This window comes from Myxocyprinus asiaticus, chromosome 14 (assembly GCF_019703515.2).
Source record: "Myxocyprinus asiaticus isolate MX2 ecotype Aquarium Trade chromosome 14, UBuf_Myxa_2, whole genome shotgun sequence".
Classification (NCBI taxonomy): Eukaryota; Metazoa; Chordata; class Actinopteri; order Cypriniformes; family Catostomidae; genus Myxocyprinus; species Myxocyprinus asiaticus.
The window spans coordinates 16337290-16548056 of record NC_059357.1 but is presented as its reverse complement, the minus strand read 5'-3'; the positions used below and the strand labels follow the sequence as shown (position 1 = coordinate 16548056).

The 210767-nt window shown below is 38.6% G+C and overlaps 5 protein-coding genes across 11 annotated transcripts; 3 read left to right on the top strand and 2 right to left on the bottom strand.

Moving 5' to 3' along the window:
* The first annotated feature begins 6865 nt into the window (after positions 1–6865).
* LOC127451245 (protein CLEC16A-like) lies at positions 6866–118196 on the top strand. Of its 4 annotated transcripts, XM_051715778.1 has the most exons (24): positions 6866–7049; positions 7468–7596; positions 7750–7883; positions 7990–8138; positions 12821–12926; positions 22010–22133; positions 22823–22997; positions 26200–26250; positions 26401–26514; positions 41180–41405; positions 55064–55178; positions 56630–56730; positions 58027–58146; positions 66216–66325; positions 71026–71070; positions 73878–73928; positions 75151–75279; positions 75742–75862; positions 90718–90869; positions 93333–93537; positions 94453–94593; positions 102729–102869; positions 113584–113681; positions 115749–115894. In XM_051715778.1, the coding sequence occupies exons 1-23, from the start codon at positions 6976–6978 to the stop codon at positions 113658–113660; spliced, it is 2790 nt and encodes a 929-aa protein (XP_051571738.1). In that variant the 5' UTR covers positions 6866–6975; the 3' UTR covers positions 113661–113681; positions 115749–115894. The 4 variants fall into 4 exon arrangements, with proteins under 4 accessions (XP_051571738.1, XP_051571736.1, XP_051571735.1 ...); XM_051715776.1 differs by lacking the exon at positions 113584–113681 and having other exon boundaries at positions 41180–41357; positions 115749–118196; XM_051715775.1 differs by lacking the exon at positions 113584–113681 and having other exon boundaries at positions 115749–118196.
* Positions 118197–127172: 8976 nt separating this feature from the next.
* Positions 127173–132038, bottom strand: LOC127452217 (suppressor of cytokine signaling 1-like). 3 transcript variants are annotated; one of them, XM_051717557.1, is made up of 3 exons: positions 131680–131745; positions 128607–131351; positions 127173–128116 (listed from the first exon to the last, which is right to left on the bottom strand). In XM_051717557.1, exon 3 carries the CDS (start codon positions 128040–128042, stop codon positions 127440–127442), a length of 603 nt encoding a protein of 200 aa, XP_051573517.1. In that variant the 5' UTR covers positions 128043–128116; positions 128607–131351; positions 131680–131745; the 3' UTR covers positions 127173–127439. The 3 variants fall into 3 exon arrangements, with proteins under 3 accessions (XP_051573517.1, XP_051573518.1, XP_051573516.1); XM_051717558.1 differs by lacking the exon at positions 128607–131351 and having other exon boundaries at positions 131680–132038; XM_051717556.1 differs by lacking the exon at positions 131680–131745 and having other exon boundaries at positions 128607–131519.
* Positions 132039–134876: 2838 nt separating this feature from the next.
* LOC127451957 (phosphatidylinositol N-acetylglucosaminyltransferase subunit Q-like) lies at positions 134877–147008 on the top strand. 2 transcript variants are annotated; one of them, XM_051717050.1, is made up of 11 exons: positions 134877–134945; positions 136167–136906; positions 137057–137188; positions 137300–137420; positions 141617–141743; positions 141874–142027; positions 142324–142435; positions 142542–142622; positions 142841–142955; positions 145657–145718; positions 146001–147008. In XM_051717050.1, the coding sequence occupies exons 2-11, from the start codon at positions 136209–136211 to the stop codon at positions 146151–146153; spliced, it is 1755 nt and encodes a 584-aa protein (XP_051573010.1). In that variant the 5' UTR covers positions 134877–134945; positions 136167–136208; the 3' UTR covers positions 146154–147008. The 2 variants fall into 2 exon arrangements, with proteins under 2 accessions (XP_051573010.1, XP_051573009.1); XM_051717049.1 differs by lacking the exon at positions 134877–134945 and adding an exon at positions 135623–135857.
* Positions 147009–150448: 3440 nt separating this feature from the next.
* Positions 150449–175136, top strand: LOC127451108 (ras-related protein Rab-40C). Its single transcript, XM_051715540.1, has 6 exons — positions 150449–151748; positions 157418–157478; positions 166205–166265; positions 166596–166673; positions 169601–169823; positions 174859–175136. Exons 1-6 carry the CDS (start codon positions 151607–151609, stop codon positions 175131–175133), a joined length of 840 nt encoding a protein of 279 aa, XP_051571500.1. The 5' UTR covers positions 150449–151606; the 3' UTR covers positions 175134–175136.
* A 3090-nt stretch (positions 175137–178226) lies between these two features.
* LOC127451102 (transmembrane channel-like protein 5) lies at positions 178227–201012 on the bottom strand. Its single transcript, XM_051715528.1, has 20 exons — positions 200987–201012; positions 198160–198197; positions 194567–194661; positions 193028–193143; positions 192769–192871; positions 192594–192663; positions 188039–188293; positions 187274–187416; positions 186715–186862; positions 186469–186630; positions 186035–186204; positions 185844–185919; positions 185630–185727; positions 184539–184634; positions 184295–184370; positions 184085–184218; positions 183472–183645; positions 183227–183305; positions 182994–183077; positions 178227–178372 (listed from the first exon to the last, which is right to left on the bottom strand). The coding sequence occupies exons 2-20, from the start codon at positions 198163–198165 to the stop codon at positions 178310–178312; spliced, it is 2148 nt and encodes a 715-aa protein (XP_051571488.1). The 5' UTR covers positions 198166–198197; positions 200987–201012; the 3' UTR covers positions 178227–178309.
* Positions 201013–210767: the final 9755 nt, after the last annotated feature.

Genomic DNA, 210767 nt, shown 5'->3' with positions numbered 1-210767 from the left:
TGCATCTAGTTAACTTAACCGAAATAGTTAAGTTAATTCTATATGAACATTAAGTTAATTGAACTTAAAAGGATAGTTTACCCAAAAATAAAAAATGATCTCATCATTTACTCACCCTTATGCCATCCCAGATGTGTATGACTTTCTTTCATCTGCAGAACACAGATTTTTAGAAGAATATCTCAGTTCTGTAGGTCCATACAATGCAAGTGAATGGGTACCAACATTTTCAAGCACCAAAATTCACACAAAAGCAGCATAAAAGTAATCCATAAGACTCCAGTGGTTAAATTCATGTCTTCAGAAGAGATATGGTGGGTGTGGGTGAGAAACAGATCAATTTTAAGTCAGTTTTTACCATAAACTATCCTCCCAACCCAATAGGTTGCAATATGCACTAAAAATACAAATCGGCAAAAACAAGTCATTTTTATTTGTATAGCGCCTTTCACAACACATATTGCTTTACAAAAAAACATGCATGAACAGAAAATGAAATCGTAATATCTATAAAGTCTTAGAGTTATCATTGTGTAGTTTGATTAAATATGACTATGAAGTGTGTATAAAAATGAGTAATTAAATAATAATTGTATTTAGAACTCCAGTGAGCAAGCCGAAGGTGCCTGTGGCAAGGAACACAAAACTCCATAAGATGTTGGTTAATGGAGAAAAATAACCTTGGGAGAAACCAGGCTCTCTGTGGGTGCCAGTTCCCCTCTGGCTAACAGCATGAATATAATGCCAATATTACTTGTGTGGTTGAAAATGAGTAAACTAAGTAAGTGTTAAGGGCCAGTGTTCAAACAAATATTTTGTAAGAACTGTAAGATTAATGACTAGTGTCTTTGAAGTTCATCCTGGATTAACTGCAGAAATTCATATAGATGCATTGACCTTTGTTAGTTGGCTGATGAAGGCATTTGTTGGCAATTTATTGATAGTCTATGAATTCAATTTTAAGAGTGTAGTCCATCATTAGACCAAGGTGATGCAGGCCAAGATCAGTGAGGTGCTTCGCAGTTCAACCGGCCGGTCTATCCTAAGTCCAAGTTCAGGCAGTGGCATATTAAGTATCCCTGTCTTATGGTTGGAGTTGGCATCAGTTCATCCTCTGAGGTCCATCGTAATAGACTGAAGTGATGTCTGGCTGGCACCGGCTGCATTTTGTCATCATCACTCAGAGACATATAGCAGTGCAGTCCGATATCAAGCAGGAATGGAGCTGGATCCAGACGGTTCTGGTGACTTCGGGATAGGAGTCCCGAGATTGAGACATGGAAACAAATAGAATAATATTAGCTTAGATGCCATTCCATTTTTTGCAGAGTTATAGATCATGATCAATGTTTCAGGTTCCGGCAGACCTAACTAAAGCAGCCTAATTGTGTGGTGAAGAATAAATTTGATGTATGTCTGGCTAAATAGATAAAAAGACTTAAACTCAGTGAGTGTCTGCGTCCCAAACAGTGTTAGGGAGACTATTCCATAGTTTAGGAGCCAAATAGGAAAAGGATCTAACTCCTTTTGTGGGTTTTGATATTCTAGGAACTATTAACAGGCCAGAATTTTACAATCGTTATGTACGTGATGGAATATAGCATGGTAGAAGATCACTTAAGTACTGTGGAGCTAGACCATTCAAACTTTGTATGTAATTAACAGAATTTTAAAAAGAATACGAAATTTAACAGGTAGCCAATGTAATAACGATAAAATTGGGCTAATATGATCACATTTCTTGGTTCTAGTCAGCACTCTGGCTGCTGCATTTTGAACCAATTGAAGTTTATTTATTGAACTTGCTGGACATCCTCCCAGTAATGCATTGCAATAATCTAGTCTTGAGGTCATGAATGCATGAATTAGTTTTTCGGCATCAGCAACAGACAGCATGTGTCATAACTTAGCAATGTTTCTTAGGTGGAAGAATGCTGTTCTACAAACATTGGAAATTTTATTTTCAAATCAAATGACATATTGGTATCAAATATAACACCTACATTCTTTGCTGTAGAAGACGATGTAACAGTACATCCATCAAAATTCAAATTATATTTTAGTGGCTTATTTTTAGAGGTTTTTGGTCCAATAACTAGTACCTCAGTTTTGTCGGAATTGAGTAGAGGGAATTTCTGGCCATTCAATCTTTGATTTCATTGATACACTCTGCTAATTTGGAGAATTGTGAAATTTCATCAGATTTCGAAGAAATATAAAGTTGGGTATAGTCGGCATAACAGTGGAAACTTATTCCATGATTGCTGATAATATCTCCCAGGGGAAGTATATATAAGGAGAAAAGCAGAGGCCCTAAAACTGATCCCTGTGGCACTCCATACTTAACTTTTGTTTGATTTGACAATTCCTCGTTTACACAGACAAAGTGGTAGCGGTCTGCTAAATAGGACCTAAACCATGCTAATGCAAGTCCACAAATGCCAAAATAAGTCTCTAGCCTATTCAAGAGAATATTGTGATCTATGGTGTCGAAGGCAGCACTAAGATCTAAAAGCATTTATTAGCAACTCTGATAAGTGAAGTTTCTGTACTGTGGTGTGGCCTAAATCCTGACTGAAATTGTTCATATATACTATTTCTCTGTAGAAATGAACATAATTGGGAGGACAACTTTTGTAGTATTTTAGACATAAAAGAGAGAATTGAAATCGGTCTATAATTAGCCAATTCTCCAGGATCAAGTTGTGGCTTCTTAATAAATGGTCTGATAACAGCCATTTTAAAGTTTCTTGGGTCATGTCCTTAGGATAGCGAGGAGTTTATAATATTAAGAAGAGGTTCTGAGATTACAGGGAATACCTCTTTTAAGAGCTTAGTTGGTATTGGATGTAACATACATGTTGTGGCTTTTCGTTTCGATAATTTTGTTAGATCTTCATGACCTATGACAGCGAAGGATTGAAGCTGCACGTGAGGAAAATTATGAGAGACTGTTTTCTGAGGTACTGTGACAGATGATTGCATAATTCCAATTTTATTTCTGATTATTTCAATTTTATCAGTAAAGAAATTCATAAAGTCATTTCTATGGTGCTGCGACGGAATATCTGGTTCAGTTGAAGCTTTATTCCTAACCAATTTAGCCACAGTACTGAATAAACATCTAGGATTGTTGTGGTTATTTCTATGAGTTTGCTAAAATTTTCTGAACTGGTAGCTTTTAGTGCCTATCTGTACCTACAGACACTATCCTTCCATGCACAGTGAAATACCTCTAATTTTGTATTACTCCACTTGCGCTCCATTTTCCGAGCTGCTCTCTTGAGAGCATGAGTGTGATCATTGTACCATGGTGCAGGGCTTTTTTGTTTAATTTTCTTTAATCGAAAGGGGGGTGACACTATCAAGAGTGCTAGCGAAGACTGTATTTATATTTTTCTGTTATTTCATCAAGTTCTTCTAGACTTTGGGGCTTACTGAGTGTATGAAATAGATCTGAAGATTTATTAGTATAGCTATCTTTAGTGGTCGAAAGAATTGTTCTACCTGAAAGATAGCATGGTGTAGATTGAGTAACATTAGCTGACTGCAGCATACAAGAGACAAGGTAATGATCTGAGATGTCATCGCCCTGTGGTAGAATTTCTATAGTATCAACATCAACCCCATATGACAAAATTAAATCTAGCGTATGATTATGGCGATGAGTTGGTCCTGTCACATTTTGTCTGACTCCAAGCGAGTTGAGAATATCAATAAATGCTAATCCCAATGTGTCATTTTCATTATCTATGTGAATGTTGAAATCACCAGCAATTAAAGCTCTCTATACAGTAACTACTAGATCTGATAGAATATTTGCAAATTCACCAAGGAAATCAGAATAAGGCCTGGGTGATCTATATACCGTAGCAAGGGCAAAAGACGACAGAGATTTTTTATTTATATCTGATGGTGTTACATTAAGCATTATTAGTTAAAAAGAATTAAACTTATATCCTGTCCTCTGAGTAACACCCTCATCACAGTAAACTGTAGCAACACCTTCTCCTCGACCCTTCAGACGAGGCTCATTTTTATAACAATAACCTGGGGGGTAGATTCATTTAAACTAATATATTCATCCAGTTTAAGACAGGTTTCAGTCAAACAGAGCATATCCAAACCATGATCTGTAATCATTTCATTTACAATTAGTGCTTTGGTTGAAAGAGAGCTAATGTTTATTAGCCCTATCTTTATGATGTTTATCTTCAAAATTGTTTTTGTTTGACAAACAAAGTTTGACCATAATCAGATTTTTTTCTAAATGATTTAGTGAGGGGTTTGTGTTTGGTAGTTCGTGGAACAGACACAGTCTCTATATGATATCTAGGTGACACAGTCTCTGTGTGTTTATGTGACCTGTGTGATGTCTCAAGGCAGCTAGCAGATGTTCAGAATAGCCAGTTTGTCTGCTTCTTGACCTGGGCCTCAGTTAGTCAAATACTATCACTATTAACACTATGAGCCAAATTACTAGAGAGGAGAGAGGCACCTTCCCAGGAGGGATGGAGTCCGTCTCTCTTTAGCAGGTCAGGTCTACTCCATAAACTCTTCCAATTGTCTATAAATCCTAAGAATGTGTAAGTGGAGATTGATAGTAAAAAGTACTTAAATATTGATCCATTTATCACGCACACCTATCACATTGCTTCTGCAGATATGGATTTAACCGCTGGAGTCATATGGATTACTTTTATGCTGCCTTTATGTGCTTTTTGGACCTTCAAAGTTCTGGTCTCCATTCACTTGCATTGTATGGACCTACAGAGCTGAGATATTCTTCTAAAAATCAATGTTTAGTGTTCTGCAGAAGAAAGAAAGTCATACACATCTGGGATGGCATGAGGGTGAGTAAATGGAAGAATTTTCATTTTTGGGTAAACTAAGTATTGGAGACGCTGCACTCAATTCAACTGAGGGAATGAGGTTACTCAATCAAATGAGTAGAGTCAACATATTAAGGTTTTCAGTGACATCAAAGATGTATTGGTCCTTCTACAATGCACAAGAATAATAATAAAAAAGCTTAGTTAGACATGCGACTACAGCTGCTTTCAGTTTCTTTTCACCTGATGCGTCGAGATTTGAAATTCATAATGTGGCACCAACAACAGCACTTCAGTACACAGTGAAAGTAATCATTTATTATATAGAGTGGATAACTGAACTACAATCAAACATGTCATTTTCAGGCTGTCACAAATATGCAGTTCCTAATAGTCTTCTATAAAAAAAAAAATAAATAAATAAATTTAAAAAAACCATACAAAACAGAATACTGATTCAGACACCCTGTTTGTCTCAAGACGTATTACTTATTTAACAAGAACAAAAACATGCTGATACAGACCATGAATTGTGCACTGTCTAAACATAGTCGATGCTAATAACAAGAATGCTGTTTGAGTGCTGAATGCCAAACTAAAAATAAATAGGTTGATGTAATATTTATATCCACAGTAGTGGGTGGAGCCTGAATCTGATCTCTGAGGTGATACTTGATGGGAACTTCATGGAGCACTCCATGTGGCACAGTGGCTTGGTTGTAGTTCAATCCCCTCGACTTGGACAGCCTGCGGAAACATAACACTTAGTGTGGATTTATTTCTGAGTATGAATCATGATCTAAAGACTGAACACTTACTGACTTATTCATGAGAGTGACTCTTTTATGAGCTGACCACTGCAACATCTTTTCTTGACTGCAGAGCACACACAAATTTCCCTTTATCAAAGGTTCTCGAGTGACCAAATTAATCAGCCAAATGACTCCTTCCCCACACAAGCTTTGGTTGGGAGTGGCAGTCATGTTTACTTTATTCCAGATACCCCTCGAAAACATCCATGTCAGTGTCCGTGTCATAGGGAATGGAGGCTGGGTCAGAAAGAACACCCAAATCCACCAGTGCCTGGTCCATATCCTCTGGTAAGAATACTATCCCCACATTAAGGACTATGTATTCCATTAAAAAGGCATAGTAGAGAATTAAGACGTTGACAAAAAACAGGCCGAGATAAAACATATATGGAAGCTCGTTGATTAACGATTCCACTGAATCGAACTGAGAGTAAATTGATTGTGTCATAGAACCCAAAACATATGATTGTGTCTCACTGAGCAGACAAACGCAGAGTGAACTGAATGCATTTGATCACACTGTTTAGTTTACAAGAGAGAGATCAGTGTGGAAGCATCGATCCATCCATTTCAATAATAACAGCAGTGATGCAGACAGCACTGGAAGTAGGTCTCCACAATAAAGCAAGTTCGCTGGTGAAAAGAAGCATGCTTAATATCAAGCACACGTCCCAAGGTCAGGAATCGCAGACATCTGCTACTGTAGCTTCTGTGGTATGTTCGTCAAGCAGACGGTGCGATCTGCGTTGAGTTTCCTTTGATGCTACGAACCAAACACGTCAACAATTGCAGACTTTGATAAATGTTCATTAAGAACGCATTGTGGCGTCAAACTCAACCTGATGTGTTGAGGACCAAATAAGAAACACACTCTTTCCGCTCCGTTGCTGTTGAAACGACATCAAATATCTGGTTGGCTAAAACATCCATCCTCCAAGACCCACCCGTTTTCTTTAACAGCTGAATATTGATGCTGTAGCATTTTACGATACAAAAATATCCTTTTAAAAAGTTGACGATTCAGAATAAACTCAGCGAAGCTTCGTAACACGTCGCTTACTGATGACTTCACCCAAACCGTTTCATTCGCACTGAATTCTGGGAAATTGAGTTCTTGATTGTCAGTGAAGTAATTCGAACTCACTTTAATCTCAACCTTACTAAACTACAAATCCCGCATCGAGTTGAAGTCTGGGCTGTCATGAACGTTAGATCGTCAGGTATGTTTTCATATGAGGATTCTCGGCCTTCACTGAGGCGGATATGGATCAATTCGCCTAGCTAATTTTGTTACAAAACATTCATATTGCGAAATAAAACCACAGGAAAACATGTTCGGACGCTCGAGGAGCTGGGTTGGAGGGCAGGGGAAGGCCAAAAACATTCACTCTTTGGACCATTTAAAGTAAGTTTTGCTGGTGTTTTTGCAGCTAGCGAGCTCGGCTCGTGCAGCTATTTATTAGCCTTATTAATTTAGTCAGTACTTGTCATTATCATCGAAAATTACTAAAAATGTCGTTGAAAACTGAAACAGTCTGGCTACTTTCGTAAGAATTTGTAATTGGCTGTTTATAGGAGCAAAACAGTAGTAGGTTGTGTCTCAAATCATAGTAAGCTGCCTACCAAAACAAACATTTTGTAACATTAGGGCATTTTTGTAAAATTTTGAGTGCTTTTGACGTCTTAAATGCAGTTATGCAATATGTCTTTTAAGGCACTTGATGTATTTTAGTATGCAGAGATGTATTTATGGTTGTTATGACATCGAATGCATCTGCTTGAAGTGATAAATTGTGGCAATAGTTTAATTGATTTCTGTTTAGATATATGTACCACGTTCTGACAAAGAACACAACAGTGACAGATCACAACAGAAACCTGCTGGTGGAAACTATTCGCACCATTACTGAGATTCTCATCTGGGGTGATCAGAATGACAGCTCTGTCTTTGAGTGAGTTTGGCCTTTCTTTCCATATTCCGCTTTAATGGTTGTTTTTAAGTATTGCAATGTTCCCACATGTTAAATAACTGCATATTTGATGTGCAAGATTATGTTTAAGTCATATTTTTTTCATGAACAACACAATCAATGCTCTCTTTGCAGCTTCTTTTTGGAGAAGAACATGTTTGCATTTTTCCTCAACATACTACGGCAGAAATCTGGCCGGTATGTGTGTGTCCAGCTTCTGCAAACGCTAAACATTCTCTTTGAGAACATAAGTCATGAAACCTCTCTCTGTGAGTATCATATAGACAAAGTTCAGTTACATGTTATGCATCGCATTTTTATTAAGTTTATAGTTTTATGATCTGAGCTTTAAATATGTTGTTACTTTTTTTCTAGATTACTTGCTCTCCAATAATCATGTTAATTCCATCATTGTGCATAAATTTGACTTCTCTGATGAGGAAATAATGGCCTACTATATATCCTTTTTGAAGACGTTGTCTCTGAAACTCAACAACCATACTGTGCACTTCTTCTACAATGAGGTAAGGTGCATTTGCTGGGGCGAGAATCAAGATATATATGGTGGTGTTGTTAGCTGCTAATGAGAGAATCAGTTTTAGTGAGTAATTTTCTGAAATGACAGTTGAGAACGGAAGAGGTCTGTTGATTGTGGGCTCCGATGCATTCTGTGTGTAACAGACTGTGTAGCACACTTCCAGGAAGAGATGGCATCTCACGGTGACTTTGTAGAACTGTGTTTCATGTGTTTTCATGCAGCTCAGTTCTTTGAGCAATTATGTTCTTTCATTTTGGATAACTGCAGGCCAACTTTAAGTTTGCAACTGTTTTTTTTAAGGGTTTGAAGGTAAAAAAGGAAAGCATAAAGATGTTTAAGGGCTCCTTTGTATAGGGGAAGTTATTGGTGTACTGTAAATGGATGTATTTATAGGCCATGTATTCTTTATTCCGTGGCACCTTTGATGGTTATTAATCATTGGTGTCAGGAATAGAGAGGGCCTGGGTGGAAGGATTTGCTTTGAGAGATCAGATGCTGCAATTTTCCATGATTCTCTTGCAGTGATTGAACATATGTTCTCTTACTGTTCAGTTGAGGTCATAGTTCATAGAGTTATGTAAACCAGTGAGTGCATGTTTTTTTTTTTATTATAAAGGGTTAGTTCACCCAAAAATGAACATTCTTTCATCATTTACTCACCCTCATGCCATCCCAGATGTGTTTGACTTTCTTTCTTCTGCAGAACACAAATGAATATTTTTAGAAGAATATCTCTGCTCTGTAGGTCTTTACAATGCAAGTGAATGGTGATCAGGCCTTTGAAGCCCCAAAATGCAGATAAAGTCAGTATAAAAGTAATCCGTACGTCTCCAGTGGTTTAATCAATGTCTTCTGAAGCGAACCAGTTGGTTTTGGGTGAGATCAAACCAAAATAAAACTCCTTTTTCACTGTACATCTTGACAGCAGTCTCCTTGGCGATCATGATTTCAAGCTCGATTACATTTCCTACAGCGCCATCTAGCACACTGCATATGCGTCAAGCGCTAAGAAGTGTAATTGAGCTTGAAATCATGATTATGCCTAGAGACTGCAATGGCAAGGTGTACAGTGAAAAAGGTGTTTAATTTTGGTTTGTTCTCACCCAAAACCAACTGGATCATTTCAGAAGACATCGATTTAACCACTGGAGTCAGATGTATTACTTTTATGCTGACTTTATCTCCTTTTTGGAGCTTCAAAGGCCTGATCACCATTCACTTACATTGTATGAACCTACAGAGCTGAGATATGCTTCTAAAAATCTTTGTTTGTTTTCAGCAGAAGAAAGTAAGTTATACACATCTTAGATGGCATGAGGGTGAGTAAATGATGAGAGAATTTTAATTTTTGGGTGAACTATCCCTTTAAGGCTAGCATTTGCATTAATATTGAACTATTATTTTAAGAAATCAGCAAAAATTGCTGAGTACAAAGGCCGTTCACACTGACAGCGATTTAATCTTCACTTTAGTCTATCAGAAGTCACAGAGTAACTGTAACGTAGGTGTTTGCCCTTACATTATTGATGGGCTGCACAACTAGCCATTGCTTTTTAAAATCACAAATGGGATGCATTGCTGTTAAAAATAAGATGACATTCTACAGTATTTGACAACAAGTATTATACATGTATGAACATTTTAGGGCTGTGAATTGATAAAAAAAATTTGTAACTAACTAATCGCACAGTTTTCTGTGATTAATCGTGGTACGTGGTACATTAAAACAAACATTAAAATTAGAGGTCAACCGATAGTGTGTTTTGCCGATAACTAAGGTGGGAAAACAGGCCGATAGCCGATTAATCAGCCAATAGTTGTTTAAATCTATAATATGAATGAACTTTCTACTCATTGTAAAATAGTGCTGAATTTTAAAGCAAAATTAACATGCCCCCATGCTGATTATTTTGTAACAGATTTGACATTGTGCTTTCCCTGGTTATTCTTCACTAAAGTAATCCCACACTGGTACTTTCTTCAAAGCCTTTGCCATTTGAAAATAAAACATTAATTAAAATATTACAGGTCAAATGTATTTGTTGTTCAGCAGTAACATAAAAAAAAACTGCCTTACAAAGCCAAATAGTGCTTCATCACTACTGATAATAATTTTATTTTATTGTCATATGAAATATATGAATGACGTACAAGCAATGGAAAGAGAAAAGGTGATAGAAATAAAATCAACTCAAGTCATAGTTTTAAATGTTATTTTAGAATGGCATGGTATATATCATGTACCCGTGTGCCCTCACATGAACACATTGTATATATTATATAACAATATGCCCTCTCATGAATATCAGACTTTTCTTTCAAATTTCAGATGTATATATTTAACCACGCTCTTACATTTCTTTTATACATAACTACGACATAATGCAGGAAGCTTGTACAGAAGTTTATTTTGTCAGAACTGAGAAAACTTTGTAGTCAAAAAAATATATAATGGAAAACGGGCTGTTTTTGTGCGCGTGCATTCACGCAATTTGTCTTCTCGCGCTTTGACTTCTGAAGTGATTGGCCAAGCAAAAGCAAAAACTCAGGCAGCATTTTCACATAAGGTTGGCATTAAATACTGATGATTTATTTAGTTATTTATTTTCTCTCCCGTTTTCTCCCCAATTTGGAATACCCAATTCCTAATGCACTCTAAGTCCTTGAGGTGGCATAGTGACTCGCCTCAATGCGGGTGGTGGAGGACGAATCTCAGTTGCCTCCGCGTCTGAGACCGTCAATCCACGCATCTTATCACGTGGCTTGTTGAGCGCATTACCGTGGAGACATAGTGCGTGTGGAGGGCCACGCTGTTCTCCACGGCATCCACGCACAACTCACCACGCGCCCCACCGAGAGCGAGAACCACAAACCACGTGATTCTACCCTCCCTAGCAAAGAGGCCAATTTGGTTGCTTAGGAGACCTGGTTGGAGTCACTCAGCACGCCTTGGATTCGAACTCGCGACTCCAGGGGTGGTAGTCGGCATCAATACTCGCTGAGCTACCCAGGACCCCTAACTACTGGTGATTAACTTATTTATCTACTTAGCAACAAAACCTCTTCATAATGCTCATGTTTATAACCTTCGAAACAGCGAAATAAGACGAAAGATAAGCAGTTTTCATGCTTTACTTTGTAACATTGTTTTAATCATTCGAAAAGCTAATGTTAGCATCCTTTCCGTCTTGTCGGCAAACCAGTTCTCCAGTGCAGCAGTTGGTTATAAACAAGTGAATTATCAAACCACCTACTATTAAATTTTGGTTGTCTTTATTTATTTGTTAGGCTGTACCATTGTTATCTGTACTAGAACCCTCCAGTGCCGGCCATGGAGGAATAAAACAATTAGGAAACCATCTGTGATGATTTTTTCCCAATAGTTCAAAAACGCATCTTTCGGTGCCAATTAATCGGTAAAACCGATATATCAGTCGACCTCTAATTAAACTAAAATCATAAATGTATTAACTATACTTTGAATTGGCAAGAAATTGGTTATTCATAATTTAATTATTGAAATATGTAGTCTACATGTTAAAATTTCCTTTTTTTTTTTTTTGCGGATAGTTAATTAGAAATATTTTTACATATATTAATCTTTGATTCAAGTATAAATGCCATAAAATCTGTCGACATGCTGTAATTAAAAGTTGGGAAAAATCTTCTGCCATTTTTACTTTTTTAAATATAGGATCAAAAGGGAAAATTCAGTTTAAATCAAGCTTTATTGGAAAGATAAACTTAATTGTTCATTGCCAATGCATTATTAGACAATATACATACAATATGAAACAAATTAAATGCTGAAGTTTAATTTGCTGAAGGTTAAAACCTCAAAACCATTATTTTCTCTGGCTGCCGTTCAGTCTCTGTCACGCACACGCTGGGTGTCCCAACCCTAGAAAATGCATATAAATGGCAATTGTGCCTGAAGTTCATGATGATGAACTATTGAATGAAATGAAGCAAATTAACTCATAATGGTGACAATTTCTGACACGTTTTTTCATGTACATGTTTTATGACATCCCTGCTTGAGGGCAGAGACAAATCACATAGCACATGTAAACATTTTATCACAATTCATATTTATTTCTCCTCTTTATTGCCTGCACTCAACTACAGCATCTCATATTAGATGGATCACGTACCCTCTAATGTCTTCACTCCCACTGCTAGTCGCCACAATGGATCCCTACTCATTTACATGAGGTGGAACTTTTCTGAACTTCGTTGTGTCGCTGAACACGCACAGATTGCATCACCAGTGGTCACTTGCATTGCATCAAATCCGCAACTCTCGTTGAAAATGAATTACTTCTGGACACTTTGTTGCTGCAAATCACTGCCAGAGTGAGAGAACGTCCCTTTACAATATAAACCAGTAATAAATTCAAACACTGCGTGATATAACTGCATGAGTTTATTGCAAATTTTGATTGCCAATTTATCAGCAAATAGCATTGCATTCAGGGACTTTTCTAAATGCTAGTTGTTGATGTTATAGTTTGCTGCTCTGGATACATCCTAGAATTAAACAGAATCCTAGAAACAGAATAATTTAAAACTATGAGCATCTTATTCAATTTCACTAGTTGCAGCTCTCCTCTCTCTGAGCTAATCCTCCTCAATGACGGTTTCGCTCTCTGTCTCCCATGCTTCCAGCACACTAATGACTTTGCCCTGTACACGGAGGCCATTAAGTTTTTCAACCACCCAGAGAGCATGGTCAGGATTGCAGTCAGGACTATCACACTCAATGTGTACAAAGGTGAGTAGATCCCTGACTCAGCTTCTGCAGCTGCCCCACATTCCTTTCTGCTGTCAATGACTCTCTCATGCCTCTGAAGCATGGGCATGCTGATGCTGCTCTCTGCCATCTGTGAGTAATGCACACTTACATTTAGTAATCACTGCGGCCTGCTGACTCTGCTCACATGCATAGGTGTACACATGGGTTTCATGGCTATGTTCATGTGTATTTTCGTTTAGGACAGAAATCAGAGGGCTTTTGCTGATCTGTTTCCAAGCTGTTCTCTGGCTTGAGCTTGTACCTAAATACTACTTGAATAAGAGTTCTTAAAATTTCCAAATATCTACTTGACGCTTGAATCGTGGTTCGTCCTATAGCTAATCAATCAGTCCTTGTAGAGATATGAGTACCGTTTGTTGATTTGTATTTTTTAGGGCAAACTACCACTGGTGCAATGTGCAAAAGTGGCCCCAAGAAGTATTTGGACACTTAAGGCCCGGGATACTTCATACAAAATCGAAGAACGAATGAGTGCAACATCATTTCGAACAAAATCTAGCCAAAACGAATGTGTTTTTGAGTTTGTTTCGGTGGTTCGTAACAGCTCGCCAGCCCAAACTTTCAGGAAAATGTCGTACCAGTTGCTTAACACCTTACTGCTATTGGTCCATTTCATCGGTAGGTATGACCTGGAGCTCCACCTACTTGAGTGGCCAACCGCTCATTGTGGTTACATACATTGTTCAGTCAGTTAATGGGATAGTTCACCCAAAAATTCAAATTCTCTCATTATTTACTCACCCTCATGCCATCCCAGATGTGTATGGACTCAAGATGGCACCGAGTATGGCTGCTGCGTTGCGAGCTCCGACACAACACAGTAGTGTTTTGTTTATTTTGTTCACAATTCTTATGTTTTTTGTCTTGGATGTTGTCTGCCTTATTGTCTACAACAGACAAACACTTTTGGACATTGGTTCAGCAATTTCACACCGTAAACCGGACTTCACATTCCTCAATGCCGACCCACTGTTTACAAACACGCAAGCGGAGCCCTTTGTCTGGGCAGCACGGCCGCGGAAACGCAAAAGGAAAAGGGGAAACAGAGCCGGTGTTCTCATCAGAGTAAGATGCCGCACAAATCGACCCCCGCTACCCACTATTCTACTGGCAAATGTTCAGTCTCTGGATAACAAGCTCTGCGTGCTGAAAGCGCGGATCTCTTTCCAACGAGATACAAGGGACTGCTGCATTATCTGCCTTACGGAAACTTGGATGTCTGCGGAGATTCCAGACTCAGCCATTGAACCCGCGGGGTTCTCCATGCACCGAGCGGATAGAGCGAAAGACCTCTCAGATAAAAGCAGAGGAGGTGGTGTATGTTTTATGATCAACAAATCCTGGTGTGATCAGAGGAACGTACATTCTATCAAGTCTTTCTGCTCTCCTGATCTGGAATTTCTTACGCTTCTGTGTCAACCATTCTGGCTACCGAGGGAATTCACAGCGGCCATTATCTCAGCTGTGTACATCCCCCCACAAGCCGACACAGACCAGGCACTCAAGGAACTGTATGGGAGTATAAGTGAGCAGGAAACCGCGCACCCTGTGGCCGCGTTCATTGTGACTGTGGACTTTAATAAAGCCAGTTTAAAATCAGTCGCACCAAAATACCACCAGCACATTAGTTTCAACACACGAGGGGACTGGGTTTTGGACCATTGCTACTCTCCCTTCCGGGATGGCTACAAATCCCTCCCCTGCCCACCATTTGGCAAATCGGACAACTCTTCCATTCTGCTTCTGCCTGCTTACAGGCAGAAATTTAAACAGGAAGCACCCACCCTCAGAACGATCCAGTGCTGGTCGGACCAATCAGATTCTACGCTACAAGACTGTTTTGATCACACGGACTGGGAGATGTTCCGGTCCGCCTCTGATGATGACATCGAGCTTTACGCTGATAGTGTAATGTGTTTCACCAGAATGTGCGTAGAGGACGTGGTTCCGACCAGAACAATACGGATCTATCCGAATCAGAAACCTTGGATTAATAGCGATGTTCGCACGGCACTTAATGTGTGGACCTCCGCTTTTAATTCCGGGAACGCGGAGGAGCATAAACAAGCCAGATATGCCCTCCGAAAACTATCAGAACCGCAAAACGCCAGTACAGGAGCAAGATTGAAGGACAGTTTAACACAACCAACTCTAGAAGCATGTGGCAGGGAATTAACATCATCACAGACTTTAAAGGGAATAAAAACTCCGCCATGAACACCGCTGCCTATCTCCCGGATGAGCTAAATACTTTTTATGCTCGTTTCGAGGGAAATAACACCGCCCTCGCGGAGAGAGCTCTCGCGGCTGAAGCTACAGAGGTTAGTTCACTCTCCGTCTCTGTAGCGGATGTAACCCGATCCTTCCGACGGGTGAATATCCGCAAAGCCGTGGGCCCAGACGGCATTCCGGGCCGCGTCATCAGAGCGTGCGCGAACCAGCTGGCTGGTGTTTTTACGGACATTTTCAACCTTTCCCTCTCTTTGTCTGTAGTCCCCACATGCTTTAAAACATCCACCATTGTGCCTGTTCCAAAACAATCAAAAATAACTTGCTTAAATGACTGGCGTCCTGTTGTTCTGACCCCCATCATCAGCAAATGCTTTGAGATACTAATCAGAGATTACATCTGCTCTGTATTGCCTCTCTCTCTTGACCCGCTGCAGTTTGCTTACCGCAACAACCGCTCCACTGATGATGCCATTGCATCTACAATACACACTGCTCTCTCCCACCTGGAAAAAAAGAACACTTACGTGAGAGTGCTGTTTGTAGACTACAGCTCAGCATTCAACACCATAGTGCCCTCCAAGTTAGATGAGAAACTCCGGGCTCTGGGCTTAAACAGCTCGCTGTGCAGCTGGATCCTGGACTTCCTGTCAAGCAGACGCCAGGTGGTTAGAATAGGCAGCAACATCTCCTCATCATTGACCCTCAACACTGGAGCCCCACAGGGCTGTGTTCTCAGCCCACTCCTGTATTCCCTGTACACACATGACTGTGTGGCAACACATAGCTCCAATGCCATCATTAAGTTTGCTGATGACACGACGGTGGTAGGTCTGATCACTGACAATGATGAAACAGCCTACAGAGAGGAGGTGCACACTCTGACACACTGGTGTCAGGAGCACAACCTCTCCCTCGACGTCAGTAAGACAAAGGAGCTTGTGGTGAACTTCAGAAGAAAAGACAGAGAACACAGTCCCATCACCATCAATGGAGCACCAGTGGAGAGAGTCAGCAGCTTCGAGTTCCTGGGTGTCCACATCACTGAGGAACTCACATGGTCCATCCACACTGAAGTCGTTGTGAAGAAGGCTCATCAGCGCCTCTTCTTCCTGAGACGGCTGAGGAAGTTTGGAATGAACCGCCACATCCTCACATGGTTCTACACCTGCACTGTAGAGAGCATCCTGACTGGCTGCATCTCCGCCTGGTACGGCAATAGCACCGCCCACAACCGCAAAGCACTGCAAAGGGTGGTGCGAACTGCCAGACACATCATCGGAGGTGAGCTTCCCTCCCTCCAGGAAATATATACAAGGCGGTGTGTGAAAAAAGCTCGGAGGATCATCAGAGACTCCAGCCACCCGAGCCATGGGCTGTTCTCACTGCTACCATCAGGTAGGCGGTATCGCAGCATCAGGACCCGCACCAGCCGACTCCATGATAGCTTCTTCCCCCAAGCAATCAGACTTCTGAACTCTTGATCTCCCACGATCAAATACATCAGCACTGCACTTTATTACCCTTACTCTTATATCTCACACTGGACTGTCATAAATTATATTATTATTATATTATATTCTCTCTTAACAACTTACTATCAACCGACAGCCTGAATGTCAATACAGTACAATACTGTACATTCTATATATACTATATATACTTTTTTATATATTTTTATTTTTATTGAATAATGTGTATCTATATAGTGCGTATTGTATACTGTACAGTGTATGTTATTATTTGTATATTGTTGAGTGTAATTATGTGTATATCAGATGTTTAAATTGTGCTGTGTTAATTTGATGTTATTGCAAATTGGTACTGTCTCATCACTGTTACGACTGCTATGTTGATCGGAACTGCACCCAAGAATTTCACACACCATTGCACTTGTGTATATGGCTGTGTGACAATAAAGTGATTTGATTTGATTTGATTTGATTTGACTCCCTTTCTTCAGCAGAACACAAACAAAGATTTTTAGAAGAATATTTCAGCTCTGTACATCCTTACAATGTAAGTGAATGGTGACCAGACTTTTGTAGCTCCAAAAATCACATAAAGGAAACAAAAGTGATCCATATGACTCCAGTGGTTAAATCTATTTCTTCAGAACTGATATGATAGCTGTGGGTGAGAAACAGATCAAAATGTAAGTGCTTTTTTTCTCTAAATCTCCACCTTCACTTTCAGATGTAAAAATGAAAGTTGAGATTTAGAGTTAAAAAAAAAAAAAAACGATTTTTTTTTGTTTCTCACCCACAACTATCATTGCATTGTATGGACCTATAGAGCTGAAATATTCTTCTAAAAGTCTTTGTTTGTGTTCAGTAGAAGAAAGAAAGTCATATACATCTGAGATGACATGAGGGTGAGTAAATGATGAGAGAATTGTAATTTTTGGGTGAATTATCCCTTAAAGATCAGCCAACATGAACACACCGGCATGCACAGTTTTAGCGAGCTGGTGCAAACGACTTACATTTGTACGATTGTTCGCATAGAGACATTTTCTAAGATCATCTCATGTTATTTTTTTTTTTGTTTGTTTATTTGGTCTACAAAAGGAATCAAATCTTCTCAAATACTCTTAAGTGCTCATTCACTCTTTTATATGCTGCTTCACTCATGTGCGTCTGCAGCCGAAAGCCATTCACACATCTGTCTAAAGTGAGATCTGTATTCTGCCCATTTACACTCTTTTATACACCTATCTTTGCAGAGTGTCATCATAAATTACAAAAACAGTGTGTAACCGGCGCATATTATGGCCACGTATAGCGTGTTACCACATTAGCGCCATGAATGCAGAATGTAAACGTGACAAATTTCACATTATTTACTGCATATATATTACTTTAAAACAGCTTCTTTTACTGATCTCATATAAATTCTGCTCATAGAATGAGGCATATAGTCATTGATAACCAGTGCTGGGTAGTAAAGGATTACAAGTAATCTGAGTTATGTAATCAGATTGCAAAAATCGAATGCTTGTAATTGGATTACATTCCATTTTATAATGTGCGTAATCAGATTATAGTTACATTTTTGTGGATTACATAATGCGTGCATTCTTGATTACATCACCAATCAGCCAAAGACAATAACCAGTGTGTAATTTACTACTTATACTCCTACATTTTTAAAAGAGCGGTCTGTATTTTAAATTTGTATGTAACATCTAGCCATGTGTGCATGTAGCTATCAAAATTGATACACTGCATTGAAAGTGCTTAATACAATCCACAAAGACCCATAGGGCATTTGGTTAATGCACAAATAAATGCGAAACGATTTGTAATTGCACCCTGCATCAAAAATAATGTATTTCAAATAAGCCTTTGTCCACCTGTTCATAATTCTAGACACGCTTTTGTAAAAACATATGTAGCAAACAAACATTTAAGAGTTATTGGTCACATGCAACTTTGTACTTTTGCACCATGCAAATGCACTTCGGCCCATGCTTTAGGAATGCAGAAAAAGTGTCTGTCTTAGGTTAAGGCCACACCTTCTCATGAATAATTATGAGGAGGTACAGTTTGTACATCTTCTACATCATATCTGGAGACATTCTCTCATTATTGATTTCAAAGCTGGATAATAAATCCAATCCCTATTCCTAATTTCCTAAATAGCAATTATTTTAAAATTAAATATGCAAGCATGTTCAAATTGTCTTTTATCTTGAGAAACATACATTTTTATGACCCTTTAAGCACTTTTTTTTTTTTTTTACTCCACAGCTGAAAAATAAAACAAGTTTCCATTTGAGTTTGTTTAAAAATGTTTAATAAAAGGAGTGTTAATTGGTACTTGATGTATTTAAAATTTAATAAATAGATTTACATCAAAATAAGTAATCCGATTAAATGACCTAATAAGTGTAATATAAAAGATTATGAAATGGATTACAATTTAAATGGTATAATTTGTAATCAGTCCCCGATTACATTTCAGAAGTAATGTACCCAGCACTCTTTTTAACGTATTTTAATGACATATTAGTTCATGTTTTGTTCATGTAGTCTTGTGCATCCTAATATTTAAATGCTCATCTAAACTCCAGCGGCATGGCCAGAGTCTGAATGTTCACAAACAATATACTATTGAAAATGCATGAATGTCATTGCATTAGATAGCCATATAAAGCAAGTGACATGTGCAAACAAGTTATGCTGGATCTTTTCTCAGAATCATCTTCACTTTTCTGAGCCATTTTTGCGATTAATTGTAATCAGCTGGTCCCAAGCTTGTGATTTTAACACAATATTTTGTTTTATAACTTCAAACTTTACAAAAAAGCTTTTTGTGAAATATTTAGCTTGAAAAGTGCTTGTGCCATCTTTCTTTACAAATAAATGCCACATGGTTTGCTATTTAGTCAGTCTATATTTTCAATAATGCAATGACATTCATAAATGAAGTGTGGCTTAAGTGTCCAAAAAGCACATTTTTGGAGCCAGTGCACTTGCATAATATTACAGCAGATTACATACATAAATGCTATATAAATGCACTGAATGTATTGCAATTAAAATCCCTGATTTGGGTTGTATCCTCCCTCTTTGCTAATTAGCATGCTTTGGCAGCTTCAACTTCAACAAACAGTCATGATGTATGGTGTTTAGTTATTGGGAGTGTCACTGTTGTTGGGCTGTTCTTGGTTCCAGATTATCTTTTGTGCAGGTTTAGTTCCAGCCACTAGGTGGTGCTATGGTTTCATCTCTAGGCCTCTAAGCCCAAAGCTCCACTAGCTCAATCCCTTCATTTGGTTAACCCTTTGTCTGTTCTTCCCCTCTCCCTCTATGGTGACTCCTGTGTGCCTTATTCCAGTGTCATGTAAGTTGGTCAAATTAAGAACTTAACTGTTATTTGTACTTCTGTTATGCCACTTGTATCGCATGTTCTCTATATTTTTGTTGTAAACACCAGTTGCTTGTTTGTGTACAAAAAAGTTGTACAGTTCACACATTGAGAATATTTTCAATTTCACTTTGTTTTAACACTCTTTTTGGCTTTGGTGGTTTTGATTTTGTGAGTCATGTGTGTATTTTTAATTTTAAATAAAAAGCTATTTTTGATTAGTGAAAAGATGCTGGAGGCTCATTATCCTTTAACCAGGCCCATATATTCCGTTTAATTTTGTATTTGCATTTTAGTGCTCATAATCATAGATAGAGATCAACCTACAGTACATAACCCTCGATTCTTCAATTCACAGATTATTCCTAACCTCGCATGACAGAAAATTGATCCAACGGTTATCATAGAAATTTGGGGTGATGGTCTTTTTTTGACTTTGGCCAATAAACAACCAGGGGCCGGTTGCATAAAACTGTTTTAGACTAGTCTTACTAGTTAGTCGTCTAAAATGTTTGTCTTAATTTTTTCAGTCAGTTGCATAAAAACTTAGATCAGTCTAATTTAAGACCAAAATGTAAGACAGCACACCCCTAGGCTAACTTTTGTTTACATTCTATGTTGCCATGGAAAATAACTGTCAGCTGAGCCAGTGGGGGTTGCAGAGGGCTGAAAGGGGCTTGAGTTGAGACTTTGTAGAAGACTTTGACTTCAACGATGGTAACAAAATGTCATGTGTTTTTTATTATTTGGGTTAAAATCACAAAATTTTTTCATTAGAATCAATTGTGAAGCACTGTAGTCCTCTAATAAGCAAATATTTTCAGTGAATGAAAACTGTATCGAGCGTGCACTGTCGGCCATTTTTATAAAACTGTTCAGTGTCAGGTAGCTCAGTGGTAAAAGACACTGGCTACCACCCCTGGAGTTTGCTAGTTCGAATCCCAGGGCGTACTGAGTGACTCCAGCCAGGTCTCCTAAGACCCGGTTGCTAGGGAGGGTAGAGTCACATGGGGTAACCTCCTCGTGGTCGCTATAATGTGGTTTGTTCTTGGTGGGGCACGTGGTGAGTTGAGCGTGGATGCCGCGGTGGATGGCGTGAAGCCTCCACACGCGCTATGTCTCCGTGGCAACGCGCTCAACAAGCCACGTGATAAGATGCGCGGGTTGACTGTCTCAGACGCGGAGGCAACTGGGATTCATCCTCCGCCACCCGGGTTGAGGCGAATCACTACGTGACCACTAGGACTTAAAAGCAAATTGGGAATTGGGCATTCCAAATTGGGAGAAAAAAAAAACTGTTCAGTGTCTTACTTTTCCCACAGTGCAATGCAAATTAGACTGTCTTACTAAAGACAACTGTGAGCTTGTTTTATGCAACAGGCTTTCTATGGTATCTTTAGCTAGTCAAACTAATTGTTAGATGCAGTCTTAAGTTAATGGCTATATTTATGCAACCGGCCCCGGAATATCCTAGCAACCACATAGCAACATGTTGTGGAGACTTGCAAAGGAAAGTACCATTCACATTATCTTCTTAGAAAATATAGATATCTAGTTATATGTTCCTGTTACTATTTATTGCGATGTAAGCTCTTGTAAGTACTTTACAGAAACATTTGCAACATCTAATGCTCTCGGCATGCCTAGTTCAAGACTTGTTTATCACATAGGGTCAAAAATAGTCAAGATAGTCTTCTGTAGTGTCTCTTATTGCACAGGGAATGTCATTAGCCCTCCAACATCTGACCACTGACTGCACATTGCTCAGTAATTAACTGCTATGGCTTTTTGAGGAGCACTAGCCATCACAGTATCTGCTGCTGTTGAGTTATTATTAGAGATACTAAACCTCACAGTTCCTTTCCCATGTTACTGTGGCTGTTTTTTGACCCATCTATCTGTTTTCGAGTAACCTTGTTTACTTTTGTCATACCTTGTAGTGGACAACCAGCACATGCTGCACTACATCCGGGACAAAACGGCGGTGCCGTACTTTTCCAATTTGGTCTGGTTCATCGGCAGCCACGTCATCGAGCTGGACAAGTGTGTGCAGACTGATGAAGAGTAAGGACATTTGAAACACACATCTGAAGGTTACAGAATAGATCAAGTGACAGTTGGGATTCTTGTCAGAATTTGTTGACATTCTATGTGCAGTTCACCTCAATACCACTAGGTGTAACCATAGACCAGAGTTGGAATTGATACTATAACCATTTGAGTTCTTGTACATACAAAACATATACTGTATGGCCAGAACAAAAGTATGTGGACACCTGAACACCATACCCATATTTGCTTGTTGAACATTAAATTTCAAATTATAGACATTACTCCATCCCTTTGCAGCTATAACATCTTTCCACTTTCCACTAGATGTTGGAACATGAGCATCAGTGAGATCAGGCATTGATGTTGGGCTATGAGGTCTGGCTTGGAGTCTGTGGTCCAGTTTATCTCAAAGGTGTTCAGGTCTGGTCTTTGTGCAGGCCAGTCAATTTCTTCCACACTAGACTCCGTAAACCATTTACTTTTTTAGGGCCCTCTCCAAACCTTTGCGAAAAATTTGAAAACACACAGTTCACTAGAATATCATTGTATGCCGTGGCATAAAGATTGTCTTCACTGGAATTTCTGGAATATTCATACCTCTTAATTTCAAGGGTGTTCACACACTTCTGGCTATGTAGTGTATCTTACTTGTTAACACAATAAAGTTTTACCCTTATCACAACTCCCCCCACCCTCATCAGACATAAAAACAGAGGAAAACTAAGCGACCTGGTGGCTGAGCATCTGGACCACCTTCACTATCTGAATGACATACTCATCATCAACTGTGAGTTTCTCAATGACGTGCTGACCGACCACCTTCTCAACCGCCTGTTCCTGCCCTTGTATGTGTACTCTCTGGTCATCCAAGAGCAGGTGAGACCCTAGTCCTCTGCAGACAACTACACAGTCTCTGACATAGAGTCCAAGCCAAGTCTAAAATCTAAGGGGGTATTTACACTTGGGCATTTCATGCATTTTTAGTGATCGGATAGCTATCCGATCATAAAAACACCAGTTGTAAATGCCCTCCAAGATGGATTTGAGATGGATATAAATCCGACCACATGGTTTGAGATGCTTTACATTCAAAACTCGGTCAAATGTAAACACATCTGGCTGTTCAAGCTACATATATAAACTTTACTCCGCACAAACAGTGCAACGTCAGCATGGGTAAAATGTGAAACATAACAGCTGCTACCGAGCATTTACATAGGGCTTGCATAGCGCATTAAATAATACATAAATTAAGAAACAGATGCACGTTTTAGGAAAGAAAAAACATAATTTATTTAGTGCAGATCGCTGACAAAACAAAGTAAACACTGACAATGAGCTCAGCTGAAGTGAAAGACGCATCTTACCTATGACAAGCCACGAGTAGGAAAATAAACAGCATGCACACACACAGACACACACGTGCACTGGGCAAAGTCACTTGGCATAAAATAATAAATCACATCTTAAATAAATAAATCACACGCCCGATATTAGCATAATCCCGAAAATGAACTCTGTTTTATTTGATTGGCAGAGACACATTGATGTGGCCAAGTTTAAATGGAATATGCTTATTCAGCCAGATAGCATTCCGATCAGTAAAAATGCATAAAGTGACTAGTCTTTTGGTAACACTTTTGTATATGCTGTTGGTTACTTTTATAAACCATGTTGCAGGGTAATTCATTTATTTATTTTTAAATGTATTATTTCTAGGGATTTCCTTGTGAGCAAATGGCGGCATGTTTCACTGGAAAAAGTAACAGAGAGTGCATGAGAGGCTCTCTTGTATCTACACAGTTTCACAATATTTTCAGAAAGACAAGATTGTGTTGATTACAAGGATGTTTTCAAACCTGGCTCGTTTGGAGCCTTTGTTTCGGAACCTGGTGCATTTTCCCCCTTATTTTGGTTTGTTTAGGCATATATGAATGCTACAATCTCACTCGGATCCACTCAGAAACAATTGGTCCGAGACCACCTTTGATGAGGTAGTATCGGTCCGATTGGAAATATATGATATATATACAGTTGCGATCGAAATTATTCAAACCCCCCAAGACAGTATAGCAGGATTTCTTAAAAATACAGCCATGTTATAATTATTCACCCCCTACACAAGTAATTGTTTTAAAACAAAATTAAGTCATCAATCTGCAATTGCACTTATTTAAGTTTTAAAATGTAAGTTTAGCGTTGTAAGCAAAAATGTATTTCTATGCAAAAAATGCAATTAAAAATAAACTGTCTCAAAAGCTAATAGAGGAGATTATTTCATTATACAAGAAAGGTCATGGCTAAAAGTAAATTTCCAAGGCACTTCAATTTCCTATAGACAAAGTTGGCAGCACCATTCCGACATTTTTTAAATATGGTACAACAGCAACCTTCTTGGGGTGTGGAAGAAAGCAAAACTTCACCAAGGGAAATGTTGACTTGAATATTCAAGAAGTAATTAGGAAAGACCTGTGGAGTCCTGGAAGAAGGTTTTATAGATGTATGACACTAAACTGAAAATGAGTTTTAGACCCATGGGTCAGCAGTACGTCTGGAGTAAGATGTCAAGGTGATGACAAGAACGACACCATCCGTACAGTCAAGCATGGAGGTGGGTCAGTCCTGTTATGGGGTGTTTTGCAGCTGCAGGAAACGGCTATCCTGACTATGTGACTGACACCATGGATTCAGGCCATCAGGTATCAGGCCATTTTGGCATGAAAAATTTGATGCCTTCAGTGTGTAATTTGAAGCTCTGTGATCACTGAACTTTCCAGCAAGACAGTAACACCAAGGATACATCCAAGTTGTCCAAAATCTGGTTCAGGGATAGGTCGTGGAATGTCCTTAAATGGCCTTGTCAGTCCATCATTAAAATCCCATTGCAAACCTTTGTTGGGATTTCAAGGAAGCAGTGGCAGCACAGAAACCAAAGAATGTCAATGAGCTGGAAGCTTTTGCTCATGAGAAATGTGTAAAAATTCTAATAGAGAGGTGTCCGAAGCCTGAGAACACTTACCTGAAACATTTATTTGCTGTTATTAAGGATAAAGGATGCTCCAGAAATGATTGACTTTGGGGGTTGAATATTTTTTACATGACATTTGTGGAGAGAATTAGTTATTTTTTATTTTAAAATTTGGGTAAACTGAACTCTTTGTTCTCAAAATCACTCAAATGTGTATGAAAAACTTACTTTGACTGTTTACTGAGGTTTTAGTTGATGTGTTTTAATTCACAGCACCAGAATGTATTGCTGGTAAGTGGAGTTGAATAATTTTGATTGCAACTGTGTGTGTGTGTGTGTGTGTGTGTGTGTGTGTATGTATATATATATATATATATATATATATATATATATATATATATATATATATATATATATGCACATTACAGTACAGTGTTTTGCGAAACCTTTTTACATATATATATATATATATATATATATATATATATATATATATACAGTATATATATTCAGTACATTGACTGACAGTACAAATATTGATTATTATTCTTATCGTGTATTTATGACTCTTGAAATAATACGATTCAGTATATTGTAAAGTGGGTTTATAGAACAATTAACTTTATCATTTGAATGTCGTTCACATCCTCATTTAAATTAAGAGTGTGTATTCACTTTGATCTGTACAGAATAATAGAGCTGAGGCTTCAAATGTGCAATTCATTAGCAATGTGATAAGACACTAACTAACTGCATGCAAATATAAACATCAATTTAGCAGGAATTGTAAAACGCATAAAAGGAATTGCAATATGTATTGCGTTATAATCTGAGTCTAGTGTTAATGTCAGATGACTGGAGAGCAACTTCTGATTGGAACGCATTCTCTACCACGTGTCGACGTTTTGCCTGACCGTGACATAAAAATACTAACAGTTTGTAACAATTGACACATTTTTATCATTTTAACCAAAGTCAAAGACTTTGACTTTGATTCCTGGTGATATTATTAAGTAACCACTCGGTTTAGTCATTCTAAGTCCTCTTGTGCAACCAGATATGCACTGTGCCACATGATGAAAACATGATTTTCTTTCTTTTTTTTTTCAGTCAGAAGAGCGCAAGATCAACCCTCAGGTGTCACTCTACCTGCTGTCACAGGTACATCTCGTACACACAGCTTTGGTTTTGTTAAGACTTGCAATGAGTGAACTGCTACCATAAACATAGTGTGAACTGCATGTTTGGGTGCGTAATAAACTGCTGATGGGGCATTAAACCTGATGTGTTGTGATGTGTCGCTGTTTCTAGGTGTTTCTTATAATCCACTACCAGCCGCTGGTGAACGCACTGGCTGATGTCATTCTGAATGGAGACCTGTCCGTGTTCTCTATGCAGACAGAGCAGACTGCTCACAAGAGTTCAGTGAGTACTTATTTACTTAAGTGTATACAAGAACCATGATACATACACACACTCTTATGATGCATCTGGGGGTGCAATGTCAAAGCAATCGGAAGTCATTCATTTTCAATGAGACTTTGCAATTAGAACATGAGCTGTAGCGACTGTTGGCAATGCAACTGTTTAACTTTAGGTAAATGAGAGAGCTATCTGTTTGCATTCCCATGGTAGTTGCTTTTCTGGTTTGGGACCCCCAGAATAATGTGATTTGAAATTGTGCTTTTAAAAGCACAAAAAAAAAAAAAAACAATGGTATAACACCTATTATAATACAATATTTGCATTTATATGTCAATTGCAAAAAATCTTATTTCATCCGAATACACAACTACATTTGAATGGAGAAAAAAGCTTTTTGGGCCCAGATGGTGTAGTTACGACATCTACCAGCAGAGGCTAACTGGCCCATACAAACCAGCCAAACACTTGACATTTACATTTTTATATTTATTTGGTGTTAAATGAGTTGTCATGTCAAGATCAGTTTCACACCGACCGGTCAGACTTTCCTCTACTCAAAGGAAAGTTCTATCAATGTGTCAGCAAAGTTTTACAGTGACGCAGTGTGTCCAATTAGCTTGTTAAATGTTATCGGATCTCCTGATCTCTTCAAAAATGCCACTCGAGTGTGACATACTCAAAGTGCCCTTTATTTAATATAAGATGCATATCAGACCCACAATTAAATTTCTCAGAAATCAGGTAGTTCAGAAAACACTGCTGCTCCAGTCTGTAGATGAGATGGTTGAAGAGGAGAAGAGAATTCTTCGTTGTGGTTTGCCTCTGCCCTTGTTATTTTCATGAGGGTATTTATACTGAGGTAAAAGAGGCAGATAAAAATGTTGTGATATCAGTGGTGTTAATGGCCTCCTTTGAAGTCTTCCACAGCAGACATCACTGCAGCGTGTAGGTGGATGTGAGACTGCTTGTGTAGTGCAGGCTTGTAGCACATCGCTTGTTTTTTATTTTTATTCTCTGGATGTCCGAATCAGGGCCAGGCGGTGCATATGTGCACATTCAAATATTTGCAATGAAAGCGCCCCAAATGTTTGTCAGCTTGAGCCATTTACTTATACCTGGCAAAAACAAAAACACTCAAATGTCACATTTCTGAGAGAGTGAGAGTGTTTGAGGAGAGAATGTCATGCAATGACATGAATTTTACATTTCCACTCCAGACAGAGTGTTAGTGTGTGTTTGTGTGTGCATGCACGCAAATGAGCTGTAAGTGTAACATCAATAACACAATAGGCACAAAGAATCCAGCAATGTAGGCGTTTCAGCTTATTCAATAGCTAATAATTATTTTAGTTATTTATGATAACCAATATGATGGTTAATATTATAAATATATACTGTTTTGTCTGTCTTTAAACAACTTAATTCCATTCACACTAAGTGAAATCACATTTAAAGTGAAATCAGGTATCAAAACATTTAATGTTCTCTAGAAAATTTTAAAATCTAGTATTTTTGAAAGCTAGCATCAAAGGAGTACTGTTTAAATTGGAAAAAATAGGTATAATATTATCTGCTTGAAATATTGGGACATTAATTATAGCACGTAGGATCGGAATAGCCCGGCAGAAGGAAATTAAGAAGAATTAAAACAGAATTACATCAAGATGGCCTATAAGACTGGAAATTACTATAAGCTCAGAAAATTCAGACTGGTGCCAGCAAGAGTTTGTGCATCTGCCTAATGTTAACAGCCTTGAAAACAAAGGTCAGTCTGTTGAAACAACACAAAACCCCCTCCTCGTTCCTAGTGTTAAACAGATATACCCCCAACTTAATGGCCATCACATGACTGGTACAGCTGCATTCCTCATGGTGGCCATGGAAACCTTGAGATTCCAAATCTAAGACACTCCTTTGTCCTTTGATATAACCAATTTACATACTTACTTAAAAATTAGACTAAGGGAGTATGAGACATTTCCTGTGGAACGCCTGACCATGATATGCTAAAAACTCACCAAAGACAAAAAAGAGCTTGATGACTTGAAGCAGGCTTTCTCTGAAATGATCCCTTGGTATCCTCTTTTTAGCAGGACAGAAAACTAATGCTGTGCTCATAACTTCAAATGTACAAATTAACTTTTCAAGTGTATACAAGTGTATCTCAGGACATCTCATCATAATCCAGGAACTTTGACACAATCGCAAAATTTACTTTACTGTAATTTTATCCTGCACATAATCTGTCAAGTGCCTAGAATGCTCATTCAAGGTTTAACCTGATAATAACCCTGACAATTATGTTTTTCATAATGTGTAATATATTATTCATGTTTAAAACTAACAAACTAATTAGTAGGACATTTTATCATGCATTATAACTGAATTAAAACTGTAATTTAATAAGAAAGTATGTCATGTGTAATAAGGAAATGCTTGCCTGTTTATGTAGAGAATGTTGATGTTAACAGATGTCATGTCTCTTGCACCGATTTCATTATATAAAATGTGTGATTAGAACATGTACTTTTTTGAGCAGGAATTTTTAGGAAGCCTTTACACAAAGGATTGTAAATCAACTTTGAAAAGGAGGGAAAGAGGTGACCATGTGACTCAGCCAATGACACTTCTGTTTGGCTCAAGATACCTTTGGGGTGCAGCCAACCTCAACAGTACAAAGCCTCCCCACCAAGGCCGAACTCTCACTTAGTCTCTTACTCTCTTGCTCTCTTCTCCTCTCTTCGCGCTCTTGCCCTCTTCCCTCTGGGCTCTTAGCCCCTCTACGCCCAGGATCCAAGCAATGTAGAATCCAGGAAAGTTCAGAACGTAAAGTTCCGAGGAAGCTCTTCTCTGTGCTATGACTTGCACATGTGACGGGGAGTATCGAGTCTCCCTTGCGGGAGGCCTTGTTTCAAAGCCCTGCCTCAACATTCCAGTCCACGATCTTAACAGAGGTCCAAAACATTGACGGAACAACCAGAACTTTCTATTGACAGAGCCAAAGAACCAAAGCAACACAAGGAAACGCAACAAAACGCAAGTACATCTCCAGACTTTTGCTAGAAAGTGCTGGTGTTTTATTTAAACACTTGGGTAACCCGATGCCAAATTGAGGTATACTAAGTGGTTGCTTCTCAGCTTTTCTCCTATTTGGCCACACACAATCTCTTTGAGTGTTTTCAATCTGGTTTTTGTCCTCTACACAGCACTGAGACTGCAATCATCAGAGTTGTTAATGATCTACTGATGGTCGCGGACTCGGGTGCCATCACTTTCCTGGTCCTTTTAGACATCAGCTCTGCTTTTGACACTATCTCTCATAGCATACTCATCTCTAGGCTCTCTGCAATTGGCATCTCAGGCACTGCTCTGTCCTGGTTAATTTCTTACCTCTCCGGCCACCAACACTACATTTCTATACATCAGTTTAAATCTACTTCTGTTCCTGTTTCTCAAGGTGTCCCCCAAGGTTCTGTACTTGGTCCTTTGCTCTTCATCACCTATATGCTTCCCCTAGGTCACATCATTCGCCATCATGGCCTCAACTTTCACTGCTATGCTGACGACACTCAACTTTATATCAGCTCTAAGCACACTGCCCCCTTCCCCACAAGTTCCCTATCTGAATGTATTAAGGACATCAACTCATGGATGACCAGTAACTTTCTAAAACTCAACACTGAGAAAACTGATTTACTGATAGTTGGGTCTCCAAGTGTTTTATATCATCTCCCTGATCAGTTGGTTGATATAAATGGTGTCCTGGTCAGGCCCTCCACTACTGTTCGTAACCTTGGCATTATCATTGACCCCACACTCTCTTTCCACACTCACATCTCCTCTCTCACAAAAACTGCTTTCTATCATCTCTGTAACATTGCGTGACTCCGCCCCATTCTTAGGACCAAAAATGCAGAAACTCTTGTTCACTCCTTTATTAATTCTCGACTTGACTATTGTAATGTCCTCTTTTCCGACCTTCTGTCTAAAACAATACAAAATTCTCCTTGCAACACTCAAAGCTTTACATGGTCGTACCCCCTCATACATCACTAATCTTGTCCACTGCTACACCCCACCCCGCTCCCTCAGGTCATCTGATTTGGGCCTACTATTCATTCCACGTTGCAAGCTGACCTCACTAGGTGGTAGGGCTTTTTGCACACTTGCCCCTTCGCTTTGTAACTCTATTCCTCAGTCCCTCCGTGATCCCACCTCCATACATGATTTCAAAATCAATCTCAAAGCATATCTCTTTGCTTTATGGTTCTCTGACTCTTAAATTGGTTTGAAGAAAGGTGCTATGTAAAATAAACGTATTATTATTAAATGAAGTATCTATGATTCTCAAGGCACTGTCTATAGACTCCATGAAGTTTAATTTTCTCTGTACAGATAATTTCTATTCACCTTCTGTTACAGCTCACTTACCAACCTGTTGTTTATGTTTTTATATGTGTTAGGCAGTTTGATGTTTTAGATTAGCAATAAAGTCTTGTTTGTATTCAAAGCTAATTTGACTGGTATATTTAGATAATCTCATCACTTGATTTTTAAAATATCTGTGCTCCGAAGCTCGAACCATATCTAAACATATTTGTGTTATTATTTTCACTAAGTAATGAGTATAGTATTACTCTAAAGAGTTGACAGATGCATATCAACTCAGCGTGGCCGAGTGATTAGACGTACACTATATTGCCAAAAGTATTCGCTCACCCATCCAAATAATTGAATTCAGGTGTTCCAATCACTTCCATGGCCACAGGTGTATAAAATGAAGCACCTAGGCATCCAGACTGCTTCTACAAACATTTGTGAAAGAATGGGCCGCTTTCAGGAGCTCAGTGAATTCCAGCACGGTACTGTGATAGGATGCCACCTGTGCAACAAGTCCAGTCGTGAAATTTCCTCGCTACTAAATATTCCACAGTCAACTGTCAGTGGTATTATAACAAAGTGGAAGTGATTGGGAATGACAGCAACTCAGCCATGAAGTGGTAGGCCACGTAAAATGACAGAGCGGGGTCAGCGGATGCTGAGGCGCATAGTGCGCAGAGGTCGCCAACTTTCTGCAGAGTCAATCGCTACAGACCACCAAAGTTCATGTGGCCTTCAGATTAGCTCAAGAACAGTGCGTAGAGAGCTTCATGGAATGGGTTTCCATGGCCGAGCAGCTGCATCCAAGCCATACATCACCAAGTGCAATGCAAAGCGTCGGATGCAGTGGTGTAAAGCACGCCGCCACTGGACTCTAGAGCAGTGGAGACGTGTTCTCTGGAGTGACGAATCACGCTTCTCCATCTGGCAATCTGTTGGACGAGTCTGGGTTTGGCAGTTGCCAGGAGAACGGTACTTGTCTGACTGCATTGCGCCAACTGTGAAGTTTGGTGGAGGGGGGATTATGGTGTGGGGTTGTTATTCAGGAGCTGGGCTTGGCCCCTTAGTTCCAGTGAAAGGAACTCTGAATGCTTCAGCATACCAAGAGATTTTGGACAATTCCATGCTCCTAACTTTGTGGGAACAGTTTGGGGATGGCCCCTTCCTGTTCCAACATGACTGCACACCAATGCACAAAGCAAGGTCCATAAAGACATGGATGAGCGAGTTTGGTGTGGAAGAACTTGACTGGCCTGCTCAGAGTCCTGACCTCAACCCGATAGAGCACCTTTGGGATGAATTAGAGCGAAGACTGCGAGCCAGGCCTTCTCGTCCAACATCAGTGTCTGACCTCACAAATGCGCTTCTGGAAGAATGGTCAAAAATTCCCATAAACACACTCCTAAACCTTGTGGAAAGCCTTCCCAGAAGAGTTGAAGCTGTTATAACTGCAAAGGGTGGGCCGACGTCATATTAAACCCTATGGATTAAGAATGGGATGTCACTTAAATTCATAAGTGTCTAAAGGCAGATGAGCGAATACTTTTGGCAATATAGTGTATAATGTAATTCTTTCAATAAGTTAATTAATCATAATTCCCTTATTAAGCTAATTCCTTACATATAAATTGTGAGCAAATACAACAAGCCTGTTGTATTATATTTTGAATGGTGGAGAATCTTTATTCAGATTTCTAACCTGATCATTTGTCATTCATCCTTCTTATAATGGTGGTCAAACATGGCTAATTCCATTATACAATTCTTACATATTAATGGTGATGAATGCTGGCAGTTGTAAATGTACTCTGCCGCAAAGTCACAAATTTCCTACATATTTTGGTGGAGGTATGCGGGCACTATAATCCATACCGTGTACATTTATACTACCAAATTTCCCTACAAGCAGAACAAGAGTAGACTTACAAGTACATCAGTTGATATCTTGACAGTTGACCTGCCACAGCACACCACCCTCTATTATTCTGATATATGTTTAGCAAAAAATTGAGGCAGGCAGTCGAGCTGCCTTTTCAGGGAAACTCTCTTCTCATTTGTCTCAGAATTATCAAAAGCTATTTCCTCTTTCCCATTCGCTGGCCCTTTCTGCAGCCTGTTTCTCTGTCTCACCTCTCAGGCTTAACCACAGCATGCTCTACTAGGCCCTTTTTTTTTAAATGACGGTAATCTGTCAACCCCAGCTTCCCTAAACCAGCGAGACCTGTGTGACCGCTACCTCAGACATTACTCACATCGGTTAAAAGAAAAGGGGACATTTCAACACAAAAAGGGTTTACAGCTTTTAATCTCTTTCACAATGTAGTATTAAAGTTAGTTCTAAGGATTTTAAAACCATTATGCATGGTTTTATTTTATAGATCAATTAAATGGAAGCACTCTGCTAAACACTAAGTTTGTGTGCAGTGCTGTGAAATGCAGTAATTTTGCTGACTGTTTCATATTCTTAGGCTTGCACGAAACTTAAAGCTCTGTCAGTGTCTGCAAAATTCTGGAAAACAAAGTGCTGTAAGGTCCTGTTGTGTAGTGCATTTGTTATGCGCATACAGTACACTGAATGGAAGTTATTTTATTTAAAGCTGAAGTGTTTGATTTATGCTGCACTATAAAAAATATAATAAATATGTTAAAACAGATTTCTCCCATCTTCCAATTGGTGTATCAAACAGACAGTCCCACCCCTAAACTCACAGCGCTGGTTGAGCCAATATTGCTGTTTTGGGTTGGTCTGGATGCTTAAACAAACAGTGCAATGTTTTGATAGTGCCACAGTGTTTACACTTTTTGTCAAAATCAACCTCCAACTGGCTTACCTATAGTTGTCTCTGTATATTAAGCTGGGATACGTGAAAGTATATCAACTTTGAAAAAAATGACATTCAGATTTAATATACATTTATAGTTCATTGTATAGGTTTATAATAAGTTTACAATATGAAACAGGTTGAGGAAGCTGGTGGGAATACTTATGCAAATGCATACTTCTGGTCTTTCTTTGCTGTGGCTCATGCTCTGGCTCCGCTCCTCTGATGTAAAGCGATTTGGCTTACACCATCACCGCGCTGCCTCTAACCTACTTTCCCTTTCCCGTAAGGCCTGCGAAATAGGTACTGGTACCTCTGAGTGTTACCAGCAACACTCTGACACCTAAGCACACACATCACGTGACTATTCTTCACCACAAGCCACAGGTAGACGATGAGAACAGAAAGGACCAGGCAGAGGCATCAGGGGCAAATCTGTCTCAGGATCTGGATTTCAAACAGGTCCCTGCCCGGATGACAGGAAGTATATGGGTTAAGTTGTGCACAGATGAAAGGTGAAACCATGCTGTTTTTAACACCACTGTATTAGAAGCTTCTTCTCTTTTCTTAACCTTTGATTTACTGCACTACGAGCAGAGTGCATGTGTTCACATATACACACCTGCTGCATGTTTTTTTTCTGGAAATGCACCTGTAGCCTGGTGGCATGCTTTAGCAACCAGTTTCTGGAAAGGAAAACAACCATCACTTTTCAGAGTTTCTGCGAATTCCAGGGTTTGGTGATTTTGGTTGGCTGAGGTCTGTGCTAGTGCAATACGCATGCTTTCATTTTCTTTGTATTTTTGCTTCTAAATCGGATTGAAAATGTATAGGAAACTATAAAACGTTTTAAGGAATAGTTCACCCAAAATTAAAATTTGCATTTCTTATGACTGATCACATGCGGACCACAAATGTTTTTTTTTTTTTTTTTTTAAGAATGTCCCGTTGGCTGAATTCAATCCAATGGCAATAAAAAGAACCGATGAGGTATCGACATTACGTCATGAGATTTGGTCACACAAGAACCAGTGAGGTTTGATGTTAGCGATGTAGCTGCCATATTAGATTTCAGCACAGTTTATGGACTTTATTGGCGAATTCCAATCGAAAATGATCATTTCTATGCCCTACTCATTTCAAAGGACAGAGCCCTTGAAACGAGTACTCTGAAGGGAACATGACTTTACTGAATTAATGTACCTATCGCTAACAGTTTTGTGCAAGGGCTCTTTGTGAAAAGATTAATTCGATTATTTTTGTTTGGAACAACCCTGTGAGTGGTGTCCCCTTCCCGAAGTGCACTTAAAAGGTGCAAAAATGCTGTTTGTAAATCACCCTATTAATGATTTGAGAGTGAAAAATTACTTAATTATGGGCTGTCCATTATACATGGCATGGACTACTTTTTTGACACTTTATTAAGTGTTAAAGTGGATTGTATCTACTGCCATTGTACTGAATTTAGCCAATGTCAAAAGTCAGTCATATGGGTTTGGAACAATGTGAGGATGAGGAAATGATGACAGTAGTTGAATTTTTTGGCTGAACTCTTTCTTTAAATGACTCCCTTGTGTCTGTTAGATCAACTTGAAACAAAGTCACTGTCTAGATTTCACAGATCTTGTTATTGATTCATAAAATGGTGTCACATGTCTGAGGGGAGGCGGCACATGCCAGACAACCACAATTTCTCCTTGAGTAAACTTTAGATGCTGTCCAAGCCTGGTTGCTCGGTTATCTGTGCAAATTATGAAAACCTATTCTGCTTGTCTATGCATCTTGACAATAGACGTAGAGAGAGTGAGGTCATTGTTAATGCAGTTCCGTACAATCTCCCATCATCTGCTACCTCTTATCTATTAAGTTGTATAGTCCTTTCTCGTAAATAGCTCTGTCTTTGCGATTCTCATTGCACTTTTAATAGAATTCACTCATTAAGTCTGTGACCACAGGCCAACCACAGATGGCTGTTTTTTTGTGATTGTGGCGTCCTAGTGAGCGCTCCTTTTCTCAGTGTGATGTGCATGCTGTTCGCACTGTGTCGCTGTGATCTGTTGTGGTCCCTGCTTTTGTTTTTGTCAAGGAGGCAAGGCACAGCTGCCAGAAACATTTGAAGCTGTTTTTAACTCCTGTTACCAGACACCTTATGCTGTGTTTCTCAAACTTTAAAGGGATGGTTCAACCAAAAATGATAGTTAAACCTCGTAAAAAAAATAAAAATAAAGAAAAAATAAAAAACAATTAAACCTCATTTACTATGTTGTTCCAAACTCACATTAATCTTCTGTGGAACTCAAAGGGAGATGTTTGGAAGATTGTTAGCCTTAGTGATGAAACTTAAGTGAAAGGTGCCTGAGGCTAACACGATGGTGAGTAAATAATGGCAAAGGTTTGGATGGACTATCCCTTCGATAGAATCCTTTGAAAATGAAGCTACGTTTTATCTGTGGATTAGGAACACTATTGCACATATCAAAATGCACCGTTTAATTGTGTATCCATGGCACAATAGAGATGGCTTCTTTGAAGAACACACCGAGTGGTTCAGCATGAAATGGCGCATCAGCAAGACCACAAGCAGGTGATTATTCACTCTGTTTTCCTGCAATTCTAAATATGCCATGTGTGGTTGTCCTGAATGAGGTTGGGGTCCTTCATTGTGCTGTCCAACAGCACTGTCTAGTGCTTCTCATATTGCATGATTTATTGGAGCTCTTTAGAAACAGCATTGCTGCCCATACTACACTTACCTGTTTCCTGTCTTAGCGGGTTCTTGTTTCTGAGAAGCCAGAGCCTTTTTTCCTTTCGCTGCCTCTTCAGCTTCTGCAGAATTTGTAAAAGCAGCTATTGTTGTTATCCAACCATGTTAGTGTTTGTATATGTTGTTCCAAGGCCATGTAACAGTAGGCTTAGTATCCATCATTATATTTCAAAGGGAAAACTTTTAGTGCATTTTATTTAGTAATACCGCATATGAAGGTTCCTTGGAAATAAACAAAGGAAGTTTGTGCACAATAATGCATTTTAATATACAAGAACTACTACTTTGCAATTTTCTCAGAAATCCTCCAAACTATGAATTTACATTTGATGTACTTGCTGTTTCTTTGGTATGCCTGATCACACTGTAACCCCCATTTTGATGCATTAGAGTAGGGTGTCCAAATTTTTTCTACTCTGGGCCAGGTGAAAAAAGAAATAAAGTTTTGCGGGCTGCACCCTTGTAATAATAACAAAAAAGTGTAGATGCCACCATTACATCATCTTTATATTAGATGCTTAATATTATGCAAGTTTTAATCACATTTTGTATTAATAAAGGATATTTCTTTCACCAAGAATGTTTATAATAGAACAATGATGCAGGGTCAGAAATTAAGGGGTTCGCGGGGCAAAAATGCCCCCAAAAGTGACAAAAAATGTCCTAAAGTTCAAAAGGTGGGGGCAAACAATGCCCTGTTTTTTTATTTTTTATTTATACCATCTGATATATTTATTAAAATTCTACTTTAAGAATAGCATTACACACTATCACATAACACATGTTTTTAATAAAGGAATGATACAGTAAATGTTTAATGTTTAGAAAAAATGCCCTCATAAACATAAAAATTCCTCTGAAAATTATATTCATAGGGCAATTATTGGCCTCTTTATGGAAAAGTTAATTTCTGACCATGCAGTAATGTAACATATATTATACTGGGTAAGAACTTGTTACTTTCAATGCCCTTATATTTTGAATTTTTATTTTTTGACGTCCATTCAGTATCTGCAAAGCACAATCAGTTTGAGGTGTGACTTATCACAATAATCAGCATGTTACATTTTCCTGCTATGACGTGATTCAAGGAATTACTTTTATTTATTAGTAATTCAATCATAGTTTCTGTTCTGTTGGTACTTGTGTTACAAATACGATTTAAATTTGATCAAAATGATTGCGCTCCCTTTATTTGGTTGATATGCAAGTGCGAGCTGAACACGCGCAGTACAAGCAGAGATGTGCGAGTGTTTTGAGCGCTCTCTCTTATGTCCTTACTCTCAAATGTTGCTGAGAAGTCTGTGAATCATTTTTCTTGTTTCAATGAAACATGAAAACGAACCAATTCACAACCATTAATAAACTTCCCAGCGTTGCAGAGAACGTTCTAGGAGAGTGTGCTTGGCTCACGAGTCTGTGCTCGCTCAATAAACTCGGTGCGACTGCTCGCGCTGCACAACGACAGCTCCTCTCAGTTGTCTCGATTACATTTTATCGAGAACGAGTACATGAGAAAAGTATCTAACCCAATACCAGTCCCATAGCAAATGCATCATTCTTTTTGCGTGGTGCTTAATCCATGGACATCTGGAGGAATCCAAACTTCTGAACTCTTCCAATAGATAAAGCTGGTGACAACTAAAGAGAACACACTTGTGGAAACAAATGCCCTGTGAAGTGTGGCTGTACGTGATGATAACACCCAGTGTTCAGAATAAGAATTTCATATAATTTCTCAATAGTGGGCCAAAATTATGTTATTTTTCCTAAATCTCTCGCGGGCCGCATCAGAGCAGTCGGCGGGCCACAGATGGCCCGTGGGCCGTAGTTTTGACACTCCTGCAGTAGAGAGTGGAATCTTGGGGAGGTGGAACCTTGTGGTTATAGAATTGGGCTTATAAATGAAACGTTGTAGGTTCAAATCCCATAATGGGCAATCCATTACCTCGGATGGGCCCATCGGTGGCATTATGACCAAAACTGAACAAGTGCTTTGAAATTTGCAGTCAAATCAGAAGTGTTCCGTGTTTATGATTTATTAATAATTTTGCACTGCACATATTATTGTAATTGGAAATGATCAAATAGCCATGTGTCATATGTCGTTGGAAAGCTCTCAAAGGGTAGAAAACAACCAGTCTAAATGTTTTACTTACAGACAAAAATATAGCGAGTAATACAAAGTATATGTCTTTGACATACATGTAACATGTAAACAGATGTTGCTTATATGCCACTTTTTGCTTATAACTTCACTTATAATATAACAAATCCTTATTTAGAGGAGGTGTTTATCTTTAAAATGAGATCACACACAAAGTATTTGGATGTATACCATACCATATACCATACGATCAGTGGTTCTCAACCTTTTTTTGATGAATTCCACCCACTTCTTTCCCTCACCCCAGCCACCGCTGTTATCTCAACAACAGTAAGGTTATCTTTAACATCTATAAAAAGTAAAAAGTTCACACCTAATTTACATTACTAAATTATTCTGACAGTGTGACTGTGTTGGAACTCCTTTCATCAGGTTCTTATTTATTCAAATTCTGTCATCTCTTGGAAAACCAGTTATATTTTCTTACTCAAAAATATTTTAGCTTATTTGTTTAGGGTTTGCAAATTTCTATTTCATAAAAAAAAAAAAAAAAAAGTGTATTTAGCATTTGCCCTTATGAAAATTTAAACGTATTTATTTATTTATTTTTATAGTTTTAACAGTGGTATTTATAACAAGACCATAGTAAGCACATGGAAGCATGGATCTTCACTACCGTGGTTAGATGTAACATGATTTCTATAAAACAAATTATGGCATTTTTGTAATTACAAACAGCAGGCCTACTGTAAACATGTAAAAACAATAAATACAAAATATAAACATTTAGAAGTTGTAACAAAAATGTATTATATTCCCTCACTCCACTAATGTTTCCTATGCCAAATTTAATAGAGCTGAAGTAGTGATATGATAATATGTATTATGAATCTATTTCTGCCTAAAGTACAGTTAGTGTTACTATAGTAAATTCAAGGGTGGTCATGTAGAATTCTGTGCCGAATTCAAATGGTTTCCGTGTCTCGTGCCGTGCTTCACACTGGTTCTTGCAGTGCTGCAATGATCAGAGATGCACGTTTAAGAGCTCGAGACCAGTCTGTGAGTAAAAAATGCACCTGCTTTGCGCTCGTGCTGCTCTGTCCATTAAGCCGTATCCACCTACAGAGCCATACCGGTGCATTAGCGGAGGTTGTGGCCTCACCTGTCTATTTGACGCTGCTAAACCAGATTCTTCAGATGCGTCACTAGACTTCAGAATCTGATGAACCGTGGTACAAATGCATACCAACCCGTATAATGGAGTCTAGATAAACATTTTAATGCAAACAGTAATTTGACGATAGATTTGATTAACATGACTGATAAACGCCCCCCATTTCTAATCTAACGACCCCCTCTACTAATTTTCTCTCAGCGCCCCCTGGCATCCTTTGAATGCCCACGAGGTGGTACCGCCCCCGTCGAGAACCCCTGCCGTAGATCATTAGATAATCCACACGAAGCACAATGTGCATACAGCACATAATGTGCTATCTGGCTAAAAACATGTTAGCTTTCCTGTATCAGATGACTTCATCGGTAATAATGTAGTACGTTGTCCAGCGTCATGGAATGTTAAACCAATTGCGCCAAGTACATGACACAGACTCGATGGTCAAATGACACAGAATGGAACTGAATGAGATCTTGTTACTCATGCCTGCATGCTTTGGAGAGAAAGCATACCTTTAGTCATTGTTGTATTTGCATGTGTAATTGGTTCTTGTGTTTTATTTTGTTTGGAGAGATTTTAGACACTTGGAGATGTTTTTGGACACTAGGATACATTTTTTTTGTAATGCTATACCTTTTAATTGCTTTATCGTGTCAACACAAACTTTTACTCCATTTCAGGTGACATGATTGGGAACAAAATTAAGTTTTTTTCGAAGCTACCTTATTTACACTCTGACATATATAATGTCAAATCAGAAAAATAAGAAAAAAGGTACATTTTTGGCAGCAGTTTCTTAGGCTGAGTCTCATAATTTATCATAATCTATATCATTAAAAGCAATTAAAAAGGTTTCTTTAAATTTATACCAAACATCTTCCTTTTTTTTTTTTTTTTTTTTGGTGAGTTAAAAGCCTTTAATTTTGGGTATCTTTAAAAACACACTCAGAGCTTAAAGGGTTAAGGCATGTAACTCCAGGGGGACTGTCCCTGTAATAAGTGTACTGTAATTTTTTTTTTTTATATATAATTTTCCAGTATGGTTTTTGAGACTCACAAAAAGCCTATTTCTTGATATAATATTTCATCGACTGAAATCAAGGTATTAAAAGACAACTGGTTCCTTTGGGCCCTGTTTGCACCTCTTAATTTTGCGCTCTATTATCATGCGGTAACACACTGACATAGTGATTGATGCATGCCGCTGTAAAATCAAACACCCTCCATTCGAAATCCGAACACAAGTGGTCAAACTATATTTTAAAATATGACCAGGTGGAAACAGAGATGTGTCTGGCCTGTCCACTTGTGATCCACTTGTGTGGGATTGCCCAAACGCATCTTAAAACCAGGTGTTAACAGGGCCTTAAAAGATGAATGTTTGTAATACACCTCATCCACTTCTTATTTCATTTTAGAGCAGTGCTGGTGTGCGTCGCTTTACCAAGCCACCAGAGAGTCTGGAGCGTTCACTGGAGATGAGTCGTCAACGCGGGAGGAAGAGGGCCCAGAAAAGACCCAACTACAAGAACGTGGGAGAGGAAGATGAGGAAGAACGGGGATCAGAGGAGGGGCCAGATGAAGAGAAGGCTAAAGGTACAGAGGCTAGTTCAAAGGCCAGCAGGACAAGTGGGGACAAGGAAGGTGAGTAGCACTAGATGAATGTCCCAGCATCACTGATTGACCCTCCATTCTATGGAATCGCACCGCACTTCGGCCGTGGCTCTACTCTCACAACTGACTCAAACAGCTGCATTGTTTCAAGTTGTGGTCTTAAAGGGATAGTTCACCCAAAAACATTTACTCACCCTAATGCCATCCCAGATGTGTATGACTTTCTTCTGCTGAACACAAACAAAGATTTTTAGGGCCAATTGCATTCCCACTGTCACTTCCGTGGCCTCCTCAGGGCCAAGGCCTTTGGCCCGCCGATTATTCTTGGGCCAAAAAAGGCTAACTGGGGGTTGAGGCAGGGTCTGTGTCAAAGGCGGAGTTTCGCTGAGTCAGGTCAGAGGTTTCATCGCCTAGATACTCATTTCCCAATTTTTCATATCTAGCTACCAGCTTACCTGTCATCATGGTGAATGGAGAATCATCAGTACTGGTCAGTAGATGAAATCAAGGCTCTTCTAAATATTTGGGCTGGTGAAAATGTGCAACATCAGGTCTGTGGCATCTGCCGAAACAAAGATGTTATTAAGTATATTGCTGTCGAGCTTGCCAAATTGTGTATCCAGCACTCAACTAAAAGAAATCTTTAAAAAAATTGCAGGTACAGTACAAATCTGTGTTCATTTCGAGGGCTAGCTAGTCTCCAGAGTTCTGACACCTCAGCTTGAGCTTCTCTCTTGCTTGTGAACTGGGAAGGGGGTGTGACGTTAGCACCAGGGCGGCTTATTTAAGTGCGGGTTTTAGGGCTACGCTGCTGGGCTATTGGCCCAATGGTGGGAAAGCAGATTGATTTTCGTCTCGCGGCTCGAGGTCCGAGGCTATTTTTGATTGCCCTATAGTGGAAGAGCTGGTAATGAAAGTGAATGGTGACTGAGGTTGTCAGTCCTTTACATTCTGCCTAACACTTCCTTTTGGATTCCACAAAAGAAAGTCATACAGGTTTGGAACAACATGAGGGTGAGTAAACATTCAAGGACATACATCCCTTTTGGCCTTTGGACAACATTCCTTTCAAATAATCAGAGTTTTTGGGGGTGATAGTAGTCTTTTGGCTGAGGTAAGTGGCTTGAACTACACTCGTATTTTAGGGATTGGTTATGGTTTGGCCTATGATTCTTTAATAGGAATGTTGTTCCATGATACACAAAGGATGTTAATCCAGGAATATGTCCTACTTGACTAAATCACATTGTGTCCATTGCGAGAGCACTCCACTTTGGCTGCCGTTTCATTCCATGCCTTTGTTCCGACACGGTACACATTCATTCTGTGCTCTCCACTTCTCCAAGCTGGGCAGAACCTCACCTCCACCCTCAACCTTAAAGGTGCTGTAAGCAATTTTATTTTTCATGAAAATGAATGCAAAAAATATTTCCTACTCCGTGAAAGATAAATGAAGTGTTGTGAGATATCTCACCTGTCTCTGTGACGGCACTAGACTCTGTAAACAGCAAATAAAAATGTGTCCTCGGGCCGCAATCTCTGACGCTTTCTGCCTGTCAATCATTTTGCGTGTTCTCATAGTATTGTAGTTGCAACGGAATATTGAGGCTTAATTCCATTTTTATTCCATGTTGCTCATAACAGTTGTCAGTCGAGGGTGCTATTTTGCTGCTGTTGTTTTGACAACTGTTTCTGCTCGATGTTGGTCTCAATAAAGCTAATTTGATATCTTTGGAGTGCTGGGCTTTGGAAAGAGGGACGTGTGGCTAACAGCTCAGTTTGTGGACATTTTAGAACAGCTAAAATTGCTTACAGCAACTCTAATCTCACCTTAATATGGCATATTGGAATTGACAGAATTGAGAGGAAAAGTGAACAATGTCTTGCCTTTGTGTTATGTCATTCTCTCAATCCTCTAGCCCCCACAGTTTTCTGTAACATAAACCCATGTGACACACAGCTAATAACAAGTCTTGATTAAGACTTTTCATACAAGTAACTTTTATATCCAAAAATGTATCCACCGCATACATTACATCATTCACGTTTTTACTATGTTCATGAGTTGTCACAATTATTTGTATTCTTTAGTATTATTGTTAATTCCAGCTTTTCAAATCATTCGAATGTCCATCATTTACAAAATTTTACACATTTTGTGTCCCTTGCTCATTAGAACTGTATTTTGTAAAAAAATGCATTTTGAGTTTGTAATAAATGTAGTTTAAATAAAAAGTAAATTTTTGGCTAATTTTATGATCTTTCAGCTATCAATACGAGTGTAGTAAGCCATCTCCGATTAACATGTTTTACTATATTGAAATCCATTCTACATATTTTCTCGTACATTGCGCAGATTTAATCTGGGTCTAGCCAGCCACTTGTCTGCACTGTTGATGCTGTTACCTATAATTACAACAGTCACTATGTTTCACTCTAGAAAACATTCCTTTGTGTCTGTTAGTTTTACTTCTGGAAGATATAAAATACAAATAAGTGGTGCCCTATCGATTCAGTTCACTCGACATTGCCGTAAGCACTATGTTGAAACCCTTATTCAATCACGGCAATCTTCTGATTGGCAATGGTGTCTGAACCCCACTACTTTAGGTGCACAGTTGGTCTATATAAGCGGGTGCTCAATCACCATTTCTTCAGAATTTTTTTCCTTCAAGACTACGAACTTCATCTTGGAACCCTTCTGCTTCACCACCGATATACATTTATAGCAGACGGAACTTCTCAGCAAGATGCGAACAGGACTACTCGTCGCCTATGCTCAGTGCCTGCACCGAGAGGCTTTTCGCTCCCCTGTGTGTTCCGGTGAAGAGTTCTCCACATCACCATTGAAGACACTTTCGGTGAACGGGTTCTTCGCTTCAGACACTCGTCGTTGATCAGTGCGGTGCTTCAGTGAAATTCTACCTGTTTTCCACTGCGCTCCGGCTGGAGTTACTGTATCATTTATATATATATATATATATATATATATATATATATATATATATATATACATATATACAATATTAACTAAAGTGCAAACAGGACATCCCACCGTCTGATGAGCGTGAGAGCTGTGTTCAATGCCTGGGCCGTTCCCACGCACAAGCAGCTCTCATGGAGGCAGACTGCCCTCACTGCGAGGGCATGAATCTCTGGACGTTGTGCTCTAGGATCGACCACGTTCTGAGGGAAGATCCAGCCTCTCGTGCCCTCCCACCTGCCACTTCTGTGTTAAGTCCCAAGGGACCACATGAGGAGGTACGGCGGGGCAGTAAGGTTGAGCTGGAAGAATTAGAGGAGGATCTCATGCTGGCACAAGCACTGTGAGCCTCCTGAACTTCCGATCTAACATCCTTGTCTGTGCAATATGCACGTGATGAGCTCCGGCCCTCTATTGGAGCGCACGGTCTCATTACATTTGCAGACCGTGGTCCAGAAGAGCACACCATTCTTCCCTTAGGTCCACGCGGAGCTAACAAAGACCTGTCATGCACCCTACTTTTCACGTACTCAGGTTGGAGATGCTGCCGTCCTCAATAAAGTGGACCACGCAGAGGAAAAAGGCAACTCAAAGCTTCCCCCGGTGGAACAGGCAGTCGCAGCTCACCTCTGCCATAATACTGCCATGTGATGGAAATCCCGCCCCGCCCGCCCCTCCAAGCCATGACGACTGACATCCCCACTGGCTGGAAGAGCTTATACAGCAGCGGGCCAAGCTGGTTCAGCACTCCACAGCATGCTCCAGGTTTTTCAAGCTAAGCTCCTCAAAAAAATGGATGAGCAAGGCCCCGATCCAGAGCTGTTCAAAGAGCTCCGCACCGCTTCAGATTTGGCATTGCGAGCCACGAAAGCTACCGCTTAGGCCATCGGCAAAGCAATGAGCAGCCTGGTGGTTCTGGACTGGCATATTTGGATAACTCTCACATAGATGCGTGACGCAAAGAAAGCCACCCTCCTGGACACCCTGGTGATGCCCAACAGTCTCTTTGGCAGTGCCGAGGTAGGCTTTTTAGAGTGCTTCATTGCGTCGCAAAAGCAGTCTCAAGCGATGATACGTTTCTGCCAACGAGAAGTAGCACTTTCACTTTCCCGGCACGCTCCCGATCTAATTTCGGTCAGTGCCCTGTAAAGAATCCATCACTCGCTGCCCCAGCGCAGCCGAAAGCTACTGTTGAGCTGTCTGTGAAGACATGCAAACTGTGGCCCAAGCGTAAGCACCCACCGTCTCTGCGCAAACAACGCGCAGATGGAAAACGTTCCTGACATGCCCAGCCCAGTGAAGAGGAGAACAGAGCTTGCCATTATTCACGGCCCAGAGCCAATGAAGGCTCGATTCGAGGTGCACAGTGTTTCTCCCCTCTTCCCCATTACTGTTCATTGGGAATGGGACATTGTTCAAAATTTTACTTCTGTGTGTTTTACTCAAACAGAGGTTGTTCTCACAAAAGAGAAAAAGCGTCAGTTGTACAAACACGGGACACTCACACAATCTCAGAAAAAGGGACATTTCCTCTTCACGTATCATACATCCCACACACTATGTTCAACTGCTTACCTATGGTGAGCTGCGCTCTATTACCTATAGCGAGCGAATTAAGAAGCCCGCTGTCCCGCTGCGCAAATGCGTGGCGAGCCCTCGCGGGCGTGTCAGACTGGGTGTTAAAAACGATTGAGCACGGTTATGCGATTTAGTTTGTATGCTGGCCACCTCGCCTCACTGGCGTTTTGCAATCTGTGGTCCGACCACAGGATGCGCCAGTGTTGCACGCAGAGATTAACGGTCTCCTCACAAAAAACGCGATACTGTCCCAGACTGCGACACACCCAGTGGGGTTTACAGCCATTATTTTCTCTTTCCAAAGAAAGACACCGGGATTTGGCCCATTCTGGGTCTAAGACGCTTGAATCGCATGCTTGCGAACTGCCGATTCACAATGATAACTCAGAAACAGATCTTATTGCACATCTTTCCTCAGGATTGGTTTGCATCAATAGATCTGAAGGACGCGTTTTATCATGTCCCAATTGCACCGCATCACAGGCGGTTTTGAGATTTGCATTTGATTGGCTAATACTAGCCCAATCCGAGGCACTATTGAATGAACACAGACACTTGCTGCTTTGCCATCTGAAAAATCTGGGTCTGAATGTCAACTGGGTGAAAAGTACACTTTTTCCCCAGCCAGAAAATTTCCCTTTTAGGGGTTCATCTCAACTCTGTGAGCATGCGCACGCACCTCACGAACGAGCATGTACGACCATTCTTTGGTGTCTGTCTCAGTTCAAACTGGGGAAAACATTGCCACTGAAGTAATTTCAGAGAATGCTGGGTTTTATGGCAGCAGCCATCATAATGTTAGGTCTGTTATACATGAGACCTCTCCAGTACTGGCTCAAGTGGCACATTCCACATCGAGCCTAGAGCCTCGGGCGCATGTGCATTGCGGTGACTTGCTGCTGTCTGGCTGCTCTAGCACCATGGACAGTGCCGGCCTTCTACCATCAGGATGTTATGCTGGGTCAAACACCGATTGGGGCACGGTATGCGATGGATGCCTGACTTTCGGCACCTGGAAAGGTGCGAAACGGGCATGGCACATCAACCACTTAGAACTACTGGCTGTCTTTCTAACTTTGAGAGATTTTCATTCAGAAACATTGTAAATCACCACGTTCTGATTAGTTCAGACAACACAACAGTAGTGGCGTACATAAATCACCAGGGTGGACTCCGATCGCCACAATTAATGAGCATGACACAACGCCTCATCCAGTGGATCGGGTGTCATCTCCCGTCATTGCATGTGACACATGTCCCGGGCCATCTGAATTTCAGAGCAGATCTGTTGTCATGCCAGGGAGTATTACCGGGGTGATGAGGATTTGGGAAATATTCGGGAAAGCAGAAGTCGACCTATTCACCTCCACGGAGAATGCCCACTGTCCCCTCTGATACTCCATGTCCCAAGCCCCGCTGGGCGTGGATGTGCTGGCTCACAAATGGCCGGCAAAACGCAAGTATATGTTTTCCCCTGGTGTGGCAACTTCATTCTGTTATCAGCAAAGTCCGAGAGGACATGGAAACAATTCTGTTAATTTTGTCAAAATGGCCCAATCATTCCTGGTTTCCAGAGATGATAGAAATACTAGACGGCCCTCCGTGAGAAATACCACTGAGGAGAGACCATCTCTCTCAAGCACAAGGCACGATTTGGCATCCACAGCCAGAGCTGTGGAACCTACACGTGTGGCCCCTGAGCAGAGTACATCGGACAAGCCAGAATTGGCTCAGTTGGTGATGAATACCATTTTACATGCTAGAGCACCGTCCACGAAACACCTCTATGCACTTAAACGGCACGTGTTTGCAAATTGGTGCTCTTCACGTGGTAAAAACCCGGTGAATTGCCCCATAGCTGAGATTTTGACATTCCTTCAAGAGCGGCTGGATGCTGGTCTTACCCCGTCAACGCTCAAGATTTATGTAGTGACTATCTCAGCATACTATGCCCTGGAAGCTGGCTCTTCGATAGTGGTCCAGATCTGTCAAAAGCCACCATTAAACCTAGAAAAGGCTACATGCCTAAGGTTTTATCAATGCCCTTCAGGGCTCAGGTGGTTCATTTACAAGCCTTCTTTCCCCCACCATTTTATTCAGATGAAGAGCAATCTATGCATATGTTAATGCATACATATGTTGAGCACACCCTTCAGTTTAGGCTGTCAGATCAGCTCTGTATTTCTTATGAAGGACGCACAAAAGGAATATCCGTCTCCAATCAAAGGCTCTCTCGCTGGATCGTTGATGCAATTGCCCTCGCTTATGAATCACAGGGCACGAATTGCCCTATTGGTGTCAAAGCACATTCAACCAGAGGCATGGCCTCTTCATGGGTGTGGACAAATGGTGTGTCCTTACAGGCCATATGTTTGGCAGCGGAATGGTCCTCACAAAACACATTTGCGAGGTTTTATAACCTGTACGTGGCATCCATCTCTTCATAAGTCCTCTCTGTATAGAGTGCTCCTTGCTTTCAAGCGGGTGAGCCCAAGCCCTTAATACATGTGGGCTATTGACTATAATCAACACAGCCACCTAATTATATGCTGTTGAACTGCTTCTTTTAAAGTCATAAACACTCTCATAAGAAGTAAAACCTACTTTCCCAAGCTTGTTGTGAGAGGGTTAATAATCCATACTGTGTATATCTATATGTTTTATATAGATCCCACACTACATTAGTTTCCATCTGGCATCCGCCATGTGTGACTATTCCTATACACTTTAATATGACTTATAAGTCATCGGCCTGTGACTCCTTATGACTATCTCTATTTAGTGTTATAACTCTGGGAGTGTAATGTCACGTAGTTTGGCGTGATGAGATACCATTCTCCATAGTGCTTACGGCAATGTCAAGTGAACTGAATCGATAGGGAACGTCTCCAGTTTCACAAATAACCTCGGTTCCCTGAGATGAACGGAACGAGACATTGCCAAAGCTAGCCGCACTACTACTTCAGAGTTTCATAATATAAGTGACTCACTCTTGTCCCTCAGTCAGAAAATTCTGAATAAATGGTGTTATTTTATATAGGCCAACTGCACGCTAAAGGGGTGCGTTTCAGACGCCATTGCCAATCAGAAGATTGAATAAGGGTTTCAATGAAGTCGTCTAGAAGGAATTATGGCAATGTCTCATTCCCTTCATCTTAGGGAACAGAGGTTACATGTGTAACTGGAGACATTTCCTTCTTCGATAAAAATACCTTGTCAAGTCATTTTTATTTGTATAGTGCTTTTCACAACACACATCATTTCAAAGCAGCTTTACAGAAAATCACGCATTAACAGAAAATGAAACTGTAATATTTATAAAGTCTTCAAGTCATCATTGTGTAGTTTGATGAAATATGCTAGTAAATTGTGTATAAAAAATAATAATTGTATTTAGAACCCCAGTGAGCAAGCCGAAGGCGACTATGGCAAGGAACACAAAACTCAAAACACAAAACTCCATAAGATCCATAAGATCCATAAGATTTTGGCTAATGGAGAAAAATAACCTTAGAAGAAACAAGGCTCACTGTGGAGGCTAGTTCCCCTCTGGCTAAACAGCATGAATATAATGCCAATATTAGTTATTTATGTGCAGTGCAAGTCATGGTTTAAAATTAGTAAACTAAGTTAGTGTTAAGGGCCAGTGTTTAAACAAAGATTTTGTGTGAACTGTAAGATTAATGACTAATGTCTTTGAAGTTCATCCTGGGTTAACTGCAGAAGTTCACATAGATGCATTGTCCTTTGTTAGTTGGCTGACGAAGGCTTTTGTTGGCAATTAATTGATAGTCTGTTTATTCAATTTTAAGAGTGTTGTCCATCATTAGACCAAGGTGATGAAGGCAGAGATCAGTGAGGTGCATTGTAGTTTAACCAGCAGGTCATTTCGGTGAGGTCTATCCTAAATCCAAGGTTCAGGCAGTGGCATATGAAGTATACCATGTCTTATGGTTGGAGCTGTCATCAGTTCATACCCTGAAGTCCATTGTAATAGACTGAAGTGATGTCTGGCTGGCACCAGCTGCATTTAGTCGTCATCACTCAGAGCAGTGGAGTCTGACATCAAACAGGAACAGAGCTGGATCTTGCCGGCTCTGGTTACCTCGGGATATGAATCCCGAGGTTGAGACAGGGAAACAAATAGAATAATATTAGCGTAGATGCCATTCAATTTTCAGAGTTATAGATTATGATAAATGTTTCTGGTTTCGGCAGACCTAACTAAAGCAGCCTAATTTTGAATTGATGGATAAATTAGGTGTATGCCTGGCGAAATAGATGCGTCTTTAGTCTAGACTTAAACTGAGGGAGTGTGTCTGCATCTCGAACAGTGTTAGGGAAACTATTCCATAGTTTAGGAAGCAAATAGTAAAAAAGGATCAACCTTGTTTTTGTGGATTTTGATATTCTAGGAACTATTAACAGGCCAGAATTGTGCAATCGTAATGAACATGATGGAATATAGCATGATAGAAGTTCACTTAAGTACTGCAGAGCTAGACCATTCAAAATTTTAAAATTCATTTGAAATTTAAAAGGTAGCCAATGTAACAATGATAAAATGGGGCTAATATTATTATATTTCTTGGTTCTAGTCAGCACTCTGGCTGCTACATTTTGAACCAATTGAAGTTTATTTATTGAACTTGCAGGACATCCTCCCAGTAATGCATTTCAATAATCTAGTCTTGAGGTTATTAATTAGTTTTTCGGCATCAGCAACAGAGAGCATGTGTTGTAACTTAGCAATATTTCTGAGGTGTATGAATGCTGTTCTACAAACATTGGAAATTTGATTTTCAAAGGACAGATTGGTATCAAATATAACACCTACATTCTTTGCTGTAGAAGACAATGTAACAGTACATCCATCGAGAGTCAAATTATATTTTAGCGCCTTATTTTTAGAGGTTTTGGTCTAATAATTAGAACCTCTGTTTTGTCGAAATTGAGTTGAAGGAAATTTCTGGCCATCCAATCTGTGATTTCATTTATACACTCTGCTAATTTGGAGAATTGTGAAATTTTGTCGGGTTTCGAAGAAATATTAAGTTTGGTATCTTCGGCATAACAGTGGAAACTTTTTCCATGATTCCTGATAATATCTCCCAGGAAAAGCATATACAAGTAGAAAAGCAGAGGCCCTAAAACCAATCCCTGTGGCACTCCATACTTTTGTTTGATTTGGCAATTTCTCATTTGCACAGACAAAGTGGTAGTGGTCTGCTAAATAGGACCTAAACCATGCTAAATCATGTCCACTAATGCCAACATAATTCTCAAGCCTATTCTAGAGAATGTCGTGATCTATGGTGTCAGAGGCAGCACTAATATCTAAAAGCACTAGAAGAGAAATGCAGCCACGTTCAGATGATAAGAGCAAGTCATTTGTAACACTAATAAGTGCAGTCTCTGTACTGTGATGGGGCCTAAATCCTGACTAAAATTGTTCATATATACTATTTCTCTGTAGAAATGAACATAGTTGGGAGGACTACCTTTTCTAGTATTTTCGACATAAACAGCAGATTTGTAATTGGTCTAATTAGCCAATTCTCCAGGATTAAGCTGTGGCTTCTTAATAAGCAGTTTAATAACTGCCATTTTAAAGTTTATAGGGACATGTCCTAAGGACAGTGAGGAGTTAATAATATTAAGAAGAGGTTCTAAGATTGCAGGGAATACCTCTTTTAAGAGCTTAGTTTGTATTGGATCTAACCTACATGTTGTGGATTTTGATGTTTCGATAAATTTTGTTTGCTCTTCATTACCTATGACAGTGAAGGATTGATGTTGCTCATGAGGAAAATTATGAGACACTGTTTTTTGAGATACTGTGACAGACGATTGCTTAGTTCCAATTTTATTTCTAATTTCAATTTTATCAGTAAAGAAATTCATGAAGTCATTACTATTGTGCTGCGACGGAATATCTGGTTCAGTTGAGGCTTTATTCCAACCAATTTAGCCACAGTACTGAATAAACATCTAGGATTGTTGTGGTTATTTCCTTTGAGTTTGCTAAAATATGCTGTAGCTACAGACACTATCCTTCCATGCACCGCAAAATACCTCTAATTTTGTATTCTTGTGCTCCATTTTCAGCTGATCTCTTGAGACCATGAGTGTGGTCATTGTGTGTGGGGCTTTTTTCTTTAATTTTCTTTAATTGAGGGGGTGTGACACTATCAAGAGTGCTAGAGAAGACTGTAGTTATATTTTCTGTTATTACTTCAAGTTCTTCTAGACTTTTTGGCTTACTGAGTATATGAGATAAATCTGGAAGATTATTAGTGAAGCTATTTTGGTGGTCGAAAGATTAGTTCTACCTGAACGATAGCATGGTGTAGATTAACATTAGCTGATCTCAGCATACAAGAGACGAGGTAATGATCTGAGATGTCATCACTCTGCGGCAGAATTTCTATAGTATCAACATCAACTCCATATGACAGAATTAAATCTAGCATATGATTATGGTGATGAGTTGGTCCTGTCACAATTTGTCTGACTCCAAGAGAATATCAATAAATGCTAATCCCAGTGTCATTTTCATTATCTATGTGAATGTTAAACTCACCAACAGTTAAAGCTCTATCCACAGTAACTGCTAGAGCTGATAGAAAATTTGCAAATTCACCAAGAAAATCAGAATACGGCCCAGGTGATCTTTATACTGTAGCAAAGGCAAAAGATGACAGAGATTTTTTATTTTTATCTGTCATTGTCACATTAAGCATTATTAGTTCTAAAGAAGACGTAAACTTATGTCCTGTCCTCTGAGTAACATAAAAACTTCACTGTAAATTGCAGCAACGCCGCCTCCTCGACCCTTCAGACGAGGCTCATGTTTATAACAATAACCTGGGGAAGTAGATTAATTAAACTGATATATTCATTTTACCATTTACATTTATTCATTTGGCAGACGCTTTTATCCAAAGCAACTTACAAGAGAGGAAAACAAAAGCGAATCATCTTAAAGAGACGGTGGTATGAAAAGTGCCATACTACAAAGTTTCACTAGCATCAGAATAGTATTCAAAACAGATTAAAAGTGCAACAAGAATTGTATTTTTTTTTTTTTTTTTTTTTTTTTTTTATGACTGGTTAAGTGCTCATGGAAAAGATGTGTTTTTAGTCGTTTTTTGAAGACAGGGAGTGAGTCAGCTTCACTGATGGAGTTGGGAAAGTCATTCCACCATCGTGGTATGTTGAAGCTACAAGTCCGGGAAAGTGTTTTGGTGCCTCTTTGTGTTGGTACAGCACAGTTTAAGCTAGTTTTCAGTCAAACAGAGTGCATCCATGCATCCATATGATCTGTAATATTTTCATTTACAATTAGTGCTTTGGTTGAAAGAGATCTAATATTTAGTAGCCTTACCTTTTATATGATGTTTATCTTAAATTTTCTTTTGTTATTTTCAAGTTTTACCATAATCAGATTTTTTCTAAATGATTTAGTGAGGGGTTTGTGTTTGGTAGTTCGGGGAACAGATCCAGTCTCTATTTGATATCTAGGTGATACAGTCTCTATGTGTAGTAGTTTATGTGACCTGTGTGATGTCTCAAGGCAGCTAGCAGACATTCGGAATAGCCAGTTTGTCTGCTTCCTGACCTGGGCCCCAGTTAGTCAAATACTATCACTAGGAAGACTATGAGCCAAATTACTAGAGAGGAGAGCGGCACCTTCCCTGGAGGGATGTAGTCCATCTCTCTTTAGCAGGTCAGGTCTACCCCAAAAACTCTTCCAATTGTCTGTAAATCCTATGCTATTTTCCGGACACCACTCAGACATCCAGCCATTCAGTGACACCAATCTACTATAAACCTCGTCACAATGACGAGCAGGGAGGGGGCCAGAGCATATTACAGTGTCTGACATCGTTTTGGCAAGTTCACACACCTCTTTAACATTATCTCTAGTGATCTCCGACTGGTGAAGCTGGACATCATTAGTGCCGCCATGAATAGCAATTTTAGAAAATCTACATTTAGCATTAGACAGCACTTGTAAATTTGATCTTATGTCAGACGCCCAAGCCCCCAAAATGCATTTAACAATAGTGGCTGGAGTCTCTGTTTCCATGTTCCTTAAAATAGATTCTCCTATAACAAGGGTGCTTTCAACATGATTCTCAGTGGGTGCATAACTGAGTGGGGAGAATCTATTGGAAATCCTAACAGGAATGGGAGAGTGGTGTCGCTTTGCTGAGCGAGTATGCCGCTGAGATATCACCCAAATGCCCTACTGCGGGGGCTCTACAGCCGGAACCAAAGTGTGTGTTGCACACAGTATCTACCGGCTTCTCTTTCTCACTGACCTCCACTAGCATTTGGATGCGTGTCTCTAACTCATTAACCTTCTCCGTCAGCCTGACTAAATCCTTACATTTATCACATGTAATTCCATCACTGCTGATGGAAGAAGCTATAGTAAACATGTGGCATGTAATGCTGGAAGCAGTTACATGAGCGGATGCCATTACTTACTGCAATTGTTTGTTGTTGTTGTTTTGGTTGTTCTTGAGCGGTGAGGGTTTGAAATCTATGTGAATCCCTCACACAGTTGTTTGCTGTTGTTGTGGAGGTTCCTGATCAGCAGATGTTTGAGACTGATGCAATAATCCATGCAAAACACAGTAGAGAAAATGAATGCACGCAGTCGAAATGCGAGATGTAGATAAGCGGAAAAAAGAAAAGAAAACGGTGCGCACGGTAATAAACACGCAGTTGAAACAGTAGAAAAGTGGGGAAAAAACAAAGCACGTGGTAAAAAAGGATTAAACTATGAACGCAGAGGAAGAAGCAATGCCTAGCAGGGTAGCAAACTATGAGCAAACAGACTCATGCAGCGTGCCGGCAGCAACCGGAACAGGAGATATAAACTGTCTACAGATATAAACTAATTTCAAGGGAAACTGGAACAGTATATATAAACTATCTGCAGATATAAAATTATTTAAAGGGAAATCTATTATAAGCAACCTCAGATATCTCTGATAGGTTTGGTGCAGGGATCTTCCAAGGCTGACATCTGAGATACGCACAGTAATGCCAAAATCCAGCTCTGTTGTTTTATGCTATGTGGTATGTGTGTGTCTGTATGTGTGTGTTTTTGCAGAGATTGAGATGGTGGTGATGGAAAAATGTAGAATCTCAGAAGTGTCCACGTTAACAGAACAAAACATTACAGATGAGGAGAAGAGTGCCGCTCGATCAGAAGGCCAGAAGAGCAGGTACATGTACACACGCACACCCATATTTACACACACATGGGTTTACTTAGCTTTATAAATGGGGGCTAACATAGACTTATATTGTTTTTAAATAACACTATTTGTAATCATTACAGAATCTCAAAACCAAACCTTTCCTCTGAAAGAAACTATTTAAAATTTTTAGACTTAAGGGTGAAGTTTGTATTTCTTTGTCACTAGCGTCATCAAATGGAATTGCAAAAATAACTTTTTTCAAATAGGTTTCCTGAAAATTCCCCGTCTTCCATTGGTCTGACAAAAAATCGTCCCTCTCTAAACTTATGCCATTGGTTGATCCAAAATTTGAACTTCATTCTGGTCTGAATGCTCAAACAAACAGAGCAGTGCTTGTGCATCAGAGCCGGTGTTTACACTTTTCATGAAAATCAACCTGCGAATGGATTACTAAAAGTTAACGCTGCATATTAAGGTGGGATACAAGAAAGTGTTTTAATATTTAAACAATTGCACTAATCACTAACTCTTTCACCTACTTGAAAGAAAAAAAAAGCCATTAAAACATAATTGAGTTTATTTTTGACATCCACAAAAGAGTGTTTTGTGAGATTTAGCTAACCTCAGAGGCCATTTTTTAGCAAATTTCTCCCCAACATGTAGGGGGTGGGGGGGGATAGAAAAACGTAAACACACAAACACACACAAGCTAGAGAGTGAATTAACATCAAATTAGTCCTATAGGTCAGATTTGTGATGCTTGGTATTTTTGCAGTAGCATTTCTACCACTGAGTAGTGTATATCTTCTGGCATGTTGAATAGTCATAGATTCTGCCTTTTGAACTGAAAAGCAACATACTGTTGAGAGCATTCATGCAAACTGTGTCACTGTCCAAGATTGTGCTTTGTGAGTTTCTATACTGTTAGTGGATCCTAACGTTGAACCCGATGGCCCTGCAGTCTGCATCTTATCTTCAGTTCCTTTGAAGTGCAGCTTACCTCCTTTGTTTAGATTCAGCATGTTCCACGGAAAATGCCCCGGGATGTGTTCAGGCTGATCTTGAAAGCTGTATTTATGTATTTTCTCCATACCGAGCTATAACAAGTAAATTGAATGTCTCAAGTTTCTTGCTACTCACAGTGAAATTCTTAAGAGCAGTCTGCTTGGACATGATCAAGTAGTTCAGAAGAAGCAAGAGCTTATACATGTGAAGGCATTGAATGTATATATGATATAATGTTTTGACTGCTCAAAGCCTGACAGACTGTTTTTGGCATCATTTGAAGACAAAAATATTTGTAGTAATTAGCTCACCTAAAACAATAAACTGAGTAAATACCTTTCGTGTATGCAGTACTCAAACAATACAGTATGTCATCATGAGCGGCATGCACATGCACATACTCTGTCGTGCATACATGTGTGGTTTTCAGCGGAAATGATCAATGCCTGTTGTCTTTATTGTTGTCTTAGACCCTTCCTGGACATGTTCTATAATGCATTGGACTGTGACACAGAGGATTACAAGGCTCTGTTTGTGCTTTGTCTCCTGTATGCCGTGTCTCACAGTAAAGGTACCTGTTCTGTCTCTTTAGTCTGTAACTGTCTGTAACAATTATGAAAACATCTTGCTCTCAGTTACCACAGAAAGTAATGTCAATTCATCCCTCTGTTTGTAAAAAAAAAAAAAAAAAAAAAAAACTAAATGTGTGTACAGTAGTTTTACAATGAAAACCTACAGTAGCAGGCAAGGTGGCAGCACTACAGATCACTGTTTCGAAAGTGTAACCAAAACTGTAGGATACCCCATTTGAATGATGGCCTATTGTTTTTTTGTTTGTTTGTTTTTTTGTTTTTTTGGATAGTCTACTATATCCATCAAATGCCTTTTCATAGTAGCCAAACAAATGAAACAATGTATCATTTATATATCATACATCAAAGAAAGTATTTATTATTGCACTTTCTATAGCATTAACATAAACCATACTTTTTAAAATATACTAACTTTGTGCCTCTTCACGTACATTAGATCAAAACCAATGTTAACCTTGTGGTTATTTAAACGTGGTGTAATAACAATAAAACATTACAGTCTGTGCAAAGTTGTAGCCAACCTTTCAACTCTATGCTAAATGTAAATCTGTTTACTTTCCCTTATGCACATGAGGAAAACAGAAAGGGTCGAGACGTAACTATCCATTGTACTGTTTATATGGAGAAAACCTCCACCCACTGGAATTACATTAGTTGTGCATAAACAAAACTTCATCCACTTAGAAAAAGCAGTACCAAGAAAAGCAGAGGATTTCGAAAATGTAATAACTTAACGATACAGTTCAAATGGCAACCATTTTTACTAAGTGTTTTTTATTCACATTTCTGCTTTTAAACCTATTAGCTATCTTACCTGCTAGGCTTCCATTCTAAGTGCATTACTGTTAAAAAATGTTCTTTGTTTTTACAAACTTAGCGACGGATGTGGAAATTGACAGCATACCAGAGATAATGTCCACAGAGCTTAATTTGAATTTATTCAATTTATTCAGTTAATTTGAATTTATTACAGAAATATTACTTTAATACTTGGTGATGGATACACCCCTAAATCAGAGTGCAGCACTTTAACGATACAGAGTATTTAAACAACACGTAAAGGGTCTTCCCAATCTACATGGTGAAATTGTGACCAGTCTGGCGTTTAAGGACCACACACAAACACACTTTCAGGACTGTCAGGTTGTTTCTAAAATCTAATTTATAAGCTAATCTTATGTCATCTATTAAAAGGTAAAAGGTTTATCTCTCTTTTGTGTGTGTGTGTGTGTGTGTGTGTGTGTGCGCGCACGTGTGCACATGTGTACGTACAGGTATAAACCCAGAGCTCTTGGAGAAGATCCAGCTGCCTGTGCCAGATCAGGAGAGGAGATCTTACAGTCAGGTTTTAGTGGAGAGAGTGATCCGAATCATGAGCCAAGCTGCTCAGCCGGGTACACACACTTGCACATTCTGCCCATCACACCTGCACTGTCTTGCTCTACTGTACTTTACTAACTGACTCTAAATATAAACCCTCACCTGCTTAGACATGCTCATTAAATATTAGGATCTGCAGATTCTTTTGGTGTGTCTGAACTTGACCGTGTAAAACAAAGTGCTCATATTATTTTTCAGAAATGTTCATCCAGTAGTTGTGCAACCTTTGTTTTGCCACTCACACAGAGAGAAAACAAACTTCTTCTGTGTCTTGATTTTTAAATGTTTCATCAGAAATTTTAATGCAACTATTAAACTTTTGCCTTCGAAAATTTTATAGCAGTTAAAGATGACGTGAAATGAAAATTGACCCTATCTACTTTGTTTTTTATTGATTCCATTCAACAAATTAAATAAACTTCACAGAAATTGCGGAATCAAATTATGTACAATTAAACCCTCCCCACCCAACACAAACACACCCCAGTGGTCATAAATATTTGAAGAAAAAAAAAAAACACAACATGCACACACAAAAAAATACATAAATAAAAAGCATATTTTCAAAAAACAATCAAATTGCACACACATATTTAAAACTAGAGATCCCTTTCCACTACCCCTCCCCAAAAGCCTTCCAAAAAGGCCAAATATCTGCCCCAATTCCTATCAAATAACCCCAGATTTCCCAGCCTTCTATACATCCCTTCCTCAAAGGCCGCCACCCTCCCCAACTCCGAGCACCACTCATGAAATGAGGGTGCTCCAACCAACCTCCAACCCCTTACCACTCGTTAGGACCCAACTCTTTATGTGCCGATTCTCGACGTCGATGACCACCCCATCGCCCAAAATACAGAGTCTGGGGCAAAGTGAAAGCTGAGTGCCCACTACATCACTTATAAGACTTTGAACTTTCAACCAGAACTCCTGGATCTCAACACACCCCCAAAAGACATGAGTTATGTCTCCAACCTCTGATTGACATCGCCAGCAGGTGGGTGTGTCTTTAAGACCAAGCCTATGCAATCTGGAGAGGGTCCCAATAAAATCGATGTAAAATCTTAAATTGCATAAGGCGAACCCTTGCATCTCTAGATGCAGACTTGACATTTTTTAGGATCCTAGCCCTCCTCCAATGTCAAGCTTAGATCTTTCTCCCATAATTTTGTGAGAGAATTCAAAGTTCCGTCCCCCAGACTCTGAATTAGCAGGGAGTAATACACTGATGCCTCATTACCCTTCCCAAAAGCAGCAATCACCACTCGCTGAGTATCTGCTGCACTGGGGGGGTGCGTGCCACTCCCAAAAACAGTGCAGAGTAGGTGGCGCAGCTGTAAATACTTATAAAACTGAGATCTGGGAATGCCAAAATGTTGAACCAAATTTTCAAAAGGTCTCAATACTCCACACTCATATAGGTCACCAAGTGTATTAACCCCCCTCACAATCCAATCTGACCAACAAAAAGGGGACTTATTAATACATAGTTTAGGGTTCAGCCATATGCTCGAGGCTACGTTTAAATAAATATCAGAATTAAACACTCTGGACACTTTTGTCCATATCGAGTGCAAATGCAAAAGAATGGGGTGCAACTTAACCTCTCCGGCTAGTTTAATCGAAAGGCTTTGCAGTGGTGAGATAGGGGCAAGAACTTCCTTTTCAATACAAAACCAGGGAGGGGCTCTCTCAGGTGGAAGCGACCAATGAGCCAAATGTCTAAGACCAAATGCATAATAATAAAACAAAATCTTGGGTAGGCCTAACCCGCCTTTGTCAATCGGCCTATGTAACTTATTGAAATTTAACCTGGGACACTTACCATTCCAAATGAAGGACTTCGCTATGCTATCAAATTGCTTGAAATAAGAGAGGGGGACATCTACAAGGAGAGACTGTAGCAGGTAGTTGAATTTTGGAATACAATTCATTTTAATAACATTATCCTTCCCAATCATTGATAAGTGTAATGAAGGCCACCTGCCACATCATTTGAAAACCTTTTTATTAAGGGATCAAAATTAACTCTGACTAAATCAGACAAATTTGCTGGGAATAAAATTCCCAAATACTTAATTCCCTGTTTGGGCCACTGGAAGGACAGTACGCTGTCAAAGCCAAAACTTCGGATTTAGACCAATTGACTTTGTATCCTGAGAACTTGGAAAAGGAGTTAATAATTCTTTGGAGGCAAGGCATAGATCTGGTAGAGTCGGAGACGAATAATAAAATATCATCTGCGTAAAGCAGAAGCTTATGCGCCACACCTCCCGCAATCACCCCTGGAAAATCATCCCCCTTTCTTATCGCGGCTGCTAATGGTTCCAGGGCAAGACAGAACAATAATGGGGAAAGAGGGCAACCCTGCCGGGTGCCCCTATCCAGAGTAAAATAATCTGAAATTAACCCATTTGTTTGTACCGCTGCTACAGAGTGTCTATAAAGCAGCTTAATCCAACCAATAAATGTACTCCCGAACCCATACATTTCCAAAATCTTAAAAAGATAATCCCATTCTACCATATCAAACGCCTTTTCGGCGTCAAGTGAGATGGCAGCGACCGTAGATTGATCATTCGCCACTGACCACATGATATTGATGAGACGCCTAATATTATCAGAAGAGCTACGGCCTCGAATAAACCCCACCTGATCTATATGTATAAGTGATGTCATAACTTCACTTAATCGATTAGCCAGAATTTTTGACACAATTTTTACATCTAACTGGGTCAGGGAAATTGGGCGGTAACTTTTACACTCGCTTGTCCTTTTTAAGAATCAGACTGATCCGGGCTTGCGTCATAGTTGGAGGAAGCTTTCCATTCTTTTGTGATTCTGTATAAACTTCTAACAAAAGTGTTGCCAGTTCTGTAGCATAAAATTTGAGAAACTTAGAGGAAAAGCCGTCAGGCCCCGGAGCTTTGCCTGTAGGTAAGGCCTTAATTACCTCATCAAGCTCCTCCAAAGTTATCTCGGAATCAAGATAATTTTTTAGGAAGATCTAATGGTTCCACAAAGTTCCTAATATCTTCATCAGTAGATGAAGACGTGGAACTATAGAGATCAAAGTAGAATTCTTTACAAGCATTATTAATATCAATGGCCTAGGTAAATATTTCACCACCCGCAGATTTCACAGAGGGAATGGTAGAAAAAGAATCTCTCTGCTTTAAATATCTAGCCAAAAGTTTTCCTGTTTTGTCCCCTGACTCAAAGTATGACTGTCTTGCCCTGAATAACCAAAACTCCACTTTCCGCGACAAAATAGTATTATATCTATATTTCAATCGGGTCAATTCTCTGAGGCCATCAGATGACATACGGCGCTTCAGCTCTGCCTCGGCACTTTTAATATTTCCTTCCAACTCCACAAGTTCTTGTGCTATGGATTTTTTGGTGAATGAGTCATACCGTATGATCCGACCCCTAAGAACCGCCTTAAGTGCCTCCCAAGCCACGCCCACTCTCCATATAAACATTGATTTCGGCCTTTAACATTTGTTGGAAATCAGGATTTTGCAAAAGGGACACATTAAGGCACCAACTATATAATTTATTTTTCTCTGTATATGGCAACATCTCTAAACTCACCAGGGTGTGATCTGAGACTAAGATATTTCCAATTGAGCAATCAACAACCAATGAAAAAATCTATTCTAGAATAAATCTTATGGACTGATGAAAAAAATATATAGTCTCTACCAGATGGGTTCAAAAGTCTCCAAATATCTGTAAGACCAAGATTTTTACACATCCTGTGAGGCATCATTGTTGCTCTAGGGGGTTTACACACTTTTGCTTCACTATGATCAAGGACTGAGTCCATCAAAAGATTAAAGTCTCCTCCCAATATTATATCATGAGGGGTGCCAGTGGTTTGCAGCATCCCTTCAAGATCTGTAAAAAAGCCCTGATCATCAGCGTTAAGTGCGCAAATATTAGCCAAAATCAACCTTTGCCCTTGAATTTCAGCTAAAACAATAATGACTCTCCCTAATTTATCTTTAGTCTGTTTGAGACATTTGAATTGTAGATGTTTATTAATCAGTATAATGACTCCCTTGCTCTTACTTGAGCCAGCACTAAAGAAAACATGTCCACCCCATATCTTCCCAAATTTTTCAGCTTCCTAAGGGGAGAGATGTGTTTCTTGAAGAAACACTATATCATATTTCTTATGTTTAAGAAAAGTAATAACCTTCCTTCTTTTTATGGGGTGCCCCAACCCATTCACATTCCATGTGGAGAGAGATAGTACACTTATATTAACATTTGACATTTTGATATAGTAGAAAAAATAAATTGTGTGTCAAAAACAAAATTATACAGACCACATTCCCCATTAGTGAAACAATCAAACCCCGAACTTCCCCCCGAACAAAACAAACAGAAAAAAGAAAAACGTGCGCATTTATCCCGTGCATGAACAGCCAGCTGTTATGAGTTCAGCGGATGACGTAATCATTCCAGTGTCCCGTAAAAATACTCAACAAAACAAACTCCAGCCAGCAGGAGGTATAAGCACGAAGAACGAGCAGATTAATCCACAGTTGTTCCAAAGGAGTTTTATTCAATAGAACAAGCTCCAGCCACTAGGTCACCAAAAAAAACAATACAAAAAGAAACAAAACCGGCATCCCGGTTCCCCAGATGGTCGAGTCAATTCACTCGGAGGCCGCATAAAAGTATATACCATGACTTACACAATCCGTCAACTTTATAAAAGACATCCTTTGTGTGAGCATGTAGATATTTTGCGGTCATCCGTAGTGTCCACTCTCAAACTGGCCGGGAACTTCAATGCACATGTAATCTCAAAAGTTTCTTTAAGGAAAAGTGTTATTCTCAAAACAAACTCCAGCTGCTCGGCGGAGCCAACACAAAAAGAAAAAAGAAACCAAAATGACGCCCAGCTTCCCCAAAAACCAGAGTAAGTACAGCGAGTCGACCCACTCACATGAGAAACACCCAATGGTTTACTCACCCATTGATTCAATAAAAGACATTGCCTGATTGGGACATGTAAATACTTTGCGACCGTCCTTCGTTTCTATTCTCAGTTTGGCCGGAAACATCAGAGCAAAAGTGATCTTTTGCTGATGTAAGAGTTTCTAACATTCCTTGAACCGATCGCGTTTCTCTCTTGTCGAACTCGCAAAGTCCGGGATCAAGAAAATATTATGGTTCTTCCAAGAAAGCTTCCCTTTTCTCCTCGCCTGGCGCAACACAAGATCTTTATTGGATGATCTCAGAAATCTGGCCAGCAAATCTGTGAGCTGGGACTCTGTGAGCTTGCTCGATTTCCAGTTTATGGCCTGTTATGTCGAGCAGACTTGGGAAAAGATCGTCTAGGAATTTCACCATATCTCTGCCCTCCTCATGCTCAGGAATTCAAACAATTCAAACGTTATTCCTGCGGCTTCTATTCTCAAGATCTTCAAGCTTTTCAAAGAGATGTTCCAAATCAACTTTGGTCGCGGGCGGATTAGCGGTTAATTCCCTCTCCGAAGACTCCAGACAATCGATTTGTCTCTCAACATCGGTCACTCTTGTAACTAACTCAGAGAATTTTATTTCCATCGCCGTAATCGATTGACGTATTACAGCAAGAACCTCCAAGTCAGCAAGAACCTTCGTCAACATCACCGACATGTTGGACAACTGACGCTGGATCACCTCTCCCGCCGCGCCATCCAAATCAAGTCCCCGGTCTGTAGGCCTGTCGGGGCTTTCATCCTGAACACGTTAGTGTCTTTTAATGTCTCCAGAGCCCGAGGATTTTGACTTCGCCATGTTTTGCCTCAAAGAGCAAATGTGTAACTCAAATTTCACCAGATTATAACATGAAAATAATTAAAAATTTGGCAAAGTGCGCAGAGCTCGTCGCTCACACGTCTGATTCTTGCATGGCTTCACGTGAACCCCCCGACCCTATCTACTTTGTTAATAAATGTATCTGGTCTCATTGTGCAAGATTCATCAGTGCACATTATATGAAAAAGTAAAGATGAATTTTTTTTACATTAGTAATGGCATTAGGTATCATGAACTAACATTGAACAATTGTTTTTTTACACATTAATGCATGCGATTAAAGTTTAACACATTCATAATCCGATTGTTGCTTTTACTAAGCATGTCATGTCTAAACTATCACAAAAATGCAGAATGAGACATTATTGTCTGTAAGCACTTTTCATGTGGAGTTTAAAACGTCGCTGGTTTTGACACCCTGACGCGAATCATAAACACAGCTTCAAGATTGGTGTAGCAAAGTGGATAGCCACAGTCTACCAGCTGATAAATATTGTGGAGGATGAGAGTTTAGGAGATTTCATGCCCATTGCAATGAATACTCAGCCTCAGTTGCCCGAACAGACATTCAAATATCATATGAATCAACCAAGGAGGTCTATAATACCTGGAAAAATCTATCTAATAATATTTGCGATTTAAATGTTGCTTGTAATAAATTTCGTTTTGTCAGGGTACACAGTTATGCTGCGTTCCATTCAAGTTGGATGTGGGATATTCCTGCTTGATATCTCCAACAATAAATGCATTCCATTCCCCATTATTCAGAAGATGACATTTAAGGAAACAAAACTGCAATGCTCCCGTTAGCTTAGCAGGTGTTTGACTCCCATTAGAGATGTCTCCTAGCAACCCAACCAATAAACAATGCTGCAGCACTAGCATTTGTGCTACAGGTGTACGATTATCAAAAGAGATTATAATGTTTTATACACCTGTCTCTACAGGCATTTGTTAAACAAGCTTTAATATCATGTAATGTGGAAACCAACTCATTTATCGATATTACTTAATAAAGTGAATGTTTATCACTTACTTTGTATATCTCCCTGAGTGTCGACATGTTTGTGTGACATCATGCCCCTGCATCTCGGTGAAATCGGAGTTGAGAATTTCTGCACGAGCCTACAAGTTGTAATTCTGACTTCAAGATGCATTCCATTGCACTTTTCATAGTAGGCAGTTGTAAAATCAGACTTTCCGAGTTGAATGGAATGCAGCACTACTTTTCAAAACTTGATCCAACACTGAATGCTCAAGCAGCCTAATTTACACTTAGAAAACTTCTGATGTTGCTATAACAATGCAAAAAGCACTTACCTATTTACTTGGAAGTGAAAATCAGCCCTCCTTTCCTGATTAATAAATTAAGCAATCACACGGTCATGCAGAACATCTTGTGTTTTAAATCCATAAGGATCTCTTTCTCAGTGGCGATAGTGGCAGTAACGACAGTTGACTCGTCAGCAAGATCTCTCACTCGCTTTCAAATTACGTCCCTTAAAGCGTGATTGCGTCACTCAAGGCCAGCTAGAAGGCTTCGACCGGGACATATCCTAAAGATCACACCCACCAAGAACAAATAAATCAATCTGATTGGCTGATGAATCTGACAATCTGACTTTAGTTGCCCATTCATTTGCACTGTTGAGGGATTCTGTAGAAATTCTGAAGGCTTGAGGGGGTGGAGCACAGACTCACGTGCTGCTTTGGGCATGCGATTTGTGAAACAGTTGTCACGCTTCACTTGTAAGCATCAAGGAATAAATTCTGACTGGATAAACTTTTATTTTTCTTTGTTTGTAGATTAATTAAGAGTGGAAAGTGATTAAAAATACATAGGCAAAAAGGTGATTGAGAATGAAAGGATTAAAAATATGTATTTATTTGGCATGTTAGGCCAGCATAAAAGGCTTTGCTGGCCCTGAGAATTCGCCACCTGTCTATTGCCATGGCTGCTTGGTTATTGTTTTGGTTACATACATTTCGCATGTGAGCTATTCTAATGCCCTGTACTTCCCTGTTTTATATATTTGTTTGATTTTCCACTCTGGAGAATATCAGAGTTTTTATTATGTAACTGGAAGTGTCACATGTTCGGTCTGCTTTTACATAATATCACATCAACATTACATATTTACAATTGTAAACCACGTAAATTACTTCTAAAGTGTACATCACACCACAATAAAATCGATTAAAAATAAAACAAAACTTTCTTATAACAATATGAGCTTATCTAGCATGTGTTTGTGTGTCTCAGATGGAAAGGTGCGCCTTGCAACTCTGGAGTTGAGCTGTCTGCTTCTGAAACAGTCTGTGCTTTCTGCCTCTCAATGCATTATAAAGGATGTTCATTTGGCCTGTTTGGAGGTAGGTACAGAACATCAATTCCAGGGGTATTCAGTTAGGTCCAGATAATAATAACTTAATCTGTGTCAGTATGTCTATGAAACATACAGTGTGTGTGTGTGTATATATATATATATATATGTATTTATTATTTTTTTTTTTTAAATAGTTAGTTATTACAACTTTACATTGGCAGCAATAGTACTTTTAAAAAAAAAATGAAAATAATAAATCCTAAACATTCACAATAGTCTCTTCAAAAAGATAAGAAAAACAGTTTGTTTTTAAGCTTAATGACAGCAGTCCAGTTTTTGTGTTTGAATATATTTTTTACATTCAGAATACATACATATGTATGGGACATAGGAGGCCTTTTGATAGATCAAAAAATTTAAGTCTGAATGGACCATTCTTATATATTCCATAAAGTGACAATCTACTAACACCAACAAACATTTTACATAACAGTGCAGCATAAAAATACTGTTTGCTTTACACTGATCAGCCACAACATTTAAACCACCTGCCTAATATTGTGTAGGTCCCCCTCATACCACCAAAACAGCACACCAACCCGCATCTCATAAAAGCATTGGTGCAAGACGTTCTGGTTTGAGTATTTCTGTAACTGCTGATCTCCTGGGATTTTCACACACAATAGTCGCTAGAGTTTACTCAGAATAGTGCCAAAAACAAAAAAACATCCAGTGAGCGGCAGTTCTGCAGATGGAAATGCCTTATTGATGAGAGAGGTCAACAGAGAATGGCCAGACTGGTTCGAACTGACAAAGGGGACTTTTACACTGGGCACGTTTGCTGCGGTCCGATTCCGAGTGCGATTGTTCCCGGTGCCCCCTGCAGCGTTGGTCTGGTTTCACACTCACTTGATTCTATCGAACCTCGGTCCATTTGCATTCATCTTACGTCATCACAAACACGCATGGAGAACACAACGCGACTCATCATACTTTTTTTTTTTTTTTTGTTATTTTGGTGCCTTTATGCACAGCAGAGTGAACGACAACTGCGTATATGTGCGCTTCACGGCGTAACTCATCAGATGTCCAGGAGAAGGCGGCTTGCTGCTGCTCGGAAACTGCATTTTTTGAGGAGACAGCTGATTGCAAGGAATTCATTTGCATCTTTGTTTACACTGCACGCTTACTCACGCTCGTGTCCAAGGTGAAGTTATTGCCACTGTCATGGCAATGCTGAGTTGCTTTCACATTCACGTGAATTGCGCTACAGTTCCATTGCAACCGAACTCAGACCACCTCCTACAGGTAGTCTCGGGTTCGGTACCGCAGTCCGCATGACAGCTTTCACATTACCAATTTTTCATGCAAACCGTGCTCTGTTTCGAATTAAACTGCAAGTGTGAAAGCACCCAGAGTCTACGGTAACTCAGATAACCGCTCTTTACAATTGTGGCGAGAAGAATAGCATCTCAGAATGCTATTCTGAGATGCGGGTTGGCGCTGTTTTGGCGGCTCAAGGGGAACCTACACAATATTAGGCAGGTGATTTTAATTTTGTGTCTGATCGGTGTATATAGATAGATAGGCTGTAGGTATACAGTTGTGCTCAGAAGTTTGCATACCCTTGGAGAATTGGTAATATATATACCGTTTTTAAAGAAAACATGAGTGAGCAGGCAAAACACATTTCTTTTATTTCTTGTGGGATTCATATTCAACTGTAGGTTATAACAGAATGGCACAATCATAAAACAAAACATGGCAACAATAAAAATATTAAATGACCCCTGTTCAAAAGTCTGCATACCCTTAGTTCTTAATACTGTGTATTGCCCCCTTTAGCATCAATGACAGCGTGTAGTCTTTTGTAATAGTTGTCTATGAGGCCCCAAATTCTTGCAGGTGGTATAGCTGCCCATTCATCTTGGCAAAATGCCTCCAGGTCATGCAAAGTCTTTGGTCGTCTTGCATGATCCGCGCGTTTGAGATCTCCCTGGAGTGGCTTGATGATATTAAGGTTAGGAGACTGTGATGGCCACTCCAGAACCTTCACCTTTTTCTGCTGTAACCACTGGAGGGTCAACTTGGTCTTGTGCTTAGGGTCATTGTCGTGCTGGAAAGTCCAAGAGCGCCCCATGCGCAGCTTTCGTGCAGAAGAATGCAAATTGTCTGCCAGTATTTTCTGATAACATGCTGCATTCATCTTGCCATCAATTTTCACAAGATTCCCCGTGCCTTTAGAGCTTACACACCCCCAAAACATCAGTGAGCCACCACCATGCTTCACAGTGGGGATGGTATTCTTTTCACTATAGGCCTTCTTGACCTCTCTCCAAACATAGCGCTTATGGTTGTGACCATAAAGCTGTATTTTGGTCTCGTCACTCCAAATTACAGTGTGCCAGAAGCTGTGAGGCGTGTCAAGGTTTTTTTGTGGCATTGGCACAGTAAAGGCTTCTTTCTGGCAACTCAACCATGCAGCTCATTTTTGTTCAAGTATCAGCATATTGTGCTCCTTGAAACAACCACACCGTCTTTTGCCAGAGCAGACTGTATTTCTCCTGAGGTTACCTGTGGGTTTTTCTTTGTATCCCAAACAATTCTTCTGGCAGTTGTGGCTGAAATCTTTCTTGGTCTACCTGACCTTGGCTTGGTATCAAGAGATCTCTGAATTTTCCACTTCTTAATAAGTGATTGAACAGTACTGACTGGCATTTTCAAGGCTTTGGATATCTTTTTATATCCTTTTCCATCTTTATAAAGTTCCATTACCTTGTTACGCAGGTCTTTTGGCAGTTCTTTTCTGCTCCCCATGGCTCAGTATCTAGCCTGCTCAGTGCATCCACGTGAGAGCTAACAAACTCATTGACTATTTATACACAGACACTAATTGCAATTTAAAAAGCCACAGGTGTGGAAAATTAACCTTTAATTGCCATTTAAACCTGTGTGTGTCACCTTGTGTGTCTGTAACAAGGCCAAACATTCAAGGGTATGTCAACTTTTGATCAGGGCCATTCGGGTGATTTCTGTTATCATTATAATTTAAAAAGGAGCCAAACAACTATGTGATAATAAATGTCTTCATATGATCACTATCCTTAAATAAAAGACCATATCCATAAATTTTTTGCATGATCAGTCATATTTTCAAAATCAATGCCAAAATTTCACAATTTCACAAAAGAAAAAAGGAGACTTTCCAAAGTGATGTTGAGTGAACAGTACCAGAAATACATGTTTAGAAATTTAGGACAACAACAAAAAAGTTTTTTGTTTTTGCAGTTTGTCCAAATGAAGAGCTTTTAAATTTGAATATGAAAAATGCACCAGAGTTTAAGGGGTTTTAAGAAAGTTAAATATGTCCCAATTTCACGTTAACTTTTAATACATTTTCATTCCACAACTTTTACACAATAACATCATAAGTTACAGGGTTGCCTGCTGCAACCTGAGGTTTAGTGACTTGCTCAAGGGCACCAAGTTATAACTGCTTGAACTTATGTCCTTTTGGTTACAAGCCCAAAGCTTTAACAGTTAGGCTAAAGTGTGTTAAATTACGATGAACAATGCATGCAAGCTTTAAAAGCTGAATGTCACAAAGAAAATCACATGAGACTGAAGTTAAATGCTGGAGTGCGAGTGTTGTTCTAAATTTTTTTATTATTGTTAAATTCCAGAGGTGCAAACTGTGCAAATATAAACAGTGATTAAAATCATAAATAAAAACAAGGTTATTTTAAAAACAATTGTCACATGACACTAAAAGCGGTACTAAAACAGCACTGTCCCTACTCCATCAACCAATCCAAGGCCAGAGACTCTTGCTCTCAAATAGTACTAACAAAAACTCTGTCTTAGTTACTCACTATCCACTAAACACTGTCCATCCACTAGCTTCTTCCCCCTCTATTGACTGCTAGTTTAAAGGAATAGTTCACCCAAAAAAGAATTTATTTTCTCAACATTTATTTGCCTTCATGCCATCCTAGGTGTGTATGACTTCCTTTCTTCTGCAGAACACAAATGAAGATTTTTAGAAGAATATCTCTGCTCTGTAGGTCCATACAATACAAGTTAATGGTGACCAGAACTTTGAAGGTCCAAAAGCACATAAAGTCAGCATAAAAGTAATCCATATGACTCCAGTGGTTTAATCTATGTCTTCGTAAGTGATTTGATAGGCGTGGCTGAGAAACAGATCAATGTATAAGTCCCTCTTTACTATCAATCTCCTCTTTCACATTCACTTTCACATTCTTCTTTTGTTTTTGGTGATTTGCATTCTTCGTGCGTATCATCATCTACTGGGCAGGGAGGAGAAGTTATAGTAAAAAAGGACTAAATATTGACCTGTTTTTCACCCACACTTTTCATATCACTTCTGAAGATACAGATTTGACCACTGTAGTCATGTGGATAACTTTTATGCTGCATTTATGTGCTTTTTTGAGCTTCAGAATTTATATTGGTACGCATTCACTTGCATTGTATGGACCAAGATTATTCAAGATTGTTTGCAACATATTTCTGATTTATTGGTTGTTTCTAAAATACAGTATGCACACATATGTTTTTCCCAGTCATTTTTCTCACACTGAGTAATGGTTCCTTTCATTCTTATTTTGAAACTAGACAGATTACATGGGAGTATATCCAATTAAAATTAAACATATAAATTGTACTTGTTTATATTGATTTGTGCAACTAAATTATACCAGTAACATGATGGTTTCTTTTTAGGGTGCTCGAGAAGAGAGTCTTCACCTTTTGAGGCGGTTTTATAAGGCAAGATGCTCTTTTTGTGTTTTTTGTTTCTATTAAAGTAATAGTTCACCCAAAAATAAAAATTCTATAATTATATGCTCACCCTCATGTCGTTCCAAACCTGTATGCCAAGCTATCATATGGCTTCAGGAGACTTCTAGTACATAAGTCATATTAACTACTTTTTATGGCATTTTTCTGGATATATTATTTATTTATTTATTTTTGTCCTTTTTGGAGCTTGACGGAGATGGTAACTATGAACGGCCATTGTATGTAAAAGAGCTGCGTAAAGGTACTTTAAAAATAAAAATTTTTTTGTGTGTGTTAGACTGAAAAAACAAAAGCAGATGGTTTTCGACATGAGGGTGTGTAAATAATTATATTATTTTCATTTTCGGGTCTGCTATCCCTTTTAAAATCACATCAAGGTCAGCAATGCTCTTGCAGGTACTTACTGGAACCCATCTAGATCAAGGCAACAGCGCTTCATGTTAATAATGTGTTTCCTTGTTCTTGTAATTATCCTTAGTGTTATCCCCAACTTATATTTAAATTTCCTTTAAAGTCAGAGGTAGAATAAAACTCAGACAGCTCATCCTTAAGACTATGCTGTTTTGATATTTAGGAAAATCCCAGCAGCTTCCTGTTGAAACATGTCAGCACAACCATACAAACATGTTTCTTATTCACATTCAGACATTTCTATGAAAGCGAACTTCAATTAAGCAGAACAGAATACTCTAATCAGTGGCAGCTATCAGGACTGTGGTAATCAGGCAGTTTCCTGCAAGATAACCAAGTACCCGCGTGTGTACATCTTTTTGCTGTTGCCACCATGTGATTTTTGTCTCAACAGGGATGGATGTTCTTTCTGTTTCTGGCTTTTATTGAAGCCTACAGCACTTTTTATTTTCCCCCTTAGACATTTTGACTTGTGAAATTTGAGTACCCTGGCATGACTCTGTTAAACGTACTGTATGTGGGTACTGCAGCTAGTTTTACTTTCACAATTCATAGAAAAATCTTTTTCAAGTAGCTCATTCCAATTGATGTTATCTGACAAGTTTATTGTGATTTAGGACAACATGATCTGTGTGGTGTAGACACATTATCACAGTACTGAATGTTCTATTCTGAGAATTTGGAGAGCCCTGGGAGTGCCCATGTTTTTGGTATCTCATTACCTTCCTTTACGTGCATTTATAGTAGATCAGTGTCCCAGCTGTTCCAAGAAACTGGCCAGACACGCACAGTGCCAGACAACATTATGGACACACCTTTTCATTCTTTATTATTACTATAATTCGCATTTTAGAGTAATGGTGAAGTCATCAGAGCTTTGAAATGGAAAAACCTTGATGGAGGTATGAGAAGTATGTAGTGACTAAAAATTATCTTTTAGATTCCTTGAAGAAGCCACCCTTTGCCTAGATTTTAGACACTATTCAAATATTATTATAGAAGTTCCAATGTATGCTGGTCACCTTTTGATTTGTTGTTCCCTCACTCTCCAATCCAACTCATTCATTCCAAATATATTTAAAATCCTATTTTAATTTTGTAAGAAATTCATACATGGGCACAAATTATACTTCTGTACGTCTGTCATTTCAAGTATTTAAGAATAAGCCTTTAGATTAAAAGGTTTTTATGGGCATTAGAATGTAATTTCATGAGCCCATGCTCATTTATCTTGGATTATCTGTCAATAACACCTTTTATCATCCTATCCCTCCTTCCATTTATCCTTCTGGACTTCCCATGGCACAGAATGTTCCATTTAATTATGTTAGTACTGTATGTTCAGTTTTTTGCAGTGGTGATCTCGAGTCTAGTACTAACACAAGTCAAGTTGTTACATTAAACCATGAATTTCCATTTAAGAATGTAATGCTAATGGTAATCCTATTAGTCGAATGAAAGAATTATTAGTTTATACAAGTCGAAATGGTCATTGATGAGTGTTTTGACCTCTTAAAGAAATAGTTAACCAAAAAATGTAATCTTGCCCTTATGTCGCTCTGAACACCTTTGTTTTTCTTTTTTCCGGCGAACACTTTTAAAGCTGAAGTATGTAACTTTTCTTCATTAAAATACTTTCTCCTATCTCAGCTCAGTATGCAGAATCAACTATAAGCCATTCATATGTTAATTCTCTCAAAAACTGTAAGAACTTTGTCTCTGTGGTGCTTTGTTTTGAGCGTCCCACTTAGATCCCAACAACCTTACTCAACCATTGGTTTAAATTGGGGGCAGGATTATCTCCTTGTTTGATCAACAGCAGACGGGGGGTGTATTCAGAAAGCTGTTTTGAAAACAACGTTTATTTTTGCAATTCCATTCAGTGGCACTAGAGGCGCAAAAATTACATACTTCAGCTTTAAGTGAATAGTTACTGTGGGCTGTCATTTTCCAAAAAGGATCCAAAACACTATTAATCCACAGCAAATGTAGTTGATTTAACTTTTGTACTATATTCCAAGTCTTCTGAAGGCATACGATGACTTTGTGTGATGAACAGACTGAGATTATAAAGAATAAAAGTAGTGTGAAGATTTTTACCTTCTTTGTTTCAAGAAGTTATACGGGTTTGGTGTGACATTAGGGTGAGTAAATAATTACAGAATTTTCTTTTTTGCATGACCTATGTCTAACAATTTACATTTTCACAACAAATTGTTCACACTGTTATTCTCCTAGGGACCTAATTTTTTAAGTGACGTTTATCTTTCTCAGTGTGGCAGTGGATTTTAGTTTTGCTTTTGTTATGCAGTATGTACCTTATTTTCTTTATGATGTGATGTTTGTCTGAAATGCTTCTTTAGGGGGAGGAGATATTCCTGGACATGTTTGAGGATGAATACAGGAGCATGATGGTAAGCCACCTTGCAGAGCACATACACATCCAGTCTCTTTTGCAATTTCACTCTCAGATGATGTCATAACCGGATGATACAGCAACATCCTGCTTCTGAGTTTAGAGGAAATGCTATATCAATATTAGACATTTTCTGGATTAGGAGTGACTAATGCAGTGTGTATTTACAGTGGGCCCCAATGAGTGATTAAGACACTTAAAGAGCACCTGTTATGGTTTTTCAAATATTACCTTTCATGTAGTGTGTTATATAGCTGTTTGTGAACGTAAAAAAGTCTGTAAAGTTTCAAAAATCCAAGTGCACGACAAATGGAGTTATTGACTCCCAAAAGAAAGAACCGATTCTGAACACCTAAAACGAGTCGTTAGTAATTCCAGACGTGCTTCCTGTACTAACCTACGTAATTTAGTAACAAAAACCCACCTCTGGTCTTCATTGGCTGCTCGCGAACAGCTTTGACCCACCCTCAAACACTACACTAAGCGGTAGACCAATCACAACAGACTGGGACATCTGACCAATCAGAGCAGAGTAGGCTTTCTGAAAGGAGGAGTTTAGAATGAATCCTTTAGAACAGATCATTGAACGAGTCATTTTTGACACTGGGAAAAAAAAAGGTAATGCTGCAATTTAAATTATGAGCAAATTAAAATGTTTTTTGACCTTGGATGCATGTAAATCTATTGTATGAGACTTTTAAAACAAAATTAGGCACGTTTTAAAAATGTATGAATGTCGTTTATTGTAGAGAATGATATCACAAGCACACTTGTCGAGCAAAACATTTCAGAAAAATAAGTTAGTTTGGTTTTGAATGATAAAATACTGTATATGGACACTTTCTGGCTGTCAAATGTTAGTAGTTTATGCATATAGTTATTTATATCATCATACTGTGACTACCGGTATGTAATAGGCTGAACTACACCTGTGGTTGCTCTGCTTAGGCACCTATGTGAACTTGAGGGGAAGTTACTTCATACAAGCACTATAAATGTCCTTGAAACCAGTTGGTTAAAAGTAACTGGGGGGAAAAAATGCCACAGAAAAGTGACATCAGTTCAGAGAAAAACTTCAGCATCATTTGTCTCCAGGTGCCACTTGGTTTGATATTTTTTGGGGCCACTGTATAATATTTTTTCCTCTGACTTGTACAGTAAAAGTTGATTCCTGGAAATAATGTTGTCTTGAGTGATTAATTTTGAGCAATTTTCTCTAGAATAAGCCCATGAATGTGGAGTATCTTATGATGGATGCATCCATTTTACTTCCTCCCACTGGCACTCCCCTTACCGGCATTGACTTTGTGAAGAGACTGCCCTGTGGAGACGTCGAGAGGACACGCAGGGTTAGCGATAAACAAACAATTACTGAAAGTTTTTAGATGATGATGTAGGGGTGGAACTTATTGCCTTTTGTCAAATATTTTTACTTTATCCATAATCGAATTTCTTACAATTCATGAAAGCATGCATTCTTTGGCCAGCTTGTGTATGCTGGTCTGGGAAATCATCCAATGTAGTTTTAGATACTGAGAAATAGATTTAATGTGTTTCAAAAGTGTTTCAAAGGTAATGTCACATTTGTAATGCATGCATTTCATTGAGGCGAGTATGAATAGGTTTTTTAATTGAGGACACTAAGAAAAAGATATAAACCCAAAGCACTAAAGTACACCAGAGAAAAAAAACTCTAAGCTATCATGTAGGCTTTTCTTATTGTCTTGTATAAACTGAAATTCCAGGAAGATGCATCATGGCTGTGATAAATTAATTATGTGTTAATTAATTGTGTGTGTGTGTCCCTGTAGGCTATCCGTGTGTTCTTTATGCTACGCTCGCTGTCTCTACAGCTGCAGGGAGAACCAGAAACTCAACTTCCTCTTACCCGACCTGAGGATCTCATCAAGACCGATGATGTCCTTGACCTTAGTAAGACCTTTAGAGTCACGTAGATCTGATGCTACACTGCAAAATTTATTCCAAAATGCTTGATGATTGTACTGGTTTTCAAATCTAACATTTTCCAGTCTGTTCTCTATGGAATGAAATTTGTGCCACTAGGACTTGAATTAGAATTTCAGGATTTAAATTGAATATGTTTAGCTGAAATTGAACATGCAGTTTTGAACTTGAATTGCATCAAACTTGAAATTCAAATGTATGTGGCATGAATTCAGATCTTAAAATTCACATTCAACTTTTTAATACACTGATTTAGGATTTTGTAAACATCCAGGGTATTTAGAGCGAGTGAGTCTGAATAGCCGCTCTTCCACCATCGGGCCGAACAGTTCTGAGCACAGTGAGGAATGGTTCCAGTAGCATTTCCACTTGAGCATGGTTCAGCACGGCACAGTTACAAACTGTTCTCAGCCTGGATTTCACAGCATGGTTAGCTAACCGTTCTCAGCCAGGCTGGTGGAATGGCTTAAGTACGTGGTGACTTATGATTGTCAAGTTGCCAACGCCAAGGTAACTCATTTGTTTCTAGGTAGCTGGCAATATTCGCAATCGTGAGGTTTATAACATGTAATTAAAAATTGTGTATGTTTGGTGTATCTTCATGATTTTGTGATGATGGTTTAAGTAGTATTGTTCATTATTTTTCAACATGACTTTTTGTCAGGGATGTAAATTACTTTAGCTAGCTTATTAAAACTCATATAATATATCATTATATTACTTGAATAATATTTTGTCAATAAATGTCCTTTTAGCTAGTCTTGTAACTTTTACTTTTCTTTGTGTTCGTGTCTGGTGGCATACACAACTCCTCAGCAAATAATGGTAAATCTCTCGCCTTTTTCCCTTTGCTTTCCTGTTTGCGACATGTAGGGCTGCAACTAATGATTATTTTAAATAAAGAACTTTTATTTCCTGTATTTTATTAAAATGGGATTTTGTTTAAAGCAGAAATGATAAAGGGTGTAAGGATTTGGTTTGATTTACTATACTGAATTCACGATTCTGTACTCTCACAAAATTCTGAACTAAGCCTGAATCATGAATAGTTACACTTGAATTTCTAATTATTATTATTATTATTGTTGTTGTACACATGTACACTGCCAGTGATTACATACATTAAGTATTTTAAATTAATATTGAAAGTTTTAAAATAGTGTTGTTACTGATTACATGTTTCTAAAGTATTCTTTTCAAAACTTAATTTTTAATGGTATTGTTTGCTTATCCAGTAAAATAATATTTGCCATAATATAGATTTACTGGTGAAATCAGACATTATATTTGGCATTATCAGGACTATCAAATATCAGAAACCTTAGCATTATTATACATTATATTCAGTATTATAAACAGTTTAATATAATACAAGCATCTGTAAACACAGTGCAGTTTCACACTCACGCTGAAAAGTGTCATTCCGGCGGTGCTCATTGTATTACATGCGCTCTCATGATGTACAATGATCTTCAAAACACTTCAAAAACTGGCACACTTTGACCTCTGGGACATTAATGTGACCCATGAAAGTTGCACGATTGTTAACACTTAAACTGAAATCGTGGTATGATGTTGCACGAGTTTAATCAAAATGATTGCTCTCCCTGTGTCCATTGCGATTGGTTGGAATGACGTGGATCCACGCGCGCTTGCTCAGTGAAGTTTAAGGGAGACTCGCTTGTGTAAAGACAAACAGTTTTGTGAAACGTGGAAATACGAGCCTGAATTTTAATTCATAACATGTATACATTATAAAACAGAGAAAATAACCGTAAAATGTAAATTATGCGCTGGAGAGAAACAGCACATGCACCTGACGTAGTGACCGGTCCACATTAAACTATATGGTTTAATGTTTTATTGCATTATGTATATATAGAAGATCATTACTTGTATTATGATCTTCTTCAGCGTGTTTATAAAGTGCTCCCATGCACTGGACATCTTGGGTCGTATTTTCCACTTCAATTTGCCTCTGTTATTTTTCAAACGATCATACAAACACATCATTGGCCGTGACTTCACTGATGGAGCTTCTCCGTGCTTGCAGAAAATATCCAACTAATAATCGCTAATGAAATTCGTTGTTGATTATTTAAGAGCAAGTGATTATTTAGCATTAAGTTGTTGCAGCCATAGCGACATGTCTTTCCTGTGCTTTAGCAGAGTAAAATCCATGGGGAAAGCAGTCCTAAAGACTGTAATATACAATCATCCTCCATAGGGAAATCGCTTTAATGTTTACCTGTCATGCTGTCGCCAACTGACGTATTTGTTACATACATTCAAGCACCACACAGTGGAAAAATTAACTAACCATGCCAATTGGCCCAGATAAGCACGGAACGGCATGGTTTTGCAACGAGAACCATTCGGCCCAATAGTGGAAAATAAGTTTATGTAATCAAACTCTTTCTTACTTGTTCTACCCTAGAACATGAACTAGGACAGAGTTCCTCACAACTATGCTGTGATTTGTTAAGAAGTTTGAATAAGCACAGGCTCACTTTTCTGAGGATTCCGAATGTCTTAACCGAATTTACCAGAATATGAAACCTGAATTGTACTTTCTGAAAATTTGTAACCTGAATCAATGTATTAAAAATTTGAATGTGAATTATAAGATTTGAATTCCTGCCATTTATATTTGAATTTGAATTTTGATGTCAGTCAGTCACAACTGTTAACCAAAGTGCTGTACAATAAGCCAGATAAAACAACTACACAAGACAATGACAATAACAATACTAACATTACAACGATTTAAAAGCTAAAACAAACAGGTACGTTTTAAGACAATATTTTAAATCATCAAGAGTAAGAAAAGACATGAAATGAAAAGGCAACTTATTCCAAAGCCTGAGCACTGCAACTGAAAAAGCTCTGTCACCCTTTAATTTCAAACGTGACCTGGGGACAGTTAACTGTAAGCTGTTAGGATGAACGTAAAGATCTAGAGGACTGTTGTAGAGAAAAAAGATCAGAAATATAAGAAGGTGCCATATCATGCAAGGCCTTGTAACAAACAGTAATTCTTTGAACTGGATCCTGTATAAAACGGGAAGCGAATTGGAATGAGGCTAACACAGGAGAAATAGAATCACATTTTCTGGTACCAGTCAGAAGCCTAGTAGCATTGTTTTGCACCAGCTGAAGGCGTGAGAGAGAAGATTGAGAAACACCGAAATAAAGTGCATTACAATAGTCCAGTCTTGATTAAATAAAAGCATGTTTCATGGTTTCCAATCATTAAAAGTACAAAAAAAATAATAATTTAGCAATATTTCTAAGTTGAAAAAAGCTTCCTTTGACCACAGAATTTATTTGTCTGTCAAATTTTAGATCAGAATCCAATAAGACACCCAGCTTTCTAGCTTGTAAATGTAAGTTGGAGGATAATGGTCCCAGTTTACTGGTTACCATAGCAGTAGAGTCAGGAGGTCCAAAAACTAAGACTTTGGTCTTAGATTCATTTAAGAAAGTTAGCTGTCATCTAACATTTAATGTCCTCAAGACAGTCAAATAAAAATTGAAGGGCAGAGGTATCATTTGATTTTAGCGGTAGATAAAACTGAGTGTCATCTGCGTAACAGTGATATGAGATTCTTTGTTTCTGGAAGATAGCACCCAAAGGGAGCGTATACAAAGAAAACAAAACAGGGCCTAAAATGGAGCCTTGCGGTACTCCACGGCTAAAAGGTGTGGAAGAAAATAGGAAATTCCCAATCTCAACTGAGAAAGTTCTGTCCCTCAGATAAGAAGCAAACCAGTCAAGTGCACTGCCCTGCCCTGAATTCCAACCCACTGCTGTAAACGCTTCAGAAGAATAGTATGTTTGATTGTGTCAAAGGCTGCACTGAGATCTAAACTAGAATAGCACACTTCCACAGCTAACAATAAATCATTTGTCACCTTCAGGTGTGCAGACTCAGTACTATGTCTTGTTCTGAAGCCAGACCAAGACTAATATATTATTCCAAATATTTGTCCAAAACATCATTTTTACTTAAAGAAGAAAGCTTATGGAGAACAACCTTCTCCAAAACTTTTGAGAGAAATGATAGTTTTGAGATGGGCCGATAATAATTTAAAACATAAGGATCAAGATCAAGGCCTTCAAGCAAGGGCTTGACCACAGCATGGGAAAGTACCATTAATTAGGCAACTGTTTACTATAGACAGTATGTTGGGGCTAATAGTGTCCAGAGCTTCCAAAAGTAGATGAGGAATAAATTCCATAGAACAGGAAGCAGGCTTCATACCATTCAGACAATATCTACAAAATGAGAGTGATACTGGCCCAAATTTAGTTAAATAAGATGAAGATGATATTGACTCAAAAATCAGATGCAGGGGGTGAGAAGCCAGAAGATCTTATTAATAATATAAAAAAAAAAAATTCTCTCCTTTTTCTCCCCAATTTGGAATGCCCAATTCCCAATGCACTCTTAAGTTCTCATGGTGGCCTAGTGACTCACCTCAATCCGGGTGGTGGAGGATGAATCTCTGTTGCCTCCGTGTCTGAGACGTCAGTCCGTGCATCTTTTCACGTGGCTTGTTGAGCGCGTTACTGCGGAGACATAATGTGTATGGAGGCATCATGCCATTCTCCACGGCATCCACGCACAACTCATCATGCACCTCACGAGAGCAAACCACATTATTGCGACCATGAGGAGGTTACCCCATGTGACTCTACCCTCCCTAGCAACCGGGCCAATTTGGTTGCATAGGAGACCTGGCTGGAGTCACTCAGCACGCCCTGGATTCGAACTCACGACTCCAGGGGTGGTAGTCAGCGTCTTAATTCGCTGAGCTACCCAGGCCCCCATATTAATAAAAATGTTTTAAATCTTCACAAGTCGCAGGGGTCGGATCAGGAAATGAGGTGACTGCCGGATGAAGAACACTATTAATAGTATTGAATAACACTTTTGGACTATGAGCATTTTGGAAATTAGATCTGAAAAATAATTTGTTCTGGCAGCCATAACACTGTGCAGATAGTTAAGCATGCAGTCCCTCAGGATTTCAAAAGAAACTTGAAGTTTATCTTTTTTCCACTTCCTCTCAGCCTTCTGCCACTCCTGTCTAAGGGTGTGTTCACACTTGTAGTTTGGTTCTCTTGGTCCGGACCAAAAAATAAATTTAGTCCTGGTTCACTTAGCGTTCACACTGCCATTTTTAACACCGAACCTAAAGATACAAAACAAAAGGCATAAGGATAAGTTCACAACCTGATTGGACAGCTTTTATGATGTATATTTTGCGACGGAACTTGCCAAACATCCAAAACAATGCTGACTGCAGGGCTAAATACGCTCATTAGATATATATATATATATATATATATATATATATATATATATATATATATATATATATATATATATATATATATGTTGGTATTTTTACTAGCTGAGAACAAACGAAGAGCTAATAAAATGTGTAAAGGAGTCAAAACAGTGCCAGGAATTCCTCCATTGCATACACAAACAAAGATATGCTGCAAGGATGGCTGACGGCGGTTCCGACGCCTGTACCGAACTGTAATGGGCAACATAGCTCCTATGATGAGAAGAACCAGGTATGCTTGAGGTCAATATTAAAGGCAAATTACTTTACTACTGTTTAAAGTGCTAATCAATACCTTGGACTGCTGCTCCTTGTCCAGGCCCATGAGAGGGAGTACAGACAGCGCATCAGCTGCGTTGAGCTGGCTCTGGGATTTCTGGTTGGCCAGCTGGGCTTTGGCGGCTGCAGAAAGGAGGCTGCTGGCCGGGAAAGAGCTACTGACATGCTGCTGGCTCTTCTGTTGGCTGAGAATCTGTCCTAAAGGATGCCCAAGCAGGCCTGGGGCTTGAGCAGAGTTCAGTGGGCTTCCAGTTGCCCCATTCCTCTTTTCACCAGGGTTAGGGTTGGCAGACGACAGGGCCTGTGACATTTGATGGTTACTTTGGTTGCTAAAGATGGTGGAGTTAGTGTTGGAGCTGTTGTTGGTGATATTACAGTCTCTGTAGTGCTATTGTAGTTATTGGTCCGTTTAGATGTCTTTGGTCCATGCTGCGTTCATATATCAGTCGAACCACACCAGAGTTCGTTTGGAAGCGGAGCGAGACCCACTATTCAGGGGGTCTTGGTCCACTTGTTTGGTGCGCACCAAGATTCGGAATGAACCGCACTAACAGAGCAATCGCACCAGAGTCCGTTTTAATCGAACCAAACCTGCCAATTGTGAAAACACCCTAAGAGTACGAGTGTCATTATTAAGCCAGGGTTGTGCTCTAGTTTTAGGTTTCTTAATTTTAAAAGTACCTATAGAGTCCAGGATATGACAACATACTGAGTTAAACATGCAAACCAGCTCATCGGAACCAAAACAGGGAGGGGGAAACTCAACAGTACTGGCATGTGGAGAAGTAACATAAGCATCAACAAAATGCTTGGCTGTTTCTGAATTAATAGAATGAACATGACAACCAGCAGGCCTGGAGTTCAATAATGAACTAGAGAGGACAGTTTTAAACATAATGAACTTATGATCAGTTAGAATGTTGTCTTCTATGTCTAAATTAAAAACAGGAAGGCCTAATGATAAAATCAGATCAAGTGTATGACCTTGATGATGTGTAGAACCCAAAACTAACTGATTCAATTTAAAAGTATCAATAAGTTGAAAAAATTATTTAACCAGAGGCTTACAGGGACAGTACACATGAATATTAAAATCAGCCAGGATCAGCACCCTGTCAGCGTTCGGCACAATGGAAGGAAAAAATCTGAAAATTCCTGTATGAAAAGCTTATTGTAGTTGGGGGGTCTATATATGAGTGCAAAAAGAACAGAACTACATGCATCCACCTTAAGCAATTGCACTTCAAATTTGGAAAAACTTTCTACAGTTAATGAATGACATTTAAAATGATTTCAAAAAATAATGCCAACACCCCCACCCCTACCAATTGTCCTTGGACTGCTCACGAAGTTACAACCACTGGGTGATGCTTCAGATAATGGTCCAAGTTCGCCATCGCAGAGCCACATCTCAATTATAAAAAGATAGTCCAAATCATGGGAAGAAAATGATTTATTAATAATAATAGGTTTGTTTGATAAAGATCTTACGTGAATTAAATCCATCTTCGCTTCGGAATCCGTACAGTCATTTATATAGTCCGTTGATTGACACCCTGGTGAAGAAGTGCCATGTTGTGATTTTAGCAATGGAAAATAATCTAAACCTCGGAGGTTACAGAAGTTTACTCCTCCTTTATGGAGATGCAGCCTTAGTGATTCACACCTAGACCTCGACGTTGATGACAACGGAAAAACAGGAACAAGACTGGCGTATCTTTGTTCAAGAGAACGCAGAGAGAAGCAACCAAGATGAGAGTCAGAGACAGGGGACCTCGGACCCGCGCGACCCCAGATTCCCAGAGCAAGGAAACATCTCCTCACTTGGACCAAAACATCACCCCTCGTTCCCCTCTTTCTGTGGCGTTTTCTTCTGTGGTGAATACAGTCTGCTAGGTGACATATGTCCTCCGGTATCCGAGTCAAAAATGGAGGATCTGGGAAATTCTGCCCCCTGGAATTCCAGCCATCACGATTCATAACGGAGATGCGGATATTAATAAGGAGATGACAATAATAAACCAAAACTGATGCAGCTTTTTGTGAAAACAAGCACACAATCAGGACAATCATACACAAAACAGGTAACACAGACACCGGGCAACGGCTTGCCAACAAACACACAGGCGCCATTTTGATCCCAATCAATGCAATGCAGTGAATTCAACAATTCAGTTTTGAATTCAAGTTCAAAACTGCATATTCAAATTCAAGTACTAAAATTTTAATTCAAGTCCTGATGGCATAAATACTGTATTGGCCTCACTGAATCCTCATTTAATTATCTAGGTATCCCTCTCCAACCCCTCCCCCTGACACAGGCCACACTGATGCACGTCAACCCTTTCTCCCAGCGTCAAGGCCTCAATGTGGGCCGCATCAAGCTCTTCAACACCCCCAGCAAGTCTGTCATTTCCCTCACCTTCACTATCCCCCTGACCCCTGAAGTGTCAAGACCCTACCCTCTTTCCATAGACGTAGCCAATCACTGCCCTGCACACCAGAAGATATCCAGTTTTTACGCAGCAGTGGTGACAATGACAAAAACAAGAATGGGAAAAATGTAATTCTAGAGTAAAAAAAATAATAATAATAATATATATATATATATATATATATATATATATATATATATATATATATATATATATATATATATATGTATATATATATATATATATATATGCTACATATGATTTGTTAGACTTGGTGGGTCATTTATAGCCTTCTGATCCAATTGAAATGTCTTAGTCCTCTGAACTTGAACACTCAATAGGCTTTACTGCCTTTCAAATGCCTTCAAATTGTTATTTTTAAAATTATTTGAAAGTTTATGAAAAATATCTGGCAGGGCCAGAACAAATACCATTCCAATGTTTTCTCAGCATCTGTCATGTTACAGCGCCATCTCAAAAGTACTCTTCCAGTGATGTAACAATTATTCAATTTCCTGAGTGCTTCATCAATTATAGCCTTTCACTATAGTGATATCCAGCAAATCTACTTTACCCACTTTTAAAGCTGACAACATATGAATCAGACCTCACTTATGACACCTTATCATGAAAGGAGTTACCACTCGATTCAAATCAATCTCAAACTCGTCTCTTCATCTGAATGTTTAAGATAAACTTAATTGTGTTCTGGCTTTTTTTATTAATTTTAACAGAAAGAGAAGTGGAATTTATATTTTTCTCAAAAACTACAACCATCTCCTTGGTTTTGAGATCTGATGGCCTTCCTTTGTGTTGTAAAGTGTTTACCACACATGCAATCTGTGGGTTTGCATTTTTAACCAATTCTCACATCGTCCTAATATGTTGCACGGAGATCCTGTATCTCAGCACTTCCAGCTTCATTCTTGTGTCCAGGTGTCCTGGTTTGCCTCCAGGCCTCTCACTTTTAAAGGTAAGAGGGGGTTTGTGAGCAAGAGAACTGACTCAGACTTTCCATTGTCACTGAGGCCATTGCTAAAGCTGGTGCAGCCATTGTGGGTAGCAGTTTTGAGTTCTTCCAGTACATACTTCGTCTAACTGTAAGGCTACCTGAGCAGCACCTACAGGCTGGGTCAGAGAGTGGGCAGAACGAGCCCTGGATGTGTAAGCAGGTGGGAGGAAGCTCAGATTTTCCTGCCAAAATCAACCCACTGTTACTTCCTGTCTCACATTGGTTTGTGCACAAAAGGGTTAATACACAAGATGACTGTTTTCAGTCTAGGTTTGAATAGTTTAAGCGCTCAAATTCAAGATAAATCGATAAAAATATTTTCTGCAAAGAGCAGGATTAGGTCACCCGAGCATTTAGATTTAAAGCTTAAATATTTAGATTATCTCACTGAAAAGCTATAATGCTCATCATTTATTCGCCCTTATGCCGTCTCAAACTCGTATGGCTTTCTTTCTTCTGCAGAACACAAACGAAGATATTTTGATGGAGATATGATGTGAATATATCCATATAATGCAAGTTAGTGGGGTCCAACACTTCCAAGCTCCAAAAAGGACAAAAAAGTCTCTGCCCATGTTCATGCGCTCTGTGTCAAGTGCGAGGAAGTGTAATTGAGCTTCAAATCATGATCGCGCCTAGGAGACTGCAGATGGTAATATTTATTGTAAAAAAAAAACAAGTTACATTTTGGTCTGTTCTCACCCTAAAAAGATCACGTTGCTTTAGAAGAGATGGATTAAACAACAAGAGTTGTATGATTACCTTTATGCTGCCTTCATGTCCTTTTTGGTGCTTGGAAGTGTTGGAACCCATTGTCTTGCATTGTATGGATGTATTTGCATCATATCTCCATCAAAATATCTTTGTTTGTGTTTTGCAGAAGAAAGAAAGTAATATGAGTTTGAGACAGAATAAGGGTGAGTAAATGAAGAGATAATTATAATTTTTGGATACCTGCTACTCCTTTAATGAGTCGGTGAAGATAAATTTTTTAATGCATATAATGCAGCTAAGCCTATAAGCCCTGCAATAAACATAGTTTTAAAAGATTTTCCTGTAAAGAAGTGTGTAATTTCTGAGCCATTAATGTCACCAAACAGAATAAAAAAAAGTGTTTTGCTGTATTACAAATTGCATACTTCTATGCAGTTTTGTCGAATGAGTAGTGTGTTCACACTGAAAATACAACGTAAAGACGAGTACTATGAGTACCTGGATGATGTACTTGTTCAGTGGAGTGTGGAATTTTGGACACTTCATGCACTCAGCGAGCGTGCCTTGCTCAACGTAGCGGAAGGGGTGGAGTTGCCTGGCCTCAGTGTTGGCCTGACAAAACAATTTAATGATGAATGTGGCAATTAGCGAAACTTCTGTGAAGACAGCGCCTTAAAAATGTGAGTTAAGTGCTTTACCATTACCCCACGCTGTGTGAGTATGTACGTTATTTGATATAAGAGGTTTTAAACTGAGGTTGTCTGAAGGCGCATACCTTTGCACCGCAAAATTCCGAGGGCGAAATACAGTCATCTCAATGGGAATTTCGCTCGATGGATTTCGGTGGCGAAGAATTTCCCCGCGCGGATTTTGCATGGAGTTCAAGTTTGGTTAACTTTGCGAAGTATGCTGCGTTGACCAATAGGAAGTTGTTTGGTTTGGCAGTGACCTTTGTGTGGCCGGTGCTTCATACACAGCAACACTAAATATACACAATGGACAAGGATATAATTTTAGTGGGGAGTTTCTTTTAAAGTTCACTCTGCCAGAGTATGAAAAAAAGTAGCTGCTTGGCAGTTTTTTTTTGTTTGTTTTTTTTTTTTTTTTGGTGATGTCATCTTCGCCCGGGCAATTTTGCCATGCAAAGATATGTGTGACCACGTCTTAACATGCTAAATCTAGCGGCAACACGTTGGGTGTGTTTGAAATGTAACTTTATTCAGCAAAAATAATTGTGAATGCTTTCGTGTAGTAAAAAAAAACATTTGTGTTCCATTTGGGACAATACTGATTTTTAAAAATCATACACTAGACAGCCAGATGCATAGTGCAAATGCACCGTGTATAGTGCATTATTTGGAACACAGCTTTTTTATTAATGTTTTTATTTTATTTTTTATTAAAGGTTTCCCAGACACTCCCTCTGTTTTCCATTGGTCGGGCAAACAGTTAATCATGCCTATTGGTTGCACCAATGTTGCTGTATCGGGCTGGTCAGGATGCTTAAAAAAATAGAGCAATGTTTTGATAGCGCCACAAAGCTGCGGTGTTAACACTACAGGAAAATCAACCGACTGTACAAATTAGTTACTTAAAGTTGTCCCTGTATATTAAGCCGGGATAGGAGAAAGTTGCACATATTGCACAATTCAGCTTTAAATATATTTTCAAAGCAATTTTTTCATTTTGTTGGTACTAAGAATAACAATTTTCCTATCTGGAGAATCTCTGAATATACAGCCCTACTTCACAATAACTGCCCTGCAATTTACAGCTGGCACATCTTGCATCATCATGATTTGTGATAGCGTTTGCCTTTGATGTCCTTTGAATGTGAATCCAGCAGTGGCTCATGAGTGAGTAGATGGAGCAAGCGCCTCGTTCTAAAGCGACAAGAGAGACAGCCAGATAGACAGACAGATAGACCTGAGATACTGACGTGCCTGTCAACGTGGTTTATTTTTAGACATGCAGGAAATGATATATGCACACAAAACAGTAGATCACAATGCATTGTGTAAACTTACATAAATTCTTACTGAATATTTTCCACTCTTTTCTGTCAATGTTTTAAATAATTTATATTAACTGAACGATATGCAACTGCATGCTTAAACATTTTATGCCACACTCGCTTTCTTTTTTGCATGCATATGTATAATCATTATTACACACTTGACATGTGAATGCTTTTAGAGGAAGTTCTCAGCAAAAGTTTCTCACCTTAAACACTTAGTCACATGGTACTTTTATATGAAACACCCCACCCCCAATTTGGTTGAGAGCTGAAATCTCTTCTGTTAATAAGTGTTTGTTTAAACACACTTGCATGTTGTATATAATCCCTTGGAATTCAACAGAATGATGCTTTCCTGGGTATATTTAATATCCGCATGGTGGTACTTAGTTACTCATATGTTTTCAAGATTATTTTCACATGTTCTAGTTTCTTTAGTTGGCCCCTGCGTTTTTTCTATGCCAGTGTAAGTGAGAGGCATTATCTAATTTAAAAGCACTGTATGGAAAGCAGTTTGTTTTGTTTCCTTTTTTAAAACAACTATATTATGAATCAACCAACACAACCAGAATTAACCAACAGTAAAATGTATTCTGATTGCTCTTAGGATATGAGCAGCAGTGCCTCGTGCTATTTGTGGCTTTCAGTATGCTAAAAACGATTTCTATTCTGTTGGGAAGATGAATCAGTGGGTAGCTGCATGGAAGTGTATTCCTTGGTATTAGAGCACGTAAATTACCCAGAGGCGACACAACTCGCTGTCAGTACATTTGGCTATGTGTTAAATGGAAGAGCAGCACTCTGCCTTCGGAAGTAGTTCCTCAAAACCTCCTCAAAAAAAAAAGTGTGACTTCTTAGGAAGTGCACAAAGAGAAACTGTTACAAAGTCATACTCTGTTGAACTCTGGTGTGACAGTGCTGTTTCAGTTATTAGTAGTTTTGGTCTGTCTACCTGAAACCAATTTCAGTCGTCTGTGACCTGCTTCCCCTCCCCACCCACCCCCCTGCTCTAGTTGATGCCATAAACTGTGGAGGTCATGACTCAATGGAGTGTTTTTGAAAACTCCCTCATGTTAAACTGTTTGATTTTATGCCAGGTTAACACTCACTCAGTTTCACACTTTAATATGATTGAATTCACTCTAAGGTGACATTTTGTTTGCACTTTGTAATAGGAAATGGATGAGTATATTTATCTGTGCAAGTCGTACTATTTCTTTGGAAATGGTATATGTGTTTTTTTTTTTTTTTAAATTGTAATGCTTGTAAGTTAATGAAGCATACAATCAGAGGCATATACAATGTGATATTTTGTACAGAACAGTGACCCCTGAAAGTATTTGGACACTTAAGCCGCACTTGAAATTGTGTCAGATAACAAAATATCGCACTAAAGGCCTTTGTACACCAAATGCTAACTTTTTGCCATGATTTTCTCACCTTGATAAATATTTTGATTAGAAACGATGGATTCCTATGAAGCCATTCACACCTGGAACGAATATAAGCCCACCGACAAAGAGTGATTTTTATTTTATTTATTTTTTATTTTTTTTACAGTGAATGTGTCAAAAAAAAAAAAAAATCTTCGCCCGGCAATGAAATGCCCTGACTAATAAAATATGTGCTTTGGATCACGGGTCAGGAGCCGTTGCTGTTACCAAAACCAGCGCAACTGGTATCGCTAAACCACAGAAAGCTGTATTGACCACCGACATTAAACGCTGAAGTAACTTGAGGAAGAAATCCTGAACCAGCAGTGAGGATGTGTATTTTTATTTGCATCTAATGCTTTAAAATCTGAAAAAAAAAAAAAAGTTAGCATATGGATTCTCTTAACATGTAAATGATATTGCTGCATCACTGCCTTTGCATACCCTTTAAAAAATATCTGATCTTATGTGGATTGTCTTCATAATGTATTCCATATTGCTGCATTTTTTGCCTTTGCGTTTAATCTTACGCTATTTCTCTCATAATATATATATTGCGGCACCTTTGCCTTTGTATCACTTTTCTAAATAAACAATTTACTGATGTTAAGTGTTTTACTTCACCAAATATTAATAGTATTAATACTATTGCTGTGACTTGCAGGGCACTCTGTGTGCCAACAACGTGGTGGTTTCTCCACAAAATTTATCAGAACTAATCGTTATTGCTGTGCTATTGTTAACACTCATTAACAGCTGTGCTGTTGTTAGCAGTAAAGTATCTAATAATGTGTCAGACTGAAGATGGGTTTTGTGTTTAGTAATATAATCAATGTTGTTTCAATTGAGAACATGTTTTAACCGTTAATAAGATTTTTTACACTCGATTCTTTCTAATCACCACTCAGACTGTCTACATGATACTACTAGTCAACTTGTCCAGCAGATGAACTGAAATAGTTTGTGAAGTGTCTAGAATGTTTTCTTTTTTGTTGAGCAAATCAACAACAAACTCGTCACCGCTGCTACAGCTTGTAGAGAAATCTTTTTTCAATCTGCTCATTAGAGAAATTACTTGCTTGTCTTTGGGATTGCCATTTCATGGTTGTCTGACATAAAAGCAATAAAAGTCATTCTTCTTCTCATCCGTGATAGGCGAAGGGCCAGACCAGCTGAAAGGAGCTTTGTGCCACCTACCGTACATGCTGTACTGTAAAACTTCTAAAACCTCCTGTGGCCTTGGGACCAGTAGATTAAAATCATTGCAAAACTGGCTCGGAATGTTAGCTCTGAGAAATCTCTAGCATCATTTGTTTGCAGATGCCACATGGATTGATATCCTAATGCTATGACATTCACACATTTTTAAGTGTGGCCAAAGTGTCCAAATATACGTGTGGGCAACTGTGCCATTAATCATGATGAAGTTTTCTTTATTGTTTATTTAAACACATTTACAAAGTGGTTGCACAGTGTTCCTATTCAGAGCCTGAACATTTATGTCTTGTGTTTTATAGATATATGTAAGTTGAAATTATCAATTTAACTTGAGCCTTTTTGTCTTCTTTTTCTAGATAACAGTGATCTTATTGCTTGCATGGTAGTGAGTAAAGATGGGCTTCAGGCCCAGCGCTTCCTGGCTGTGGACGTGTACCAGATGAGTCTGGTGGAACCCGATTCCAAGCGTCTGGGTTGGGGTGTTGTCAAGTTTGCTGGCCTTCTGCAGGTCTGCTTCACCCTCACTTCTACATTGCAAGCATGACGCGCAAACAAACAATGCAAATGTGCACTTTTTCCTTCTTTTTGTCAGGACCCTGTTCTGCACAGAAGTGAAAATAGGCCTTTATCAGATTTCAGGGTTAATACATGTAGTAAAGGAAAGGATTTGTGGGCTTCCCCTAAAGAACATGTCCAAAAATCTCTGAATTGTAAATCTCGCTTTGGCTGCTCTTGCTGTTTTAAGTTACAGTAGTGCATATGCACTGCATTAAACAAAGTGCCCTAAATTTAAGAAAAAATTAACTAAGCATCCTAAATATCCTAAACCAACCCATATGGATGAAAATACCTTAAAGGGTCATGTAACAAAACACATTTTTTGAGATGTTAACAGGTATATATGCCTTGCACACAAGAGCAGAGAATGTCAACATTCAATATTTTTCATTTTAAGAGGAAAAGTGTTAATTTAGGGATTTTTCAGACTATTTTCGTCTTCCGGGTTTGAAATGAACATCGAGTCAGTGTCACAGGTCGTTCTCGATATTATTCATGAGAAGGCGTGGTCTTTACCCTTTGACAAGCGATTCATTGCCATGCACATGACCAGCGCTTCAAATTCTCAAGCGCCATCAGTCAGTTGAGAGTGTTGATTGTACTGTGATGCAAGTCCTCCCAGCGCTGCTGACAGAGGGACAGGACAGGCTTTCATTCAGAGGCAACACCTTTTAAATGTTCGTGCAGCACGCATTTATTTACGTGAGTGTTTTGAGATATGTGGTGATGTGCAGTGTCTCTGACTGGGACTCCGTCCGTTCATCCATCCATCCATCCATCCATCCCTTCCAATCTAAGCACTTATATTTGTAAATCATCATCTTGGAATAAGTCTCAAATGTTATTAAAGTGTAAAAAATATTAACATATTTTCGCTACAGAGTACCTGGCTTGGCATTTATTTGTGTATTAAATTGCAGATATAAATTACCAGTGTGGGTAATGTATTGTGAGCTTACAAAACAGTGTATAATTTATTTGTTCATTCTGTTATGAGCAATTGTGAGAATCTTTGATGCTGTTAACTGCATTATTTTGTATTTTTTTTTTTTTTTTATCCCCTTTTCTCCCAATTTGGAATGCCCAATTCCCACTAATTAGTAGGTCCTCATGGTGGCGTGGTTACTCACTACAATTCAGGTGGCAGAGACCAAGTTTCAGTTGCCTCCGCCTCTGAGAGCGTCAATCCATGCATCTTATCACATGGCTCGCTGTGCATGACACTGCGGAGACTCACAGCACGTGGAGGCTCATACTACTCTCTGCAATCCACGCACAACTTACCACGTGCCCCATTGAGAGTGAGAACCCCTAATCGTGACCACGAGGAAGTTACCCCATGTGACTCTACCCTCCCTAGCAACCGGGCCAATTTGGTAGTTTAGGAGACCTGGCTGGAGTCACTCAGCATGTCCTGGATTCCAGGGGTGGTAGTCAGCATCAATACTCGCTGAGCTACCCAGATCCCAGTTAACTGCATTATTAAAATAAAGCTGTGTGACTGGATCAGACAGTTGTTGGGTTCACTCCCCCTTCTCCCCTCCACTGCTGATCACACCCACTTTGAGTGCATCATTTAAAAATATGTGATAGCTCAACTGTGCTAAAACATGGGGGTGCTGTGACCCTTTATGGCTCAGTCTCATTTACCCATGCACGGTGAAAAGTCTCAGGCGAAGAAGGCATGGCCGGATGTTAAGCAGGTGTGATGGACCGCCCCACACAGATTTGCTATTGGTCAACTATGCAAATTAATCTTCCAAAGTTCACCAAATTTTAATCCTATGTGAAATTTTCATAGGGAAATATCTTTGCCACTGGAAGTCCATCAGGCTGATCTCGCTGATTCCTGTTGGGATAACTATTTCACCTGCAGAATTTCACTGTGCAAGGGTGTGTGAGCCTTTAGACACATAGTTCCCAAACTTTTCAAACCAAATCACACTATCTCACCTAATCATGGTACAAAATTTTAACTATAATAATGTAACTTTTCTATTTTTCTAAGCTTTTCATTTTTTTAAACCACAATTACATAAAAAGGCAACTTTTAAATTATGAATTATAATAAATTTTGCTGCTTACATTTTTGAGATGGATAGGCCTGTTTGTTTGTACTAAATTCTTAAAAATTAGGATTAAAGGAGGGACATTATCTTGTTTTCAGCATCTCACTTTTGGTGATGTTTGGACTTGTGACGCCACCGCATTTGCAATTACCTGTCAGCTCATGACAGTTTTGAATTAGGCACAGCTGTAATTGAGCAATAAAAGCAATGATAATTTAATCAGTAGTCTAGAATGCTTGAATGGTTATATTCTGTAATGTCCATATTCAAATGTTCCTGATGATTTAATTTAAAAAGGCAAACTGTATGGACTGTGCAGATAATTATCATGCTTATTTTCACAGGACATGCAAGTTTCAGGGGTGGAAGATGACAGCAGGGCTCTGAATATAATCATTCATAAGCCTACATCTAACCCCCACGCCAAGCCTGTCCCCATTCTGCAGGCCAACTTCATCTTCGCCGACCACATTCGCTGCATCATCGCCAAACAGCGACTGGCCAAGGGCCGCATCCAGGCCAGACGCATGAAAATGCAGAGGATAGCAGGTCAGTACTTGGATGCCTGCCAGTTATAAACTGTAAACTGCTGTTTGCTGCCAAATCCATAAACTGTCTTTTGGGGAGGAGGAGTTGGAGTGGGGCCATTTCATTAGACTTCAGTAATACTTAACAGTTCAGATTATGCATAACATTTTTAAGATTAATGGATGTCAGATGCATAAGATTAATTGTCAGGATTACCTAGGGCATTACAAGGGGATTTGCTCTTTTCTTGGATTGCATTCATCAATCAACTATTCTTATCCAGTTATTCTTAGTTTTAAAGGAACAGTGCACCCAAAAATGAAAATTCTGTTATCATTTGTTCACCTTTATGTCGTTCTAAACCGATATGACTTTCTTTCCTTTGTGGAACACTTTTGTCTTTTCCATTACATTAAATGTAAACTGGAGCTTTGAAGCTTCAAAAGGGATGCAAATGGACGTCTTCTAAAGTCATGTGATGTCTAATTCATGAATGGATAATTATTTTAAGTCTGATATTTTCAGTGAATCATTTGATCCAGCTCACAGAATTGGTCTGAAAAGATATGACTCAAAAGATAGATTTGTTGACGAATCGGTTGTCTCTCATTTTCATGCCAAGGAGTCATTTGGATTACTTTTATGATATTTTTCTGGTGCTTTTGCATCCTTTTTGAAGCTTGAAAGCTTCAGTCCCTGTTCATTGTAATTGCATGGAGAAGAGCGACCAGTACATTCTACGCTTCCACAGAAGAAAGAAAATCAGACAGCTTTGGAACAACATTAGGGGGAGTAAATGATGACAGAATTTCCAGTTTTGGGTAAACTATTCCTTTAATAAGTAACTAGAGGAAAAGCTACAGAAACTAAATCAATATCTACATCTCTCTTTTATATCTGTCCTTCCTGTTCTTTCCATAAACATGCATCCTGCAGCTCTGTTGGACCTTCCTGTTCAGCCTTCCACTGAGGTGCTGGGCTTCAGCCAGCCATCTGTTGCATCGTCTCAGATGCCTTTCCGTTTCTATGACCAGTCCAGACGAGGCCCAGTCTTTGCGTCTGTTGATAAAGTTCCAGGTAATTCTGTGAATGATTAAGGAGGCAATCACAAAAGATTAAGAGGCCAGCTGTAATCCAGATTTACACTGGAATGTTCCAAAGGCTTGTGTCAAGTGCTCAGACGTTTTATGCCATGTTCTTCAGAACAATGATTATAAAAATATTACACCTTTCTCATTTTAAGCGAGACACATGGCCCTAAACCACACATTTTGCGTGAAAGCACACAATAACAATTCAGAGGCTATGTTTGCAATGGCATACTACCATACTAACTACACTTACTGTTTGTGCATTATTTAGTATGTTTAGAATACCCAGAAAACCTACTAATATTTTTTCTATACTGTTTTCTATGTGTTGTGGGTATGTTTGATTGTGTATATGTTTATTGCTAAAGGTAATGAAAAACATTAATTTGTTGTTTGTCATTTATTGCCATTTTAAAGCAAGCTTCCTGTTCACAAGATTTTCCACAAGATATCAAAAATATATTCAAGTGCTGTTCTCTATTACTGATCTACTATTTAAACTTATTAATGGTGCTTGCGAAGCAAAGCATCACTTTTATAATCTTACATACCTATTATTATTATTAGTAGTAGTGCTTGTGAAGCAAAGCATCACTATTATAATCTCACATACTTATTAGTGGTGCTTGCGATGCAAAGCATCACTTTTATAATCTCACATACTTATTAGTGGTGCTTGCGAAGCAAAGCATCACTATTATAATCTCACATACTTATTATTCTTCTTCCGTACAATTTTTCAGCACCTAACTCATCCTGATCATTTGTTGTAGACCCACAAATGTGTCAAAATGACCAGCCTATTGAGGACACCTGTGCTATGACTTTTCTAAGGGATGGGGGGTACGGTGCACCCCTGGGGGGCAAAAAAACGTCTCAAAATGTCCCATTTTTTTTCCTACTATGATAAGTCAATGCAAGAATTTTGTGGGATCATATCTTCCAATCAGAATGTCATACATACATGGGGGCAGGCTCATTTCACTCAGGCTACAAATCAGTCTTTAAGTATCATCTTGGAAATGGCGTTGCCACGCCCTAGCAACCATTTACAGCACCCTAGCAACCACCCCCATAGACTTCCATTCAAAATGGCTCAGAAGGATATCTTCAGAACAGAATGTCGTAGAGACTTGGAGATTGACTCTTTTTCAGTCAGGTTATTAAGCAGCCAATAAGAATCACTCTGGTTACTGGCTAGCCATGCCCTAACAACTATTTAGAGCACCCTAGCAACCAAACCCCATTGACTTCCATTCAGAATGGCTCAGAGCGATATCTTCGGATCAGAATGACATACAGACTTCAACGTTGGCTTGTTGGATTCAGGATAGCAAGCAGCCTTGAAAGTATAACCCTGGCAACTGCCTAGCAACCAGATGAGCTCATCCTAGCAACCAAATAGCAAAATACATATCTCTGCACCAGAACATCATAGAGACTTCCGGGTTGGCTCTTTCCTACTATGACAAGACAATTCAAAAAATGTGTCTTATCATATCTCCCAATCAGAGTGTTGTAGAGACGAGCTCATTTCACTCGGGCTACCAATCAGTCTTTAAGTTTCATATTGGAAACATTGTAGAGACTTCTGGGTTGGGTCATTTGACTCAGACTAGCAAGGAGCCTTGTTTTTATCACACTGGTAACTTCCTAGCAACCAGACGGACTTACCCTAGCAACCATATAGCAAAACGCATATCTCTGCACCACAACATCATAGAGTCTTCAACTTTGGCTTATTTGACTCAGACCGGCAAGGATCCTTTAAATATCATGCTGGAAAATACTTAGCCACACCCTAGCAGCCATTTAGTGCACCCTAGCAACCAAAACACATTGACTTCCATTCAAATTGGTTTAGATAAATATTTCCGGATCAAAATATCATAGAGACTTCATTGTTGGCTCGTATGACTTAGGCCAGCAAGCAGCCTTGTTAGTATCACCCTGGAAACTGCCTAGCAACAAATGAGCTCACTCTAGCAACCAAGTAGCAAAACACATATCTCTGCACCAGAACATCGTTGAGACTTCCGGGTTGGGTCTTTTGACTCTGCCTAGCAAGGAGCCTTTTGAATATCACCATGGTAACTGCCTAGCAACCAGATGGGATCACCCTAGCAACCGAGTAGCAAAACACATATCTCTGCAGCAGAACATTGTATAGACTTCTGAGTTGGCTCATTTGACTCAGGCTAGCAAGGAGCCTTGTTAGTATCACCATGGTAACTGCCTAGCAACCAAATGGTATGAACCTAGCAATCGAGTAGCAAAACACATATCTCTGCACCAGAACATCATAGAGACTTCCGGGTTGGCTCATTTGACTCAGGCTAGCAAGGAGCCTTATTAGTACTACCGTAGCAACTGCCTAGCATCCAGATGGGGTCACCCTAACAACCGAGTAGTAAAACACATATTTCTGCGCCAGAACATTGTAGAGATTTCCGGGTTGGCTCATTTGACTCAGGCTAGCAAGGAGCCTTGTTAGTATCACTCTGGTAACTGCCTAGCAACCAGATGGGATCACCTTAGCAACCGAGTAGCAAAACACCTATCTCTGCAGCAGAACACCAAGTAGCAAAACACATACACTATATTGCCAAAAGTATTCGCTCACCCATCCAAATAATTGAATTCAGGTGTTCCAATCACTTCCATGGTCACAGGCGTATAAAATGAAGCACCTAGGCATGCAGACTGCTTCTACAAACATTTGTGAAAGAATGGGCCGCTCTCAGGAGCTCAGTGAATTCCAGCGTGGTACTGTGATAGGATGCCACCTGTGCAACAAGTCCAGTCATGAAATTTCCTCGCTACTAAATATTCCACAGTCAACTGTCAGTGGTATTATAACAAAGTGGAAGCGATTGGGAATGACAGCAACTCAGCCACGAAGTGGTAGGCCACGTAAAATGACAGAGCGGGGTCAGCGGATGCTGAGGCACATAGTGCGCAGAGGTCGCCAACTTTCTGCAGAGTAAATCGCTACAGACCTCCAAAGTTCACGTGGCCTTCAGATTAGCTCAAGAACAGTGCGTAGAGAGCTTCATGGAATGGGTTTCCATGGCCGAGCAGCTGCATCCAAGCCATACATCACCAAGTGCAATACAAAGCGTTGGATGCAGTGGTGTAAAGCACGCCGCCACTGGACTCTAGAGCAGTGGAGACGCGTTCTCTGGAGTGACGAATCACGCTTCTCCATCTGGCAATCTGATGGACGAGTCTGGGTTTGGCGGTTGCCAGGAGAACGGTACTTGTCTGACTGCATTGTGCCAACTGTGAAATTTGGTGGAGGGGGGATTATGGTGTGGGGTTGTTTTTCAGGAGCTGGGCTTGGCCCCTTAGTTCCAGTGAAAGGAACTCTGAATGCTTCAGCATACCAAGAGATTTTGGACAATTCCATGCTCCCAACTTTGTGGGAACAGTTTGGGGATGGCCCCTTCCTGTTCCAACATGACTGCGCACCAGTGCACAAAGCAAGGTCCATAAAGACATGGATGAGCGAGTTTGGTGTGGAAGAACTTGACTGGCCTGTACAGAGTCCTGACCTCAACCCGATAGAGCACCTTTGGGATGAATTAGAGCGAAGACTGCGAGCCAGGCCTTCTCGTCCAACATCAGTGTCTGACCTCACAAATGCGCTTCTGGAAGAATGGTCAAAAATTCCCATAAACACACTCCTAAACCTTGTGGAAAGCCTTCCCAGAAGAGTTGAAGCTGTTATAGCTGCAAAGGGTGGGCCGACGTCATATTAAACCCTATGGATTAAGAATGGGATGTCACTTAAGTTCATATGCGTCTAAAGGCAGATGAGCGAATACTTTTGGCAATATAGTGTATCTCAGCACCAGAACAATGTAGAGACTTCCGGGTTGGCTCATGTGACTCAGGCTAGCAAGGAGCCTTTTGAGTATCACCCTGGTAACTGCCTAGCAACCAAGTATATGCTAAAACTTGCTAGTAACATGCTAAAATGTGTTAGCAATGCCTAAGTTATAAAACATGCTAGGAACACCATGTTAAATGCTAAAACATGCTATCTATCTATCCATCTATCTATTTATCTATCTATCTATAAGTCTATCAGTCTTTCTATCTATCTGTCTGTCTGTCTGGAACTAACTAACTAACTACTGTAACTAACTAACTACCAAACTAACTTAAAAATGAATTAAGCTTTTAAATCTTTTTTTATTTTTTTTATTTATTTTTTTTTTTGGTCTTTCAGACCAGTGGTGGCATGGTGGCAAAAGGCTTATGTGTCACTATATTTAATTTTGGTTTTATAAGAAATTGTTCACAACATCAGAGGTTCAGCTTTCTTTTAAAATATGCTATAGTTTCTTTGCATTTTTTTGTTGTTGTTTATTTCTCTTTTGCTTTTTCATTTGTTCAACTTATAACTTGATAGTGTAAAGAGAGAGACCACAATACTAAAAGGGGTTTGCTACCTCACTCTCCATTGAGATCTGCACAGAATTTGACTAGTTTTCTCGCAAATTGCACATCCTAATTTTGTTTTCCTCAGAATTTCTCTAGTGCTTCTCTATTTACAGTTTTGTTTTGTCTTAGCCAGGTTTCTAGGTAATGCTTCCTCTCAGCCGACTGTGCTGTCAGAATATAAAACCTCTTTTTGGACTTCACATTTCTTCTTTTTTTGTTTCTAAACCTATGATCATTAGGTACATGTTGAAAAAATATGCTATTGTGTTTTGTTAAGTGGATAATTCACCCAAAAATTTTAAGTCTGTCATCATTTACTTACCTTCATTGTGTTCCAAACCTATTTGACTTTCTTCTGTGGAACACAAAAGGAGATGTAAGGCAGACTGTTAGGGACTGACAGCCTCAGTCACTTTCATTGTATGGAAAAGATAATGATGGTGCTGTCAGTTTTGCCTAACATATTTTTTGTATTAAGAAATTCAAACAGGTTGGGATGGCTTAAACAGGTTCATGAAAGTGAGTAAATTATGAATTGTCATTTTTGGGTTAATCATCCCTTTAAGAAGAGAGAAGAAAAGTTGTGCCACACTCATCATCAACGTCACATTTTTGGCAGTTTCGGCCTCCACTGAAGATCCAAACTAAAGTTGTCCATTTTTTCCTACACTGTCAACAAAATGAACACCAAAACACATCAAACCAGTTTTCTCAATATGTGAAAATCTATTGATATTTTGAGACTCTGGTTGGATTTAGGTGGCTCTTAATTTGACTAATGCGAGTTTTCTGTATAGATAAGTGGATGACTAAGAATAGCCTCTCAGTCTCTTTTGATGACGTATTGTTGGTTCAGGTAAAAGGAATTGTGGTTCCCAGAACTCTTGGTCTAGTGCCAGGTGTTTCGAAAGACCTGGTGTACTCGCAGCCTGGCTCAAATCATATTCATTTGGAGAGGGGTTTTGTCATTTGTTGGAAAATTTAGAGATCTGAAATATTTGTATGCCAGTAATCAGGAAGTAAAGTTTCTGTGAAGTGTGTTTGATAATTTTGTTTTCCACTTTATTGGATAGAGACAGTGAAGAGAAAATAAGATTGGAACACTGTGACAGTTAACTAGTTCTCTTCAAGAAGAAGGAAGCAGGAGCCGGATAAACAATCCACATAGTCTTTTATTTGACACACTTTTCAGCGTCACACAAAGCTTTGCTTTTCAGCATAACACAAAACGCATATCAACACTGCTGCGTGCGTCACTCTCGTTTTGGATTGCCCATTTATCCCTCTCTAGCTCTCACTGCAACACAAAACAGCTGTTAGAGGTGATTTCCCACAGGTGTCAATCCTTACCGCTCTTCCTCTCCTGGCCTCGCTCTCCACAGACATCGCTCGGCCACACGTACCTCACCACATACCCACTGAGGCCGGGGAGCCATCTGGCCTGTCATTACTACCCCCCCCCCCCATTTCTGGAGAGGAAATCCGCAACAACCATCTGTGCTCCCGGCCTGTGTACCACCTCAAACTGAAAAGGCTGGAGAGCTAGATGCCAACAGGTGATCCGTGCGTTGGTATCCTTCATGCGATGGAGCCACTGGAGTGGGGTGTGGTCCAAACAGAGGATGAAAGCATGCCCCAACAGTTAGTATCGGAGGGTGAGGATTGCCCACTTGATGGCCAAACACTCCTTCACCACTGTGCTGTACTTAGTCTCCCTCAGTAAGAGTTTACAACTAATGTACAGCACGGGGCGCTCCTCCCCCTCCAACATCTGGGACAGTACTGCTCCCACCCCCCTGTCTGATGCATCTGTCTGCAAGATAAAAGGGAGAGTGAAGTCAGGAGAGTGCAATAACGGCCCGTCGCAAAGTGCAGCCTTCACCCGCATGAATGCCTGCTGACACGGCTCCTTTTCACTGGACCGGATCTGGTGCCCCCTTTTCAGTCAGATCAGTCAGTGGGCTGGTGACGGTCAAATAATTAGGTACAAACCTGCTATAATAGCCAGCCAGCCCCTGGAACTGTCTCACCTCCTTTTTGATCTTAGGTCTCGGGCAGGCTGCAATCGCTGCGGTTTTATCAATTTGGGGCCGCACCTGCCCAGATACCGTACTTCCACCCACCCAATTGCGCACTTCTTTGGGTTTGCCCATCTCAATGACTTAAAACACATCTCTGCACCAGAACATCGTAGTGACTTCCGGATTGGCTCATTTGACTCAGGCTAGCAAGGAGCCTTTTGAGTATCACTCTGGTAACTGCCTAGCAACCAGATGGGACCATCTTAGTAACCGAGTAGCAAAACACATATCGCAGCACCAGGACATCGTAGAGACTTCCGTGTTAGCTCATGTTACAGGCTAGCAAGGAGCCTTTTGAGTATCACCCTGGTAACAGCCTAGAAACCAAGTATCTAAGTGCTAAAAATTGCTAGTAACATGCTAGTAACATGCAAAAACATGTTAGCAATGCCTAGCTAAGTTCTAAAACATGCTAGCAACACCATGCTAAATGCTAAAACATGCTATCTATCCATCTATCTTTCTATCAGTGTTTTCTATCTATCTTTCTGTCTGTCTGGAACTAACTAACTGCTGTAACTAATTAACTAACTTAATGAATTAAGCTTTTAAGTCTTTTTTAATCTTTCAGACCAGGTTCTTTCAAGCCAACCTCAAAGTTTGTCTACAAACTGTATTTGTCTAGTTCTGATGATTTTTCTTGACAAAAGTTGTGCCACACTCATCATCAATGTCACATTTTTGGCAGTTTCGGCCTCCACTGAAGATCCAAACTAAAGTTGTCCATTTTTTCCTTCGCTGTCAACAAAATTAGCACCAAAACACATCAAACCAGTGTTCTCAATATGTAAAAATTTATTGATATTTTGAGATTCTGGTTGGATTTAGGTGGCTCTTAATTTGACTAATGCGAGTTTTCTGTATAGAGAAGTGGATGACTAAGAATAGCCTCTCAGTCCCTTTTGATGATGTGTTGTTGGTTCAGGTAAAAGGCATTGTGGTTCCCAGAACTCTTAGTCTAGTGCCGAGTGTTTCGAAAGACCTGGTGTACTCGCAGTCTGGCTCAATTCATATTCATTTGGAGGAGGGTTTTGGCATTTGTGGCAAAATTTAGAGATCTGAAATATTTGTATGCCAGTAATCAGGATGTTTCTATGAAGTGTGTTTGATCATTTTGTTTTCCACTTTATTGGATGGAGACAGTGAAGGGAAAATAAGATTGGAACACTGACATTTCACCAGTTCTCTTCGTGAAGAATGAAGTGGGAGTTGGATAAACAATTCACGTAGTCTTTTATTTGACGCACTTTTCAGTGTCACACAAAGATTTGCTTTTCAGCATAACACAAAACACACATCAACACTGCTGCGTGCATCACTCTCTCTCCTCCTGATTTCCCACAGGTGTCAATCCTTACCGCTCTTCCTCTCCCGGCCTGGCTCTCCACAGACATCACTCGGTCACGCCCACCCCACCATAAACACATGAGCGCTACAGCCCAATATGTGCTGAAGTACACATATTAACCACTAGACCATGGTTCCAACTTTTTTTGTTGTTTCAAGCCTGATATAGAAAATGTGCCAGGACAATCAGTAATTTTGCTATCAATGTCTAAGCAACTATGTTTGTGCTTGTGTGGTGTTCCAGGTTTTGCTGTTGCTCATGTTGCCCAGCACAGCACCACACCTGCCTCTTCCTCCTCAACCCCTTCTAGTGGCGGCACTGGACCCTGCGACTCGCTTACAACCAGCAGTGTGTCCACAAACACTGTCACACAGAATCAAACAGGTAACACACACCAGACCTCCCCTTTTGCTCAACCATTTAGCCCATACACACATGCAGTGACTTCCAGCGACAATGCAGCTGGTCATATTCATTGTCAATGAGAGCTGGTGACTTCTGGCGACTAGATGTGGGCGTGGTGAGCATTTAACTGTATGCAAATGAGGAGTGACTTTTGGGAGCGACAACCAATAGGAGTGAAGACGGTGTCAGTGGAGCTCACATCATCTGTCTTCTGTGAAATACTGAAGTCGAGTACAGGCAAGACAGAGGAGAAGTTTCTGTGAGCGATTTCACTGTTCTATATGATTTTTTGTAAACACATACATGGATATAATACAAAATTATGCGTGGAAAAGAAATTGTTGGCAGTCTGATTGAGTTTGATTCGTACATTGATAGTTCATTCATCTTATTAATTATATGATGTAATGAGCACTGCTGCAGTTCATATAAAAACACTCCACAGCAGAATGTTCATTTTTAGGGCCAATAGAACTGATTCCTTGTCAAATTAGAATGAAATCGTAGTTATACTAGCAAAATGCCTCATCTGTGATCATATTTTCAAAAGACATGGCGTTAGAGTGACAGCAGTAGGAACGCCCAATAGCGACTTCACAGTACAGAGACTAGCAACATCAAGCGGTAATGTCGCTGCATGTGTGTACGGAGGTTTATGCTTCCACTCCACTTCACTCAAGCTCACCCAGACATTTCTTCATCCTGTTTGACTGAAACACTATAAGGCTTCACACACTAATACACAAACATCCTCTGAATTTGGGTATTTGAATATAATACATTCATTTGTCTGGCCATGAAAATTTATTTTAAAATGTATTTATTATATATATATATTAGTTCTTAATACTGTGTATTGGCACTTTTAGCATTAATGACAGCATGCAGTCTTTTGTAATAGTTGTCTATGAGGCCCCAAATTCTTGCAGGTGGTATAGCTGCCGATTTGTCTTGGCAAAATGCCTCCAGGTCATGCAAAGTCTTTGGTCGTCTTGCATGAACCGCATGTTTGAGGTGTATTAAGGTCAGGAGACTGTGATGGCCGTTCCAGAACCTTCACCTTTTTCTACTGTAACCACTGGAGGGTCAACTTGTCCTTGTGCTTATGGTCATTGTTGTGCTGGAAAGGCCAAGAGCGTCCCATGCGCAGCTTTTGTGCAGAAGAATGCAAATTGTCTGCCAGTATTTTCTGATAACATGCTGCATTCATCTTGCCATCAGTTTTCACAAGATTTCCCATGCCTTTAGAGCTCACACACCCCCAAAACATCAGTGAGCCACCACCATGCTTCACAGTGGGGATGGTATTTTCTTCACTATAGGCCTTGTTGACCCTTCTCCAAACATAGCGCTTATGGTTGTGAACATAAAGCTCTGTTGTGGTCTCGTCACTCCAAATTACAGTGTGCCAGAAGCTGTGAGGCGTGTCAAGGTGTTGTCGGGCATATTGTAACCAGGCTTTTTTTGTGGCATTGGCGCAGTAAAGGCTTCTTTCTGGCAACTCGACCATGTAGCTCATTTTTGTTCAGGTATCGTCGTATTGTGCTCCTTGAAACAACTACACCATCTTTTTCCAGAGCAGCCTGTATTTCTCCTGAGGTTACCTGTGAGTTTTTCTTTGTATCCCGAACAATTCTTCTGGCAGTTGTGGCTGAAATCTTTCTTGGTCTACCTGACCTTGGCTTGGTATCAAGAGATCTCCGAATTTTCCACTTATTAATAAGTGATTGAACAGTACTGACTAGCATTTTCAAGGCTTTGGATATCTTTTTATATCCTTTTCCATCTTTATAAAGTTCCATTACCTTGTTACACAGGTCTTTTGACAGTTCTTTTCTGCTCTCCATGGCTCAGTATCTAGCCTGCTCAGTGCATCCACGTGAGAGCTAACAAACTCATTGACTATTTATACACAGACACTAATTGCAATTTAAAAAGCCACAGGTGTGGGAAATTAACCTTTAATTGCCATTTAAACCTGTGTGTCACCTTGTATGTCTGTAACAAGACCAAACATTTAAGGGTATGTCAACTTTTGATCAGGGCCATTTGGGTGATTTCTGTTATCATTATGATTTAAAAAGGAGCCAAACAACTATGTGATAATAAATGGCTTCATATGATCACTATCCTTAAATAAAAGACATGATTAAATATGCATGATCAGTCATATTTTCAAAATCAATGCCAAAATTTCACTATTTCTGCCAGGGTATGCAAACTTTTGAGCACAACTGTGTGTGTATGTGTGTGTATATATATATATATATATATATATATATATATATATATATATATATATATAAATACACACACACACACTCATTGGCCACTTTATTTGGTACACCTGTACATCTACTTATTCATGCAATTATCTAATCAGCCAATCATGTTGCAGCAGTGTAATGTATAAAATCACGCAGATATGGGTCAGGAGCTTTAGTTAATGTTCACATCAACCATCGGAATTGGGAAAAAATGTGATCTCAGTGATTTTGACCGTGGCATGACTGTTGATGCCAGACAGGCTGGTTTGAGTATTTCAGTAACTGCTGATCTCCTGGGATTTTCATGTGCAACAGTTTCTAGAGTGTATAGAGAATGGTGCAAAAAACAAAAAACAACCAGTGAGTGGCAGTTCTGTGGACGAAAACACCTTGTTGATGAGAGAGGTCAATGGAGAATTGCCAGACTGGTTCGAGCTGACAGAAAGGCTACGGTATCTCAGATAACCCCACTGTACAATTGTAGCGAGCAGAATAGCATCTCAGAATGCACAACAAGTCGAACCTTGAGGCGGATGGGCTATAACAGCAAAAGACCACGTTGGGCTCCAATTCTGTCAGCCAAGAACAGAAAACTGAGGTTGCAGTGGACCTACCATTTGCGTACCTCAGCAGAAATCCAGATTTGTCAGACCAGGTGATGTTTTTCCAATTGTTTACTGTCCAGTTTTGGTGAGATGGTGCCCACTGCAGCCTCAGTTTCCTGTTCTAAACTGACAGTAGTGGTACACAGAGGGGTTTTCTGCTGCTGTTTTCGCCCATCCACCTCAATGTTCAACGTGTTGTGTGTTCATAAATGCTTTTTTGCATATCGCTGTTGTAACGCGTGTTTATTTGGGTTACTGTCACCTTTCTGTCAGCTTGGACCAGTCTGTCTATTCTCCTCTGACCTCTGTCATTAACAAGCCGTTTTCACCCACAGAACTGCCACTCGCTGGATGTTATTTGTTTTTGCACCATTCTCTTTACACCCTAGAGACTGTTGTGCGTGAAAATCCCAGGAGATCAGCAGTTACAAAATACTCAAACCAGCATGTCTGGCACCAGCAAACATGCCATGGTCAAAATCACTGTGATCACAGTTTTTCCCCTTTCTGATGGTTGATGTGAACATTAACTGAAGCTCCTGACCCATATCTGCGTGTTTTTTACATTACACTGCTGCCACACGATTGGCTGGTTAGATAATCGCATGAATAAATGGATAGGTGTACCTAATAAAGTGGCCGGTGAATGTATATAATTTTTGTCCCTACAGAATTGGAATAATTAAACTGTGTTCCATTGTATATTCGCAGTAAACAATGCAGGTCACTGTGTCTCTCACAGCACAATATAATAGTTAGCCTCTCTTCCAGTCAGTCGCCACCTGTTATAAAAACATTGTGATTTTTTTCCCCCACATATTTTCATTTCTGTGGATTGTGTCTCCATTGTGGAATTAAGTTGGCATTCTGAAATTACTATGATAAAGCTTCCTAGCTAAATTGCTGATGATACATTTTCCACTGTAGATACACAAGTACATTCACTGATCTTTTCTCCAGTATCTGTATCGAATCCTACAGATATCACTGTTGCATTAACAGTCAGTTCAGTAGTCACAGCCTCTCTAAATAAATGAGGGTTATGAACTTTCACTGCACTATTATAGTTCATGTTTCAACTAATGAAACACTTTTTGTTTGGACTCAAGATGGCGCTGAGTATGGCTGCTGCATTGCGAGCTCCGAAACAACATTGCACGGTTCTAGGGAAATAACACAGCCCTCGCAGAGAGAGCTCTCGCGGCCGAACCTACAGAGGTTAGTTCACTCTCCGTCTCTGTAGCGGATGTAACCCAATCCTTCCATTGGGAGAATATCCGTGAAGCCGTGGGTCCAGACGGCATTCCGGGCCACGTCATCAGGACATTTTCAACCTTTTCCTCTCTTTGTCTGTAGTCCCCACATGCTTTAAAATGTCCACCATTGTGCCTGTACCAAAGCAATCCAAAATCACTTGCTTAAATGACTGTTGCCCTGACCCCCGTCAGAGAGATTACATCTGCTCTGTGCTGCCTCCATCACCGGACCCATTGCAGTTTGCTTACCGCAACAACCGTTCCACTGATGATGCCATTGCATCTACAATACACACTGCTCTCTCCCACCTGGAAAAAAAGAACACTTATGTGAGAATGCTGTTTGTAGACTACAGCTCAGCATTCAACACCATAGTGCCCTCCAAGCTTGTTGAGAAACTCCGGGCTCTGGGCTTAAACAGCTCGCTGTGCAGCTGGATCCTGGACTTCCTGTCAAGCAGATGCCAGGTGGTTAGAATGGGCAGTCATCACTGACCCTCAACACTGGAGCCCCGCAGGGCTGTGTTCTTAGCCCACTCCTATATTCCCTGTACACACATGACTGTGTGGCAACACATAGCTCCAATGCTATCATTAAGTTTGCTGATGATACGACGGTGGTAGCTCTGATCACTGACAATGATGAAACAGCCTACATAGAGGAGGTGCACACTCTGACATGCTGGTGTCAGGAGCACAACCTCTCCCTCAATGACAGTAAGACAAAGGAGCTTGTGGTGGACTTCAGGAGAAGAGAAAGAGAACACAGCCCCATCACCATCAATGGAGCACTAGTGAAGAGAGTCAGCAGCTTCAAGTACCTGGGTGTCCACATCACTGAGGAACTCACATGGTCCGTCCACACTGAGGCCGTTGTGAAGAAGGCTCATCAGCGCCTCTTCTTCCTGAGACAGCTGAGGAAGTTTGGAATGAACCGCCACATCCTCACATGGTTCTGCACCAGCACTGTAGAGAGCATCCTGACTGGCTGCATCACTGCCTGGTACGGCAATAGCACCGCCCACAACGGCAAAGCCCTGCAAAGGGTGGTGCGAACTGCCAGACACATCATCGGAGGTGAGCTTCCCTCCCTCCAGGACATATACACCAGGCAGTGTGTGAAAAAAGCTCGGAGGATCATCAGAGACTCCAGCCACCCAAGCCATGGGCTGCTCTCACTGCTACCATCAGGCAGGCGGTATCATCAGGACCCGCACCAGCTGACTTCATGACCTCTTCTTCCCCCAAGCAATCAGACTTTTGAACTCTTGATCTCTCACGATCAATATACATCAGCACTGCACTTTATTAATCTTATTATCTCACACTGGACTGTAATGAATTCTCTTAACAACACACTGGCAACTGACTATCAACCGACTATATATATATATTTTATATATACTATATATACTAATTTTTTTAATTGTATAATGTGTATTCTATATGTGTGTATTGTATAATGTACATTGTATGTTATTATTTGTATATTGTGTTGTGTGTAATTATGTGTATATTAGATTTTAAATTGTGTTGTGTAAATTTGATGTTTATTGTAGATTAGTATATGTCTCATCACTGTCACGACTGCTATGTTGCTCGGAACTGCACCCAAGAATTTCACACACTATTGCACTTGTGTGTATGGTTGTGTGGCAATAAAAGTGATTTGATTTGATTTTGATAATGTTCTGGCTTCAAATCATCTTGAGCTCTTTTGACAGCATTTGTGGCATCATGTTGATTACTACAAATAAAAAAAATGTTGACACCACTTTTTACTCACAAAACTCATTACAGTAAGGCACTTACTGAATAGGATGAATGGAGTCAGTCCATAAGCGATAAAATACAGTTTAAAAAATATAGCCACAAGACCTAAACATTATACGTGTTAACTAGGGCTTTCGTTTTACATGTTAATTTAGTGTGATTTAATTATATAAAAATTAACACGTTAAAAAAATGAATGCAATTAATCATGCCCGCGACCTGCATGTAAATTCAGTAATAAGAAAAGTTCCTACCACTGGAGCAATTCAAGCTTGACCACCTTGATGTAGTAGGGGGCAGTCAGCGTGCCAGCTGTAGAGACAACATGCCTCGTCAAACCAACAAGCAGGCAGCTTACAGCCTTCCACAGACACGCTTTTGCGCTCAAAGGCAGCTGGACGGAGCACAACAGAATGCAGGGATTTCAAGACATGTTTTTCATAGTTTCAATCTACATTTAACTTGACACAGCATTGTGAAAATACAACACTTATAACTTGAGGTGCTGAAAAGTGAAGCATGACGCAACCAAAATGAGATGCTCCAAAAGCGCCCATCTGACGAATGAGTACATAGAACAACAATTAACATGTGTGTGTGTGTAATGTAATTTAATTGTCTGAATTTATATTATTATATATTATACAGTATGTATAATTATTTTAATTATTATATTGTAAATGACCTTTATTTGGGTGCCTTTCTTAGTAGATATTGATATGCGATTAATTAATTAGCACATTATGTAATTTAATTTTAAAATTTTAATCAATTGATAGCCCTAGTGTTAACATGATTTTAGTTTGATAAAATCTCTTTCTAATCTTATCTGTGTAAAGTTATATCCAATATTACAGTTTCGTTGTCATGTTGATGTAACAGCAGTAAAATCTGTAATCTGGTAAACTCTGTTACAGCAGTAAATTTCTGGTTTCATCACACTAAAGTCATGTTAGAACATAATTGTTTTGCATCTTGTGGCTATACTTTTGGAACAGTGTATGTTTTAACATTTATGGACTGGCCCCATTCACTTTCATTCTAAGTGCCTTACTGTTTTTTTTTTTGTTGTTTGTTTTTTTTTTTTTTTTTTTAATATATATATATAAATGAAGGGGTAAGTCCAAGTTATTTTATTATATTGAACCTGGAACATTTCTTTAAGACTCTTAACACTCCTACATTTCTTTTACTACAAGCTTGAAGAATAACAGCACCAAAACTTATTCACTTATATAGTTTCTCCTCCAATTCTCAGCTAATTCTTCAAACAAATGTAAACATATTTGAGTGTATATTTTCTTTTTATGATATTTTTCCATTTACGCCTTTGAGTGTTTGTAAGAAATCGCAGCCTATTTTGTCATTCAAATTTAGTACAACCCTACTGGACAAAATTCTCTGGTAAGTAATGGTCAAACAGATCTTTAAATGTTAAATTGTTTTACAACTACCAGCTAAATATTCCCCCAAACAACCTCTTAGGAATTGATGTGATTGCTGAGTAGCCATGTCACTGAATGAGCTTCTCTGGGTAGCTGTTTTCACCTCTGAAAGGCTGTTATTAATCAATGCTGGGACCCAGAGCCAGTAGGCTGCTCTGTCTCTCTCTCACACTGCATCTCTGAACAGATCGCTGGTGGTCAGGTGTGATTTTGGAAAAACCTGAAAGCTCGCAAAGTTATCAAACCACAAAAGCCCAGGAACCATTCTGGTGGTTGACTTCTCTGAACAGAGCAGTAGAGTCTTGTGGCCTCTGTGAAGTCTCCCACAGATTTCTGTCTGTATGACGGGGGCGATTCACTAATACGGTCATAGGCTTTTTTTTCCCTCCCGCTTTCATTATGTATCTCTCTTCCTTTTATTCTCTGACTCACTATAAAGATCTGTTTGAATTAGAGTGACCTTTAGGGGTTTGTCTGAAGTGAAACAGTTCATTTAACAGTTCACGTATCATTTAACAAACTCTTCAAATTGAAAAGACAGAGCTTGTGATTCTTTTCTATGAAGACAAGTGATCTATAAGTTTAAAGACCATGTTTGGATAAGGGGTACTGTCACAGCTACAAAACCCAAAGTGAAGTAGTGAGAGCTGACCACATTGAGTGTTGGTTAATGCTTCGTTGGTTTTTGAAGAGGAGTTCTTAGAAACAGCAGGCACGGCAGCAGGTGACGTGTTGTTTTGAAGGTGTGGATTTGTGGCGAGAAATGTACATGTACCTCTGCCTCTATCATAACAGACACGTACTGTATATAAATGTGAACACACCTTTGCATCATGTAAAGAATTAAAGTCAACATGAAATCAAATTGACCCTATTAACTTTCTATTAACTTTTTAAAGGTGCTATATGTAATATTTTTTCTGTACTAAATCATAAAATCACCATAAAATGTCATTAGAGAATTAGGAAACATGCTAAGTTGAAATACTGGCTTCTCCGATAACAATGCTATAGCCAGTATATTCTACTTTGAAGTTTCCATTCCAGGCCGTAATTCTTTTTATGTTTTGGCCTGTGTGATCCTGCCCACTCACCAGTAGTATTTTGACACCGCCTGGTTGCCAGATTTGAACAAGTTTGCAGGCAAACAACACTGCGTGTTGCAGCCATGGAAGCCAGCAAGTGAACTGGATCAGAGATAACAGATTCCATCCGACCTAAAAAGCCTCGCCATCCGTCTAAAAAACACCATAACCAGAGGCATAGTAAAACAATTATAAATATTGGAGATGCCTTTGGAAGATGGAGACAGCTTTAAGCCCAGAAATCCTTTAAAACGGATGCTGAGTTGGCTAACTTGCATGTCAACATTCTGACAACCCACATGAGCTTTGAGTCTGGGGCGGGGCAGACAACTCTCCAATATTTTGAATATGGACTGCAGTACCCATTTCAAAAGCTTGTTGTCAATCTTACATATAGCACCTTTAAAACATGTTCCTGGTCTTATTGTGCACAATTCATCTGCAGACTATTCCACAGAAGAAAAAAAGTGTCTTTATAATCTTTCAAAATGTAAAAACTTGCTCTGTCTCTAAAATGACAGATGCCAGCTAGGCCGTTTGGGCTGGGAAAATAGTTTTAAATAGTCTAGGACCAATAGACAAATGGCTATTTAGCCATTGTTTTTGGCTACTTTTGTAGGTAATGCAGCCTTTCTTGCCAATAGTAATAACACATAATTTAATGCTTATTAATGTTAAGGCAGTAATGGTTATGATAATTATAGCAAATAATACTAGATTTGGAAAAAGAAGCATTATTATTGGAATTTGTTGAGATGCTATTAAAGGTAAACCCGACCTTAAAGGTGCTGTAAGTAATTTTTATATTAAATGACATTCTGAAAACGCCCCATTACCTGTCAGATATCACTGAAATTAGTGCCATGAAATATCACACCTGTCGCTGTAATAGCCCTAGGCTCTGTAAACAGCGGGGAAAAAGATGTCCACAGGCCGTGGTCAGAACCTTTGTTTTTTAATTCTTAAAGGAATATTCCGGGTTCAATACAAGTTAAGCGCAATCAACAGCATTTGTTGCATAATATTTACAACCACAAAAAAAATAATTTAGACTCATCCCTCCTTTAAAATAAAAAATAAAAAAAAACACTCCCCCGTCCATGTGCTCCAATACAGCTGTCTTCAGGTGTATCTGTGTGTGCGCATGTCTTTGGAGTTCAGGATTTTTTAAAGAGGGGATGTGGCTAATTCAATGACTAAGTCTGGGGAAGTTCCAGAACGGCTAAAATCGTTTACAGCACCTTTAAGCCTCCCATCCCAATGTTTAACAAGCCACCTCAAAAGTGTTTCCTGGGGGTGTTGCAGGACGGGAGTATTCCTCCACAATCAATCACCAATTCTCATTCAGGTCTGGTTCGATTCTGCTATGAAAGGCCACAGTCAGATCCTCTGCACCTATATTTTTCATGTTATGTTGTCATATAAGTATAGTTCCTATCTATTTGAATGAGGAAAGACTGAAATCTCTAAAACGGTTGGTCAAGATTACGAGCAACATATTTCAAATCAGCAGTAAAATCTGCCTACAGTATTGTTATAAACTGTGCTTCTTTAGCTTGGATCGCGAAAAAAAAAAAAACTATTTTTTTTCAGATTGGTCCAGCTAATGCGCATGCGCGTTCTTGAGTAAACAATTGGCTTTTTTAAATCTAAGCCAGGACTTCCATTCATACAGTCACCATATTAGCATTACAGTTTATCCCACTTCATTAGTGTATCAGTGACCCGTCTCATCTGTCTCTGGGAAGGTCCACTTTTCACAATCCAATCAGTTTATGTTCTGTTTTAACAGTCAAACCGTTGGTGACCAGCTGATTATTTTTTCCATTTAGATTTTATTTTGGGTCCTTTGCCTCTTTTCTTGGACAAATAGATAGTGAAGAGTAACAGGAAATCATTAGGAGTGAAAATCAGGACATGTTGCAGGCTGGACTCGAACCTGTGTCACTTGCATGATCACCAAGGCTCATCTCTGGAGCATGTGTGCCAACCAAATGTCACTTCTCGGATGAGCAAATTCGTTTTAATTAAGATGTTCCCATAAGCCTCCTGTTTTGTTTGCTTATGTAGATATGAAAGGGTGTGTTTGCATGTTATGCTAGCTGGTAATCTACTCTGTGCTTGTGTATCTCTGTCTTGTCATGTAACGGTAGTACAAGTTGTAGGTTTAGCTCCATGTACCCTTCGTATTAGATGCTAAATGCATTTGGCCATAGGATGTGTTCCAATGTTTATCCTTTGATCTGTTCCTCTGTTCTCTAGCCAGGTCTGGCAGGGAAGGCCGGAGGTGCGTGTTTTCTCTATCAGAGGATGACAGGCACGGTGGAGAGTGGGTTTAGAGCTCCATCCACACGTAACAGGCATGTCCGTGTGACCCTTTTACTTAGATTGACTACGCAGAGTACCCCTCCCGCTTAGTTTTGTGCTACTAAACAAAGACAATTACTAAATTAGCTTTTGTGCATGTGTGTGTGACCTTTGTAAGCTTGGTATAATGCAACTGCTCAGGAAATAAATAGCATTAGTGGATTTAATTTAATTGTATTCATACAGGATCAGTTTTGACACAGCTGCTCATTGTTCATTGTTCATTGTTATAATAAAATATGAAAAATAGGAATAAAACAGTCATCAAAAATATGAAAAAACACAAATGGACATTGAGGAATTATATAGTGACCAAAAAAATCTTTGGATGAATTCCAACTCATCCATTTAAGATATCTGTATTAAATATATATTAAATGCATTATAGACAGATAGACAGACATTTCTTTTTTTAACCATTAAAGCAAAAGCCTTTAAATTAAAGCTTTGTTTATTGAAAACCATGAGAAATGTGCTCTTACTTTCACGTGTGTCAAAGTGACTGGTATTTCTAAATGTAAACATCTGTTTAAAATACTTCAAAACTTCTCTTTGAAAGTGCATGGTATTTATTAGCAAGTGTGGCATAACATTATTCCAAAGGACCAATGAATGAATCGCACCCCAGAAAGAGAAAGAACTTTCTATATCCTGTTTTTCAGCTTCACCCGTTTATATCTTCACCTTTTCAGTTCAATGGCACTCTGCCACTCAGGTTCCTCCATTTAGATTCTTATTCATGATTTTTGCAGACAGCTTCTTACCAGAAAGGCTTTACATGCATCTGACTCACTGTCATGTCATTCTTGACATATCTTGCGTCCCTCCCACTTCAGTCATATGTTTAATTCATAAGCATTTCTGTTTACTTTATGGCAATAGTTATAATATGCTCAGTTGTCTCCACCCCTCGCCAATATCAGTGATTAACTTATATGTCAATCTTGCCAGAATTGATAAACTCTCACACCAGTTAACTCTCTATCACAGCACACAAATATACATTACGAGCCACCTCACAAAGTTGTCTTTCTCCTAAATTGCATGGATGGGATCAGTGTCCAAAATTAACTTTTGTAATAAGAGGTCAATATTTGCCCCCTGAAGTTGATTTCTGAAGCCATTTTTTTTTTTACATTTTGAGGGCTGTTTTTTACGATTTCAAACACTGTGGGGGGAATTCTCTAAGAATGAATGGTGAATTCCCAGCACCTCACTAAAGCAATTATGCAAATCAGGCAAAAGCACAAACGCGCCCACAAAATCTGTGCCGAATGGAATTTGCACGGTGCTATTCCAGTCTTGCAGATTGGTTCTGAGAGCTATATAGCAGAGAATGCAAGAGACCAGATGCAGTCTGCCGGGACCGTACAGCATCACTCCACTTCTGTGATACAGACACCTGAATCATCTCCTTATCATGCCGAAAGTGCACTTGCAAATGCTCTTCTTCATCATTTCATCATTATTTGATAAATTACTGTTTTAAATTAAAAAAAAAAAACATTTACCGCCTGCTTTCCTTGGGCGATAATAGCATGATATTTATTGCACCGGGCAAATAGAGTTTTTTTTATTTTTTAAATGAAGTGCAATCTAAAATGAGCCTAATTAAATAGAAAGGAGTCATGATGGTGTGGAAAGGAACGACAACGACACCAGATTGTGGGCGGTTAGTGAATAAGGAATAAAAATAAGACAAATTAACGAATTCAAAATAAGATTAATTAAAATTAAGGAATAAAAATAAGACTAATTTAAGGGTTTCATTCAATTTAATGTTCAAATAAATTCTTCATATAAATCATTAGATTAATTATCTAGGAGTAGAAATGAAATTTAAGAAATTCATCATGTGGTGGCATTTTCTCACTTTTGGTGGCATTGTTTGCCCCAAGCCCTGCCTAATTTCGGACCCAGGATGGAGTGCAGCTTGCCCTTTGCTTGTTTTGGTGCTTGGTTTGATTAGATGATACTGCATGTTTGTCTTTCTCTAACCCTCCTCCACAAGTCAGGAGGGGCAGATTTGGATCCGACTAACCCTGCTTTTCCTGTTTCAGGACTCGCCTTGGCACCTAGCCTCACTCCCACGCCACAGCCCACCATCTCTCTCCTGTCTGACAACGATGCCGAGACGCTAAGTGTAGACTCCCTGACCCTGCTGCCTCCTGCCGACCCACCTCGCCTGCACTCCTTCAGCACCCAGTCCTCCGTTCAGGACGATGCATCTGTGGACGGGGATAATACAGTGGCTGCCGTCCAAATGGAAGATGGAAGCACGGGGGCAGCAGATAAACAGCATCAAAAGGACAAGAAGGACGTTTCAGTCATACTTGAAGAACATGAACCATCTCCTGAGTCTGGACCATCTGAATCTGAGCCTCTTAGTGGTGATTCAAGGGAGGAACCCATGATTCAGCCCAAGACAGATAAACTTGACCTGGAGGAGGAGACAGCCATAGACTGATAGATCTAATCCAAAACAGCCCTCAGACTGGAGAACAATAGTACAAAAACTCAAAGGCTGAACGTTAAAATTTGGGCCAGATTATTAAAGCAAGAAATACGTTTTATGTCAGTTAGTCTGTGCTGTTTCAGTAATATGAATTAAGCATGACTGATTTCTCGCACAATAACTCGTTGTGTTCTGGTTTTGCACAAGCTAGTAAAGCTAGTTTGCACATGCTTTTGGCATTAGTGATTCAGGCCCAAGTTTAATCTTTATGTAGGCAACCTATTGTGCCAACACCTTATTCTGTTGATTTATTAAATATATATTAAATCCATTATAGACAGACTATTTTTTTAACCATTAATTTAGCGGTTCCAAATTGTTATGACCCAGTTGTACTTTGCTTTATATTTAGACCATGATGAATTTAAAAGGACAGTAGCATTCTCCTAAGTCAGTGACATTACTGATTGTCACGAGTTCTGCTATAAGCACAGCATTTTTCAGTGTGTATCATTCTTTCTGGGATGGGGCTGAAAGAGTTCCTGTTCCGGTGTGTGTGTGTGCGCGTGCGTGTGTGCGTGTGTGCGTGCGTGCGTGCGTGCGTGCGTGTGGGCAGGTTTAAGTGGTTTACGAGGACTTTTTTTAGGTTACAAACTGGTAATTACAAGGGTATTATGCTATAAATGTGGTTTATGAGGACATTTCTAGTGTCCACATAATTTAAATTGCTTAAACATCCTAAATGATATTTTATTATAAATGTAAAAATGCAGAAAGTTTTTTGTGAGGGTTAGGTTTAGGGTTAGGGTTAGGGGATAGAATCTATAGTTTGTACAGTATAAAAATCATTGTCTATGGAGAGTCCTCATAATGATAGCTGCACCAACATGTGTGTTTGTGTATTTGTGGTTTTATTATACTCAGCAGAAGGAGACGAAAGGATGTGTTTATATAAATATTCATCTGAGTGGGTTAGTGGGGAATGCCCGCTTGATTTTACCAGTCTTAACACTGAGGAATGTACAAAGACTTCTGGGTCTATCCAGCGGTGCTGTTTTCTGAAGGTATATTTCATTTTGACTGAACATTCATTTGCACTTTAACAGCGGGTTTTAAAAAAAGCCTTTGGTCTTAATCCTTGGAGATTTTGAGGAAAATGTATGCTTAACTAAACTCTTCTTTTAAAGAATCAGTTTGTTTAAAACCATTCACATCATTAGTGCTGAAATACCCTGATCGTCTGAGGTTTATCCAAACAAGTCTACTTTTGCTGAACCTTTTTGTATTAAAAAGCTGAGTCATGCATGTCAGTCACATTTTAAAGTGAGTTTTTTTTTCTTTTTGTCTTGTAAAGGAGCATGAGGTCATTTAATAAAGTGAGTTCCATTCCTACACGTTTGTCACTGCCACTTAAAAATACCTTCACTTTATGTTCTGGAACATTCTGGAATCTGCAGACACAGAGTGAATAAACCTGTTCTCTTTTACGTATGTTTTATATACTTGGAAGTGGCCTCTGCTTATTTTCAAGCTGTGGCGAGTTTTAAAGTTAATCCTTTAATACACTTAATATTCTATAGATCATCATGAGCTTGTGCTGGGCACACATAGTCAAAGCTAGATGTGATGTATTTGTGGTAACAATTTTACTTTGGTGTGCTATAACTTATATGAACTCATTTATTTCACTTACAGATTCAAGCAGTTTGATTACTAATGGACTGAAATTGAAAATTAATTTTTGGTTTCTAGATAGCAAGACATAGAAAGGGGCGGGCACATATTATTTTTCATTGCTGCAGATGCAAATGTGTGGTAGCTATGACTGGGTGCTTCTCTCTGCTAGAAAAACACCCAAATTGAGTTTGTAAAATTATTAAAGCAATACAATTAATTCTGCTTATTTCAGTATTTTGAGGTTAAATTAATTATTGAAATGGATGCGAAGGGCATCAAAATGTATTGGATTGTACAGAGTGTATAGCTTTCTTTTGATCTGTTAATTTACCAACAGGAAATATCAAGGTCATGCAATAAATTATTCTGATGTAGACTTTGGTCTTGTTGCCTTGTTTTCCCTTCTTTTAAATTTTGATCCAGTTCTGTGCATGATCCAGGGCACTTAAATCTGCCAGTTTTTATCTGTAGTAATTGTAAAAACTTACAAAATTACTGTTCTGGAGAGATATTTAAAAAGCTTATTAAATTCCTGATAGTCAACATTTCTTGGAATACTTCGGTTTCTCTGTGTTTGGGTCTCAGGAGAATGCTGATCTGGATGGAATACAGTTTCAAGTAAAGCTTGGTCTTTTGGTTTCATGTAAAAAAAAAAAAAAAAAAAATAGTAAAATATCTACACACAAAAAAAAATTATATTTGTTAAAAACAAAAATAAGTCTGGAAATAAAATGTGTATTTTATTAGAAAATAAAAGAAGAACAATAAATGCTACTGGGATACAGACTAAACTAATTCTCTTGGAAACTGCAGATGAGGAAATTTCAGTGAAAAGTGTCTGTTTATTTGGAAGTTAGATTTCCCAATGAAATCACATTAAACACTGTGCCTTACACCCACTCCCAGAATAATGAGGGAATGTTTTTGTTGCTTGACCGGAAACCAGGCCAAGGGATCACTGCAATAACATTTATAAATGACCATTTATTCTTAGGTCATTAGAAGTTTCCCAGAGAATTCTCATGAAATTAACCCCCACCCTCACTTCGTATATTTGAACAGGTTTATTGTGTATTACGCGGAAAAATGGCCAATTAGGAGGAAAAAAGTACAAGACTTGTTCCTGTATTCTGTTGTGGCAGAACAATGTAAGTCAAGGGTCCCACTTCTGCTTAACATTAGATCATCTTTGAATGAAAAATGAATGTCACAGTATGCTGCGTACTAGTTTTGATTCACTGATAAGCATTTGTTGATAAGCATTTCAGGGAAAGTTTGGCACTTGTAATTGGATTTGATAAAAGTATCTGCTAAATGAATAAATATGCTTATATATATATATATATATATATATATATATATACACTATATTGCCAAAAGTATTCGCTCACCCATCCAAATAATTGAATTCAGGTGTTCCAATCACTTCCATGGCCACAGGTGTATAAAATGAAGCACCTAGGCATGCAGACTGCTTCTACAAACATTTGTGAAAGAATGGGCCGCTCTCAGGAGCTCAGTGAATTCCAGCGTGGTACTGTGATAGGATGCCACCTGTGCAACAAGTCCAGTCGTGAAATTTCCTCGCTACTAAATATTCCACAGTCAACTGTCAGTGGTATTATAACAAAGTAGAAGCGATTGGGAATGACAGCAACTCAGCCACGAAGTGGTAGGCCACGTAAAATGACAGAGCGGGGTCAGCGGATGCTGAGGCGCATAGTGCGCAGAGGTCGCCAACTTTCTGCAGAGTCAATCGCTACAGACCTCCAAAGTTCATGTGGCCTTCAGATTAGCTCAAGAACAGTGCATAGAGAGCTTCATGGAATGGGTTTCCATGGCCGAGCAGCTGCATCCAAGCCATACATCACCAAGTGCAATGCAAAGCGTCGGATGCAGTGGTGTAAAGCACGCCGCCACTGGACTCTAGAGCAGTGGAGACGCGTTCTCTGGAGTGACGAATCACGCTTCTCCATCTGGCAATCTGATGGATGAGTCTGGGTTTGGCGGTTGCCAGGAGAACGGTACTTGTCTGACTGCATTGTGCCAACTGTGAAGTTTGGTGGAGGGGGGATTATGGTGTGGGGTTGTTTTTCAGGAGCTGGGCTTGGCCCCTTAGTTCCAGTGAAAGGAACTCTGAATGCTTCAGCATACCAAGAGATTTTGGACAATTCCATGCTCCCAACTTTGTGGGAACAGTTTGGGGATGGCCCCTTCCTGTTCCAACATGACTGCGCACCAGTGCACAAAGCAAGGTCCATAAAGACATGGATGAGCAAGTTTGGTGTGGAAGAACTTGACTGGCCTGCACAGAGTCCTGACCTCAACCCGATAGAGCACCTTTGGGATGAATTAGAGCGAAGACTGCGAGCCAGGCCTTCTCGTCCAACATCAGTGTCTGACCTCACAAATGGGCTTCTGGAAGAATGGTCAAAAATTCCCATAAACACACTCCTAAACCTTGTGGAAAGCCTTCCCAGAAGAGTTGAAGCTATTATAGCTGCAAAGGGTGGGCCGACGTCATATTAAACCCTATGGATTAAGAATGGGATGTCACTTAAGTTCATATGCGTCTAAAGGCAGATGAGCGAATACTTTTGGCAATATAGTGTATATATATATATATATATATATATATATATATATATATGCACACACACACACACACTGGCAGCCAAAAGTTTAAAAATCCTTAAACTACTTCAAAGATTTCTCATCGAAAAATCCTCCACATGCAGCAATGACAGCTTTGCAGATCCTTGGCATTTTAGCTGTCAGTTCATCCAAATACTCAGGTGACATTTCACCCCACGCTTCCTGTAGCACTTAGATGTGGCTGTCTTGTCGGGCACTTCTCACACACCTTACAGTCTAGCTGTTCCCACAAAAGCTCAATGGGATTAAGATCCATAACACACTTTTCCAATTATCTGTTGTCCAGTGTCTGTGTTTCTTTGCAATTTTTCCCATAAGGCCTGCACCCCTGAGTCTGCTCTTCACTGTTGTACATGAAACTGGTGTTGAGCGGGTAGAATTAAATGAAGCTGTCAGCTGAGGACATATGAGGTGTCTATTTCTCAAACTAGAGACTCCGATGTACTTATACTCTTGTTTAGTTGTACATTTGGCCTTCCACATCTCTTTCTGTCCTTGTTAGAGCCAGTTGTCCTTTGTCTTTGAAGACTGTAGTGTACACCTTTGCATGAAATCTTCAGTTTTTTGGCAATTTCAAGCATTGTTCAGCCTTCATTCCTCAAAACAATGATTGACTGATGAGTTTCTAGAGAAAGCTGTTTCTTTTTTGCCATTTTTTACCTAACATTGACCTTAAGACATGCCAGTCTATTGCATACTGTGGCAACTCAAAAACAAGCACAAAGACAATGTTAAGCTTCATTTAACAAACCAAATAGCTTTCAACTGTTTTTGATATAATGGCAAGTGATTTTCTAGTACCAAATTAGCAATTTAGCATGATTACTCAAGGATAAGTTGTTGGAGTGATGGCTGCTGGAAATGGGGATTTGATTAGATCAAAAATTACTTTTTTCAAATAATGATGGTGCTGTTTTTTAACATCAGTAATGACCTGACTATACTTTGTGATCAGTTGAATGCCACTTTGGTGAATTAAAGTACCAATTTCCTTCCAAAACAGCTAAATCTGTACATTATTCCAAACTTTTGGCAGCCAGTGTATATACTGTACATTTTGTGCTGATCTTGTCCAGGTGAATGGAAAGGGACTAATTAAGATGACTATAAATGGATGCATTGAGTACATACAGTCTCATGAGAGATACTTATTGCTGAGGGGGTGTAAATACCTACTTATTGCTGTGTTGCACAGGGGTGTTATTTCTAAGGAACACAGTCTCAGTATTTGTGGTTTTCATTGCACTGCATTTGCATGAGAAGAGCCATATGACTTGCCACAATACACCAACCTATATTCATATAAATACATGAGATGCCGAGATTGCCATGGGCACTACAACGTTTTTTTTTTTTTCCTAATTCCTCTTAGTGAATCATGTGTTTGTCATTGACCTAGACAATATACAAGAGAGAATATACACTGATAAGCCAAAACATTATGACCACTCACAGGTGACGCGAATAACGCTGATCATCTCCTAACAAAGCCACATGTCAAGTTCTGGGTAGATTAGATGGTAAGTGAACAATCAGTTCTCGTAGTCAACATGTTGAATGCAGGAGAGTAAAGACCTAAGTGACTTTGACAAGGGCCAAATTTTTATGGCCAGATGACTCACAGCATCTCTGAAATGCAAGGCTTGTGGGGTGCTTACTGACAGTGGTCTGAGGAGGGACAAACCACAAACCAGCGACAGGGTGTTGGAGGCCCAAGGCTCAATGATGCATGAGGGCAACAAAGGCTATCTTGTCTGGTCCAAACCAACAGAAGGTCTACTGTAGCACAAGTCACAGAAAATTTTAATGATGGTTACGGGAGGAATGTGTCTCAGCACACAGTGCATCACATCCTGCTGCGTATAGGGCTGCGTAGCCACAGACCTGTCAGAGTGCCAAGATGACCCCTGTCCACTGTCAAAAGCACCTACAATGATTACACAAGTGTCAAACTTGACCTTGGAGCAGTGGGAGAATGTCCCCTGGTCCGATGAGTCCAGTTTTCTTTTACATCACATGGACGACCGTGTATGTGTGCGCCGTTTACCTGGGGAAGTGATGGCACCAGGATGCACTGTGGAAAGACGACAAGCCAGTGGAGGGAGTGTGATGCTCTGGGCAATGTTCTGCTGGGAAACTCTGGGTCTGGCCATTCATGTGGATGTCAATTTGACACGTACCACCTACCTAAACGTCGTTGCACACCAGGTACACCCCTTCATGGGAATGTATTCCCTGTTGGCAGTGGCCAATTTCAGCAGGATAATACCCCTGCAACACTGCACACATTGTTCGGGAATGGTTTTAGGAATCCAAAATTTCTCCAAATTCCCCAGATCTCAATCCGATTTGGACCATCAAATCTGATCAATGGAGGCTTCACCTCGCAATTTCCAAGACTTGAAGTATCTGCTGCTAATGTCTATGTGCCAGATACTACAGGACACCTTCAGGGGGCGTTGTTTTGGCGGCATGCGGAGGTCCGACAGTTTATTAGGCAGGTGGTCATAATGTTTTGGCTCGGTGTACTTTTAGAATACTGTATATATTACATAAGTTTGGAATAAGTTATATTATATACTGTAAGTTTGAAATATATATATTATATATTCTGGTCTGGAAAAACAAAACAAAAAACATTCTAGAAATAAGTTAAAAAAAAATACAACCAGTGACTGTCCATATTTATAAGTGAAAAAAACTAGCCCATAGTTGCTTATAATAAGTGGACATGGCTCACTTAATGTTCTTTTAAATCCAGTGTTTTAAAGGTGACGTCGTCTCACCTCCTGAGAGATTATGGGATCGTGAAGTCGATCCGCACCTTAGGGTCTTGTTGGAAATAGTCATCATCCTGGTATTTCTCGCTGACGGTTTTATGAATACTGTGGATTCGGACATACTACTCCATTGGCATATAGTTTTTGACATACTATATAAATGGGAAGTATGTCTATTCGTATGCGTGCAGTTTTACAATGAAGGCCATTTTCCAAACTGCATTTTTGTGCCCTGAAGGGCACTGCAGGAAGGGGACTCCACTCAAAGGATCGTTCCAAACTAAAGTAAAAAAAATATTTTTTCACGAAAGGCCCTTCCACAAGGTTGTTAGGGAAGTATACATTCATAGAGTAATGCCATGCTCCCTCCAGAGTGCCCACATCAAGAGCTCTGTCCTTCGGAGTGAAAAGAGCATAGGGATGATCACTTTCTATTGAAATTTGCCTAAATAAATCCAAGATGGCAAACAAAACTAGAAGAATTTTTATTTCAAATATAATTGTATTCCATTCAGTACCATACAAAATGCTTTAAAATAACAGAAAACTGATTTACACAAAGTGAATGTGATATGTACAGTATTTTTATGCACATTAGGATATCACGTCGTTCCTCTTCTGTCACTTGAATTGAAATCAATGGAGTGCAACAGTGCCCAACCACATTTTCAACCGTCTGGGTTGCGGAAGTATTTTTCCCATTCATTTCTTCCATAGGCTCTTCATAAAATCCTTTATGAAAGAGTTCAATGCCATTAACCACACCAACCAGCTCGAAGGTGAATCATAACAGTGCAAACTTTGATTTGAAGCAAAAAAGTATTAACTACACAAACTGCAATCCAATGAATCATTGCGAATGATGTAATCGAACAAAAAATTATGAAAAAATATAAAACTATTGATTTCAGGTTGTTGATTAAGTATAGAAACAATATATTTTAAGTTTACTGCAAAATATTCTGATATATACAAATATAATTGTAGTTTGAATGTGTAGGGAGACCAACTTGATTGCGTAACTCGCAGTGTGTCATGGAAGTGGGCACTTACTGCTGAAACTGTTTTGCGAGCTTTTGTATGATTGGTGGATCTTTCTCTGCTGGACCATGGGTAGTGTAGTTATTTACCAGGAATTCCACTGTTAAACACCATTTTTAAACTATGAAGTTGAAATAACGCAAACTGTTGGCTTCAACAAAGGCATATTTCATTGATGAACAACCTCAGACCTCACGGTAGGTCTGTCTTTAAAGGTTTATAAATTATCACTGAAAGTCAAATAGTCGATGGAAATAATGAATGGGATTTTTACTTCCAGAGCCAGATTGTAGCATGCGTGAGTAGCTGCCTGTGTTGAGTGTTCCAAATCGCTCACTTATGAGGCTTCTTTCAGTTAGGATGCTGTCTATGTAGGCAAATGGCAAGTTTTGGAACAGACCCAGGATGTTTCTGTAATACAGCCCCTGATCATCACTCTACAGTCATCAGATCATTTGAAACCCACCTGCTTACATATGGAAAAGGGGGCGAGGGAATTACTAAAAGGCAGGTCTGGCTCAGGCCCACCTTGAGAACTACACCTACACCCACCCCTCCAACTGTTCGGCCCACCCGGCGGGTCCTATGGCCCACCTTACATCTTAGAGCTGGAGCCAGGCCTGCTAAAAGGTGGTCTTTGTGCTGTTAGTGTGAAACACATTTTCTTTGTGAATCAGTGAATTGGAAGTCCTGCCCACATATTCTCAGCGGAGGCCATGAGGACCTTCTATCTTGATGTGGGATAACAAGAGAAGAGTGTTGTCATAGTAACCATTATGTGGGTAGCCGTATCACTTGTCTTCCTGGAATTTTACTCTGTGGTCTGAAACATTGTAAATTTACTAAAACCACTCCCATAGGTCTCCAACATCATAACCATAAATAGATTAAAGGATTACGGTTTAATGATGTGGCATGAGTTTCCAGAGTAACATTTATTTAGTCAATGAGTGTTCCTTGATGTAAAAATAAGGTATTCAATCTTTTCCATTAGATTCAAGTTCCTCTTTCTAGTCAAATACAAAGGGGAAAGGAATTTAAATATGAATCTAAATCAAGACTACAGGCTACTTCTGTCTGGATCGGTTGAGGTTGTTCAACTTGATTCACCATACATGCTGTATGAGAGAGGACCATTCAAGAACCCTGAACCTCAAACCAGGGCTGTTTCTATGAACAGATTACCCACACATGCTTATTTGTATATCTGTCAGTCTCTGCATTTTAGAGGAGAGCGTTGCGGTTCCAAGAGGAAATACACAGCTCAGGAACCACGTGTGTGTGTGTGTATGTATGTTCGTGTAAGTTGAGGCCAGATGCAGTGGTGATTAGGGGCTCTTCAGGGAAACACAACTGTCACTTTTCGTGGAATAGACTGTGCGCTTTCATGTGTATTAATCACTTCAGGCGAGTAAGGGTATATAGACTGATTAACCCTGCACACCACATCACCAATTCATAGATATCATGGCAAGAGCCCCATTGGCAACCTCATCTTAGAAATTTGTGGCCACATAAAATGTGATCAAGTGAGGCTTCGCCGATCTAATTGTGTTTGTTTTCTGTGTAATTAGGTAGTTTCCTTTATTGTGTGTTGAATTCACTTGTAAAGTTAATGTATAAATGTCAAGTTAACCTGTAATCTGTGTATTAGGCATTCTGAGGTTTAGCCTGGTGATGGGAAATGCCTTGATAAATTTTAACGCAATAAAATTTGCTAACTGGGCAGGTCAAATGATTCCCCTCTTACTTCCCCAGTATGATTACATGATTTCATTAGAATCCCTAAATGCTTGAGATAAACTTACATGAAATAGAGCTTGGTGATGCTTCTGTGCATTGTATGGCTGACCTTTGTCAATTTGTTTTCGTTCCCAGTTTCTGAACAGTCATTAAATTCCAATTTTAGTTAATGATCCATTTAAAACTGTGAAGATACATTACATGAGCCGCAACCTTTGAAAGCACATCAGCTCTAAGCGGACTCCTATTATTCTATTGAAGATTGTATTGGTTATTCGGACACACAATCACGTGTACACGAATGTTTGATTTTCAGATATAAGGTCTTATCAGTGTTAAACAAGAGGATGACCTTATCTTATGACTATGTATTCACCTTACAGCACTGTGTACAGATCATTTCCTTCTGCCTTGGAAAAGGAATTCCAAACAATGATCTAAAGTTTACGTGAACCCCTGATGATGAGTATTGTTTTGTTCTGAGTCACTTTTCTGTGTAAGCCTGACAAGTGTTGAAGTGTCTTATTGATACCATGTACGAGTGTCTTTGGAGATCACAGGCTCCGCCCCGTCACACTCTGTCAGTCCTCACAACCCACTTCATTTCTTGTAAATGTCTGTCTGAGCAATAAGCAGTTTACGGTCACCACAGCTCCGCCCCTCAACCACGCTACTACCTAGATTAATCAGCCTAGTTAAGTACAGAATGTTTAGGCTAAAGTTCCAATAAGTCCCATCTTTATGTAATTTCAGGAATCCAGGTAGACCAAATCTGTATTCTAGTAAAATATAGCTTACAAAGGGGTGGTTTGATGAGCACAGATTAAACTGGGGTGTGAACAGGGAGTATTGTTAGGTGAGGGTGAGGCTCAATTTGCATCTGGGCAAGTTTAACTGTCACCGAGATGCTCTTGCCTACATATTTTAATTCTAAACAACCTGACAACTTCAGTTCTGACATTTTTGCACCTTAATTAGTGTTCACTATAGCCTTTCATTGAAATATAATAGTTGTTTTTAGTATGAAAAGACTAAGACTTTGCTATTTAGGGCTCTAAGTGTACAGTATATATCCCACATTTGGACCGGAAGCAACAAAGAAATTAGAAAATGAGATGGTTTAAATTGTTCACAAATATATTTATTATTGTTATAAAAATAATTACTCTGTTGAAATATTTCTTTCTGCATAGCAGAAATCTGTTGAAAGGAAAACAGTTTTCCTGTATAGTGTAAACATTTACAGACAATGTAAACTTTCATTGTGAGGTGTTCAAGTCTCATATTCCATAATGTGCTACAATCGGATGCCTGCATCTTAAAACAGAGCAGGACCACGAGGAGTCTCTCAAGTATCTCCAGAATATTCCAGCAGCGCTTTAATGCAATGAGTCTAGTCTTCACAGCGGATAAGGGAAGGCATGAAGGAAGTCTTTGAGGATTGGGTGCACAGGGATGCGGTCGATGTCTTTTCCGCCGCATGTCTCGATAATCCGTCTGCGGCACAGCTGCTGCAGAGACTGCACTGGTTCTTTCCTGTAGGGCCTGACTAGACCCTTCTTAGGGGAACTGATATAATATTCCAAAAGTTTGAAAAGAGAGTCAAAAGACTCCTTGCTGCCCGTCAAACTGAATTTGGAATTCTTGAAGTTAATCCGGACACTCATTGGACCATTTTGGGCTTTGTAACTCAGTGTAAAAAACACATCAACTTGACGACTGTCCCGGATCAGGAAAGTTCCAACTGGCTCTTTTTTCAGCTTCTGATGTGCTTCCTCCACAGTCATAGGACCCCAGTAGAAGCCACTCTCTTCCAGCATAGAAGTGGTCTTGTTGATGGTCTTGAAGTCTCTCTCAACGTTGAAGGGCCTGAAGTGTGTCTGAAATACAGTCCTAGAGCCAGCTTCCTGCTGGCTGGGCTTGGACCGCTGGGATTGGGAGACTTCTGGAGAAGGCTCTGTGCTCGCTGTGGATTCTTCTGTGCCTGAACTGTGCGCCACCATCCTACAGGAAAGACCAGCCAATGTGGTCTTCCATACCGTACCACATGAAGGTCATCTAGATGAGGCTCATTTGTCTGTTGAAGATCAAGTAAATAACACAGTTAATGAATGGCCACTTCAGTACTACTCTTTGTTAACATCACAGACAACAAGTCAATCCACATATTGTGTCGAACGTTACATTAAACACAAAGTCTGATGGTAAGCGTCCATAGCAACATCCATAATGACGTCATGTTTTAACAGGATTTCAGATATTTAGTAGGAATCAGGATTCACTCATATTCTACTCTAGTTTAAAGGTTTATTATTGTCTGCTACATTTGTCTTTAGAAATACTATTTGTGTTTACGTCATTACCAAGGCATTTATCGTTTATTTTATAAGCATCCTTTTATTTAACAAGTGCTACATTATAACGTACAACAATCAAGACAAAAAGATTCTATCTTAATATTATCACATGAGGCACATATCTAAACATTAGCGTTAAAGAGGCATAAAGTAGACCGTTAAACCGCTCCTAACAGTAAAGTTATTTGTGAAAAGTAGCTGGAATCTTACCTTAGCAAATGTAAACTCCAATAGTAGTCAGTACAACTTTGTCTTTGACAAACTCTTGCCACCGCTTCCAAAATCAAGTGTTTGTGAACTCCCATTGATTTATTCCACCGCTATGTCTCAACAGAGATTTCCTCAGAGCGCGACATTAACTCTTCGCGCTTGCGTCTGTGAGTTTTAATGACAGAATGAACTGACAGTCGATTTTAAACCATAAGGCCATAAGCCCCGCCCATTTCCCGGAATCCTTTCACTTTCAGGCTTTCTGTGAAATTAATCAGGGATTCAAAGCTCTCACCTGAGCAAATATTATGCTTTTCTTGTTTCAATTCTCTTTTAAACATTTAGACATTTCCAAAATAAATTGTATTATGTCGTTAGATGAATAAAGTAAAGTATTTGTGCTTGCTTTAGTGTAATGTTACATTTATACCAACATTTCAAAGAATTAAAAGTTGAATTTGTATATGAATTAAATACACTTATGATTAACATTGAGGTTCCTTATGCCATGTGAACTTCTACCCAGCTGCCTTTTAATAGACCAGTGATGGGTACAATTATCAAACTTGTTTGTTTACATACATATGATAAAGAATTAGCTGTGGGATTATTGTGGATTATGCATGCACATGTCTGCATTTGCCCAATTAACGTGACACTATGTCAGTTGACAAATCCGTACAGACCAATTCAGACTGGTTTGTCTATCTAAAGCCTTAAATGAAACTTACTATCGGTCTAAATTAACATACTGTAAATCCACAGCTGTGGACAGAGCATTGGTCTGTGAGTTTCAATTCTTGCAAATACAGATAGACCTAGAGTTGCATGACTACTGCACATGAATTAGATTTTTAGACAGACATGGTAAACACTCCTTCAACTGCACAAAAATACTCTGCATCATGGATATTTGTTTCAATATGTTAAATAATCTAGATCCGGTTGTTACAGTTTTGCATGCAATTTTGGTTGGAATTAAAATCCTTTCAGTGTCTGCATGCGCTTTTAGTCTGTATAGCCCAGCTATGAAGCCTTCCATGTGACAACTCTATAAATAAACTACACTGGTGGCCAAAGGTTTGGAATAATGTACAGATTTTGCTCTTATGGAAAGAAATTGGTACTTTTATTCACCAAAGTGGCATTCAACTGATCACAATGTATAGTCAGGACGTTAATAATGTGAAATATTACTATTACAATTTGAAGAAAAAAAAAATAAAAAAAATAAAAAAATTCACAACTTCATAAACTACTTCAAAGAGTTCTCATAAAAAAATCCTCCATGTGCAGCAATGACAGCTTTGCAGATCCTTGGCATTCTAGCTGTCAGTTTGTCCAGATAGTCTGGTGACATTTCACCCCACACTTCCTGTAGCACTTGCCATAGATGTGGCTGTCTTGTCGGGCACTTCTCACGCACTTTACAGTCTAGCTGAAAAGCTCAATGGGATTAAGATCCATAACACTCTTTTCCAATTATCTGTTGTCCAATGTCTGTGTTTTTTTTTTTTTTTTTTTTTTTTTTTTTTTTGCCCACTCCAACCTTTTCTTTTTGTTTTTCTGTTTCAAAAGTGTCTTTTTATTTGCAATTCTTCCCATAAGGCCTGTACCCCTGAGTCTTCTCTTTACTGTTGTACATTAAACTGGTGTTGAGCGGGTAGAATTCAATGAAGCTGTCAGCTGAGGACATATGAGGTGTCTATTTATCAAACTAGAGACTCTGATGTACTTATCCTCTTGTTTAGTTGTACATCTGGCCTTCCACATCTCTTTCTGTCCTTGTTAGAGCCAGTTGTCCTTTGTCTTTGAAGACTGTAGTGTACACCTTTGCATGAAATCTTCAGTTTTTTGGCAATTTCAAGCATTGTTCAGCCTTCATTCCTCAAAACAATGATTGACTGATGAGTTTCTAGAAAAAGCTGTTTCTTTTTTGCCATTTTTGACCTAATATTGACCTTAAGACATGCCAGTCTATTGCATACTGTGGCAACTCAAAAACAAGCACAAAGACAATATTAAGCTTCATTTAACTAACAAAATAGCTTTCAATTGTGTTTGGCAAGTGATTTATAATGGCAAGTGATTTTCTAGTACCAAATTAGCCTGTCTAGATTTGATCAAAAATGACTTTTTATCAAATAGTGATGGTGCTGTTTTTACATCAGTAATGACCTGACTATGCTTTGTGATCAGTTGAATGCCACTTTGGTGAATTAAAGAATCAATTTCCTTCTGAAACAACTAAATCTGTACATTATGCTACACTTTTGGCTGCCGGTGTATACCCTGAGAGTGTTATGTGTCATTTGCACATTTAACAAGAAGGATGACATCAGTTTGCATCAAAACACCTTTGTAACATTTTGAGTAGTTAAAGCTGAACTCTCCTGACACTGAGATTCGTTTAAATTATCTCATTGTGAAAGCAATTTCAGTCATGCAAAATAGAGGGTGTATTTTCTTTACAAAGGATTGTTTGCATTGGAGTAGAATTACTGGTTATGCTTTCGTTTCTCTTATATTTCTCAGAAACAATATATTTACAGTTGTAGGACCACTAGTGGAGGGTAACGTACTTGCACTACTACACAAGGAAGAGGAATCTAAACAGATGACAGGCATTTGTGAAGAATCCGTGCTTTTCCCCTGAAACAAGCCTCTTTATCAGATTTGGGAACAGCTGAATATTTTGGTATGTTGCCAATGCCATCATCATTGGTCTGCATTTCCCAAATTGTCCTACAGATATTAATGTGATAAAACTATTATTTCCTTTATATTTCATTTATTTATCTCACATAGATGCATCAGTGGATTGCTCAAAGTCAAAGCCATCGCATATGTGTACATAACTCATTCACACAGCCATGCACCACAGATTTATAACATCTGATTGAACAGCCATATCTGATTTTCTCTCTCTCTCTTCTCTCTCTCTCTCTCTCTCTCTCTCTCTCTCACTCTCTCTCTCTCTCAGAGCAATGCACTGGATAGCTGAAAAAAAAAAAAAAAAGACTCGATTCACACATTCTACTAAAATAATTATATAAATGAAAAGTATTCTTACCTGGTTCTTGTACGGCAGCATTTGTTATTTAAACATTCCTATCTGTTTTACCTTGCTGTATATTGCAGTGTATTACGGGAAAATGAAAGTGAAAGCAAGTTTATTGCTTTTCCACAGAATTTCCGACAATTGGTGCTGTTTCTCCTCAACTGCAATAAAATCGTCTCGCGCTATTTATGAAAATGAGGAAAACTAATCTGAACACAGAAATACTGTTTGCGGATCATTATCACTTTCGTCTTTATCTTGTACTTTAGAATGTTATCTGCCATTCTGCCTGGGAAAGTACTTAATCATACCAAAGCAATTATGTCACAGAGTTACAAATAGGGAGTTGGCTACCTTAGAAATCAGACAAAGTGAATAAACTTTACATCGGACACTTTCATGTTGAACTTCTCTCAAGTCACGTGATCGGCGGTTGGCCACGTTATCCAGAAGCCACATCACTGATCCTCCTAACCACATAAGCACAAAGCCTCACGTGGCTTCCTTGAAAAGTAGCCAATGTTTAGATAGTCTTCTGCCCTCCTGTCTTTGTTTTGTTTTGCTTGAAACCATTTCTTCATTATCATTATGCCTTTACAATATGATGCAATGTACCACGTTTGTTTACATATTTCACTACAACTTCAGTCAGAACAAAACGTGTATTTGATTTTCCTGGGTACAAAATGCAGGGTACATACTTGAAAGGTTGGATCATTTTAATAATAAATATTGAAACTTAAAAAAAAAAGTTTGGAACTTGTAGATTGGTTGTTTAGGATTAGGTTTAATTTTCGCTTACTTTAGTAAACTGAAGCATTATGAAATGGTTTTGCAGAGACTAGGAACAAGCACATTTATACAAGAGAAAGGGGTCTTAAATTTAATCAAATGTACTTTTTCAGTTGGGATGCACCAATGTATCGGCTGCCAATTACTGACCACATTCTTACATCGGCATATCGGCAATAAGCATGAAAAAAACAGATATATAAAAAAACATTGGTTTATTTATAATTAATTTGTAACACTTCAGATAGCACACGTACATCACCCAGACGTCTATTTGATGTGTGTGTTTACATCTGGAAGACGTATTTTTTACGTTGTTTGCTCATCTGTATACATCTATTAGACGTATGTCAATAAGTATGTCTCGGATGTCAATAAGACATTCAGCAGATGTCTTTGAGATGTTTGTGATTTAGAATGTTTATAAATCTGATCTTTTTAAGATGTTTATAAGATGTTCATTAGATAGTGAGGCTTTAAGGATGAAAATATCTAAAACAGACATTTCGGAGATGTACATGTGCTATCTGGGACACTTTGTAAAAACTCTGTGAATTCAAATGCACAACTGAGAAATTATAATAGCCACAATATGTAGAAGGGTTGGCACTTTAAAAACATGTCATATTAACATTTTATTCTTTCTCATTCTCATGTTAATGCGGAAAAAAGGCCATAAACAGATGTGACCGTTGTCTTACCTATATGCTACATTTGCCTAATGAGGGAAACCATCCAAAACGCTTTGAAACCAATAGATTTTGACTTCTGAGATATCGGAAATTATATATATTGGAAATTATTGATTGTTAGAACAGTAAAAAAAAAAACTTTTCTACCTTTTTATGAAATGTTAAGCTTTTCTAAGTAAAACTGTGATCTGATGACAAAATAAGGTAAGTACCAAAATATCGGTATTGGCCTATAGTGTTTTTGATAAAATTGTTATCGAATTGTATTTCTACTTTTCAGTGTACTATCTGTGGGTACCTTGACTATATCATTTTGGAAGACATGTAGAATTCAATGTAACTATATAAAAAATACCAAACATATGACTGGCACCTGTCATCATAACACAGACAAAACAAACTGAAAATACAATATTTTTTGTAAGTTCCTGTTCCTGTTCAGTAACTATCAAGAATGTAAATAAGCAGTAGGGTACAGGTGAATCAAATGTCACAAATTTGTTCATAATCGGGAGCCAGACAGTTTGGCAGGTGCCAACAGATTACTAGCAGCAGCTCTTATTGCAATTTAATGAAATAAGTATATGCATATAACAAGCTAATGTATTATACGAATATATACTACATTAGCCTAACCCTAAACGTAACCCTAACCCTATACATTCACTTCTTACTTATCTGCCTGAATCACTTTTACAAATGTTTTGATATGTTTGATATTCTGGCAGATTTTCATGCAATTCTAGCGCCATCGTCTGGGAAAGTCTGGGAACTTCCAGTTCATTGAGGAAAGCTCTGCAAAGCAATGGTGCAAGACAAATTTTAATGGTTGCAAGATTAATATAGGTATACTTCTAGGAGCACCAATAGTACTCTTTTTTATTTTTTCTAGCAATATTATTTTGCAAATATAACTTTTATCATTGCACTAATTGGTGTATAAGTGCTTTGCTTTTGTATATGCAACTTTTTTGTGGCAACTGTAATTCATTTACATTAATAAATACATTCAGAACCTCAAGTAATTTAATCAGCTGTTTAATAACAGATAATATTTCTTAGACAAACAATAATAATTTGATTTATAAATATCTTTATTTATGAACGAACTGCAAAACTCAGTGCAATCAACAAATAAACAGAAACACAAACAAAAACCCAAATGTGTACATACATTACTTAAGTTTTATATGAAAGTATTGTGTTTTCCATTAAAAAAAAAAAAAAAAAAAAAAAAAATATATATATATATATATATATATATCTTGTCTAGTATAATATACATTTGACTCCTAAACCATTTATTTGTATGTTTTTGCTATATTTCCATCAGCTCATTTCATTCAACTTAACAATTCAGTTATGGCAAATCCTGCAAGAAGCTTGTAAAAATCTTTAAACATTCTATTAAGTTTAAAAGTTAGCTTCAAAATCTTTAGCATTTTAAGCTATGCCAGACCAAATACAGAAGTATTTTTAAAGCAAAACAATTTCATGTATTTCTCATAAAATTGTGCTATGTGCAAACAATAAATAATAAAAAAACATTGTATTTTTACACAATACTGTGTACTTTATTCAGATAAAAAGTCTGTACACAAGTTCATGCTTTCATTCTTTTTCCACATGTTTCAGTTCCCTCCTAAAATTCAAGTCTTATCATTTGTGATGCTGTTATCAGAAAAGAAAGGCTTGCTCTTTAGCGGGCCTTTTTTGTCTTATAATTTTAAGATAGCTAACACTTCATTTTGCTCTCAAGTCTCGTTCAGTGACAGTCACTCGTCGACAGTTCGTGTAAGTAGACTACTCTTGGCTTTTAAATATAAAATAAGGTAAAAAGTTATATTTTAATCTTTATTTTATTTTAATTAACTAGTAATTGTGGTGGTATTATGGTAACCTGTCTAAAGGAGAGGTTAGAGAGATAAATATTTTAGATTTACTAAGTTAAGGCAGAGATACTTAGCTGTTTCTGAACAATTGAAAAAGTATATATGAAAAAGTAAAATAATAATAATAATAATAACTTTCCTTTAAAACATGGCACTCACCCTGTGGACGATGCAATTAGAATATAAATAAAAATGAGGAAATGTGAACGATTAATAAATGTGCATTAAATTCAGATAAAAAATAAAATAAAGATTGAGATAAGAAAAATAATTTTAACTTAAAATAAAAGTTCAAATAAATAAAGATTCTATTCTAAAATTATGTAAAAACATGAATATACTGTTAAGTTTATAAATACTTATTTACGTATGTGTCTCTGTCTTTATTTCTGTATTTTATATTTATATCTTTATTTTTAATACACATTTATTCATTTATAATTGAAATTTCGTCAATTATTATTATTATTTGTTTTAGATATACTGTATGTATTTTTCATAGAGCTTTAACCGGAACAGAAAATAAGTATTGTGTTTACCCGGCGGAGATTAAAAGACGGACTGTAAACAAAAAAAAAAAAAAAAAAAAAAAAAAAAAAAACGGCTTATCGCTGTAATCGCTACACTCCGTTGGAAGGCGAGTTTAAAGACAGTCTGGAAAGATGAACGCCAATATTTCTTCCTGATTTTTTGCTTAACGTTTTAAAAAGAGAGCATGCCAACGTTGGCTAACTTGTTTAAAGTTTGCTTGCTCGTTGGCGGTCATCAGATAAGAGCAACTTCTCCAAAGTCCTCGCCCTTCAAACTCCACAAGGTGACCTTTTTGACTGCGTATTTTCTTATTACAATATACACTAGCATGCCTGCGGTTCTGCATTTGGTCACGGTAAAAAAAAGCGAAATAAATCGATAGCAATTTTGCCTGGAGCGCGTGGTTTCCATAGAAACGACCCGACTGTTCAATGAATTTGAAGGGCAAGAGTACAGAACCGTCCTCACTAGATCTGTGGATGCTGCTGAATTATGCATGTTTCTCTGTCCTGATCATTTAAAACTTAAAGGCTCTTTAGATGCATATTGAATGTCTCTTTTCAGTGCTTTTTATTGTGCTTTACCCACACAGGAGTGTATCTTTCACTGTTGCTGGACTTTGTAGAACACCATCATGGTGCTGAAGATTTTCTTCCCCCAGTGCTGCAACACTGCTGAAAGTGGCCTGCTGGTTGGGTGCTGGATCCCAGGTCACAATTCTGCTGTGGTACTGGCTGTCATCCACTACCCGTTCATACCGGGTCAGGTGAAGAAATACTTGAGTGAGATGCAGAGCCAGACACAAGTGGATCTTACTGTCCTGGGTTCCTGGAGTATGCCCAAAGAAGGACAAGAAGGAATGGACAGTTTTCTCAAGGACCTGAGTACCATCTTTCCTCAGAAATGTTGGCTGCAGTTGAGCCGTGAGATTGGAAAAAGAGGTTTTACTTGCCAGGTGGTCCAAAACAATGGGAAACTTCTCAAAGACCAAGAACAAAAGAATGTTGATAGCAGCAGTGAGAAAGATAAGATCATCCTCATTCATTACGACCAGAGGAAGGTTATGCTGTCCCAGCTTCACCCAGTAGAGGAGGTCAGCCAGAGGTCTGACATTGAGCCCTCAGAGATGCGTTTGGTCTTTCAGACAGTAGCTCAAAGTCAGCCTCTCTTTTTCCTGGACAAATATGATGATGGGCCTCTCAAGCTCACTCACTGGCAGTCTGAAGGCAGGGAAGGTAGTATTATTGTAGAGCTTCTGAAACAAGTTTCTGTTCCAGTCTGCATCCTTCTAACCTGGTTACTGTCTCTATGGCACTGGTTTTGTAGCTTCAGGTGAGTTAACATGTCCCTTTATGACAAACACAAACATACAGTTTAAACAGAGCAGGATTCAGTGTGTATAACACGTCTTGTGTCTTATCTTGAACCCATAACCTAAGTGTCAGATTGAACCAAATATTCAAACCTTTTTGTGTATTTCAGGATTTTAAAATTACGCCCAGTGTTGTTCATCTCAAGCAAATTGTCCACCCATGTTCAGTCAGAATACAGGGCAGGACATTTCAAGACCATTTTCTCCACAAAAAAAGCTACGACGCACATGGATTTCATGAGGTACGTCACTCAAGGTCTTCTTGAAAGTGTTATGTTTTGTGTGGGACTTTTTAATTTTCTCTGTTATTCTGTATAAAGTCCTACTTACCCCTCATTTCTACTCCCTCACAGAAAAGCAAACATTTTTGTGTCCTTTCTTGTGGACATAGCCCTTGGTTTGCTGCTTATCTCGTGGCTCTACAGGGAGAATCGCATTGGCAAGCTTGCGAATACTCTAGTGCCAGTGGCTGATGTAAGTATAGCAAGTGTGCTGTACATTCTTACTTGTTCACTTTTTCTCTCCCTTGCAGTTCATAAAGGAATATTCCGGATTCAATACAAGTTAAGCTCAATCGACCGCATTTGTGGCATAAATGTTGATTACCACAAAAATTAATTTCGACTTGTCCCTCCTTTTCTTTAAAGAAGATGACAAAAATCAGCAATCTGGGTTAAAGTGAGGCACTTACAAAGGAAGTGAATGGGGGCCAAGCCGTAAACGTTAAAATACTCACTAGCCCCTTTCACACATGCAACCAGGTAAATGACAGGAAAGCCGTTGGGTTGCCTTTACTGGTAAATGTACCACATGTGCTGTTCACACATAATGGACATTTATAGGTACTTATGATAGAACTTCTCATTAAGGGAAATTGCCAGAGCAAAATTGACCAGTATTTTCAAAAAAGTTGTGTTCACACATGACCTCAAACATGAAAATTGCAGTACATTTTCTGGAAACCGCTGTATGTGTGAATGAGGCTACTGTTAAGTACAGCGACAAGATGTAAACAATATGCATGTTAACACGATCTTAGTGTGGTATAACCTGTTCTGTGCATAGTTACAGTGCCTTGAAAAAGGACTCAGCCCTCAGTGCAGTTTAAAAAAATAAAATAAAATTGTCCTATTCTAAATTTAGAATATATTAAAGTATGACTTTTTTTTTCCCCAGCTGGTACACAGTACCATCATGACAAACAAAAAAAAGTCGACATTTCTTAAAATGAAAAATAAAACCTAAAACTAAAATTTTGAGAGTAAAATTTTCGAAAGTCATATTCTTCATAATTATTAGGTTTAAATTGCTCTGGAGCAAAATATTGTCTTATAAACGCATCCAATCTGTCGCTCTAGTCTCCACTAGTGGTGAAAATTAGTGGATCAGCTGCTTTCAATTATTTCATGAACATAAATACCTTCCCTCTCTACAAGATCAAACTATATGGTTGGATTTTTCTTTGAACAAACAAAAATGAAGATAAAAGAGCATTCAAAACAAGTGAGGGATATAATTGTGGAGCAGCACAAATCTGGGGAAGGATACAAGTTTAATGAACATACCTCAGAGCTCATTGTTGTAGGGCTGAAACGATTAGTCGACGTTATTGTCGACAAAAATTTTCGTTGTCGAATAGTCGTTTGATCTTAACGTAACATAAGATCATATGAAACTCTAATGACTGCACACAAGAGCAGCACTGTAGCTCGCACCTGACTGAGGAGAGGAAGAAAACACATCTCACAGTCCAGACGCACTCTAAACTTTCCAAACAGCTTCAGGTGATGTAGATCGCAAAGTATGAGGGAATTATAATGCAAAAATACGAAATAAGTAAATACAGAAGCACTCTTGTGGAATAAGCAGAGCCGGAGCTGACGCTCAGTTTAAGCAAAACTTGCGTGTCGAGCGTCTTAAAAGGAAATACCCTGGCGTTACATCTTTAATGCAGTTCTATGTAATGCGTTATAACTTTAAAAGAAAACTGGCATTTGTCTGTGCGGTCAGCGCCTCTTCTATGAGTTGCACGAAGTGTCCTGATCTAAGGGGGGGGATTGAAACTGCACCCGGCTGAGGCACACTCTGTTGCGGGGACACTCATCCCTCGAGCACGCGCGCTTAATGCAGCTAGATTATAATGCGATGGCAACTTATTGAATCATAATATATGTCACTGTGCATTTCTTATCGTGAAGAAAATTGGCAAAACGCAGCTTTATTAATAAGAGAGAGTTTGTTTTTTTGTGAGCTAAAGGTGAGAGACAGTAGTCTTCGCCCCATTATACACTGCAAAAAATACATTTTTTAGTTTTTGTTTTGGCTTGTTTTCCAATATAAATATCTAAAACAACGTACATTTACTTTAGCAGCTATACTGCAGAATAAAAAAAAATGTTTTCTGAGAACGTTGAATATAATATTATATATACAAATATTTTAAAATATCTAAAAATTCTTTAAAAAAGATGCATTCACCCGAGAAGTAGCATATAAGATATTTAGACTTGCTTTTAGAGAGTAGGTCTTGAATATAAGTGTATTTTGTCTTTACTGCACTTGCAGAAGTATAATCAAGTTAAAAAATACACTTGTATTCAAAATACACTTATATTTAAGATACATTCTCTTAAAGCAAGTCTAAATATCTTATGTTACTTAAGTAAATGTATCTTGTTTTAAGGATTTTTAGACAGTTTTAAATGGAAAACAAGACAAAAACACTTGATAACAATAGGATTTTTTTGTAGTGACATTTTTACTGAATTAAACATAATAAAAAGTATTTTTTCCCTTTAATTCAGTGAATGTCATCTAGAGGTATTTTTAAAAGATGATTTTGTCCTCTGTATTGTTAGCGAGCACGTTTAATACAACCTTTTATGTCGGGGCACAAGCTGAATAGTCGGTTTAGAGCTAACGATCAATCATTACAATAATCGCCCGAATAGTTGAATAATTGTTGTATTAATCATTAGATTAGTCGATTATCAAAATAATCATTAGTTGCAGCCCTACAGTGTAGTCCATCATACAGAAGTGGAGGAAATATGGAACTACAGCCACTCTGCCTAGACCAGGCCACCCCCCAAATTTAGTCAGCAAACAAGAATGGCATTTGTCAGAGAGGCTACTGCAAAACTAACCATCACTTTGACTGAGCTACAGAAGTCAGTGGCTGTGACTGAAAATAATGTCCGCAGCTCAACAAGCTCAAAAATATGACTGTATGGGAGAGTGGCTAGGAAGAAGCCCTTACTGTAAAAAGCACATGCTTGCCCATAAAGACTTTGCAATATGGCTCTTGGAAGATACTGCAAAGGTCTTTTGGTCTGATGAGACTGAAGTGGAAATACTTAGCTTAAACACTAAACCATATGTGTGGCACAAAGCCAACACTGCACATCAGCCACATCCCATCATACCCATAGTGCAACATACTGGTGATAGCATCATTTTATGGGAGTGCTTTTCAGCAGCAGGGACTGGCAATCTTGTGAAGATTGATGGGATAATGAATGCTGCAAAATACACTGAGATTTTGGATAAGAACCTATTCCCCTTTGCCAGAAAGTCTAAAATTGGAAGGAAGTTTGTGTTTCAGCAGGGTAATGACCCAAAGCACAAAGCCAGGGCACCACCGGAGTGGCTCAAAATGAAGAAAATGTATGTCCTTGAGTGGCGTAGTCAGAGTCCTGCCCTCTGATCTGTGGAGATCTAAAAATTGCTGTCCATCTCCGATCTCCTCCTAACCTGGTACAGCTTGAGCAATTTTGCAAGGAGGAATGGACTAATATTGCTCCATCATGTGCGAAGTTGATAGAGACTTTTCCAAAGACTGATGGCTGTAATAGCTGCAAAAGGTGGCTCAACCAAATATTAAAGTAGGGGGATGAATACTTATTAATTCTTGATATCTTGTTAATTGTTTTATTATTATTATTATTATTTAATGCTTAATTAAAAAAAGAAAAAAAAGGGCTGCACTGTTGCAGAGTTCAGTGATTCACAAATAAGATAATGGAAATAATGGTTGAGGACTGAGTACTTTTTCAAGGCACTAATTTTATAACTTTGTTACCATGATGACGTAAAGTGTAAGCCATGTAATCCCGCAAAATTGCGATTTTAAACAACTTTACACTTCAAATAACACACAAGTTTTAACAGTAGAATTAATGTGTTTCACTTACATTTCTTACAATTGATTCACTTATATTTTAATTGCCTCAATGTAACCTAGACTTTTGTCTTTTTTTTTCTTTTTCTTTTTTTTTTTTATCCCCTTTTCTCCGAATTTGGCATGCCCAATACCCACTACGAAGTAGGCCCTCCTGGGGCGTGTCAATCAGCATTATGTCACAAATTCTGTCGATTGAGCTTAACTTGTGTTGAACCTGGAATATTCCTTTTAACACATTGCAAATTCTATTCCATTTTAGTAATATTAATATACTTTAAAGCCTCATCACAAGCATTTGAATGCCCATTGAACCCTGGTTAAGCTTTCAAATGACAAATAAACAACTTGAATATAAATTTAAGGTTAAGTATCTCTATTTCAAGAAGGGTCACAAAAGCATGCATTTTACTCACAGTATAGTTCTCCTAAAGGCAATAAAATAAGAATAAAGGACAGCCTCTTAACTGTGTTTCTGATTATCTCTCAGAATGTAGCAAAGGAGCTGCAGGAGCTGTTAGAATGGCTGATGGGAGCTCCTGCTGGCCTGAAGATGAACAGAGCTCTCGACCAAGTTCTGGGGAGATTCTTCCTCTACCACATCCATCTGTGGATCAGTGAGTAGGCAGTTCAAGGTTAAAGTATTCTCATTTTGACTCATGTTGACTGTAATTGGTTCATTCTTCTGATCCAAATGATTGGAAATGGTCATAGCAGTTTATGTATGGCACGTGATTGTATCCACAGGTTACATCCACTTGATGTCTCCTTTTATTGAGATGATAATGTGGTATGTGGGCCTCTCTGCCTGCTTGGGATTGACCTTTGCTCTTTCCATACTGTCCGACATTGTGGCTCTTCTGACTTTCCACATCTACTGTTTTTATGTGTATGGCGCCAGGTGAGTGTCAGTTATGTTTACCTATAATTATTTCACTGGCAAGTCACTTCATATTCATGCACTTTCAATGTTTTCCAGTAGAGGGCAATGTCAAATTTTAAATTACCATGGTCCTTTGCCGGTGGTGTGATCTCAGTTCTGTCTGGGCAGTTTGTTACCATCTGTATTAACAATATTGGGTTTTTTCTTTTTGTATTACCCATAATACAATTTCCAGGGCTTTTAATCTTGTCTGAAAATTGCAGTAGCAGAGCAGGAAGTTGTCTGACTTTCTTGCCTTTTGATATTTTACTCAGATTATATTGCCTAAAGATCTATGGCCTCTCCTCCCTGTGGCGGCTCTTTAGAGGAAAAAAATGGAACGTACTGAGGCAGAGGGTTGACTCATGTTCATACGACCTGGACCAGGTACATCACAATTATATATCCCTCATTCATCTACCGGTCATTCAGCATAATCTTGCTACACAGAACACAGTCCTATTGACATTTTCTGTGTCTGCTGCCTTTGCAGTTGTTCATTGGCATGTTGCTCTTTACGATTCTGCTGTTCCTGCTGCCTACCACTGCACTGTATTACCTAGTCTTTACTCTGGTGAGTCACTTTAACTAGGTTAGATTTGAACCAAGATCATATGGCCTGATACTACATATACAGAAGAAAACATCTGGGGGAAAAGATTCAAATTTAGACGTAAAATGCTATGCATAATAATTTGAAACTCAGAAATAGCTTATACATGTGATATGAACTAATTTCTAGCCTGGTTGGTACTTGTTAGTATGGGTAAGAGTTTCTCTGCCTGTTTCTAGCTGCGGATGGTGGTAGTGCTTTTCCAGGGAGTAATTCATCTAAGTGTCGACTTCATCAACTCCTTCCCCCTGTTTGCCATCGGCTTACGTATCTGCAGACCATACAGATTGGCAGGTGAGTCATGTCACATTGAAGAAATGAAGAAAAAAACATGTTTAGCTGTTTACTTAAAGGGATAGTTCACCCAAAAAATGAAAATTCACTCATTCACTCACCCTCATGTAGTTCCAAACCCATAAGACTTTTTCTTCCATGGAACACAAAGGTGATATTAGGCAGAATGTTAGCCTCAGTCACCATTAATTTCTTTGCATCTTTTTTTTCTCTCCATACAATGAAAGTGAAGGTGACTGAAGCTAACATTCTGTTTAATATCTCCCTTTTAAAGGAAGAAAGTAATCATGCAAGTTTGAAACAACATGAGGGTGAGTAAATGACGAGATAATTTTCAGTTTTGGGTGAATTATCCCTTTAATAACATGTATAATTTTACAACTTTCTTTCATGGTTCTTTTATTTAAAGGGATTGTTCACCAAAAATGAGAATTCTGTCATCGTTTACTCACCCTCATGCCATCCCAGATGTGTATGACTTTCTTCTGCTGAACTCAAACAAAGAAGAATATCTCAGCTCTGTAGGTCCAAGTGAATGGTGGCCAGAACTTTAATGTCCAAAAAGCACATAAAGGCAGCATAAAGGTAATCCATACAACTCCAGTGGTTCCATATCTTCTGAAATGATAGGATAGGTGTGGGTGAGAAACAGATCAATATTTTAAGTCCTTTTTTACTATAAATTCTCCTCCTTGCCCAGTAGGTGGCGATATGCACTAAGAATACAAATCAAAAACAAAAGATAATGATTGTGAAAGTGAAAGTGGAGATTTATAGAAAAAATGACTTAAATATTGATCTGTTTCTCACCCAGACCTATCATATCGCTTCTGAAGACAGAGATTTAACCGTTGGAGTCATATGGATTACTTTTATGCTGCCTTTACAGTGCCTATAAAAACTATTCACCCCCCTTGGATGTTTTTATATATATGTGTGTGTATATATATATATATATATATATATATATATATATATATAGTTTTTTTATTGAATCATAGTGAACTAAATTTGGCTTTTTTGACACTGGTCAACAGAAAAATACTCTTTCATATCAAAGTCAAAACATTTCTACCAATTAGTCTAAATTTATAACGAATATTAATCACAAAATAATTGATTGCATAAGTATTCACCCCCTGTAATGAAACTCACTTAAACCATCACTGTGCAACCAACTGGTTTTAGAATTCACTCAGTTAATTAAATGGAGATTACCTGTGCACAGTCAAGGTGTTTTAAGTGATTTTAGTATAAGTACACCTGTTTCTGGAAGGTCCACTTGCTGGTGGGTCAGAATCTTGGGAAAAACAACACCATGAAGACAAAAGAACACTCCAAGCAAATCCGTGAAAAGGTTATTGATAAACATAAATCAGGGGATGGATACAAGAAAATTCCCTGAAGTCCCTGAATATCCCTTGGAGTACTGTGAAGTCAATAATTAAAAAATGGAAAAAAGTATGGCACTGCAGAAAATCTGCCTAGAGTAGGCCATATTCAAAAACTGAGTGACCATGCAAGAAGGGGACTAGTGAGGGAGGCCAACAAGAGACCTATGTCTCCTCTGAAGGTCTTACAAGCTTCAGTGGCTGAGATGGTATACAAAAACTGTTGCCTGGGTTCTTCATCAGTCACAGTTTTATGGGAGTTTGAAAAAAACCCATATGACTCTGAAGTCAGCTAGAAGAAGATTCTATGGTCTGATAAGACCAAAATGGAGTTTTTTGGCCAACAAACCAGACACTATGTTTGGCGCAAACCAGACACAGCACATAATCAAAAATACACCATCCCCACTGTGAAGCATGGTGGTGGTAGCATCATACTGTGGGGATGCTTCTCTGTATCAGGCCCTGGATGGCTTGTAAAATACAGGGAAATTCTGGAGGAAAACCTGAAGCAGTCTGCAAGAGAACTGAGACTTGGGAGAAGATTTGTTTTCCGGCAAGACAACGATCTCATATATACAGCCAATGCTACACAAGAATGGTTTCAAATCAGCAATGTTAATGTCCTGAAGTGGCTGAGTCAGAGTCTAGACCTCAACCCAATTGAAAATCTGTGGATGGACTTGACAAAGGCTGTGCACTCACAATCCCCACACAACCTGACAGAGTTTGAGCAGTTTTGCAAAGAAGAATGGGGAAAAATTGCAGTGTCCAGATGGGCCATGTTGATAGAGACCTATCCACATAGGCTCAAGGCTGTAATTTCTGCCAAAGGTGCATCTAGTAAATACTTACTTGAAGGGGGTGAATACTTAGTATTTTGCGTTTAATAATTTTTATAAATTTAGAATAATTGGTAGAAATGTGTTTTAATTTTGATATGAAAGAGTCTTTTTCTGTTGATCAGTGTCAAAAAAGCCAAATTAATTGAACTTTGATTCAATATTTAATATAAAAACATCCATGGGGGTGAATACATTTTTATAGGCACTATATATGCTTTTTGTACCTTCATTCACTTGCATTGTATGGACCTACAGAGCTGAGATATTCTTTTAAAAATCTTTGTGTTCAGCAGAAGAAAGTAAGTCATACACATCTGGGATGGCATGACGGTGAGTAAATGATGAGAGAATTTTTACATTTTTGGGTCAGCCATCCCTTTAATATACTTATGATGTGCCCAATTATGTGGTTATTTAATTGATTGTCTAATTACTGTAGTTTTTATTAATCTTATTGTATTCCAGAGGGGGTTAAATTCAAGGTGCTTTGTCAGGACTCTGGAGCTCCTCTTCACCTGATGATGGAGGTAGGTTGGTTGTTGGTGAAACAACTTTTAATCCTATAGTGCATTTATGCTTTGGTTTCATTTGTTGTTTGGGTTTGACATGTTGATTTTGAGGGATGGGTATCAGAGTTATTAAATAGCTCTATTTGGTTCAGTCTCGATTTGGTCTATTTGTGGAGTCTATTGTCTGCAATTAATAATCAGTTCAAACACTGGAAATGCTTTACTAGATTCTGAGGTTTGATAATGAAGCTTGTGCCAAATAAGCCAACATGAATGACATTTATTGTTCTCCACCCACAGATTAACCCATTGAAGTGCAGCTCTGTGCTGCAGCGTTACCGGGCACATACCTATAGCTGTTACCCTAAAGATTCCTGGGCTGCTCTGTGTAAGAAACTGTTTGTAGGAGAACTTATTTACCCTTGGAGGCAAAAGACTGCAAAGACAGACTAACCTTGAAGGGTCACGCAAGATCCCCCTAGACAGACCACAGCCAGTCACCTGCACAAGCAGAGAGGACACTGGAAGGAGGTTCTCTTTTGTTTGGTAAAGTTATTTTGTATGAGGTGGGAGATTTGAAAGGAAATAAAGGGTTGGAGTACTCAAGAGAGTGGACTTCTCCCATGGTCAGATATTTTAAGATGCACTGAATTTAAAGACTGTCTTAATATATATTTTTTTTTAATAATAGCAGAAATAATCCTACATTGTTGTAAATCTTCATCTATCCTTTTCTAAACATTGATCGGAATCTTTAATTGAAACTGTGATTACTTTGTATTTCTTTGAGAATAGATCCTGCTACTTTTGTAACATTGAAGATGTGCCATTAAAAATATATGTATTACTTGTACCTTCGACAGTTAAACCAGTCACTGTATCAAAACCATAATTTCAAAACAGTGAGGATCATTTCACCTGGAAGTGAAACTGTTGACCTTTGTTTTTTCATTGTGTCCCACAATGGCTCCTGTCAGCTCTCTGTATTTGACCTATCCTGGGCCAATAGAAAGGGAATGACTGGTAGAAATGTGTCTAAATCAGGTGTTTGTGAGAGTGGGGCTGTATATTTCAGATATTTAAGTGTCTAATCTAGTAAATGCAGAATTGTTTATGAAATTAACCATGACAATGAGCCACTTATGTCAGTATTGCCAAATTGTTGTTTTGTAGCTGTGGTTATTAATATAACTTAATCTAATAAAATCAAGATTTGTATAATTCCAAATGAACATGATCAAAATATACATTTGTGCTGTTAATTGTCAAGCACTTAATTTATCTCAATAAAGTCATTTCATTAAATCATTTTTTTATCCAGTAAGATCATACTTGTATGATTTGTGTTTGTACTATAAACAACTGTTATTTAAAGATTACCCAGAGGAACTAGTCTGGGATAATTTGTTGGGTAGTATTCAGCCTGTGAATAATGTGTTCAGACTGGATTGTGCACCGTGATGACTGCTGTGGCACCTGACTATTCAATGACACATCCACGCTAGGGATTCACCTTCATGTTGGTTCAAAGGGCAGATGTCTGCTGAATGGCCATATGTACACCTAACACAAAGATGTGTAGTTGAAATCTAAATACAGTGCATCCGGAAAGTATTCACAGCGCTTTTTCCACATTTTGTTATGTTACAGCCTTATTCCAAAATGGATTAAATTCATTATTTTCCTCAAAATTCTACAAACATTACCCCATAATGACAACGTGAAAGAAGTTTGTTTGAAATCTTTGCAAATTTATTACACAAAAAAAAAAAAAAAAAAAATACAAATCACATGTATATAAGTATTCACAGCCTTTGCTCAATACTTTGTTGAAGCACCTTTGGCACCAATTACAGCCTCAAGTCTTTTTGAGTATGATGCTACAAGCTTGGCACACCTATTTTGGGGCAGTTTCTCCAATTCTTCTTTGCAGGACCTCTCAAGCTCCATCAGGTTGGATGCGGTTGGATGCGGTGCACAGCCATTTTCAGATCTCTCCAGAGATGTTCAATCGGGTTCAAGTCTGGGCTCTGGCTGGGCCACTCAAGGACATTCACGGAGTTATCCCGTAGCCACTCCTTTGTTATCTTGGCTGTATGCTTAGGGTCGTTGTCCTTTTGGAAGATGAACCTTCGCCCCAGTCTGTGGTCCAGAGTGCTCTGGAGCAGGTTTTCTTCAAGGATGTCTCTGTACATTGCTGTATTCATCTTTCCCTCGATCCTGACTAGTCTCCCAGTTCCTGTCGCTGAAAAACATCCCCACAGCATGATGCTGCCACCACCATGCTTCACTGTAGGGATGGTATTGGCCAGGTGATGAGCAGTCAGTGGTCTGAGAGTCCTTCAGGTGCCTTTTGGCAAACTCCAGGCGGGCTGTCATGTGCCTCTTACTGAGGAGTGGCTTCCGTCTGGCCACTCTACCATACAGGCCTGATTGGTGGAGTGCTGCAGAGATGGTTGTTCTTCTGGAAGGTTCTCCTCTCTCCACAGAGAAATGCTGGAGCTCTGTCAGACTGACCATCGGGTTCTTGGTCACCTCCCTGACTAAGGCCCTTCTCCCCCGATCGCTCAGTTTGGCCGGGCAGCCAGCTCTATGAAGAGTCCTGGTGGTTTCAATCTTCTTCCATTTACGGATGATGGAGGCCACTGTGCTCATTGGGACCTTCAATGCTGCAGAAATTTTTCTGTACCCTTCCCCAGATCTGTGCCTCGATACAATCCTGTCTCGGAGGTCTACAGACAATTCCTTGGACTTCATGGCTTGATTTGTGCTCTGACATGCACTGTTAACTGTGGGACCTTATATAGACAGGTGTGTGCCTTTCCAAATCATGTCCAATCAGCTGAATTTACCACAGGATGACTCCAATCAAGTCGCAGAAACATCTCAAGGATGATCAGTGGAAACAGGATGCACATGAGCTCAATTTTGAGTGTCATGCCAAAGGCTGTGAATACTTATGTACATGCGATTTTTTTCGTTTTTTATTTGTAATAAATTTGCAAAGATTTCAAACAAACTTCTTTCAGGTTGTCATTATGGGGTACTGTTTGTAGAATTTTGAGGAAAATAATGAATTTAATCAATTTTGGAATAAGGCTGTAACATAAAATATGGAAAAAATGAAGCGCTGTGAATACTTTCCGGATGCACTGTATTTACAGGTATCCCTGATGCAGGTTGATACCTATATGAGTCTTTATTGTAGTGCAATTCCTATATCTAAGTAACATGTTATTACAGGCAATATTGGGGTAAATTTGATGTATTGGAATGAAATATGTACTGTATATTGTATAGCTACATACTTTATTAACAGGCTATTTTTTATAGTGTATAGTAATATATTGTAGTAATAACATCCAAGCTCCTTATATATGCACTTACAATGGACATTGATATGATTCCAAAAATCTCTTAGCTGTTTTGATTAAGGGGGGGGGGGGATGTTTTTAATGTCTGGTATAGTACTTGATGCAGGGTCCAGATGTCCCCTTGTCTCCCTCGAGACCCTCATGATGCTTTAATCTCTATGGACAGACACAAAGGCTTCATACAGCAATTTGCATTTATATCTATTTGGGGGAGGGGGATTATCTTCATTTGATGATTCCCTGAAAGTGCTGAGACCTCTGGCCTCTCCCTGGACCATTACCCCCCTCCATCTGTCATATGAGCAGCAACCTGTAATATATATATTCTGGAAAACAGGGTAAAAATCCACTTAAATTGCATATTAAAGGGATAGTTCACCCAACAATGAAAATTCTTTCATCATTTACTCACCCTCATGCCATCCCAGGTGTGTATGACTTTCTTTCTTTCTACGCTGAACACAAACGAAGATTTTTAGAAGAATATCTCAGCTCTGTAGGTCCATACAAAGCAAGTGAATGGTGGCCAGAACTTTGAAGGTCCAAAAAGCTTATAAAGACAGCATAAAAGTAATCCATCCGACTGCAGTGGTTTAATCAATGTCTTCAGAAGTAATATGATAAGTGTGGGTGAGAAACAGATCAATATTAAAGTCCTTTTTTACTATAAATGCTCCTCCCTGCCTAGTAGGTGGCGATATGCACAAAGAATGTGAATCACCATAAACAAAAGAAGAAGAGTGTGGAGGTGAAAGTGATAGTGGAGATTTATGTTAAAAAGGACTTAAATATTGATCTGTTTCTCTCCCACACCACTAATGAAGTTATGGATTTAACCACTGGGGTCTTATGGATTAATTTTATGCTGCCTTTATGTGATTTTTGGACCTTCAATGTTCTGGCCACCATTCTACAGAGCTGGAAAAACAAATATTCTAAAAATCTTTGTTTGTGTTCAGCAGAAGAGAGAAAGTCATACACATCTGGGATGGCATGATTGTGATTAAATGATGAGAGAATTTTCATTTTTGTGTGAACTATCCCTTTAAATATAATACGATTTAATGCGTTTCTCCACCTTACTATGCATTTTTCCATTGTAAACACCAAATTGACAAAAGTAACAGAACTAGTGGCAGCTGTTCCTGAACTTCAGCAGTTACATAACTGGAAAAAAAGAACGATTGTTGGACAAGTACATCACCTGTCTATATACTGACAACAAATGAGTTCAGAAAGCCAGCGGCAGGTGGGGTGCTGTGTGTACAGTGTGTTTAAAAACCTAGTGAGCTGCCTATCTAGACAGTATTGTAGGCATCGGATTTTCAATCACCTACTGAAATTCGAATCGAACGTTTATCAGAACCTTACTAGACTGCATTTATGAGTTATTCAAAAAGCTTATGATGCCCAAACTTGCTGTTTAGGTAGGCAGCTTACTTGGTTTTGAGACACAGCTAGTGTGTGTGTGTGTGTATGGGGGAAGTATAGTCAGAGCGTAACAGACTACGCAGATGTGAAAGCTCAGCGTGATAGAGTGTGATCTCTGAGTGACTGAACATGGGGCATATTTGGATATCCAAGAGAATTTACAGCACAAGCAATAATATCCATCATATTGGATTATCGTTTAATCCCTCACCTTCCGCGCTTCGCTCCAGAACCGACTCATAACCGTGTGAGACCCCCTCACGGGTAGTGTGAAGTTAAATGAATCTTTGTCATTCAGAGTAAAACAGAGAAAAGGAGCCATGATTTCTGCCAGACGCGCTTGCATCTGCTGCTCAAGCTAAACTAAGCCCGACCGTGGATATTCTACTTCTCTTTAAATGCCTTGGGTTTTGCTTAATTTTTCAGCAGGAATGAAGTGTGATTTGGCGACTGTTTGTGCTGGATAGTTGTATGAAAACAGCATATTAAATCAATGTTACGCGTTAGTTGTTGACTCGCGCTAAGCTCGTAGCTAGCGTTAGCCGCCGCTGTGTTGCTCTATCTGGACAACTGCTGCTCGCTTTTATATATTATAATTTGTTTTAGGATAACAAATATTTATTCATGTTGGCCATATTTGTATAATTGGGTAGACAGTTCCTAGATAAAAGTGAGTTTATATAAATTCGTTGTTGACAGTTTGGAAGGCGCGTGCTAACAATTTAGTAGCTTATTGCTTTTCTGTTGTAGCAATAATTTGCCATGATAAAATAGATGTTTTCGGGATATTTCTGGTAAAAGTTTTTTTTGTTTGTGTGGAAATTTTACGTGTCTTAACTTTCATTATTTTTCTGGGAGTATGATTTGAGCGCGTGTGAAGAAATGTAAACAACCGAGCTGTTCAGTTTGCTAGGCACCACAAAGTGTTTATACACTGGGTGATATTTAAGGTCAGGAGAGTGGATAAGGGTGGGAATTTTAAAGTTGATAACCTTTAAACGACACAAGGTTGCATTTTTGAACCTGGACTGGAAGGGTGGGAGATGGTTTGAATGGGTCTGTCTTCTGATTTGGCCTAATACCCATTAAAAGTGAGCAATCATGGGCACTCAGGGCAGCCCTGTGAAGAGCTATGACTACCTTCTCAAGTTTCTTCTGGTGGGAGACAGTGATGTGGGGAAAGGAGAGATCCTGGACAGCCTTCAAGATGGATCTGCTGAGTCTCCATATGCCTACAGCAGCGGTGAGTTGCCCAACACTTTCCACATATATTTACAGGATGCTTGAGTAACAGATCTCCTTCATCCAGAATATTAAAAGATGTCATTACAGAACAAGGCCATCTCATTGTGAGTCAGATATAATTGTGGCTTAAACAGGGTAATTGGCAAACATGGCCAGTTCTGTAGCGTTACTATTGAATGTATGGTAAGTCTCAGTGGCATATGCTGGTGTGGCAATTAATTGATCTGTTCTGAGTTTATTGTTCTGTTTATCTCTGTTGCAAGATTGCATATTGTTCAACAGTCACTTTTGGCTATTTGGATAAAATAAAAATATTTGTGAAAAAGATGCCAACCCGGTCTCATGGCCAGTTGTAATAATAGTATGAGTTGGCTCTTACAAAAACATGTGACTTTTACTCCCATGGAGAAAATAAACTAACCAACGAACAATGTTATTTTGAGTTCTCCCAAAGATAAAGGAATATTCCGGGTTCAATACAAGTTAAGCTCAGTCAACTGCATTTGTGGCATAATGTTGATTACCACCAACAAAAAAAAATTCACTCATCCCTCCTTTTCTTTAAAAAAAAAAATCAAAAATTGTCGTTACAGTGAGGCAATTAAAGATTATTCACAGAAATGTGAAGCTTATAATTTTATAAAGCACCTACATTAGTTTTCTGTTTTAAGTTGTGTATTATTTGAGCTGTAAAGTTGTTTAAATCATTGGTTTTTTTTTTTAAACACGTCATGTCGGAATAATCATAATTACTTGTAAAAAGGTTTGATATGCCATTTTATAATGCCATCGTTACGTGGAGCATTTGCTTTGTTCCTTAACACTTACATATAGAAGTGAATTAATGTATTGATAAATATTTTGCTGTTATTAACAACAAAGCTGTATTGGCATTATGATTGTTGTCATAGAAAAAAACAATTTCCGAGGTCCCACGACGTGAACCGCTCCGAGTAGAACCTCCGAGTTGCCATCTCGTTATTACAGTAATTCCAACACGATGTGAATGCAGCATATCATCATCTCTTTATGGCAGCAAAGTTGTGAAATTGGAAATAACGCATGGTTAGTAAGAGATTTTATCGCACTACACGCATATTGTTTACGTCTTGTGGCTATACTTTTGAAACGGTGAGTATTTTAACGTTTAGGGATTGGTGTCATTCACTTCAAATGTAAGTGCCTTACTGTAACCTTCTTTTTTTTTTTTTAAAGGAGGGACTAGTTGAAATTATTTTTTGTGATAATCAACATTATGCCACAAATGGTATTGATAGAGCTTAACCAAAGTTTTTCTAGCAAGTCAGTCCACTGGTGGCCATCTTTGGAACGCTCCCAGGAAGCTATTTCGAGTCATGCAATTACAGCTCCTATCTACTTCAATAGTTGGTCAAGATATGATCAAAGAACATATTTCAAATCAGCAATTAAATGACAACACTTGAATCATAAATTGTGCTTCTTTATCCCAGATTAGGCTAAAAAAAATATATATATATTTCCCAGCTTTTATAGCTAATGTGCATGCGCATTCTCGAGTTGATTGACAGACGATGTTTGTATCTAATATGTGATTGGCTCTTTTACCTGTAAGGCGGAACTTCCTTTCTACATCCATTGACCGTTGGGCATTCCAATATCTCACATTCATTTTAACAGAAGTGGCCCATCTCTGCTAAATAGTCTCTGGCTTAACTTGTATTGACCGTGGAGTATTCCTTTAACCCCTAACCCAAACCTAAACATAACGATCATTTTAACAGGAAAATGTTGTGTAACACGGAAGAAAGAAAATGTCAAGGTTTGGAATGAGACACGGGATGCGTATTACAGGTTATTGACATTCATCAGTCATTTGTATTGCATAAATAATTATGGAATGAGTAACCACGTTGTTTTTAACATTTTGTTTCATTTCTTAAAATAAAGTGGTGGATAGGAGGCTAGCTAAAATGTGATGCCTGTATTGTATCGAATTGAAATTATGTTTGTTGATTGGTTGGTTGTAAAATAAATGGTACCTTTTCACACGAGCAAAGTCGAACGATATCTCATATAAATTATTTTGAGTTGTCATGACACTTTGGCATTTTCCACTAATTGGTTGTTTAGTGTGTTTAATGTTTATTAGTCAAAATTATCTCTGTTATCCATGGAATTTTCAGAAGTTTGCCTATAAACATCTTGATTTTTTAAAAGATGTTTTGAGTGTGTATTCAAGAGCTGAGATTGCCTTCAGGATACAAAACACACAAAAAAGGAATAGGTGTGTTTGCATGACTATGTTCGTTCAGCTTTTGAGAAACAGCAGAACAGGTAGCCTTAAACTCTGTGTAGCAGACTGTAAAGAACTGTTTTAAGCACTAGCTCTTTTGATTCAATTTTTTTTTACAGCCTTCATTTGTCCTCATGCTGTAATGAACGAGGTGATCGTAAGATCAATTTATTTCCACTAGTTATGCCTTTCATATCCAAATGAGTCATGTGTGCAGGGGAACAGGACCTGGTTTGCTCTTGTTCCAACCCTTTTTATACAGATGGGCTGCTGTTTATCTTGTTGGTTCAACCTATTAGGGAATAGTGTGTGTTTTATGGGTGTGAAAGCTCTCACGGTGATGGCTCATATCTGAGCTGTCCTGGGGGAGCTTGCTGGTCCAGCTTCAAAAGAGCTGCCTTGCACAATCACTAAAAATCAACACAGATGGCTGGATGAACCATCCGTGGATTTCAGCCCTAATCAGGCTAGTGATGGTGAATTACGCTGCAGGCGTATGTCCCTGAGGGACATGCTGTCGTGATGTGCTCATATGGTTAAAATGTACAAAGACGTTTTTTTAATGAATTACACAGAAATCATTTGAAGGTATTGGCAGTGTGTGTTCTTGAAAGGTGGAATCTTAAAGCCTGAAAGAAAGGAAAGTTTTCTTTGTCAGCTTAAACTTCATCTAATAGTGTAAAACTATAAACTATATATATTAACCGACTAGAAATTCCATTGTCGACTAGCAGCATCAGAATCGTTTAGTCGACTAGTCTCACACATCCCTACAGTCGATACAGACCATGTTATGCTGCTTTGGTTCTATGTAAATAACATGCAGCTTCAGAGCTGCCTTAAACTTTGTTGTTGTCATGAAAGAGCATATATTTTATAATTTAGTTTCTTATTTAAAGGTATAATAATAAAATATTGTATTTCAAATTTCTGTATTCATAATTTTACATTTAAAATAATCTCATAATATTATTACACCCCTCTGAGCAGCATTAAACAGTCTGTGTAAAAAGACCTAAATGCCAGTACATTTAAGTGTACTTCTGTACATGTCTTCCATGTTTCAGAGTAACTGGTCTCAGTTTTAGACAAAACACTGAAACAAAAAGCATATTAGTAACTTGCATTAAATGAATTCTGAATTGCCTCTTGTTAGCCTCACATTAAATTGGTAAGATTTCTTTGAACGTTCTTAACTCACATTAACTGAATTTTGAATGATTAAGCTTGTCACTTTTTAGCTTAAAACAGCCTCTGCTTTAGCGTTAACAAACTCGTCATATTCCTTGCTGTATCAACTTTAAGGTGAGTTGTCAAATTAGTTGTTAAAAGTTTTCGGCCTAGCAGTAGTGCCACCTAGTTCACCTTTGTATTTGACAATAAAAAAATGTTACATTGAAAACCAAGCCGTCATACTGTGGGAAAAAATACAGTGGCACTACATTCTCCAATTGTAAGCGTCTATGTTTCCTCCCTCCATTAATAATAATAATAGGCTGTACAAATTGAATTAAACATGCCCACACATGTCAATGTCCACTTGATCCCTCTCAGGTGTCCTTAAGTCCTGTTGGATCATTCACTTCCAGACTCTTCCTCAGACCCAGCCGCTTTGGGCTGTTTTTGATCAGTGGGCTGAGAGGGGTTGGCTTGTGGCCCAGAGCTGGAACCTGAGATGATAATTACACTGTATTGTCCCTGTCAGGCCGTGATGCTGAGCCATCTGCCCATACAATTACCCAAAAGTGCAGAGAAGGAGGAGGGATTGAGGAAGGAAGTGTGATGCGTCTTTGGCTAGGTGTACAGCAGTACCAGTGCAACGCTTTAGCAGGATGGGGAGGTTGAAGAGCAGCAGGAAATCAGCTCCCATAGTTCCTTTTTAATGCAAGCCATTTCCCTCTTGTTACATTCTCTTGTAGATGTTTAATAATGGCGGATGGACGAAACCTATGGGCTCAGAACCAGCCGCTGTTTGCCTGTCAGGAGCTTTTAGGACGACTGTCTTGCTGAGTGTGAGCGGAGACCCTTCCCCAGGCATTTTAAAAAAAGGCCCTGTCTTCTTTCCTCTCTCCACTTTAAAGCATCTCCTCCTCTTTTAGTAGTTTTGATGTGGAAGTAAACCGCTGAAATCAAAATGGAATAGACTGCAGAGGGGTGTGACTTTATTTTTGTGTCTAATCAGAGAGGAACGCAATGGTTTTCCTTTGTAGAACTGATATACCGGAGGAAGCAATGGTCAAAGCCACTCTCATTATGAGAAATAAACTCTCCCTGGCTACTCCAGGCAGGAGACAAGTCCATGTCCATGTGTCAACATTACAGATAATCGGATTATTCAAGCGTGCAAAAAGATGATACAATGAGACGAGCGCTCTTGGCACGGCGAATATTACAGACATTGATCTGTATGGAAAGAGACACAGTGAGTCTTTGTTACAGACAGAGCTGTCTATTAAGATGCAAAACAGATTTGAATGCTGGCCAGCTGTGACGTAACTGAAATGCAGATATTCTTATTAAGTTGATGCAGCCTGTACTGTCATGAATGGTAATAAGGGAGGATCCTTCACTAGAAAATAGATGCACCTTGTAACAGTCCTTTTTTAAATGGCTGTTTATAAAGATGCAAGCCACATTCATTTCTTCATTTTAGGAGTGATGTATGTACTGTAAATAAGCTGTGAAGATAATCGCTTTATGGGAGGCATTGTGGTCACATTTCAGATATGATAGCATTAAGTAACGGCAGAGTGGTAGCACCTGTCATGTTCGCAGTCACAATCAAGATGGCCATTTCAGCTTTAGTGCCTTCTAGGAGTCTAATGGTTTACATCTACAATGGTTCTATGGTCACAGTTTTGGTTTGGTTCTGTAAATATTTAGTACTTCGCTATTTGGGGTATTGAGAATATATCTTATACCAGCTTAAAAACTGCTCCAGTGAGAGATCGTTAAAGGAATTCTTCACCCAAAAACTAAAATTCTGTAATAATTTACTCCTCCATGTGGATTTGAACCCATATGGGTTAAAGCAGTTTGCATGTTATTATCCTCTTTGTAAATACTCTAATACTATTTATATTTTTAGAGGCGCTGTTAGACGTAACATGAACCATGGTACAAATGCGTACCGATCCACATGGTTTGTTTTATTTACAGAAACCATTTTGTTCCTAGTGCCTTCCAAGGAGAAAATTAATCGTCCTACAATTAAATTAGGTTGGGCAAAAGCAAACAGTACACCAAATGCAATCATGCTACCTGGCCACAGCTTTTGAGTTACTGTGAATCATCTCTCTTGTAAATTATCTTTACAGTAGAAAGCTATGCCTAATTTCAGCTAGCAGCATGTAAGAGTCTTGTCTAAATTATTTCTGTCTGTCCTTTGGCAGGAATCGACTACAAGACCACCACTATCCTATTGGATGGGCGAAGAGTAAAACTAGAGCTTTGGTAAGTGATCGTAACCCCTTTGCACTATACATGCATGCATACACACACTCACTGAGCACTTTATTAGGAACACTAGGGTGCTATTAAAGTGCCCAATGTGGTCTTCTGCTGTTGTAGCTAGGGATGCACTGAAATTTCAGCCGCCGAAATTAAATAAGAGAAAAAAGCCAAACATCTTGGCTGAAAATCTTAATAAAAACTGTTGCTTTAAAATCAATTAACAGAGACACTGACATGAAGAAAATGAAGCATTTTATGCAAAAAGATGTAAAGAGAAGCAAATGTGTGAATATACACTACCGGTCAAAAGTTTTGAAACACTTACTCATTCTTTATTATAATTAATTTTTCTTCACATTTTATATAATAGTAAAGTCATCAAAACTATGGAATAACATAAATGGAACTATAGGAATTATGTTGTGACTAAACAAAATCGAAAATAAATCAAAACTGTGTTATATTTTAGCATCTTCAAAGTAGTCACCCTGTGCCTAGAATTTGCAGACATGTACTCTTGACATTTTCTCAACCAACTTCTTGAGGTATCACCCTGGGATGCTTTTTAAACAGTATTGAAGGAGTTCCCATCTGTGTTGGGCACTTATTGGCTGCTTTTCTTTATTATTTGGTCCAAGTCATTTCATTCATGTGTTTCAGAAGTTTTGACTGGTAGTGTATATTGATGGTAACAAGATTTTGCTTATGATTGAGATGCGCATCTGTACAGTGTGTGTATGTGTGTGTCCACACGAATGAGCGAAACAGCACAAAAACACTCAAAGGTGTTTATGAAAGCACACTTTGGTGAAATTTAAAATGCAAACACACATTCTGTTGGTATTTGTGTTGCCTATTAAAGTCTACATTCCCAAAAGTAATGAAGTGATCGCTCTCTTGAATATCAGCGCATTAATAAAGTGTGTTTTTCCGCACATATTCAGAAGCTGTGAGGCCGTTTAACTTGAGTCACCATCACATATCATGGTCAAATATACCGATATCCTCACCTACTGAGCCAAGTCAGTTTATATATATATATATATATATATATATATATATATATATACATGCCTATATACAGTATATACTGTATATGTTAGTATACATATAAGGTAGATATAGTCTGAGATGTTATTCTGCTCACTACAATTGTACAGAGTGGTTATCTGAGTTACTGTAGCTTTTCTGTCAGCTCCAACTAGTCTGGCCATTCTCCGTTGACCTCTCTCATCAACAAGGTGCTTCCGTCCACAGAACTGCTGCACACTGGATGTTTTGTGTTTTTGGCACCATATTGAGTAAACTCTAGAGATGATTGTGCGTGAAAATCCCAGGAGATCAGCAGTTAAAGAAATACTCAAACCAGCTCATCTGGCAACAACAATCATGCCATGGTCAAAATCACTGATTTTTGTCTTTTGTCATCTTTTTTTCCCCCCATTCTGATGGTTTATGTAAATATTAACTGAAGTTCCCAACCTGTATCTGCATGATTCTATGCATTGCACTGCTGCCACACAATTGTCTTATTAGATAATCGCATGAATAAGTAGGTGTAATAGTGTTCCTATTAAAGTGCTCAGTGAATGTACGTAAATGTTTTTTGTAGAAGAGCACAGGGGAAGTTTTTTTTCTCCATAAGAGCTTTGTATAGAGCTTACAATGAAGTGACTTGTTTTACTCTTCAAAACAGAATGATGCATCACCAGCTTAGAGAAAATATATGCCTTTTGAAAGTCTTCGGTTCATAGTGATGAGTCAATGACGGGCCTTCCTTGCCATTGCATTTGAAATTAAAAATACTGAGACAGACGGGACTTGATTTGTAAAGCAATAAATCACTGCATATGCTCATCTGGTTCATGGATATTGAGTTCCCTGTCAGCAGGACGAGTGAGATAGGGAAATCTGTGGTGTAATAAAAAAGGAAAGCAAAAACAGAATAAGATGCTTTATGTGTATATGTGTGTGTGTGTGTGTGTGTGTGTGTGTGTGTGTGTATATATATATATATATATATATATATATATATATATATATATATATATCAAATCATATATTTATTGTCACACAACCATAAACACAAGTGCAATAGTGTGTGAAATTCTTGGGTTAATTCTTGGATATATACACATACATACACACATATATACACATTGACGGCCAAAAGTTTGGAATAAAGTTTTAATAAAGATTTTGCTGTTTTTGGAAGGAAATTGGTACTTTAATTCACCAAAGTGGCATTCAACTGATCACAAAAGTATAGTCAGGACATTACTGATGCTAATTTGGTACTAGAAAATCACTTGCCATTATTTCAAACACAGTTGAAAGCTATTTGGTTTGTTAAATGAAGCTTAACATTGTCTTTGTGATTGTTTTTGAGTTGCCACAGTATGCAATAGACTGGCATGTCTTAAAGAGCACCTATTATGGTTTTTCAAATATTACCTTTCGTGTAGTGTGTTATATAGCTGTTTGTGAATGTAAAAAAGTCTGCAAAGTTTCAAAAATCAAAGTGCACGCAAATGTTGTTGACTCCCAAAAGAAAGAACCGATTCTGAACACCTGAAACAAGTCGTTAGTAATTCCAGACTTACTTCCTGTACTAACCTACGTAATTTGGTAACAACAAACCCGCCTCTGGTTTTCATTGGCTGCTCGCAAACAGCTTTGCCTAAGCGGTAGACCAATCACAACGGACTGGGACATCTGATTAATCGGAGCAGAATAGGCTCTCTGAAAGGAGGAGTTTAGAACTAATCCTTTAGAACGGATCATTGAAGGAGTTGTTTTTGACACTGGGGGAACAAAAGATAATGCTGCAATTTAAATGGAGCAAATTTAAGTGTTTTTTGACCTTGGATGCATGTAAATCTATTGTATGAGACCTTTAAAACAAAATTAGGCCCATTTAAAAACCATAATAGGTGCTCTTTAAGGTCAATATTAGGTCAAAAATGGCAAAAAAAGAAACAGCGTTCTCCAGAAACTCGTCAGTCAATCATTGTTTTGAGGAATGAAGGCTATACAATGCTTGAAATTGCCAAAAAAATGGAAGATTTCATACAAAGGTGTACACTACAGTCTTGAAAGACAAAGGACAACTGGCTCTAACAAGGACAGAAAGAGATGTGGAAGGACAAATGTACAACTAAACAAGAGGATAAGTACATCAGAGTCTCTAGTTTGAGAAATATGTCACATGTCCTCAGCTGACAGCTTCATTGAATTCTACCCGCTCAACACAAGTTTCATGTACAACAGTAAAGAGAAGACTCAGGGGTGCAGGCCTTATGGGAAGAATTGCAAAGAAAAGGACACTTTTGAAACAGAAAAACAAAAATAAATGTTTAGAGTGGACAAAGAAACACAGACATTGGACAACAGATAATTGGAAAAGAGTGTTATGGATCTTAAACCCATTGAGCTTTTGTGGGATCAGCTAGACTGTAAGGTGTGTGAGAAGTGCCCGACAAGACTATGCCATCTATGGCAAGTGCTACAATAAGTGTGGGGTGAAATGTCACCTGAGTATCTGGACAAACTGACAGCTAGAATACCAAGGATCTGCAAAGCTGTCATTGCTGTATGTGGTGGATTGTTTTATTAGAACTCTTAATTAGTTAAATTTTTTTTTTTTTTTTTTTTTTTAATAGTAATTTTTCACATTAATAATGTCCTGACTATACATTATGATCAGTTGAATGCCACTTTGGTGAACAAAAGTACCAATTTCTTTCCATAAGAGCAAAATTTGTACATTAGTCCAAACTTTTGGCCGCCAGTGTGTGTGTGTGTGTGTGTATATATATATATATATATATATATAAATGTATGTATGTGTATATATATATGTATGTATATATATGTGTATATATATTTAATATGTACATTACTGTTGCTGTTACATTTTCCTGGCATTAAAAATAGCAGTGGGGTTGAGCATTATTTTATATATATTCATATTTTAGAATAATAGTAAAGTCATCAAAACTATGGAATAACATAAATGGAACTATGGGGATTATGTTGTAACTAAACAAAATCCAAAACAAATCAAAACTGTTATATTTTAGCATCTTCAAAGTAGTCACCCTTTGCCTAGAATTTGCAGACATGTACTCTTGACATTTTCTCAACCAACTTCTTGAGGTATCACCCTGGGATGCTTTTTAAACAGTATTGAAGGGGTTTCCATCTATGTTGGGCACTTATTGGCTGCTTTTCTTTATTATTTGGTCCAAGTCAGCAATTTCAAAAACTTTTTTTTTTTTAATTAAATTTTAGTTTTATATTGAAATAAATGAATATGGTGGCACAATTATATTTGTGTCTACTAAACTAATTTCAAACATTTAAGCATACGCCTTCAGATCAAAAGAATTTTAAGATCATAAGAAACATTTCAGTCAAGTGTTTCAAATGTTTTGACCGGTGGTGGGTGGGTGGGTGGGTGTGTGTGTATATGTATATATATATATATACAGGTGCATCTCAATAAATTAGAATGTCGTGGAAAAGTTCATTTATTTCAGTAATTCAACTCAAATTGTGAAACTCGTGTATTAAATAAATTCAATGCACACAGACTGAAGTAGTTTAAGTCTTTGGTTCTTTTAATTGTGATGATTTTGGCTCACATTTAACAAAAACCCACCAATTCACTATCTCAAAAAATTAGAATATGGTGACATGCCAATCAGCTAATCAACTCAAAACACCTGCAAAGGTTTCTTGAGCCTTCAAAATGGTCTCTCAGTTTGGTTCACTAGGCTACACAATCATGGGGAAGACTGCTGATCTGACAGTTGTCCAGAAGACAATCATTGACACCCTTCACAAGGAGGGTAAGCCACAAACATTCATTGCCAAAGAAGCTGGCTGTTCACAGAGTGCTGTATCCAAGCATGTTAACAGAAAGTTGAGTGGAAGGAAAAAGTGTGGAAGAAAAAGATGCACAACCAACTGAGAGAACCGCAGCCTTATGATTGTCAAGCAAAATCGATTCAAGAATTTGGGTGAACTTCACAAGGAATGGACTGAGGCTGGGGTCAAGGCATCAAGAGCCACCACACACAGACACTACAGTTGTCGTATTCCTCTTGTTAAGCCACTCCTGAACCACAGAAAACGTCAGAGGCGTCTTACCTGGGCTAAGGAGAAGAAGAACTGGACTGTTGCCCAGTGGTCCAAAGTCCTCTTTTCAGATGAGAGCAAGTTTTGTATTTCATTTGGAAACCAAGGTCCTAGAGTCTGGAGGAAGGGTGGAGAAGCTCATAGCCCAAGTTGCTTGAAGTCCAGTGTTAAGTTTCCACAGTCTGTGATGATTTGGGGTGCAATGTCATCTGCTGGTGTTGGTCCATTGTGTTTTTTGAAAACCAAAGTCACTGCACCCGTTTACCAAGAAATTTTGGAGCACTTCATGCTTCCTTCTGCTGACCAGCTTTTTAAAGATGCTGATTTCATTTTCCAGCAGGATTTGGCACCTGCCCACACTGCCAAAAGCACCAAAAGTTGGTTAAATGACCATGGTGTTGGTGTGCTTGACTGGCCAGCAAACTCACCAGACCTGAACCCCATAGAGAATCTATGGGGTATTGTCAAGAGGAAAATGAGAAACAAGAGACCAAAAAATGCAGATGAGCTGAAGGCCACTGTCAAAGAAACCTGGGCTTCCATACCACCTCAGCAGTGCCACAAACTGATCACCTCCATGCCACGCCGAATTGAGGCAGTAATTAAAGCAAAAGGAGCCCCTACCAAGTATTGAGTACATATACAGTAAATGAACATACTTTCCAGAAGGCCAACAATTCACTAAACATTTTTTTTTTATTGGTCTTATGATGTATTCTAATTTTTTGAGATAGTGAATTGGTGGGTTTTTGTTAAATGTGAGCCAAAATCATCACAATTAAAAGAACCAAAGACTGAAACTACTTCAGTCTGTGTGCATTGAATTTATTTAATACACGAGTTTCACAATTTGAGTTGAATTACTGAAATAAATGAACTTTTCCACGACATTCTAATTTATTGAGATGCACCTGTATATATATATATATATACACACACACACACACAGAGCTCTGGAAAAAATTAAGAGACCACTGCAAATTATCAGTCTCTCTGGATTTACTATTTATATGTATGTGTTTCAATAAAATGAAATTTTTTGTTTTATTCTATAAAGTACTGACAACATTTCTCCCAAATTCGAAATAAAAATATTGTCATTTAGAGCATTTATTTGCAGAAAATGACAACAGGTCAAAATAACAAAAAAGATGCAGTGTTTTCAGACCTCGAATAATGCAAAGAAAACAAGTTCGTATTCATTTTTAAACAACACAGTACTAATGTTTTAACATAGGAAGAGGTCAGAAATCAATATTTGGTGGAATAACCCTGATTTACAATCACAGCTTTAATGCGTCTTGGCATGCTCTCTACTAGTTTTTCACATTGCTGTTGGGTGACTGTATGCCATTCCAGATACAAAAATTCAAGCAGCTCAGCTTTGTTTGATGGCTTGTGACCATCCAACTTCCTCTTGATCACACTCCAGAGGTTTTCAATGTGGATCAGGTCTGGAGATTGGGCTGGCCATGATATGGTCTTGATCTGGTGGTCCTCCATCCACACCTTGATTGACCTGGCTGTGTGGCATGGAGCATTGTCCTGCTGGAAAAACCAATCCTCAGAGTTGGGGAACATTGTCAGAGCAGAAGGAAATTTTCTTCCAGGATAACCTTGTATGTGACTTGATTCATGCGTCCTTCACAAAGACTAATCTGCCCGATTCCAGCCTTGTTGGAGCACCCCCAGATCATCACCAATCCTCCACCAAATTTCACAGTGGGTTCGAGACACTGTGGCTTGAAGGCCTCTCCAGGTCTCCGTCTAACCATTGGACGACCAGGTGGAGGAACAGTGTAAAACAAGTATAGCATAAAATATGGATAACATTATAAAAGAAGACACAGCCTCATGGTCTTTTCTTCATTTAATTATTACATATTTGAATTGAATTCAGGGTATCTTGTGGTGAAAAAAAGAGGACCATTACAGGAATATTTTATTTATCCTTGCAATAAAAATAGTAGTTGGGTTTGTCAATTCATTTGTCTACACTTGTAGTAAAGTGTTGCTTGTAAAGAGTCTTATGTCATATTTTGCTACGAGCTTAGTCCAAATGAAGTGCTCAACCCCACTGCTATTTTTAATGCCAGGAAAATGTAACAGTGACAGTAATGTACATATTAAATAATGTACATTAAGACAAAACACCAGGTATATTATATAAAATTAGGTATCAGCACATTACATAAATATTATAAAAAAGAATGTTTACAGCTTCTATATTATTTATTTACTGCATGTTTGCAGTTTTTGTGCGTGAGACGAATAAAAGAGTACAGCATCTTTTTTTGCTAGTTGATTAGCGCCACCAGTGTGCTGGATTGTGCAGCAGCAGCAACTCTTCAAAAATGACAAAAAGCTGTTATCCTTGTCGGCTTTCACTGCAATCCAAAGAAAAAAAACCTGACTGCTCTCTGTAAAAAAATTTTTTTTAAATCCGTTGGCAGACAATTTGTCGACCCTTTTCCTGGTGTGAATCGGTCTAGGTGTGAATAGGCCTTGAGGTGGCAGCAGAATACCTTTTGCGTCAGTATTGTGTCTATGATGCCTTAAAATAGTGTCTCTGTAGGCAGCTCACTAGTTTTTGGGACAGAGGATGAGTCTGTCATTGCCAGCACATGTTAGAGCTCCCAAGGTACCTGATGTATGCTCTGATGTGTCCCGCTGCACGGCCTCTTAAACAACATAGATGTGGTTAATGTATTCTATAGTTTTGAGTGTGGGTTCAGTCCCACCACTTCAAAAAGCCAGTCGTCACAGTAAATCTTTTGTACAGATATATTTGACCCATTAGGGCCAGTTTAACTTTGTGAGAAAGTTCTCACCGATAGTGAGTAGGCAGCTGGTAAGGTTGTTTGGGTGCGGACGTGCTACAGTGGAAAACTTGTTTTTCTGGGTTGTGATGTTGAGTCATCTTGTTTTTGAGTTAACTCCATGCAGTGTCCTAAACTTTCTAGATTTTAAATACATAGTTATTTTACAAAACCTAGTGAGCTGCCTTGCTGTCTATTAAAGACATAGGCACCTGCCTTCTAAGGAAGCATTCCAATTGAAATATAACTTTGTTGAACAATTTAGGACGCTCCTCATAGGCAATTCTGAGCAGCACACAAATAGCTCTTCTCATATGAAGTGCACGGGAGACATTCTAATAGAGTTATACATTAGCATATTGCTAAGTTATGAATGCAATACATGAATAAGCGTAATACATGCATAGCTCACACAAATATTAGTCAATTTTTTTTTTATTATTATTTTTTCATACTTTTGTTTTCAGTATTGACAAAAATGTAAAAACATTTATAATTTACATTTCTCTTGCCCCGTCCCACCTATTGGATGAATTTTTCAATGCCTTCTGGAATTACTTTCTCTGCGAAGGATACATGCGATTCTGGCCAAATGTTTGCTGCCTGCTTTTTGTAAAAGCCTTCATATTGGGATGCCTTAAAATACTGACTATGTAGGCAGCTTACTAGGTTTTGTAACAGAATTCATGTCAACCTTAACTGAGGTACTATTGACAGACTGTGTGTTCTTTGATATTGTCCTGACTTGTCTCTGTTTGCTTTTAGGGACACATCAGGACAAGGCAGATTCTGCACCATTTTCAGATCATACTCCAGGGGGGCTCAGGTAAGTGCACTTTAGCTGTGTCAAGTGTCACTGTTTGTTCTTGTTCACAGAGAGGAATTTTGGCTAAGTGCTCTATCACAGTCTGTTAGGCAGAAATGGGCATTCTCATTCACTTACATAAACATGAATCTAGTCTAAATAGGATGTCCAAATATGTTGTCATATGAATTTTAGACTCTCAATTATGTGTATTTTTTTAAATATTCTTTAAGTGTGTTGAAATCATTGTGCAGACTGCAGTTTATGTCCTGTGACTGCTGTGAACCTTCCTCCTCACTGCATGAACAGGATACTGGCTAACAATACGTGTTGATTGTTTGTCCTTTACAGGGGATCCTGTTGGTGTATGACATTACCAACCGTTGGTCATTTGATGGGATAGACCGTTGGATCAGGGAGATTGATGAGGTGAGGTTATGCCTGATAACAGGAAGTGAGATGACAAATGTTGAGAGGTTGAGACTGGTTAGGATAGATTCTTTGGCAGAAAAACCTCTATAGTTAATGCCTACTGTGAAACCGTGTATGTACTGTATATGAATATTGCTCCAGATCCCATTTGACACCTACTGTGTGTAGATCAGCAGAGCCCAGACTTGTAGCACACAGACTTTCACTGCCATCTTCCCCTTCCTCTTCCTCTTGCTGCTTTTGGCCCTGTGCTTGATATCCAGAGAAAATGTCCTCTTATACTGTAATTCTCTTTCTTGTAGGCTACCCCATCACCAATGTTCTCTCTAGCTTTTCAACAATAGTGCTTGCACCTCACATTAAATGCGGTTATGTGTAGGTGTTGTTTTACTACTCAATGCATATTTTCACCTTGTTTACACACAAGATTTCACTCCGAGCTTTGGTCCATACTGGAAATAATTATCATTCAAATAAATCCAAATGAGCTGCAACATCAAAAGGTGTGTTGCTTAGGGGCAACATTGCTCATCACCCTCTCTTTCTTCCCTTATGGTTTGTTTGAGAATGATATGTTTTAGTGGATATGTTTGAGAATGTCTGTGCATGGTGGTGTTTGTTGTATGGATGAAGATTTCTTTGTCCTGTTCCACAGGGTTGGGCAAAATTTAAGAATTTAAGAATTTGAATTGAATTGGCCATAGCCCACAGGACGTTGGTTTGGTATTTAAATTGGAATGACAAAAAGATAAATTTACTGAATTGCAGTTCAAGGAAATACATCACAGTCAGACAATGGAGGTATTTCATTAGTCTAAGACGACACAAAGTGGGCTTAAACAGTTCACTTGTTTAAGGATTCTGTCTTTTAAATTTGTTGTTTGACTCAATTTTGAAGACTTTGTGGAGAAATTAGAGCATTCTGGGAATGTGCTCTTCCACCATTGTCCATAAGATGAAGGTTAATTTATTAACTTAATATATACAGTATTGTGCAAAAGGTTTAGGCACATAAGATGTTTCACTAAATCATTTGTCTTAAGATGGTTATTTATATCTTCAGCTTTAGTGTGTCAATAGGAAATATAAATGTTAGACTCCCAAGCATTACTTTTGCAAATAGAAAAGATTAGAATAGAAGAACAGGGAGCCCTGCAACAGATGGCATGGCCCACACAGAGCCCCCATTGAACATCGTGTCAGTCTGAGATTACATAAAGAGACAAAAGCAATTGAGACAGAATAAATAGATAGAAAAACTGTGGCAAATTCTCCAAGAAGCTTGGAACATTCTATCTGCCAACAACCAAGAAAAACTGTGTCCAGGTGTACTTAGGAGAATTGGTGCAGTTTTGAAGGCAAAGGTGGTCACACCAAATATTGATTTAGCTTGTTTTATGTTTACTGGATTTTGTTGTTGACGTTAATTGATAAAAACTATTTGTGGCATTATTTTTGAAGACATCCTTACTATACAAAATTTTTCACAAGTGCCTAATACTTTTGCTCAGTACTGTATACAGTGCATTCAGGAAGTATTCAGACCTCTTCATTTTTTTCACATTTTGTTATATTGCAGCCTTATGCTAAAATGTTTTTTGTTTTTTAAACTTTAATGACAAAGCAAAAACCAGATTTTTGATAACTTTGCAAATTTATTAAAAAGAAAAAACTGAAATATCACATTGACATAAGTATTCAAACCCTTAACTCAGTACTTAGTTGAAGCACCTTTGGCAGCGATTACAGCCTCAAATCTTTTTGGGTATGATGCGACAAGCTTTGCACAACTAGATTTGGGGATTTTCTGCCATTCTTCTCTGCAGACCCTCTCAGCTCTGTCAGGTTGGATGGGACCATCGGTGGACAGCCACTTTCAGGTCTTTTTAGAGATGTTTGATTGGGATATTCACTGAGTTGTCCCTAAGCCACTCTATCGTTGTGTGCTTAGGGTCATTGTCCTGTTGGAAGGTGAACCTTCAGCCCAGTCTGAGGCCCCGAGCACCCTGGACCAGGTTTTCATTATGGATATCTCTGTATTTTGCTGTGTTCAGCTTTTCTTCAACCCTGACCAGTACCCCAGTCCCTGCCTCTGAAGAACACCATAGCAAAGGGTCTGAATCCTTATGTCAATGTGATATTTCAGTTTTTTACTTTTTAATAAATTTGCAGTTATCAAAAATCTGGTTTTTGCTTTGTCATTATGGGGTATGGAGTGTAGATTGATGTGATATATATATATAAAGCATTTTGACATAAGGCTGCAACATGACAAAATGTGAAAAAAAAATTAAGGGGTCTGAATACTTTCTGAATGTAATGTATGTATCATTAGAAATGACAGCTTTTTGTAATTAAAAATTCTTTGAATTTCATTCCAATTTAATTCTTCCTTAAATTTATATTCAAATTATAATTTTGGAACCTGTATGTACCTCAATTCAAATTCAGTTGTGGATTGCGCTTAGACCTTTGTGCTCCACATAGAGTCGCACAAAGAAAAAGAGATTGTGGTTGTACAAGTTGGCACCAGAAACTTTAACTCGCTGACTTTTGACCTGCTTTGGTAAATATTATAATACATGAGGCTCTGCTTTGACTTTGCCGGAATTACTTGTGACTTGAATCAGAATGAGTCATTTAATAACTAAATGAGCTTTGACCTCGCTGATCTTTGGAAGGGTGCATTGTACAGTAATTTGCAGAAAACCTTACCCTTGCAAAACAGCCTCTGTGCAGTTCAGCTCCTAGAGATGAGTGAGTGCTCTTTTCTCTGTGGACTAGAGACAGGCCAGCTGTGACACTGTTTGAGATTTACTTAGCCTGACAGGACTGTGTATCTCCTTTCTCGTCTCTCTCATTTTCTGTCTTTATTACCTCCCATCATCCTTTTCTAAACCACTTTTTTTCCCCTGTTTTCTCAGCATGCACCCGGAGTACCTCGTATTCTTGTGGGTAACCGGCTGCACCTGGCATTCAAACGGCAGGTGCCCACAGAACAGGCGCGTGCGTACGCAGAGAAGAACGGCATGACGTTTTTCGAAGTGAGTCCTCTCTGCAACTTCAACGTCATTGAATCATTTACGGAACTCTCACGCATTGTGCTGATGAGGCACGGTATGGAGAAGTTCTGGAGGCCCAATAGAGGTGAGTCTTTCTCTTCGTGTAAGCATGTGTACATGCGTGTGTTCATTAAAGGCTGGTTCACACTGCCCTAACAAACAGCAACATTTGAACCTCTAGTTGACTGTTGGATTTAGAATATTGGGAAACATGATTGTCATTTTCACTCTACCCCAACAACCACAAACAGGGTTAACACACTGGTTCAACAAAACACAACAACTGATGGAATTTAATTTGGTGTCTTTTTGGGAATGGGAATTAGCCTTAAAGGGATAGTTCACCCAAAAATTAAAATTCTCATTATTTACTCACCCTCATGCCATTCCAGATGTTTGTATTCTTTCTTTTGCTGAAGAATATCTCAGCTCTGTAGGTCCACATGCAAATGAATGGTGTCCAGAACTTTGAATGTCCAAAAGCATATAAAGGCAGCATTAAAGTAATCCATATGACTCCAGTGGTTAAATCTATATCTTTAGAAGAGATATGAAACAGATCAAAATAAGTCCTTTTTTACTTTAAATTCTCCTCCCTGCCCAGTAGGTGGCGATATGCACAAAGAATGCAAATCGCCTAAAAAAAAAAAAAAAAAAAGAAGAAGAATATGGAAGTGAAAGTTTGAAATGTATAGTAAAAAAGGATGTAAATATTGATCTGTTTCTCACCAACATCTATCATATCTCATCTGAAGATATACTGTAGATTGTACCACTGAAGTCGTATGGATTACTTTAATGCTGCCTTTATGCTTTTTTGAACTTCAGAGTTCTGGCTGCCATTCACTTGCATTGTATGGACCTTCAGAGCTGAAATATTCTTCTAAAAATCTTTGTGTTCAGCAGAAGAGAGTAGGGATGCATGATATTGGATTTTTGCCGATATCTGATATAACGATATTTTCCAACTCATTTGGCAGATGCCGATACTGATATACATATATATTTTTTTCCTTTCTTTGGAAAGAACACGAAGTCTCTCCTGTAGCAGAATTAACCATTTACTCTTATTGTAAAAACCTACTTGTTGCAGATGAAGGCAGAAAAAAACTCCCAATTCAACCTAAAATGTATAGCCTACTTTACACATTCACTGACTAAAACAAGGAAGTGACTTCAACTTGGGGAAGATGTGAAACATGACATTTTTTAATGTTTTCAGACAACACAAAATTTGTTGTGCTCGAGAGCACCAAGCACAGGCAGCTTAATTTAGACTGCAGCTAAAACATTTATGTAGAGAACAATGAACGTGGTTGGAAAAATTTGAAAAGTGTCCAAGCTGACTTGGCCAAGTTACACAGCTTAAAGTTGGGTCACCAGCAGCACTAATTTTAATTTAAGAATATTAACTAAATTAATTCAAAAATAGGAGCATACTGTGGCTACTTTATACTGTAAAAACGAAACCAATGAACGATGTTTAAGAAAAATAAACAAAAATAAGCATCTCTGCTTTTTCACCATCAAAGTGATTCCTTTTTTCAACCATCACATGAGAGACTGCGCTAAACAGGTGTTCGCTGTCAACGCTTGTGCTGGGCTCACTGAGGTATTTTCTTGCTGCACAAGCAAGAGCAGGGAAACGGGCCTGATTGGATTTCCAGTATTCCAACGGACTGTCCGGGGAATTGTGGCTTCAGCCAGGTATGCGTATAGTAGCAAAAAAAACTAAAGTTCTTTCAATTCTTTAGGCGTTGACGGCACTGTAACCGGCTCCCTTTTTTTTTTTTTTGGAGAAATCTTTTTTGCCAGAAACATCTAATAACGAATGATGATTTAGTATGATTTTTGAAGGCTTATACCATGACCTACCTGTGATAAGGTTTCGATGTTGATTTGCTCTTTCAACAAGACATTCTCCTCCAAAATTTCTTCATACGTGTCTAGCAGTGATCCTTCTTCTCTGATGGATCCTCTGTGCTGGCATCTCTGCACTGAACATCACTGCCCATCATTTCATCCAGGACTTTAAGCAGCAGCTCACGGGCACTCCTCTTCTTATCCTCGTCAAAATACCAGTCTTTGTATCGGGTATCAAGCATAGTTGCAACTAAATAAAGTGCACCATTGAAACAATCACTGACTGCTTTCAGTAGGTTACTTTTGGCTGACTGCACTCCTCTGTCTGTGTCACTGATCTTGCCAAGCAGCCGTGTCAGTGCCATAACAGCGGGAATCACATCAGCTGCAGCTGCAATCATATGCACCTAGTGCCCTTTTCTGCTCGACCAAGCTTTGCATCATCTAAAACGTCGAATTCCACCTAGTTACGACAACTTGAAGTCGTTTTATTGGTATCCCGAGCTCCTTTGTATCCCTTTTAGGCAACTGCATGCAAGTTGTGAATGCCTGAAAAACCCCACCACTCTCCTTCCTGAGGCCACAACATCTGCAATGCTGCATTGCGATATGACACTAACTGCAGCGTTTGTGCCATGCATGGTAAACTTGGAACACCAAACTCCTCCGTCGCTTTTGTAATGTTGCGTGCATTGTCACTTAGCGCTACATGCACCTTCTCTTCAGGGATTTTCCACTTCTCAATCATCTCTTCAAACGTGGATGCAATCGTTGCTGCTGTTTGAGAGCCCGGGCACTCTTGTGAGTGCAAAATCACCTTTTTAAAGATGAAATCCTCGTCAATCCACTGGGCAGTGAGGCTCAAAATACTGACAGGGCTTATACTTGATGTCCTGATATCCATTGTAAAGCTCACAGAAGGGACTTCAGCGAGGAGCTTCTCTATATGGACATAGATGACACTATACAGTTCAGGTAAGGCCACATCTGAGAAATAGCGATGGCTAGGCATAGCATACCGTGGCTCAAGTAGTAAATCAATCTGTGAAAGCCACAATGGGTTGATTATCAAGAGCAATCATTTCAATTAGCTTTTGCCTTTGGGTGGTCGCTGCTGATTTTTTTTGCCGTTTCAAATGACTGCAGTTGATGCTCCTGACGAGTGTTCGCTGGCGCTGTTTTTTCTTTTCACTTCATAAATGGGTTATAATGATCGGGATGGCGATTCTTAAGAAGCGTTATTAAATTTGTGCTGTTGAAGGAGTGTGGATTGGCTCCTCCTCGCATGACTGATGTTTTGCAGTTATTGCAAATTTCCTATCATTCTCACTTACTGTAAAGTAAGTCCACACCGCTGACGTCATCTTATCACTAGCACTCCTTACAAACATTTGAGTTGTCCCCGGCACATAATCAACATGTCATCTTATTGACAAGGCATATCGGCAAAATATTTCTTATCAGGCCAATGTGATATTTAATTTTTAAGCCTTTATCGGCCGACTCCGATGACGTGCTTATATTATTGTGCATCCCTAGAAGAGAGAAAGTCATACATATCTGGGATAGCAAGAGGGTGAGTAAATGATGTGAGAATTTCCATTTTTGGGTGAACTATACCTTTAATATGGTAACTAGTGATAGACTGATATCAGCCAGGCAGATATTTTTAGATTATTGGCATCATACAATAGCCATGCACACCTGGATGTTTAACAGAAGTGATAGTTTTCCATTATGTCATTTACAAAATCTACCAAAAGCCTTGTCAATGAATAATAAATTGAAATGTTTTTAGGGAATTTTGTAAAATTTTACATTTATTCATTTGGCAGATGCTTTTATCCAAAACATAATACATCATAAGCAATTAATCTTAAGGAGACATCCGTAAGAAAAGGGCTGCATTACAATTAATGCATTTTATTGTAAATACTGTGTAAAATAAGTGGACACTGGATAAGCCGGTTTGAACGCCTGTAAAGGTGTTTAACATACAAAGTGAAATCTTCCGGTGTTCGATTTTGCTTTAAAGGTGTTTACATGCCCTTACATGTTTTTTGCTTAAGCATAATCGGTGTAAGATCGTACATGTAAACGTGCTCATTAAAAAACCCATATATCAGTCGACTGCTAATGATAACCAACCCAACCCTGCCCAACCCTCCTGCTGGCAACTGTGCTCTTGGCAAAATGGACAAAAAAAAAAAAAACCGCCTTTTGCTATTTTAGACTAAAATCCAACAAATACAGTGGAAACATTTTCCCTTACCAGAGTTTCTCTATGTGCCGTTTGCTGCTGCTTGCTTTCTGGGTGATGCAGGAAGACTGCCATGATCAGCATAGCTTTCCATTAGTGCAAGAAAACCACACTATGTTATCTAGAGCTGCGTAATTAGAGGCAGAATGCTTTCAGTGAAGCACTTTCTCTGTCTGTTTCCACTGTTATGTGGGATATTCCCTTGAGATTCTGCAGTACTCCAGATGAGCTGTTTAGCAGAAGAAGCATCCTGCAGTTCTGAGAGTTGGAAGTGCTGCTGATGTAGCCTTACAAAATCGCAGCAATTTAACTTAATATCTTTGTAACTTTACTACAATACATTGTTTTACATGTTTTTGTTAAATGCACCGATTGTCCATCCCAGATTTTTTTTTTCATAAAGAAATAACATTCTAATTCAGTTAAAGGGATAGTTCACCCAATAATAAAAATTATCTCATCATTTATTCACCCTCATGTTGTTGCATACCTGTATGACTTTCTTCCGTGTGACACAAAAGGAGATTTTAGGCAGAATATTTGCCCAAGTCACAATTTACTGAAATTGTGTCTTTCAATACAGTGAAAGTGAATGGTGACTGAGGCTAACAACGTGAGGGTGAGGAAATGATGAAAGGATTTTTATTTTTGGGTGAACTATCCCTTTAAATTACACTGTCATCTCACAGGCTTGCATTGAGTCTACTAATTTCTGTTTGATTTTATCTGCAAGGGTATGCAGGGAGTGTGTTAACAACATCTGCAGAGGGAATGTTGAATAATTTAAAACATTCTCATTACTTCTGTAAAGAGAATAAAATATGATCTCAGAATATAGATGCATCAAAGCAGCCACTGCAAAATTCCCTAGAGAATCACATTCTTATGCTTTTTATTTATGATATGGTTATGTAACCATTCAACCTTGAGGATGTTCTGATCACAGTCTTTTGTCTTTTAATTTAAATGTATTTGTATTTTTCTTGTATCGTTACAGTATTCAGTCTACAGGACTTGTGTTGCCGTGCCATTGTATCCTGCACCCCTGTGCACCTCATTGATAAGCTGCCACTTCCTGTGGCCATCAAAAGCCATCTGAAGTCCTTTTCAATGGCGAACGGCATGAACGCCGTCATGATGCATGGCCGGTCCTACTCGCTGGCCAACGCCGCTGGAGGCAGCAAAGGCAACAGCCTCAAACGTTCAAAATCCATTCGGCCGCCTCAGAGCCCTCCCCAGAACTGCACCAGGAACAACTGTAAGATCTCCTAGCCTGTGGGCACAGGGGTGTGGCCACGCCCCTCCCTTCCCTTTCCTTTTATAACACTCAGGTGCACACAGACAAACACACAGGGGCCGGGTTGATGCGGCACTTCCCAGTGAGGGGAGAGCAGGATGTGAACAAATATCCTTTCGCCAGAGACGGCTACACCTTCTCCCCCACCTTGCTGCACTACATTCAGTCTGCACATTCAGACACATTTGATTTCTCACTCGCAGACCAATCAAATCATCAAATCACATTTATTGTCACACAGCCATATACACAAGTGCAATGGTGTGTGAAATTCTTGTGACCAGGACTAAGAATCAGTCATTCATCAGACTCCTTGATTTCGATCCAGTGACAATTGATAGCATGTTTTCCTGCTGCACTAGTACCCTCTGCTGGAGAATTTATGCAGAACAAACCCTGGAGTTGGAGAGTTGACAGACAATTTGCATTCCTCTGGTTGAGAGGCCTTATTTGAAGTTTTTTTTTTATTGGCTTATTACGCTTTGGCTGTGTTCACATTCTTTCGCACATACTGTACATTCTCAGTAAATGTTGTTCCTCCTTTTTGGTCTATGTAGGAGCCTGTTCTCCCTACAAAAACTGAAGTACCTATAATGGTCACATGGTCTTGCATGCTTAAAAACAATGAGTGTTTAAGGGCTGGTGCGAAATGACTTGTAGTGCTTAAGTCTAAACTGATGTATTAAAATTTGATTTGCACTGCAAATTGTTGGGCTCTAAATTGGTCAGTGCTGCACAATGACTTCTTTTTAAGATAGTGACTGTGTTGTTGAATGTGGACTGTGAAAGTAGGAGTGTTGGCGGACCCAAGAACGACAGCACAAGCATTTCTAAACAGACAGTGATACTTCATGACGCTTCACCATCTGTCTTTGCTGGAAAGTCCTTGAAGTCCAGAAAATGATGAAATATTCCCTCTTAAGATTGATACATCAAATTATTCTTATTTATTTTTATTTTTTTTGCCCCTCATTTCCTCTCATTTTTTCCTCCAATTTTCGTGCATGTCTTGTGGAGCATTCTTCACATTGACAATATTTGATCACTATACTGTATGTAATTACACCTGAGTTCAGTACCACAGTTAACCTGCTGGCTATCAGAAGCCCGATTCCCTCATTCAGAATCATGCATTGCTACACTTTTGGCACCATTTCAGTACTTTTCCATTATACATTCTATGCTGTTACAAGTTTTTCACCCCTCTCTAGTAAAGGGCAAAAAATGCGGCATAATTTCTAAGCCCATGTATTCCAATTTTCAGTGTTGTAGCATGAGTTCAAAGCCTAAAAGGTCTTTGCTTGAAGTCCTTTTAACTGCACATACAGCAAAGCATGGTTTCTGTGTAGTTATACAGAAACAGTGTCACAATGAAGGATTACAAACCTGTTCAAGCTTGCATCGTAATCCTAAACTCAAAATAAAATGTCACGTCATCAGTGCTGTAATTTGGTGGTAGCACAATGTTAACCTTGGCTATAATCTTCAGCACTTCCTTTTTTGCATCTCCCTATGGTATCAAATCCTGACAGAAGCAGTAGTGCATCTCGTCCAGGTCTGATGATCTGTGGTTGTTGAATAATGGATGATCCTCTCACAGATCCCACCCCGGTGCTCCCTCAGTTGCCATTTCTGTTCATAGCCCTCTTTCTCATCTCCACCCCTTCATCTCAGGGATGAGCCCCAGCCTCCAGCAGCAGACCTGACCAATGAAGCCTGTTTAAACCAGGTTGAGTGACAGGCTGCCAGCAGGGGGCCTTTAAACTTCCCCCGGAGAGCTGCAAGCCCTCTGTGTTTGACCTATAAGCTATCTGCTTCCGGCCTTTTGCAGTCACCATAGCTAATAGAATGAACATGGCACTTGCGTTTACAGCAGTTGTGCATATTAGTGAAGGTGTTACTGGCCTGTGAATGGTTCCCCCTTAAAGGGATAGTTCACCCAAAAATGAAAATTCTGTCGTCATTTGCTCATCCTCAAATTATTACGAACATATTTGAATTTTTACAATGAACACACAAGGAGCTGTTGGGCAGAATGTTAGCTTAAATTAATTTTAATTGCATCTTTTTTCCATACAATGAAAGTGAATGGTGACTGAGGAAAACACTGTGCCCAAAATGTCCTTATGTGTTCCATGGAAGAAAAGAAGTCCTACAGGTTTAGAACAACATAATGGTGAGGGAATGATGACATATTTTTTTTTTTTTTGGTGGTGGGGGTGAACAATCCCTTTAATCTCTGAATCTCAAAAGGCTGTAGTAATGGAAATGCTATGAATAAGTGTTGTTCAGAATCCATAGGTATTAGTTTGAGCCTCTCACCTGAGAGCAATGGTTGTTGTTCTCTAATGCACACCATATGGTGCAAAGAAAATATGTGACTTAGCTAGAAAATTCCATTTAAACTTTTTGTATTGTAAAGTGTTTTTCCTCTTAACTGAGGTGTACCCTCAATGTTGATCTGATTATTTATATATATATATATACATCTATATATATATATATATATATAAAACAGTGGGCAGTTGAGTATGAAAGGGAAATGTAATTGGGGAGGCAGTAGGGTCACAATTGTAAACACTATTTTCCTTTGGTTGAAGCTAAAAGCTGCTGAATAACTTACATAAGGAATTATCAGAGGTTCTTGCAACAACAAACATTTTTTTAAAATTTTTATTGTACAGTTCTTATTGTATGAAAAGCAATGACTTTTTCGCAATAAAATTGATATTGTTATCATTAAAGCAAAGCTTTGTGGTTCTTTGTATCCAGCAATACTCATCACTGACGAGACTTATTTAACATATTTATTAAAATATTTTTTATTCACATTTACAAAGTACGATTTAAAAAACCGTAGCCTGCCCTGATTCAATTATGCCACATGTCATAAAATACCAAAATTAAAATGTTGAACTTGCAAGAAAACAGTACTTTCCCAACTTGGAATGAGGAAATACACTGTCACCTACTGGACAAACATAAAATGCCATTCTTGTGCATTCACTGCTGATGTTTGCAAATGATTCCACTTCCCATCCAAGAGGTAGATGATAGTTTGAACTTTCTGAATAAATTGTATCGAATGAGTAGAGTAATACAGTATTTACAGAAAAGGGCAAATACAGCATACAAATAATCGGAGAACATGTCACATGTCCAAGGGGAGAGTGTTCATCCAGCTTGGGATGAAATGTGGTGCCTGGTCAAAGTCCTACATGACAGAAATAACAGAATATGCAGTTAAAAGATCAGGGAGGATGAGAATGTTTGAAGGGATTCTGAATGAGCAAAATCTGTTTTCTATTCCTGCTGTGTTAAAAGTGGAAAAAACATCAGTTTAATGTCAGCTCTACATGCTATGTGACCTTGTAAGAAGAGTCTATTTTAGCCTTTACATTATTGTAACTTTGCCTCTACAGATCAGCAGTAAGCCAGAGTGAGATGGAATTTCAGCTAAACAGATTTAACTTAAAGGTGCAGTATGTAAGATTCAGAAACCCTTGTTATTAATGACACCTGTGGCCATTAAGTGAACTGCAGCCTGTTGCTCGTGATCGCGCACACACTGTATAGGGACGCGAGGGAGCATGACTCCATAGGGATGCGAGACTGAACGTGATTCACCGGCATCATGATCACAGATGAGGTAGCATAATTAAAATTACACAGTTATGATTGTTTTACTACAAACTTTGTGGCTGTATATTATATTTGACTCTCCAGTGCTGGAACAGGGCTAAAACAAAGTGTTGATATAGGTCTGAATATGTGACACTGTAGTTTGAAGTAATCAATTTTCTTTGCATGATACATTGACTGCATTTATACGATAGCCTATGTCGGCATTAGCTATCTAGCCAGCTTTATCAATAGCTGTTAGCTAAATTTGGTGGATGATGACAGTAGCTGTTTATAAAATAGACTGTATATTATAAATATGCTGAGACAGTTCAGTATTGATGTGATTCCATCACAACTGTCATTTTGATATATCGATGCGCTATTGTTTTATAATAATAGAATGTAGATATTTTCTGTATAACCAAGTTATGTTACACTAAAGAATGGAGCTTTTTGCATTATCTTGAACATTGTCTAGCATTCATTTAATGTATTATTGTAGTTTACCTTGCTGAATAATTACAGATTAACGTTGTTTATGAGTTACTGTGAATCAGCTTACCTGACTGTTAGTATAAAGAAAAGATCGTTGAAATTATTTGAAAGTTATGAAGCAAGGTAGCTTGCAATTCGTCAGCGTTAGCAGGCAAGATCAAGTTAGCTAAAATTACACAGATCATTCCTTATGGCACTATATTTCACATGCTTTGCAGTTATGTAAGCTTACCTGTCCAATAAGAAGAATGCCAATTCAGGGTCGGTTTTGATCCCCAAAAACGAACGAAGGTCCCTCCAGGAATCAAATGTCCTGCCGATGTTCACTCTAGTTTTCGCTCGACCACGATCACGTTCCCGCTTAGCCACACGGGATTCAGTATATGTTTTTTTTTTTTTTTTTGGCTTACTCTGAGTTTGTGTAGGAGTCGGTGTTGTGCTGGGAGCCAGACGTTTGCTGGATTCCATCTCTAAGATAACGTTACCTAGTGTTGCAGATTGTTGTAACTGTTGAATAGCGGAAGAGAAGCTATTACTGAGGCGAGGCTCTCGGGAGTGCGCATAAAGTCACATCCTTTGGATTTTCCCGGCAAAAGCGACCCGCTCCCTTCGCATGAAAATCAGTCTACAGGCTTTAATAGAGCAACCTAGGAAGTCCGGGAAAGGATAATTTTTAAAGTTGCGTTACAAGCCGTTCACACATTGGCAAAAAAAGGGCGAATATTACATGAAAAATATTACATATTGCACCTTTAAAGGGATAGTTCACCCAAAAATGAAAATTCTGTCTTCGTTTACTATCCTCCATATTGTCCCAAACCTGTATGACTTTCTTTCATCTGTGGAACACACACAGAGATGTAAGGTATTCACTTTTATTGCATTAAAAAAAAGAAAAATGCAATGAAAGTGAATGGTGACTGTGGCTGTCATTCTGCCTTAAATCTCCATTAGTGTACCATGGAAGAAAGTCAGTCATACAGGTTTGGCACAGGGTTATTATAGTTTTGGATTTTTAATTTAGTATTTATTTAAATTTTATATTCAATTTGTCATTTCATTTTAGTTTAAATGTCATTAGTTTTCACACTTTGTTAGTTGTTTAGTTTTTGTTTTCTCAGTGTTTTCTAGTTTCAGTTTAGTTTTTATTTTAGTCTTGGCATTTTATGGTTGTCAAAGCTGAAGCATTTACTGGTATAATTTAAAATGTCTAATGTCATTAAGTTTCTCAGGGCAGTCTTGTGTTGCCTCCATCTAGTGGCATTTTCATGTTTGATTCAGATGGATTGTAAATGTTTCAAATGTTATAATATTGGGTGAAGATTGGTAAAGTGGGACAGTTAGGCTTGATCTCCATTGTATCCATATGTATTTACTTAAATGGTTAAAAAAACATAACTAATCTTTGAGAAGTAAACAATTGACTGAGGTTTTAAATGGATGATTTTACATCAGGATGTGTGGCAGAGCTTATTTCATGACCACTTGTGGGAAAAGCAATGGTAAAGAAAATGACAGAAGTTTGTGGCAAATCTTTTTACGGTGATAAAGTTGACTTCATGTTTGTAAATGTTACATATGGTCATTTATGATGTGAAGCTGTATAAGAAATATATAAATGTCAAAATAATTTGTAGATATTTTCTATGGAATAATTTTTCCTCTGTCCCACTTTACCGATACTGCCTGAGACAATCTGGGATTTAGAAAAAGAGGGTCTTCAAAGGTTCTTCTTCCCAGTATTAAGTATTTCTTCATTTTTGATTTTGACTAAGGTAGAAGACTTCCCAGGCTTTCTATAAAAGTACAATGTCAGGTAATGTGGCATTTGGATCATAATTAAAGAGCACCTATTATTGTTTTTCAAATATTACCAAATATTTATTAAAATTATAAAGTGACTGACAAAAGTTTATTTTATTTTTTTTGTTAGTTAGTTTTGGACTTAAGAAAAAGTATTTTAATTTAATAGGTCAAGGAAAATGCGACTGATATTACTGCAAGTTTATTCGTCATATGGGGAATGGAATGTCAAGTCGAGCACATAACATTGGGATTTAGTACCCAGCGCAATATGCTCTTCTAGGTCATTCTATGCACAGTACACATACTGCAGAAATAGTAAAAGGAAAATAGTATGGTAGTATGCTATTCAGAACATGGCCATAATGTAGTTTTAGGTCATTTTGATGCCTGTTGCATAGATGGATTTGTTGTGTGAACCCTGCAAGGCTCAGCCCCTGGCAGTAGAGTATACTCAGTTGGTAGATGCCCTATTCTGGGGTTTCTCTGAAGCCTTCTAAGGACTGAAGTACCTTGAGCTCTGTTTTATCTGGAGGATTGTGGTGATGTCTCATCTTCCACCCAGCACTCCAGTCTACCTTGCACTCTACCTCTTCCTAGCCCACCTCCTTTGGGCCTCAGGTTTCGCCCCTGACCTGCCTTAAAGGCTTTGGGTTTTGGAGGCACATGCAGAGTATCTTGAGTGTCTTTGTTCTGCCCTACAGCCTTGCTTGTGCCTGCCCTTTCCTGTCTCTGTGAACTCTTTGCTGAGCTGTGGGATTCTGATTCTTTTCATTAGTAGCTAGCTTCATTAGTGACTGTTCACACCGATCGAGTTTTTGCATCTTTCTGCGCTGTTTTGTAATTGCATTTCTATGCAAACCTACGCTAGACAGACTTTTTTGGCTGTTGCGCCAAGGCCCACGCAGGAACACAGCATTTTTAAGATGCTGTGTCAGGTAAAAATAACTTTTACAACTTTTGAAAATGTGTCTTGAGACACCTGCTTTCTGTTCCATTCGTTGTGCTCCGTCTAACATTTTCAGGTGCGATGACGCATTCGTGTGAACAGCCCCTTAGACCTGCTCACCTTAAAGGCCAATTTATACTTCTGCGTTGAACCAGCGCCATAGGTTATGTGTAGCCTATGCCATAGCCTGATGTGAACCTCTCCAAAAATGTGACAATGCATCGCATTAACGCAGACCACAACAGCTGTGAACAAACTTATAAACTCTGTGCTTTTTTGCCGGGGCTTTTATTTTAATATATATTTGGTATGTGAGTGACTCAAAATTTGTTGTATTCTACTCAAGAACTTTCCGATCTGTTTGATGTTTTGTCTGTATGTTTGACAGTATGGTGTACAGTAAAACAATGATATTTAATAAGTTATAAAAACAGAACACTTTATTTGTCAGCAAATTAAAAAGCATCTGTTAATAGTTGGTTATATAGCATTTATGCAATGTAAAGTCCAGCTTATAAGCTTTACAATGACACCCATTTTGTGTTGGTCAAGCGAGAATTTATTTCTTAATTTGATTATAAACTTATAAACTCGAGCAAGCATAAAGTATGAGTATATGAGTATATCGATCTGCAAGACAGGAAATGTGTAATAAATTTGTACATTAATACAACATACTTTGATTAACATGTTTTTAATGCTACAATAATGTAATAAATACTTTTGAATCCTCGAATGACATTACTTTTGTTCATTTATGAAATGTTATTTTTTTCAGAAATTAAGACATTTTCTCTCACTAGCATTTTGAATGTGTACTCACAGATCGAGGCAAACAAACCAATGCAATGCAGAACTATAAATGCAAACCACAACGTTGGCCATTATGCCAACACCTATGTCGTAGGTTCAGTGCAGAAGTATAAATCAGCCTTAACAGATAGAGCACGTGCGAAACACTTACCTGAGGTCTGAATGATGTGATCTGCCTTCTCTGCTTCTGTATATTCTGTAGTTTATCCAGGAGAAAGGCTTTGTCCTTTCCTTCCTGACAGATAGATGAAGAAGAAAGGAATTACAGAGGATAAAACTATTATCTGTATATTTCGTATTTCCCCCCTGTTTTTTAATGAGATTGAAGTGCATTGGATGCAAAAGTTAGCAGGCATGCGGAGGTTCAATGACCTCAGCACTCACATTCACAATCTGCTCTCTCAGAGTCTTGATGAGCTGTTTCCGTCCCTGAGTGACTTGCCACATAAAAAAAGTGATGACTCTGAACAAATAGAGAAAGGAATGAAGAAAAATGTGACACCATACTTTAATATCTTATCTGCCCAAATCAAAGGCAAAGTTTTAACTTTCTCAATAGACCTTTCCTAAGGCCAAACACTGCATTAAGTAAGCATGGGATATTCACAATTTCCAGCTTCTTTACTTACAGAATGTTGAGGGTAATCAAATAGTAGAAGAGCTCATTTCTCAGCACATTTGCAAATATCCACCAGACCCAGTTGGTTCCTGGGAGGTTCTGAATAGAATCAGTCCAAATGAAAATGGCCATGAAGGGGGTTTCCAGCCCCTGGAATGGCCCACACTGATCTGAGGGCTTTAGACTGCAAGACAAACAAAAGCAAAAGTAAAATGTAAAGAGTTCACCTAAAAAATGAAAATTCTGTCATCATTTACTCACCCTCATGTTCTTTCAAACCTGTATGACTTTCTCCAACAAAAGATGTTAGTCAGAATGTTCGCATCGGTCACCATTCACTTTCATTGCATCTTTTTACATTCAATGAAATTGAAGTGTCTGAAGTGACTGTCAGTCCCTAGCATTTTGGCCTTTTGTGTTCCAAAGAAAGAAAGTTATACGGGTTTGGAACAACATGAGGGTGAGTAAATGATGACAAAATTTTATTTTTTTTGTGTGAACTATCCATTTAAGAACATTAACAACTCTATAAAGCTTAAGCAAATGATGTAGCAGCCAACAACACTCAGGATGAGACGACAAGGGATAAACCAGAACTGATGGATGGATGGGGGGAATCACACCTCCACACTGTGTATGCCACCATGGACAGTGCACCCACAAACGAGGGGAAAAAGAGTAAAGCAATGAAGACTGTCTGCATCTGGGCGGCTCTGCCGGTGTGTTTGGGAGGCTGGCAGTTCACACTCAGACTGATCTGAAACAGGAGCCAAAAGATTGAAGGCAAAGTTCTCACCAGACCAGTACATGCTATACAAGGACAAGTCACTTACCTTTTTCAGGTAAAAAATGATAAACAGTTTAATGACTTGCATTACAGGAAGGAGGGGGGAGAAGTAAATTCCAATCCTGGGAAGAGACAGATAGAAGAGAGGAGACACTAGAATCAGCTGGAAGGTATGTGTGTATATATATATATATATATATATATATATATATATATATATATATATATATACATACATATATACACACACACACAAGTATAGAACTGAAGAGATATCAATATTGATTTACCAAGACAGTGTCTGGGTATAGATCAGATCAAGTACATTCCTAGCAATGTCAAACTCTGGGACACCAAGCCTCAGGACATATGTGGTTCCAATTACACTGTAGCAATTTTGAAAAAGTGAAATAAGAGTGAATATATTGATTTAGTTTCAGACATAATCAGTAGTTACTCATATCATATGGAAGAAGCCACTGTAAGCTCATGAATAGAACTGTAATGCAAACCAGTTCCTTTAGTGCCACTTAGGGCACCTACAGAGTTTACGTTATATCAGTGAATCCATTGATTTGCCTGTGAATGGTGTGTCGCATGGATATGGAGGAAAAACGCAAGGGTTTTGTGAAGTAAAAAATTTTAGCTTTTGCTCTAACACACTTCAGGTTTCCTATGCATCCTGGAAAACCTGGAATTTTGCAATGCAGTTTTTCAGTCATAGAAAATTTGAAAAAAAAAAAATAAAAAACGAAGTATAATAAAACTGTTTGACTGTGTGCAAAAGGCTGTGATTTAATTAAATAAATATATAATCTTCATGTGCTGAATGATTCAAAATGAATGTGTGTAATGAATTCAGATAAAAATTACCATTCAATAACCACAATATACATCATGAACTCTCATGTGGGTTTTGCTTAAATAATACACCCATTGGGCACATAAAATGTCCTGGAAATATCCTGTGCCTTGAAAAGAGTGGGAACCCTGACATTAAGGTTTGTTGACCAATGAGAATTTTTGAGAGACAGGTCCAGCTGTGTTTTTGGAAATCCAGTTTGATGTATTCCTACTTGATTTCAAACTGACCCGACAATTTCCCCTCCGTCAAAACAGATTTTATGCATCCATCAGACACTCCACATGTGCATTCTCTAGTGTGTAAGCGCCCTTACCATAAACAAAGGACTTAACCCCAGGTTACTACTAGGGGGCAGTTCCAGCAGTTGCTGAACTGACTGACTGGAACTGAAAGCATCTACTAAAATAGCAAGTGGAAGTAACTAACTTTCACCATCTCTGATCAGCTACAGTTAGTTAATGTTCAACAGTCATTTTTAAACCAACAAAAAACTTGACTTCCTTCATTTTGACTCACTTGCGTAGGAATTCCCCAAAGAAAGTGCCAAGTAGGCAGAATATGAAGTCAATTATCAGCAGTCGATAGACACTCTGGCCCACAAAGGACTCCCAACACTAGATCAAGAAAATTTCACAATATACACAAGCTTGTCAGCAACATAGTGTAAAGAGATACAAAACCATACTGAACTAGTAACACATAATAGAAAAAGAACTTTCAGTCAACCTACTGAAATGTTCGTGGGCACAACATGCAGCCAGTAATAGCAAAGAATTCCAAGAATAGACATTTTTAAAGCAACATTTCTGGAAAAAAAAAAAAGTTATGTCATAAAGGTGAGATCATCTAATGCTGTCAGCTGAGCAAATCTGATGCTTCTCTCTTGGAGTGGTAACTGTTACATTATAACAATGATCACACCTTATGATGCTGATGTAGATCTTTGCCCGCGGGTTGGAGTAACGCTCCATTTTGTTAATGAGCGAGTAGAGGAGAGGCACAATCAGGTTGATGAGTGACACGACCACAGGCAGAAGCAAAGTAGATGCCTCAGCCTTTAAATCATTTGGATTGTGATTCAAATCGGAGTTCTGCAGCAAAACATAAGCGCAACAGTGGGAAACGCAGGCAGATAGAGATTGAAAGTAGAATGTCAATAGAATAGGATAGACTCTTTGCAACGTTCAAGTCAGCTGAATTTGAAAGAAATGTAATTATGTGTTTGTTGTACACTAACAAGTCCTAATATGTAGTTATTCTAAAATAGCTGTGCTGACAAAAATATTATGTACAACTTTTATAAGCACATACATACAAAAGGTGTGTTCTTTGTGACGACTACACTGTGAATGCACCTTTGTGTCCAACTGATTAATCCCCAGAATGTAGATGCCTGCACAGCAGCCTAGGGCAAGTCCTAAAGAGAGGAGCCAGGAGAGTAGGTTGAGAAACAGATGCTTTATCCTGTCAGACACAGATATTGTGATGTTCTTCTGTAACCGTTCTGATAAAGACTCCTGGAAGACACAGACAAAATAAGCCAATGGAAACACAAGGGATGACACTGAAGGTTGATCTCAAGAAGATTTTCAGGGATGAACCTTCAGCTGAATGCCAAGGTTGTTCTTGTTGTTCTGTATGGCTTTCTCATTGACAACACTGAAATCCCAGCTGCACAGCAGACGCCATTCTCCTCCAGAGACAGGTCCTGACGCTAACACAAAGTTCTGCTGAAAGGATCTGGACATGCTGAAGAGATGGAAAACAATCATTTTTTGTTGCGTTTACTGGCTTGGCATCAGTCATAATATTCATATGCTGTCTGCATTATTAAACATTATTTATTATACATTATTTATTAATTCTGCCAAAATTCTGGTGATGACTACTGGTCATTGGGTGACCTTTTTCATGAAAGACATGAGTCACAACATGTACATTTGTAAACACATTCCTATTTGTCTGGGTAACACCAACACCACTGACTTAAACACTTGTAAACAAATCCACAAAATTTTCATATTAGCAGTCTGTGAAATGTGTAAATGCTATGCTGACAAACATATTTAAGATAAAACCATCTACAAAACTACAAAGCAAGCCTGTCATACTGTAAAGGCATTAGATCTTATTAAACTAGTGTATCTCTAAATACTTTACCTGTAGATAAGAGACACCCCACAAAACACTAGATATGCAGCTATGGTGAAAAAATAAGCCAATTGCATGTTGTAGGCTGGGCTGGATACAATCACTTCACCATTATAGCCACCATAGAATAGCACCGTCTGGTTGAAATAACCCTATGGACACATATTGATTCATTCCAAATGCAACAGATCTTTATAGCAATAGTGTTGTTTAAAGCAGATGTTACTTGCACCCTGGTGCAAAGAAAGGTAGATGCTATTTACATGCCAGTGCCAATAGTGGCAAAAATTATTTGCACCCCAACAAATAATGGCAGATAATATTTGCACCCCTAATTATATACTATCAGTATTGGGGCATCACTGCAGCATGTTAATTGTGTTTATTTAGAGTCCCACAGACACACTACACCATTATCTACCCCTACCCCTAACCTACCTTTACAAAAATGAACCATTGTTTTACTACAGTAACCAAAGTATCACCATGATATTTTGTAGTAAAATCATAACCACAAAATTAAACATGGTTACTGTATAAACAAGACCATATTACTGTAGTAACACCATTGTTAATTGCATCAAAGCTGAAAAATATGGTTACTACACTATTACTACAGTAAGACTACCTTGATATTCATTAGGTATTATTATAAGTAGTATTTAAGAAAATATTAAGAGAGGAGACAGGAAACAGTATGGGAAAAAGAGTGCGACAATCACGGAATCGAACTCGGGTTGAAAAGGAACATTTGCACATTTAGACTCAACTCACCACTCCTGTGAGGAGCTCAAGACCTCTGAACCCTGTAACACTAGTGACATTGGGTGCATGCACAATTTGGGGGATTGTGATGAGGCAGAAGTTGATGATCAAGGAGAAGAGGTTGAAGTTCAGTAGCCATTTAAGAAACAGGAAGTAGGAGAGGACGGAAGTGCCAAACCTGCCCCCTATCTCCTTCAGAGTGCCTTGCCATACAACCAAATGCTGCCTGGCTGATGCCAGAGTGGTACCAAATCTGCGAAAAGACTGAAGAGAAGGCTCTATAAGAGATGCATGCAGCACTTTTAGGAATTTGAAACATTATAAAATCTGATTTTGAAAGTGAAATTATACACTATATGAGCCAAAAGTAGATGGACACCTAAACACCACACCTTTGTGAGTGTTTGTTGAACATTTATTTCACAATCATTGGCATTAAAGGGATAGTTCACCCAACAATGGAAATTCTCTAATTTTTATTCCCTCATTCCATCCCAGTTGTTTATGACTTACTTTTTTCTGCAGATCACAAGCGAAGATTTTTTTTTGCTCTGTAGGTCCATAAAATGCAAGTGAGTGGTGGCTAGAACTTTGAAGGTCCAAAAATCACATAAATGCAGCATAAAAGTAATCTATACCACTCCAGAGGTTTAAATATGTCTGCAATCACTTTGGGTGAGAAATATTTAAATAATTTTTTAACTATCACTTTCAGAATGTGAAAGTGAGAGTGGAGATTTTGTTAAAAAGTATTGATCTGTTTATCACCTACACTTATCATATCGCTTTTAAAGACAGAGATTAAACCACTGGAGTCTTATGGATTACTTTTATGTTACCTTAATGTGATTTTTGGACCTTCACAGTCTGGCCACCATTCATTTGCATTGTTTGGACCTACAGAGCTGAAATATTCTACTAAAAATCTTTCAAAGTAAAGTAAAACTTTTCTTTATGGACCTCACTTTGTCTTCAGTCTGGAGAAAAGGGCCCTCCCCAAACTGAATGTCATTATATGCATCAGCATTAGTCTTCATTGAAATAAATGGGCCAAGGGACGTGCACAGACATTTTGGGGGGCAGGGGCTCAAGTGGAAAAAAAGAGCACTTCTCATAATTATTTATTAAAAAAAAAAAAATTATTCTGAATTAACCAAAACAAGCTAATCTGCGTATTTAAACATAACATTTCAGGAGAAAACAATCTTGATGTAAGTCATTAACTGGGGAAGTTCTGTGGTGATATGCTTTAGTTATTTTGTTTATCCTATTCACCTGCAGTGCCTTGTCAAATGTATGCAAATTAGCACATTTTTATTAGTTAACGCCTAAATTTACATTTACATTTACATTTATTCATTTGGCAGACGCTTTTATCCAAAGTAACTTACAAAAGAGGAAAACATAAGCGAATCATCTTAGGAGACTGTAATTACAAAGTGCTGTATTACAAAGTATCGCTAGCATCATAATAGTATTCAAACCAGAATAAAGTGCAACAGGAATTTTTTTTTTTTTTTTTTAATGACTGGTTAAGTGCTCATGGAAAAGATGTGTTTTTAGTTGTTTTTTGAAGACAGAGAGTGAGTCAGCTTCACGGACGGAGTTGGGAAGATCGTTCCACCAACGTGGTACAATGAAGCTGAAAGTCCGGGAAAGTGTTTTGGTGCCTCTTTGTGTTGGTACAACAAGGCAACATTCCTTAGCCGACCGCAGGCTTCTAGTGGGCGTGTAGCTCTGCATAAATGATTTTAGGTATGCTGGAGCAGATCCAGTGACTGTTCTGTATGCCAGCATCAGAGCCTTGAATTTGATACGTGCATCAACCGGCAGCCAGTGGAGAGAGACAAGGAGTGGTGTAACATGTGCTCTCTTTGGTTCATTAAAGATCAGATGTGCTGCTGCATTCTGGATCATTTGCAGGAGTCTAATTGCACATGCAGGGAGGCCTGCAATGAGAGCGTTACAGTAGTCCAGTCTAGTTATGACAAGTGACTGGACAAGCAGTTGTGTGGCATGTTCAGAGAGGAAGGGTCTTATCTTCCTGATATTGTAGAGTGTAAATCTACATGATCTTACGGTCTTTGAGATGTGGTCTGTGAAATTTAGTCTGTTGTCGATGGTTACCCCTAGATTTCTGACCGATTTGGAAGGCGTTACTGTAGTTGCACCCAGCTGCATGGTGATGTTGTGTTCAACAGCAGGATTGGCTGGAAAGACAAGGAGTTCAGTCTTGGCTGGGTTGAGTTGCAGGTGGTGCTCCTTCATCCAGGCCGAGATGTCTGCCAGGCAGGCAGAAATTGCATATCAATGTGGCGATTGTGATGATGTTATTAGACACAAATTTTACTGTATTCACCTGTAGTGTCTCCATTAAGTACAGTACATTAGCCTGTATGGCCTTGATGTATTGCCTTAGCTAAACTTTAGCTAACTTATTACTTTAGCTAGTAGCTCATGAGTCATGCATGTTAGCAAGACACAAGTTAACTATTTTTGGCTTTTGGCTAATTAGCTGTAAAGTCGAGGCCAAGGTAGCTTAGTTTTTGTTCATCACCACTCACCTCCACACAAGCCAAGAAAAACACAACTGGGATAGGAGCTGGGAGGGGCTGCTGCCTGCCTGTCTGTGTGTCTGATGTGCTGATGTGTGCTGCACAGCTGCACTGAGACGCTGAGGGAGGGAGGGAGAGAGAGAGAGAGAGAGAGAGAGAGAGAGAGAGAGAGAGAGAGAGAGAGAGAGAGAGATATCTGTCCTGCTGTCTCCAACAGAAGAGGGTCTACAGCAGAACCTGGACATCCTGTATCAGTTCTGTCAGACCTGGGCACTGACGATTAACCCAACTAAAACTAAAGTTCTAACATTCCAGAAAAGACCCAGATGTCAGGGAAAGAAATACAGTTTCACCCTTAGTATGATCAAAATTGATCATGCCATAAACTACACATACCTTGGTTTGAAATTCAGTGCAAACGGAAACCTCAACTTGGCTGTGAATTAACTGAAAGAGAAAGCAAGAAGGGCTTTCTATGCCATTAAAAAATATATCCAATTTGAAATACCGATTTGAATCTGACTCAAAATATTCCAATCAGTCACAGAACCTATTGCACTATATGGCAGCGAAGTTTGGGGTCCTCTCCTAAATTACGAATTTGACAAATGGGACAAAAATCCGATTGAAGCCCTGCATACAGAGTTTTGTAAAAGCATTCTTAGGGTACAGAGAAACACACCTAATAATGCATGCAGGGCAGAATTAGGCCAATACCCTCTATTAATCCACATTGAGAAAAGAGCCATTACATTTTGGAAACATCTAAAATTGAGTGACCCCAACTCTTATCATTTTAAAGCCCTTAAAAACCATGACGTGAGCACTGAGAAGAGTCCCCTCATGCAGCTGGTCCTGAGGCTCCACAAACAGACTAACACGACTAACAATAATCAGCCTCAGGACACTGACACCCTCATCCACAGAATCCGGTCCAACCAAATGATTAATGCACAAAAAGAAAACTACCTAACTTATTGGAATGAAACAACACAAAAACAAAGCAAACTACAATGTTATTTGTCCCTAAACAGAGATTACATGACAGCAGAATAACTGAGCACAGTCAGAGACCACAAACTGAGGATAAACATGATGAGGTACAGACTGAGCGACCACAGCCTGGCTATAGAGAAGGGCAGATACAGACAGAGCTGGATGCCCAGAGAGAGCAGGTTATGCCTGTACTGTAGCCAAGGAGAAATAGAAACAGAGCTGCACTTCTTAACCACCTGCCCTAATTATAATGAAATTCGAAAACACCTCTTTCCCAAATTTGAAATTATTTGTCCCAACTTCAAAAAGTTGAAGAATGATGCACAAGCTCAGTATTTACTTGGTGAACAAAGAGACTGCATTTCACTAGCAGCAAAGTACATCAATTCCTGCCACAAAAAGAGGGAAGAGTCGACCAAAGAGTGATGCGCCCATTTATTCACACACAGACATGCACACAGACACACACACACAAACACACACACACACAAACACACACACACACAAAGACACGTGAACTCACACAAACTCTTGTACACACACATACACACATATGCAAACACACACACCACTGAAAGTATATACATTTTTTTTTTTTTTTCTGTTTGTTCACACTTGTTCAATACAGAATTTGTTCTACTTTGTTCATTTTTATTTTTCATGCTCATATAAATGCTTTGGCAATAGAATGTACAATTTGTCATGCCAATAAAGCTCATTTGAATTTGAATTTGAATTTGAGAGAGAGAGAGAGAGAGAGAGAAAGAGAGAGAGATAGAGAGTGAGGGCATCGGAACTCAACAAAGTCTCATCTCCCGTCCTGATATTTTGATTTTTTATTCAATAAATATATTTGTTTGACAGGGAAGCTGTGCGCAAACAGGAATATATATATAGCCTTCCAAACGAGACACAGCCATGTGTGCAGGTGCCTGGCCAAGTCTAACCTGTTAATTAGAAGGAGGTGTCCACATTACTTTTGGCCATGTAGTAGTTATCTTTAATCCTCTTACCCGCGAGACCTGCTGACTACAGTCCACAGGGAAAATGGTCTTTGAGAGTTTGACAGAGATCACTCTGCTCCTGTTGAGGAAAGTATAAATTCAATTTTAGAGAAAATTAGAATTATGTATATATTATGATTATGATATAAATATATGTTGTATAGACATATTATAAAGGTGTAACCTGATTCTTCTCCTTTCATTATATGACATAGGCAAGGACCGTATGGCTTGAATTCTGGCTCTGGCTGACAGGTTACCAAGATCCGATACCAATTCAGATGTATCTGGGGTCACAAGTATAAGAACAGCCTGTCTTACTGAACACAATATAGCTTATTCAATCTGTAATCTTTTTTATAACAATCTAAATTCTATTTTGTCCTACATGTCCAATATATGCACCACCAGCCATATCAAATTCTTTGAAAAACATAGCTTACTGTTCTCAACTTCCTGTTGGATTTCATTCGCAGTACGTCCCAGATTTCCCAGAGCTGTGCCATTCTGAGGGAAGGCACTCATTCTCCTCATCCTTCCAATTTGATCATACATTTTCCTGACAAAGAATTATAACCCTTTTAGATGTTTCATTTGTGTATATACATTCCAAGTGTCCCGGTCATGAATAACAGACTACTGAGTTTGCTGGAGGAACAAGGAAGTAGCGGTTTTGTAATTGTGCTGGATACAAGGTACAAGTGGGCTGTATCTCTTTTTATCTTTGTGTCCTGTTGTCTGTGTGACAGGTTTCCGCAACCAATACCATGCAGGGGGAACTCTGTGTCCTGGTATCATATTACATTTTAAAAGGCATTCATTAGTCATTCATTAACTGTCTTCTGACTCGTCTGCAGCAGCATATGCAGTCAATATCAGAATCAGAATGAGCTTTATTGCCAAGTATGCTTACACTTACAAGGAATTTGTTTTGGTGACAGAAGCTTCCAGTGCACAAGCAATACAACAACAAGACAGAGATGATAATACAAAATAAAAAATAGAATAAAAATAAAAAATGAATAGAAAATATAAGTATATATAGAAATAACAATGCATACAGAGCATACAATAGGACAAAATATATATACAATTCCGGTCAAATGTTTTGACACACTTACTCATTCTTTATTATAATATTTTTCACATTTTAGAATAATAGTGAAGTCATCAAAACTATGGAATAACATAAATGGAACTATGGGAATTATGTTGTGACTAAACAAAATCCAAAATAAATCAAAACTGTGTTATATTTTAGCATCTTCAAAGTAGTCACCCTTTGCCTAGAATTTGCAGACATGTACTCTTGACATTTTCTCAACCAACTTCTTGAGGTATCACCCTGGGATGCTTTTTAAACAGTATTGAAGGAGTTCCCATCTATGTTGGACACTTATTGGCTGCTTTTTTTTATTATTTAGTCCAAGTCATCAATTTAAAAAAACTTTTTGTGGGCAACCAAGAATCCACTCAGCTGTCCGAACTGTCCTTTGTAGTCTTCTGATGTCTGATTTCGTAGCTGAACCAAACCAGACAGTTATTGAAGTGCAGAGGACAGACTCAGTGACTGCTGAGTAGAACTGTATCAGCAGCGCCTGTGGCAGGTTGAACTTCCTCAACTGGCGAAGGAAGTACAACCTCTGCTGGGCCTTTTTCACAATGGAGTCAATGTGGGTCTCCCACTTCAGGTCCTGTGAGATGGTCGAGCCCAGGAACTTGAATGACTCCACTGCTGCCACAGTGCTGTTCAGGATGGTGAGGGCATATACTGAACAACTACTGTTTTGTCTATTTTGAGGTATTAAAAAAGCCAGAAGCATTTGGCAGGAAGTTGTGATTGTTTTTTTGTGCTAAGTAAGTGAGACTTGCCATCTTTTACTACTTAACTGTGTCCACACTTGTCCTGATATTTCCTGAAGATAGCAAATCATTAGCTAAATTATAATTAAAAATCTGATTTTGACTGCTAAACTACTTACTTATCCTTTGCTGTTTGGGACTTCCAAGTTGGTTTGATAATACATTTCTCATTTGTCCTGTCCAGGAGCTTTATGGTTTTAATCATGTTGTCCTGCTAAATAACAAAAAAGATGGTGTAGTTCCAATCACAAAAGGTTCAGTAATAATGTGCCACATTAATCATAATTGGGATGTTTTAGTTTACACATTGTTTTTTTTCTTTTTTATCAAGGCCAGAATTTAAGTCTTGGAGCAAAAATGCCACAGAAAAATGGCAAAAATGCCTCTGAAATTCAACATGTATTCTTCTATTTTTTTTTTTTTCTTCTTTTTTTTTTTGTATAAGTAACACAAAGTTCTTAATATTCTATTATAGTCCAAGGTATACACACAGTATTATAGTATAAATATTTATGAATTTATTACATTAATGTATTTGACATTAAAATAATTTTCCAGGTTCAATACAAGTTAAGCTCAATCAACAGCATTTGAAGCATAATGTTAAAGGTGCTGTAAGCTTTTTTTAAGTAATACTTTACAATAACAGTACATGAATAATCATGAATTAATAGCTAAATTAATAGCTACTTCCAAATAAATTAAGGAATGGACTAATCAGGAACTAATGAAGAGTTAACATTAACTACAACATGAGTCATATGAATTCATACTTTAATAATAGCCACCTTAATTACGTTAATACATGTTTGATAGTTATTGCATTAATTAACATTAGGGAATAAACTAAATCATTATAAGAAAGAATGTTAAGTTTTTCAACCTTGAATTAAACACGCATATTTAACGTTGTCATAATTTAAATATTTTATGCATTTAGCTGTCTGCAGTTTTGCAACAAACGTCACTGAATGATGCAGAATAATTCCGCCATTTTTTAAATGGACATTTTATTTTATTTTATTTTATTTATTTATTTTTATTTTTTAGAAAACACAAATAATAATGATCACCATTAATTGGATCTCAACACATTTTATGTTATTCTCCGTCCCTTTTATTTCATACTCACACTACCACTCAATTCACTCGTCATCCATACCATATAGGAAGGTTGTCTTTATGTTGCTGTATCAATATTTGTTTTTGTTATATATATTTCTCAATATTTTTCATGGTTACTTTGTGAGTTTCATCAGAGCTCAAAATAAAAATGTAAAATGATAATATTGATTGGATCTTCATCATCATCATCATCATCTTCATCTTCAACATAGTTGTTAATGATAGTATTTTTTGTTGTTGTTGTAGTTGTTGTTCATTTTTCCGTGGACATTTGTGCATGTAAACATTCAATCATTTGTTGTGTGAACTTCATCCATTTCAAGTGCAGATAGTTCGCTACATTTCTGCCCGGAACTACAGTATGTGGAGAGTTTGTTTCTGATGGGGCACTTATAAGCGGCGCGCTCTAGGCGTTGGCTGGCTGCTTGCCATCGGCTGTGTCTCGTTTGGAAGGCTGCGTCCTCTGGAGGTCGCATTTGTAGGCCGCATACGTCATCGAGGCTGTCTCTTATTTTTTTTCTGTCTTTCTTATTCTTATTTTTTATCTATTGTCAATGCCTTTTATGTATATGCACTTACATTTATACAATTGTTAATCTTTTTTGCATTCCCAATAAAAATAAAAAAAAAAATGAAAGGAGACAGCCTCGATGACGTATGCGGCCGACAAATGCGACCTCCGGAGGACGCATCCTTCCAAACGAGACATGCTGACATTTTTTAACCTAAAATTATTGGATGTTTTGTTTGACTGAATTAAGGATTGAAGATGTCAGAGTGTTCATAATATCCATTGTGACGACGTTATGGAGAGTATTTGAATTAATTTTGTTATTTGAACGTATTAAGTGCTAACATTAGCATTTTTAGCATTTCCGATTTGACATTAGGAGATATAGAGAGACGAAACACACCTTATAAATCATTTAAAAGTGTCTTGTATATCTTAACAGGTATGTTTGGATTTCTTTTGAGTTGTTATATGTTTTAAAAGAGATTTCGTTCATTTAAAGCATCTTGGTGGAAGATTGACATTTGTATTTCAGTATACATATACTTTTTTCCTCATTAAAGGTGTTTTCCCTTAAAATGTTGTATTTTTTAATGTCATACATGCTGGTGGATTTGGAATTTCAAATAAGCAGATCTTTAAAAAAAATCTTGGTCTTTATTTCACTGGTGCATGTGTATTAAATGAGTTGTTAATGCAGCATAATGTCATGACTTTACTTGGTGGGATACATAATTATTAACTAATTATTAAGTACCTATTAACCATAATCAACAGGGGCCGGTTGCACCAGCTATACGTAAGTTTCAACTTAGCCTAGTTGTGGCGTAAATGGGCACTAAGTCACAATTTATGCACTACTAAATATGTGAGCGTTGCACCATTAAATTTGGGTAGGACGTAACCCTACCTATAAACTAAATATTTACGGAACCCTCCGAACAGGAGTAACGGATGGAATAAAAAAGCAAACTTATTTAATAACATCAATGAGCTCATGTTTTGGTTGACAAGCTTCAGTCCTTTCGACATAGCTTAAATGATGATGTTGCATTACACACGTTAACATTAACGGGAGAAAACATTATGTAAAAAACTTCTTCAGCATGAAACCGATCTAACAGTGCACTTTCCTGTGTACACCGCCCGGTGTCAAGTTTCAACATATACGAAATATATAAGATATTAAAATGAATACATGTATATTTTCCCAGACTGTTGTATTTTTATTTATTTATTGCCCCCTTTTCATTTTAGATACAGTTATTGAACATTGTTATTTACATGAGCTACACATACCATTAATTAAATCTTGTTTTATTACGTAGCGTAATTCAGTGAGGAAATAATTTATTACAGCTGACAGTTACATGAGCAAATAAGGTTTGAACATCAACTGTAACAAGATCAAACTGAAATTGACGGCTTTTTGACACTTCTGTGTACAAATATGAAGGCTGTTTATTGGATCAATACAGGTAAACGTCATATTATGCGACTACGCATTACTTTACAGAGAGCTTACAACCTACTGGTTAAGTCTTGCCTTAAGAACAGGTGGTGCAACTAAATTAAGCACTGACTTAGTTACAAACTAACTAGTAGTTACTAAGCCCTTAGTGTGAACTTTACCTCTCAACATAAGTGAGACCTTACGCACAGCTGGTGCAACCCTACCCAGATGACTTGTTAATGTATCATTATGTCATGACTTTACTAGGTGGGGCACATCATTATTAACTAATTATTAACTACCCATGAACTATAATCAACAGATGACTTGTTAATGCAGCATCATGTCATGACTTTACTTGATGGGGCACATCATTATAAACTTACTATTAACTACACATGTACTACACTAGTATTCATCCCAGTTAAATCACATATTGTTTAGCATCATTTGGTTTGCTTGTCATGATGTAAAAGCTGAGATGCAGACATGGCCTGAATCACATGGAGAATCACACAGAATGGGTTGAGATCAATTATTATTATTATTAAGAATAATTATTGGTGGCAATCATTAAAGGAAAAGTTCATCCAAAACTGAAATTTCTCTTATCATTTACTCACCCTCATGCAATTCCAGATGTGTATGATTCTCTTTTCTTCTGCAGAACACAAACACATATTTTTAGAAGAATATCTCAGCTCTTTAGGTCCATTAAATGGTGAATGGTGACCAAAACTTTGAAGCTCCAAAAAGCACATAAATGCAGCAGAAAAGTAATCCATATGACTCCAGTGGTTTAATCCATGTCTTCTGAAGTTGTCCAATCGCTTTTCGGTGAGATCAGACCAAAATATAACTCCTTTTTCACAATAAATTTCCTTGGCCATCATAATTTCAAACTCGATTACACTTTCTTGCACCATCTAGCACTCTGCGCATGCGTCATGCAATATAAAGTGTAACCGAACTTGAAATCATGATTGTGCCTTGAGACTGCAATGGCAAGATGCAGGGGCTTAGATTCCACGGGTGATGGGGGTGGGGGAGGTAACCCCCCCAATAATCAAAACAAGGAAGTACATAGTGCATGTTCTCATAGTGCTGTCCTTGCAGCGAATTGCTGAGGCTTAATGCCATATTCTGATTTATAATTTGTCAGTTGAGGGTGCTATTTCGCTACCGTTGTGTTTGATAACCGTGTGAGCATGCTTTGTGTCGGTTTCAACGGTATCAGTGCGGCGTTTTGGAAAGAGGGGTGTGGCTAAATCAAGGAAGTTAAAACGGCTAAAATCGCGTAGAGCACCTTTAATTACTGCAAAAATGTATTTCGACTTGTCCGTAATTTAAAAAAAAAAAAAAAAAAAAAAAAAAAACAATTCAAGGTTACAGTGGGGCACTTACAATGGAAGTGATTGGGGCCAATTTTTTGAGGATTTAAAGGTAGAAATGTGAAGCTCATAATTTTATAAAAGCACTTACATTACTTCCTCTGTTAAAACTCATGTATTATTTGAGCTGTAAATTTGTTTAAATTGTAATTTTTACAGTCGTTTTAGGGTTTGTTGGCATTACATCGTCATGGTAACGAAGTTGTAAAACTGACTACAACTTTACACAGAAAAGGTTAGTAAGCGATTTTTATCATACTGAAATCATGTTTACACACATATTGTTTATGTCTTGTGGCTATAATTTTATTCTTTTTTATACAGTACAGCTGAGTGGCTATCCCACATTACATTTTCTTTGTCATAAAATGTAGTTTATCTTCTAGTTTCTAGCTACCGATAGTATTTTATTTTATTTATTTATTTATTTTATTTTTTGACGAATTATATGTTCGAGGACATGTTTGTTTTTCTTGTGTCGTATTGTGTTGTTTGTGTTGCTGTTACGTAGGTCAAAGACAAGGACAAAAAGATTGACAATTATTTAGTTAGCGTGTCTGTCATAAATGTAAACCGTATAACAGCATACATGTCACCAGGTTTCGCAAATTTCCTTTAAAAACTCCATGGCAACCACAGTTATAACTGTACTATATGGTATAATTGGCGGACATTATGTTTAGCACGGTACATTTTTGTTATGGTTGACGGGACATTTTACCATTTACTTTATGACATTGATGTTTTGCAGGTATCCTGCTGCTCCGTGAGCGTCGTCAGATTTGATGTGTTATTATATGTACACAACAAGCAGTAGATGGCAGTATTGGAGCATTTCCCCCCTTTTCTTTTCCCTATCAAATTTCAAGGATTTGACACTTCTTTGTAGTCGTGAATAGAAAGATAATATACTAAAAGATTTTCTCATTAGAGCTGAATATGAACAACTCGAAGATTCTCAAGCTGTTTGAATGCTTTTTAGTCGGGATCATTCTTAATGGCAGTTTTGAGAGTGGCAAAACAATTACACCATTTAAAATGGGGTCAAAGTTTTAAATGTTCAGTTTAAAATTCATACAACCATCCAAGTTAATCTTTGCCTTTTCTTCCTTTCAGGGAAGCTGAAAATGAAAAGGAGTACCGACAATCATGGTAGGAAGTTAACTGTGACCCTGAATAATGTAATATTATGAAGGTAAATTTTTCATTAGGATTGTTTTAAAAAGATACTATTGTGTAGATATTGTGTGATGTAGACTTTATGATATCATTATAGTCCAGTGTCTTCTCTGTGCTTATAGAACATGTCTTGTGATCATTGATTATGCTTTGAGAACATCAGACATGCAGGTTGTGTAGTTTTTGTTTAAATTAAACATACACTGAAATCCAATAATGTAACAAAGTCGGGAATATGATTCCTAGGTCCATGTTATTGTAATTGTGCCATTACTTTGCCAGAAATTTCCAGTATTATTCCATTCCACACTCGGCTGACCCCTTCCTCTGCATGTCAGTGAGGCTGTGTATAGTCGCAGCTGATAATATTAGTCCGACATGTGACTCGAAGGATTGAGCAAGGGCCAATTAACTGGTGTGAACCTTTCAGCTGCAAATCCAGGCACTGCCAGAATCTCGACTACAGCTGTGTGATGTCTCTGACCTGAGTAGCATGGCTGTCCAAGGGCCATTCACACCAACACACAACGGCTTTTCACACAGATCAACGTGCCCTGAAGGATATGCTGGTTGAAGTGCCTTCACTAAGCTCTTAGTACTTACCATGTGTTGCACAGCATAGTGCACAATAGTGATGGGAAGATCGGATCATTTTACGGACTTGAATCTTTGAGTCTCGTTCAGCAAAATGAACGAATCTTTATTCAAGTCATTTAGTTCATTTAGTTCATTTGAGCAGAATTAAATTGAAATGTTACATTTTCAATAGCCAAATCCCCCCCAACACGTCTACTTACACAAACTTTGATCATAGTCCCAATAAGGAAAAATTGATAATGCAGCCAAGGACAAATTATGAGAAACAGAAAGATTAGTTCACCTCTGGAATCTTCTTGTCCGTGTCGTTCGTTCTATTGTCACTGCATAGCATATACGGCTGTCACGTGACAAAAGAATGAACGACTCGGACCAGATGACTCGAGAGGTGAACTAATCATTTCTGTTTCCTGTACAGTGCCTATGTGGTTTTCACGTAACAAACTAACGGAGGTTGCGCAAAGCACATGTGCGGCCAACACAAAATGAACTAATCACTCTCTGAGACTACTCGTTCTTCTGAGTCACATAAAAGATTCGTTCAAAATGAACGAATTGTTCATGAACGACCCATCACTAGTGCACAAGGTATACAGTAGATCCAGTCTGCTAGATTAATTGCATAGACCAGGGCAACAACTCCTGCAGATTCCCCTCAGCTAAATGTCATGCAAATTAGTTTAGTATCAGAGAATATCCTTCTTTGACCTCACTGTACACAAACACATTTGGAGAAATAGCTGCTTGGGTGTGCTTCTTCAACCATCTTTGGACGACTGTTGTGGCATAGAGGGTCATGGCCATGACAGATGTCATTTGCTTCTGGGAGATGGCATAAATGTGCCAGAGCAATGACCGTTCAGGGCAGGGGTGACACTGGGGGCAGACAAGGCCATGGGCCTTCTACCATTTAGCAGCCAGTCACATTTTGTTGATGAATATGTAAACAATGTTAGACAAAAGGGCAGGGGCCTTTGGTTGGGGGTCATTGTGGTGACAGGGCTGGAGAATGACAAGCACAAAAAACATCATCGGATTAATATAAGGCCTCAGTGACTCCTTTATTCTGTCAAAATGATTCATGAAATATTTATGGCAATAATGGGGAGGATTATTCTAGTGCAGTGAAACCAGATCAGAATGGGTAATTGTATCCACTGCCTCAGTGGAGGGGGGGGGGGGGGGGGGCAAGAGAAGAGTCATGCCTCTAAATCAGACCCAAATAGTTCTCAGCGTCAGTCAGAATGAAGGCAACACACTTTTCACCGCAATGAGATGCAAGTCCAGGATGGATGATATCTTGGCATAATTAAATAATGTCGTGGCCTCTTCCTTTGCCCATGCACTCCTTTGATTTGTTGGTTATTGTTCAGTTCTGCCTCTCTGTGCTTAAACTTTATTTGTCATTGGGAAACTTACATGACCCTGAGTTAAGAGTTCTGTGCTGAACAGCACAAGCATACTGTACATGTACAATCCAGGAGTGGACAAAAGATAATCTATTATTTATTGATGTTTTGTTTGTTATTTATATTTTTGATAGGAATTATAAGGTGGAGATCTCTTCAGAATGCTTATTTTACTTTAATTCTTTATTCTTTCTTTATACTGTACTGCAATATAGTGGGCTCCCTGTATAGGGTCAGAAATGACAAATTTCAAGATAAGAAATTAAACAGGGCTCGGGGTCACCAAAAGTGAGAAAAATGCCCCAAATATTACTAAAGGACTAAAAATGCCCCTGTAGTGATTTTTTTCTTCAAAAATCAACCATATCATTGAGTATTTCAATTAATTAATTCAGTTGAAGTATTTGACATAAATGGGCACAAACTATGTGTGCTCTCATAACGGGAAAAAAATGGACCCTAAAAATATCGGCCCTTAATAATTATTATTTTTATAGCGCATTTTAGCAATTTAGCACAAAGTGCTTTACAAAACATAAAATCACAACACACTCAGTAAAACCAAAGGAAAAAAATAAATAAATTCACAAAGTAGTAAAAGCAAATCTACACAAATGAGTTTTTAAATTGGATTAAAAAACAGACCCAGATTCAGCAGATCTAATATCCCAGGGCAGACTGTTCCATAATCGTGGGGCCTTCACCACAAACATTTAGTTTTGAATCTGGATCTTGGAACAGCCAACAGTTCACAACAAGAAGATCTAAGAGGTCTAACTGTTTCATAAGGTCTTGAAATTTCTGGTAAATAATCTGGCGCCAAACCATGTTATGCTTTATATGTAATTAATAAAATCTTTAAATCAAACCTAAAATGAATTGGCAACCAATGCAAAGAAGCTAAAACTGGAATAATATGATTAAAAGACCTAGTTCGTGTGAAAAGTCTAGCTGCAGCATGTAGCGCTGATTGTAGCCGTGCTAAAGTGTTTTGATTTTCAGTTGAAAACAGCGCATTACAATAATCTAGGTGAGATGAAATAAAAGCATGAGTAAGCTTCTCTGTATCCTTAAAAATCAAGACATGTCTCACCTTGGAAATATTCCTTAACTGATAAAAACAAGTCGGAACTAAATTCCTGATGTGATATTCAAAATTGTAATTTGTATCAAAATAGATGCCCAAATTCCTGTTGAATATTTAGGACAACCTAATTAAGTGCTAACTCAATTTTATTTATTTAAAAAAAAAATGACCGATTATAACATACTCTGTTTCATCAGTATTTAACTGAAGTTATATGACATCCAATTTTTTGTATCTGCTATACAAGCTTAAAGAACATTTAAGTTAGTCAGATAATTGAGATTTAACGGCAAATACAACTGTAGGTCATCTGTATAGCAATGAAAATTGATGTTGTATTTTCAAATATCAGAACCAAGGGATAACATACATATATAGAGAACACATAATTTGCCCATAACAGGGATCCTTGCGGAACACCACAATTTATTGTTGAAGAGGAGGACATCTCATCTCCAACAGACTCTACAAATTTCCTATTCGACAAATAAATAGTTAATTTCTGACACTAGTACTGTATGTGGGTAAATATAACAGCAACCCTGCAGTTTGTTTGTTAATGACCAGACAGGAAAGAAGAGTAAAAGTAAGGGGGGAAATTGGATCCGGACATGACGCAGGCTAAACTTGAACCTGCATTATGGTAAGCCAACATCTTTTACTGTACACGTTACACACACATGCATTACACTCTGGGCCATGACTCTCACTTGGGCTTTGTATTTTAAAGACACAAAGTGATTGGGTCTATGCTGTTAGTTTAATTGTGATGCAGAATCAGCATTAATGTGCGAAGCCATATGTTCCGTTTATAAGGTAGTTTCAATTTTCTTCTAATGCAATTTTCAGTTTCAGAGTAAATTCAACAACATTTAAAGAGATAGTTCACCCAGAAATGAAAATTCAGTCATCATTTATTCACCCTCTTGTTGTTCCAAACCTGTATTACTTTCTCTCTTCCATGAAACACAAAAGGAGATGTTAGGCAGGATTTTGAGGACTCACAGTCTCACTTTCATTGAAATAAAGAGCAATTCTTCAAAAGATCTCCTCTAGTGTTCCATAGAAGAAAGTCATATGGGTCTGGAACAAAAGAGAGGGAGAAAATGACAACAGAATTTTCATTTTTGGGCAGACTAACCTTTTAAACTGCAGTGTTCACCCAACAAGTCGTTGGCATTGATGAAATTACCATAATGTCACACAGCAGGCAACCATGCTTATGGGTTCTTCAGAGCAGTAGCTTTTAATGGTGGAAAAGAGCAACCCTGCAGTTTTCATAATCTTTTAAGCATTATATAATGTTATAATGTTTGTTAATGTTAATAAATGTTATCAGGGATATCTATGGTTTATAGTGAAGAAATAAATTATTGGTCCACATAGAGTAAATAATAATATGTTACTTATTCAATATTCAAACTTTATAACAGCTGATTTAGATTAAACAAATTACATATGGCATTTAAAATAAATTCAAAGACATATTTTAGGAGTAGTTCATTATTTTTATTTACATATTCTTTACAAGCAGCCAGTACGTGCTTTGCTGGAGGCGACAAGGTCCCCGTTAGATCCATATGGTGGTCTTGTCAATACAAGATCATTGTTGGATCATATTTAGCCTCATGTCTGTCACAGCAGTTGCACATTTGTAATTAAAAACATCAGTTTGTGAACAGAGCTTGTACGATTGCTCAGTGAAAAGTTCAAATCTATCAACAGCAGCTGCTGGGCAATTGGGTCTTATTAGAGCAGACGCGATAACAATGATGGTGATCCGTGAAATATCATAATTTATGTCAAATCCTGAGGTTGCCCTAATCCACCGATCCTGATGGAAATTTAAATGTATAATCTTTAGAAAACGTGGAGTTTCAACCCCCAAAACAGCACTTTTTTTTTTTTTTGGCATTTTCTGGGGTGTGAAAAGAACCTGGAAGTGCCACAGTGGAGCGTTTGAGTGTTTAAACAAACTATGTATAGATAAAGTGCCAAAGTCACCTCTGGTAATTTGGTTTCAAATAGGCTGTTTTCTAACTTCCAGGTCTGGTAACATTGACCCAGCCTCCAGACCCTGATAACAGTGTTATGTCCATCATGGTTCTTAAAGGACAGTCAGATGCTGATCGACTGGTGATATTGGGATGAAAAACACAGAACCTATCTTTTAAAACACCCAGGTAAACATGTCCCTCTGTTGCACCAGTGGCTGAAACCAGCCTTCATTCTGCATCAGTTAAGAACTCAGATGAGGGGAAAATTCAGCATGGGTTCGGTGGCGGCCTCACTCTGGATTTAGGAGATTTCCTTTAGCCTATTATCGTGAAGAGAGAGGAGATAGCATACCTGCCAGAATGTACCATAGCTTCTGCCTACAACAAATCATCGCCTGTGCTTTAAAGAAAAATACTTTGCTGTCTCAGCCTTTACAGGATGAATATTTTACATTTATCAGGACTGACAAGATTTCAGTGACATAATTAATTTCCTCCTCTAACTGAATTTTAAAATTAGTGCTTGGTGTTCCAACTTATAAGCCCTCTGCCTGAACATGTGGTGAGGTTCTTAAATCTGTGGTGTCATGAATTTGCATTATTTTTGCATTTGTTCTGCACTGCAAAACATTTAAGTCCACGCCTCGGCATGAGGAATGTCAGACAGCCTTCCAGCTGTGTTTTCCCAATAAATATGCGTTTTTCAGGAAAGCTCTTAAGCATTAGACAGGCAAGGGTTTAGGCGATACTGCACAGCACAGGGGACTGCATATTTTTAGCTGCATGTGAAGGAAACTCAAATGTTCCTGAGGTCAGAAGAACCTCCCTTGCTCCTCTGATCTTCAACATTGCATAATCAAAGTGGTCTCGCTGGCTAATGACATGGTTCATGGGAGGGAGGGGACTTAGTCGCTCACCCAGAGCTTACCATAGAAATGATGTTGGTGAGTAACATCGAAAATGCATAATTTGAAATTCTCAGGCAGCATAATGTCAGGCTGGCTGCTTTGTCATTACTCACTATGTCAGGTCAGGCAAATATTTATTGGGTGCTTTCAATAATAAATGAAACATTGGAGCATCTGTCACTTTGGGTTTGGGAAATGAGTAATACGTTTGTATTCAAGGGGCCGTACGAAAGATGCCCTCTTTGCTCGGTAAAGCTCTACTGATATGAGCCCCCCCTCAGACCATCAGCAAACCACTGCCATGGGGCGTTAGTCGTGAATGAGCTTCAAAATAAAATCAAAGCTCATAATGATGTGAATGAATAAGGTTATAGTATAAGGAATGTGCCTCAGTATTTAAAATGCATCAATGTTCAATGTACCCTGAATTCCCCTGTTTCATCTTTGCACATTTATATTTGCCTGGTTTTTCCCCTCTGAAAGAGGAACTAATGGCTGCAAATATGAAGCACCAAACTGCACAGTTTACAGCAGCCAAATCGCTTTTGAACATATAATGTGGCAAAATGGGTTGTTATGATAATATTTCTGCCACTGGAAGAAAAGTCGTTTTGCTTTAGGACTCGCCTGTCACAGACCATTCGCCGGTTTAATATCTGTCCTACCATGCACACGTGACCACATGTAAAACAGGGGCTGCTCTCCTGAGCAGACAGTCCACAGGCCAAACATATTTAGACTTTATCATATTCATCTTTTTTTCATCAGTTAGAAGCATACCACCTTTGGAAAAGTGTCCCCACAGGTAAGTTGGTCTGGGTTTTATGCTGGTGATGTCCTGGTTGCCCCATTTGTCTTACACATCAAATAACATTTCCCCTCTGCAAACACAAATACCAGCATTATGAATATGCAAGTTAATTCATTTACAACCATAATGCCATCGTTACATTAACAAAAACGGGAACAAAGTGATTTTCAATTGTTCCAGAGTGAAAAAGTCATTTTTAAATGCTGGTAACTGGTTAGAACTGGTTAATTTTGTTCCGATAATGAAACCAAAGACCTAAGGGTTTATCACTGTAAATATTCGGAACTACACCATTTCATGTTGCCCAAAAAAATTGAATGCGTGTAAAGAAAACTGCTGCATCACACATTTTTTTTTGCCTTATTGCCCGATGTGGATGTTGCATTCGCATTTACTGAATTTTTGTTAGATATGATGCAGTAATACAGATTTGATGCTTACAGGTTTTGACTGAGAAGCAGATTTGTAATTAAAATGATACTTAACTGTTAATAAACTGTATGCTTGTTATGATTTCTATGCTGATAAATCCACCACACAGGAAAAAATTTAATTGCTTATTTTCGCTTATTCTGGTGAGGCAAGTGGCTTATTTTGTGCTTGTTTTTCCAGACCAGGATGCTTGTTTCTCTTGCGAGATCTGGCAACACTGCAATTGGCATTTCATACATCCCTTGGCATAGAGTACTGTCATAAAAAAACAAAACAAAAAACATCATTGACCAGTCTTTTGTTTTGTTTTAATCGGTTACTATTTGGTAAGGAGGCTACGGAACTTCTGAACCAGAAATAATTTTTTTTTTTTTTTTGCTCAGAACAAACATAAACGAAAAACATTTTATTTGTAGTCCCTGCTAGGCACAGTTTGCCAGTTAAAGTAATAAACTATTGTGGATGGGAATATGAGAGGCTGGTGATATTGAGATTATATTGAGACTGTGACAGATCTTTGCTAGTCTCATGTTGCCAAATGTTTAAGTTAAAAATGACAAGGTCTGGTCCACAATGCAGATAAATTCTGACCAAGAACCACCTACTGAGTATGCCTGACTGACATGTAAAGCAATCAACCACATTTCATTTTGTTTTTACATGCTGTTTAAAGGGATAGTTCATTCAAAAATAAAAATTCTCTCATCATTTACTCACCCTCATGCCATCCCAGATGTTTATGACTTTCTTTCTTCTTCTAAATACAAATAAAGATTTTTAGAAGAATATCTCAGCTCTGTAGGTCCATACAATCAGTCTCTAGGTACGATCATGATTTCATGATTACACTTCCTATAGTGCCATCTAAAGCTCTGCGCATGCGTCAAACACTAGGAAGTGTAATCGAGCTTGAAATCGGGATTGTGCCTAGAGACTGCAATGACAATATGTAAAGTGAAAAGGAGTTACATTTTGGTCTGTTCTCATCCAAAACCAACTGGATCGCTTTAGAAGACATTGATTTGACCACTGGAGTCATGTGGATTACTTTTATGCTGACTTTAAAGGTCTGGTTATCATTTACTTGCATTATATGGACCTACGGAGCTGAGATATTCTTCTAAAAATCTGTTTGTGTTCTGCAGAAGAAAGAAAGTCATACACATCTGGGATGGCATAAGGGTGAGTAAATGATGAGAGAATTTTAATTTTGGGCGAGCTATCCCTTTAAGGGTGGGTTTATCTGAAATATATCAGTGTGTGTCAAAAACATATAAAAATAATAGCACAGCAATCTCTGCAAACATTTGTACAGAAAATAACACAAAAAACACTGACTTTTTAATGAATAATTTCAGATCGTCTAAAAGTAATATGTACTGATTATATTACAGACATAACCACTCAGAAAACAAATCGGAAAATATGATTCTGCTAGTGAATATCTAGTTAAGTTACAACTAAGTGACTTAAACAAAACCACAAACCTGACAAACTTTTGCAAATCAAGTGATTAGTTCTTTAAAAGTGTTCATTGTACCCAACCCTGGTACCCGATAACTTTATTTTTGCTGGTCGACCAAAATCCAGTGTGCCCCAGCCAGCCAATCAGATTGGAGCTTGCCTGACTGAGAAAGTAAGCTCAAGCTGTGTGTGCAATATGCATCAGTCAGTGAACAGAATTTATGTGGTCCAAGGCCCTTATAACATCTGAGGTTGTTAACCATCCTACCAACCACCAGAGGGAGCCCTCTCCCGAATACTGATCTTCACCCAATTCTTCACTGCTCAATTCCTGTTTACCACGTGTATATATAGCCATGCAGTTCCATTGTTCATTGCGAAGTATTGCCAGTTTACCCTGCCTTACCGAGCGGTTTTTCCATTGCCATTGTTTATTGATTCATGTTATGACCATTGCCTGTTTTTTGGGATTTACTGCTTTTTGGATTACTCTTTGTTTTGTTTGCCTGGTTGGCCTGTCTATTTGGTTTATTGGATTTATCTGCCTGCTTTACAACTACGTCTCTCTGCCTGCTGGTTTGGATTGTTTGCTTGTGTCTCTTTTAATAAACTTCCTGCACATGGATCCTTACACCGTCACCATGGCCAGTTCGTTACAGCCCTAAAGTCCTGTTTCTGTAATGACTTCAGCGCATTCTAATGGACAGAATGTGCCTTAATTGAATTCGGCTAATTTATACCATACAGATGGTACCTCGCAATGGCGTAGCCTTAACTGCATTGGGAATTTTATGGTTAATTTGTATTTATATTCTTCTGTGTAACAAATAGATGTGGTGTAGATGTTCCATGCGATTGCAAGCTCATTTAGCAGGCATAATTGTTCTCCTCGGCTGTGGGGTGGCAGAAAGGGCTTCTCCTGGGAGGGGGTGAAGAGGAGCCAGAGACATTTCATTTAATTGAGGCTTAAACTTGGCTGCCTCTTTTGCCCTGCTCATACAATAAAGGCACCTTGGAGTATAGCTGGTGAAAACGCAGGCTATTTGTTTGAGGTTATTCTGATTCTTCCAGGTCATTAATCTAATTTATTTTCCAATCCAGATCCCTATTAACGATAACCTTCTTGGCACACAGCTGAATCAAATTTGCACATCATTTGTAAAATTTGAAGATTAAATAAAGCAGAAGTCACTCTCTTGACACACACATACTTGCACCGCTTTTCTTAAGCATTCTAGCTTCTGGTCAGCTGTGTATGCGATATTGGCTGACTCCATGAATTATTCATTCAACTAATTATAGAGAAATGCATATCTGATTCTGTCTTTGTAATATCTTGTGGCACCTGGACAAACCTTGTTGATGTATTTAGGCTGTAATATTTAAAGATCCTCTTCCATTTTTTTGCAACTGTTATCAGGCCCCATGACAGATTACAGGGTGTTAAGGTTGGTGATAACAGGGCAGGGGCTCCTGGTTTTTAAAAGGCTGGCAGCTTTTATTTACATGGACATCTAGAGAGGCCTGTTAGAGGTGTCTGTCAATGATTTATTTAAGAAATTTGTACAGAACCATGTCATGGAAATAGACTTTTCACTAAAACCTGTTACATAGACAAGCAGATGGATGGATGGATGGATGACCTTCCGACCTTATATATGCTCCTATGTGCAGGCGACTTTGGTTTAGGTATGTTAATGTTCTGTATATTGCTGTTTTTATTGCATGTCCTCTTATGAGCAGATTGCACAGTCTGTGTTGCTCTCAGCCAATCAGATAAGATGTAACAATCACCAATGGAAGCTCGCATTGACATGACCTTTATGCTTATCTTTAAATTTCCTTTGTAATCATGTGTTTTAGTTTCCTGTGGGAACATTTGATATCTTATTTCTTTCCTCTTACAGGAAACAACTTCTGTTCTGAAGCTAAAGTTCATGCTGTGCTTTTGTATTT

Excerpts from the sequence above, each read along its gene's own strand:
- LOC127451245 (XM_051715775.1), top strand. The coding sequence starts at position 6,976 with ATGTTCGGACGCTCGAGGAGCTGGGTTGGAGGGCAGGGGAAGGCCAAA. Across the intron at positions 7,050-7,467 it reads CACTCTTTGGACCATTTAAA|ATATATGTACCACGTTCTGA; the intron begins GTAAGTTTTGCT and ends ATTTCTGTTTAG. Across the intron at positions 75,280-75,741 it reads ACGTCGAGAGGACACGCAGG|GCTATCCGTGTGTTCTTTAT; the intron begins GTTAGCGATAAA and ends GTGTCCCTGTAG.
- LOC127451957 (XM_051717050.1), top strand. The coding sequence starts at position 136,209 with ATGGTGCTGAAGATTTTCTTCCCCCAGTGCTGCAACACTGCTGAAAGT. Across the intron at positions 142,436-142,541 it reads GTTCATACGACCTGGACCAG|TTGTTCATTGGCATGTTGCT; the intron begins GTACATCACAAT and ends CTGCCTTTGCAG. Across the intron at positions 142,623-142,840 it reads ATTACCTAGTCTTTACTCTG|CTGCGGATGGTGGTAGTGCT; the intron begins GTGAGTCACTTT and ends GCCTGTTTCTAG.
- LOC127451102 (XM_051715528.1), bottom strand. Across the intron at positions 183,078-183,226 it reads TGAGAGAGCAGATTGTGAAT|GAAGGAAAGGACAAAGCCTT; the intron begins GTGAGTGCTGAG and ends TCTATCTGTCAG. Across the intron at positions 178,373-182,993 it reads TCACATCATTCAGACCTCAG|GACTTTGACCAGGCACCACA; the intron begins GTAAGTGTTTCG and ends TCTGTCATGTAG.
- LOC127451108 (XM_051715540.1), top strand. The coding sequence starts at position 151,607 with ATGGGCACTCAGGGCAGCCCTGTGAAGAGCTATGACTACCTTCTCAAG. Across the intron at positions 151,749-157,417 it reads TCCATATGCCTACAGCAGCG|GAATCGACTACAAGACCACC; the intron begins GTGAGTTGCCCA and ends GTCCTTTGGCAG. Across the intron at positions 166,674-169,600 it reads GGATCAGGGAGATTGATGAG|CATGCACCCGGAGTACCTCG; the intron begins GTGAGGTTATGC and ends CTGTTTTCTCAG.
- LOC127452217 (XM_051717558.1), bottom strand. The coding sequence starts at position 128,042 with ATGGTGGCGCACAGTTCAGGCACAGAAGAATCCACAGCGAGCACAGAG.